The sequence below is a fragment of the Plecotus auritus genome (genome assembly GCF_963455305.1).
Source record: "Plecotus auritus genome assembly, chromosome: 3".
NCBI classification, from domain to species: domain Eukaryota; kingdom Metazoa; phylum Chordata; class Mammalia; order Chiroptera; family Vespertilionidae; genus Plecotus; species Plecotus auritus.
In genome coordinates, this window is record NC_137772.1 from 93,627,669 (window position 1) to 93,871,461 (window position 243,793).

Here is a 243,793-nt window from a genome sequence, read left to right on the forward strand (position 1 = left end):
ACCTCTAATTTGTAGTCTTAGTAAACAGCATGAGACTCAACTGCTTTAAGGCTGAAATCTACCGTCATCAGAGTGTTCCTGATCACATAATATAGGATGTGTTAGAAAAAGAGTATGTTCCTACAATGTGTTTAGCTACACACACAGGGCTACTATGTTCACACTATACCAAGTACAATATGGTCATTATATTTTTGGCACTTTCACAATAGTTAAAAGGTAGAAACAACCCAAATATCCATCAACAGATATACGAATAAACAAAATGTGGCATATAAATATAATAGAATATTATTTTGCCTTAAAAAGGAAGGAAATTCTGACACATGCTACCACATGGATAAATCTTGAAGACATTTTGCTATGTCAAATAAGGTAGTCGCAAAAGGATAAATACTGTAGATTCCATTCATAGGAGGCACCTAGAGTAGTCAAATTCATAGATACAGAAAGTGATTGCCAGGGGCTCAGGAAAGAGGAAATGGAGAGTTAATGATTAATAGGTACAAAATTTCAGTTTTGCGAGGTAAAAAGAGTTCTGTGGATGAACGGTGGTGATGGTTACAAAACAATGTTAAGTGTAGTTAATGGTACTGAACTCTACACTTAAAATGGTTAAGATATCAAATTTTTTATTATGTTTATTTTACCACAATTTAAAAAATAAAGAATAAAAGCAAGGTACTTACCTCTCCATCAGCTGCCAAAGCCATTGAATGATGGGAGCCACAAGCTACTTCAACCACTTGTTTGATCAAGAGATTGGTACAGACTTGGATGGGAGCAATGCCTTGGTTGGTTGTCCCATTCCCAAGCTGGCTATATCCATTGTGGCCCCAGGCGTAAACAACTCCATCTATATAAGATGGCCACACACAAAGAATCAGCTCCAAGAAGAAATGGCATCCCTGTACTTTTCCCCCAGATTTTCCCTCATTCTCCAACCTTAATTTTTTCACATTGCCCTTCCTCCCTACAAAGTAACCACTGATACGGGGTGGAGGAAAGAGAAAATAGGATAGACAGACGCAAAATTGTTAAAGAAAGGACTAACATAGAAAGATCAGCTTTGTGGTCAGAAGTCAGCTTATATATAAAAACATTTGACCTTCTACACACTTTGAATCATCTCAATAGTTTCTGTGTCAGGTACCAAGCAAAAGGGAAAACACAGAAAAGTTCAATACTAATCTTTACCATCATTTTACCAAATACCAAGTCTCATGGAACTGTTGGGAGTGTGTGTTACTCACTCACAAAATACAGAGGAAAGAGGTGTACTACTTACAAGAGTTAAGAGGTATACTTTTTGTATAAACTATACATAAAAATCACAAGCTTCTCTCAAGCAGACTAGTGGCGTAAAATCTGACTGAATTTTTATGACTTTATCTTTTTGGGATTCTGATAGAGGTCACTTTTCTGTTATGTGTCCCTCTCTGGAAGTATCATTGTTCCATGCATTTCCTCCCACAGCATGATGAGTATCAAGAGCAGATATACCAGAGTTACACACTTTTCTCATGTCTTCCCATGGTAATAAAGCATCCTACTTTTTAAGGACAATCTATGTCTGGCAACAACAAAATCCAAGAGAGACAGCAGAAATCCAAGTATTATTATCAGGCTGCTGACTCACTGACTACAGTCCCCAAGCAATCAAGGTCCGGCACTCATACTTAAGTAGGTTTCTGATTATCTACTCTAGAGGTACTATAACTCAACAAAGTCAGGGTTCTCTTCCAGTACAAGCCAGATCTAGAGAATATCTGACATATGTCTCACAAATTTTTCCTTTATAAATTTAAAAATGTAACATAATGGTAGTAAAATGCTTCAAGTTACTTTCTAAAGTGAGACAAATTGATTTTAAAGTTCAATGGAAAGAACAAACAAGAAAAAAACCCATTTTAAAAAGAACCTAGAAGATAGCTAACTCCATAAGTTATTAAGCTATAAGAAGTTTCTAAAACTAAAATTAATACTAGGACATGAACAAACAGACCAACCAATGAAATAGAATTCAAAGTCTAGAAATAAACCAATTGTATATGGAAATAAAAGCTATGTCAGTTGGGGGGGGGGGAATGGACTTTTTACAAGTTGGATTGATATATGGTAATTGGGCAGTCATATTGAAAAATTAAACTCATTCCTCACATCATGTACTATAACCTCCCAATAAATCATTTTTATATCTACAAAAATAAAACCATATAAGAACTAGAAGGAAAAAATTAGTAAATTCCTCCATAACCAGGGAGTAGGGAAAACTTTCCTGTAACACAAAATCCAGACACAATAAAAAGAGTGATAAATCTAGTTATATTTTTGAAAAAAACTTTACAAGGAAATAAATACTATGAGCAAAGAAAAACGTTAATACTGGGAAAAATATTTGCAATTTCTATTACTAAGCGATAATCTCTAATATAAAAAGAGCTTCAAAAAATACAAAAGGAAATAACTAAGAACCCTATAGAAAAATGATGAGTATCAAGCGTAGATATCCCAGAGTTACACACTTTTCTCATGTCTTTCCCATGGTAATAAAAATGTCCTGGCTTTTTAACGACAATCTGTCTGGCAACAACAATATCCAAGGACAATATATGAATTAAGATGTGTACTTTTTGTATACATATATACTATACTATAGTGTGTGTGTGTATGTATGTGTGTGTATATGTATGTATGTGTGTGTGTGTATATATATATATATATATATATATATATATATATATATATACACACACACTTCATTGATGTTTCACAATGAAAGAAATGTAAATGGATCTTAACTGTATGAAAAGATGCTCAACCTCACTCACAAGGTAAAAAATGCAAATAACAGAAGATCAGACTCCACTAACCAAGACTGACCTACCCACTACCATTGATGAATGCCCACTACACCAGTAACAGAACCACTGCAGAGCTCCTGATACAGCACCACCCCTCAGGAGACCAACTAGCTATTTGGTAGCAAGATGACTCCAAATGGACCCATTCCATCCTGAAAAGAGCAGCCATTCACACTGACAGGAATCAACATCCCACCCAGATAAGGGTTTCCTGCACATAGGGCCCCAGCCAGCACCATTATATGAGGGCTTACAGAGTAATCCACTGATATAGGATCCCATAAAACATCTGATCAGACCAAGGGACTCACTTCATAGCAAAAGAGGTGCAGCAGGGCTCATTGGTCCTATCATACACTGAAGCATCCAAGAGCTGTCTGCTGAGACAGCACTGACAAGCTGGCTTGGCACCCAGGTGACACATGGAAGTCCTTTGGTGTACACCTGCCCCATAGTGACAGTAAACAGAAATGTGCAGCAGCCATGGCCAGAATACAGCATGGTCAGGGGCTAGTACTCCTTAGAGATGAGAGTCTGGGTCTCACAATCAGGTGAGCCACCCAAACCAGGTGCTAGCCAAGTGTGAAGAAAATCTAGAAGAGGGTTCTAGAGGAAAAAGGCAATGAGGATCAGTTGTGGCCAAGAAACTAGCTGCAGCGCAGAGGCTATAATATATCTCAGTAAAGATCTTTTTATGTATTTTCCCTAGGAAAAGAGGCCCATCAGAATCCTGAAGGACTGGCAGTACATGACAGAGACCTAGTGAACGCTGTGCTGTGTCATCCAGGTGTCCCCCAGGATTAAGGTCTTGCTCCCCAGACGCTGACAGTGCTACTGTAAGTCCTTTCCAGATTTGCCCTTGGCAATTTCTTGTTAATTATTATTTTACTCTTTAAAATAGTATACATACATCTTTCTTCTTTTTTTACTTGATGAAGCATAGGAAAAGTTAATTCCTTCATGAGATGGCTCTTAGTACAAATTCCTTGGAAATTTTCAAAGCAATCCAATCAATCCAACTGGATGCCAGTGTCCACTTGCCAAGCTGCCTCTAACAGACCAAGGATGAAGCTTCAGGATCACTTGAGGATTAAGAGACAAGCAAATTTACCCAAGGATGTGCCAGTGAAACAATACCAAACTAGAAGGAAGAGTGGGGAGTGGGGAAGGGAGAATGTAGAGGGAGGCAAAAAAGCATTCCACGAATCTTTTTTTTTTTAAATAAATCTTTATTGTTCAGATTATTACAATTGTTCCTCTTTTTCCCCCCCACAGCTCCCCTCCACCCGGTTCCCACCCCACCCTCTGCCCTTACACCCCCGCCCCGCACTGTCCTCATCCATAGGTGTACGATTTTTGTCCAGTCTCTTCCCGCACCCCTCACACCCCTTTCCCCCGAGAATTGCCAGTCCACTCCCTTTCTATGTCTCTGATTCTATTATATTCACCAGTTTATTCTGTTCATCAGATTTTTTATTCACTTTTTTATTTTTATTTTTTTTAATTTAATAAATCTTTATTGTTCAGATTACAATTGTTTCTCCTTTTTCCCATAGCTCCCCTCCACCCGGGTCTCACCCCACCCTTTGCCCTTACCTCCCCCCACACTGTCCTCATCCATAGGTGTACGATTTTTGTCCAGTCTCTTCCTGCACCCCCCATACCCCTTTCCCCCTGAGAATTATCAGTCCACTCCCTTTCTATGCCCCTGATTCTATTATATTCACCAGTTTATTCTGCTCATCAGATTTTTAATTCACTTGATTTTTAGGTTCACTTGTTGATAGATATGTATTTGTTGTTCATAATTTTTCTCTTTACTTTTTTCTTCTTCCTCTTCTTAAAGAATACCTTTCAGCATTTCATATAATACTGGTTTGGTGGTGATGAACTCCTTTAGCTTTTTCTTATCTGTGAAGCTCTTTATCTGACCTTCCATTCTGAATAATAACTTTGCTGTGTAGAGTAGTCTTGGTTGTAGGTTCTTGCTATTCATCACTTTGAATATTTCTTGCCACTCCCGTCTGGCCTGCATACTTTCTGTTGAGAAATCAGCTGACAATCGTATGGGTGCTCCCTTGTAAGTAATTAACTGTTTTTCTCTTGCTACTTTTAATATTCTCTCTTTGTCTTTTGTTCTTGGCATTTTAATTATGTGTCTTGGTGTGGTCCTCTTTGGATTCCTTTTGTTTGGGGTTCTGTGTGCTTCCTGGACTTGTCAGTCTATTTCTTTCACCAGGTCGGGGAAGTTTTCTGTCATTATTCCTTCCAATAGGTTTTCAGTATCTTGCTCTCTCTCTTCTTCTAGCACCCCCATAATTCTGATGTTGGTACGCTTGAAGTTGTCTCAGAGGCTTCTTACACTATCTTCAACTTTCTGGATTCTTTTTTCTTTTTTTTGCTTTTCCGGTTGAGTGCTTTTTGCTTCTTTGTATTTCAAATCTTTGACTTGATTCTTGTGTTCCTCTAGTCTGCTGTTGGGTCTCTGTATAATATTTTTTATTTCAGTCAGTGTATGTTTAATTTCTAGTTGGTCCTTTTTCATATCTTTGAGGGTCTCATTATATTTATCGGCCTTTTCTAGGATATTCTTGAAGAGCCTTATAACTGTGGTTTTGAATTCTATATCTAGTCGTTTGTTTTCCTCCATTTCTTTCATTTGTGATCTGTTTCTTCGTCTCCCCATTTTTCACTGCTTTGGTGAGTTGGTAGAGTAGCTTTGTGTGCTAGGTTTCCTATATGGCCCAGTGGGTTGGCCTCCCCAGTTAACCTGAGGTGGACACTCTTGGTGCACCCCTTTGTGGACTGTGTGTACAGCCTTGTTGTAGTTAAGTTTTGATTGTTGTTGGTATCACTGGGAGGAATTGACCTGCAGGCCAGTTGGCTGTGAGGATCAGCTGTGTCTACACTGGGAGATTTTCGGTGCTGGAGACAGCCTTATAGGAATAGCCTTGCCAGATTGCAAAAGCCTCTGTGCTCAGCTTGGAAGGGGTGGAGTCTCAGGGCGGGGCAGACAGTCTTGGCTTCCCGTCGGCCCTGCCCTTGCGCGCGAGTCTCCAGACCTCTGCCTTCCGTGGTTCCCGAGTTTCCGCCTTACAGTCCAGATTTCCCCAGTAAGAGCGTGGGTCCCCAGGGGCTCGCCCAGAACTGGGGTTCAGTGCAGTCGGAACTGGGGTTCAGTGAAGTCAGGAGCTTCCAACTCCCTTCTGCTAGGGATAGCCTGTGGTAACCTCCGCAGTCAGTTTTTGTGCACACTTGTGCCTCCAGACCCCTGCCGCCACGGCTCCCCTGAGTCTCCGAGTCTCCGTGTGCCTTTCTCTCTACCTGACAGTCCAAACTCCCCCTGTATGAGCCTGGGTCCACAGGGTTTCGCCCGGAAATTAGGTTCAGTGCAGTCGGGGGCTTCTTTCCCCCTCCTGCCAGAGAAAGCCAGCCAGGCACTCCGCCACCCTTCCTCTCAGCGCGCGCGTCTCCATACCTCAGCTCTTTGCCGCTCCTTCTCCATGAGATTTCCTCTTTCCTTCTAGTTGTAGAATTTCCACTCAGCCAGCCTTCCTGTGGTTCTGGATGGTGTCCGTTCTATCTTTTAGTTGTAGTTTTGAAATTGTTGTGCGGGGCAGCAGTTTAGGTGCTTACCTATGCTGCCATCTTGGTTTCTCCCTATTCACTTGATTTTTAGATTCACTTGTTGATAGATAGGTATTTATTGTTCATAATTTTTATCTTCACCTTTTTCTTCTTCTTCCTCTTAAAAAATACCTTTCAGCATTTCATATAATACTGGTTTGGCAGTGATGAACTCCTTTAGCTTTACTTATCTGTGAAGCTCTTTATCTGACCTTCAATTCTGAATGATAGCTTTGCTGGATAGAGTAATCTTGATTGTAGGTTCTTGCTGTTCATCACTTTGAATATTTCTTGCCACTTCCCTTCTGGCCTGCATAGTTTCTGTTGAGAAATCAGCTGACAATCGTATGGGTACTCCTTTGTAGGTAACTAACTGTTTTTCTCTTGCTGCTTTTAAGATTCTCTCTTTGTCTTTTGCCCTTGGCATTTTAATTATGATGTGTCTTGGTGTGGTCCTCTTTGGATTCCTCTTGTTTGGGGTTATCTGCGCCTCCTGGACTTGTAAGTCTATTTCTTTCACCAGGTGGGGGAAGTTTTCTGTCATTATTTCTTCAAATAGGTTTTCAGTATCTTGCTCTCTCGCTTCTTCTGGCACCCCCAAAATTTGGATGTTGGTACGCTTAAAGTTGTCCCAGAGGCTTCTTACACCATCTTCAAATTTTTGGATTCTTTTTTCTTTTGGCTTTTCCAGTTGGGTGTTTTTTGCTTTTTTGTATTTCAAATCTTTGACTTGATTCTTGCGATCCTCTAGTCTGCTGTTGGATCTCTGCATATTACTTTTTTTTTTAAAAAAAAATATATTTTATTGATTTGTTACAGAGAGGAAGGAAGAGGGATAGAGAGTTAGAAACATCGATGGGAGAGAAACATCGATCAGCTGCCTCCTGCACACCTCCCACTGGGGATGTGCCCGCAACCAAGGTACATGCCCTTGACCGGAATCGAACCTGGGACCCTTCAGTCCGCAGGCCGACGCTCTATCCACTGAGCCAAACCGGTCAGGGCTGCATATTACTTTTTATTTCAGTCAGTGTATGCTTAATTTCTAGTTGGTCCTTTTTCATATCCTCGAGGGTCTTGTTAAATTTATCTGCCTTTTCTAGGAAAATCTTGAAAAACCTTATAACCGTGGTTTTGAACTCTATATCCAGTCATTTGCTTTCCTACATTTCTTTCGTTTGTGACCTATTTCTTTGTCTCTGCATTTCGGCTGCTTCCCTGAGTTGATAGAGTGGCTTTGTGTGCTAGGTGTCCTATAGGGCCCAGTGGCTCAGCCTCCCCAGTTACCTGAGGTGGACACTCTTGGTGCACCCCTTTGTGGGCTGTGTGCGCTGTCTTGTTGTAGTTAAGCCTTGATTGTTGTTGGTATCACTGGGAGGAATTGACCTCCAGGGCAATAGGCTGTGAGGATCAGCTGTGCCAATGAAGGAAGAACTTCTTTGCTGAAGACACCCTTATGAGGCAAGACTTGCTTCAGTGGGGCTTTGGTGCTCATTGAGTCTGCCCCCTGAGTGTGTCCCTTATGGATCTGAGGAGTTGTAATCTGATGGTCCTACTCTGACCCCTGGGTACACTGGCTCTTGGATCTCCAAGGAGGTGCTAATTTAGCCTCTGCCTGAGACCACCCAGCAGGAGCTACAGAGAGATCTGCAGATTCCTATTCTTTGTTTGGGTTTTGGAGGTGCCCAGATGAAGCCCAGCTGTGAAGCAATGCAAGCTGCTGTGGGGTCTTGGGCCTTCTTTTGGATGTTCTGGGTCTCTCTGACTCAGCTGCAGTTAGGTAAGTTTAGATTTCAAATGACCAGGCCATTCATATGCAAAAGCCTCTGCGCACAGCTTGATGGGGCGGAGTCTCAGGGCGGAGCAAACAGCAATGGCTTCCCGTTAGCCCGGCCCTAAGAGGCCCTGGGTCTCAGTGTCCTGAGGTAATCGCTGCAAGCACCTCTGAGGGAAAGCTGCCCTCGAGTTCCGCCCGCTGCCAGACAGTCCAGTTTCTCCCCATATGAGTCTGGGTCCCCAGAGTCTCGCCCAGAACTGGAGTTCAGAGCAGTCGGGAGCTTGTGTCTCCCTGCAGATTGAAAAAGCCAGCCGTGTACTCAGTTGCCAGCCCTCTCTGCGCACGCGCCTCCATACCTCTGCACTTTACTTCCGCAGCTCCTCTGAGTCTCAGTGTGCTTTTCTCTTCCCTTCTAGTTGTAGAATTTCCACTTAGCCAGCCTTCCTGTGGTTCTGGTTGATGTCCATTTTGTTTTTTAGTTGTAGTTTTGAAGTTGTGCGAGGCAGCAAGTTCAGGTGTTTACCTATGCCGCCATCTTGGTTTCTCCGAATCTCTGACTTTCAAGGAAACTCAGTGTAGCATTCACAGACTGAATACTGGGTTGAAGAAGTAACAAGAAAAAAATCCTATACAATAAAAGGCTAATATGCAAATCAACCGAACGACAGAACAACTGGTCACTATGATGCGTACTGACCACCAGGGGGCAGGTGCTCAATGCAGGAGCTGCCCCCTGGTGATAAGTGCACTCCCACAGGGGGAGCACCACTCAGCCAGAAGCCGGCTCATGGCAGGAGAGTGCAGTGGTGGTAGCAGGAACCTCTCCTGCCTCCACGGCAGCGCTAAGGATGCCTAACAGCTTAAGCCCACTCCCCATGGGTAGCAGGCCTAAGCCATCAGTTGGACATCCCCTGAGGGCTCCTGGACTGTGACAGGGTGCAGGCTGGGCTGAGGAACCCCCCACCCCGAGTGTCCAAATTTTGTGCACTGGGCATCCAGTAATTTTATAAGTAACCTAATTTAATACTGTTTCAGAAGACAAAGAGAAATCCATAAGCCCTAGGTCTGTATGTGAAGTAATGATACTAAATGAATATGTATCTTCAGAACTGTCACCAGGTGGGACTATATGTTCAATTTAATAATATAGCATTATTTGAAATATTCCTAAAATGCCTTTTAGAAATACCACATAGGCCAATAAAAACTGAAAACATGTTTTTATCTTCATTCACTCCCCAAATCATACTGAGATGACAGTAAGGGGTCAGGGGAAGGCATAAACACTCAAGCAAAAGAAGAAAATACAATAGGAGACATGTCAACAAAATTTTGGGAACTGGAAAGCAGATGGATGTAATAAGAAGCAAAGCAGATCAGAGAAGGTGACACCTATAGCAGCAAAAGGAGCAGCCAATTCCAGCACCAAATCTCACAAAGGCCCAGGGACCACAGGAGATACAAGGGCAGGGTTCAACTGAAAACAGAAGCAGTTAGTCCCTAAATCTCCTCCTCTTCCTATGGGATCAGGCAACTACCCCTCCCTCAACCCTGGAAAAAGACAAGAGACTTACAGTATCTACTTGATGTGAATTTCTTATAGTAATGGCACTTCAGCCCAACTTTTCCCTTTGCCCAAACCTGCTACCTTCCCTTCCCCCAGATAACACAACAAAGAAAATAAGAATGAGGGCTCTGGAAAAATAATCTAGAGAGGCTCTGAAGCATTGATCGATTGCCTCCTGGAGGCACCCAGACCAGGGATGGAACCACAACCTAGGAATGTGCCCTGTCTGGGAACTGAACCCGCAACCTTCTGGTGTAGGTGAGATGCTCCAACCAACTGAGCCACATGAACAGGGCAGATCATCAAACTTTTCAAGAAAGCCTCTAACTTAAAAGTCAGAGACCAGCCCAGCCAGTAGGGCTAAGTGGTTGAGTGTCAACCTGTAACCACGAGGTCACAGTTTCATTCTGTTCAGGACACATGCCCAGTTTGTGGGCTCAATCCCCAGTGTGGGGCATGCAGAAGGCAGCCGATCAATAGTTCTCTCTCATCACTGATGTTTCTATCTCTCTCTTCCTCTTCCTTTCTCTCTCTGAAATTAATAAAAACATATTTTAAAATAAATTAATTAAAAATTTTTGAAAGTCAGAGACCAAAACAAAGAAAAACAAGAAACTAGGGAGGTAAAGAAACAATGCAGAGAACAGAAAATAATTTTAAAATAATCTATAATTAGTACAGTCTCAAGGAAAAGATACTGAATTCATAAAACAAGAATAGGAGGCTCTAGAAAAGAACATTTAGAGAACAAGAAAGAGAACTTGGAAATGTAATAGCAGAAATATTAAAATTTGACAATGTTAAAATTTGTAAGGTAAGTTGAAGAAATTTCCCTGAAAGATCTAGAATCTCTAACATCTTTCTAAGAAAAATTCCAGAAAGAAGAGAACAAAGAAAACAAAGGGAAATTGTCCATGAAATATTACAAGAAATTTTTCTAGAAATAAAGGAATTTCCAGATTGAAGGACCAGTAGAATAATCATGCAAAAAATTAAAAACTGCCCCCACCAGAGTATATAACCATGGTTATTTCAGAACACTCGGAATAAAGAAAAGATCTTTACAGCTTCCAAATAGGAAAAAAAGTCTTATGCAAAATAGCAAAAGTTAGAATGGCATCAGATTCTCAAGAGCAACCCTTGAAACTTGAAAGGTAAAACGACTTCAAAATTCTGAGGAAACAAATGGCAGGAAACTCCATACTGTTTTCCACAGTGGCTACACCAGTCTGCATTCCACCAGCAGTGTACTAGGGTTCCCTTTTCTCCACATCCTCGCCAGCACTTGGCATTTGTTAATTTGTTTATGGTAGCCATTCTGGCAGGTGTGAGGTGATACCTCATTGTCATTTTAATTTGCATCTCTCTGATGATCAGTGACTTCGAGCATTTTTTCATATGTCTCTTGGCCTTCTTATGTCCACTTTGGAGAAGTGTCTATTTAGGTCCTTTGCCCATATTTAAATTGTATTGTTTACCTTCCTTTTGTTAAATTTTGAGTTCCTTATATATTTTGGATATTAACCCCTTATCAGATATATCATTGGCAAATATGTTCTCCCATACAGAGGGTTTCCTTTTCATTTTATTGATTATTTCTTTTGCTGTGCAGAAGCTTTTTACTTTAATGTAGTCCCATTTGTTTATTTTCTCTTTTGTTTCCCTTGCCCTAAGAGATGTATCAGCAAACATATTGCTATGAGATATGTCTGAGATTTTGCTGCCTATGGTTTCTTCTAGGATTTTGTTTTCATAACTTATACTTAAGTCTTTTATCCATTTTGAGTTTATTCTTGTGTATGATGTAAGTTGGTGGTCTAGTTTCATTTTTTTGCATGTACCTGTCCAATTTTCTCAACACTATTTATTTAAGAGACTGTCTTTACTCCATTGTATGCTCTTGCCTCCTTTGTCAAATATTAATTGTGATCCCACTTATAGGAATATATCCTAAGAAACCCAAAACACCAATCAGGAAGAATGCATGCACCTGTATGTTCCTAGCAGTGCAATTTACATCAGCCCAAGCGCCCATCAGTAGAGGAGGGGATAAAAAAAAAGCTGTGGAACATTTTACACCATAGAGTACTATGCAGCAGTAAAAAAGAAGGATCTCTTACCCATTGAGACAGCATGGAGGGACCTAGAGAGTATTATGCTAAGCAAAATAAGCCAGTCAGAGAAAAACAAGTATCACATGATCTCACTCATATGTGGAATCTAAAGAACAAAATAAACTGAGGAACAAAATAGATCCAGAGACACAGAAACATAGAACAGACTGTTGAATCTCAGAGGGAAGCGGGGGAGGGGGTGGGTGGTGTGTGGGAGGAGATTAAGCAAAGAATTTATATGCATATATGCATAACCCATGGGCACAGACAAGAGTGTGGTGAAGGCCTGGGATTGGGGGGCAGATGTGGGCTAGAAGGGGTTAGAGGGGAGAAAAAAGGGACACTTGTAATACTTTCAACAATCAAGATAAATTTTTAAAAATTTTGTAAAACATGATTTCAAATTAGGAATTCTAAGATCCACCAAACCATTGCTCAATTGCAAGGGTAAAATAAAGACAGGGTCTCAAAGATTTCTTTCACACTCCTTTCCTTGGTAAACTACTAGAGAAAGTGTTTCACCCAAATGGGAGTATAATCCAAGGAGGATTAAAGGACACAAAGAATAGGAGATTCAGAGAGGACAAAGATGAGGGGACTTCCAAGGATAATGGTGAAATGAAGTTCTAGGCTGACAGCTGTGCAGAAGGTCTAGAGTAGTTGTCGGCAAACTCATCAGTCAACAGAGCGGCAAACTGTGGCTCGCGAGCCGCACGTGGCTCGCGAGCCGCAGTTTGCCGACCACTGGTCTAGAGTGACAGTCCAGTCTGCAGCAGGGGGACAGAGGGCTCCAGAGATGACCTGATATGCTCAGATGTACTGTGAAGCAACACTGCACTGTAGAAGAGTTTGGGCATATGTTAATGTAAGTATAAAAGAACCCCAGAAAAACAGTTGTATAAGAAAGGAGGTAGGCTCAGGTATAAATAATGCTTATAGAGTTCTAAGTAAACACTGAACACCGATTTCACCAAAATGGTGATATCACTATATTGAAACAATAAGCGGAGGGAGGACAGGGAAGGGAAAGAGAGCTAAATTCTATCTGCCATTATAAACGTCAAAGGATAATATCTAAAATGAGAAGTTTGGAAATAGCAGTATAAGCATGTTAATTTAAAAATATGAGTTAAATATCAAAAGAAAAACATCTGAGAGTTAAAGTGGTTCCTTCTGAAGAGCAGTTTCTAAGAGTGAAGAGGAATAGGACAAAGGTCCTGCTTTTTATGAAAAGCCATAAACTATTTGATGATTTCAAGTGATAAATTGTTTGTTTTTGTTAAATTCTTTTAAAACTATATGACTGTCAACATACAGTACATACAAATATATATATTTATATAGATACATAATACACAGCATGTTTACTGTATATTGTGTAAAATGTATTATAATGATCAAAACAGAATTAAAAACAAAATGAAAAACATGCCTATGAGAAAATCAGGTATTTATATTTATATGTTTATTGTTTATCTTTTAATTTTTTTTTATTGATTTCAGAGAGGAAGGAAGAGGGAGAGAGATAAAAACATCAATGATGACAGAGAATCATTGATCGGCTGCCTCCTGCATGCCCCACACTGGGATCGAGCCCACAACCCAGGAATATGGCCTGACTGGGAGCCAAACCCGTGCCCTCCTTGCTCCTAGGTCAATGCTCAACCACTGAGCAACACCAGCCAGGCCTGTTTATTGTTTATTTATATTTACATCTCAACTGTAACATTCAAGATAGCTAAAACTGTATTATCTGGATGCTGAAAATAATTCAAAAGAAGAGTTATAATTTCCTAAGGTCACCACTTTGATAAAAACCAAAAATTTGAATGTACATGTTTTAGTGTATTTGCTCTAAATAATTGCCTCAGGAATTTACGGTGAAAAATCAACCACTAGTTAAAACTGATATGCATTCGGAAAAAATTAAATCATTAGGTCACAATGGATAACAGGCTGAGCCAGTCAGCAAAATTGAAACTGCTTGAAAGAGCCAGTGTAATGCTAGAAAGGCAAGATTACATAACACGGAAATGAGACAATCACCTCATTATGCTCAACACATTATACTCTTACTAAACAATCATGCTCAGATCTGGATCTCACAGCTTGAGAAAGATACAGACAAGCTGGAGTGGACTCAGATATAAGTTAAAAGCAATTAAAAAGCTCAATACCAAGAAGACCTTTGGCAATATCCAAGGAAGCTCCTAGTCTGGAGACAAAAAGGCAGGGAGCAAACCGTCTCCCAAATGCCACCCAATAGGATCACCTAACAAAAACCTGAGGTCCTCTGATAGAGATGGAGAGGGAGCAAGACAGAGAGAGAGAGAGAGAGAGAGAGAGAGAGAGAGAGAGGGAGAGAACATGCATGCTAGTGTGCTTAAAATATAAAAGGAAGAACTTAAATTATAAATAACATACTTCCAGAGAGTTCTGTTTGCCCACAATAGAGATAAATGACCAAAGAAGAATGAATAGTCTCCTTCTTTAGTGATCTTGGAGAGGCAGAGAGAAAGGGAGAGGACTCTCTCTCACATTTTTTCCATAAGGCATCCATAGGAATGCCAGGGAATAAACTAAGATTTATTGAATTCAAGGTTCAGGAATTACACAAAGAAAGGAAAACCAGTTTTATCTTTATTTACAAAAATGTACCAAGTAAAACCTTAAAGTTTCCTTATTACCACAAATCCACTGAAAAATTAGGCTGCAAAGACCACTTCGTTGCTATAACTAATCTTCCACAACTGTACATAAGTAGCTTAAAACCTCAGAAGTTTACTTAATTTGCAAGTCATCCAATGGCTGTTCCAGTTAGCCTGAAGTGTTTAATTTTTACCACTCAGAAAGTGATAAACCATGAGAAATTATTTGATCCAACCCTACCTCGTTTTAGCTTAAAATTAACTGCTCGATTTTCCACAAACTGAAAAGCTAGACTTATTCCCTCTTTACCTTCAGTGCTGAGAAGAACATGTGGTCCGCTGCCATAACTAAGGCTTTTAATCTTCTTTCCACATAAGGCTTCTAGCTTTTTGGGCGTAAGTGTACTCTGGTTATCTCCAGTTCCTAGACAGTTACTATAGTTCAGTCCAAATACAAAGACCTGGAAAACAAATAGTTCTGTTTGAGGTGTTTGGCCTAAAGTTACACAAAGGCTCCTTTCTTCACCCTGAAAATGAGACACACTCAAGTTTAGTTTGACAGCTTGGTGGGTGAGAAGATACTGAAAAAGTTGTTAAGAAAAAGTCAATCTCTGCTGATGTTTAGGATATTGGCTATACTATGAAACTCAAAGAGTAGTAGGGGTGGAGTGGTATTAAACCAAGAAACTGAAAGAAAAGGCAAATTATATCAAAGATACAGTCTTCTTGAATTTCAGCTTCTCTTATCCCCGACCTTTCTCCATCTTCAAACTGCATGCTTTAAAGCTCAATCCCAAAATAAGCCCTAAAATTAAACTCTGGACATTAAGAGATTCTTTCTTACCTCATCATCTTCAGTAACGTACAGTGCTTCATTGGCTGAGGTGCCAAAGACACAGGCTTTCCGAATAGATGCAATTTCTTGAGATGAGAGCAGAGTGAAGATTGGCCACTTTCCTACATCCACCATGACTCTGGCTTCAAGCAATTCCTATAAATATGCTGGCATCTCTGCTGTAACAAACAAAAAGGATTCCAAGAAAAAAATTAAACAACTAAACTAATTTTTAAAAGACTGTTAATAAAAGAAAACAAAAGCTAATTCCAGAATAAACTGTTCCCCTACCTTTGGTTAAACAGATTGCTCGCTTACCCCAGCAACGTGTGTAACCCTTCCTCCACCTTCAGAACTGGGCCTTTTCCTATAATGGGAGGGAAACTTGCTAGAACCAGTTGACTTATATAAGTCAGTGCTAATCTGTTACATACTAGTACATGCTCATATGCAAGCTGACAGCATACAATGGAGGGAAGACATGTAAACTGGATGAAACCAGGGTTTCTCATCGGGTATATTTTCTCCAGGAGGATGAGGGTCATGGTGATGTGTGTGTGTGATGTGTGTGTGTGTGTGTGTGTGTGTGTGTGTGTGTGTGTGTGTGTGATAAAAATGAGAATCATTATCTCTACCTCCCCATTCTGCCACTACCTCTGCCAGAATGCACTAAAAGACCCCATCCCTTGTGGAATATCACTGCCACACCGAGCCACTGTTAATAAAGGCAATGGGACACCCCTCACATGGTTTAGAGTGGCAAAAATATTAAGAAGCACTAGCTTAAAATTTACTGGATAAAACCATAAAATAAAGCATTATGTTCTGGTCGTAATTTATATGACCACATTTCCTACATTATATACAGACCATATTTCATTTTGCATTGAGAAACATTATTTGAACACAGATAAGACAATTTGCCCTAATTTTGGTGCTAAAGGTGATGACTATAGCCTTTATACAAGTAGCAATTAGCTTAAAAATACCCAATCCCAATAAAAAGTAGAGAGATGTATAAATTCCCCTAAAACTAAAGTTGATCTGTTTAAGGAGTTTTACACAAAGAATCCTGGTCATGGCTTCAATTCTTCTAGGGTTAAAAAATAATTCTACAAATTCCAGGGGGCTGCATGAGCACAAAACCCTATCATACCAAGTGAATTTCCATTTTGGCTCTCACCTCTGGAAACTGAAATAGAACCAAACAGTTGATAAATACAACCACAGTTTCCTACTCACTCTGTTCTGAGACCTCTAAATATAGCCAAGAGAGGCAGGCCCAAGACCAAGGTCTTTTTCTGGCTCCAGCACCTATGACAGCACCTATAAAGCGAGCCTCAGAGCTTGAGCATGCTCAGCCAAGGCCTCAGTTTTCACCATCCAGAGGGATTTTTTCCATCAGCACCAATTTGGATGACAAGGATTGGGTTCCAGTTATGCCCCAAGTATCACACCACATAATCAATAAACTTTAAACACTATTACCTGCCACTGCACAGCCAGACTCCTGGAATGACATTTGAATGTTCTGAAAATTGGGCACCCAAGGGTGTGTATGTGTGTGCATACACACTTGAATATGTGTGTATGTTGGTGGGAGCAGGTAAAGGGTAAAAACTAATATATAAACATGTTAAAATTTTTTTGTTTCAAATCGTACAGAACAGTATAGGAAAGTAAATCTCCCTATCCTCCCTTTCTAGACCCTATCCTCAAATGCAACCAATGTTAGTAGCTGTTTTAATTCACTCCAGAGATAGTGTATACTTATATGAGCATTATATGTAAGTATGTGTGGAAGCTTTCCCACCCTACTTAACAGCACATCTTGCAGATCATTCTGTAGAGTTACTTCACTTTTCGATGGTACTATAGAGCACAACACTTTACCTGTTTCCACTGAGACATTTAAGTCACTTTCACTCTTTGCTAACATGAACAATACTGCAATTATTGTTTGCACATATTATTGAATATACATGTCGTTTTATACATAAACTAGAGGCCCAGTGCACAAAATTCGTGCACGGGGGTGTGTGTCCCTCAGCCCAGCCTGTACCCTCTCCAATCTGGGACCCCTCAAGGGATGTCCGGCTGCCCGTTTAAGCCCTAACCAGGTAGGGCAGTCGGACATCCCTCTCACAATCCAGGACTGCTGGCTCCCAACTGCTCGCCTGCCTGCCTTCCTGATTGCCCCTAACCGCTTCTGCCTGCCAGCCTGATAACCCCTAACCATTCCCCTGCCAGCCTGATTGATGCCTAGCTGCTCCCCTGCCAGCCTGTTTTCCCCTAACTGCCCTCCCCTGCAGGCCTGGTCACCCCTAAATGCCCTCCCCTGCAGGCCTGGGTCCCCCACAACTGCCCTTCCCTGCAGGCCCCGTCACCCCCAACTTCCCTCCTCTGCCGGCCTGGTCAGCCCTAACTGCCCTCCCCTGCAGGCTTGATCACCCCCAACTGCCCTCCCTTGCAGGCCTGGTCCCTCCAAACTGACCTCCCATGCTGGCCATCTTGTGTCCACATGGGGCAGTCATCTTTGACCACATGGGGCAGCCATCTTGTGTGTTGGAGTGACGGTCAATTTGCATATTATTATTTTATTAGATAGGATTAGATAGGATAGAGGCCTGGTGCACATATGGGGCCGGCTGGTTTGCCCTGAAGGGTGCCCCGGAACAGGGTGGGGGTTCCCTTGGGGCAAGGGGTGGCCTGGGTGAGGGGCCTGTGGTGGTTTGCAAGCTGGCCACGCCCCCAGGCGACCCAAGCAGAGGCCTTGGTATCTGGGATTTATTTACCTTCTACAATTGAAACTTTGTAGCCTTAAGCAGAGGCCAAGGCAGGCCTGGGCAGGTGGAAAGCTTGGCTTCCTCCATTGCCAGGGAAACCCAAGCCTCCTGCTCTCTCCATGGCCACAGCCATCTTGGTTGGGTTAATTTGCATGCTAGCTCCTGATTGGCTGGTGGGCGTGGCTTGTGGCTGTAGCAGAGGTACGGTCAATTTGCATATTACTCTTTTATTAGATAGGATTCCTAAGATAGTCTCCTAAAAATGTACTTGCCAGTTCAAAATTCAACAGCCAGTTTGCCTTTAATAGCTATTTCAAATGGTCCTCTACTGAAGTAATACCAATATCTATATCAATATCTATCTATCTATCTATCTATCTATCTATATATATGTGTATATATATATATATAAAGAGGTAATATGCAAATTAGGCCGGGACGCCATAATAGTCATGACCAGTCAGGAGGAGGCTGCGTGCGCAGGTGAAGCCCAGAGCGAAGATGGAGACAGAGACGGGGGGCCTGCCCAAGCTGCTGTGCCGCGGTGACAGCTTGGGCAGCCCCAGAGTGGACACAGGCAGGGGGAAGGGGGGCCTGGGGCAGCAGTCAGGCCTGGGTCTGCGGTGGCCAGCACTGCGGAAGTCAGGCCCAGGTCCCGGCTGCCCGCGGCGGCAGTCAGGCCTGGGTTCGCGTCGGCCTGAGAGGTAGACAGAGGACAGACCACTGAGGGTCTTATATACCATAGCAGGGAGCTTAGATTTTATTCCACAGAAGGAGGAAAAGTGAAGAATGTCAAGCATGGGAGCATGCTGGTCTTGCTTTCATTTTAAGTGAACCATTCTGGTGGCTGTGGGAAGGATCAATTTAGACAGCTGCAGTGTTTTTGGGCCCAAGAAAAAGAGAGACTGATGTTGGGAACTGGGACTAGACAGAAGCAGTGGATCAGAGACATATTTTTTTTAAAGTTAGTCTTCAAAATTTAGCATTTTATGTAATACTAGAGGTCTGGTGCATGAAATTCATGCACTCGGGGGGGAGGGGTCCCCTCAGCCTGGCCTGCACCCTCTTGCAGTCCGGGAGCCCTCAAGGGATGTCTGACTGATGGCTTAGGCCCATTCCCCAGGCCTAAGTTGGACATCCTTAGAGCTGCTGTGGAGGCGGGAGAGGCTCCCACCACTGCTGCTGCGTTTGCCAGCTGTGAGCCCGGCTTCTGGCTGAGCAGTGCTCCCTCTGTGGGATCAGGCCGAAACTGGCTCTCCGACATCCCCCAAGGGGTCCCAGATAGTGAGAGGGTGCAGGCCAGGCTGACGGACCCCTCCATTGCAAAATCAGGCCAGGGAGAGATGCGGGAGGTTGGCCATCTGGGGAGGGACTGCGGGAGAGCTCCAGGGCATGTCCAGCGCATCTCACTCAGTCCTGATCGGCTGGACCCCAGCAGCAAGGTAACCTATCGGTTTGAGCATCTGCCCCCTGGTCGTCAGTGGACGTCATAGCGACTGGTTGACCAGTCGACTGTCTGCCCCCTGGTGGTCAATGCATGTCATAGAGAGCGGATGAGCAGCCTTAGCACATCATTAGCATATTACACTTTGATTGATTGAACAGCCGACTGGTTGACCGGACACTTAGCATATTAGGGTTTTATTATATATGACAGAATTTAATTTTAAGTAAATAGATAGGAAGGAAGAAGGAAATTAATTAGCCAAATTATATGATTCGCCATCTTTAAAATTACAACACAAGGTTTATTACCACTCAAAATTATATAATGTCCTGACAGCAGTATAATTATTCTGAAATTATTAATCAGTTACAGGGCAACTCTGCCCCAAGGTGTTGCAATCTACAGAAAACTCAAGCTAACTTTCATAATGATGGCTTACCCACATTGCTAAATTACTCGAAGTTTTATTTTACAAGATATTTCTTCAAAGACTTGTAATTTAAGAGTCAATAAAAAACCAAGTCCTACACTACACCATGTCTGCACCCATCATAAAAGCAGAAAGCATCACCAATAGCATGGTGGAAAGGAATGAGTCCTGAGGCCTGTGTTTTAGCTCTAGATTTACTTTTAGTTACTTGTAATCAATCAGAATGACATGCCACTTACCTTTTTGAGGCTGGGTTTCTAAAAAATATCTTCTGTAAAAATCTATAATTTTATGTTTAAGATGAAATAAAGAAGCTATGGGAGATTTTTTAAAGCATGAGAACAAGAGCAATAATGTTGGTCAAGCAAGTAATTACTCCTAGCAACACAAGCAAATAAAGAGCAGGAAGGAAGAAATGAACAATAATCAAGAACCTGCTTTGTTGCCCTGCTGTGTGGCTCAGTGGTTGAGTATCGACCTATAAACCAGGAGGTCAGGGCACATGCCTGGTTTGAGGCTTAATCCCCAGTAGGGGGCATGAAGGAAACAGCCAATCAATGATTCTCTCTCATCATTGATGTTTCTCTCTCTCTCTCTCTTTCTCTCTCTCTCTCCCTCCCTCCCTCCCTCCCTCCCCCCTTCTACCTTTCTCTCTAAAATTAGTTTAAAAAATTTTTTAAAGAACCTGCTTTGTTGTAGACACCATGTTAGGTAATTTCATATACACTATTTCATTTAATCTTCACAATACTCTTATAAGGAAGAGACCATAACCCATCCTCAGCAGCAGATGAAAAATGAGACTCAAAGGTGAAATGACTTCCCAAGGACACAGAGCAGTAAGTGGCATAATCAGGATTTAACTCCCACTTCTCTGATTCTTCTTACAGAAACATCCGTCCTGGCCTTTCCGATGGCTAACCTTCTCCAACATTATTTCTGTCTGATTTATCTAGTCTCATAAATGTACATCAGCATCTGTTTTAAAAATGCTTCAAATATAAAAAGCACTTCCCAAAAACATCCCCAAATACGCCTCTGTCTAAATTTGCCTGGTTAAGCCTCAAGAATATTATTCATTCCTTCACTCTTCCAAAAGCCATTGAGAGACAGGCCAGGTCCTCAGGGAGCTCACAGGACTGTGTGAGCACAAGGCACTGTGTGAGACTGCTAAGGTACAAAATATGTCTTCATTAGAATATGCTCAGCCTGGCAGCTGATGACATGAACAAGGGATCCTCAGAATTCAGACAGGGTTCTCCAAGAGTTCTGTGGAGGTGTTAAAACCCAGGATGTGCTATGTACAGAATAACAGATCACAGTCTTGGGCTTGGGCATATAGCATATCTTTACTAAGGCAGCACAGTATAAGTGTAAGCATAAATACTGTACTACCAAAATTTTCTAATTAACTCAAAATTACCACCATCATCATTATAAGCAAATTATTGTGGTGAGATGTTTAATTACTCCATTTTCCTGGGGGCAGTGGCAGTGTTTAGAAAATCATACTGCATGGATACATGGAACAGATCGACAACTGTCAGAGAGGAGGGGGAGAGGGGACTGTATGGAAGAAGGTGAAGGGATTAGCCAAAGAACATATAGTCATAACCCATAGACACAGATAACAGTGTGGTGATGGCCAGAGGGAAGAGGAGGTAGGGGCTGGGTGGAGGCAGGCAAAGGGGGGGAAATATGGGAACACCTGTAGTAGTGTCAACAATTTTTAAAAAAAGAAGAAAAAAAGGAAATCATACTGAGTATCATAATTCTATCAATTTCTTATACTTACTGTTTGACCCTCTATCACAAAATTATAAAGAGTATGTACTATTATCCTAAAAGCTAAACCAGGTATAATCACTAAAAATTAACTAGCTTTTAACCTGTTATGAAATCTCTATCAGACTTAAGAACCTTGTGGTTGACTATTAAGGTCAAAGATATATCATAAGAAAAGCAGTTGTGGGACAGCTCTGATATCTTATTAAATTTACTAAATATGCCTAAACATAAATTAGAAGTATTAACAGTTTTGTTCTAATGGTATGGATTCTACTTTAAAGGAATATCAATATAGTTCAACTATATTTCATTTTAGTCATCACTCCAGAGATTGCCAAAAAAATTAGATACTTCAAGTAGTAATACATGAAGTTATTCTACTAAGGTACTGAGGAGGCACTGCTAATCCTAATATATAAAAAGCCAGGGGCCATCACGACCTAAACGACCAGATGGACAACCGAACAGCAGGATGCATGGGGCAACCATGCTGGCAGGGGGGGTTAGTGAGGGACGACCAAATGACTGAACAGCAGGCTGCATGGGGTGATTAGGCCAGCAGGGGGCGCTATTGAGGGACGACCAAACGACTGAACAGCAGGCTACGTGGGGCAGAGGGACGACCAAATGACTGAATAGCAGGCTACGTGGGGTGACCAGGCCAGCAGGGGTTTAGTGAGGAATGACCAAATGACTGAACAGCAAGCTGCGTGGGGTAACCCGGCCGGGAGGGGGGTGAGGGATGACCAAATGACTGAACAGCAGGCTGCGTGGGGCGACCAGGTCAGAAGAGGGCAGTTGGGGGCAACCAGGCCAGCAGAGGGGGGCAGTTGGGGGTGACCAGGCCAGCAGGGGGGGCTGTTGGGGGCAACCACACTGGCAGGGGGGCAGTAAGGGGTGACAAGGCTGGCAGGGGGCCAGTTAGGGGCAACCAGGCTGGCAGAGGGGGGCAGATGGGGGCAACCAGGCCGGCAGGGGTGGACAGTAAGGGGCAACCAGGCTGGCGGGGGGGGGGGCAGTTAGGGGAGATAAGGCCGGAAGGCAGAGGTGGTTAGGGGTGATCAGGCTGGTAGAGGGGGGCAGTTAGGGGTGATGAGGCAGGCAGGCAGGTCAGCAGTTAGGAGCCAGCGGTCCTGGATTGTGAGAGGGATGTCCGACTGCCAGTTTAGGCCCAATCCCAGAGATCGGGACTAAACCAGCAGTCGGACATCCCCCAAGGCAGTGGTTGGCAAACTGCAGCTCGTGAGCCGCAGTTTGCCGCTCTATTGACTAATGAGTTTGCCGACCACTGACCTAGACTCTCGATTCCAATAATTACAGGCTGTTGTTGTTCCTTGTGATTAAGCCCCTATCCCAGTGGTCGGCAAACTCATTAGTCAACAGAGCCGCAGTTTGCCGACTACTATCCCAAGGGATCCCGGATTGGAGAGGGTGCAGGCTGGGCTGAGGGGACCCCCCACCCCACGCACAAATTTTGTGTACCAAAACTCTAGTAGGGAAGAATCTTTAATGGCCTGCTCGACCCAGGCCATCCTGGATAGGCATGGATTCATCAGTGACAAACTATCTTAAGGAAAAGGTAACCCAGTGCTTTTCCTTCCCAAGTTTCTGTGCACCACATAAATGAAGCATCCAGAGAGAAGATGCTAACAAAAAGCTAAATTATGTGTTAATTCTCATGTTAAAAACAAACACCACACACACAAAAAAACACACAAATATACTCTGTAAGGCTTACCTATGTTATAAAACATTATGTACAACATGATTACAATATTGTAAAGTGTAATATATACAGAAAAAGGATATATAAACATCAAAATATATTTCTCTGAAGAGATTCGAGGTGACATTTTTTCTTTGTATTATTTAAACTCTAGAGGCCCAATGCACTAAATTCGTGCAAAGTGCTCGGCCCTCACAGCTGCAGCAGCTGTCCTCAGCCCTCGCCAAGTTGGCGGCTGCCCTCAGCCTACGCAGCCCTGGCTTTGAATGGAATGTCGTCCGGCTGTCCAGTCTAATTAGCATATTACACTTCTGTTATTATAGATATTGCAAATTTCTAAAATGTGACCAAAAAATAAGTATTTTAAATGAATATAAAAGCTTAGTGATTTGAAAGCTATTAAATGTTTTATTTTATTTTTATGAACTCTGAAGTTAGACACTTTTATTTAATTTTTCTTTATTGTTTAAAGTATTACAAATATCCTCGTTTTATTCCCCATTGAGCCCCTCTCCCCACCCCGCCTTCCCCACACTATTGTCAGTGTCAGCCTGGAGAGGGGTGTAGGGAGAGATTAACCAAAGAACTTATATGCACATATACATACCCACTGGTGCTGTTAAAAGTTTTAAAAGGTACTCTTGCCTTAAATTCACAACTTAGGGTGGCAGTGCATCAGGCAAATCTATAAAATAAATTAATATAAAATTAGTAGAAAATGGGATTGTAAAAGGATGCAGCCAATGTGAAAAACAATACCACAGTTCCTCAAAAGATTAAACATAAACTACTATGATATAGCAATTCCACTACTAGTATATGCCTAAAATAATCAAAAGCAGGGACTCAAACATATAGTTGCACATCAATATCCACAGCTACGATATTCACAGCCAAATAAGTGGAAAACCCAAATATCTACTGATGGATGCATGGATAAACAAAATGTGGTATCTACACAAAAGAGAATATTAGCCCCAGCTGGTTTGGCTCAGTGGATAGAGCTTCGGCTTGCAGACTAAAGGGTCCTGGGTTCGAATCCGGTCAAGGGCACATGCTAGAATTGTGGGCTCAATCCCAGTAGGGGACATGAAGGAGGCAGCCAATCAATAATTCTCATCATTGATGTTTCTATCTCTCTCTCCCCTCTCCCTTCCTCTCTGAAATCAATAAAAATATATTAAAAACATATACATATTATTTGGCCTTAAAAATTAAATTGTGATACATGCTACAAGGATATAAGCCTTGAAGGCATTATGCTAAGTGAGATAAGCCAGATACAAAAGGACAAAAATTATATGATTCCACTTATACGAAGTACCTAGCCAAATGTACATGATAAATGTATGATAATGTGAACAAAATAAAAGCACATAAATTCTTTTGCTGACGATGACCCCCAAATACCAAGAATGCTAGGGAAAGCATAAAGAACAATACAATCATGGCCCCTGCCTCTGAGGAACTAAAGGTTTAATAGAAAGTCAGATCCTAATAAGGGGAAACCTAGAATTCAAGTGTAAGTGGACTAACTAAACAAATTATGGGATACAACATGCAAATATATAGTTCATGTGATACATGCTACTGTGTAAATTGAAAAAATTATGTGCATAACAGTTACAAGTATATAAACATTATATATCCCAGAAAACTATTATATGCAATTCAAGAAATCAAATTATCAGAACTCTAACAGAGGACAAAATATACGCATTTCCTCAGAACATCATCTAGTTTCCTACAAGAAAAAGTGTTTTTCACTTCTTCCTTTTTCACCAATGGAAGTTCCCATTTGAGCACATACGAGTTAAGGCTATTTTCAAAGATAGACCGCATACTGGGGCACAGGCAAAGTTTCTGCAAATTCAAGATAAAAATTGTATCAAGCATCTTCACAGATCACAATGGTATAAAATTAGAAATCAACTACAATAAAAACAATGAAAAAAAGCAAACACCTGGAGGATAAATAGCATGCTATTAAACAATGACTAGGTTACCAAAGAGATCAAAGAAGAAATAAAAAGCATCCTGGCAACAAACAACAATGAAAATACAACAATCCAAAATCTATGGGACACAGTGAAAGCAGTCTTGAGAGGGAAGTTTATAGCTCTACAGGCCTACCTCAAAAAACAAGAAAAAATGGTAATAAATTATCTTACCCTACAACTCAAAGAGTTAGAAAGAGAACAACAAGAAAAGCCCAGCCTAAGCAGAAGGAAGAAAATAATAAAGATCAGAGCAGAAATAAATGACATAGAAACAAAACAAACAAACAAAAAACATAAAAGATCAACAAAACCAAGAGCTGGTTCTTTGAAAGGATAAACAAGATTGATGAACTTCTAGCCAGGCTCACCAAGAAGCAAAGAGAGAGGACCTAAAAAAACAAAATCAGAAATGAAAGAGGTGAAGAAACAACCGATCCCACAGAAATAAAAAGGACTGTGAAAAAATACTATGAACAACTCTATTCCAACAAAATGCCCAACCTAGACGAAACGGACATATTCTTAGAAAAATACAAGCTCCCAAAACTCAATCAGGAAGAATAAAAAAACCTAAATAGGCCAATAACTACCAAAGAAATTGAAGCAGGGATAAAAAATCTTCCAGCAAACAAAAGCCCTGGTCCAGATAGCTTTACAGTGGCATTCTACCAAGTATTCAAAGAAGAACCAAAATCTATCCTCCGAAGACTATTCCAAAATATTCAAGAGGAAGGAACACTTCCAAGCTCTTTCAATGAAGCCAGCATTACCCTAATTCCAAAACCAGATAAAGACACCACAAAGAAAGAGAACTACAGGCCAATATCCTTGATGAACACAGATGCTAAAATCCTCAACAAAATTCTAGCAAATCGGATCCAGCATTATATTAGAAAGACCATACACCATGACCAAGTGGGATTTATTCTGGGGATGCAAGGATGGTATAATATCTGCAAATCAATAAATGTGATACATCACATAAACAAATGGAGAGACAAAAATCACATAATCATGTCAATCGATGCAGAAAAAGCATTTGACAAAACCCAACACCCTTTCTTATAACGATTGTTTTTTTTAATACATTTTATTGATATTTTACAGAGAGGAAGGGAGAGGGATAGAGAGTTAGAAACATCGATGAGAGAGAAACATCGATCAGCTGCCTCCTGCATACCCCCTAATGGGGATGTGCCCACAACCAAGGTACGTGCCCTTGACCGGAATCGAACCTGGGACCCTTCAGTCCGCAGGCCGACGCTCTGTCCATTGAGCCAAACCGGTTTTGGCACCAACACCCTTTCTTAATAAAAACTCTCAGCAAAGAGGGACTAGAGAAAGCATACCTCAATATAATAAAAGCCTTATATGACAAACCTACAGCCAACATCATACTCAATGAGCAAAAACTAAGCTCATTTCCTCCAAGAACGGGAACAAGACAGGGAAGCTCACTTTCACCACTCCTGTTCGATATACTACTGGAAGTGCTAGCTATAGTGAGCGATCAGACAAGAAGAAATAAAAGGCATCCAAATTGGAAAAGAAGTAAACTTGTCCTTATTTGCAGATGACATGATACTGTACATAGAAAACCCCAAAGACTCCATCAAAAAACTACAAAACCTAATAAATGAATTTGACAATGTAGCAGGATATAAAATTAATGCAAAAAAATCTATGGCCTATTTATACACCAATAATGAACCCACAGAAAGAAAATAAAAAACAATCCCATTTACCATTGCACCAAAAAAAAAAAATAATAATAATAAGATACCTAGGAATAAACTTAACTAAAAAGGTAAAAGACCTACAGGATACTGAAAAAAGAGATAGAGGAAGACATAAACAGATGGAAGAACATACTGTGTTCATGGATTGGTAGAAACAACATCATTAAAATGTCCATACTACACAAAACAATCTATAGATTCAATGCACTCCCCATTAAAATACCAATGGCATATTTCACAGACCTAGAACGAACTCTCCAAAAATTCATCTGGAATTAAAAAAGACCCCGAATAGCCACAGCAATCCTGAGACAGAAGAACAAAGTTGGAGGGATCACAATACCAGATATCAAACTGTATTACCAAGCCACAGTTCCCAAAACTACCTGGTACTGGTACAAGAACATACATATAGACCAATGGAACAGAACAGAGAACCCAGAAATGGACCCAAGCCATTATGCTCAATTAATATTTGACAAAGGAGGCAAGAGCATACAATGGAGTCAAGACAGCCTCTTCAATAAATGGTGCTGGGAAATTTGGTCAGATACATGCAAAAAAATGAAACTAGATCAACAACTTACAACATACACAAAAACAAACTCAAAATGGCTAAAGGACTTAAGTGTAAGACGGGAAACCATAAAAATCCTACAAGACTCCATAGGCAGCAAAATAGCAGACATATGTCATAGCAATATCTTTACTGGAATAGCTCCTAGGCAGGAGTGGGCAAACTTTTTGACTTGAGAGCCACAATGGGTTCTTAAACTGGATCGAGGGTCAGAACAAAAGCATGGATGGAGTGTTTGTGTGAACTAATATAAATTCAAAGTAAAGGAGCGGAGGGGAGAGCAAGAGAACCCTCTGCTCTTCTGGCTCCGCGGGCCGGATAGAACAGCCGAACGGGCCGGATCCAGCCCGCAGGCCGTAGTTTGCCCACGGCTGTCCTAGGGCAATGGAGGCTAAGAAGAAAATAAACAAATGGGACTACATCAAAATAAAAAGCTTCTGCACAGCAAAAGAAACCATCAACAAAACAAAAAGAAAGCCCACTGCATGGGAGAACATATTTGCCAATGCTATTTCAGATAAGGGTTTAACATCCAAAATTTACAGAGAACTCATACAACTTAACAAAAGGAAGGTAAATGATAAATCAAAAAATGGGCAAAGGACCTAAATAGACACTTTTCAAAAGAAGACATACAGAAGGCCAAAAGACATATAAAAACATGCTCAAAGTCACTAATCGTCCAAGAGATGCAAATCAAAACAACGAGATACCATCTCACACCTGTCAGAATGGCTATCATCAACAAATCAACAAATGAGAAATGCTGGCAAGGATGTGGAGAAAAAGGGACCCCCGTGCACTGCTGGTGGGAATGCAGACTGGTGCAGCCACTATGGAAGACAGTATGGAGTTTCCTCAAAAAGTTAAAAATGGAACTCCCATTTGACCCAGTAATCCCACTTCTAGGACTATATCCCAAGAAACCAGAAACACCAATCAGAAAGGATATATTCACCCCTATGTTCATAGCAGCACAATTCACAATAGCTAAGATTTAGAAATAACCTAAGTGCCCATCAGCAGATTAGTGGATTAAAAAACTGTGGTACAGAAGAGATGACCAAGATGGCACATAGGTAAGCACCTGTACTTGCTGCCTCTCACAACCACATCAATACCACAACTAAATGGCAGAACTACAACCCAGTACCGCGGGAAGGCTGGATGAGTGGAAGTTCCACAACTAGAGAGGTGAAGAACGCACAGTGAGACTGGTAGGAGGTGCGGAGGCATGGAAAGTGCTGGCACCTGGATGTGCTGCTCTTTAATCGGGAGGGAGATACAAGCTCCCGTTTGCTCTGAACTCCAGTTCCGGGCAAGACTGTGGGGGATCCAAACACATTCGGGGAGAACCTGGACTGTCTGGCATCAGGACAGGAACACGAGGGCGGCTTTCTCTTTAGAGGGGCTTGCAGTGATCATTGTTCCTGCACAGGGGCACAGGACGCGGAGAACCGGGGACTTCTCCGGTTCAGGGCTGACTGGCAGCCATTGCTGTTTGTTCTGCCCTGGTGATTCCCAGAGACCCTGCCCCACCCAATTAACAACCCCACCCAAGCTGTGTGCATCGGCTTTTGCATATGAATGGCCTGTCCTTTCACCTAAAACCTGTCAAACTGCAGCTGGGTCAGAGAGCCCCAGAGCTTCCAAAAGAAGGCACGAGGCCCTGCCAGCCTTGCTTCACAGCTGGGCCTCGTCTGGGAACTCCCAAACCCCATACAAAGAGGAGGAATCTGCAGATGTCTCTGTAGCTCCTGCTGGGCGGCCCCAGACAGTGGCTGACCTTGCACCTCCTTGGAGATCCAAGAGCCAGTGTACCCAGTGGTCAGAGTGAGACCATACCGGATTATAACTCTTCACATCCTTAAGAGACACACTCAAGGGGCAGACTCAGTGAGCACCAAAGCCCCACTGAAGCAAGTCCTGCCCCATAAGGGTGTCTCCTGCACAACAGATCTTCCAGTATAGACACAGCTGGTCATTACAGCCAATTGGCCTGGAGGTCAATTCTGCCCAGTGATACCAACAGCAATCAAGGGTTAACTACAACAAGACTGTGCAACAGCCCACAAAGGGGTGCACCAAGAGCATCCAGGTGACTGGGGAGGCTAAGCCACTGGGCACTATAGGACACCAGCCCCACAAGGCCATTCTATCAACTCAAGGAGACTTAGCAGCTACCCAGTACATAGAAACAAACACAGGGAAACAACCAAAATGCGGAGACAAAGAACCAAGTCACAAATGAAAGAAATGGATGAAAGCAAAAATACTGTATATAGAGTTCAAAACCACAGTTATAAGGTTTTTCAAGAATCTTTTAGAAATCTCCAAGAAATTTAGTGATATACTCAAGGATATGAAAAAGGACCAATCAGAAATTAAGCATACACTGAGTGAAATAAAGAATAATATACAGAGATCCAACAGCAGAGTAGAGGATCCTAAGAATCAAGTGAAAGATTTGAAATACGAAGAAGCAAAAAACACCCAACAAGAAAAGCAAAAAGCATCTAAAAATATGAAGATAGTGTAAGGAGCCTCTGGGACAACTTTAAGCGTACCAACATCCGAATTATGGGCGTGCCAGAAGAAGAGAGAGAGCAAGATATTGAAAACCTATTTGAAGAAATAATGACAGAAAACTTCCCCTACCTGGTGAAAGAAATAGACTTACAAGTCCAGGAGGCGCAGAGAACCCCAAAAAAGAGAAATCCAAAGAGGACCACACCAAGATACATCATAATTAAAATGCCAAGGGCAAAAGACAAAGAGAGAATCTTGAAAGCAGCAAGAGAAAAACAGTTTGTTACCTACAAGGGAGTACCCCTATGACTGTCAGCTGATTTCTCAACAGAAACTATGCAGGCCAGAAGGGAGTGGCAAGAAATATTCTAAATGATGAATAGCAAGAACCTACAAGCAAGATTACTTTACCCAGCAAAGCTATCATTTAGAATTGAATGTCAAAGAGCTTCACAGATAAGGAAAAGCTAAAGGAGTTCATCACACCAAACCAGTATTATATGAAATGCTGAAGGGTATTCTTTAAGCAGAGTAAGAAGAAGGTAAAGATAAAGATAAAAATTATGAACAACAAAGTGACAAGAAATACATATCTATCAATAAGTGAATCTAAAAATCAAGTGAACTGCCCTAACCAGTTTGGCTCAGTGGACAGAGCACTGGCCTGAGGCCACAAGGGTCCCAAGTTCAATTCTGGTCAAGGGCATGTACCTTGGTTGTGGGCACATCCCCATTAGGGGGTGTGCAGGAGGCAGTTGATTGATGTTTCTCTCTCACTGATGTTTCTAACTCTCTCTTCCTCTCCCTTCCTCTCTGTAAAAAATCAATAAAACATATTTTTAAAAAATAAAATAAAAATCAAGTGAATAAAAAATCTGATGAACAGAATAAACTGGTGAATATAATAGAATCAGGGGCACAGAAAGGGAGTGGACTGACAATTTTCAGGGGGAAGGGAGTGTGGAGGGTGCAGGAAGAGACTGGATAAAAATCTTACACCTATGGACGAGGACAGTGGGAGGGAGGGGGTAAGGGCATGGGGTAGGGTAGGAACCGGGTGGAGGGGAGCTATGGGGGGGAAAAAGAGGAACTGTAATAATCTGAACAATAAAGATTTATTTAAAAAAAAAAAAACAACTGGTACATCTACACAATGAAATACTACACCGTTATAAAAAAGAAGGAACTTTTACCATTTGTAACAGCATGATGGAACTGGAGAGCATTATGCTAAGCGAAATAAGCCAGTCAGAGAAAGGTAAATATCACATGATCTCACTCATATGTGGGATATAATGATAAACATAAAGAACAAAAATAGATCCAGAGACAAATGGCAGGGGAGGTGGGGGGGGGGGGGGCGGTTAGAGAGCAACCAAAGGACTTGAATACATGCATATTAGCATAACCAATGGACACAGACACTGGGGTGGTGGGGGCTTGCCTGAGGTGGGAATGGCTGGGGGCGGGAGGAGGGGGCGGTGGGTCAATGGAGAGTAGGGGAAGGAAACATACTAGTATGTAAAACTTTAGACAATAAAAAAAAAGACTTAAGGCTGTGGTGATCTTTTCTCTATTTCTGAATGCATTATATTTCAATTCTAGGAAAACTTTCAAATAGCAAAGTTCAAGGGTTTGGGGTAAACTTTTGCGGTACAATTTTACAACTTGTTACAGCAAAAGCAATTCAAAAAAAACCTCTCAGGTTACAGAAGAGCCAAATGTTACTCTTATGGATCTCTTCCATACTTATTCTGATGAGCTTTTTGATAATGAGCAGATGCTACACCACTGATTTAGACACAAAATGTATTTCCCAGGACCAGACAAACCTCTAAGATAGGATCAGACTAAAAATTCTCACCCTTTCTATAGTATAAGTACTACAAAGAAGCAAAGTTTCAGAGATTTGCTGAGACATTAATGTTGTTACTGCCTAGCTGCTAGAACAACGGTCATCCACTTCTCTTTTCTGCAAGCTAACCATACTAAAATAACGAAAGGGAAAGAGGGAATGTCCTGAATACTTGACAAATTCCACAAAGACTAAAAGGCTCTGAGGATGTAACATTCTCCAAGACTTTATGACATCCTTCATAAAGATGCAGCTGTACAGGTGGCAAAGTTATCCCAGCTTCACTTAAAAACAGCACCACTGCTGTTTTAGAATTTCCTAACACTGTGACTGCTCTTCTTCTCATTAGTTTTGTTCAAATTCATCACTCATTTAAAAGGACAACTGTCACTTCCTTTGCCAGTAGGTTGCTTGACTTGAAGCACAATTTGTAATAATGGCCTCTGGAAGAAATTCTTCAGCCCCATTATCCAAGTGACTGCTTTCATTTCATTGCACAAAAACTTTAGGCAATTCTAGGATATAGGGAATCTGACAGCTCATTGTTAAGTGAAGAAATAATTCTACTGAAGGTTAGAAAAGCAAACAACCCAAATGGCAATAGTATTAGCAGCAAAAAATAACAAATCCAGGGTTGTGAAGCTGACTGTGATCTTATAAAAGAATTGCTTTTATGAGATACTTTTATTTTCAGAAGGAAACAAACAAACAAAAAAAAACCCACCATCTTTCAAAATAATGTTCTTCCACAATTTTGTTTTTTGTTGCACTAAACACACAGGGGCCACAAAATAGACCACAATAAAAATACTAGATGGATCAACAAGTTAAAGGAATGAAATGAGCACAAGAATACATCATTTTATTTTTCTAATGAGTCCAAGGCTGGAATGGAGGGGCCCAAGTTCAAATCTATTTATGATATTATGAACCTTTTCTACATGGATCTCTCTAAAGTGATTTTATCTACAAGTTTTTGCTGTATGAAAAGTACCAACTGTACCTGTGTTGGCCTAAAGCCAAACTAAAATTCCAGCAATGGACATGCAGAACCATACTGTATTCATTCAATAAATGTTTACCGAATGTCCTCTAGGTAAACAGAGCACAGAGCCAACACCACCACTACCACCTGAACCCCCAGCAGAACTTACATGCAGTAACGGGGTCTAGATATAAACATATGCTCACTACAGTGTGGCCAGTGCTACAATGGTGAGGTTCCGGTGCTTTAGAAGCATCAAAAAGGGAAGTGTCAACTACCTGAAAAGACGGCAGGCACCTGGAATAGTGAATATACACACCAGGTAAAGGTCTGGTGGAGGAACTGAAAGAAATTTAGCAGGGCTGCAGCCAAAAAGCTTAGATTTTATCCTAAGAGCAACATGTAATCACTGGAGGATTGTAAGCAGGGAGTGGCATGTCTGTTAAAGATTATTCTGGCTGAATGTAGAGACCAAATGGGGATGAAGAAGGTGTTCTTAGAGGGAACCTAAGGCGGCTGCGGTAAGCCATGAAAGAATGGAAGCCTATATGGGGGAAATGGAAATGGAGAAAACTGGACAAGAGACAGACTCAAGAGTAATTGACTGAATGGGAGGAAGGAGCTAGATAAGAGAAAGGCAGAGCCAAGGGATGTTGGAAGCTGCCCATTGCCTTTGCTAGCAGAAAGAGGTGGACAAGGAGTCCGGAAGGCTGGTCAACCTTGAGGCTCTGGCAAAGGTCAGAGCCATGCACCCACTGTCTAGTTGAGAAAGAGAGAGCTGAAGCAACTTCCACCATTTAGTCTTATGTAGATCCTTGCTGATGGGCTATCATGGAGCTATTACTGGAATTGCCTGCCTAAGGGCTATGGGTGGATCCCAGACCTGAATAAAAGGGATTGCAAGGCCAGAGCAAAGCGGAGTCCTCTCTTGGGCTTCCGCCTGGCCCCCAATTCCCAAATTAATATTTTCTTGTCTAGTCTCTTTCATTTGTGTGCGGCCTCCTCCAGAACCCGAACCCTGAACCTAAACCGTGAAACACACGGGACGTGAGGGCGACACTCGCAACTGGCGGCCCAACGTGGGGCATTTGCAAATGGATTATACACAGATTGTCAAATTAAGTAACTGAGTGAACTGTAATGCTACTCATTATAACAGAGAATACAGCAAGTTTCAAAGGGAAATGGGGAATGATTCTCTGCACATTTTAAGTTTAGTTACGTGTGGGATATCAAAGTAGATATGTCCAAGAGATAGATTTATAAATATGAAGAGCAAAAAAGAGATATGGATTGGAGATTTGGAAATCTGGTATGAGATCATCCCGGGAAAAGTGTGTGGAGTAAGAGGAGAAGAGGATCTAAGAAACTCCAACAGCAAATGGACAAGGATATTCCATAGACGAGACTGTGCAGAAACAGGCAGAGTAGGAAGAAAACCAGGAGAAGAGTGTCATGGAAGCCTAGGGACGTGAGCATCACACAAAGGAGTTTACAAGAAGAGTTTCAGGGAGGTTGTGGGTGGACAAGGCCAGAGTGCAACAGGATGAGGAGTGTGTGAAAGTGCAGAAGAGTATAAACAACTTGTTCAAGTGAAGGGAAAAAGTGAAATAGGGTAGTAATTGTAAAATGGGCTAGAGTTGAAGGACACACTTCAGGTGATATTTTTGTTTTAAACACGTTAGAGATATGAAAATGTTTAAATGTCAATGGGAAGGAGCCAGTAGAAAGAGAGAGGAGAAGACTGATAATAACAATCATATCTATATATATAAAACCCTAATAGGCAAATAGACCGAACGGCAGAACCGAACAACCGGTCACTATGACGTGCGCTGACCACCAGAGGGTGCAGAACATGGCAGGCACTGGCAACAGGCAGCAGAGCGCGGAACATGGCGCTTGGCCACGGCAGGATGGTGGAACAGGTGAGTGGGGGTGCCAGACCAAGGCGGAGCGCCAGTCGCTGTCATTGGGGCAAGCCTCTGGTGGTTACTGAAAATTCTTTGCTCCTGTGTGCCACGGTCCCGCCGGGCACGCGCACCTCCTGGCAGCACCGGCCCCACTCACACCCACTGCCATCGCCGGAGCCACCGCTGGCGCTGGCCATGATCACCCCTCAGGGCTTTTCCACACCCCCTGCTCCTGAGGGGCGATCAGGGCCGGCAGCCACCTCTTGCACCTACTGCCGGTGCTGGCCCCACTCACCCGCAGCCAGTGCTGGAGCTGCAGTTCACACCTGCTGTTGGCACCTGGTGCCGGTACCAATCGTTGGGCGCCATCAGCAGGTGTGAGTGGTGGCGGCCAGCACCAATCGCCCCTGAGGGCTTCTCCACCTCCCCCTGCTCCTGAGGGGTTATTGGAGCAGCTGTCACAGCTCACACCTGCTGCTGGCACCAGCCCCAATCACTCTGCACCGTCAGTAGGTGCGAGCAGGACTAGCGCCATCAGCGTGTGGGAGCAGCGGTGGCAGGAGCAGGGCTACCAGCAGACAGGGGACTGGGAGCCACTGAGGAAGGTGCCAGGCAGGGGTGCGGAGGATGGGCCCAGACCTGCCCTTGTGCCCACTGCAGCCTTGCGGCCCACAGTTCCTTTCAAGGTGCACGAATTTGTATACTGGGCCCCTAGTATACAAATAATAAACAATTGGGTGTGGCTACAAATTGGAGGGGGTGGGATCTCAGGGAATCATGAGAGTGAACAGTGTGAGCCACCCTGATGGAAATTCAGATATGGCTGCCAGTCAGCTCTGCGATGGTGGAGGTCCCAGCACAGGAACAATGAATCCTATGAGTAGCCCTGTCTGGAAGAAAGCCACCCCCAAGTTCCTGTCCTGATGCCAGATAGTTCAGTTCCTCCCTGTATGTCCCTGGATTCTCCCAATGTTGCCGTTTGGCTCTGGAGCTCAGAGGAAGCGGGACCATGTAAGTTTGTGCACTGGTCCTTTAAGAGGAACACCTGGGACTCCAGCAGCTTCCATGTCACTCAACCATAATATCTACTGGTTTTTATAGTCCAAAGTTACGGGGACTTCTCTTCCCAGTTCTGGAACCCTGGGCTAGGGGTGGTGTGGGGCTGGGACCCCCTGCTTCTCACAGGAGGGCTTGGAGATATCCCTCCTGATTTAAAAAACACCACACATGGGTGTTGGACTAGCCCAGTGGTCGGCAAACTGCGGCTCGCAAGCCACGGTTTGCTGCTGTGTTGACTAATGAGTTTGCTGACCACTGGACTAGCCCCTCCTGTGCCTCCGCCCGTCCTACCAATCTCGATGTACTTTCTTCTTTACTTCTCCTCTAGGACTTCTATTCAGCCAGATTTCAGGCAGTTCTGTATTTTAGTTGTAATTTTGATGTGGTTGTAGGAGGCGGCAAGTACCAGTATTTATCTATGCCACCATCTTGGTTCTCTGTTTCACTTATCTTTTGCTAAATAATACACCATCCCAAAACTCAGTGGCTTAAAACAATGTTATATCCCCCTCAGCCCTGTGTTTTGACTGGACTCAGCTGGGATTACTCATGAGGTGACAGGCACTGGAGGAGCTTAATTAGGGCTGAAACAGGCATAGCTCTCTGGGCCACTTCAGGTGGTCTGACTCTTCACCTAGTTTAGCCCAAGCCTCCAAGCCTCTATACATACTGATTGGCTTCCAAGAGAGTGAAAGCTAGAGCTGCCATGCCTCTTTAAAAAACTATGCCCAGAACTGACATAATATCACTTCTGCTACATTTTATTAGTCAAAACAAGTTACAAGGCCAGGCTAAATTCAAATGGAGCAGAAATAGACTCCATCTCTAGATGGCAGGAGTAGCAGTCAAGTACAAGGAAGGGAAGTATTGCTGGCAGTCATCTTTGGAAACACTACCACAGCTGTAAACAATGTTACTGGACCTTTCCCCTATATCACTTGAGTTCAGAACTGAGGCACTCGCAGCCTTGGGCAAACTACGGCCCGCGGGCCAGATCCGGCTGTTCTATCGGTTCTCTTGCTCTCCCCTCAGCTCCTTTACTTTGAATTTATATTAGTTCACACAAACACTCCATCCATGCTTTTGTTCCGGCCCTCCGGTCCAGTTTAAGAACCCATTGTGGCCCTCGAGTCAAAAAGTTTGCCCACCCCTGCACTAGAGAGAGGATAGGCTTTGTCTATTTCCAAAACTACAATTTTTCCTTAAGCACTGAAAAGAATATCTCAGCAAAGATTTTTCCCCTGCTAATCTGAGAAATCTTTTTTGGGACTGTGGGAAAGACAGATGCTACCCTTCAAGAATGGCCTGCGTATAGTCTCCCTGGATGGGATTCCTCATCTCCTGAAGTCATTTCACGCTTTTTAATTTATTATGTGTACATGAGTATGATCTCATTTTTAAAAGTGTATATAACACTAATAAAAGATATAGAAGTATCTCCAGCTATCTGAACTCTTGCTATCCAAACTCTAAACTCAAGAATCAAAGAGATTTGGCTTAAGTTCTTCAATACTCAAACTTCTGCTATTGGCTCTCCTAGACACAGGAATAAGCTAGGTTTGGATATCATAGTATCCCTTATAATCTGAAATCTCACTATCTGAATATGGCAACCCATTAAATATGCATAGTAAAAAGGACTTATACCGCAAAATGTTAACTGTTGTTATTTTTAGATAGTATAATCACAGGTGAGTACATTCTTCTTTCTGCTTCACGTTTTCTAAATTTTATTTTTCTTTGCAAAATTAAAAAAATAAGTCTATATTGTGGACTTAATGTACTTGGAAATTTTCAAAAATTAAGTTCATACAGTAGATCAACTACATAATTGATTTAGATAATTATTTAATTAACTGACCTCCTCAAGGAAGTCTACTCTGGTTAAATTCAGACAATAGTCATCATGTGTCTCCTGTGAATTCCTCAACACATACACAATATGAAACACTTTGATTTTTTTTAACCACAGAGTATCTAAAAAGTGTGTCCTAAGGTCCAGCCTAGACTCTAGACTCCTTGAGGGCCCAAAGCTTGTTTCCCATGCATGACATTGAATGTAGTACACACAGAAGTAATAGTATAATAATAAAGGTCTTCAACTCCCCTTCAGTTTTAACACCACACCGGCTTTCAGATAAAGGAGAATACTGTCTCAGGCTTTCCAGTTTGAGCTGCTGATTATGAAGATGGAGCTAAGCTCTTGCTGGAACATGCAGGCACTCTTTAATTCTAAAATTTTTTTTTTAATTAAGCTGAAAACTTGATAACTTTGGTTTTTATGGCTGTTTTCTGAAGCTCTCAGAACTGGATCATTTGGATCACACACAATGACTGCGGAAATCTTTTTAATGACTAATATCCTTCCTCTTTAAGAGAAAGAGACTAGAGGATAGACTGTCTAAAAGTATTAATAAATAGACTGGTATTCACACAATGGATTAAAAGATATCTGGGCCCTAGATTAACTGCTATATTAATAGAATCTAAATATACAGTTACACACTCAACCCCAGAGAAGTTCAAAGAGGTGAAATTTAGCCAGTGCTCACTTCGAATGGATACTTACTAAAGTTTAAAGCACACTGTAAACTACCCTCAGGGTTAAATCATTTTTCCATTCCTTTCAGCATTATTTACCTTGATGTTTTGATGCTATGATCCCACAATGCACACCAGTTTCAGAAATTCAGTTTTTGCCTCCAAAGGCTATAATTCTCTCCCCAAAAAGTTTAGGCCAAAGACAAATAACACAACGAATCTAGGCTTTTCAAGCATTATTACAATATTGACTTATAAAATTGTAAACCCCAATTGCAGAAAGTTCTGCAGCAGATGACTTCGAAGTGTCTCACGTGCAAATAAATATAAACAAAAGGCCACTTATGGAAGCAGAACAGAGCATGCCTCACTTAAATGGAACAGTTAGTTTATTTGAGGTAGGACAAGAGAAATGTCATTTCACTCAGCTAACCGCACACCTGGATAAAGGTCCCTACTATGTGAACAGTCCTTTGTGGAGTCCGTGTTGTGGGGGATGGGAAAAAGTGAAGAATATGCTCTGTGGCACCACTACTCTCCCCTGCGGAGGCGAAGGAGGAGATGCTAAGATCTAGATTCTAGAAGGGCCGAATGAGGTCGCGGAGGGTCGAGAGGGGTGTCTGTCAGAGCTGCGACAGACTCCAACTGGGAGCAAAACCGCGTCCCTGCAGCTCAAAAGGGAGAGGGCGCAAGGAAAACTTTTCCTAACCTCACCCTTTCCTCCACCTGGAAGAAATGCTAGCTGAGGTGCTGACAGTGCGGACCCGCGGACCGGAACCCGCTGCGGGAGGGAGCGGGAGTAACGGGGCACGCAGCCCGGCGGGCGGCGGGGAAGGAGGCAGAGAAGGGGAGGGGCGAGAGCGGCCTCTGCGAGCTAGGCCCGCGACTCACCCGCTACCTGGAGGCCAGCCGCTGCCGCTCGCCGTCCGCCGGGCCCAGCCGCCGGGAGCGCCGCGGGACGCGGAAAGCTCGGCTGCAGGAGACTCACTGGCTAGCCGGCACCAAGGACCGCCTTGGGGAGCGCGGGAGGCGGGGCGCGGGGCGGGGGCCTCCGGGTCACGTGGCCAGGCTGCCTCACGTGACGCTGACGCCGCGCGCGCCGGGCGAGCTCCCCGGCGGAGCTGCCCCGCTGACCTCGCAGGCGCTTTGGCTGTGGGCTCGCAGGCCCGCAGCGTCTGTGGAAGCCGGAAGGTTGCAGAGCTCACAGCCTTTTGTTCGGCAGCGAACCAGGGTCGCGCGCGGGGCGGACTCCTGCTGTCCTCCCGGATGGCTTGGCCCGGGGTGGGTCAGCCAGCCACCCCTAGAGACTAGGGCAGAAAAGCGACTGGCAACTTCTCTCCACGTGGTGCTGCCTGGGATGAAAGGCCTCAGAAGAGGAGAGCTTATTTTACTCCGGAGACGTGCCCCCGCACACCTGCACACTCGCCTGAAAAGCACCTGAGTAAGAATGGAGGGAGGATGGAGACGGTGACAACTGCACCAAGACTGGAAGGGAGTGAAGCGCAGGGCCCAGGTAATGGAAGAACTCAGGAACCTGTCTGTCAAAGTTGGAAGAGACCTAAGACGGCAAATGACCCAAGTCTTTTCTTGGTATAAATGAGTAAGGCCAAGAGAAGGGATGCTTCCTGCCATTCCAGCCTATATCTGCGGAGACCAAAGCACCTCCATAAAAAAAGTTATTTCAGAAAAGTCCCAGAGGGCTCCACGGGATAAAGGTCAAACTTCTTGGCATAACTTTCCAAGTAATCTCGTTCAAACTTACTTTTCCCCTTTGTGCTCCCATGAATAAACAGAAAAACACTTCATTTTCTAATTATCACCAAACAGTTCCGCTAATCGACTGAAAGAAGCCTCCTTTTCCTCATCTTCCAGCACTTCCTCAACAGTAGTCTAGAGGCTCTGGCTACAGAGAATGCCTCTTTTTCTTGACTACTCAGCTTTCTTCGGATTACTACTTACTTTTTCCCTAAGTAGCTTTACTTCTTTTTGCATCTGTTGATTCTTTTGCCTCTGTCTGAAAGGCCTGGAATCATTACCCTCTCCCTCCCTTGAAGAAAACTAAAGCCTAACAATTGTTAAAACTGTAAAAACATTTTATCAGAAATTATTGCAATAGGACAATTGAGACCAGTTCTATACTGAGGGTTCTTTTCCCCTAAGTTTCTGAATAAAATCTGTTTTTATCTCCAGAGTTGGGGGAGGACTACTCTTTATGTTCATGCTAATAGATGACTATGCTAGTAAAAATTATCTGCCAAGAACCTAATGAAATACAATTTTTACAGCTTTAACTACTGCTAGTCTCTGGTTATCTTCAACATTACCCCCAGGTGTACATCAGTCCTACTCATTGTTAAGAATCCAGGTCTACCAGTAGCCCTGGCCGGCAGACTGAAGGGTCCTCTGTTCAATTCCAGTCAAGGGCACATGCCCAGGTTGCGGCTAGATCCCCAGTAGGGGGCATGCAGGAGGCAACCAATCAATGATTCTCTCTCATCCTTGACATTTCTGTCTCTCCCTCTCCCTTCTTCTCTGAAAGCAATAAAAATATATTTTAAAAAATCCAGGTCTAATACCACTTTTGTCTCCCCTGCATCTTCCCTAATTCAACAGCATCATCAATTGAGGTTCACTCAACACTGTCAACTGTAACTTCTTCCCTGATTTCTAGGATGCTGTACATAGTCTGATGCATAAATCTCACATTGCCCAAAAATGTACTGTGCATTTCCTGTAAGAGGAAAATTACTTATCACTGTCTTCTTCCTTGGATTATAAATTCTATGAAACAGAACGTCTGGGCTTAGTGCAGTGCCTTCAATATCCACTAAATGAAGTGTCTTAACCAAGATCATAGCAGTTCAGTGAAATTACAAAAAAAAAAAAAAAGAGGCCTACTTTGCTCAAAGAAACTGAAGTCAATTTCTTTAGGCTATAACCTGATCAATAGAATTTCTGTAAAACATGTTTATGTGAGAAAAAAAATGAGGGTTTGGGGTTTGAGTAATCAAGTATTTGATAGAGGACAAGTAATAGGTAGATTAGGAAGGGAGGAGAAGGCCTTCCAGGAGAGAGAGCAGTATGTTCAAAGGTAGGGAGGCATGAATCATTGTTATTTATTTAGGACTAGTGGCCCGGTGCATGAAATTCGTGCACATTAAAAGGGGGTTAATTAGAGGAAATAATTTAATATTGCTATTTGCCCTTTATAATAGAAGTGTCAGAGATGAAAGAAAAGTAGTAAAATGTATATGAAAACCTTCCTCCTGTCAGAGCCTGGGGCGCACCACGGGACCCAGAGTCAAGTCCCTGCCTACCCACATGCACCTCAAAATTGCATGAGACCCAGACGTGGCCTTTCTCCCCCCCCCCCCTCCATTGGGCTAGATCCAGACCCAGCCAGTCCCACCCTTGTCAAGCCCCGTCGGGCAGGGGGCGTAGCCTCAAGTCCCCTGGCCTGGCACCAGGACGGGGGGGCATGGCCTGAGGTCCCCCAGCCCAGACCAGAGCGGGGCACATGCATTGAGGTCCCCCTTCAAGCCCCGCCGGGTGGGGGGCATGGCCTGAAGTCTCCCATCAAGCCCTGCCAGGCAGGGGGTCACAGCCTCAGGTCCCCAGGCCCAGCACTGGGAGGGGGTGCAGCCTCAGGTCTCCCGTCAAACCCCACTGGGCAGAGGGCGCGGCCTGAGTTCCCCGACCCAGCACTGGGGGTGCACTTTGAGGTCCCCTGTCAAGCCCAGCCAGGCAGGGGGGTGCAGCCTCAGGTCCCCTGGCCTGGTGCAGGGGCTGGGAGCGCAGCCTGAGGTCCCCTGTCAAGCCCCGCCGGGCGGGGGGTGTGATCTGAAGTCCCTTGGCAAGCCCCACCTGGTGGGGGGCATGGCCTGAAGTCCCCCGGCCTGGCGCTGGGGTAGGGGGAGCAGCCTGAGGTCCCCTAGTCCCGCACCAGTACGGGAAGCGCACCTTGAGTTCCCCTGTCAAGCCCCGCTGGGTGGGGGACACAGCCTGAGGTCCCCTGTCAAGCTCCATGGGGGCCAGGGAGGGCATAGCCTCAGGTCCCTGCTGATAGCTCGTTAAGGCTCCTTATGGGAACTTGGCCTCAAGTGTACGTGCAGCCATCTTGGTGAAAGAGTGATGGTCAATTAGTATATTCCCTCTTTATTAGATATGATAAGCAAGTAGCATTGTATGGCTGGATTTAGCGGCCTTGTTTACCTCTGGGACAATGAAAGCCTATTTAGCTAATGTTGATTTACTTGAAAGAATGACATATCGATTAGTATTAGTATTATTTATTGGACTGAGTAACTTTCCATCAGACAAATTTTAAGTCTTCACCTAAAATTGTCCTATGGACTCATGCTGGGTGTTTTTTTTTCACCTTTTTTTTCTTTATTTCCAAAAGCTCTCCATAATCCTATCTAATAAAAGAGTAATATGCAAATTAACCATCACTCAGCTACACCCACCAGCCACGCCCACCAGCCAATCAGGAGGGAGTATGCAAATTAACCCAACCAAGATGGCTGCAGCCATGGAGAGAGCAGGAGGGAGGCTTGGGTTTCCCCGGCGATGGAGGAAGCCAAGCTTTCCGCACACCCTGACCGGCCCAGGCCTGCACTCCAGGCTACAAAGTTTCAATTACAGAAGATAAATAAATCCCAACAAAAATGGCAGCAGCCACAGAGTTGGAGAGAGCAGGAGGCTAGGGTTGCCCCCAGTGATGGAGGAAGCCAAGCTTCTGAAGCCCTGGCCTGCCTTGGCCTCCGCTTAAGGCTACAAAGTTTCAATTATAGAGGATAAGTAAATCCCAACAGAAATAGCTGCCACCACGGAGTGAGCAGAAGGCTTGGTTCCGCTCCAGGCTACAAAGTTTCAATTATAGAAGATAAATAAATTCCAGATACCAGGGCCTCCGCTTGGGTTGCCCAGGGGCCGGCCTGCAAACCACCACAGGCCCCTTGCCCAGGCCGCCCCATGCCCCAAGGGAACCCTCACCCTAATCCAGGACACCCTTCAGGGCAAACCAGCTGGCCCCCACCCATGCACTAGGCCTCTATCCTATCTAATAAAATAGTAATATGCAAATTGACCATCACTCCAACCCACAAGATGGCTGCCCCCATGTGGTCAAAGATCCTGCCCCCATGTGGACACAAGATGGCCACCACAAGATGGCCAGCAGGAGAGGGCAGTTGGGAGGGACCAGGCCTGCAAGGGAGGGAAGTTGGGGGCGATCAAGCCTGCAGAAGAGGGCAGTTAGGGGTGACCAGGCTGGCAGAGGAGGGAAGTTAGGGGTGACCGGGCCTGCAGGGAAGGGCAGTTGGGGGGGACCCAGGCCTGCAGGGGAGAGCAGTTGGGGGGGACCAGGCCTGCAAGGGAGGGCAGTTAGGGGCAAACAGGCTGGCAGGGGAGCAATTAGGCATCAATCAGGCTGGCAGGGGAGTGGTTAGGGGTTGATCAGGCTGGCAGGCAGAAGTGGTTAGGGGCAATCAGGAAGGCAGGCAGGCGAGCAGTTGGGAGCCAGCAGTTCTGGATTGTGAGAGGGATGTCTGACTGCCTGTTTAGGCCCTATTCCACCAGGATCGGGCCTAAATGGGCAGTCGGACATCCCTCAAGGGGTCCCAGATTGGAGAGGGTGCAGGCTGGGCTGAGGGACACCCCGCCCCGTGCACAAATTTCGTGCACCGGGCCTCTAGTTCTTATATAAAAAATAACAAAATTATATGTTCCAACAATGAACTTTATCTACAGGGCAAAAGAACTCAATTTACAAGCACTACTTTAAGGAAATAACTGGCCTCTACCTCCAGAGTTGGAGGAGGACTACTCTTCTTTATGTTCATGCTAATAGATGACTATGCTAGTAAAAAGTATCTGTCAAGAACCTAAAGAAATACAATAAATGTAAAGTTTAAGTTGGAATGGGACATAGGAGAACAATTCTAATCACTCTTGGGGACTTCAGAATTACATTTCAAAAATCAATCTCTCACCCAGCTGGCGTGGCTCAGTGGTTGAGCATTCACCTATGAACCAGAGGTCACGGTTTGATTTCTGGTTGGGGCACACGCCTGGGTTGTGGGCTCAATCCCCAGTAGGGGTGCAGGAGGCTGCCTATGGATGATTCTCTCTCATCATTGATGTTTCTATCTCTCTTTCCCTCTCCCAAATCAATAAAAATGTATTTATTTAAAAATTAATCTCTCAGTAAATGGAAAATTAGAACATTGTCTTGTGTTTGTTTCCTTTTTCTCCACTATGCTCTTCTGTGAATGTCAATTTAGGCCACTGTGGGTCAGTCAATTCAGCTCTACTCCCTTCAGCTGGACTATCTCACCCGAGGTGGGGAACGTCCAGCCCAGCCCACAAAATCATTTGGTCTGGCCCTGCCAAGGCAACTGCAGGTGGGACTTGCAAGTCAATAAATCTAGGAGCTTTTTTCATAGCAACATAAATTTATATTAAGTGAATTATATTAAGCGAATGATGTTATAAATATCCAAATGGCCCTTGGCAGAAACAAAGGTTCCCCACCCCTGAACCTCTGATTGAATGCACCTCTTACACAATATTCTTTGCTAAGAAAATCTAAAGTTCCCTTACGTGGACAGTTGTTTTGCATAGGCCACTGCAAAGTTCTTAATATTGGGCAAGCAAAAGTAAAAGAGATTTCAGTTACTTCTTCAAAGACTTGAATATTATTTCTTCTGAGAGAAATAGCTGGGAGCACCCAGATTATTTTCATCTTCTCTGCTCCTTCCCTCCTCTTGGGGTTGGTCAAGATTAAGAGAAATAGCCTTGGCCCGTTTTTGCAGTGGTTAGAGTGTAAGAAGGGTCAGGGGTTTGATTCTGGGTCAAGGGCAAATACCTCATTGCAAGTTCCCCAACCCCAGAGGGGACAGTGTGGAAGGCATCCAATCAATATGTCTCTCATGTCAATGTTTCTCTCTCACCTCCCCCTCTCCTCCCTCCCTTCCACTCTCTCTACAAATCAATGGGAAAAAATATCCTCAGGTGAGTATTAAAAAAAAGATTAAGAGAAATAAGCTGAAGAACCACCAACAATGGCTAAATTAGGGAACATTTAGGTCACTATTTAAGATTGCTTACCTGTTTTTGTAACACACAGGAAATCTGTTCTGATAGTCTCAAAGATAATAAAATTTGTTTTAAGAATTGAGGATGACATATCTGCTTTAGAATTTTGCAAATGTAATAAAATATAGAATCTATCTAGAGGGAGATTCCTTGATTTTTAATTAGCTAAACAAGGTAAACATGATTAGTCACAATAAGTTTTACAGCTTTAATCATTATGGATCAAACTCCTTTGGGGATAAGGGAAGGGAGGGTGGGAAGATAACCCATGCACACAGACAATAGTGTGGTGAAGGCCTGGGGAGAGGAAGGGAAGGGGTCAATGGGGGAAGAAAAGGGGACATCTGTAATACTTTCAACAATAAAAATTTAAAAATCTACTTTGAGGATAATTTCTGCTCTTATAGTGGGACTAGAGGCCCGGTGCACGAAATTTGTGCGCGGGTACAGTCCCTAGGCCTGGCCTGCGATCAGGGCCATCTTCCCCAGCTATCTACAGTGGGCCCGGCCCCTGCCCCTCCCCTCTGCCACCACCCACCCCTGGCTCCCCATTCGCCATTGGGTGATCGGCGCTTGATGGCAGGGGAAGGGACCGAGAGGTTGGCTGTTCCTGCCCACTCACTGGTGGTTTGCAGGCCGGCCATGCCCCCAATCAGGGGGTGGGGGTCCCCAATGGGGGGGAGGGTGGCCTGGGCGAGGGGACAGGGGTGGTTTGCAGCTGGCCAAGCCCCCAGCTTTTTCAGGAAGGATGTCTGGAAGACGTCCAGTCTAATTAGCATATTACCCTTTTATTAGTATAGATAAAGAAACATAGTATAAAATGTGGAAAAAATAATGAAAGAAGTGGTAATGGAAAATTGAAAAATAAATTTTATTTTAATTCCTTTTTCCTTCACCCCAAGAACAAGATGAATTTTCCTTTTCTCACCATGCAAATATTTTATTTTTTTCTAGAATTTTTACTTAAAATTATGCTAAAAATTATTTTAATCCTTACCTGAGGATATGTTTTTATTAATTTTTTTTTTTACCATGCAAACACTTTAAATAAACAAACAAGAATCTTAGCCCTGGCTGAAGTAGACTTCTCTGCTGAGTCATATCTTCACCTGCAGATGCTGTGCTGAACAGATGGCATAAAGAATCAAACCTACCCTGCTACCTAGACCAGGCATGAGACCCTTCTCAGCACAGCACCTCTCATGAGTGTCTATATCACTCTCATATAAGGTCACCTGTATGCATAAAAGTGATATAATACACTCTGGTTAGAATTGCTTCCTTGTCCTCTGACGGGTGAAAGAGCTTCTTAAATATAGAATTCCTACACTTCCATGTGAACTGACAGTGGCCTATTTATTTTATTCATCAGCAGTGGTCCTAGTTTCATCTTCTTTTAGATATAGTAGCACCACTAAAGCAACATCCTATATAATAAAAAGGTAATATGCAAATAGACTGAATGGCAGAACAACCAAGCAACCAATCAAAGCGTAATATGCTAATGATATGCTAAGGCTGCTCAACCGCTTGCTATGACGTGCACTGACCACCAGGGGGCAGACAGTGGCCTGGTTGACCAGTTGCTATGACATGCACTGACCATAGGGGGCAGATGCTCTGACCAGTAGGTTAGCTTGCTGCTGGGGTCTGGTGGATCAGGACTGAGCGAGATGGGCCGGACATGGCCTGGAGCTCTCCCACGGTCCCTCCCCAGCCCGATTGTGCACCGGTGGGGTCTCTCAGCCTGGCCTGCGCCAGGATGCAGGGCTCATGGCTGGTGAGCGCTGCTGTGGCAGCGCGAGCCTCTCCTGATTGGGACTGATTGGGTGCGCCCATGGCAGGCACAGTGGGGCCAGGATGAGCAGGAGCAGCAGGTAGGAGCTGCAGGCAACATTGGACTGCAGGTTTCAGCCTGATCCCTGCAGGCCACCCAGAGGGACCCCACCCATGCACAAATTCGTGCACTGGGCCTCTAGTTGTTCAATAAGAAGCCACCAGCTTCTAGTAGGAATTATGAGGTCTCTAGTCCTCCAGGGAGCAAGGATTCTGACTGCAATTAGCTATGAATCAGGATGTTAGTAGGAGCTTTTTTCATAGCAACATAAATTTATATTAAGTGAAGATTTCATGGAATGACCTAAAGGTGTCAGGGTAGTGATGAGGGTAGTAAGAATATTTTCAGATGGGGATTTCCTCATTGGTTTGAAATAGTAAAAGTGATGTTACCTGGGAGAAATGAAATGACACTATGAGGAAACAATTAGATTAATCCAGAATGGAAGACAAGAGCTCTCCTAGCCTTTGTCTCTTTAAAAAGTTATCTATGGGGGAAAGTAGGAGGGTTGGGGTAAATGTTCTAGCTTAAAAGAGACTAAAGAAACATGATATTCAAATGTAATACATGAACCTTGGATGGAATCATGTTTCTAAAAAGTTTTCAAAGCTATTAAAGATATTTTGTGGAGAATCATAAAAATTGAATAGAGACTGAATATTAGATATTAGGGAATTACTGGGTTTTGGGTTTTTTTTAAGATGTCACCCTGGGCAATGTTGCTCAGTTGGTTGGAGCATTGTTCTGTGCACCGGAAGGACACGGGTTTTGTTCCTGGTCAGGGCACATACCTAGGTTAGGGGTTCAATCCCTGGTTGGAGTACATAGAGCAATGTTTCTCACATCAATGTTTTTTTTTTCCTCTCTCTCTCCCGTCCTCTCTCTCTAAAATAATTTTTTAAAAAAGATATGATAGTAGTAATATTGAGAACATCCTTACTTTTAGGAGGTGCATACCAGAATATTTAAAGACAGGGTGTCATGAGGTCTGCAGATGGTTCAGAAAAAAATAATAATACTATACACACACATATTCATAAAGAGATAAACAAATATGGCAAAGTGTTAAATCTAGGAAGTGTTCTTCATACTCTTCTTTTTTCTTTTTTATTTTTTTCCTTTATTGATTTTTAGAGAGAGAAGAAGGGAGAGGGAGAGAGAGATAGAAACATCGATGAGAAACATCATCCATTGGCTGCCTCCTGCATGCCCCCTACTGGGATTGGAGCCCAGAACCAGGCATGTACCCTGACCGGGAATCAAACTGAACAGGTGACCTCTGGGTTCCCAGATCAACCACTGAGCCACACAAGTTGGGCAGACTCTTCCTTTTTATGGTAAAATGTTGGAGGGTGGAATAACATGTGACCTTTATACTCCAAACTAATAAAGCAGGACATTTCAGTAATTTGTCTATTTCAAATAGGTTTTTTGAAGGCCTACCATGTGCTAAGCACTATTATTAAGCTTGGACATTTATATTGGTGAATAAAATAGTAACTGTCGCTTCCATGGGTGCTATACTGGACCACGCTATCTCTCCTTTAAGACTGAAGGAATCAGCTTCTGGGACAGCCCTCATTAGTATTTGTCTTAGCTAAAGAAAGTTACCTTGCCCAAAGTCATGCCCCTCCTAAGGCCTGCCTGCAGCAAAAGACTGCTTGATGTGGCATTGTTAAGACCTGACTCTCGCCTCAACAAGGGACAACTCTAAGGAGTCATCCCAACTTCAGAACTCCCTGCAAGGTCGAGTTGTACTGCAGCCAACTTTGTCTTTATGCCCAATCTTGCTCCCATCTCTTTCCTTCACAGATCCTGAGAACATCTACCTTTGAAGAGGCATTAAACACCCAAGTAGAATGACTCAGCCAGTTGGTGTCATTCAGCTTTTTCATCTGCCACCCCAGTACGGGCACAGTGGATTCACAAACAGAAAATACATGATAACAAGGAGGAAGGCTATACATGGGCCCAACATCATTAGCTCACACTCACCAAGATTAATCTAACTACTGCTATGGCCAAATGACCAACCTGCCAACAACAAAAACCATTGCTGAGACCCATCACTGCACTCTCCATCAAAGACACCAAACAGCCACTTGATGGAAAGGTGACCATATTGGACTCCTTCTTCCCTGGATGGGGTGGTCATTAATTTTAATATGAATAGATACATATTCTGTGGGTTTGTCTTTCCTGCCTGCAGAGTTTCAACTAGAATGACTATCCAAAGGCTTATATTATATTTGATACACCAGCATGATACCCCACATATTATTGCCTTCAACCAAGGAGCCCACTTCATAGCAAAAGAGATGTAGTAGAGAAACCAAGATGGCGGCATAGGTAAGCACCTAAACTGCTGCCTCGCACAACAATTTCAAAACTACAACTAAAAGACAGAACGGACATCATCCAGAACCACAGGAAGGCTGGCTGAGTGGAAATTCTACAACTAGAAGGAAAGAGGAAAGCTCACAGAGAATCAGAAGAGTGGCAAAGGAGGGCTGAGGTATGGAGACCTGTGCAGAGAGGAAGGACGACTGCGTGCCTGGCTGACTTTCTCTAGCAGGAGGGGGAAGGAAGCCCCCGACTGCACTGAACCCCAGTTCCGACTGCACTGAAACCCAGTTCCGGGCGAAAACCAGTGGACCCAGGCTCATACAGGGGGAGTCTGGACTGTCAGGTAGAGGGAAAGGCACACAGAGATCAGAGATTCGGAGACCCGGGGCAGCTGCGGCGGGTCTGGAGGCGCACGCGCACGCGAGTGCTCCCAGAGAAAGCTGAATGCGGAGGTTGCCACAGGCATTCCCTAGCGGAAGGGAGTCGGAAGCTTCTGACTGCACTGAACCCTAGTTCTGACTGCACTGAACCCCAGTTCTGGGCGAGCCCCTGGGGACCCACGCTCTTACAGGGGGAATCTGGACTGTCAGGCGGAAACTCAGGGGAGTCGCGGAAAGCAGAGGTCTGGAGGTGCGCGCACAAGGGCAGGGCTGACAGGAAGCCAAGACTGTCTGTTCCACCCTGAGACTCCACCCCATCCAAGCTGAGCACAGAGGCTTTTGCAATTTTGCAAGTCTAATCCTATATAGCTGTCTCCAGCACCGAACTTCTCCCAGCGTAGACACAGCTGATCCTCACAGCCAACTGGCCTGGAGGTCTATTCCTCCCAGTGATACCAACAACAATCAAGACTTAACTACAACAAGGCTGTACACACAGTCCACAAAGGGGTGCACCAAGAGTGTCCACCTCAGGTAACTGGGGAAGCCGACCCACTGGGCCATATAGGAAACCTAGCACACAAAGCTACCCTACCAACTCAGGGAAGCAGCAAAAATGTGGAGCCAAAGAAACAGATCACAAACGAAAGAAATGGAGGGAAACAAATGACTGGATATAGAATTCAAAACCACGGTTATAAGGCTTTTCAAGAATATCCTAGAAAAGGCTGATAAATTTAGCGAGACCCTTGAGGATATGAAAAAGGACCAACTAGAAATTAAACATACACTGACTGAAATAAAAAATATTATACAGAGACCCAACAGCAGACTAGAGGAACGCAAGAATCAAGTCAAAGATTTGAAATACAAAGAAGCAAAAAACACTCAACCGGAAAAGCAAAAAGAAAAAAGAATCCAAAAATTTGAAGATAGTGTAAGAAGACTCTGGGACAACTTCAAGCGTACCAACATCAGAATTATGGGGGTGCCAGAAGAAGACAGAGAGCAAGATACTGAAAACCTATTTAAAGAAATAATGACTGAAAACTTCCCCTACCTGGTGAAAGAAATAGACTGACAAGTCCAGGAAGCACACAGAACCCCAAACAAGAGGAATCCAAAGAGAACCACACCAAGACACATCATAATTAAAATGCCAAGGGCAAAAGACAAAGAGAGAATATTAAAAGCAGCAAGAGAAAAACAGTTAATTACCTACAAGGGAGCACCCATACGATTGTCAGCTGATTTCTCAACAGAAACTATGCAGGCCAGACAGGAGTGGCAAGAAATATTCAAAGTGATGAAAAGCAAGAACCTACAACCAAGATTACTCTACCCAGCAAAGTTATCATTCAGAATGGAAGGTTAGATAAAGAGCTTCACAGATAAGCAAAAGCTAAAGGAGTTCATCACCACCAAACCAGTATTATATGAAATGCTGAAAGGTATTCTTTAAGAAGAGGAAGAAGAAAAAAGTAAAGAGAAAAATTATGAACAACAAATACATATCTATCAACAAGTGAACCTAAAAATCAAGTGAATTAAAAATCTGAGGAACAAAATAAACTGGTGAATATAATAGAATTAAGGGCATAGAAAGGGAGTGGACTGATAATTCTCAAGGGGGAAGAGTATGGGGGGTTCAGGAAGAGACTGGACAAAAATCGAACACCTATGTATGAGGACAGTAGGGGGGAGGTAAGGGCAGAGGGTGGGGTGGGAACCAGGTGGAAGGGAGCTATGTGGGGGGGGAATGGAGAAACAATTGTAATAATCTGAACAATAAAGACTTATTAAATTTAAAAAAAAAGAGATGTAGTAGTGGGAACATGACCATGGAATCCATTGGACCTATCGCATAGCATAACACCCAGCAACTGGCTTAAGAAATGGAGCGGCGTGTTGAAAGCTTGGATGAAGTGCCAGCTTGAAGATGACAACCTGTGAGGACAAAAGGCTACCCTCCAGGATACAGTAATGCTCTAAATCAATCACTATTATATGGTGCTGTATCCCCAAAAGGAGAATACAAGGTGTGGAAGCAGGAGTGTCCCTATTTACCATCTGCCTCACTGAGAAATTTAGGCTTTTCATCCTCACAACTGTAACCCAGGTTTATAGGTCTTGATTCCCAAAGAGATAACATTTCTACTCAGGAACACAACAAGAGTCTTCATTGAACTTTAAGCTATACCACCATGCAATGCTTTTTGGCCCCTCATGCCAAGGATCAACAGGCAAGAAAAAGATCTTGATGGGGCTAATTGACTCTTATCATCAAGAGGCAGTAGAGTTATTGTTACACAATGGAGGCATGGAGACATATGTTTTGCACCTAGATATCCAACTTGGACAGCTTTTAGTACTGTCTTGTACAATTCTGATGGCAACTGGGCAAGTGAACCAGATGCAGCCTGAGAGATTTGAGAGTCTGATTTAGTCTGCTAGATAAGTCAGCTAAACCTTTATAAACCTTTAAAGGCATTAATTGACAGTGAGGAGAATATAGAATGGACAACAGAGAAGGGAAAGGATGACTCTAAGTTACAGTCTCAAGAACAGCAGCAGCAGCAGGGGGCTGTAGTTCACTTTACTAACAAGTTTCCCTCAAGAAAAGTAGTGTCCTGAAGGAGCTACTTCCAGGACTCATGAAGAACTGGACCTGAGGGCACAAGACATGGACCATCCTGGATGCTATCCTGTCCTGCCTAGACCATAGTTGTCAGCCCTCTTAGGAATTGCTTCAGCTGAAGAGAACTGCTTTGTTCAAAGTCAGGCCCCTTCTGGGCAGCCAGTGTTCACTGACTAATGATGCCCAGTCCTCCTTTCATTTGCTCAACAGGTATTGATTGGAGTACTTTCTAATAAAGTTCCTAAGCTAATGTCCACTTCAGACTCTACATCTCAGGAAATCTTATCTATGACATTCTCTCTAGTGTAGATGACAATTTGGAGGAAGAAATATCAAACAAGTAAAATAAATTTTTATTTGTACTCTGAAGGAAATGAACAAAATGCAGTGATAGCAAATAATCAGGAAGGTATATGTATAGAGGTGCAGGAAGCAGCTGCTCAATTATTCTCTCTTATTATTGACTAGTGGCCCAGTGCACGAAATTCATGCACATTAAAAGGGGATTAATTAGAGGAAATAATTTAATATTGCTATTTGCCCTTTCTCTATAATAGAAGTGTCAGAGATGAAAGAAAATTAGTAAAATGTATATGAAAACTTTCTTCCTGTCAGAGTCTGGGGCGCACCATGGGACCCAGAGTCAAGTCCCCGCCCACCCACATGTAACTCAAAATCGCGTGAGACCCAGACCCAGTCGGCCCACCCCCATTGGGCTAGATCCAGACCCAGCCAGTCCCACCCTTGTCAAGCCCTGCCGGGCAGGGGTCATAGCCTCAGGTCCCCTGGCCCGGCGCCAGGACAGAGGGTGTGGCCTGAGGTGCCCCAGCCTAGACCAGGGTGGGGGGTGTTCCTTGAGGTCCCCCAGCCCAGCACCAGGAGGGGGTGCAGCCTCAGGTCCCCCAGCCCAGCACTGGGAGGGGGCGCAGCCTCAGGTCCCCCGTCAAGCCCCGCTGGGCAGGGGGCACGGCCTGAGTTCCCCCGACCCAGCACTGGGGGTGCACCCAGATCCCCTGTCAAGCCCCGCTGGGTGGGGGGGCATGGCATGAGGTCCCCTGTCAAGCCCCGCTGCGTGGAGGGCATGGCCTGAGGTCTCCTGTCAAGCCCTGCTGGGTGGGGGGCACAGCCTGAGGTCCCCTATCAAGCTCCACCAGGCAGGGGGTGCGGTCTGAGGTCCCCTCGCCTGGTGCTGGGGTGGGGGGCACGGCCTGAAGTCTCTTGTCAAGCCCCACCTGGTTTGGGGCACACCCTGAGTTCCCCCGACCCAGCACTGGGGGTGTACCTTGAGGTCCCCTGTCAAGCCCAGCCAGGCAGGGGGGTGCAGCCTCAGGTCCCCTGGCCCAGTGCTGGGGTAGGGGGCGTGGCCTGAGGTCCCCCATCAAGTCCCACCTGGCGGGGAGTGTGGTCTGAGGTTTCCTGGCCTGGTGCTGGGTTGGAGGGCACAGCCTGAAGTCCACTGTCAAGCCCCACCTGCTGGGGGGCATAGCCTCAGGTCCCCTGGCCTGGCGCCGGGGCAGGGGGTGTGGCCTGAGGTCCCCCAGCCTGATGCCAGGGCAGGGGGTGCGGCCTGAGGTCCCCTGTCAAGCCTCATGGGGACGGGGGAGGGTGTAGCCTCAGGTCCCTGCTGATTGCTCATTAAGGCTCCTTATGGGAACTTGGCCTCAGCTGTGGGTGCAGCCATCTTTGTGATGGAGTGATGGTCAATTAGCATATTCCCCCTTTATTAGATAGGATGTTTCTTTCTCCCTTCCTCTATGAAATATCAAAACATATTTCAAATAAATAAATAAATAAATAAATAAATAAATAAATAAAAATAATTTTTTTCTAATAAGACTAAACTTATTTAATAGCCTCACAAAAGTTTTGATTATAAGTACCCAACAGTATAAAACATATAAAACAGATTTGCAAATTTCTAATATCGTAATACAAAGTGCATGACCACAGGCAAAGAGAGGTGGAAGGAGAAAAAGAAGACTGTGGTTGAGGTCTAGTAATAAATAAATAAATATAGAAATAGAGATGATCCATGTTTTAGTTCTGCCAATAATTATATTGTACCAATACTGCAGCCAAAATGTACAAAAATAAAAAATAACCATTTCAAAATAACTCAGGAGGAAGATGGTGATGTCTGGGACTCTTGTAATATACCTTAAAGGCTGTGGGAGAGCCAACCCAGCTCATTGTCGAGCCATGCCTAGGGATGGCTTGTAGTTTCTTCCTAAGGTGTATAAAATTTCAAGTTTCGATTAAGAACTATAAACTACATGGTGCCCATAAAAAGTGGTTCACTCCTTATTGTTATTTATACTATCCAATTTTTAAAGTCCATCTTTAAAAATAAGAACTGAGTCTTTTATTATAAGGTAGGCAAATGCTCCTCCTTCATTATGAAAAGTCTGAACTGGTAATATTTTTCGTGAACTTTTAGAAGAGATGTAATGAGGGTACTTTGGCTTTGGTTCAAGCAACAGGCTTTTCATAAAACTTTTAGAATTGAAGGGCTCCACGTTCTGGATTTATCATGTAACATTTTAATGTTCAGAAAGCCTGACTGAAAGAGGCCACCAAACCAACCCATTCAGCATTCGCACACCTCTTTTCTTTTATTAGAATTTTACTTTAATACAGTGAAAAAATAAACCCCAAACCGCTAATAGGTTAAAGCAAGTCAAATAACCACTCTACAGATAAAGCCTTTACAAAGGTCAACTGAAATAATCCACAGCTAAAACCGAATTGTGTAGATTTGCAATGCTGTCACCAGTTATGTAACACAAACAGAAAGTCAATTATTTACACACTCTGCAAGCCCTCTGAGAAATGTGCCCCACAAAGCATTAACCTTTGTTTTTTTTATGCCACCCTGAAGGCTTGCACATTTTACTTTCAGGTAATTTAACTTTTTTTTTTTAATATATTTTATTGATATTTTACAGAGAGGAAGGGAGAGGGATAAAGAGCTAGAAACATCGATGAGAGAGAAACTGGGGATGTGCCCGCAACCAAGGTACATGCCCTTGACCGGAATCGAACCCGGGACCCTTCAGTCCGCAGGCCAACGCTCTATCCACTGAGCCAAACCGGTTTCGGCGTAATTTAACATTTTTAGTAGAGTGTGGTAAAATTGGTACTATTCATGCAAGATTATGTATCGTAAGGACTTGATATTTCCACAGGGGTGCTTTGATTCTGCTTTAAAAGTTTCATATAAATTAAAATCTTTATTAAATACCAATGTGAGGAAAGTGATACAGAGTACAACCTATACAGTCCAGTTACCTCTTTTTATATTTAGAAATTACTCCTTCAAGGTATTTGCACCAGTGCGTTTAGACTGTCCTGCTTAATATTCAGGTTTGAGACATTAGAACTTCGGCAAGACCATAATATTTCAAAATTATTAACAACTACCTGTAGGGGCAAATCCATGTTACTAAGTAATGACAAATTTATTATCATGAAGGAAAACAAGTGTAGCCAGCCCTCTTTTAAAATGCCCCAACCACTGCTTTTCAATACAGAAAGACTAAAACTACATAGGTTTATCATACAACAGATCCAATCTCTGTCACCTGAAATTCCCCTAGTTTCATTCATTAGAAGGGGATTTAAAAAGACTTAAAGAGCACTTTACAGCAGCATTCAGTTTTTTTATGAAATACTCAGCATATTAAATATTATGCACACTTTTTGTTTTCTTTTAGTGAGCTAGACACTGGCTTCTGAGTTTGTGGAACTTGTGGCACTGAAAGAAAAATAATACACTCAAAACAATTCTAGAAATTGTCTTTTGGCAGAATTGTCTTTTGGTATCCAGGTTAAAAATAGAAGGGTCATTTTGTTGCTGTTCTTTTTTTCCCCCTAAAATTTAAATCATTTTTTGTTCCTCTTCTACATAAACTTCAGCCACCACTCCTGAGGGGAGATGGGCAAAGGCTCTGGCCCCCGTTCCTACAGTTTCTTAACAGCTGCTTTCTTATTGCTGCAACCAGGCTTCAATCGATGTGTGTCAATGCAAACTTCCCCAAAACAGCCTTTATGGATAATCCCTCAACATATTTTCTCTCTTTTCCAGTATGTGAGATCTAAAAAGAAAAAAAAGAAAGAAAAACCTGGCATTCTGTCAGAGTCAGAAGCCATCTCTGTATCTGACATCATCTGACTAGTTACTGTAACAAGGAGATTGAGCTGGGGAGGCACTTGAAGTGGTACTGGGAGCACTCAAATTGTGACCTTTAAATTACTTCTGCAGTTTGCTGATCTGATCGCTTTTTTATGCTGTTTCCAGATAGAGTTTCCCCTTTCTTTGGTTTCAATGTAGTCTTAAAAAAAATTTTTTTTTTTTTACTGATTGATTTTATTTTATTTTTTTCCTAATAGGGTACAGTTTTATTTTTTTAATAATTTTTTCTTTATTAAGTTATTACATATGTGTCCTTATTGCCCCATTACCTCCCCCACCCCCCACTCATGCCCTCACCCCCCTGTTGTCTGTGTCCATTGGTTAGGCTTATATGTATGCATACAAGTCCTTTGGTTGATCTCTTCCCCTTACCCCCACCCTCCCCTACCTTCCCTCTGAGGTTTGATGGTCTGATCGATGCTTCTTTGTCTCTGGATCTGTTTTTGTTCATCAGTTTATGTTATTCATTATATTCCATCAATGAGTGAGATCATGTGATATTTATCTTTCTCTGACTGCTTATTTCACTCAGCATAATGCTCTCCAGTTCCATCCATGCTGTTGCAAATGGGTAAGAACTCCTTTTTTACCGCAGCGTAGTATTCCATTGTGTAGATGTACCATAGTTTTATAATCCACTCATCTGCTGATGGGCACTTAGGCTGTTTCCAAATCTTAGCTATGGTAAATTGTGCTGCTATGATCATAGGGGTGCATATATCCTTTCTGATTGGTGTTTCTAGTTTCTTTGGATATATTCCTAGAAGTGGGACCACTGGATTGTTGGAGAGTGGGAATTTTTGCCCACTACAGAGAGACCGTGGACTATGCCCCAGATAGAGTTGTCAGTGCTGACACCAGACCAGGCCTTGAGATACGGTCTCATGGCTCCTTCCCAGCACGTAGGCCTTCTTTCATAGATCGCTGTCAGCTTTCTGAAGAACAGGATGACCCTGTAAATAACATGGTCGTCAATGGCATGATCCTGACATTGCTTAGAAAAAACTGATTTGTCTTGGGTTACTTGTTCTGCAAAAACAGGATGTGGTTAATGTGCTTAAAAGTGGTCCTGCACAAAAGGTTGGGGCTGCTCTCTGGACTCCCTGCATGGAGAGAGAGCAGTCACCGGCTGGCTATTAAAGGCTCCCTAAATTTTAATTTGGTCTGGACTCCAGTGGTCGTTCACTCCCATACGCTCCACAACAGGATCAAATTGGAGTTCCATTTTTAGTTTTATCAGGAAACTCCATACTGTTTTCCACAGTGGCTGCACCAGTCTGCATTCCCACCAGCAGTGAAGGAGGGTTTCTTTTTCTCCGTATCCTCGCCAGCACTTGTCGTCTGTTGATGATAGCCATTCTGACAGGTGTGAGATGGTATCGCATTGTCGTTTTGATTTGCATCTCTCGGATGATTAGTGACTTTGAGCATATTTTCATGTGTCTCTTGGCCTTCCTTAAGTCTTCTTTCGAAAAGTATCTATTAAGGTCTGTTGCCCATTTTTTGATTGGGTTGTTTATCTTCCTTTTGTTAAGTTGTATGAGTTCCCTGTAAATGTTGGAGATTAAACCGTTATCAGTGACAACATTGGCAAATATGTTCTCCCATGCAGTGAGCTTTCTTGTTGTTTTGTTGATGGTTTCTTTTGCTGTGCAAAAGCTTTTTATTTTGATGTAGTCCCATTTGTTTATTTTCTCTTTAGATTCCATTGCCCTATTGGTGTAGAAATTGCTTTGGCATATGTCTAAGATTTTGCTGCCTCTGGATTCCTCTAGTATTTTTATGGTTTCCCATCTTATGTTTAAGTCCTTTATCCATTTTGAGTTTATTTTTGTGTATGGTGTAAGTTGGTGGTCTAGTTTCTTTTATCTTTATTTGCATGTATCTGTCCAATTTCCCTAGCACCATTTTTTAAAAATATATTTTATTGATATTTTACAGAAAGCAAGGGAGAGGGATAGAGAGTTAGAAGCATCGATGAGAGAGAAACATCGATCAGCTGCCTCCTGCACACTCCCCACTGGATATGTGCCCACAACCAAGGTACATGCCCTTGACTGAAATTGAACCTGGGACCCTTGAGTCTGTAGGCCGATGCTCTGTCCACTGAGCCAAACCGGTCAGGGCTTCCCAGCACCATTTATTGAAGAGACTGTCTTGATTCCATTGTATGTTCTTGCCTCCTTTGTCAAATATTAATTGAATATAATGGTTTGGGTCAATTTCTGGGTTCTCTATCCTATTCCATTGATCTGTATGTCTGTTCTTGTGCCAGTACCAGGCAGTTTGAGAACAGTGGCTTTGTAATACAGCTTGAACTCTGGTATTGAGATCCCACCTACTTTGTTCTTCTTTCTCAGGATTGCTACAGCTATTTGGGGTCATTTTTTATTCCAGATGAATTTTTGGAGAGTTCATTCTAGGTCTGTGAAATATACCATTCGTATTTTAATGGGGAGTGCATTAAATCTATAGATACTTTGCATAGTATGGACATTTTAATGATTTGATCCTACCAATCCATGAACACGGTATGTTCTTCCATCTGTTTATGTCTTCCTCTATCTCTTTTTTCAGTGTCCTGTAGGTCTTTTACCTCCTCAGTTAAGTTTATTCCTAGGTATCTTAATTTTTTTGGTGCGATAGTAAATGGGATTGTTTTTTTAGTCTCTCTTTCTATAAGTTCACTTTTGATGTATAGAAATGCCATAGATTTTTTTGCACTAACTTTGTATATTGCTACATTACAGAATTCATTTATTAAGTCTACTAATTTTTCGATAGAATCTTTAGGGTTTTTATGTACAGTGTCATATCATCTGCGAATAAGGACAGTTTTACTTTTTCTTTTTCAATTTGATGCCTTTTATTTCTTCTTCTTGTCTGATCGCAATGGCTAGTACTTCCAGTACTGTGTCGAACAGGAGTGGTGAGAGTGGGCATCCCTGTCTTGTTCCTGTTCTTAGGGGAAATGGTTTTAGTTTTTGTCCATTGAGTATGATGTTGGCTATGGGTTTGTCATATATGACTTTTATTATGTTAAGGTATAATCCTTCTATTCCCACCTTGCTGAGAGTTTTTATTAAGAAAGGGTGTCAGATTTTGAAATGCTTTTTCTGCATCAATTGATATGACTATGTGATTTTTATCTATCAATGTGTTTATGTGATGGATAATGTTTATTGATTTGTGGATGTTTACCATCCTTGCATCCCTGCGATAAATCCTACTTGGTTATGGTGTATGATTGATCTTTCTGATGTAATGCTGGATCCGATTTGCTAGAATTTTGTTGAGGATTTTGGCATCAATGTTCATGAGGGATATTGGCCTGAAATTATGTTTCATTGTGTTGTCTTTATCTGGTTTTGGTATTAGGGTAATGCTGGCTTCATAGAATGAGCTTGGAAGTGTTCCTTCCTCTTGAATTTTTTGGAATAGTCTGAGGAGGATAGGTTTTAGTTCTTCCTTGAATTGTTTGGTAAAACTCCCCTGTGAAGCCATCTGGCCCCGGACTTTTGTTTGCTGGACGATTTTTGATGACTGCTTCAATTTCTTCCATAGTTATCAGCCTATTGAGATTTTTAGATTCTTCCTGATTGAGTTTGGAAGGTTGTATTTTTCTAGGAATATGTTCATTTCCTCCAGGTTGTCTAGTTTGTTGGAATAGAGTTGTTCATATACTGATTGATTTTAGAGAGAGAAGAAGGGAGAGAGAATGAGAGAGATAGAGAGACTTGTTGTTCTACTTATTTATACATTCATTGGTTGATTCCTGTATGTGCCCCAATCAGAAATCGAACCTGCAACCCTGGAGCATAGGAATGATGCTCCAACCAACTAAGCTACCTGGTCAGTCATTCAATGTAGTCTTTTAACTGGATCCTGCCATACATCTACCATGATTCCAGGTTTGGTGTGTGTGTGTGTGTGTGTGTGTGTGTGTGTGTGTGTGTGTTTAATCCTGCCAGCAATTTCGTTTAATCTTTCCATAAGAAGGACACAGGCATTATAGATGTCTCCTGAAGGAGTGTCATGCAACCCAAAACAGTTCCCATAGCGTTTACTGTCAGTGAATCAGGAACTGGAGGACTTAGCTCTGCAAATACAGCATCCCTCTGTATTTTGGAACATCTTTGGCTTGTGAAAACCAAACATCTTTACTTCTGGGCAATAGTCTTCCAAAAGCAGCCATTCCACATGCAAAAACATTCCTGAGGTGTGAAGTGCACTCCAGGCCAACCCCCCCCCCCGCGGCCCACCCCCTTCAATTGCGCCCTCCTTCTCAACTGCCTTGTCTAGAAAGATTGTCTTCTGCAGTTCTCAAAATAAAGACATTTTAAACCAAGAGAATTTCCTTCACACAGACCATTGCAGAAAGAAGAAATATAAACCCAGCAGGAAAGGTTAGAATGCAAGAATCAATGATGAACAAAGAAGTTAGTAGACACATGCCGAAACCGGTTTGGCTCAGTGGATAGAGTGTCGGCCTGCGGACTGAAAGGTCCCGGGTTCGATTCCGGTCAAGGGCATGTACCTTGGTTGTGGGCACATCCCCAGTGGGAGCTGTGCAGGAGGCAGCTGATCGATGTTTCTCTCTCATCGATGTTTCTAGCTCTCTATCCCTCTCCCTTCCTCTCTGTGAAATATCAATAAAATATATTTAAAAAAAAAGAAGTTAGTAGACACATTAGTAAATCTAAGTAAACATTGACCAAAAAATTTATTAATTTTTATAGGATAAACATCGTGTGAAAGTAGAGTATTACATAGCAATCAGCTGGAAATGAAAGACAGGATTCAGAGTTAAAACCTTTTAAGGTACTTATGTTGAATATACAATGTTAAAAATTTTCAGCTATAACTTTTAATATTTTAAGGGAAACTTCTTAAGCAAATATGCAAAAAAGAAAGTGAATAGTTATGATGAAAGACCCCCCCAAAAGCAAAATAAGCATAACTGGTTATGCACATAAAATTGTCCTCATTTGAATATGAAAATTTGGGCACTAATTTATTCTTTGTACCAGACCACTAACCATAAAAGACCACTTTTGCCACTATGGTCCCCCAACCATAAATTATTATTCATCTATGGGGAAAACTTTATGAGAGCTGTTGTTCTTCATTCTTATAAAACTCTAGGGCCCTAACCGGTTTGGCTCAATGGATAGAGCCAGTAGGGGTTGTGCAGGAGGCAGCTGATCGATGTCTCTCTCTCAGCGATGTTTCTAACTCTCTATCCCTCTCCCTTCCTCTCTGTAAAAAATCAATAAAAAATATATTTTAAAAAAATCTAGGAAAGATAGATATTAAAATGTTAGTTGAAATCTTATACTTGGGGTTTTCAAAACAATGAATCAATTATCAATAACTATTTGCACAAAACTCTATTTTCTGTGGGCAATACAAAATAAAAAATCACAGTCCCCATCATCTGGTAGTTTACAACCTGATTAAGGAGAAGCAAGCTATATAAACCCACCTGAGAATAAACCGTGGGGTAGAAGACAGCAAATAGTAAGAACCTTGGATTGTATAAATATTATTACAGTTAAGTGCAAGTGGGGCCTCATTCAAGCAGGATGAGTTGGAAGGCTTTAACTGAATATGTGAAATTTGACCAGGGCTGTAAGAGAGGTAGAATTTCATTTGATAAACTGGGAATAAGTCTGAGCAAAAGCACTAAAATATCCAAAGGTGTAGGGGCCAAAAAAGAAGACATTTTTAAGAAAGAGTATAAGAATTGTGGGAAATATTGAGAGAAATCACTGAATGAATCATAACACAGACTGAAATCCTCAGAAGTAAGAAATAATTTAAAGTATTTGAATTTGTTGTTTTCCTTATTTATATTTTGTTAATGTTTTGAAAGTGTAGCAACTATAAATACAAAATATTGAATTTTTATAAGTTACATACATGAACTGCTCAGATTTTTACTATTTGCACATACAACTTTATTTTCTAGACTATTTCTAGCTTTAAAAAAAAAAAAAAGCCAAATCTTGTATACTGCAGAAAGGATTCTATTTTATTGCTTGTGTGTCAAGTTCAGGGGTTTAGTTCTCTTGGTTTGTATTACGAAGAATCATGATGAAATCATGGGGTTTGGGGTGCAGATTTTTTCAGTGGGTCCTTGTCCTCATGAAGTTTGAAGAATAAACTCATAGATAAAAAGGCTTCTTCAATTAAAACAATGTAGAAGCTTATTGGAAGCAGATATAAACTCCATCTGGGCAGGGTGTCTCCAAAGGGGACCCCCTGGGGTGGGGTCCCCAAATGGGAAAAGCCTGCTCTCTCTTTCTCTCTAATGGGAAAAAAAATCTAAATAATCTGAATCTGTAAAATCTGAAATCTGCTGAGTTTCTTTATCTCCCTGTTTATAAAGGCGCAAGTTCTTTGTCTGAACCTGACCCTTTCTAATTGGACCCTTTTTAAAACTTAGGACCCCTGTGCTTTCCTCATTGGTCATTCTGTTACCTAGTGTTAGTTTCAAAGTCTAAAGCCCACGTGGTGCCCCCATTTTTCCTCCCCCTTATCTTGCTGGTTGGAGTTGCCTTTGATCTCCCAGCTGCTCAGGCCAAAGATACCTCTGTCCTTGGTTTATGGCTGTTTTAATTGCTCAGGCCAGAAATGTTTCTATTGCCTGGACCCCCCCTTCCTGTGGCATTTCTCTATCCTCTGTACAAGTAAGATAAGCATTTTGGCGTCTTCAAGCCCCCATCTATGCATTCCTCTCCCATGGACCCTCTTTATCTCTAAGACTCCCTAAACCTGCCTGTTTTGTGTCTAAAATTCTTTTCAATTATATTAATAACATCTAACATTTATTAAGCAGTATTGTGTCAGTTATTGTACTAAGTGCCTTACATGCTATTTTAGTTCATGCTAGCTGCCATAATAGATAAACCCCGGAATCTCAGTGATTTAACAAAATAGAAGTTTATTTCTTACTCATATAAAGTCCAAAACAAGTTTTCCTAATAGGCATAAAACTCTCCACTAAGCCATGATTTGGGGACCACAGTTCTTTCCATTCTGTGGTTTTGCCATCTTTAACAAGTGACTTTCTGCAGAAGGAGAAAAACAAAGAGGATCACAATGGGAGATTTATGTGAGCTGAGCCTAGAAGTAGAATGCTTCTCTTCCTCTCACATTGGCCAGAATTCAGTCATATGGCAAACTCAGTACAAGTGAGGGTGAAAAATGTGATTTAGCTGTTTTCCTTGAATTAAAAAAAGTAGTTTGGTGAGCAACTGGCCAGTCAGTCACACATTTTTCCCCTTTTAATTCTAACAACCCCATAAGACATGTCCTATAATTTGTACCACTTTACAGATAAGGAAACTAACATTTTTGGTAAGCTAAATCCCTTACCTAATATCTCAGTTAATAAATGGCAGAATTCAAACACAAACCTAGGCAATATAATTTAAAAACCATATTACTTACCAAGTTAACTGCAATATGACGGAAGTTCATTACTGAAGAAGAATATTTAGGCTTTTTTTTTTTTTTAGTTATAAAAGAGGTGTGATGATTTTAGAATTGTAAGTAATCCAACCTCATCATTTTATTGATAAAGAAATTGAGATCTAGAAGTAGAATGTCCTATTGAAGACCAAATCCTTGCTGCTCAGGTACCATAAAATGTAAAGAACAATTTTGTAAGAAATTATAATCTTGAAAAACTAATAAGTTATGTCATCTTTTCTAAAAGTTAAGTCCCTCAAAGATGTGGCTGAATGCAGTTAAATCCAAGCATTAAGATTTATTTCTTTATTAAGTTGGTTTCCTCCCCACTTTTTATTTTTATTTTTTTCATTTTTTGGTCCTGAAAAGGAAGCACAACACAGAGTAAGCCTGCCACCATGTGGCCTGGGCCAAAACTGATGTTTCAGTCCCATTTATTTTGTTTGCTTCTAGTTTATTTACTAACCTAGATTTGATAACGCCCGAAAAGAAAATCACACCCAGCTATGGTCAATTCTATAGGCTTCTGTACTTTTTCATTTATTTTTTAAATGTTATGAGACTTGATTTGAGCCAAACTGATGACATATGCCAGGGAGCAAGATCTCAAATGCTTCTGAGTACTTTTTTTATTTCAAGAGAGAATGGAAGAGAGGGAGGGAGAAACATCAATGTGAGACAGACACATCGACTGGTTGCCTCTTGCTCCTGTCCTGAAGGGGACTGGGGAGTAAACCTGCAAGCCAGGTAGATGCCCTTGACCAGGAATCGAACCCGTGACCCTTTGGTCTGCTGGCCAATGCTCTAACCACTGAGAACATGGGCCAGAGCTCAAGATACATTCCTTTATCCAATCCTAAAATTATCGCAATATTTCTGAACCTGCTGATACTGTTGTAAATAATCAATTTTTTTAAAAAAATATATTTGTTTCATTTCAGAGAGGAAGGGAGAGGGAAAGAGGGATAGAAACATCAATGATGAGAGAGAATCATCGATTGGCTGCCTCCTGCATGCCCCCTATTGGGGATCGAGCCCGCAGCTCAGGCATGTGCCCTAGGCTGGTCTTGAACCCAGGACCCTTTAGTCCACAAGCTCTATCCACTGAGCCAAACCAGGTAGGGCTAAATAACCCAGTTAGTAAAGGCCAAAAAATATAGGCATTCATTTGTGCAGCTTTGCCATTCCCAGTTGATCTGGGGGAAGGCACTGGACAGGGAAGAATAGATGCATGCCCAGTAAAGTCTGGGTGACATAAGGAAGGTACTTGCCTGTCAGTCACACCTGGGAACAGGTCATTGACCAGCACAGGCGTGGCCACTGCAAGCCTGGGAAGATTTGAGATAATCTCCTAAACAAACAAGTTCTCTCTCTTGCTTCCTTGCCTCTTGCATTCTTGGGACTCTTGTTGCAGGCTGTATGCTCTTGGCTCCCCTGCATTTGCCCACATGGTCCACAGCCATGTGGTTCCCACATACAATGGACTGATGGACTGCAACTAGCCTAATGCTAAGCTAGACCCAGCTCACCATAGAATGGAAACTTTGGACACTGCCTTTGCTTCTAGCTCTGCTGAATCCCCAGCTACACCCCTTCCAGTACTGAATTAAGGGAAATGGGACTTTAAAAACCCACTTCCACCAGTAAATACTTCACTTTCACCAATAACACTGCTACTGGGTAACCAACTTTCAAGATGTAGCTGAGGGACATTCACAAGAGCACTACTTCAGCACTTTATAAACAAGAAAAAACAAAAATCAGCAATTATTAGGATTAATCTCAGCCCACTCAGAAGCTAATCAATGAGCCAGCTTAGAAGGCAGATTCCCAATCACACAATAGATATGTCAAGGACTGTTCAAATATGGATAAAACATCCAAATGATTGGGGACAGGGCATTGGCAACTCATATTCTGATATAGTTTTTAAATGTTCCTCCCTTCCTTTGGCCCTATTCCTAATTCTTTCTTTCTCTACCACTACAAAATCTGAAATATTCATGTTACATATAACTCACCTGAAGTCATTGGGGAAAGCAATTAAAGGGAAAAAAGTTTTTAAATGTTTGAGGGTGAAAAAAACTCTACATCATCCTTTCTTTGTTGTTGTTGTTGTTGTTGTTGACAGTATTACAGATGTCTCCCATTTTCTCCCTTTTTGCCCTCCTCCACACAACCCCTGCCCTACCCCAGGTCTTCTCCATGCTATTGTCTGTGTCCATGGATTATGCATATATGCATATATGTTATTTGGTTAACCTCTTTCTGTCACCCCTCCTCCACCCCATACACTGAGATCGGTTATTCTGTTCCGTGCATCCGTACCTCTGGCCCCATTTTGGGAGGTTCATGAGGATAAGCCCACACACTGGTATGTAAACTTGTTATTCCCACCTAATGAGCTAGTTAATTGATATGGGAACATGAATTTAATCCAGTGATTGAATGTCAATATCTTTAGGAAAAAAGGGAGTACCAATGGATAGCCGAAGCTTCTTGACACTCCAGATTTCTCCCCTCCTTCTCACCTCCCCAGCCTCCACATTTTTCCCAAGCATGGGTATGCACCATGGTCAAGAACACTACTTGAGCTGTTTTCTAGTGGCTGAACATACATGAATAATCCTAGATTGTGTAAACACCCATGCTTTGGAGGAATGCTCTGCCTTCCCTCTAGAGTAGCCATTGGTTTCCCTTCTTATCACTACCCATGCAGCCAGGGAAGATTGGTCCAGAGAAGGCTGCATCACTCTCTGTCTTAGCAAGTTCTCCTGCACGGGGCTCAAATCAGCTCAGCTCCAACAATTGGAGCATACGTTCTGGTCTTGTCCATTCTTCTTTTTGGCCCATAAGCTCCAGACCAGTCTTTCCTTATCACTGAAATGATAAACGTGGACTTAGGAACAGAGGCCACTTAGTTTTGCTTAAAGAGTTCACCATGTGCCCAGCCGGGTGGCTCAGTTGGTTGGAGCATCATTCTGTACACCAAAGAGGTGTCCAGTTCAATTTCTGGTCAGAGCACACATACCTGGGTTGTGGGCGCAATCCCCGATCTGAGTTTGTATGGGAGGCAACCGATCAATGTTTCTCTCTCACATCGATGTTTCTCTTTTTCCCTCTAAACTGCCCAGCTGGTGTGGCTCACTGATTGAGCACCCACCTATGAACCAGGAGTTCACGGTTTAATTCCCAGTTGGTGAAGGAGGCAGCCGATCAATGATTATCTCTCATCATTGATGTTTCTAGCTCTCTCTCCCTTCCTCTCTGAAATCAATAAAAACATATTCTAAGAAATTAATAAACATATCCTCGGGTAAGGATTTAAAAAAGAGAGAGAGATCATTGAAGTAACCATTTTGCTCATTGCTGCCCACGAAGACAGTAACTCTTCTGGAAAATGTAGAAAAGTACTGATTTCAGCTCCTAACTACTAAGTGACCTTCCAACCTCCTTCCTGATCAAATTTTTACTTTCCTGCCAACTAAAAATACACTATCCAGTTCCGAAAATGTGGCTGATTGAACAGCAGCTGCGGCAGAGAACCTACTTTGCATATGGAAACAACTACGGAAGAAAAACAGCAGGGCTCACTCTCAACAGCTCCTGTTTTGAGGCACGGCTGGCACCCATCTCACGTTTGCAGGAGACAGTCTCTGGCCACTGTTTCTCCACCACCTTAGTGTCAGGAAAGTTCCTGCAAATACTGTAAAAGCAGAAGTTGAAGCTGCTTCAGTGCAAAGCAAACATCCTCCAGATCTTTCTTAAACTGTTTCAGAAAGCAGATCATCCACTGCTGTTTCCTTTTCCTGCTTTTTTTTTTTTTTTAAACAGACAAAGAGATATGCTGCCAAGATATTATTTCTGTTCAGAGGAAGAGAGAGCAAAAAGAGACAGGCACAGAAATTTCCCCCAGCTTTGCCATGTTCCTCATTCAGTTATGAGATGGCATCTCTAATAAAATGAAAACTGGAAATAGCAGAAAAGTTCTCGAAGATAAACTGTGCCGTAAATGTAAAACACAAGTCACTTAAAGTGATAATAATTCTAAGTACAATTGTAATGCAAAATAAAGAAATTTTAAAAGTCTGCAATATTATATTCTACTAGAGCAGTGGTTCTCAACCTTCCTAATGCCGCAACCCTTTAATACAGTTCCTCATGTTGTGGTGACCCCCCACCGTAAAATTATTTTCGTTGCTACTTCATAACTGTAATTTTGCTACTGTTATGAATCGTAATGTAAATATCTGATATGCAGGATGTATTTTCATTGTTACAAATTGAACATAATTAAAGCATAGTGATTAATCACAAAAACAATATGTAATAATATATTGTGAAATATTTATTTCTAATTACAAATAAATGAAATTTTGTCTTGAAGCATGGTGTAGCATGGGTAACAGTCTTAATATAACAACAGTAAACTACATTGCTACATTTTGCAACAGTATGTGTAAAAAGCCAACGTCAGTGTGAAGGTTGAGATTGCTTCTTTCTCACTAGATCAGAAATTCTCGGGGCAGTCTTTGCAAGAGCATAACAAAAATCATCTTCCACAACAAGTCTACTTCTGTATTTAGACTTGATAACCAACAAGCTGAAAAACCCTGTTTCACAAAGATATGTTGTTGGAAATGGAAGAAGAAGGCGCAACACAGTCTCAGACAGAACAGGATATGACTGCAAACACTTGATCCAGAATTTTGTAACTGGCATTGTAGAGAAATCAGTTCTCGCTGCATCGCTGTTAATAAGTTCAATGAACTTCTCTTGTGCTGTCTCAGGAACATCTTCAACTTTGACTGTGAATGGGCTTCTGGCAAGTGCAAATGGGGTGTCAGGTAGATTTGGAAAGTACGATGAAATTTTGTCTGCAAGCATGTGCAAGTGTTCTTTCACAGAAATTATCATCGTAATCCTTTTGTCTGGTTCAATGTCATGTTCCTCAAAGAAAGCAGATAAGATAGGCAACATGTAAATTTTATTTTCATCCATTTTTTTTTTTTTTTTTTTTTTTTTTTTTGCCAAAGCTGAAGTTTCATTTGCAATGATCGGATCTTTTCAGACAAATCAAGGAGTGTTGCATTTGGTCCTTGCAGTGATAAATTTAACTCATTTAAGATGGCAAAGATGTCAACCAAGTAAGTTATTTTCTGCAGTTCACTTTTATCTCTGAAAAGTACTTCGAACTGCGGTCTTGCTTTCTGATTAAAAAACGTTTTGAGTTCATCACGAAGCTCAAAAACACGTTTTAAAACTTTTCCTCTTGACAACCATCTCACTTCAGTGTGAAATAGCAGAGCATTGTTTGGCGCATCCAACGTGTTGCACAGTTGCGAAAACAGTCGACTGTTTCAAGTGCTCGCCTTTACAAAATTGACAGAACTTATGACGCTTTTCATTACTTCTTGTAACTCTTGTGGCAGCGTCTTCGTTGCTAATATTTGCTGATGAATCATACAGTGAGTTCCGATGACTTTTGGTGACTCATTCAGTACCAAATGTTGAAATTCAGATCGATATCCTAGCACAGTGGTCGGCAAACTGCGGCTTGCAAGCCACATGCGGCTCTTTGGCCCCTTGAGTGTGGCTCTTCCACAAAATACCACGGCCTGGGCGAGTCTATTTTGAAAAAGTGGCGTTAGAAGAAGTTTAAGTTAAAAAAATTTGGCTCTCAAAAGAAATTTCAATCGTTGTACTGTTGATATTTGGCTCTGTTGACTAATGAGTTTGCCGACCACTGTCCTAGCATAGCTGGAGCACCATCTGTGCAAACACCACAAACCTTTTCCCAAGAGATCTTATGCTCTTTCAGAAATGAACCAACTTTGTCAAATACATCACGTGCAGTAGTTGTCGTTTCAAGAGGTTTGCAAAAAAGAAACTCATCTTTAAAGTCGCCATCATTAATATACCTCACCTAAACCAGTAACTGTGAACAGTTTGCAACGTCTGTAGATTCATTAAGCTGGATACTAAATATTGGAAGTGGAGCAGATTTAATGTCCTGGATTACCTGATCAAGAATATCAGCAGACATGTCATCTATTCTTCTGGGGATAGTGTCGTTAGATAAAGAAATTGCACTCGATTTCGTAACAAATTCGTCTCCGATCATAACTCGAACAATGTCTTTGGCCACTGGCAACAGTAAATCCTCAGCAATGGTGTGAGGTTTCATAGCTCTGGTGATTCTGAGTGCCACCAAATACGAAGCTTCAATGGCTGCTACATTTTGTTTGTGGTACTTGCCACCAGTGTCAAGTCTGGATTTCTTGAGTCCATCAGTTTTGCTTCTAAAATAGTTGGTATCCTTGCTGGCAAAGCTTGGATGCTTGCTATCAAAATGGCGTTTTAGTTTGTTTGGCTTCATAGATTCGGCTGATAGAACTTCACAACAAATAACACATTGCGGTTTCTTAATTCCTGCTGTTATTATTGAGGTAAAACCATACTGTAAAAAATCCTCACTATATTTTCTTTTCTTAACATTTTTCTCTACACGATCCATTGTCATGGGATGGTTTGCTAATGAAAATAATATATAACAATAGCTTTAATAATACAAAAGATGATACATGGCATATCAGTCAGTACAGTTCATTAAAGTTTCCTATGATTTACCATTCTCTGTGGTGTTGTTTTTTTACATACCTGTTACTATCACAAGGGGGCAGTATTCACATCAAGCACAGCTGAATATAAAAAGACCGATCAGCATCCAGATTAAGTTCCCATGGTACAGATTTTTTTTTTGCAGTAGTTGATGATTTTACAGTACATGATTTTACATTTACCCAGTAATTATAATTCATGAAGTGTCGTTTTACCTCCAATACTGCTGCTTTCAACACAGTAGCTGCTTTTAACAGAGTAGCTGCTTTCAACACAGCAGCTGCTTTCTACACAGTAGCTTCTCTCTACACAGTAGCTGCTCTCTAAACATGTGTGACTGGTCCGCGTAAGTACATTATGGCGCCAACCCTGTCACATACACCTGTATTTGTATGGGGTGTATGTGATGGGTTGGCGCGATGATGTCATCATGCCGGGTACTCATATGTGGGCATATCTGCATGTGGGCGGACTCGCTTAGAGATGATAGAGCAGCGGTGTCTCGGTTCCTAAGACCATCGGAAATATGTGTTTTCCGATGGTCTTAGGTGACCCCTGTGAAAGGGTCATTCAACCCCCAAAGGGGTCATGACCCACAGGTTGAGAACCGCTGTACTAGAGGCCCAGTACACAAATTTGTGCACAGGTGGGGTCCTGCCAGCCGCTTGATCTGGCTGATAGGGCTGGGCTGGCCAGGGGGAGGGGACACAGGAGGTTGGCTGGCCTGCCTGATCCCATCCCCCATCAGGGTGAGGGGGTCCGGGGGCGGGGTGGCGGGGGGGGGGTGGAGGGGCTGCAGCGGTTGGCTGGCCCTGCTCCCCATCTGGGTGATGAACTCCTTTAGCTTTTCCTTGTCTGTGAAGCTCTTTATCTGGCCTTCAATTCTAAATGAGCTGTGCTGGGTAGAGAAGGGCGTGGCAAGAAATATTCAAAGTAATGAAGAGCAAGGACCTGCAGCCAGGGTGACCTTCCTTTTGAAAGGACAAGGCTGCTCGGGGGGCTGAGGGTTCAGTCTCTGTGAAACCCGGGTCAGTCTTTGCATCAGGCAAGTGGAATCGCTGAGGCCTATTTGAGAGTCACCAAGGCTGGGAGTGTGATCTCAGAACAGTTAAAAACATGTCCATGAAGGGATGTTATGAGCTCTCTCTCATCAAAAAGCCCACGTGTGTCTGTGCTACACCAACAGGGTTACTTTAACACTGAAGCCTCCATTCGCATTCAAAAGGTGAATTCAAATTCAAGAAACAGTCTTTCTTGTGCAGAATTATCCTGTAGTTGCCTTCGTGCTCTCTGAGGAAAGCTTAACCAGACACATATCCCTGTAAACAGGCACCGTAAGCTGCACCTCTGGCAGCCATCCCAGCTTCAGGTATACAGTGGACCCTTGTACAATACAGATTTGAACTGTGAGGGTCCACCTACTAGCATATGTAGATTTTTTTCAATAAATACTTTTAGTACTGTAAATGTATTTTCTCTTCCTTATGATTTTCTTAATAATATTTTCTTTTCTCTAGCTTACTTTATTGTATGAATATAGTATATAATACAGATAACATACAAAATATATCTTAGCCCAGCCAGCGTGGCTCAGTGGTTGAGCATTGACCTATGAACCAGGTGGTCCCAGGTTCAATTCCCCGTCAGGGCACATGCCTGGGTTTCGGCCTGGATCCCCAGTGAGGGGCATGCAGGAGGCAGCCAATAAGTGATTCTCTCTCATCATTGATGTTTCTATCTCTCACTTCCTTTCCCTTCCTCTCTGAAATCAATAAAAACTAAACAAAATATATCTTAATTGACTGTTTAAATTATCAATAAGGCTTCCAAGTTTTGGGGAGTCAAAATTATCTGTGATTTTTTTACTGCATGGGAAGTCAGCACCCTTAACCCCACTGCTATTCAAGGGTCAACTGTACTGCTTATGGTTCCAGGGGTTGCCTAATAAATGACAGTGATAGATGGAGTTAAACGTCTCAGAGAATGTTAAACTTTAGCATGATTGGAGTGTTGATTCTCACCACAATACTTCCCAAAGACAGCCTGCACATTGCACATGCTCCCTCTCAACACTCACTGCGGGGGGTGGGGGGGGGAGGGTGAAGGGGGGGGAAGTTGGGGAATCCCTGGGCTGCTGCCTGTAACTTCTTTTCTCTCCCACCGATCCTTGACAGAGCAGATGGCTGAGAAATTCTGATTGAAAGATTTACTAAAGTGATTAAATTCCTCCAAGTATGTTACCATTTGGGGGGAAAAAAAAGATGAACATGAGAAACTTGCTTACATATGCACAGACCATCTCTGGGAAAATACCTAAGAAATGGACGGTGTGGGTTGTTTCCCAGGAAAGGACCTGCATGGCTGGAGGACAGGCGTGAGAAGAACTCCCTTGGCTCTCTACCCTTTTGTGCCTTTTGAATTTTGCAGGGATAATTTGAAATATAAATAACATCTGATTATTAATAGATACAGTCGTTGGAAATAAGTTATCAACTTGAGTATTGCACGTTGAGAAACTGATAGACTAGAGATGAGGCCACAAAACGACTAACAGAAAGGCAGGGGGTCTATGGATCCCAGACGAAAGCGGGCTGGGAAGGAGGAATATGTCAGCATTTTGCTAGCACTTTCCAGGGAACACAGTTCTGACTCTAGTCCCCTCCGCCCTCGGACCCATCTGTAGAAAGGAGAAAAGAAAGCAATCCCCAGGCTTTGTTCCCTGATAAACAATCCTTTAAAACCACCAACTTTCATTGTTTCCAAAGAGCCGGTGTGCACGTGTTTTCCACGGTTGTTTTACTCAGTGTCCTGTGTACCCGCCACGTGGGGCTCCTTCCCCTGCCGCCTGCTCCGGGTGTGCTGCACAGGACACTGGCTCCTGATCTTGGGCCTAAATGGATCTCCTTGGAAACGTGAAAAGCTGCATTCTGGCTAATAAATTGTGGTGTGGTTTTTTTGTGAGTGAAATGAGTTTGTCTTGATCCTCCAGCCCTGACTACCTGTCTGAGAACCGGCAAAGGTATATTTATAAACCCACAATCTGAACTGCGGGGCTCTCTGCGCAGGCGCCCTCTTGGGAAGCCTAATCTCCCGGAGGTCGTAGAGAGGGGATCCAAGACCCTGGTCTCCCCTGGTGCCAGTGAGCTGAGCAGAGCTCCTCTTCTAGTAGCTGCAGTCACAGGTTTACAAAGGTGTTGGTCCCTTACCAAACACAGCTCTACTTTTTTTCTTTTTAATCCTCACCCGAGGATATGTTCGTTGATTTTAGAGAGAGGGAGGGAGGGAGAAAGGGAGGGAGGGAGGAAGAGAGAGAGAAACATTGATCGGCTGTCTCCCATATGCACCCCAACCAGGGATCAAACCCACAACCAGGTATGTGCCCTGGCAGGGCACCGAACCCACAGTCTTTTTGGTGTGTGGGGTGATATTCCAACCAACTGAGCCACCCAGCCGGGGCCACTCCTCTTTCCTTATTTCATACTAGTAACCTGGGACCAGGTGCCTGGATTAGGGCTAAGTATTTGGTGTGTCTTAATTCAGTTAACCCTCCCAATAACCTTCCAAGTCAGGTGCTATTATTAATATCCTCATCTCCATTTTACGGAAAAAGGAACTGAGGTACAGAGAAATTCCGTAAAGAAAGGGACAGGGTAACTCAGGCCACAGTGGCCTTTGGGTCGTATTCAAAGTAATTGTTGCTTTCCTGGCTCCCACGTTCTCCAGCGAATACAGGGCCTTAGCCCTCAGGAGAGGCTCCTCTATGTCTGGGAGAGCCTGAGTAGCTCGCACAGGTCCTCCTGCTGAATGCCTGTCGTGGCCCAGGAGGGCAGGGCCTCTCTAAGAGCCCATGTGACCCCAGGCATCCCTGGAATCCTTGGGACAGGAGTGTGAGGGAGTGTTCCTTCCTTAACTGTGTCACTGGGGGTCACTCAGCACCCAAACAGCCTGGTCTGGTGCCTCTGAGCCCCTCAAGTCAACAGCTTCTTCAGCCTCTGCCTGCCTCCCCTCCAGCTCTGGGCTCAGACATGGGGAAAGAGTCAGGGCAGCACCCCCTGGTTTCCCAGGCTCCAAGCACACTTCATCTTTAGCCTGCTGCATCCTTATCCTCTGCCAACCCCAATCCTCCTGTAAATCACATCCTGGCAGGATTCCCACTGATTTACCAGCGAGGCCTGGGTAGAACTGAGTCCCAATGTGGTCCAGTGCAGAAGGACAAGCCCTCCTCCAGACAGTGCTTTTTTGTTTTGGGGCTTTCCTGGGATAATGACAAAGATTCTCTGCTTAACCAAACTTCAGTCAGGCTCCTGAACCTTCTCTTAGGTCCATCTGTGCACTTCCTTATAAAATCCAGTTTTGTAAGAACCCTGCTAGGTCAGTTTAACCAGGCACCCTATCCTTGATATCTGACCACCCTCTATCTCTGATCAGGTTCCTCTTCCCCCATCATTTCCCAGGTGATGTCTGGCCTGCCTTCAGCAAGAATCCTGTTATTCAGTTTAGCAAAACAAACAAACAAATAAAACAAACAAAAAAAAACACCCCACTATCCCTGATATTTCCTCTTAGTAATTTTGCGTCCACTGACCCCATCCTGCTCCTTGGCAGTAAATCCCCACTTGCCCATGTTGTACTCAAAACTGAGCCCAGTTCTACAGTGAGGTGTGTTTCCCCCTATTGCAATAGTCTTGAATAAAATCTGTTTTTAGGACTTCAACTACTCTCCAACTCTGGCTTTTATTTGACAATAATTCCACCCACATTTTCCCTTCTCTCACCACACACCCTGGCCCTTGCAAAAGGACTACAGCCTACAGCCAGGCACTCAGAAGAATAGAACAACAATAACATCAGGAACAGCAAAACACAGTGGTGTGCACAACACACTCTGTTTCTGACTTTTCCTAATTGCTTCCTTCTATTAAATACAGTAGCCTGACAACAACAACAATTACTATAGGGTGTTTGCTGTTTACAAAGCACTTGCTCAGTGAGTAGCTCATGTTCAAAGAGAAAGAGATAAATCCCAGCAAGATCATGAGCAAATTGTTTACCTTGTCTGAGCCTGTTTCTTCATTTGTAAAACGGGAGAATTATAACCCCAACTCGGTTCTTGACCGTTTAGAGAAATAACATGTGGAAAGCAGAAAGTGCTACACAGATGTTACTGGTTTCAAGAGCCAAATCACTGCAACTCGAGATCCAGATCAGATCACTACAGAATCAACAGCTTCTAATCGGAACAATTTTTTGAAAATTGTATTTCCTGGGGGTATCATTTTTTAAACATATTTTTTTATTGATTTCAAAGAGGAAGGGAGAGGAAGAGATAGAAACATCAATGATGAGACCGAATCATTGATCAGCTGCCTCCTACTTGCCCCACACTGGGAATGGAGCCCACAAACCAGGTATGTGCCCTGAGTGGGAATCGAACCGTGACCTCCTAGTTCATAGGTCGATGTTCAACCACTGAGCCATGCTAGCTGGGCTGAAAAAAAAACTCTGATTCTCAGATTTCTCCACTGAGGAGGTCACAGGATTATGAGAGGAAGAGCAAAAGAAAGTGGCTGGACTTGGGCACAGCTCTGAGCGTGGCCCCTTCCTTCTGCAAGGAGTCCAAGCTGCCACAACACGGAGGTGGTGCTGGACCTCGCTCTATTAAGGGCTGAAGAGCTGGGCGTGTATTTGTGGCACATCCCCAGCAGGAGAACTGCAGGGAGCCCCAGAGCTGAGGGAGGGCTGTGAAGCCCGTCCCACCCCCCAGCCACCTGGGGAAAGGAAGCAGAAAAAGGAGAAACAGCAACTTCCCTCACATCTTGCTCTTGGGACATTACTGACGAGCAGCTGCGGGGGAGAAGACGCTGCGGGAGGAGCTGCAGCCTCTGGCTCACTACACCGAGGTAACTGCAATTTTTACTCTTCTCCCTGGCATGAGGAATGAACAGGGGGCCGTCTTATTTTCCTCCAGGGGCAGCTGAAATAGAGTCCTCGGGTGAGATGTCCCGTCACTGTCCCAGCCAAGGTGTCCCCTGACTGAACTGGGATCAAGTCTTAGTTGTAAAATTTTTTATTTTTGGAAAACGGGAGTTGTGAAAAACGGGAGAGGTAATTTACCTTGGTAAGACAGTGGAGGGAACCACTCTGCCCTGACTGATAAGTTTGTCCCCAGCCAACTGTATTTATAAATAGCCCGTGTCCAGGACACGGTGCTGGCCTGCGGGGTCTTCCAAAGGCAGCGCAGTGGCCAGGAGCCGCTGTCCCCTTCCCTCGGTGCACTGAACCCAAGGCCGCTTCCCCTTCGGGGCTTAGGCTTACCAGGAGGAAAACAGAGGCTAAGCACAGACTAGCAAGACTTGGGCACCTTTCAGTTGTTTCTACCAAACTAGGTTTGTCTAACTGGAACTTGTTTTGCCTCCTTGCTTTAACTCCCACAGAACGGGAGCCTGCATTCCTTGTCTCCCAGGGCCCTGAGCTCTGGTCTCCCAGCTAGGGGCCAGCTGAGGGTGACTCACACCCCCCACTTCCTGGCCTTCAGAGCCCAGGCCTGTGTTTGAAACTGTCAAGACACTTCCTATTTTTGAAGTAGAAGCTCCTCTTCCATGTGCCTGCATGGATCTGTGTGTTCCGTCAGAAAAGAATGGCTGACGTGTGCACCTGGCCTTTCTCCCCCAGGATTTGCCAGGGGCCACCATGGGCTCTGTGAACTCCCGAGGTCACAAGCGGGAAGCCCAGGTGGTGATGATGGGCCTGGACTCAGCAGGCAAGACCACGCTCCTGTATAAACTGAAGGGCTACCAGTTGGTGGAGACCCTGCCCACCATTGGCTTCAATGTGGAGCCTCTTGAAGCCCCGGGGCATGTGTCTCTGACTCTCTGGGATATCGGGGGGCAGGCCCACCTCAGGGCCAGCTGGAAAAACTACCTGGAAGGCACGGACATCCTTGTGTATGTGCTAGATAGCACAGACGAAGCCCGCTTGCCCGAGGCGGGGGCTGAGCTCACGGAAGTCTTGGACAGCCCCAGCATGGCCAGCGTCCCTTTCTTGGTGCTGGCCAACAAGCAGGAGGCGCCCGGTGCTCTGCCTCTGCTTGAGATCAGAGACAAGCTGGGCCTGGAGAGGTTCCAGGGCCGCTGCTGGGAGCTCCGGGCCTGCAGTGCCCTCACCGGAGAGGGGCTGCCGCAGGCCCTGCAGAGCCTGGGGAGCCTCCTGAAAACCCACAGCCGCTGTGTCTCCTGGTGAGCACCGCGGGGCAGTGAGTGCAGAGAGCAGGAAGTCTTGACTCAGAGCAGCTTATCTTTGCTCATGGGAACTGGGAGAACCAGCTTATCCCTGAGAATTATAAGCTCAGTTTACCAAATAAGAAATCCTTCTATGCTTGGACAGGATTTTTTTTTTCCCCTTGGGACTTGGTGTCACTGTTGAAAATCAACTGTTTTTAAATAATGATACTCTAAAGAAAAAAAATAATACCTTAATACACTTCATTTAATAACTCATTGCCACCCTGGACAGTGTGGCTCAGTTGGCTGAACATCGTCCCATGCACAAAAAGGTTGCCAGTTCGACTCCTGGTCAGGGCACATGCCAGGTTGCGGGTTCAGTCCCCAGCCAGAGTCTGTGTTGGAGGCAAGTGATGGATCTCTCTCTCTTTCTCTCCCTCTCCCTTCCTCTCTAAAAAAAAAAAATCAATAAATCATATTTTTAAAAAACTCATTACCCAAGTGTGAACTGAGCAATTGTAATAACAGAGCAACGATAATTGTAATAATAGAGCATAATAATTAAGACCTAAATTCCTGGGGGAAAAAGGAGTTTCAAAAGCAAATCATAATATCATCTAGACATGATCAAGATCTTATGAGTGATTTCCCTGGTGTCACCGGTATGTGCCATGATCACTCTGATCAGCCAACGAGAGCAGAAGCAAGCAGGTGAGTCGAATCTCGGGTTTAGAAGGGCATGGTGCTCAGCCCGGGCAAGGGAGTTCCAGCCTTCCCAGCGTGATCCTCTTCTCTGACCCTGACTCACTTTTCTCTGCCCTTTTGTCACCCTGTGCTGGTCTTTTCTAAACCCTTCAGGTTTTTCCTTCTTTTTTTCTCCTTGTGGCACATATCTTTTCTAAAAATCAGACTGATCAATGATTTCATTTATTTATTCATTTAATAAAAAAATATGTAGAGCCTTGAATTTGTGGCAAAAAAAAGCACTGAGCTTTTAGCTATGAACCAAGCCTTCTAGGTGGGAGGTGTGTATTTTGAAGATCAGTATGACAGCAATGAACCTTTCTCATTATTACTAGCAAATACTTCCTATAATCTGAGGGTTTTTTTATGGCACACAACTTACAGTTGGTACCTGCTCTCATATTAAACAGCTCTAAATGTTGGCGATTCCTTCCTACGCTGGCTCCTGGTGGTGGTTCTGCCCTCTCTGGAGTGATGCAGTATAGACTGGAGCTCAATACCCCTCCAATATCTGACACCCGCCAGGACCCTCTACCCAAAATCTCCCCTTCTAGTATCAGGTTAGGCATGCTTCGTTCTTTTACTTGTCAATTGACATGTTTCAAGATTTCCTGTGCTAGTCTCCGGGAAGTGCAAAGATGAAAAGACAAATAAGACAAGGCCTCAGGCCTCATGGAGCTCTGGTTGGGGGAGCAGTGAAGACATAGCTTCCATAAAAATGTGAAGATAGAGACTCAATTCAGCAACTGTTTATTGAGGACTTATTGGCGCCAGGTTCTCTGTTCAGTGCTTTGTGTATATTATCTCTAATACTCCCAATTCTGCCAAGTAGGTATCATTCCCATCTTACCTGGTTAGAAACTGAGGATCAGAGAGGTTGTGACTTTCTCGAGCTATTAAGCGACATACCTGGGACTTGAAACCAGATGTGTCTAGCTGTAATGATGCCTTCATACTTTCACATCATGCTTCTAAAGGTTTAAACTAAGGTTCTCTTTCGGTCAGCAGATGTGATGAGGGGAGCAGTCTAGTCAGAAGGAGACTGCATGGAAGCATGAGGGAAAGGGTAGGAAGGATAAGTAAGCCAGAATGGCTGAAACAGCAGGTTGGAGTGATTATATTATAACAGGGAAAAAACAGAAAAAAATGTTTAGTTCCAAGTTGGGGAAGATATGGACTTTCATAATCAACCAGAGGCCCGGTGCACGAATTCATGCACCAGTGGTGTCCCTTGGCCTGGCCTGCGGGATCGGGCTGAAACTGGCTCTCTGACATTCTCTGGGGGTCCTGGATTGTGAGAGGGTGCAGGCCAGGCCAAGGGACCCCACTGGTGCACGATCAGGGCCGGGGAGGGATATGGGAGGTTGGCCAGCTGGGAAGGGACCACAGGAGGGCTCCATGGCTGGACTCCAGCAGCAAGCTACCCTACTGGTTGGAGCATCTGCCCCCTGGTGGTCAGTGCACATCATAGCAAGTGGTTGAGCAGCCTTAGCATATCATTAGCATATTATGCTTTGATTGGTTGAACGGCCGACTGGATGACTAGACACTTAGCATATTAGGCTTTTATTACATAGGATAATTTGGCTTTGGCCCTAGCCAGTTTGGCTCAGTGGATAGAATGTCAGCCTGCAGACTGAAGGGTCCCAGGTTCAATTCTAGTCAAAGGCACATGCTTAGGTTGTGGACTCAATCCCCAGTAAGGGGCATGCAGGAGGCAGCCAATCAATGATTCTCTCTCATCATTAATGTTTCAATCTCTCCCTCTCCCTTCCTCTCTGAAGTCAATAAAAATATATTTTAAAATAAAGAATTTGCCCCTATTATGCCCCTAGCCAGTTTGACTCAGTGGATAGAGTGTCAGCCTGTGGACTGAAGGGTCCCAGGTTCAATTCCGATTAAGGGCACATGCCTGGGTTGCAGGCTCGATCCCCAGTAGGGGGCATACAGGAGGCAGACAATCAATGATTCTCTCTCATCACTGATGTTTCCATCTCTCTCTTCCTCTCCCTTCCTCTCTGAAATCAATAAAAATATATTTAAAATTTTTATTAAAAAAAGAATTTGGCTTTGGCAAGTAAAATCATTGAACTTGGCATTTAGGAGGATAACTTAGTGGCAGTGTTGGGGTGGATTAAAGAGAAGAGGGGACAATGGGGATTGGAAGGCAGGGAGATCATCTAAATGGCCATCAAAGTAGCAGAGGAGAGGAGAAGAAGGGGATGAGAATTGAGAACCATTTTTAAGGGGAAAAGCTGAGAGAGGAAGAATTTGAAGACAGCTCAAGAATTTGAGTCTACATGGCAGGAAGGGTCGGAATGATGTAAAAAGGTGGACACAGAAGGAACAGGTTGGGATTAGAACAAGGAACAGCACTACCAGGTTCCGCTTTTGAGATTTTGGGTATGAATATGTGCATAGCTTCTTTCAGATGGTTCCATTGTCTGCAGTCCTTGAGGAACCAGCTGCACTTGCTGGTTCCCACTCCCAGAGGCTCATTTCCTCACATGAGTTGTCACTTTTTATTGTGAGCTCATTCTCAGTAGGATTTGTTTTTCCTGTGTGACTCCCATGTGCTCTGGGTTGTGACAGTGTTTCTACACAGAGTGGTTATGCATTACCTACTAGGATCCTAGAGGCTTCAATTATTTAACCAAATATTATGTTAATTTCTCTGCTTGGGAGTTATGGGCCTCACAGATAGTATAAACCTGGACTCTGCACTCTTTAGGGATTCAGTTTCTGACAGGTGATCTTTTTCTTTTGCACCCAAACTAGACCATTTGCTTCCTCATACTCCCCTGAGATGGTGGGAAGTGTTTTATAATCCCCTTCTAAGGAAGGGGCATCTCTTTGATGCTTTTGCTTTTCTGCTGAGCTCAGATTAAAAGCTTCTCTCCTCCAAGCGAGGCTAAGACCACAGCTCCCATTCCTTTTCAGGTGTTACTAACTCAGTTCAGTCCCTGGAACCTAAATTTGGCTCCTCTAAGTGCTTTGGCTGTTGTTTTTCTCTTCATTTCTGCCACTGAGGACTTCCCTTTCTTTTGTGCAGGGACAGCATACATTAAATAAGTATTTATTTTGTGGCAGTTTACTCAACATTTCTGGGACTCCATCATGGGAAAGGGTCTATTTGCCATGGTGCCAGACCGCCTGTTAATTTTGATATGTGGCAGGGAGCCTTCCTGCGGTACTGGCAGGAGGGTGCTGTGCTGAGAGCTATACTTAGGAAAATGTCCTGAAGGCAGGAAGATAAGCTAGAGGGTGAGCGGGGTGTCTTTTGACTGATGTGCATACTCTTGACACCATTGGTCTGAATGGACATCCTATCACCGCAGCAGCCCCACCCTGCTATGGGCATTCTTCCCACCTCTTGACAATCTCCTGCGTTGGCCCAGTCTCCTCGCTGACACCAGCATGTACCAGGCTCTTGTCCAGCTCCAAGTGTGTACTTGTTGCTGGATGAGGCAGAGGGTACAAGGGAGCCAGCAGGTAGCTCTGAGAGTGCTAACAGCCCCAAATCCTTGAAGGCAGGTGTCTTTAGTCAAAATAAGCCCCAGAAAGTCACCTTCTATTATGCCCCTGGATAAGATTTGGGAAGAAGGACAACAAAGCAAAATATAAGACCCATGCCCAGTTAGGGTTGATCACCATTCCCTGCTGGTCCATCTTCTTCTGGGGGAGAATGAACATCAAATTAGTCATGTAGAATTACCTGTGGTGAGTTCCGGAACGTGAAATATACAAGTCTCTGCATGGAAGGTGGAGTTTGAGAGCCTCAGAGTCCAAGGGCAACTCTGACAGCCTTCCACCGCACTGGCTTCTGAGATGTTTGCTTTCCACAGGATGCAAGGTTCCGTGGCCCCGTCCTGGGACTTCTTATGCCCCTGCTTTTGTGCTCTGGCCCATCATGTTTCCATGTTAGCTGGAGGTCCTTGAGGTTATAGTAGAGACCCCAAGAGTGGCAGCTGTCCTCCAGGTCACACAAACTTATAGAAGCCTCCCTACAGCCCTGCTGTTCCTTAGGCTTAGGATGTTTTCCTGTTCAAATTCTGTCCACTATTACAGGAACTTCAGCTTTGCCCAGTGGCTGTATCGTAGCCAATGAGGTTTATCTGAGGCGTGATTATTGCTATTAAAAATAAATAAATAAACAAAGGAAGCTTTATCTGCACACTTCAGCCATGTTTATCCTCCCTCCGAACACCCATGCCTGAACTGGGACACTTCCACGTGTTGGCATGTGGTCTCCCCAGATATGGTGTAAATTCCAAGTGATGAGGCACCATTCTTATATCTGTTGGGCTCTCTGTAAAGCCTGGAACAATATGAGATACTGAGAGTTACTCATTAAATACCTGGGTGAATAATGAAAACTGATTAAACTATTGAACTGGATCTTGTGGCAGAGTGCCCAGATCCTCTGAACTGTCTAGAATAAAATTTAAAAAATGAGAACACCAAGAGGCTCATTGGATCGAGAGCCAAAATGGCAGCACAAACGTATACTTCAGACACCTTCTATAGTAAAAACAAAACAAAAAAGTCATACATTCTCTTTCTAGATCATGTCACACTCAGAACTACCTTTCAGTTTATATAGAGGGGGGGTGCTGAGTGGGGACTGAGTGCCGAAGGGCTGGCACAGGTGGGTAGAGCATGGTGGGGGCCCTTGGGAAAGTTGAGCCCCAAGAGAGGGCCAGGGAGAACAGGGACAGGGCCCGGAGCCAGTGCCCGGAGGGCAAAGATGCTCTACCTGGCCAGGCGGTGGCCTGGTCTTGCCTGCTCCAGGGCTCCTGTCCTTATTTCTACTTCCAACCTGACACTGATGGATCTGGAGGGTGGGTGGGACCTCATCCTTTTTCAGAATCTTCCCTGAAGACCACAAGAGAGATTGCCCTCCAGGGAGCAAAAGTGGCAATAGATCAAAGCTGGTACTTTCGAGAGGATCCAAGATGGCGGCGTAGGTAAACACCTAAACTGCTGCCTTGCACAACAATTTCAAAACTACAACTAAAAGACAAAACGTCTATCACCCAGAACCACGGGAAAGCTGGCTGAGTGGAAGTTCTACAACTAGAAGGAAAGAGCAAACAGCATTGAGAGATGCACAAGCGCTGAAAAGCTGAGGTACGGAGACACGCGAATCGGGCTGGCGACGGGCGACTGGGAGTGCTGCTTTTTTCAACCCGAAGGGAGACAAGCTCCCGATTACTCCAAACTCCAGTTTCTGGGGAGACGCGGGGGACCCAAACTCCTACAGGGAGAAGCTGGACTGTCTGCCGTGGGGTCAGAAAGTAAGGGTGGCTTGCTTGCAGAGCTGCGCACAGGAATAACTGTTTACTGTGCTGGGGCGCGGGACGCGGGGGACATGGTCGGAGATGCAGAGCCCGCTTACTGGCAGCCATTGCTGTTTGCCACGCCCTAGCCTAGTCACGCCCTGAGACCCCGCCCCACACAATCTACAAACCCACCCAAGCTCCAAGCAGCAGCTTTAGCATATGAATGACCTGCCCTATGGCAGCTTAACCTAGTAAACTTGCAGCCTGGGTCAGACAGCTCCAAAACCTCCAAACCCCAAGCAAAGAGGAGAAAACTGTAGTTCTCGCTGTAGCGCCTGCTGAGTGGCCTCAGACAGTAGCTGACCTGCACCCCACTGGAGATACAGAAGCCAGTGTACCTAGTGGTCAGTGTGAGACACCAGATTTCAACTCCTCACATCCAGAAGTGACACATTCAAGAGGCAGACTCAGTGAGCACCAAAGCCCCACTGAAACAAGTCCTGCACCATAAGCGTGTCTCCAGCGCAGCAGTTCTTCCATTATAGACATAGCAGGTCCTCACAGCCAATTGGCCTGGAGGTCAATTCCTCCCAGTGTACCAACAGCAATCAAGGCTTAACTACACCAAGACTTTGCACTCAGCCCACAAAGGGGTGTACCAAAGGTGTCCACCTCAGGTGATTGGGGAGGCTGAGCTACTGGCCCCTATAGGTCACCTACCACACAAAGCCACTCCATCAACACAGGGAAGCAGCAAAATGCGAAGACAAAGAAACAGGTCACAAATGAAAGAAGTGGAGGAAAGCAAACTACTGGACGACATAGAGTTCAGAACCACATTTATAAGGTTACTCAAGAATCTTCTAAAAACCGCTGAGGAACTTAGTGAGACCTTTAAGGATCTTAATGAGAATGCCAAAAAAATAGAAAAGGACCTGTCAGAAATTAAGCATACACTGTCTGAAATAAAGAATATACAGAAACTCAACTGTAGATCAACGTACCCCAAGAATCAAACCAAAGATCTGAAATATGAGGAAACAAAAAACACCCAACCAGAAAAACAAAAAGAAAAAAGAATCCAAAAATATGAAGATAGTGTAAGGAGCCTCTGGGACAACTTTAAGCGTACCAACATCCGAATTTTGGGGGTGCCAGAAGAAGAGAGAGAGCAAAATATTGAAAACCTATTAGAAGAAATAATGACAGAAAACTTTCCCTACCTAGTGAAAGAAATAGACTTACAAGTTCAGGAAGCACACAGAACCCCATACAAGAGGAATCCAAAGAGGACCACACCAAGACACATCATAATTAAAATGCCAAGAGCAAAAGACAAAGAGAGAATCTTGAAAGCAGCAAGAGAAAAACGGTTAGTTACCTACAAGGGAGCACCCATACGACTGTCAGCTGATTTCTCAACAGAAACTATGCAGGCCAGAAGGGAGTGGCAAGAAATATTCAAAGTGATGAACAGCAAGAACCTACACCAAGATTACTCTACCCAGCAAAGCTATCATTCAGAGTTGAAGGTCAGATAAAGAGCTTCACAGACAAGAAAAAGCTAAAGGAGTTCATCACCACCAAACCAGGATTACATGAAATGCTGAAGGATATTCTTTAAGAAGAGGAAGAAGAAGAAAAAGGTGAAGATAAAAATTATGAACAACAAAATGACATCAAATACATACCTACCAACTAGTGAATCTAAAAATCAAGTGAATAAAAAATCTGAAGAACAGAATAGACTGGTGAATATAATAGAATCAGGGACATAGAAAGGGAGTGGACTGACAATTCTCAGGGGGAAGGGGGTGTGAGGGGTGTGGGAAGAGATTGGACAAAAATCTTACACCTATGGATGAAGACAGTGGTGGGGGGTAAGGGCATGGGGTGGGGTGGGGAATCAGGTGGAGGGGAGCTATGGGGGGAAAAAAAAGAGGAACACCTGTAATAATCTGAACAATAAAGATTTATTTAAAATAAATAAATAAATAAATAAAAACAAAGTTGGTACTTTCTTTCTTTTTAAAAAAAATATTTTAATTGACTTTGAGAGAGGAACATTATTGATCGGCTGCCTCCTGCATGCCCCAGACTGGGGTGGAGCCCACAACCCTGGCATGTGCCCTGACCAGGAATCGAACCAGCGACCTCTTGGTTCCTGGGTCGACACTCAACTGCTGAGCCACACCAGCCAGGCAAAGCTAGCACTTTCTACTGGGAATGCCACTCCCCTACCTGCTGCCAACTAAATGAGAGGGCAGTCCTTGAAGACAGCCCCAGCCCTTGTCCCCAGTGAGGCAGGTCACAGCACTCCAGGAACATGGAAGTAGGAGGTGGGGGGCCAATAGAGTGGCTTCTGTCCTGCTCCTCTGCTCAGATACACATTTATGTGTACACACATACTAGTATGTATATTTCAGAGATACAACACAGGGAACCTTAAGAAAACATAAGTGGTGATTTCTGTCTTGTTTTCCAAATGGTGCTCTCCTATGTCAACACTGTGTAGAGTAAGAATTGTTCTACTTTGGAGAGCACTTCAATTCTTCAAATAAAAGGAGGCAGCATGAATATAAATTATCTCTGGATTATGACCATAACACCATATCATTCTGCAATTTTGATTCTTCTTTTCCTTGAATTATTCCTTTGAATTTGAGGCTGAGTTTCTGCTTTTCTGACTCACTGATTTTGAATATTTTTCTCCTTCCCCTCTTGATTAGAATCAATCTTTTGGTGAAAGTAGGGACCACGGGGAGTTCCTACTTTCTTTTGAAAATAAAGTTTTGCTTAGATCCTGCTGAGTTTTGATTTTCAGTTATTCATTCTCACAGTTCTACACTCACTTCCTGCTGGGGGTGGGCTAGCTGTGTTCTTGAAAGTAGACCAGGAGCCATCCTCAACATGTGGGTGGGCCAGGACCTTGCCTTGCCTTCTGTCCTCAAGTTCCCCAGCCCCAACCTCAGGTGGGGTAGTAAGGTCACCTTGAACAGGACTTGCACTTTCCTCAGAACCAACATGACTCACAAGGCTGGGGTGCCGCTCCCTTCCAGCAGCCCCAGCCCCGGCTTTCCTACAACTACAGGGAAATCAACAGGAGTGACAGGGTCATTCATTCTATGTCCCTTGTCCCAGAGCCTGGATCAAGATGGGAGAGTTCCGAGTGAGCAGGAGGTGGAGATGCCCCCTTTGCTGCCACCTCTTGGGCCTGTAAACACAAATACAAATTAAAAATAAGAGGCTTAGATAGAACCAGAGTCATAGAAGCATTGAACATATGGTCCAACCTATGAAGGAAGGTGGGAGTGAGGGGGTAAGAGATCAACCAAAGGCCTTGTATGCATGCATATGAGCATAACCAATGAGCACAGACGGCGGGGGGGGGGGGGGGGGGGGGGGAGAGGGGGCGGGTAAGAGGGGGAAAGGGAGGGGGAGGTGAGGGTGTGTGTCGGGGACGACCAGGGAGAGGTCAATGGGGGAAAAAAGAGAATTATTTAATACTTTAAACAATAAAGAATTTAAATTAAAAATATAATAAGAGGCTTAAGCCAGAGAAAAGTGGGGGGTGGGGGGCAGGGGCTGCATGGAGGTGAACAAAGGGGGAGAACTGGGGACATCTGTAATAGTGTCAACAATAAAAATAAATAAATAAATAAATAAATAAATAAATAAATAAATATAAGAGGCTTAATTCTTTCTGTTGAAAATAAAGGTAGACATTTCTCCTCACTCTCTTTTCTTAGAGCATTTACTTAAAAAAATCTGTAAAAGTTATTTTCTCTCTTTGCAATGTATGCAAATCTTTTCAAAAGCTAAGTAATCCCTTTGCCAACTTTAGGACTCTCAAGGACTTGGGAGCCAACTCTTTGAAAAGTGATGACCAGGGAGACAGTGTCCCTATTTCTCCGTCTTTTCAGGAGAGTAGGAGCCGAACTTGACAGCCTACCTCCTGTCATAAAGACACTGAGAAGTTTGTTTTTCTTTAGGTTAAAGCCAATTAGATAACACAGGGGCCCCAACTGCCAGGTGACTCTAGGATGAACTTTGTGTGACATATGGTACCGTCAGGTCCTCTGACTTGAGGACTAGTTATTGTATATTTTGAGAAGTTAGGTAACAGTTATATCTGCCTGGCTATAGAAAGGGGTGAGATTCCTTTCTGTCTTTGCAATCTTAGTGGATTGCCTGTGATGCACATCACATTCTGGCTTAATGCTTATTCAATAATAAAACTGTTTCTTTCTCTATTACCATTGCAGTGAGGTGAGGTGGTGTTTTTTTTTTTTTTGGGGGGGGGGGAGCATGAGAGCATGAGATTTGTTTTTATTTCCCCAACAGACACAATTTCCCTGGCTCCAGTGAGCCTCCAGTTGGACCCATGATTAGTAACAATCATGTATTCAACTTTGAATGCATCCTAGCTGGCTTTTGAGGGGACTTAATTATGAAAGATGAATCCAGTTCAGTATGGCCTGTAGCACTCCCTCCTGCAAGATTATGGAAACCTCTAAAATAACAATACAAAAGATCAACGAACCAAGAGCTAGTTCTTTGAAAAGATAAACAAGATAGAGGAACCTTTAGCCAGACTCATAAGAAACAAAGAGAGAGGACCCAAATAAACAAAATCAGAAACAAAAGAGGTGAAATAACAACTGACACCACAGAAATACAAAGGATTGTAAGAAAATACTATGAATAGCTATATGCCAACAAGCTGGACAACTTGGATGAAATGGATAAATTCCTAGAAAAAATTGAATTAGGAAGAATAAGAAAACCCAAATAGGCAGATAACAACTGATGAAATTGAAGCAGTAATAATAATAATATAAAAAAAAACCTCCCAGCCCTGGCTGGTTTGGCTCAGTGGATAGAGCGTCAGCCTGCGGACTCAGGGGTCCCGGGTTCGATTCCGGTCAAGGGCATGTACCTTGGTTGCAGGCACATCCCCCGTGGCGGGTGTGCAGGAGGCAGCTGATTGATGTTTCTCTCACATCAATGTTTCTGGCTCTCTATCCCTTTCCCTTCCTCTCTGTAAAAAAACAATAAAATATATTTAAAAAAAAAAAGAAAAAAGAAAAAAACAAAAACAAAAACAAAAACCTCCCAGCAAACGAAAGCCCTGGTCCAGACAGCTTCACAGGGGAGTTTTATCAAATATTCAAAGAAGAACTAACACCTATACTCCTCAAACTATTCCAAAAAAATCCAAGAGGAAGGAACACTTCCAAGCTCTTTTTATGAGGCCAGCATTATCCTAATTCCAAAACCAGATAAAGATACTGAAAAGAAAGAGAATTACAAGCCAATATCCCTGATGAGCATTTTGGTTTCCATCAAGCCTTTCTTTGATAAAATTTTATTTTACAATTTATATTTTTTATCTCAACTTTTCCCAGCATATTTATCAGACCACTTGAACAAGTGAGATGGTTTTGAGGAACATCAGGTAGGGAAAAACTGCATAACACAATTCAGTATTCATAAGATTAAAAACAAACCAGTAACCAATATACAATTAAAATAGAATTTTTAAAAATAATTTTTAAAAAGCTACATTAATTAAGGCAATGTAGTATTGGCACAGGAATGGAATAGCCTAGAGAGTCCAGAAACAAACTTTCTCATATTTATGATAGCATCAAAATATTCTAATATTTAGAACACCACCCCACTTGTTCAAGTGGTCTGATAAATATGTTGGGAAAAGTTGGGATAAACAAGTTAATCTAGTTTCTTTTTTGTGGGACTTCTATAGCCTTTGATGTGCTAATTTAATATCCCTCAAACTTACTTGGCTACACTTACTCAATTTTCAACAAATATTGTAGTCAGATCTCAATTAGGATAAAAGTGTAGAAAACAGCAATTATTCTAGGTGTTTTAAGCAAGAATATTTAATACAGGGAATTGAGTGCCTACAAAAATCCCTGGGGACTGCAAGAGCAGGTGCTTGGCTTAGATTATAGAAATGACTTCCAGATGACCACAGAATGGACCACAGAATTGGGGCACTACCAATGAGGTCACCACGAGAGCTACTCAGCCCGCCAACCCTTTATTCCTGCTGCTCCAACCACAACTGCTTGTCAATATCCAATAGTTGAATATTTTGTGCTCATGCCAAAACCCGCACATTTCCATGACCTTACTTGTCACCACCAAACAGCAAATACAGACAAAACAAAACAAAAATCCAGATACAGTTTCACACTCCAAATGTCTCACAAGTACCTCTGCAAGGCAAACCAATTTTGCACTCAGGACAATAATCTACAGTTTTCTGCGGGCTAAGAAGGAGCCCTGGAAGGAGGGGGAACACAGACTGGCTTTCTGGCAACAGTATGCACCACAACTTATCAAGGGCCTGGTGTTACAAGCCAGTCACTTTTCTAGGCAGAGAATACGTGTGTGAGCTTAGGCAGGCGTTGAACAAGTTAGTGGGATACATGCTCCCACCTCTGATGGAATTGCTATGAACATCGCCCAAAACTAGTGTTTTATGAAATACAATGTGGTAATGTTTCCCTCTTGGTAGTGAAGGTAAGTGATACTTTTGTGCTTCAATTCTATGAATTATGTGTCACATTCTGGCATGCATTTGGCATATTAACTTTACCCTCATCTTATTATTTCTCACTCTTATTTCCCCTGTGTTCCTAAGTCCTGATTTAATTTTTATAATGTGCTATGTATTTTTTTGTTAATCCTCACCCAAGGCTATTTTTCCCCATTGATTTTTAGAGAGAATGGAAGGGAAGGGGCGAGACACACAGAGAGAAACACTGATGTGAGAGAGGCACATCAACTGGTTGCCTCTGGCACGTGTCCCTCCCAGGGTCAGGGATAGAGCCTACAACCAAGGTACGTGCCCTTGACCAGAATTGAACCTGTGATCCTTCAGTCCGCAGGCCAAACCAAAATATATAACCCACTGAGCCAAACCAGCTGGGGCATGTATTTTTGTTGTTGACAGTATTACAAATGTTCTCCATTCCTCGATCTTGCCCCCTTGCACCCAACCCCTACCCACCCCAGGCCTTCATCACACTATTGTCTGTATCCATGGGCTATGCATATATGCATATATGTTCTTTGGTTAATCTCTTCCCATTCACCCCAACTTCCTCTCCTCTGAGACCTGTCAGTCTGTTACATGCATCAGCAACAGATGCATGTTCATTAGTTTATTTTGTTCATTAGATTCCACATATAGTGAAAGCATGTGATATTTTACTTTATCTGACTGGATTATTTTGCTTAGCAGAGTACTCCCCATTCCCCTCCATGTTGTCTTAAAGGGTAAGAGATCCTTCTTTTTTATAGCTGCATAGTATTCCATTGTGTAAATGTACACAGTTTTTTAATCCATTTATCTGTTGATGGGCACTTGGGCTGTTTCCAAATCTTAGCTATTGTAAATAATGCTGCTATGAATATAGGGGTGCATATGTTCTTTCAGATTGGTGTTTCTGGCTTCTTAGGCTATTGGAATCACTAGGTCAAATGGCAGTAAAATGGGCAGAGGACCTGAATAGACACTTCTCCAAAGAGGACATACAAATGGCTAAGGGACATATGAAAAAATGCTCAACATCAGTAATTATCCTGTAGTGACCTTCTTTGTCTTTTTTATGGCCTTTGTTTTAAAGTCTATTTTGTCATATATAAGTATTGCTACCCTAGCTTTTTTTTTTTCCATTTCTATTGGCATTTAAATTTTTTCTATCCTGTGGGAGTCTTTTGTTCTGAGGTGGGTCTCTTATGGACAGCATATACACTGAGTGGCCAGATTATTATGACCACCCCCATCAGTACTTCGTTGGGCCACATTTTGCCTTCAATACTGCGGCGATTCTTCTTGGCATTGACTCCACGAGATATTGAAAGGTGATGCGAGGAATCTGACACCATGCCTGATGAATAGCACTGTCCAGTTCTGTGAGATTTGATGGTTGTGGAAACAGCTGCCTGATGGCTCTTTTAACTTCGTCCTACAAATGCTCAATTGGATTGAGATCTGGTGATTGTGGGGGCCACCTAAGCAAGGTAAAGTCTCCCTCATGTTCTTGAAACCACTCCTGCACAATATGAGCACTGTGGCATGGCGCACTGTCTTGTTGGAAGAAGCCATCTCCATTGGGATATGCCATCAACATGATAGGATGAACTTGATCAGCAACGATACTTAGATATGCTGTGCTATTCAGACGTTGTTCCACACGAATTAAAGGGCCCAAATCATGCCAGGAAAACATGCCCCAAACCATAACACTGCCCCCACCAGCTTGAAGGGTTGTACTCATGCATGTGGGGTGCATGCTTTCATGCTGTTTCCGCGAAATTCTCACTCTGCCATCTGCATGATGCAACTGGAAACGTGATTCATCGGACCACATGACTTTTTTCTAATGCTCGACTGTCCAATCCTTGTGTTCCTGTGTGAATTGGAGACGTTTTATCTTCGTAACTGCAGACAGCAAAGGTATTTGAACAGGCCTTCGGCTTCCATATCCCATACAATTCAGTGTACGGCTAATTTGCCTACAAACGTCAGGTGGTCATAATAATCTGGCCACTCAGTGTATATGGGTCATGTTTTCTTATCCATTCAGCTACCCTATATCTTTTTATTGGAACATTTAATCAATTTACATTTAACATTAACATTGACTAGAGGCCCGGTGCATGAAATTTGTGCACGGGTAGGGTCCCTAGGCTTGGCCGGTGATCAGGGCCAATCAGGGCCTTCCGGCTTTTGGCTGGGGCCTTCCTTCCAGCTGCTGGCCCGGGCCTTCCTCCCCATGGCTGCTGGCTGCCAGCTGGTGCCTTCCTTCATTCCACACCACCCCCTGGTGCTCAGTGCATGTCATAGCAAGAGGTCAAACTCCAGGTTGGTTGAACTCCTGAGGGGACAATTTGCATATTAGCCTTTTATTATATAGAATAGGTACTTATTTATTGCCATTTTAATTCTCTATGCCTCTGTTCCTCTCTCTCTTTCAATTTCTTCTTCTTATAGCAGTCTCTTTAATATTTCTTGCAATGCTGGTTTGGTGATAATAAACTCTTTTAGCCTTTTTCTGTCTGTGAAGCTCTTTATTTCACCTTCAATTTTGAATGATAGCCTTGCTGGATAAAGTAGTCTTGGTTTCAGATCCTTGCTTTTCATTACTTTGAGTACTTCATGCCATTCCCTTTGGCCTGTAGTGTCTGTTGAGAAATCAGCTGACAGTCTAATGTGAACTGCCTTTTAGGTAACTGACTGCTCTCTCTTGCTGTCCTCAAGATTCTCTTGGTCTTCAACATGTGCCATTTTTATTATGATGTGTCTTGGTTTATCTTAATTGGGACTCTTTGTGCTTCCCAAACTTGTCTGACTTTTTCCTTCTCCAGTTTAGGGAAGTTTTCTGTCATTATTTCTTCAAACAGGTTCTCTATCCTTTGCTCACTTGTTCTCCCTCTGTTACTCCTATGATGCAGATATTGTTATGTTTCATGCTGTCCCAAAGTTCCCTTAAATTATCCTTGTGCTTTTAAATGATTTTTTCTCTTTGCTGCTCTGATTTTTTTTTACACTGTTTTCTAATTTGCTGGTTCAATCTTTAGCTTCCTCTAACTTATTCTTTATTCCTTCTAGTGTATTCTTTATTTCAGCTGTGCCATTCTTCATTTCTGATGAGTTGTTTTTCATGGTTTCTATGTCCCTTTTCATGCTGTTAGGCATTCTTAAAACCATTAATTTGAACTCTGTTTCTGATAAATTGCTTGCCTCTATTTCCTTTAGCTCTTTTTCTGGTGATTCCTCCTTTGCTTTCATTTGGGTCATGTTTCTTTGTCTCTCCATTTCTGTGTATTGGGTAGGACTGCTATAACTCCCAGTCTTGGTGTAGTGGCCTTCTGTAGTGGGTGTCTTGTGGGGCCCAGTTGTGTAGTCTCCTTTATCCTCTGAGATGGGTACTCATGGAATGTCCCTGTATGGGTTATGTGGCCCCTCCTGTTGTATTTTGGTCTTGATTGCTATTGACATTTGTGGGTGGGCTCAGCCCTCAGGCTGGCTGACGGTGAGGCTCAACACTACAACTGTTATACAAGTGCTGACAGAACAAAACCAGACAAAACAAGACCAAACTGAAAACAATGTGAAAACAAACACAAACCACCACCAACAAAAACAACCACAAATAATAATAATAAAAAGAATACTAATAGACAAAAGAGCAAAAGAATTAGAGATGAAAAAAAGAAACCAAAAGGAGAATATGAAAGAAAAGAAGGAAAAGAGAAAGAATCCTAATATATAAAAACCCAGGGGTCCATAACATCCAAAATGACCGAAGGCTTGACCGACCGGAAGTCAGTGCTGGGTTGCCGTGGCGAACCAGCACTGACCACCACTGCTGCAAGCGCCCCAACCCAGCACTGACTGCTGAGGGGACTGCGGATCAGGCTCGAAGAGAGGCCCTGGGAGAATGAAGAAGGGTTTGAGAATATGAAAGAAGTTGTGGGCAACCAGGCTGGCAGGGGAGGGCCATTGGGGGCGAGATCAGGCCTGCAGGGGAGGGCAGTTAAGAGCGATCAGGCAGGCAGAGGCAGTTCTGAGTTGTAGCCTCCATGGCAGCTGTTGATCAGCACTTGCCTCTCTCTTTCGCTCCAGGCCTAGCCAGCAGCCGCACCTCTCTTTCTCTCGGGCCTCCGCTGGGGCTGCTGATCAGCCCTGCTTCTCAATCAGGCCTGTTGATAGGCTCGGAGATGCTGACTTGCATAGAAACCGACCAATGAGAACCAAATCTGGGTGAAGTGCAAGGAGCCAATGGCTGCCTAGGAGGCGGAACTTTTGACGCTGACTGGCATAGAAACCGACCAATCAGAACCAAATCTGAGTGAACTGTGAAGGCAGAACCTAAGGTGGGGGCTGAGGAGGGGTTTTAAGGGCAACAGCTGTTTGGTGTAAGGTGTAAGAAAGCGGTTCAATTTTTTAATGACCAGTTTGGCAGTATAGTGCATATGGCTGGCTATCAGTCCAGATATAGAGATTATGTTTTTTTGTCTGCCAAGAGCATCTCCTCCTGATGAAAAAGGCTTTCCCCCTCATTTAAGCAATCCTATCCTATATAATCTATTTATACTACTAAAAGGGTAATATGCTAATTAGACCTGGTCGATCGGCCATCTTCCGGACGTCCGACTTCCTTCTGGACAAAGCCATGGTGGTGGGGGCCGAGGCAGAGGCCATTAGGGGTGATCAGGCTGGCAGGGGAGGGCAGTTGGGGTGATATCAGGCTGGCAGGGGAGAGCAGTTGGGGGCAACCAGGCCAGCAGGGGAGGGCAGTTGGGGGCAACCAGGCTGGCAGGGGAGGGCAGTTGTGGGCAAGATCAGGCCTGCAGGGGAGGGCCATTGGGGGGAGATCAGGCCTGCAGGTGAGGGCAGTTAAGAGCGATCAGGCAGGCAGAGGCAGTTCAGGGTGATCAGGCCAGCAGGCTAGGGCAGTTGGGGACAAGATCAGGCCAGCAGGAATGGGCAGTTGGGGGCGAGATCAGGCCGGCAGGGGAAGGCAGTTGGGGGCGAGATCTGGCCGGCAAGGGAGGGCAGTTAGGGGTGATCAGGCAGGTAGAGGCAGTTGGGGGCAAGATCAGGCCGGCAGGGGAGGGCAGTTAGGGGCAATCAGGCAGGCAGGCAGGCAGAGGGGTTAGGGGCAATCAGGCAGGCAGGCAGAGGCATTTAGGGGTGATCAGGCAGGCAGGCAGGTGAGAGGTTAGGAGCCAGTGGTCCCAGACTGTGAGAGGGATGTCTGACATCCCCCAAGGGGTCCCTGATTGGAGAGGGTGCAAGCTGGGCTGAGGGAACCCCCCCATGCACTGGGCCACTAGTCCTATGTAATAAAAGGCCAGTGACCATAATGACCAGAACGACCACTCAACCAGTTGCTGAGGTGCATTGACCACCTCTTGGTCCCTCCCTGCCGGCCTGCAGGCTCCAATCGCAGCACGATAAACAGGGAACCACGGGGAACCAGGTGGGTGGCGGTGGGGCAGGACTGAGGACTGGTGAGCTGGGAGGAAGATGGCCCGGATCACAGGCTAGGCCTAGGGACCCTACCCATGCACAATTTTGTGCACTGGGCCTCTAATCCTATCTAATAAAAGAGTAATATGCAAATTGACCGTCACTCCAACACACAAGATGGCCACCCTCATGTGGTCAAAGATGGTTGCCCCATGTGGACACAAGATGGCCGCCACAAGATGGCCAGCAGGGGAGGGCAGATGTGGGCAATCAGGCCTACAGGGGAGGGCAGTTGGGGGGGACCAGGCCTGCAGGGGAGGGCAGTTGGGGGTGACCAGGCCTGCAGGGGAGAGAAGTTGGGGATGACCAGGCTGTCAGGGGAGGGCAGTTGGGGGTGACCAGACCTGCAGGGGAGGGCAGTTGGGGGCAACCAGGCCTGCAGGGGAGGGCAGTTGGGGGCAACCAGGCCTGCAGGGGAGGGCAGTTAGGGGCAACCAGGCCTGCAGGGGAGAGAAGTTGGGGGGGACCAGGCCTGCAGGGGCGCAGTTGGTGACGACCAGGCTGGCGGGGAGGGCAGTTAGGGGCAACCAGGCTGGCAAGGGAGAGCAGTTGGGGGTGACCAGGCCTGCAGGGGAGGACAGTTAGGGGTGACCAGGTCAGTAGGACAGGGCAGTTAGGGCGACTAGGCTGGAAAGGGAAGTTAGGGGTGACCGGGCCAGCAGGGGAGGGGAGTTGGGGGCAACCAGGCCTGCAGGGGAGAGCAGTTGGGGGGGACCAGGTCTGCAGGGGAGGGCATTTGGGGACAACCAGGCCAGCAGAGGAGGGCAGTTAGGGGTGACCAGGCTGGCAGGGGAGGGCAGTTAGGGGCAATCAGGCCGGCAAGGGAGGGCAGGTAGGGTGACCAGGCTGGCCAGGGAGGGAAGTTAGGGATGACCAGGCCAGCAGGGGAGGGCAGTTGGGGCTACCAGGCCTGTAGGGGATGGCTGTTGGGAGCAACCAGGCCTACAGGGGAGGGCAGTTAGGGGTGACTAGGCCTGCAGGGGAGCGCAGTTGGGGGTACAAGGCCTGCAGGGGAGGGCAGTGGTGACAACCAGGCTGGCAGGGGAGGTCAGTTAGGGGCAAACAGGCCGGCAAGGGAGGGCAGTAAGGGGTGACCAGGCCAGCATGGGAGGGCAGTTGGAGGTGACCAAGCCTGCAGGGGAGGGCAGTTGGGGGCAACCTGGCTGGCAAGGGAGGGCAGTTAGGGGTGACCGGGCCAGCACAGGAGAGCAATTGGGGGTGACCAGGCCTGCAGGGGAGGACAGTTAGGGGCAACCAGGTCAACAGGGGAGGGCAGTTAGGGGTGACCAGGCCAGCAAGGGAGGGCAGTTAGGGGCAATCAGGCTGGCAGGAGAGCAGTTAGGCATGGATCAGGCTGGCAGGGGAGTGGTTAGGGGTGATCAGGCTGGCAGGCAGAAGCAGTTAGGAGCAATCAGGCAGGCAGGCAGGCGAGCAGTTGGGAGCCAGCAGTCCTGGATTGTGAGAGGGATGTCCGACTGCCCGTTTAAGCCCGATCCCACCAGGGCAGTTGAACATCCCTCAAGGGGTCCCATATTGGAGAGGGTGCAGGGTAGGCTAAGGGACACACTTCCCCCCCCCCCGCCCCCCGTGCACGAATTTTGTGCACCAGGTCTCTAGTAAGAATATGAAAAACAAGATAATAACTACAATAATAATAATTTTAAAAGTAATAATAAAAATAAAATATATAATAGGAACAGAAAAATAGGGAGAAAAAATAAAGGTAAGAAAATGAAAAAAGAAAAAAAACCAGAATATATGGAAAGAGAAATAAAAGACATGAAAGAAAAAGAAGGAAAAAAAAAAACCGGAAAGAAAATGAAATACAAAAGAAAAAGTTAAAAAGATAAAATAATAAAAATAAGTGGAGGCTGATTTGGAGGCTCACTGTGATTACCCTTTGGGTCTGCTATTTGTGGAACTCGCTGGATTTTACTCTGATGCTGTCTCAATCTGGCCTCTTGGTGTGCGGTCTGGGCCTCCCGAGAGGTTCTCTGGTACAAGGCAATGTTAACTGCTGTCTCTGCCTGGCCCTTGGCAACCTGACTGAAGGTCATCAGTGCAGACCCCCAAATAGTCTGGTGGGCAGGGCTTCCATAGCCCAGAGGCTGGTTCTTCTTGAGGTCTCATACATTGAACACCCCTGCTCGCAGCTTCTCTCCCTTTCCCCACACAACTGGGCTCTGCGGTGGTTTCCAAGACCTGGCTGGGTTGGTTTAAACAGACTTGCCTTGCACTGCGGGTGGTGCCCATAGCTTGTAGCAGGGGGGAGGGGCACTTTCTCTCCTTCCTAGGACTGTGCTGGCTGAACTCACTGGGGAGCTCAGATCCAGTTCCCCCTAATGCAGCTAAAGGGCCCAGGACATGCCCGTCCATAGCCCATTCCGGTTGCAATGCCTCAGCACTGTCTGGCTCCCTGGTACCTCCTCGCTGTCACACCAAGTAGGAGGAGATAAAAAAATAAAATCAGCCTGGCATGGCACTCCAGTCTTTCAGCTTGTCTCACCCTCGCTGGGAGGGGCCTCCACTCAGTTTCCCACCGGCCAAATATCGAGTCCTTTGCACCGTCAGACCCAGTTGTAGGGGTGCATATTTTCAGCCCAGAGGACTTCTCCTTTGCCGGGTAGCAGAAGAATGGGGAAGACCCAGCTGTTCTGAAGGTGGGGGTAGGTTTGCCACCCATGTGCTCAAGTTGTGCAAGACTGATCCTCTTTCCCAAGCCACGCTGTCCAGCCCCCTTCCACTTTGCGCAAAGTTCTCACAGAGAGCAAAGGGCTGCTCAGTCACTGCTGGGTGTACCAATCAGATCCCTCCGCCAGCAGCAATCTTTGCCACGTGGTCCCGCCCTCAGACGTGAATTGCAAGGAACGTCCCAGGCCGACGTTGTAAGAAAGAAATCCTTCTTTGCTTGGGATGGTGCGGTCTGAGACTTCCAGGTGGACCGGACCAAATCCCCACTGACTCCCACTGCCCAATGCTACATGGGCTCCCCTTTCTTTTTCTGTTCCTCTGGATTGAGGATCCCTGCGTGGGGCTGAGAATCCACTCTCCGGGGAAGGGGGGGAGTGGGAGGGTGGAGAAGTGATGGGGGGATTCTGCTGCTGCACCTCCCTACCTCCCTGCTCCCCCATAGAGCAGGTGTGCGAGCTGGCTGCCCTCTCCATGTTTCCTTCTGTCCTTTCTCCACATTCCCTGCCTACAATACTTCAGACCAGCTACACTTCAGCTGGTTTTTTTAAGCCAAGTTTAGCCTCAAGACTGGTCCAATGTTGGGAGCAAGTGGACGAGCTGTACTCTGTATTTTTGTAAGGTAACTCAGATCTTCCTTCTTGAAAATCAATCATGTGTCTCCGTGAAACCCCAATGTCACGCATAAGGAGTTGGCCCACTCACAAATTCGAACTGCTGTCATTTTTGTTGGCTTCACAAGTTTGACAAAATATAACTGTAAAATAGAAGCATTTATTTCATTTCTGGTTTCATTTTGGAAACAAAGACTAACAAGAAGATTAAAAGTTGAAGCAACAACATGTTCTTTGGAAAAAGATTAATATAACATGCTCTACAGTATTTTGTGATTATTGGCTTTATTAACATAGCACAATTAATCTTAGATATAAAAATGTATAATTAACTATGTGACTATTACAAGTTAAAATTTATTCTCTGTTCCCTATATTGCCATTTAACTGGAAAAATAAACCAGCAACAAAATCTTGCCATATTACAATCAATTTGAAGTAGGTTGTTCAGGAATAACAATATAAAATAAATTGTAGACTGGAATGTATTAAATTTTAGCAAAACAAAAGGGTTTAATCCAGTCTGGCTCATAAAGCTAGAAAATAATGTTTATGATTTTTGAAAATTCATTGGAACTTTTTCTCTAAGCTGGTTCCTTTGTGATACATTTTCTTGAGTTCTACCCACGACTGCCACAGTAACAGTCCTGGGATCAGAACCCACACACTATTGAAAAATACCAGATAGACCCAAAAGTAGAGCCAATTGTTGGTGCTGAGGTTGGGGCTTCCCATCAGCCACTCCGGGGAGAAGGTCATCCACCCGCCATACAATTCACACACGCACAGAGTAATCTGTATGAAGTGCCTGTGAAAGAGAAAGAAACTAGGGATGAAACTGCCAGCTCGGCACCCTGAGGGAGGACTGCATCAAGTCTTCCAGGACCGAAAACCTCTCTGAAGTTGGGCTTCAGTTTCAATGTGGTGCCCCTTTCAGTGCAAGTCAACCTAACCAATGAAGATGCACGCTTTCCTTGAAGCAGCAGCACAGTCCTCTCTAGAAGACCATTCTCAGAGTGGAATAGGTCTCTTGGGTATCCTCTTCTATTCTTAGGGAGATTTAATGAGACCTGGATGTGAATCTCACTGTGAGCTACAATTTCACCTGCTGTAAAAGGGATAATAGTCCCTTTCTCAAATAATCTTTTGGAGATATATGAGATACTAGAGGCCCGGTGCACAAAATTCGTGTCGGGGGGGTGTCCCTCAGCCCAGCCTGCACCCTCTCCAATCTGGGATCCCTCTCACAATCCAGGACTGCTGGCTCCCAACTGCTCGCCTGCCTGCCTTCCTGATTGCCCCTAACTGCTTCTGCCTGCCAGCTTGATCACCCCCTAACCACTCTCCTGCCAGCCTGATTGATGCCTAACTGCTCCCCTGCCAGCCTGATTGCCCCTAACTGCCCTCCCCTGCAGGCCTGGTCACCCCTAACTGCCCTCCCCTGCAGGCCTGGTCCCCCCAACTGCTCTCCCTTGCAGGCCTGGGTTCCCCACAACTGCCCTTCCCTGCAGGCCCGGTTGCCCCCAACTTCCCTCCTCTGCCGGCCTAGTCACCCCTAACTGCCCTCCCCTGCAGGCTTGATCGCCCCCAACTGCCCTCCCTTGTAGGCCTGGTCCCTCCCAACTGCCCTCACCTGCTGGCCATCTTGTGACGGCCATCTTGTGTCCACATGGGGGCAGCCATCTTGTGTGTTGGAGTGACAGTCAATTTGAATATCACTCTTTTATTAGATAGGATAGAGGCCTGGTGCACGGGTGGGGGCCAGCTGGTTTGTCCTGAAGGGTGTCCTGGATTAGGGTGGGGATTCCCTTGGGGAGTGGGGTGGCCTGGGAGAGGGGCCTGTGGTGGTTTGCAGGCTGGCCACGCTCCCCGGAGACCCAAGTGAGAGACCCAAGTGGAGGCCCTAGTATCTGGGATTTATTTATCTTCTATAATTGAAACTTTGTAGCCTTGAGCAGAGGCCAGGGCTGGCCAGGAAGTCTGGCTTCCTCCATTGCCGGGGAAACCCAAGCCTCCTGCTCGTTCTGTGGCCGCAGCCATCTTGGTTGGGTTAATTTGCATACTCACTCCTGATTGGCTAGTAGGCATGGCCTGTTGGTGTAGCGGAGGTACGGTCAATTTGCATATTACTCTTTTATTAGATAGGATGGTCCAGCCAGTGTGGCTTAGTGGCCGAGCATCAACCTATGAACCAGGAGATCACGGTTCAATTCCTGGTCAGGGCACATGCCTGGGTTGCAGGCTTGATCCCCAGTGTGGAGTATGCAGGAGGCAGCCAATCAATAATTCTCTCTCATCATTGATGTTTCTATTTCTCTCTCCTTCTCCCTTCCTCTCTGGAATAAATAATATATATATATTTTAAAATATGAGTATTATTAAAAAATGAGACATGTAGATAAAAGGCTGAGCACCTTGTCTGGCACAAAGTAAGTACTCAACAATGCAGATATTGTAAATGTTTGAAATAATAAACAAATGGGTGCATGTAGGAAGTCTACAATCAAGACTCTGGAGTCAAAGGCGGGGCCGCGCGCAGCACGCTACTGGCCGGATGGTGGCGGCCGCTGCAGGAAGCCGGACGCCCCCCGCGAAGAGGAGGGGTCCAGTGGGGAGGCAGCGGCCCTGCAGCCACAAGCTCCAATGAGTGCGTCCGGGGCCGTCTCTCTGGCGCGAGTGAAGGCCTTGGTTAAGGCGGACCCTGATGTGACGCTCGCGGGACAGGAAGCCATCTTCATTCTGGTACAAGCCGCGGAACTGTTTGTGAAGACTATTGCAAAAGATGCCTACTGCTGTGCTCAACAAGGAAAGAGGAAAACCCTCCAGAGGAGAGATTTGGATAATGCAATAGAAGCTGTGGATGAATTTGCTTTTCTGGAAGGTACTTTGGATTGGTTACTGAGCTGGACACTTTTGTGAGCCTTCATCTGCATCCTTCAGCTAGCCCTCTGCAGGCCTCAGCTTTGAGGAACAGAATCTTTGGAAAGTCGCACTATACATTTTCCTGTTCTAACTTTACCTAAGCCAGAATAACCTGCTAGTTTTTCTCTACAAGGTCTTCCATGGCTGTGTCTTCCATTTCTGTGTGGATGCAACTGCTGCTGCTTGAAGCAGAGACAAAGAAAATGATTTGTGTTGGTTGCTTAATGAATGCAGGGACAAGAATAAAGGTCTCTGATCAACTTTAAAAAAAAAAAAAAAAAGACTCTGCAGTCAAAGACATGTCAAGGCACCAAGGAGAAATTTTATTTTTACTGCTGAGAATCTATGTAAAATTGGGTGGGGGAAAAGTGGATTAAATGACCCTTGAGGTCTCTTTCAAAATCTGAAATTTTATGATGAAGCTTTAAATAAATAAAATGTATTCAATACCAGATAGTAGAACACTGCATGTAACTGCACCTACCTGACACTGTTTCAGGGAATCATCCCCCGGTTAGCAATCTGTTTACCCCAGGTCACTTTGTCCTTAAGGAGGAAAGGAAGGAAAAGGGAGGAAGGGTGGTTGAAAGTCTCAGTCTGACTGATGGATGGTGAGTCATCCACCTTTCTCCTTCCTCTCCCCATGCTTCTGCCTTCCTCATATCCTCAATAACCTAGAAAGCTTTCTTACTTATCTGGCACGTCTAACTCAGAATCACACAAGAGAATGTACTTTGTAGCAAGTGGAATAGGAGTTTTCTAGAGTGAGTTGGGGATGGGGGAGAGGAGGGAAATATTACCCTTTTATCCTCCAGAATATCGGTGCAAATCATCCAGTGCTGCTAACACCAGGCTTGCCTATACAAAGCCTAGGTTGTTACCTCAATCATATTTCTCAGATGTTTTATTTTGAACTGTTTGAAATGGTCTTACTGGCACCATGATCCTTATCTAATAACAAACAATTTTTGTTTCTACTCTACTTTTTGTCTAACAAAGAAATGTGATCATAATCTCCTTCAAATGTCACGTAAACATTGGGACTGCTAATGTTTCTCCTCTTTTCAGCAGGATAGGAGCAGAGCACTTACCGATAATATTTCCCTTTGACTATGGCATACATGAGGACCAATGCCAGAGACCCATCCAGGACCACAGTCAGGATTTCCACAGACACAATGGTTGGGTCAAAATGAAGCCATCTTGCATCAGCTTTGCCATATTCTTTCCCTAAAAACAAAGCACACTTTGCTACTTATCCTTTTTATGACAGTCAATGGAAATGACCCTTTTCCCCCCTTTAGGATGAGATAAAAGGAATAGCTACCATTCTCTCTGCATTCTTCAGAATGCCTTAGTGCTGTGGTCGGCAAATTGCGGCTCGAGAGCCACATGCGGCTCTTTGGCCCCTTGAGTGTGGCTCTTCCACAAAATACCACAGCCTGGGCGAGTCTATTTTGAAGAAGTGGTGTTAGAAGAAGTTTAAGTTTAAAAAATTTGGCTCTCGCCCTGACCGGTTTGGCTCAGTGGATAGAGCGTCGGCCTGCAGACTGAAGGGTCCCAGGTTCGATTCTGGTCAAGGGCATGTACCTTGGTTGCGGGCACATCCCCAGTAGGGGGTGTGCAGGAGGCAGCTGATCGATGTTTCTCTCTCATCGATGTTTCTAACTTTCTATCCCTCTCCCTTCCATTCTTTGACAAACCAATAAAATATATTTAAAAAAAAAATTTGGCTCTCAAAAGAAATTTCAATCGTTGTACTGTTGATATTTGGCTCTGCTGACTAAGGAGTTTGCCGACCACTGCCTTAGTGGAAGGCAAGAGAAGCCCTGAGACGAAATGCGTTTGCCACCAAACACAAGTAACAATAATGATATTATGTTATGTTGGTAAAGTAATTTACAGTATGAAAGTGCTTTCACATGCGTGCCCTCTTCACCGCCCCTTCCCATTATAAGTAGCAGAATTCTAAATTAATTCAACATAGTCAGATTTTGCAAAGACAATCTTTAATAATTATCTTGTAAATACACTATAGTTCCTTACTTTAAAATTTCAATATAAAGTCTGTAAGTATAATTTAGATATTGGAAGATTATTATTAAGGAAATGTTTATTAAAAACATGTGTTTATTAATAATTGAAGGAAATTAAGTGCTGAGGCGGCAGAAGGAAAGGGAGGGGAATAATATAGCCTGGACTACAGAATGAACCCAAAATGGACAAAAGAGGCATTTCAGTTTGCTACAGGGACAGATTAACAACTACCACCAAATCCTCAATTGTGTTGACCGGGGGCGAGGGCAGCCCTGAGAAACCTCTCCAGACCCCGCTGTCAGGATGGTTCTTTAGAAAGCACCATGAGGTGTGCAAGCCTTTAGGGCCGGATTGAGAGCCGGGCACTGGGTGAGGCCACATTCCCCTTCCTCCCTCCTTTCTTTTTTACCTTCCTTCTTTCTCTCTCTCTTTCCCTCCCCACTTGTTCTCTCTTTCTCTCTCTCTCTGTAATATATTCTGGTCCTAAGATCTCAAATAATCGAAGTAAAAAAACCAAACGTTCCCACCTCTTCTCTCCATTTAAATCTGTTCTCACACTATTTAGAAAAGGTATGAATGGTCAAAAATGAGCAGTGTGTTCTGATTGGGCTGAGCTGCACAACGCCCTAGTCTCTTACTGGCCAGAGTTAGGATCCACTGGGGGCCAGGGACAAAGGGTTCTAATGAAGGGCTATTCTGAGAGAAGGGATGGCCAGCAAACAGGATTAGCTATTTAATGAAATAACACAGAGACACAGCAGGCCAGGCAGAGCCTGTCAGCTTGTCCTCAGCCATCTGCCAGCTATGAACTAACTGGAAAACAACATAATAGTGAAAGCAAAAAATGTTCCTCTAAATTTAAACATACATACAATAGGCAAAATGTACCCTCTATGCATCCAAAATCTAAGAAAACATCACAAGTAAAATGTCAGTGCTTTAGGAACTAAGAGATTAGTGGGTGTTTAGACAGAAACACCCACTAATGGTGTCAGAAATATAACGCCATTCATTCTTTCTTTAATTCAACAAATCTTTTGGAGCACACGGAAGGTTCTGTGCTAGCAACGACTAGGACACAAAGTCTGCTCCAAGTGGCTCACATTTTAGTGAGGTCAAACTATGCAATGAGTGATGGTGACAGAGTATGGGGAGATGGAGGAAGTGGCAGCTAAGCCAGACAAGGGAGGTGAGGTGTTTTGATCATGCCCTCTCACCTTGTGGATGAGGGAAAGATCCCCCCCAGGGTTATGGGAACGACACAGTACACTACACACGACACTGGGCAGGTGAGACTGATGGTAGATTCTTAGCCACATGCACTCCCAGCCTGGGGAGCAGGGCACTGCATCAGGCGGGCCATGTGGGGCTGCACTTGGAAATGGAATGACAAGGAGGGGCTGGGAGAGCAGGCTGTGTAGTAACAAGAGGATGGGGTGACCTCTGGTCCCTGTGGCAGGAGGTGAAGCCCACTACTCAGGGATCATAGGCACTGTGCCTGGTCCCCGCCACAAAGAAGGTCGTTTGGCTGAGGGACCTTCTGTGAGAAAGCACGGGTGGGGAAGGGACTTGCAGGTAGGCCATTTGAGGCCCTCTGGATTTTACCAGATGTCAAGGCGCACATAACACTGGACCTTCATTTCGGGCCTTGTTCCACAAGGGGTGACTCCTGAACTGGGCAAAGGGGAAGAGTATTTCAGGGAGAAGCATGTGCAAAAGCCTGGAGCCGAGAGAACATGGTGCGTCTAAACCTATATTCAATTCAGCAGAACTGAAGAATACTTCGGGGAGGGGGTTAGGGAAGGGGGGAGCCAAGGTTAATGCTGAGGGGAAGGCAGGGGGGGTGGACAGTAAAAGCAGGCCTTGCTACCTATCTGTCCCAGCATATCAAGCCTCTGGTATCTCCTCATCTACTGCTTAACCTTAAGCACCCTTTGCTGGTTAATTACAGCACTGATAAGCCTAATGCTGCGATCATTATCACTTACTCTGTGACTGACTGCTAGGTTTAGGCAGAGGTTTAGAGGAAAGGATGCACACTAAAGGCTGGAGTAGGTCTCCAGGACCCAAGCCACAGCCATGCCCTTACCACGGAGCGGAGGTTAGGAGATGATAGGGGCAACAAAGACTTTCTGACTCCTCTGAGCTTCTTCTCAACAGGACCTCCAGCTTGGGCTCTGTCCTTAGCCTTAGTCCAGCAGAGTCAGTTTAGTAAAGGTCCCCATTCTTGGTATCTTTCTTTTCCAGGTTTATTGATACAGTTGGCATACAGCACTGTAAAAGTTTAAGTGTACAGCATAATGACTTGACTTACATATATTATGAGATGATTAGCATCCCTCATCTCATATAGATTAAAAAAAAAAATTTTTTTTTGTTTTTTTTTTCCTGTGATGAGAACTCTTAGGATTGATTTACTGTCTTAACAACTTACAGCAGTGTTAACTATAGACATCGCATTGTACATTACATACTTAGTACTATTTATCTTATAACTGGAAGTTTGTATCTTTTGATCACCTTCACCCAATGCTCCCACCCTCTACCCCCTGCCCCTGGTAAACACAAATCTGATCTCTTTTCCTGTGAGTTTGGATTTGTTTATTTGTTTGTTTGTTTGTTTTTTAGATTCCACGTAAAAGTGAGATCATACAGTATGTGACTTTTTCTGTCTGACTTATTTCACTTAGCATAATTCCCTCAAGGTCCATGCATGTTGTCACAAACGACAGGTTTTCCTTCTTCCTAAATGGCTGAAAAATATTCCATTATACACCACATTTTCTTTACCCACTCATCAGTGATGAGCACTTAGGTTGCTTGCATGTCCTGGCTATTGTAAACAATGCTGCAATAAACCCGGGGATGCAGACATCTGATCAAATTCCTTACCCCCCACCCTCTATATCTTCTCACCCCCGCCTGCCATCAGCAAGAATCCGATTAGTGGGGCTACCATGAATCCTCCAAGGCTTGATGTTTCTTCTTAGTAATTTTCCATCCACTAACCCCACCTTGGCCATAAATCTCCACCTCTCCTTGCTGTATTTGGAGTTGAGCCTGATCTCTCTCCTAATGCAAAGCCCTCCCCTGCGGTGGTCTCTCTTTTTTCTTTTTTTAGTGCTGATTTCATTTATTACTTACTTATTTATTTTTTATTAATTTTATTGTTGAGATTATTACAGATGTCCCTCTTTCCCCCCCCATAGCTCCCCTCTACCTGGTTCCCACCCCACCCCAGGCCCTCGCCACCCTATTGTCTGTGTCCATAGGTAATGCATACATGCATATAAGATCTTTGTTTAATCTCTTCCTGCACCCCCATCCCCTTTCCCTCTGAGAATAAAAAATATGAACAACAGTGACAACAAATACATATCTATCAACAATTGAACCTAAAAATCAAATGAATAAAAAATCTGATGAACAGAATAAATTGGGGAATGGAATAGAATCAGGGGCATGGAAATGGAACAGACAGATGGTCCCTCTTGAATAAAGTCTTTATTAACATCTTTAACAAGTGTCATGAACAAGATTTTTTTATAGCACATACATAATGTTAACAGCCCAGTTCTACATTCTGTTGAGTCAAAAGAGTCCACAGATCAACAATGGGAGGCCTTACCCCAACCGTCTGAATCAGAATCTGTATTTTAAAAGTCTCAGGCAATTAGTACTCTTTAAAGCCCAAGATGCACTATATAATATCTATTGGATTTTCACATTCTCTAGAATAAAGGGCACCCCCATGAGATGATTTTTCACTTTTTAAAGGTGAAAATGTAAATTGAAGATGACTGATAAAGGCTGAGTTAGACTTTACATTTCATGGGATTGAGGCAAATCTGGGCTGTTCCTTTTCTCTGATGCCAGCAAGAGCAGCCAGGATGGGAGGACAATGACAGACTGAGGTCCTCCAGCCCCTGGGCTTCCCAGCAATTCTCAAGCGCAGTTTATTCCAGCTCACTCACCAAAAAGGTGCAGCACTGGACCTGAAGGAGCTGGACTCAGGCTCCTTGAGCTACTACTACTGGCTGGGACCTGAGAGGCATCAAAGATGATCATGCAAGAGGCAGCCAATCAATGATTCTCATCACTGATGTTTCTCTCTCTCTCCCTCTTCCTTCCTCTCTGAAATCAATGTTTTGCTTTAAGAAGCACTACCTGTGGCTCCATTATCTAGCAGAGTTTCCAAACACTAGTGATTAGTAGGAGTCACAATACAGATCCTGGCTGGGGGATATGATTTCAGAATCAGAAGAAATGAGATAAACTATGAGGTATTTCAGGCACAAAATCTGAAAGAAGTTATCCTGAGCAAGGCAGCTGTATGACAGTGGCAAAGGACCCTGTTGTTACACAGCTCATTTATTTATCAGTGTTGACATAGTACATGGGAGTTAGTCAATACTACCTGATTGAATGCTGACTTATAGTGAGCATGAGGAATATAAGAAAACTAGTTAATATCTCTGTAGAACAAGAAGATTTTTGGAAATTATCTTTAAGACATATATGGGGAAAGTTGATATTAAAAATGTAAAAAACATCCAGTTTAAATACTGCAAACTCTTCAACTTGCACTCACTATAAACATTTAAAATATACATTTATTAAGATATAATTCATGTGCAATACAATTTACCTACTTAAAGTGTGCAATTCACCCAGCATGGTGGCTCAGTGGTTGAGCATCGACCTATGAATCAGGAGGTCACAGTTTGATTCCTGGTCAGGGCATATATCCGGGTTGCGGGCTTGATCCCAATTGTGCAAGAGACAGCTAATCAATGATTCTCATCATTGATGTTTCTCTCTCTCTCTCTCTCTCTCTTTCTCTCTCCCCTCCTTCCTCTCTGAAATCAATAAAATATATTTTAAAATAAAAAAGTGTATAATTAAATGAATTTTAGTAAATTCACAGATTTGGATCACCACAATCTAATTTTAGAGTATTTCATTACCCACCAAAAGAAACGTGTACCTTTTATCAGTCACTCTCCATTTCTCTCCAACATCCATTCCCCACCCTCTCCTAGGCAGCCACTAGTTTATAATCTGTCTCCATATATTCACCTACTCTGGACATTTTATATAAATGGAATCATACAAGATGGGATACAGGTACTAATACAGTCACACTTGGAATAAATCTCAAACATTTCAAAGGTAAACATTTAAAATTACTTACACAAGGAAGCAATGAAGCCATCAGAATCAGCAATGTTTCCCATGAAAGACAAGTAGACAAAAGAGCCCTCCTAGAGAGAAGAAAATGAAGAAATGCTCTAATTTAGCATCACAACCCCAGAATGGCACCACACGTACAGGGCACTGCATGGGAGCATCCCTTCCCCCATCCCACCCCAGGTGGTACCTTCAGAGCACCACACTTACAGAACCCTATGGGGTGTTATCCTGGAGTGCGGTCCCTGACCTTGGAAATGGTTAAATCCAAAGCTAATGTTTATATAATAAATGCTATTTTTCGATGTAGGGCGCGGTTATAGGGTTAAGCCTCGGACTGACCTGCTGGCAAAGCCGCAAACAAGTCCCAGCTTAGAGGGCACAGCCCTCTTAGCATAATTAAGCTTGATCTTGTGACTGCTCCCTAGATCTTTCCTGGGTAGCTAATGGGCTGTGGGAGGTGCAGCAAGTGCTGCCAAAACAAGTGAAACTCATAACAACATTGTAAATTACCTTGTTTACCTCTGACTATAAAATAAAGCATCAGCTTGCTGTCTGGATCTGTTCTGTGGTCTCAGTCACGCACAGAAGATCCCCCTAGACCCAGCTTATTCTCTTTGTCTGTCTTTTCTTCATCCTTCGCCGGCCCTCCCTCAGGCTCACTGAACCCTTGGCTGTGCTGGCGCAGCACATTTCAATGATTGGCATTATAAAATAAGAGGTGTATTCTTATGGGGGAAAAAAAGTTGAAAATTTTCCACAAGGAAAGAGCTTAAAAGTTATATTAAATAGGCTAAATTCTGGATTAGTCTAACAAATTCATACTTTTGAGAAGTACCTCCCAGCAGTTCATTTTGTCTCACTTCACAAAAAAGTCCAAGATCTCTCTTAACAAAAGTGGCATTCAAATATCTATATCATAGTTAAATTAGTTATTTTTCCTGCCTAAGGGCAGACTTAGGAAAATTTTAAATGCTTACAGGCTACATTTTAAATTTTAGGTAATGAAATATTTGCAATTACACTTAGCATTTCCCCATCGCTGATGTATTTCTTCGCACTAAAGTTTCAAAAACCAATTAACTAGAATTCACTGGGATATTTGATTGTCATGTTGCTTCTTGGAACAAATTCTGTTGCTGGTCAATACTACTACCTTTTTTCTCATTTCTTTTTACCAAAGCAATCACTTATCTATATATATAAAACCCTAATATGCAAATAGACCGAATGGCAGAACAACTGAACAACCAGTTGCTATGACATGCGCTGACCACCAGAGGGTGCACGTGGAACATGGCAGGCATCAGCAGTAGGTGGCAGAGCACAGATCATGGTGGGCATTGGCCACAGCAGGATGGTGGAGCAGGTGAGCGGGGGCACCAGACCAAGGCGGGGCGCCGGTCGCTGTCATTGGGGCGAGCCTCTTAGTGGTTCCTTAAAATTCTTTGCTCCCGCGCAACGCAGTCCTGCCTGGCGCTCGCACCCACTACCAGCATCTGGTGCTGGTCCCTATTGCTTGGCACCGTCAGTGGGTGCGAGTGTTTGGCTGCTGGTCCCAATCGCCCCTCAGGGCTTTTCCACCTTCCCCTGCTCCTGAGGGGCGATTGGGGCTGGCAGCCACCTCTTGCACCTGCTGTCAGTGACAGCCCCACTTGCACTCGCAGCCGGCGCCCAGCGGTGGTCCCAATCACTTGGCACCATCAGTGGGTGCAAGTGGCGGCTGCCAGCCCCGATCGCCCCTGAGGGCTTCTCCACCTCCCCTTGCTCCTGAGGGGCGATCAGGGCAGCAGCTGTGCTTGCACCTGCTGACAGTACCAGCCCCACTCGCATCCGCTGCTGGCGACGGCCCCAAATGCTTGGTGCCGTCAGCAGAGGTGAGTGGGGCCAGTGCCATCAGTGCATGGGAGCAGCGGCGGGAGCAGGGCTGCTGGCAGACAGGGGACCAGGGACTGTGGCGGGAGGGGCCTGACAGGGGCACGGTGGATGGGCCAAGACCCACCCCTGTGCCCACCACAGCCTTGCGGCCCAGTTCCTTTCAAGGTGCACGAATTCACGCACTGGGCCCCTAGTATGACATTAAAATTGTGTCTCTGACTAATCCTTGCTCATTTCTAGTACCACTTCCCAGAGGTTAGCACTTATAACCACTTCTGTCTGTAGTTCTGGGGATTATCTCCATAACTTACACTATTTCTTTCTTTTTTTTTTTGGTTAATCCTCACTGGAGGATTTTTCCAATGATTTTTTGTTTTGTCTTTTGGTTATTCCTCATCTGAGGATTACGGGCTGGGGGATCACCCCAATAAGTCTAGCACCCATCTGTAAGAGAGATGCTTCCTGCATGTGCCCTAACCGGGTCAGGGATCCAACCTGCAACCCAGGTACCTGCTCTTGCCTGGGAATCGAACTCCTGGCCCTTCTGTGCACAGGCTGACACTCTAACCCAGTGGTTCTCAACCTTTCTAATGCCGCGACCCTTTAATACAGTTCCTCATGTTGTGGTGACCCCCAACCATAAAATTATTTTCGTTGCTACTTCATAACTGTAATTTTGCTACTGTTAATGAATCGTAATGTAAATATCTGTGTTTTCCGATGGTCTTAGGCTCTACAGCAGCGGTTCTCAACCTGTGGGTTGCGACCCACAGGTTGAGAACCGCTAGCAGGGTCACCTAAGACCATCAGAAAACACAGATATTTACATTATGATTCATTAACAGTAGCAAAATTACAGTTATGAAGTAGCAACGAAAATAATTTTATGGTTGGGGGTCACCACAACATGAGGAACTGTATTAAAGGGTCGCGGCATTAGAAAGGTTGAGAACCACTGCTCTAACCACTTAGCAATACTGGCCAGGGCTATACTGGTATTTCTTTAGATATTATCTACTAACTGCACATCCTGGAAAATTATGACTTAATTTATACTGATTCCCTTCCCTTCCCTTCCCCATGCCTTCCAGTTTTTGATAGTATAGGGGAGGAAAAACTTCCATCTTCTTAGGTTCTGGAGCTGACCTAAGAATCATCCCACATAAGACAGAATAACAGGACAACAGCATACAAATTTTACTTAATATTTTTACTTGTATAAGGGAGCATCAAAAGGAAAATGAAAATCTGAAGAAGTTGTTAGGCCCCAAAGCTAATATAACTTTTTACAAAAAGAACAATAAATTACAGGGATGTGAGAAGACAAGGGGCTTAGGCTAGAAACAGTAAATTGTAGGAAAGTAACTAAGAAATATATGAGGGAAAGTAATAAAAGATAAGGGTTATTTGGGTAGATTTGTTTGTATAGATCCATTTTGGCATTGATCCCGAGTCTCTGGTGATAATAATGTTCTTCCCTTCCTCGTACATGGAGGGCACCTTTGTCATGGGAAATGTTATGACCTGATTTGAGGTGCAAAGGGGGAGGTCATAAAGCCCTTCAGCTCAAAATAAAAAATATGCCAAAGGGGCATATTTTTGGGTGGCATGTTCTGAACTGTAGGGAGCGGTTACAGGGTTAAGCCTTGGACTGACCTGCTGGCAAAGTCACAAACAAGTCCCAGCTTGGAGGGAACAGTACTCTAAGCATAAAGCTTGATCTTGTGACTGCTCCCTAGATCTTTTGGGCTGTAGGAGGGGCAGCAAGTGCTGCCAAAACAAGTGAAACTTACAAGAACATTGTAGATTACCTTGTTTGTCCCTGACTATAAATAAAGCATCAGCTTTGCAGTCTGGATCTGTTCTGTGGCCTCAGCCAGGCACAGAAGATCCACCTCCAGGGGTGGGCAAACTTTTTACTCGAGGGCCACAGTGGGTTCTTAAACTGGACCGGAGGGCTGGAACAAAAGCATGGATGGAGTGTTTGTGTGAACTAATATAAATTCAAAGTAAAGGAGTGGAGGGGAGAGCAAGAGAACCCTCCGCTCTTTCGGCTCCGTGGGCTGGATAGAACAGCCGAACGGGCCGTATCCGGCCCGCGGGCTGTAGTTTGCCCACAGCTGACCTACACCCAGCTTATTCTCTTGTTCTGTCTTATTCTTCATCCTTCACCGCCCTCCCTCAGGCTCGCCGAACCCTTGGCTGTGCTGGCGCGGCACACTGAACCCCTTTGGTAGCTATATTATTCTCTTTAGTTCTTCTGTTCGTTACTCATATTTGTAACTAAAGTAATAACGTTAAAACTTCAGCTTACTCATCCATCAGTGTTGTACAGTATTTGGGCTTCTTACTACATAAGACAAACATGATAGCGCCTATGAAGCTTTTCCCCTCTCCTCACCATTTCCAACACTCAACTTTTGTCCACTTTCCTTGTACATTGTAAAGATTGATATTTCCATTTTTGTTCTGTCAATATATTTGTCTTTTCTATTTTATCTATAAGTGAATTTTAAAAGCTGTAAAGCCAATTGACAGCATTTACAATACGCTGATTATGTAAGTATCATTCGCTGCACAGGACACAAATTTGTTTTTCTACAGAGCCAGCATTTGACTGCTGTGTCACTTAAGGAGAATGTGGCAAATGGAATATTCTTTCTTACACTTTCTCAAAATCATGCTATATTTTTAGTATGCTTCATATTTGAGCCATGATTTTTAAAACTTTTTCCGTATTTATTTATTTAATTTATTTTCTTTCTTTATTAAGGTATTACATATGTGTCTTTATCCCCTTATTGCACTCCCCCCCCCCAGCTCATGCCCTCATCCCCCTGGTGTCTGTGTCCATTGGTTATGCTTATATGCATGCATACAAGTCCTTTGGTTGATCTCTCCCCCTTACCCTTTTCCTCCCCTACCTTCCTTCTGAGGTTTGAGCATCTGAATGATGCTTCTCTGTCTCTGGATCTGTTTTTGTTCATTAGTTTATGTTGTTCATTATGTTCCACAAATGAGTGAGATCATGTGATATATATCTTTCTGCTGAGAAATCAGTTGGTAATCTGATGGGAGATCCCTTGTAGGTAACTTTCTGTCTCTCTCTGGCAGCCTTTAAGATTCTTACTTTGTCATTGTTGTTTGCCAATTTAATTATAATGTGTCTTGGTATGGGTCTTTTTGGGTTCATCTTGTTTGGGACTCTCTGAGCTTCTTGGACTCGTGTGAGTTTTTTCTTCCCAATATCAGGGAAGTTTTCTGTCATTATTTCTTCAAACAGGTTTTCTAATCCTTGCTCAGTTTCCTCTCCTTCTGGCACTCCTATTATGCGGATGTTGTTTCGTTTCATGTTGTCCCAAAGTTCCCTTAGGCTCTCCTCCTGTTTTTTAAGTTTTTTTTTTTTTCCAGTTGCTGCTCTGCTTGGGTATTTTTTCCTACCTTGTCTTGTAGCTCACTGATGCGGTCCTCCGCTTCTTCTAGTCTACTGTTGATGCTTTCTATTGTGTTTTTTATTGCAGTGATGTCATTCTTCATTTCTTCTTGGTTCTTCATTTCCTCTTGATTCTTACAAATGTTGTTGAATTTGTCTTCCATCCTTTTCAGTGTCCTTATGATCACTGCTCTGAATCCTATCTCTGACAAATTGCTTGCCTCCATTTCATTTACTTCCTTTTCCGGCGATTCTTCCTTTTCTTTCGTTTGGGGCTGTTTCTTTGTCTCCCCATGTTCACGCCTCTCAGGGTGTCTGGTTATGTAGTTCTCTCTCTCCTCTCTCGAGGAGATCTCTGACCTTTCTGTCCATGGATTGCCTCACCAGCTGTTAATCAATTCTGGGTGGGTGTTATTCAATACAGCTGTTCCTTGTATCTGCTCTGTGAGAAGGCGCAGGACCCATCCGCATATTCGGCCACCACCTTGTCTCCCCATTGACAAACTTTTTAGGCACCCGTGGCTGGGGAGGCTGGAGTCTCAGTGTTTTTGGGTTTGCAGCTGAGGCAGCTGGTCCCTGGGCGATGTGGTTGTAGGGTCCCGGGAAGTATCCGAGGTCTCCCCGGTTGAAGGTAAGGCTGGGCTTCTGATCACAGCTGCTCTCCCCTTCAAGATGGCATGGTCTGTGCGGCAGAACTGGCTGCTCTTGGAGAAATTTCAGCAGTAATAGAGGCTGCCCAGCCAGGGGAGCCTGGTCTGCCAGTCCCCAACAGTCCTGCGGAATATAACTGTCCCTCACTCACAAATACAGACACTCCTCGCACATCCACACACTCTCCTTTCGCTCTCTCACTCACACACTATCTTGCAGCCTGCTGTCCCGTCGGCCGCCATCTTGGATCCATGATCATGCGATTTTTATCCTTCATTTTGTTTATGTGGTGTATCACATTTATTGATTTTTGGATATTGTACCAAACTTGCATCCTTTAATTTCATTAGTTGTAAGCTGTGTATTCAGATTATCTGGTTCTTCTTGATTCAGTTTTGGAAGATTATATGTTTCTAGGAATTTATCCATTTCATCCAGATTGTCCAATTTGTTGGCATATAGTTGTTTGTAGTATTTTCTTATACTAGTAATCCCTTGTATTTCTGGGGAGTCAGTGATTACTTCTCCTCTTTCATTTCTGATTTTATTTATTTGGGTACTCTCTCTGTTTTTCTTGATGATTCTGGTTAAAGGTTTTCAATCTTGGTTATCTTTTCAAAGAACCAGCTCTTGGCTTCATTGGTCTTTTGTATTGTTTTTAGACTCGATTTAGTTCATTTCTGCTCTGATCTTTATCATTTCCTTTCTTCTACTCACTTTGGGCTATGCTTGTTGTTCTTTTTCTAATTCCTTTAAGTATAATATTATATTGTTTATTTGAGATTTTTCTTGCTTCTTGAAGCAAGTCTGTAATCTATGAATTTCCCTTATAGAACTGCTTTTGCTGCGTTCCATACATTTTGAGTTGTCCTCTTATTTTCATTTGTTTCAAAATATCTTTTGATTTCTTCCTTGGTTGCATTGTTACCCATTCATTATTTAGTAACATGTTATTTAGCCTCCATGCCTTTATGTGCTTTCAGTTTTTTCTTGATTGATTTCTAGTTTCATACCATTATGGTCAGAGAAGATGCTTGATATGATTTCAATCTTCTTAAATTTATTGAGACTTGTGTTGTGTCCTAACATGTGGTCTATCCTAGAAAATGTGCACTTGAAAAGAATGTATATTCTGCTGCTTTGGGGTGAAATGCTCTGAAGATATCAATTAAATTCATCTGTTCTAGTGTGTCATTAAAGGCCACTGTTTCATTGTTGATTTTCTGTCTGGAAGATCTATCCATTGTTGTTTAAGTGGTGTTAAAGTCTCCTACTATGACTGTATTACTGTTGATCTCTCTATGTCCATTAATATATATATACTTAAATGCTCCTATGTTAGGTGCATAAATGTTTACAGGGTTATATCCTCTTATTGTATTGCTCCCTTTATCATTATGTAGTATACTTCTTTGTCTCTTACTATAGCCTTATTTTAAAGTATATTTTGTCAGATATTATTATTGCTACTAAGCTTATTTTTCATTTTCATTTGCATGAAATATATTTTTTCCATCCCTTTAGTTTTAGTCTGTATCTTCTCTCCTGAGGTGGGTCTCTTTTTAAAAAAATATATATTTTTATTGATTTCAGGCAGTCAATTAGGGAGAGAGAGAGAGAAACATCAATGATAAGAGAGAATCATTGATTGGCTGCCGCCTGCACGCCCCCCTACTGGGAATTGAGCCTGAAACCTGGGCATGTGCCCTTGACCAGAATCGAACCTGGGACCCTTCAGTTCGCAGGCTGACACTATCCACTGAGCGAAACCAGCTATGGCTGAGGTTGGTCTCTTGTAGACCGCATATATATGGGTTTTGTTTTCTTATCCTTTCAGTTAACCCATGTCTTTTGATCGGAGCATTTAAACCATTTACATTTAGATTGATGTTTGATAGGTACATATTTATTGCCATTTTATTATTTTAACTATGTTCCTCTGTGTTTTTTTCTCTTCTTCATAAAGCAGGTCCTTTCACATTTCTTGTAATACTGGTTTGGTAGTAATAAACTCCTTACCTATTTTTTTTTGTCTGGGAAGCTCTTTATTTCCCCTTCAAATTTAAATGATTGCCTTGCTGGGTAAATTGTCTTGGTTGCAGGTTTTTACTTTTGATCACTTTGAATATTTCATGCTAATTCCTTCAGGCCTGAAATGTTTCTGTTGAGATCAGCTGACAGTCTTATGGGAGCTCCCTTGTAGGTAACTATCTTTCTCTTGCTACTTTTAAGATTCTCTGTCTTTAACCTTTGACATTTTAATTATGATGTGTTTTTGGTGTGGACCTCTTTGGGTTTATCTTGTTTAGGACTCTCTGTGCTTGTGTATCATTTTCCTTCACCAGGTAAGGGAAGTTTTCCGTCATTATTTCTTCAAGTAGGTTCTCAATCCCTTGCTTTCTCTCTCTTCCTTCTGGTACCCCTGGGATGTAGGTGTTGGTTTGTTTCACATTGTCCCAAAGGACCCTTAAACTATCCTCATTTTAAAAAAATTCCTTTTTCTTTTTGCTACTCTGATTTGGTGTGTTCTGCTACCTTGTCTTCCAAATTGCTGATTTAATCCTGTGCTTCATCCAACATACTGTTTACTCCTTATAATGTGTTCTTCATATCAGATATTATATTCTTCATTTCTCATTCTTTTTTATGCTTTCACTTAGCTCTTTTCGTGGAGATTTTTCCTGTGTTTTCATTTGGGGCATGTTTCTTTGTCTCCCCATTTTGGTTGCCTTTTTGTGTTTGTTTCTATGTATTGGTAGATCTGCTATGACTCCCAGTCTTATGTAGCTGGTTTCCTGTGGGATCCCATGATGTAGTCTCTTTGATTACCTGTGCTGGGTGTTCCAGGATCCTTACATGGGTTATGTGGGTCCTTCTGTTGTAATTGAGTATTTTATAGATATGCTAGAGGCATGAAATTCGTGCACGGGTAGGTCCCTAGGCCTGGCTGGCGATCATGGCCGATCAGGTTCCCTGCCTCCCCGCCTCCTTCTTCCCTTGCCGCCCACGTGCCACCACTGCACAGTTCCCCTGCCTCCCCGCCTCCTCCTTCCCCTGCTCCCTCAGCGCCCTGCCACCACCACTGGTCACCCGCCATGTTCCACACCACCCCCTGGTGGTCAGTGCATGTCATAGTGAGTGATCAAACTCCTGGTCTCCCAGTCGACCTCTGAGGAAAAACTTTGCATATCAGCCATATATTTATATATATTATATATATATTTATTTATATATTTTTATATATTCATTAATTTTAGAGAGGAAGGGAGAGAGAGATAGAAACATTAATGATGAGAGAGAATCATTGATCGGCTGCCTCCTGCATGCCCCCTACTAGGGATTGAGCCCACAATTTGGGCATGTGCCTTTGACCGGAATTGAACCCAGGACCCTTCAGTCCGCAGGATGATGCTCTTTCCACTGAGCCAAACCAGCTAGGGCTGCAATTGAGTCTTGATTGCTATTAGCCTGCTCATGTGTGGGGTCAACTCTCACATGAGGGTTGGCTAGCTGTGAGAAGCAACCCCAACCAGTGTATGAGCTGCTGTGAAGGTGCTAACCACACAGAGTGGAATTCACCTCAGCAGGGTCTGGTGCTTGCTAAGATCTCCCTTTGGATATGCCACTTGTAAAGCTATTGGATCCTACTCTGATGTTGTCTGAAGCTGGCCACTAGGTGTGTTGGCTCTCCAGTCTTGGAAAGGACTCTGGTGCATGCCAATGTCAATCGCTGCCTGTGACTGACCCTGGGCAACCTGTTTGGACCTACAAAGTGACCCACAGTTTGTGACTGTCTCTACTGGGCCTGGGTGTGTGCAGGAAGGACCAAGCTGTGCACTAAGGCTGGCTTTTACCAGCACTGGGCCTGGGGACAGGTGGGCAAAAGTCCAAGGGCACCCTGAGATCTGGCTCCACCTTGCCGCGCACCTTCCACCCTGGGGACTGAGCACCGCCATCTTGTGGCTGTGAGCACCACCATCTTTGAGGGCGGGGCAGTCAATTAGCATATTCCCTCCTTATTGGCTGTGGGTGCCACCATCTTTGAGGGTGGGGCAGTCAATTAGCATATTCCCTCCTTATTGGCTGTGGGCGCCACCATCTTTGAGGGTGAGGCAGTCAATTAGCATATTCCCTCCTTATTGGCTGTGGGCGCCGCCATCTTTGTGATGGTGTGAGGGTCAATTAGCATATTCCCTCTTTATTAGATAGTATGATAGTTAACATATCTACACTAATAAAAGAGAAATATGCAAATTTAACATACCTCTGCAACACCCACCAGCCAATCAGGAGTGAGTATGCAAATTAACCCAACAAATATGGAGGGTTAATTTGCATATGCAGGCAGGGGGCGGGATGCCTGCTATGAGGGGGAGGGTGGGGGGCGGAGGGAGCTACACTAGCAGCGCTCCAGCAGGAGTGAAGACTGAAGGCTCTGGCCAGAACGAAGATGGAAGGCGGTAGCCAGAGTGAAGGCCTGGGTCTCGGGTGCCGGAGGAAAACCAGTTCCGGCAGCCAGGGGAAGGAAGGCCTATTGCACGAATCTTCATGCAACATGCCTCTAGTATTATTAGTTTCAGGTCTACACTTCAGTGATTAGACATTACATGACTTACTAAGTGATCATCCCAATAAATCTCACACCTGACACCATACAGTTATTAGAATATTGATTGTATTTCCTATACTGTAGTTTACACCCCATGACTATTCTGTAATAATCAATTTGTACTTCTTAACACTTTCACCTTTTTCACCCATCCCCTGCAAGCCCCCTCCTATCTGGCAACCATCAAAATGTTTTCTGTATTTATGAGTCTGTTTCTGTTCTGCTTATTTTTTTTACATTCAATTATTGACAGATATGTATTTATTCCCATTTTACTATTCATATTTTTAACCTTTGTTCCCCTTCTTTTTATTATTTATTTATTTATTTTAAACAAACAAATGTTTATTTTCTCATATAAACAAGGAATCTAGAAGCAGCAGCATTTGCTCAACTGCTCAGTGAGCTCAGGAGCCAACAGCCTGGTCTTTCCCTCAGGGTTGCAACATGGCTCCTTTGTAACCACACCTGAGGCAGTAAGGAAGGAGAACAAGGCGCACTAGCCACAGGTGTCTCTTTTCACAGCCAGGGACAAAGTTTCCCAGAGACCACTTCCACTTACTTCTCACTGGCTATAACTGTAATTCCTTTCCCTAAAGAGAAAGTGGAAAATAAAGGATTTTTAGCTTTTTCCAGACGTTATCATGCAAGGCAGCCATAACTGCTGGAGTGCTTTTTTTTTTTTTTTTTTTTTTTAACAGAAGAACTATTTATTTTAGTATAGCAGCAGTGTTTTATTTAAAGTATTACATACATCTCCTTTTTTCCCCGATTGACCTTACCCCAGCCTCCCCTACCCCCGTCCCATGCCCTCATCTTCACCCCCAGTCTTGTGTCCATTGGTGTGCTTATATGCATGCATACAAGTCCTTTGGTTGATCTATTTCCCTCCCTCCCAAACACTCCCCAACCTTCCCGCTGTAATTTGACAGTCTGTTGGGTGCTTTACTGCCTCTATATCCATCTTTTTATTTATAAGGTTATAATGTTCTTTATTATCCATAAATGAGTGAGATCATGTGGTATTTTTCTTTCATTGCCTGGCTTATTTCACTTAACATAATGCTCTCCAGGTCCATCCATGCTGCTGCAAATGGTAAGAATTCCTTCTTTTTTATAGCAGCGTAGCTTTCCATTGTGTAGATGTACCATGGTTTTCTAATCCACTCATCTGCTGATGGGCATTTAGGCTGTTTCCAAATCTTAGCTATGGTGAATTGTGCTGCTATGAACATAGGGGTGCATATATCCTTTCTGATTGGTGTTTCTAGTTTCTTGGGATATATTCCTAGAAGTGGGATTACTGGGTCAAATGGAAGTTCCATTTTTAGTTTTTTTCAGGAAAGTCCATACTATTCTCCACAGTGGCTGCACCGTCTGCATTCCCACCAGCAGTGCACGAGGGTTCCTTTTTCTCCGCATCCTTGCCAGCACTTGTCATTTGTTGATTTGTTGATGATTGCCATGCTGACAGGTGTGAGATGGTACCGGATTGTTGTTTTGATTTGCATCTCTCAGATAATTAGTGACTTTGAGCATGTTTTCATGTGTCTCTTGGCCTTCCTTGTGTCTTTTTTTGAAAACATTCTATTTAGGTCTGTTGCCCATTTTTTTATTGGATCATTTATCTTCCATTTATTAAGTTGTATAAGTTCCCTGTAGATTTTGGAGATTAAACCTTTATCAGTGATAACATTTGCAAATACGTTCTCCCAAACAGTGGGCTTTCTTGTTGTTTTGTTGATGGTTTCTTTTGCTGTGCAAAAGCTATTTATTTTGATGTAGTCCCATATGTTTATTTTCTCTTTAGTTTCCATTGCTCTAGGAGCAGTATCAGTGAAGAAATTCCTTTGGCATGTGTCTGAGATTTCTCTGCCTGTGGATTCCTCTAGTATTTTTATGGTTTCCCGTCTTATGTTTAAGTCCTGTATCCATTTTTAGTTTATTTTTGTGTATGGTGTAAGTTGGTGGTCTAGTTTTATTTTTTTGCATGTATCTGTCCAATTTTCCCAACATCATTTATTGAAGAGACTGTCTTGACTCCATTGTATGTTCATGCCTCCTTTGTCAAATATTAATCAAGCATTAGTGGTTTGGGTCAATATCTGGATTCTCTATTCTATTCCATTGGTCTATATGTCTGTTCTTATGCCAGTACCAGGCTGTTTTGAGAACAGTGGCTTTGTAATACAGCTTGAAATCGGGTATTGAGATCCCACCTACATTGTTCTTCTTTCTCAGGATTGCTATGGCTATTTGGGGTCTTTTTTTTTTTTATTCCAGATGAATTTTTGAGAGTTCTTTCTAGGTCTGTGAAATATGCCATTGGTATTTTAATGGGGAGTGCATTGAATCTATAGATTGCTTTGGGTAGTATGGACATTTTAATGATGTTGATTCTACCAATCCATGAACATGGTATGTTCTTCCATCTGTTTATGTCTTCCTCTATCTCTTTTTTCAGTGTCCTGTAGTTTTCCGTGTATACGTCTTTTACCTCCTTAGTTAAGTTTATTCCTAGGTATCTTAATTTTTTTGGTGTGATGGCAAATGGGATTGCTTTTTTAAGTCTCTTTTTCTGTAAGTTCACTATTGTTGTATAGAAATGCCATAGATTTCTTGGTGTTAATTTTGTATTCTGCTACATTTCCGAATTCATTTATTAAGTCTAATTGTTTTTTGACGGAGTCTTTCGGTTTTTTTATGTACAATATCATGTCATCTGCAAATAAGGACAGCTTTACTTCTTCTTTTCCAATTTGGATGCCTTTTATTTCTTCTTCTTGTCTAATTGCAATGGCTAATACTTCCAGTACTATGTGAAACAGGAGTGGTGAGAGTGGGCATCCCTGTCTTGTTCCTGTTCTTAGGGGAAATGGTTTTAGTTTTTGCCCATTGAGTATGATGTTAGCTGTGGGTTTATCATGTATGGCTTTTATTATGTTGAGGTATGATCCTTCTATTCCCACCTTGTTGAGAGTTTTTATCAAGAAAGGGTGTTGGATTTTGTCCAATGCTTTTTCTGCATCAATTGATATGACTATGTGATTTTTATCTCTCAATTTGTTTATGTGATGTATCATGTTTATTGATTTGTGGATATTGTACCATCCTTACATTCCTGGGGTATATCCTACTTGGTCATGGTGTATGATCTTTCTGATGTACTGCTGGATCCGATTTGCTAGAATTTTGTTGAGGATCTATGTTCATGAGGGATATTGGCCTGTAATTCTCTTTCATTGTGTTGTCTTTATCTGGTTTTGGTATTAGGGTGATGCTGGCTTCATAGAAGGAGCTTGGAAGTATTCCTTCCTCTTGAATTTTCTGGAATAGTCTGAGGAGGATAGGTTTTAGTTCTTCCTTGAATGTTTGGTGAAACCCCTGTGAAGCCGTCTGGCCCTGGGCTTTTGTTTGCTAGAAGCTTTTTGATGACTGCTTCAATTTCTTCCATAGTTATTGGCTTATTGAGATGTTTACATTTTTCCTGATTGAGTTTTGGAAGGTTATATTTTTCTATGATTATGTCCATTTCCTCCAGGTTGTCCAGTTTGTTGGAATAGAGTTGTTCATAGTATTTTTTAACAGTCCTTTGTATTTCGGTGGGGTCTGTTGTTATTTCACCTCATTCATTTCTGATTTGGTTTATTTGGGTCCTCTCTCGTTGCTTCTTGGTGAGCCTGGCTAGAGGTTCATCAATCTTGTTTATCCTTTCAAAGAACCAGCTCTTGGTTTTGTTGATCTTTTGTATTGTTTTTTTTTTTTTTTTGTCTCAATGTCGTTTATCTCCCACTCTTATCTTTATTATTTCCTTCCTTCTGCTTACACTGGGCTTTTCTTGTTGCTTTCATTCTAACTCTTTGAGTTGTAGGGTTAGGTAATTTATTACCATTGTTTCTTGGTTTTTGCAGCATGCTTGTAGAGCTATGAACTTCCCTCTCAAGACTGCTTTTGCTGTGTCCCACAGATTTTGGATTGTTGTGTTTTGTCATTTGTTGCCATGATGTTTTTTATTTCTTCCTTGATCTCTCTGGTAACCCAGTCATTGTTTAATAGCATGCTGTTTAGTCTCCATGTGTTTGGTTTGGATTGTTTTTTATTGTAGTTGATTTCCAGTTTTATGCCACTGTGATCTGAGAAGATGCTTGATATGATTTCTATCTTCTTGAATTTGAAGAGACTTTGCCTATGACCCAACATATGATCTATCTTTGAAAATGACCCATGTGCACTTGAGAAGAATGCATATTCTGTGGCTCTGGGGTGAAATGTTCTGAAGATGTCAATTAATTCCATCTGGTCTAGTGAGTCATTTAGGATTGATATTTCTTTGCTGATTTTTAGTTTAGAGGATTTGTCCAATGGTGATGGTGAGGTATTAAAGTCTCCCACTATGATTGTATTGCTGTCAATCTCTCCCTTGATATCTTCCAGGAGTTTTTTTATGTATTTGGTTGCTCCTCTATTGGGTGCGTATATGTTTACCAGAGTTTTTTCTTCTTGTTGGATTGCTCCCTTTAGTATTATGAAGTGGCCTTCCTTATCTCTTGTTATGTCCTTCACTTTGAGATCTAATTTGTCAGATATAAGTATTGCTACTCCAGCTTTCTTTTCATTTCCATTCGCCTGAAAAACCTTTTTCCATCCCTTCACCCTCAGTCTGTGTGCGTCTTTTTTTCTGAGGTGGGTTTCTTGTAGACAGCAGATATATGGGTCGTGTTTTCTTATCCAATCCGTTACCCTATGTCTTTTGATTGGGGCATTTAATCCACTTACATTTAAAGTTATTATTGATAGGTACTTATTTGTCGCCATTTTTATTCTTTACCCCTGTGTTCCTTCTTTGCTTCCTTTTTTTTTTTTTTTTTTCTACAACAAACCCTTTAGCATTTCTTGCATTGCTGGTTTGGTGGTAATAAAGTCCCTTATCCTTTTTTTGTCTGTGAAGCTCCTGATTTCACCTTCAATTTTGATTGATAGCCTTGCTGGGTACAGTATTCTTGGATTCAGACCCTTCCTTTGCATGACTTTGTATATTTCATTCCATTCCCTTCTGGCCTGATGAGTTTCTGTTGAGAAATCAGTTGCTAGTCTGATGGGGGTTCCTTTGTATGTAACTTTCTGTCTCTCTCTGGCCGCTTTTAAGATTCTTACCTTGACATTGGTGTTTGCCAATTTAATTATAATGTGCTTTGGCGTCAGTCTTTTGGGGCTCATTTTGCTTGGGACTCTGAGCTTCTTGGATTTGTGTGGGTTTTTTCTTCCCTATATCAGGGAAGTTTTCTGTCATTATTTCTTCAAACAGTTTTTCTATTCCTTGCTCAGTTTCCTGTCCTTCTGGAACCCCTATTATGCGGATGTTGTTTTGTTTCATGTTGTCCCAAAGTTCCCTTAGGCTCTCCTCCTGCTTTTTAATTTTTTTTCTAGAAGCTGTTCTACTTGGGTATTTTTTCTTACCTTGTCTTCTAGCTCACTGATGTGGTCCTCTGCTTCTTCTAGTATACTCTTGATGCTTTCTATTGAGTTCTTTACAAGCAGCGATGTAATTTTTCATTTCTTCTTGGTTCTTCTTCATTTCCTCTTGGTTCTTACACATATTGTCGAATTTGTCTTCCATTCTTTTCATCCACCTTATGACCATTTCTCTGAATTCTTTTTCTGACAGGTTGCTTTCCTCCATTTGTTTACTTCCTTTTCTGGTGATGCCTGCTTTTCTTTCATATGCGGGCTGTTTCTTTGTCTCCCCATGATCTCTCTTCTCCGGGTGTCTGGTTATGTAGTTCTCTCTCTCCTGCGTTGATTTAAAGGCACAAAATACAACACAACCAGGTACAATGCACAAGGCATTGAACAGAAATGTATTAACGATATTAATAACCCAAAATAAAGGTCACCACCAGAGAAAAGCAAATTAGAAGATAGGAGAGAAAGAAGAAGAGAAAAAAAAAAGAAAGTAGTGCAAAAAGGAAATTGGGAAAAGGAAAAAAATAGTAAGAGAGAAAAGAAAGAGAATAAGAAAGAAGAGGGGAACAAACTATATATATGGGGAGAAAACTCCAATAGAACCGCCTAAAGGTCTTTCTCCAGAGAGACATATGAGCAGGTCACCAGCAGCTACATAAGATGGGAGCCTAATTTTGGGGTTCCTCCCCTGTAATGCACCCACTGTTTGTGCAGTTACCATGTGGCCCTCCCTGCATTGCCCAGTGGTACTTGAAGAATTAACCTGGCTAACTTGTTAAACTGTAAAATGTTTGAAATCTCAGACCCTTTACAGTTTCTGATTTAACACATTACCACCAAATTATCTTTTGAAAGATCTGCTTTGGCCATGCTACTTCCTTGGCTGAAACTCATCAACAGCTTCCTACTACAGAACAAAATTCAAAGTCTCACGTATCATTCCACGTCCCTTACCTGTTCCCTGAATTTATTCCTTAGGTATACCCTGTGTTCTAGTCAATTTGGACTTCAAGGTCTTGCCCAAACACATGAATACACATCCGCCTTTATGTTGTGGCCACACCTAGAATGCTGTACTTAGGTTGCAGATGAGGAAAAAACCATGAAGCTTCAGTGCACGAAATGCCCACAGCAACCTTTGAGGAATAGTGAACCACAGCATTCTTTTTTTTTATGTATATTGTCATGGCTCCTACCAGTGTACTGGTGGGAAATTGGCCTGTTTTCACCCTAGGCCTAACCAACTGCCCTGAAGACCAGTGCGGTAGCCCGAGGTAACCACATTCTGATTGGCTATCAGGGAGCTGAACTACCTCTGGGAATGCTTGGCTTGGAACTCTGTGGATAGGGGAGATCTGCATTTGACGGGGGCCAATAATCCCAACATCTCCTACCATTTGAGAAGTGAAATTTACAGGGGCAAGGAGAGACAGCCCAGGTTCTAGTGTGAACAAGTGAATTGTGGCTTCAGTTTTCCACCAACCTTTATATTCCAGTCTTAGCTCAGGCCACATTTCTGAGTCTTCTGGCAATAAACTCCTAACCAAAGATAATACAGGTCTGATTTTTTGCAGGCCTCAACCACTTAATTCAAGTGCTCTTCTCACCAATCTCTAGAATATGTGTATAAAATGCTGGTTGAAGCACTGTGTGTAAGTAGCTAAATAAAAATATTCCTATTAAGCCCTAGCTGGTTTGGTTCAGTTGATAGAGTGTCGGCCTGCAGACTGAAGGGTCCCTTGTTCAATTCCGGTCAAGGGCACATGTCCTTGGTTATGGGCTTGGTCCCCAGTGGGGGGTGTGCAGGAGGCAGCCAATCAATGAGTCTCATCATTGATGTTTCTATCTCTCTCCCTCTCCCTTTTTCTCTGACATCAATAAAATTATTTTAAAAATGCCTATTAATATGAGCTGATTAAATTATGTTTCCTCAACTGTAAGATACAGCCCAATTTCAGAGATATATGATATCAATAAATGGGCCACAGTGGTTATGTCATTGATTGTTTTAATATGTTAAAAATGTGCATTTTAGAATTAAAGAACTAAGGCATGGTGCATCATAAAGTGGAACATTTTGTAGCTAGGACAGGTAAGGACACAAGGCATGGCTGGGTAGGGCTGGAACAGGGAGGAGGAAAAGCAGGGTAATGACTCCACACATTGGGCTATACCTCAAGGTGCCACAAGTGGAAATGTTTGTGGTGTTACCTGTAACAGTCTGTGCTTGAAAAGTATATTAAATTTTAAACTAGTTGGACATATGGGTATGTCTTTTAGTATTTTAATACAGTTTTGTATGTCTAAAATCCTATATAACAAAAGGGTAATATGCAATCCATCAAACGGCGGAATGACTGGTTGCTATGACACGCACTGACCACAAGGGGGCAGACGCTAAACACAGGAGCTGCTGCCCCCTGGTGGTCAGTGTGCCCAGCTGCAGCGCTAAGGATGTCTGACTAGCGGGCCTAAGCTGTCAGTCAGACATCCCCAGGACTCCTGGGCTGCTAAAGGGTGCAGGCCGGGCAGAGGGACACCCACTCGAGCCTCTATTATGTTATAATAAATTCTTCTCTCAGTGGGCCTAGCAACCTATTTTACTGCCCCTGTTCTTTGGAAGAATTTGTGTCCAATGACAGCTTAAATACCAATTCTATAAATAAAGGAGTTGAGGAAAATATTCACTGTCTCTTAGCTCCACATGTTAACTATTAGGAAAGAAGGAATTTCATCGTTCCAGAAACACCTGATATGTACACATATCCAACTGACTAACATACAGACCAGGATGATTATTGAAAATTTTGCTTTCTATTTCTTTCTCAATCCTAGACTCTCGATTCCAATAATTACAGGCTGTTGTTGTTCCTTGTGATTAAGCCCCTAACCAACCATTTTCAATCTTTTTCATCTCATGGCACATATAATATAATTACTAAAATTCTGTGGCACACCAAAAATATACATATTTTTGGCTGACATGATAAAAAATAGGTATAACTTTGATTCATTCACACCGGGTGGCTATTGTTGTGTTGGATGTTCTCATTTTTTTATTTGATAACCTAAGGGACAAGAGGTCAGTGCCCTTGACTAAACAGATTGCATGTTTTAAAAATTCTTGTGGTGCCGAAACCGGTTTGGCTCAGTGGATAGAGCGTCGGCCTGCGGACTGAAAGGTCCCGGGTTCGATTCCGGTCAAGGGCATGTACCTTGGTTGCGGGCACATCCTCAGTGGGAGGTGTGCAGGAGGCAGCTGATCGATGTTTCTCTCTCATCGATGTTTCTAGCTCTCTATCCCTCTCCCTTCCTCTCTGTGAAATATCAATAAAATATATTTAAAAAAATAAAAAATAAAAAAAATAAAAAAAAAATAAAAATTCTTGTGGCACATGGGTTGAAAATCACTGCTATAGACATTGATTTCACATTAGCCACGGGTTTGCCTATATTTAAGCAAAGTCAAATTTGCAAAAAAGATATTTTGGCATAATTAAAATAACTTGAAGAAAAAGTGTGTGCATGGGGGAGAGGTATTTTAATAGAATTCCCTTAACTACAACCCTCCTGGCCATTTATAAAATGAGTTCAGTTTTTAGGGGCACACTTCCTAAAGCCTGGTGTAATATAGAGTCAGAGCTTTGGAGCCAGACTAAACAAACTCAGAATCAAGCCAGCTCTGTGGCATTGCAAAGTCACCTAACTTTGCAGGGCCTGATTTCTCCTCTGTAAAATGGGGACAATAATAACTAGTTTATGGGGTGTTATAAAGATACAAAAATTTTATACACAGTATTATACATGGCACACATTCGTCACCCAATAAATGGGATTACTATTAAGGCACGGGGCAGGGCGGGGGGGGGGGGGGGGCTGAGAGGAGGGGGTCTGACATATTGCAGTGCGCCTAAGTTCTCCAGCTCCCTCTGGGGCACTGGAAAACTCAAATTATTTTCAGGACAACATTTAGTATAAGTTACAAAGTCAAGTAAGCCAAGGACTCTAATAGCTTACACTCAAACTAATATAACAGGGCCCAGAAATCACTATTTTCAGGCTTTTATTTGGCTTAAAAAAAAAAAAAAGGAACCACTAAGGAAGCTGCGCTCTGTTTTTAGAGACTTGAGAGGCGCAGCCTCTGGCCAAGGCCAGGTATACAGCGGCTCCCGGTCCTCCCCGCGGCTCCGCAGACCTCCCGCCCCAGGGATGCGGCTGCCCACTAGTCCCCGTCCTTTTCGGGCACTCCCTGGGACGAGGGAGGGAAGAGTCCCTAGAGAGGCGCTGTCCGCTCGCGTTTGCGGTGCCGGAGGCGACAGCACTTACCAGAGCGCAGTGCACCAGGGCGTCATAGCAGAGCCAGGCGAGAGCCGCGCGGTCCGCTGCTCCACGCCCGCGGCCCAGGCTCAGGCCCAGCGCGCAGCCCGCAGCCAGCAGCGCGGTGCACAGCAGCAGCGAGCCGCCTGCCGCAGTTCCCAGCCCCGACCCGACGCCCATGCTCCCCGCTCCCTTCTCCCGGGGCGGCCCCTAGAGCCGGCCAGGAAGGTAGAGCCGAGAAAAGGTTGGGGTGTGGTGGGGGGCGCCGGGAGGCCGGGTCTCCCGATGGGGCGGAGCTTCTGGTCGGGGCGGGGTCGGGCAGAGGCTTCCCTTCCCGCCAGCTTCCTGGCTAACCAACCAGCTGAGCCCCAGGCTTTCTGCAGTCAGGATCCTGCTCAAGAACTCACATAACTGCCTGTCCAAACCTGTTCCCAGACCAAACCCAAAGGACTGGTAATATAGGGCCACACTTTTTTGTTGTTGTGAATCCTCATCCCAGGATATTTTTTCATTGGTTTTTGGAGAGAATGGAAGGGCGGAGACACACAGAAAGAAACATCTACGCATCTCAGATTGATTTGGTTGCCTCCTGCAGGAGTCCTGACCAGGCCTGTGATGGAGTCTACAACCCAGGCACCTGCCCTTGACCGGAATGGAACCCGAGATCCTGCAGTCCTCTGGTGGGTGCTTTATCCACTGAACCAAACCAGCCACACTTCTTTATTTTTAAAATACTTTTATTGATATCAGAGAGGAAGGGAAAGGGAAAGAGAGATAGAAACATCAATGATGAGAGAGAATCATTGATCAGCTGCCTCCTGCACATTCCCTACTGGGGATCGAGCCTGCAACCCAGGCATGTGTCCTTGACCAGAATCGAACCCAGGACCTTTCAGTCCGCAGGCCAATGCTCTATTCACTGAGCCAAACCGGCTAGGGTGAGCCACACTTTTTTATGCAGTTTTATTTTTAACCAGGTTCAAAACCTTAACCTACAAAGTGAAGCTCAACTGGTGTAAATTTTGCCAACAGACTCGGTAGAATTTTGGGGACAAAAGGTTCTAATTAGGCCCTTGCAAGTCTTGCAGGAGAGGTGATGGCCAAGGGAGTTTTCAGACACCAGCAGGCTTTTTAAAGCCCTTGTGGCTTACTCTGACCCCATTGCTTTAAAAACCCAGAAAAGCATTGAAAGTATGGGGGAGAGGAGCAATAGGTCAAACCGGCTTGGCACTAGATGCTTTCATCTCCGTTATCTCATCTAACATCCCAACAACTCTGGGAGATCAGTGTTTCCTATTTTACAATATGAAAACGGGCCCAGGCAGGCCCAGGACTGAATCCAGGAATGGCTGTCCCAAGGCCTTTGCTTTTGACTCTGCACTCTGACATATGAATGAGTTATATAGCTCTCCTCTAGGGAAAGTGCCACTTTATCTCCATCATGTTAACCGTCCTCTTTACTTTTGCTAACATCTTTTTCTTCTTCTTTTTATTTGCTCTTAACTGTCTTCCCTGCTCCCTTCCTTAGGCCTCTGCTATGTAGATACTTAACCCTGGATAAAGGAGTCAGAGTTTAAAAAGACTGCAACCCTTATTGACCATATCTGTGTTTTTAATTTGGGGTAGCCAGGGGAAATACAGGATGCTCAGATAAAATTTAATTTCAGATCAAAAATGAATTACTTTTAAAGTATATATTTATACTAAAGTATCACTAGGGCACTTATGCTAAAAAGATTATTGTTTTAAAAATGTGGTATATACACACAATGGAATATTATTCAGCCATAAAAAGGAAGGAAATTCTGACACATGCTACTACATGCAAGTACCTTGAGGACATTATGCTAAGTGAAATAAGCTAGTCACAATCCTAGAAAATAGAATGGTGATTGCCAGTGACTGGGGAGAAAGGTAATTGTTTAATGGCTATAGCGTTTCAGTTTTGCAAGATGAAAGGTTCTGGAGTGTTGGTTCACAATGTAAAAATACTTAACATGCTGCACTGTACACTTAAAAATGGTTAAGATAGCAAATTTTATGTCTGTATGTTTTACCACAAAAAAAATACTTCTGGGACTGAACACAAGTTCAGTAACTTTCTCCTCTAGTTACTCCCTATATCATTTTTCATTTTATTTGTTTTTATTTTTAAAATATATTTTTATTGATTTCAGAGAGAAAGGAAGAGGGAGAGAGAGACAGAAACATCAATGGTGAGAATCACTGATTGGCTACGCATGTCCCCCACTGGGAACCATGTGACCTCCTGGTTTATAGGTCATCCACTGAGCCATTCGGGCCGGGCCCCTATATCATTTTTTATATAGCAGATAAAATTATCTTATTTATTTACACACTTATTGCTAGGCTCCTGCCATTGGAATATATGCCCCACAAGGCCAGGGGTTGTGTCTGGCTTGTTTACTGTTATGTCCCTTGCATCTATTAGGTAACTGATGCCTGAAAGAGTATGGTCAATTCTGTTAACTTAGAAAACTTGTGATCGCTTTTTTGTACATTCAACATCTTTCTCAACTGGATTTCCCTACCCACTACCCTATATCACCCTTTAGTGACTACCCTGAACTCCCCTTCAGAGTAAAATAAAAACTCCAGAAACGAATTAGATTCACTCTTTTCATATTCTGTTCTTGATCTTTAGTTCTTCCTACTCTAGTTTCCACCCTCCGTACTGCAGTGATGCAGCTGTAAGGTGACCAGGGACCTGCAACCTCACCCTCCAGGACATCCCGGTGGAATGTTGGAACTCCACAGCAATTAGTCCCAAACCCTGTCCTCCCTCAGATGCTGAACCAAGACAGTCTCATCCTTATCCCTGCTTTTATAACTACCAGAAATAGGGAGAGGATTCAAATAGCCTGGCCCTCTCCTCTGAGCTCCAGACCAGTATTTTCAACTGCCCTACTTGACAGTTTTATAAAAAAGCTTGTAAATAAAATTGCTTCTATTCCCTGTGAGTCTCTTCCAGTGTTCCCTCTCTTAGGCTACTTCCATTTATCCATTATGTCAATCCAGAAACCTCTAAATCATTGTTGATACTTCCCTCTCCCCAAACTCCAGATCCAAGGCATTGTCAATTTCTGTCTATTTAGTTGCTAAGTGTCTCTTGATACCACCCACTTTATGGACCAAGCTGTTCACCATCTCTTGCTTTAGTGCTTTACTCTTACTAATGCAGTGATTCTCAACCTTTCTAATGCCGCGACCCTTTAATACAGTTCCTCATGTTGTGGTGACCCCCAACCATAAAATTATTTTCGTTGCTACTTCATAACTGTAATTTTGCTACTGTTAATGAATCATAATGTAAATATCTGTGTTTTCCGATGGTCTTAGGCGACCCTGCTAGTGACCCACAGGTTGAGAACCGCTGCTGTAGAGCCTAAGTCACAGGGGTGGGCAAACTTTTTGACTCGAGGGCCACAATGGGTTCTTAAACTGGACCGGAGGGCCGGAACAAAAGCATGGATGGAGTGTTTGTGTGAACTAATATAAATTCAAAGTAAAGGAGCGGAGGGGAGAGCAAGAGAACCGGATAGAACAGCCGGATCCAGCCCGCGGGCCGTAGTTTGCCCAAGGCTGGCACCATTGGAAAACACAGATGTTTACATTACAATTCATTAACAGTAGCAAAATTACAGTTATGAAGTAGCAACGAAAATAATTTTATGGTTGGGGGTCACCACAACATGAGGAACTGTATTAAAGGGTCGCGGCATTAGAAAGGTTGAGAACCACTGCACTAATGTGATCTCTACACATCACTGAACACAGAGCACATTTCCTGTTCTTATCTTACCAGCCAGTGATTTTATAAACACAATTCTTCTATTATCACTCTTTTTAAATAATATTTACCATTGCTCGTAGAATACCAAAATCCTTTATGTGACTTACCAGGCTGTGGGGTCTGACTGCTACTTACTCTTTAGCCCCTCCCTTGCTCCCAGTACGCCGCTCCATTATTTTCGCTGAGGTGATACTTGCTTTCTTTCATTTCCTGAACTCCCTATGGTGCTTCCTACTTGGCCTTTGTACGGCCTGTCTCCTCTGCCAGACAGCATTCCTAGTGACTATGCCCACTGAACTCCTGCTTTTTCTTCACCATCATCAGCTGTGTCATGCTGAGAAAACTTCTCTCTGCCTGGTAACAACCTTCACAGAGTTGTTGAAAGGATTGGTTGTTACTTCTAACGTGCCCATACGGGTGGCTGGCACTTAATAAGGGCTCACTGCCAGCCCGATTATTACCTTCCTAACTAGGCCAGTTCCCCCTATTTTATAGCATTGTATACTTTTTTTCCCCCTAACATTTGTCATAACTTTCATTTGTGTATGTAAGCATCTTGTGCCCTAGCATAGTACCTGGCAATATGGTGTTCAAGAAATACTTGAATGTTTCTACAGGCTTAGTCAAAATTATCTAATAAAGAGGGAATATGCAAATTGACCGTCACACCATAACAAATGGCTGCGCCACAGCGGAGGCAGGGATTCCGTAACACAAGATGGCTGCGCCACAGCGGAGGCAGGGATCCCGTAACACAAGATGGCTGTGCCCACAGCGGAGGCTGAGTTCCCATAAGGAGCCTTAACGAGCAATCAGCAGGGACCTGAGGCTGCGTGGCGCTGGGCTGGGGCAGGGGACCTGAGGCTACGCCCCCCGCCTAGTGGGACTTGACAGGGGACCTCAGGCTGCGCCCCCCGCCCTGGCACCAGGCCAGGGGATCTGAGCCCCTTGCCATGCGGGGCTTGATGGGGGACCTCAAGGCGCACCCCCCCCAACCCTGGCTGGGGGACCCCAGGTCGCGCCCCCTGCCCTGGCCCCAGGCCAGGTGACCTGAGGCCGCACCCTCACCCAGTGGGCCTTGATGGGGGTGGGGCCGGCCGGGTCTGGATCTAGCCCAATGGGGGTGGGGCTGGCCGGGTCTGGGTCTTGCACCATTTTGAGGCGCATGTGGGTGGGTGGGGACTTGACTCTGGTTCCCGTGGCACGCCCCAGACTCTGACAGGAGGAAGATTTTCATATACATTTTACTAATTTTCTTTCATCGCTGACACTTCTATTATAGAGAAAGGGCAAATAGCAATATTAAAATATTTTCTCTAATTAATTCCCTTTTAATGTGCACGAAATTCGTGCACCAGGTCACTAGTTATTTATAAAAGACTAAAGACATGGAAAGGATACAATTGATAAAATAATCTGATGTTATTAGGAAAACTAGGCTAAAATCAGTATGACATTTATAACTTCTTATATTTAGGTTTGAAAGTGTAAATGCCTAACTATTGAGTGGTCAAAGAGAATTGATGACAAAGGGAGCCCAGGCTTACTTGATCACAGATCTAATTATGATGAAGCTGGTAAAATAACTGAATCTCCTTCACATTAATAGAATTGTGTCCAGATAATGGAACATTCCCATTCCATTGTACCCAGAAACTAGTCACATAACGCTCAATTCTTAGGGTTATTGGGATGCATGAAGCTGACAGGAAGCTGATCCAGGAATGACTATAATCAGGATAGAGAAAGGCATGGGCGCTGAGGTTGAGGAAGAGCCGATAAAAACAAATCCGTCTTCTGCTATCTGGGAACAGCAAAACTTCTACTCTGAACCATGAACAGTTAATTTATAATGATAGCCAGTTCAGAGCGGCGACTTTTGTTCAATATTAAGACTTGGTAACAACTAAACCTATTCGACAAAGAACAGGCTCACCTGGGGTGCCTCATCATTCGCTTCTCAGACTCTTCTGACTTACTCCTGCAGGGATCTTTCCATAAAATGGCATGCCCCAAAAATCTGTTTTTATCTTTAAAATGTTATGCAAAATGTGTCCTTTACTCTGTAACTCTTAAACTTGTATTACCATAAAACTGTTTTACTTACCATCAGGTAAGGTAAAACTGCTGTCCCATGAGTCTTGTGCCAAGTCTTCACACATTACTTAGAACAAGGCCCAATTTATTTTTGAAAAAAAAACAACACACAAAATTACCCAACCAAGTGGATGGCAATTGGTTAGGGTAGAGAAGAGGGATGTTGTAGAAGAAATTCCTGCAGGAAACACATCCTTTATAGTCTGGCTCAGATATGGTACCTCTGCTTTTAATCTTATTTATCTATCAATCAATCAATCTATCTATCTATCTATCTATCTATCTATCTATCGTCTATTTATTTTTGTTAATCCTCACTCAGCGGTATTTTTTCCATTGGTTTTTAGAGAGAGTGGAAGAGACACAGAGAGAAACATTGATGTGAGAGAGACACATCAATTGGTTGCCTCCCACACGTGCCTGACTAGGGCTGGGGATCGAGCCTACAACCCAGGTGTATGTGCTCTTGACAGGGAATCCGACCCGAGACCCTACAGCCCATAGGCTGACACTCTAACCACTGAGCAAACCAGCTAGGGCTGCTTTTATTTATTAAATATATTTTTATTGATTTCAGAGGGGAAGGCAGAGGGAAAGATAGAAACATCAATGGTGAGAATCATCTATCGGCTTCCTCCTGCATGCCCCACACTGGGGACTGAGCCTGCAACCTGGGTATGTGACCTACTGATTCATAGGTTGACGCTCAACCACAGCTATGCCAGGCTGGGCTGTTAGGGTTGCATTTAATCATTTTAAATAAACTTACAAGTTTCCTGATGAAGCCAATCTCTCACAATGCTTCAAAAAAATGTTTTTCAAAGTATGCTGTGACTTTTCTGGTCCAACTCAGCTTTCCCAGAGAACTTTAATTAAAAATGTCTGAAAACCACTGTTCCAAGACAGTGCTGGGAAGACTGTAGTCAATCAACAGTCTTCACATGCCTTGGTTTTTAGCTACAGAATAAGTTTATGGGTAACTAGTTACCCCCTATTCCCATTTCTACCCCAAGTCCTTTGCAATAGATGAGGCTCATTACTACCAGGAGTTCCCATAGATGATTGATTTGGGAAATATGGTTAGGTCTGGCCCTGATCTCTCTTGAAACTGAGAAGACAAGGCACATTTTTGTCTCCTTTCTTTTTATCTTCTGCACCTGAGGAAAGCCTGGGACTGTTCATAAAACAAAAAAGGCATAACTTAGGCTGTCTAATTTGAGTGAAATTTTGTACAGGAATTGTTTCAAGCTAATGGTTCACACCAAGGGCAATTTAGACCCCCAGAGGACATCTGGCAATGCCTATAGACATTTTTTGTTAAGACGGGAGTGGAGAGGTGCTACCAACATCTAGTTAGTAGAACATAAGGATGCTGCTACATATCTTACAATGCACAGGACAGTCCTCCACAACAAAGAATTATCCAGCTTAAAACATCAGTATTTCAGGGTTTGCGACACCTTGATTTAGGCCAAAGTTTGTTGAGCCAATAAAAAAGACTAAGGGCTAGGAGAGAAACCAAGATGGCGGCATAGGTAAACACCTAAACTGCTGCCTCACACAACAATTTCAAAACTACAACTAAAAGACAGAACGGACACCATCCAGAACCACAGGAAAGCAGGCTGAGTGAAAATTCTACAACTAGAAGGAAGGAGAAAAGCTCACAGAGAATTGGAGGTACGGCAAAGGGGCTTTGTGCGCGCAGAGAGGAAAGGCGGCTGAGAGCCTGGCTGACTTCCTCTGGCGGAAGGGGGAAGGAAGCCTCTGACCGCACTGAACCCCAGTTCTGACTGCACTGAACCCCAGTTCCGGGCGAACCCCTGGGGACCCACGCTCTTACGGGGGGGAGTCTGGACTCTCGGGCGGAGACTCTGGAGCCGGGGAAGGCGGAGGACTGAAAGTGCACACGCGCGCACGCTGGTGCGCACAAAGGCTGCGGGGGTTGCCACAGGCTTTCCCTAGTGGAGGGGACTTAGAGGATTCTGACTGCACTGAGCCCCAGTTCTGACTGCAGTGAACCCCGGTTCCAGGCGAGCCCCTGGGGACCCACGCTCTTGTGGGGGGAGTCTGGACACTCAGGCGGAGACTTGAGCTGGGGAAGGCGGAGGACTGAAAGCGCACATGCGCGCAGGGGCGGGGCTGACAGGAAGCCAAGACTGAGACTCCACCCCATCCAAGCTGAGCACAGAGGCTATTGCAATTTGGCAAGTCTAATCCTATAAGGCTGTCTCCAGCACCGGGCTTCTCCCAGCATAGACACAGCTGATCCTTACAGCCAACTGGCCTGGAGGTCAATTCTTCCCAGTGATACCAACAACAATAAAGACTTAATTACAACAAGGCTGTACACACAGTCCACAAAGGGGTGCACCAAGAGTGTCCACCTCAGGTTAACTGGGGAAGCAGACCCACTGGGCCATATTGGAAACCTAGCACAAATATATACCTTACCAACTCAGGGAATCAGTGAAAATGCGGGGTCAAAGAATCAGATCACAAACGAAAGAAATGGAGGAAAACAAACGACTGGATATAGAATTCAAAACCACGGTTATAAGACTTTTTAAGAATATCCTAGAAAAGGCCGATAAATATAACGAGACCCTCGAAGATATGAAAAAGGACCAACTAGAAATTAAACATACACTGACTGAAATAAAAAATATTATACAGAGACCCAGAAACAGAATAGAGGAACACAAGAATCAAGTCAAAGAATTGAAATACGAAGAAGCAAAAAACACTCAACCGAAAAAGCAAAAAGCAAAAAAAAAAATCCAGAAAGTTGAAGATAATGTAAGAAGACTCTGGGACAACTTCAAGCGTACCAACATCAGAATTATGGGGGTGCCAGAAGAAGAGAGAGAGCAAGATACTGAAAACCTATTTGAAGAAATAATGACCGAAAACTTCCCCCACCTGGTGAAAGAAATAGACTTACAAGTCCAGGAAGCCCACAGAACCCCAAACAAAAGGAATCCAAAGAGGACCACACCAAGACACATCATAATTAAAATGCCAAGAGCAAAAGACAAAGAGAGAATATTAAAAGCAGCAAGAGAAAAACAGTTAATTACCTACAAGGGAGCACCCATACGACTGTCAGCTGACTTCTCAACAGAAACTATGCAGGCCAGACGGGAGTGGCAAGAAATTTTCAATGTGATGAATAGCAAGAACCTACAACCAAGATTACTCTACCCAGCAAAGCTATCATTCAGAATTGAAGGGCAGATAAAGAGCTTCACAGATAAGAAAAAGCTGAAGGAGTTCATCACCACCAAACCAGTATTATATGAAATGCTGAAAGGTATTCTTAAAGAAGAGGAAGAAGAAAAAAGTAAAGAGAAAAATTATGAACAACAAATACATATCTATCAACAAGCGAACCTAAAAATCAAGTGAATTAAAAACCTGAGGAGCAGAATAATCTGGTGAATATAATAGAATCAGGGGCATAGAAAGGGAGTGGACTGATAATTCTCAAGGGGAAAGGGGTATGGGGGGTTCATGAAGAGAATGGACAAAAATCATACACCTATGGATGAGGACAGTGGGGGGGAGGTAAGGGCAGAAGGTGGGGTGGGAAAGGGGTGGAGGGGAGCTATGGGGGGAAAAAGGAGAAATAATTGTAATAATCTGAATAAAGATTTATTTAAAAAAAAAAAAAAAAGACTAAGAATGTGAAAATGTTGCATCTCCTTTCCCAAACACTTTCTCTTGATATTGTACTGAGCCCCATTATCTCTATTTATCTAAATCTATATATCCCCTTCTCTATATAATACTTTTTGAGAATCATTCTACTACTATTTTTCAGCAAGTAAAGTACAAGATTTACATGAAGAGTTCCTTTTAAACTTCAGACAAATGAGTGATGGGTTACACAAAGTACTCCTTGGTTTATATGCCTTAAGACTTACAGCTTAATGTACAGAAATTATACTGTACTTCCTTTCTCCAAATAGATTTAAACACCCCCCCCCCAGTTCAACTGGGGTTAAAAAATTCATAGCCATCACTATAAGACAACTGACATTCATAAATTTTCACCTGCAGTAATTAGATAATTAATCCCCTGAAAAGGACAACCCTTCTGAAGGAAATTATGGCAAATTCTATAGGAGTACTATAATCACATTTATTTACTTATACACTGACTTCCTTCATAAATAATCTGAAGTTGCATTTTACAAAAGTAAAAATACTTGAATAGGCACAGTTTCGCTGTTCCTTTGTTCTTTCAATCCAAGATTTCATTTAAAGGTACAACCTCTATTTAACAGGTCAAAAATTTCAAATGATCTTTCTTTAAGTTATGGTATTTAAACCTGAGATATGTAGAGAGAAGGCCATGTAATGATGAAATCAGAGACTGGAGTGAAGCAGCCATAAGCCCAAGAAGCCAGCCACCACCAGAAGCCAGGAAAAGGCCAGGAAGGATCCTCCCTGGAGCCTAGAGAGAGCGAGCCCCAGCCATCACCTAACTTTAGACTTCCAGCTTCCAGAATTGTGCAAACGTAAGTTTCTACTGTTTGAAGCCACCTTGTTTGTGCTACTTTGTTATGGCACCTTAGAAAATTAATAAAGATTTTGGTACTTATTTGTCACAAAATACTCTTAAATCTAGGATTGTTACTGGTCATGTTTATCACAGTTGAAAGGAGATATTAAAATACAATGAAAGAGTAAGTCATAATTCACCTCCATTGTGGTTGATGTTTGAAAAATAGTTCCAAATTTAATTTAACCATGCAGGAAACAAAACTAGAAAATGAAGATACTTTTAGAATAAGTTCTTCAATGTTTTATCGTATTTGATAGCAGCTTTTTTTATTGGTTACAAAACCTAAGCCCATATACAAAATTAGGAACACATTTAGATGCCTCTTTTGAAAGAACAGTTTAGTCTTTTAACTGAGTTTAAAAAAAATAAAAACAATGCAATTTTTCAACACTGTTTTGAAAACTTAAAAGTGCAACAATATACTTAGTTTTCTTTATCAATGAAATGGCGAAATTCCAATTCCAAACTGATAAGGTCACAACAAATTGAATCAAGCAAATGCATACATATGTTGCACTACTTGATGCTAATGTTCACTTATGTTAGTTTGCACTTAAAACACAAGAGGAAACAGGAATCGGCACAATAGAGGCCCAATTTAATCTCAATGTGTGCAAAATTTAAAAGGTAACTGTCAGTAAGTATGGAAAGTCCGGAGAAACTAACTGGAAGGGGTACAATTCACAATATCAAGAAGATTTGGACTTTAAGGGTTTCACCGAAATTTGTGACCTTAATTAGCTTTGACTCTGTTATTTCCTACTTGTAGGGAACACCACACAGTTTCAAAAATTTAGACTACAGTGTCTGAACAGGATGCAGTTACCATATGAAGCTTTAACTCAAAATTTGGATAAAGAAAAAAGGCACAATGAACTTCAACTCAATTTTATGTGCACAAGAGTTGAAAAGTCTGAGCCACCTTAAAGAGAAATTGATTTTAAAATTTATAAAACCTATAAATAATCAGAGGCGAAACCACTATATTAAAACAGATTCTCTAGCAAGTAAAAATCTTGCAGTTTAAACATACGCTTGTATCCACTTTAGATACAAGACAAAATTCACTCTTTAAAGTGGCTCCACCTTGGCAGATACATATATTTGTAATGAATGTATGCCTGCTATGTGTTGCTTACCAGTGAAAACACTCCAGCTGATTCACAAAGTTCTGATGGCATCTATCTCGTCTTCATCACAGTAAATATACACCCCCCCCATTGGATAACTAAATTAGTTTAGGTTTTCTATCTCTTCACATCAATGCATTGCAAAACAATACCCAGTAAACAATAGCAATAAAACCATTTAGGTGACAGCATAAATTATTCAGTTTTAAAAATTTCAAATTCATATTTTTCATTAATAATGGGGTCAAACAATTTACCAAAAGCAGTGACTGGTATAATAATATCAGATTTTCCGTAAGTACTTAAAGATCACTGCAAATCAGGTTTATGCTAAATAACTGCAGATTATTCCTCTACACAGATCGTGTCTGAATCTTTTAATTTGTGAATATGCTTAGAGTAAGATCTGAATTAACTTTCCCAATACTCGAAGAATGAAGTTTGATGACACGCCTTAATAGTTGCTGGTCTGTTGCCAACCACATTATCAAAAGCACTGGTTACTAAGTAAAAAATATTTTAAGACTAAATTACAGTAAACATGAAAGCTCCACAGTTTAAACCCAATACAAATCAACCATATCCAATTATCAATTGAAAATGAAAATATTAACTCCTGAAAGCTAAAAGCAAGATTTTCTTTTTTAATATCACCAATGTGTACTTTAGACCTTTGTTTTTTTCTTTATAGTCAGGGACTCTTGCTTTCAACTTAAACAGAAGTTCAAGTCCATAACAGGTTGCAGCTCAGGTAAAATACCATGCACAGCATTTGATTACTTCAAAACAGCAGGAACACACAGGCTGAAGTGAGTGGTCAAATAGGGCTTGCTGTTCTCAAAAATTAGGTATAATGGCGAAAGCCATCCATAGCTAAAGTTCTTCCTCCAACCCTGGCTTCTGAGGCAGATAACAAACACATCAATTACTGGTAGATGAAGTAGTTTTTCAAAACTTATCCGTTTAATCAATAATTTCTTTTTTTAAGTTACTTTTTGTGTGTCAGTTCCACCAATGAAAATCATTTGGCTTGTACTTTAAAATCTATTTTTCCACATAAAGAATATGAAAATATGTTTGTGGAGGACAATGATGGAGGCTCAGATCAGGCTGCACCTCTTTAAAGTCTTCCAACGTGTATATACATCATACCAAAGTGTCTTGATCCACAGCGCACCATTTTCCAAAGGAATATCGAGTGGACAGCTGACGTGCCACCACTATGGAATATTCTAAACTGGCGATTGCAGTTGTCAGCGTGTGGCACCAGGGAACAGGGAATAATAGGGTAGTTGAAATTGTTAAGGAGAATTCTAAAACAGTTTAGGAAATCATGCATATGCATTTACAGTCCATGTGATAGTGACTTTTGGCAACCGCAAAGTGACTGAGACATGGCTTGCTTTAGAAGCATCAAGACGAAGAGGCATTTGTGTTTTGGAGCCTTTTGTTGTTGTTCTCATTTGGTAGCCATCTGGTGGTGCTTCATATTGAATGTGGGAAAGATGCTGCATTCAATTGAACTCAAAAATTAAATTCTTTTGTTTGAAGGTTGGCTGTCGGGTCAAAATTGTAAGTACCTCCTTGTGTTGCTTCAGGAATGAGGCTAGGATCTTCATCAATCTATAAAAAGCAAGAAAAAAATCCTGATTATATTAAGATACTATACATTATGGTGTAAGCAGAACTGATTTATTTCTTAAGAAAAAAATTCTGTACAGATGTTTTAACCACCTAAAAATATTTATCAATAATATTATTCAGAACTTTTAACAATATAAAATTGAACACATATTTAAAAATTGCCTCGCTCTTAAGTTCCCGTATCTTTAGATTGTACCTATCTAAACATACCTAACTTCTATAATTACTATCTCTTCCCATTTAACAGATTACAAATGCAACAAGAACTGTTATTACAATTTTACTATAATGAAGTTTCAGACATAGTATTTAAGAAAACAGATTGGTGGAAAATAATCATTAATTTTTTAAATTTAGAGTTTTATAAATAACTGGAAAAATACAACCTCAAGAGTATCTGATAGAAATACAGTATAACTTAATTCATAATAATAAAAGAAAAACTTTTTGTAAATTTATATATGTACTAGAGGCCCGGTGCACGGATTCGTGCACATTGAAAGGAAATTAATTAGAAGAAATATTTTAATATTGCTATTTGCCCTTTCTTTATAATAAGAAGAGTCAGAGATGAAAGAAAATTAGTAAAATGTACATGAAAATAATATATAAATTGATTAATAAACAATAAACATGATATAACAACAAAGACAAGATATAAAAACACTGATAAAAACAATGACTGATAAATTGATTAAACTTCTTCTAATATCTCCCTGTATACCACATTAAGAGTAAAAACACTTTCAGAGTGCTTGACTAATTTCCCTTGTGATGAAGTATTTACAACTTTAACTTTGTCACATGCCCTTAGAACTCGAGAGAAAGCAACATATAACTGACCATGTCTGAAAACGGGTTCAGGTAGGAATATTCCTACTCTTTAGATTGGCGCCAGTAAGAGCTTTATATGTATCGTGCATGTGCGAGTCAATGTTTATTTTTAAATTGCCAGTGTGCGTCACATGTACCGGTCGGTTGAATGGATGTATGGTCGGTCATTTAGCCTTTTATATATATAGATAGGTTTTAAAGTACATGCAGACATACCATACTTTCATATATACTTACATCATCGCCAGAGAAATACTGATCTATGATTTCAAATGCTAATTTATATATGTCTTCATTTTCATGTTGCTGTAAAACTTCAATTTTCTCCAAACCTACCCCCCAAAATTAAGCAGATAATAAGTAAGCAGATACAATAAAAACTGTGCTCATTTTAATCATGAAAAATCCTAAAGAATTCAGACCACTCTCCCACAGCCCCGCAAGGATAATAGTTTTTCTAAAAAACAGATAAAAACTTGAAGTGCTCTGGTTGGAGGACCAGTATCCCACTAATTTCTTCCTCTTTAGAAGCCCTTGAGGTACCCTGGTCCCTAAGGCAGGCAGTTATAAAAACATCTGAACACTCCACCTGATAGATGAGGGAGCTGTGGCACACAGAGCATTTACTTCAGGTTGTGTGGCATGTTAGTGCCAGAACCAGAACTAAGATCTTCCTGGATTGCTTTAATATAATCATACGGTCCCATATAATAATTTTTATCTTTTTCTTTGTTTTCCAATATTGCTACTTTTATATAACTGCAAAAATAAATTTTCAGAAACTTAGGGATTAACTGAGAAAAATAAAAAATTAATTTTTAAGTTTTGAAGTATTTTCTTTTAAAAAATGAATAGGGGCTTATGTCCTATGGTCACAATGAACTTTGGAAATAATTTTTCAGAATAGTAACTGTACAAGACCTTCATTTATATTCCGAATATATTTACTCCACATATCAGGTGCACAAATCTATACTGAATTTTTTTTTTTTTAAGAAGCAGAAGGAGGGGAGAGAGAGAGAAACATACATTGATCTGTTCTACTTATTTATCATTCATTGGTTGACTCTTAAATGTGTCCCGATGGGGGATCGAATCTGCACCTTGAATTGCTAATTATGCTTTTATAACTAATTATACTTCTATGACCACTGACAAGACTCCTTAATTTCTAGGGTAATTTCTTCTTGTTATTAAAAAAATACTTCCAGTCTAATGCGTCAACACTGTGACTTCAAGAGGAGTATTTGTGTTTCCTAAAAAACAACGTGAATCTCTAGGAAGGTTATGGAGTGACCGTCACAACCAGTTTTTCCAAAGTATGGACTATTTCCTGGAAAATCCTCTTGGAATGCTAATATTGTGAATAAAGAACAGCAACATACTCCAATGATGTAACAGCAATGTATCCTAAGTTTTCTTTCTAATTATTTGTCTTTTAAGGAACTAATGTTTCAGAGTTCCATGGCTCCACTATTTTTCTTTAATAAATCCACTCTTACCTCCACATTCTTCTATTATTTCAGCTATTGTGCTTGCTTCATCACCAGCCATTATCAGAATGTTTTTCAGACCATCTAGAACCACCTGAACAACTTGAGAATCTTTTACTGACAGTAAATTACAGAACGGTGGTATTACATTCTGCTGTACAAGGTACTCAACCTAGACAACAAAAGAGAAAATATTTTTATATATGTAATTATCTTTTCCTCAAAAAGAACACAGTACAGGGTTTATAAACAATCAGTAATTCTTTTTTATTTATTTTTTTTGTTCTTTTAATTTTTTTTAATCCTCAACTGAGGATATTTTTCCATTGATTTTTAGAGAGAGAGAGTGGAAGAGAGAGGGAAAGAGAGAAATATCAATGTGAAAGAAACACATCGATTGGTTGCCTCCTGCACAAGTCCTGGCCAGGGCCCAGGCCGGGGAGGAGCCTACAACCAAGGTACGTGCCCTTGACCAGAATCAAACCCAGGACCCTTCGGTCCACAGGCCGACACTCTATCCACTGAGCCAAACTGTTTAGGGCCAATCAGTAATTCCTAATCATGATACAGCAGTATACTTTCCAATATTAACAATTATAACAGTTAGTTTCTCCAAACTCACTTGATCTTTTCTGCCACTTATTGTTAAGTTGCTAATTGCCCAAGCGGCTTCTTTTTGTGTTCCAAAGTCCCCCTAAAGATTAAAAAAGAAATGATAAAATGAATTTTTTATTAAAAGTCTTGGTTATAAGATATTAACATACATGATGAATTCATAGTATGACTGACCTTAGCAAGCTGATGAATAATCATAGGGATTAATCCAGCATCTATTACAGCTTGAACTTGTTGTTGGTTGCCTGCTGTTATGTTGGAAAGGAACCACACTGCTTCCTATAGTTGGATAAAATACAGGGCATCTTTATTTGAAAAATTGTATCTTTAATGTGTTTATATTGTTATTTTAATGTAGTTTACATAAGAAAATCACCTGAGTTGCATTAAGGGGAAAGCATCTAAAAGTGATTAGTTTATACAGAATCTCCCAATTTAAATAAACTATAAGGAAATTTCTATTAATAATATTTGGGCCCCATTAACCTAGCATTTATCCATGCAATAAAATATATGCCACCTACCATAAGCTAGGAACTATTTTGGACAATGGTGACATGGCAGAGAATAAAACAGTAAGAAAAAAAACTTTACTCATGCAGCTTATTACATTTTTGGTGCATGGGCTCCCTCTAAAAGACGGATGATAAATAAATAAAGAAATAAATAACTGAATTTCCTAATATTTTGTTAAAACTAATTCTAAGAAAAGTGAGCTGCTTTATTATAAAATGATTTACTTACACGATATAAATCAACAACTAGGCTAGGATGGGTCTTTATAACTAATCTTACTGCAACCTTAAGGATTTACAAGTCATGAACCAATAGGTTTATTGTAATTTTAGTGTCAAATGTGTACCTTCTCCCTCCTCTGCAATTAAGATTCAATTATAAATTTGTTTTGCCATCCAATCAGTGTTTAGAGTATATGAGTATTCATTACAGTATTGTTGAAAAATCTTGTATGTTAGAAAATTTCCTAACCAAAATGTTGAGGGAATAAAACCAAGTTGGTAAATTCTACCTCTAGGGTCCCACAATGGTCCCAAGATGCAAATAACACGAACACTCTAGCTGAAAAATTCTGAAGCAACTACTTGCTGAAGCTGAGTATCTATATGAGCCTTTTTTCTTTCCCCCATGATACCTTCCTTCACTTAGAGCATATTGTCTCCTAGGCTGAAACTTCTCTCCACCCATTGCTGTCTGGCTTCCTCACTTCTCAGCTGTTTTCAATTATGGAATACATTTAGATATAAAAATCACCCATATTATTAGAAATTTTATAACAAAAATATTGGCTCAGAGTCTACTGGTAAGAAACTCTGGCTTCTTTCCCTTCATCTATAAAATGAGATTTCTAACAATATACTTTTCTATAAGAATCCAACTGTTATAGTCAAGCAACTACATACATATAGCTATGATAGAAGAAATGATTAATTATACTGGTTTGGGGGATGGTGACATTTCAGGCAGCTAAAACTGCTTTAAACTAAATACAAATCAAAATCATGAGACACCACTTCATACCACTAGGGCGGCAATAACAACAACAACCCTTACCATTGCTTGTGGAAATTAAAATGGTACAGCCACTATGGAAACCAGTTTGGCAGTTCCTCAAAAAGCTAAACATGGAATTATCACATGACTTGGCAAATCTAGATATATACCCAAAGGAACTGAAAGCAGGGACTAAAACAGATACTAGTATGTCCATATTCATATAGCAACGTCATTCACAATAGCCAGAAGGTAAAAACAATCCAAGTTTCCATCAATAGATGAATGGGTAAACAAAATATGTTATTTATGTCCAATGGAATATTTATTCAATGATAAAAAGAAATGAAGTTCTGATACATGCTCCAACATGAATGAACCTTGAAAACATTAGCAATATGAAATAAGCCAGACACAAAAAGACTTAAGTACATATTTAACAATTAATTAGTAATAAGTTTGTACCTCAAGCTTGAAATCTTGAAAAAAGCAATTTTTATGATCTTTTAATTTAGGCTTGCATCTTTAGATCCAATCTAATTTCACAGGGAGATTAAAATATGGTTTCTCTATCTATAATAATAAAAGCGTAATATGCTTAGACCAGAAGTCCTTCTGGACATCCTTCCGGGACAAAGCCAGGGCTGCAGCCGTGGGATCGAGGCAGCCGCCATGGCTGTGAGGGAGGGATCCAGGCAGCCACCCCCAGCTGCGATGGAGGGATCAAGGCAGCTTCCCCCAGCTATGAGGGAGGGATCCAGGCAGCTGCCCCTGGCTGTGAGGGAGGATCGAGGCAGCCACCTCAGCTGCCGTGGCTGTGAAGGCCTACTCGTGCACGAATTTCGTGCATCGGGCCTCTAGTTTGTTTATAAAAGATACCAGCCATCTAGTGAGAGATTTTGTATACATTCTCATCGAGTAACTACTGATTTGCTAACTGTTGCTACTACTCAATTTATTTAAATAAAAACCCTAGTTAGTATAAAAGTATTTTTTATTCTGTGATAAAAAGGGTGAGACTTGTAGCGAGCAATTAAAAACTGAAAATAATTACAGAAGTAATTTAAGTAATTCTCATCTTAACTGCTGTGATTTTGAATCACAATCAAATAGCAACAATGAAATAAAGGAACAGTTAAAAATGAGATATACAAAGAGAAAGAAATGCACTAAGGATATATGCCTTACTTTATTTATCTTCTCCTTTGGGTGTGACAAGAGATTTGGGAAGTGTGACAGGACATCACAGTTGAGAACAACCTGGGTCTGCTCGTCGGTGCCAGTCACTATGTTGCCAACTGCTCTGAGTGCTGCCGTCTGGGATGGGATAAAATATTTTCTATAAATTTATTTGTTTATGATGAATTGGATTCTCTATTGTTCATAATCCTGAGAAAATGTAAAAATTCAAGGGGTGAATGATTTCCACTTACTGCATCCTCACACAAAGCACTGCACAGAACTAAGAAACAATTTTAAACACTAGTCTGTGAAAGATGGAACTATATGGGAAAATTGTGCAGGAAAAGATTCAAAAAATAAGAGAAAATTAAAATAAAAAATGTAAAGGCCCATTTTTAACAGCTGTTTTTATCTATTACTAAACTAGTACCACAGAAAGATTGTAATAAAAGCCTAGAATGGGCAAACATTTCCATCTAGAAAGTTACTTTGGCAGAAGTGGGATGAACAGATCTATCAGCCATGTATACCTATTTACACTGAGAAGAAACTGGAAAGAGAGAGAGAGAGAGAGGAGGAAATGCAGTTAGGATGCTATTGCAATTATCAAGAAAAGAAGTCTTGAACTAAATCAGTGGCTCTAGATACATAAGGAGAAGACAGACATGAAGCTATGTAACCAGGATTGACAGGATTTTGTAATGGAGGGGGAATGAAAGGAAGAATTAAGGTTCCCAGCTTGGACTATGCCGCCTGTCCACTAAAAGGGGATATACCTATCATTTTTGTCTGGTTATGTCTAAGGGCTTAAGGACAATTGGTAAATGAGTCTAAAACTCAGTCAAGAATCTGGTGAGATAAAGATTTGGAAATCAACAAAATCAGGTTCAGTATAAAAAAGCAGAATTATGGAAAACAGGTGCATATAGACAGAAATGAAGCCTAGTTGTTATACAAGAAAGAAAAATTGTAAAGTGCTTACTTGAACTTTCACTTCCTGGTGACTCAGAAGGGGCACAAGAAATGGAACAACCCCTGAATCAATAACCATCTGTATCTGCTCATTACCTCCATCTGTTAGGTATGACAGAGCCCAAACAGTATCTACAAGAATCTAGAGGAAGAAAAAAAAAAAAGAGGGCAGTTTATGTATTTGTCTGAATGCTTAAAATACATAAAAGACCTCAGGGGTGGTGACATAAAAAGCAATAAAATTTTATGTGTGAACCTGGTTACTTACCTGATAAATCTATTAGGTAGTAGTAGCTCTCTCTCAAAGCCTACCTCAGGATCACTTTTCACAAAAGTGACACACAGAAGTCTGGGACAACTTTCACCCTGACTTCTGCAGTTATACATCAGATAGATGAATTTAAAAACAGACAGAAAAGTAATTCTACCTGCCCCCACAAATTGAGAACCTAATAATCACAAGGAAACACTTTATATACAAAATGAAACCAATATACTATGTGGCCTTAAGTCCAGAGGAGACCAAAAAGATAATCTCTCTATACTAGTGGTTTTCAAACATATCTAGCAATATAAATGATTTTCAGAATATTAAACAAATCAAAGACATGAAAATGACATTTTTATTTTATTAAAAAAATTAATTATTTGCAAAGCTTTTGAAAAATGTCCCCACTTAAAGAGGACAGAGTATAAAACATGCCCTATACACATCTAATTTTGCAAATAATAAAAAACAAAAATCAGGCTCAGATTTGTTGATTCATTCAAAGTCAAGCAGCCTATATGAAGCTCTCGTTGGTGTCTTCACAGAGGAATATTGCACAGGTCTCATCTTATGTGAAATCTACACATGTTCCTATTAGGCTTATCCAAATTAAAGACATTCTTTTGTGCTAAAATAATAGCAGCCACCTGCATTCAAATCTCTCCACTCCTTCAAAAACATATATAGATGAATAAGAGCAAATAAAGCCACGTATAGCCTACACTTTCAGCATTACTAAGAGAACACTACGAATTTCAAATTACTTCTAAAATTGAAGCTCTTGTCTGGATCTCCTGCCCCAAGCTTGTGTGAAACTTCATAGAAGAGAGGGGGTAACATATGTTAAAGGTAACATATCCTAGTAAAACTATTCCACATTATTGGGACAAAGACCATGTAACCCAAAAAGCCTACAATATTTTCTATGTCCTTTACAGAAAAATTTGCTGATACCTTTTCTAGAGGATGAGCTTCATTCAACTAAGATGACTGAGGAAATATTTCATTGGAGATCAAAGACTAATACAAATGTGGGAATAAGAGTGATAGAATAATTTATAAATGCTTTTTGTTCTGGAAAAATGGGAATACTGCAATCTCAAAAATGGGAGGACAGATGCTCTGCCCGAGAGCTGACCCCATCTACCATCCCACCATAGACCTACAGATATGTGTAAGGGCGAAGCCTGCCTACTACCCAGTCTGGCTGTAACAGCTAACAAGATTAAAATAGAAATCAGAGGCTCCTAACATAGCCAAAATTTGCAGGCTACAACTGAAAATAACTCCTTATACCAAGAACCAGGATCATCTTAACTAAAAAGGGAAAAAAATAGTCAACAAATGCTAATACTGAGATAACATAGATATTAAAATTATCCACAAGAATTTTAAAGTAACTAACATAAAAATGCTTCTATGAGCAAATATGAACATGTGTGAAACAAATACAGGAAGTCTCAGCAAAGAAATAGAAGACGTTAAAAAGAACCAAAGGAAAATTTAAAACTGAAAAATTCAGTAACTAAATTTTAAAACTCACTAAAAGGACTCAAGAGAAGAATGGAAACAGGGGAAAAAAAACCCAATAAATTCAAAGACAGATCAATACAAAACATGCAACCGGAATAAAAAAATAAACAAAAAATGACTGCAAAGAAATGAACAGTTTCAGGGACTTGTAGGACAATAATGAAATATCAAACATTTATGTCATCTCAGTCTCAAAAGAAGAGGTGGAGCTGAAAAAATATTTGAAGAAATAATAACAGAAAATCTCCCCAATTTAGCAAAAGACATAAACCTACAGATTCAAAAATGGGAGGATGAGACCAGAAAAAACAGAAAACATAAGCTCATCAACTGTTGTGCAGGTAAGAGCTAAGAGTCAAAAAATACCATTTATTGAGAGAGAGAGAAACATCGATGGCTTGCTTCTTATATGCGCCTCAACTGGGGATCAAACCTGCAACCTAGGTATGTGCCCTGACCAGGAATTGAACTTGCAACCTTTTGGTGTATGGATGATACTTCAACCAACTGAGCCACCCAGCCAGGGGTCCACCTCTCTACTTAAAAAAATTCTTTTGCATGTTCTTCTTTTGCATGTTCTTGTTGTTGCTGCTCAAATGATTCCTTAAAATTCATTTTTTTGTCCCTTTTCTGGATCATACTCCATGTCCATATTGTTATAAATCTCTTAAATACTGATAAATCTCAAATTTGTACCACTTTTTCCTTCTTGGAAACATTGTTATGGAGAAACAAATCAGAATCGACGTGTCTGTCGATTCTGTAATAAACTCATCCTCTTCCTCTACCAATCTCATCCTTTTTCTTTATTCCTTTTGATGGTTCATGGCATTAATATCTATTCAAATTGCCAAATTAGAGACAAAAGTAATTTTTACTTCTTCTGTTTGATCATTTCTATTTGAAGTTCCTCACTTTATCTCTTTCTCCTAAATGTAGCAAGTGCTATTCTTCCATGGAGTACAACAATGGGTAAATTTCATTGAATCTAGAATTGAGTTCAGCATTGATCTGGCTTCTATTGTTCAAACTAAGATCCCTTTCTGATTTGTTGTATGTTTGTGTTTTTATAATCTTACCTTAGTTTACACACACCCACAATGTGTGTATGTCCCAGAATTGTGTGATTTATCATTGGGATGAAGAAATATACATCTTTGCTAACAGTTCTTGAGAGGCAGTGTGGTTCATAAACAAACACTGGACCACATTTCTCTAGTTTATTTTAGGACATTAAGGTCTTAGGAAGGAATAATTTAAAGGTAACTGAAAGAACGTTTTATTTGTGACATATTAGCCTGAAATGTCATAAAAATTAAGCTTAACATTTTTAGCTATATGCTATCCTATTTTCAAAATGGATAGAAAAGTGACTTAGCAAAAGACATATATGACAATAACTATAAAAGGAGGAAGTAAAATTATACAAAAATGTATATGTTGCTACTGAATGCCAAATTTAGTTCTATGCAAAGATTAAAAAGCAAAAAAGTAAAATATCTAATATTTCCATCAAGATTTTCCCCCAGGACAGTGATCGGCAAACTCATTAGTCAACAGAGACAAATATCAACAGTACAACGATTGAAATTTCTTTTGAGAGCCAAATTTTTTAAACTTAAACTTCTTCTAATGCCACTTCTTCAAAATAGACTCACCCAGGCCGTGGTATTTTGTGGAAGAGCCACACTCAAGGGGCCAAAGAGCTGCATGTGGCTCGCGAGCCGCAGTTTGCCGACCATGGCCCCAGGACATTATGAAATTGATTATAGATAAATAAAGCCTTCTACCATCTGTTGGTTGTGTTTATTTGAAAACCAGGGGTATTAAAATGGCAAAGTACTGTAGTTATATTTAAGTTTAACATAAACACTCAGCGATTACTCCCTAAAGCCAGAAATGTGCCATGAATTTTAGGTGTAAAGATAAAGAAAACATAGAGACCCTGCCCTCTAAGACCTCAACATTAGTAGCAGATTAAAAAAAGTGTAAGTAATGAAGTTTTGTCAGTGACTATCTATGCTGAACCTATTTCTATTGTCTCTTTTTATCTTTACTACCACCTTTATGAGATGTTTTCTTCTCCTATTTTACAAATAAGGATATTGAAATTCAGTAATGTAAAATAATCTAACTTCGTACAATGATGAATAAGAGCCATGGCTAAGAATTGAAACTAGGTCCAAGGCCTGTGCTCTTTCACATCATGATCACATAAAAATACAGTATGGTATGAAAACAAACAAGAAAATAAACTAAACTGGAGGAATGACCAAACTGCTAGATTATGGAAGCACATATTCTCTCTGGCAACCAGAAAGCTTCAATGAGAAAGTAACACTTGAAAATAGGCATTATAAGGAGAAGGATGATGATAGAAGTGATAACAAAGGTGACAAATATGATTAATAGTATTTATTGACGGTTTAAAATATGCCAGATACTGTTGTAAGCACTTTTCATATGTTATCCCATTTATTCCTTACAAAAATCCTCTGAGATTGGTACTGACATTATTTCTATCTTACAAATGTGGGAAAAAGAAGTAGACAGTTAAGTAATTTGTCTGAAGTCATATAATTAGGATAGGGAAAATTTTGTCAAGTTAAAAAAGTCATTTCAGAAAGATGAGGAAAGATATTCAGCACTCGATAATACCTGAAGGATTTGAAGAATACAGGTAGTTAATAACCCAACACATTTGTTAGGGAGTTAAATTGCAGGGTTTTGAATCCTGTGTTAAGAAGTTTGGGCTTTGCCTTGTAGTGAATACAGAGTCATTGATGATTTTTTAAACAGCAGAGTTATGTGCTCCCATTTGTTACAGAAATAACTTACAAATCTTGGTGAATTTGGAATAGAGAAAAGTAAATTAGATAGACCTATTTTGTTATTATAGTAGGTTTAAGGAGATTGATGAAAGTATGCCGTAGAAACAGTAGGAAAGGCTGTCAGAAAGCACTTAACTAAATTTGACATTTAATAGCAACATATGCATTTTTGTATAATTTTACTTCCTTCTTCCTTTTATATTATCATACTAGAGGCCCGGTGCACGAAATTCGTGCATGAGGGGGGTCCCTCAGCCCGACCTGCACCCTCTCCAATCCGGGAGCCCTCAGTGGATGTCCTACTGATGGCTTAGGCCTGCTCCCCGTGGTTCTCTGCTCACTGCGGGGCTGGCCTGCTCCACACCATGGTGATGGGCAAGCAGGCCCTGCTGGGTGCTGTCTGCGGGCTGTGCTTGCCTGCTTGCGGGTCGCTGCGGCGACGACCAAGCAGGCCCTGCTGGGTGCTGCCTGAGTGCTCCGCTTGCCTGCTCCCAGGTCGCCGCGGCTACCGCCAAGCAGGCTCTGCTGTCTGTTGTCCTGGAGTCGCTGGTCTGGCCCTGCCTACCTCTCTGGCCCTTGAAGCAGCCTCAGTGGCTACTGACCAGGCCCTACTCAAGCGCAGGCGCGCGGAGGCCCCTGTTGCCCCGCCCCTGCCGCTGTGTGTGCAACCTCCTCCTGTCCGGTTGACCTGTTACGGCGTCCTGGCTAATTAGCATATTTCTCTATTTTATACACACACACACACACACACACACACACACACACACACACACACACACATATACTAGAGGCCCAGTACATGACATCGTGCACTGGGGGGGGTGGGGGGGGGCAGGGGTCCCTCAGCCTGGCCTGCGCCCTCTCACAGTCTGGGACTCCTTGGGTAGCGGGCCTAAGCCGGCAGGTGGACATTCCCTGAGGGGTCCTTAGCGCTGCCACAGAGGCAAGAGAGGCTCCCGCCACTGCCACCACACTTCCCAGCCGTGAGCTCAGCTTCTGGCTGAGCGGTGCTACCCCTGTGGGAGTGCACTGACCACCAGGAGGCAGCTCCAGTGTTGAGCATCTGCCCCCTGATGGTCAGTGCATGTCATAGCAACCAGTCATTCCACCATTCAGTCTATTTGCATATTAGCCTTTTATTATGTAGGATATAGATACTAGAGGCCTGGTACACGATATTTGTGCATGGGGGGGGGGGGGGTTCCTCAGCCCAGCCTACACTCTCTCCAATCAGGGACCCCTTGGGGGATGTCTGACTGCCAGTTTAGGCCCGAACCCTGTGGGACTGGGCCTAAACTGGCAATCAGACATTCCTCTCACAATCTAGGACCTCTGGCTCCTAACCACTCACCTGCCTGCCTGCCTGCCTGATCACCCTTAACTGCCTGCCTCTGCTTGCCTGCCTGGTTGCCCCTAACCTCTGCCTGCCTTCCTGATCACCCTTAACTGCTCCCCTGCTGGCCTGGTTGCCCCCAACTGCCCTCCCCTGCCAGCCTGGTCACCCCCAACTGCCTTCCCCTGACAACCTGGTCATCCCCAACTGCCCTCCCTCCCTTGCAGGCCTGGTTGCCCCAACTGCCATCCCCTGCAGGCCTGGTCACCCCCAACTGCCCTCCCCTGCCGGCCTGATCGCCCCTAACTGCCTCTGCCCCCATGGCTTTGTTCAGAAGGAAGTCAGACGTCCAGAAGATGGCAGGTTGACCCGGTCTAATTAGCATATTACCCTTTTATTAGTATAGACTAGAAGCCCGGTGCACAAAATTCGTGCACTGGGGCGGGGGGGGGGGGAGTGTCCTTCAGCCCAGCCTGCACCCTCTTCAATATGGGACCCCTCAGGGGATGTCTGACTGATAGTTTAGGCCCTGGCTGGTGTGCTTTAGTTGGTTGAGTGTCGTCCTGTGCAATGAAAGGTCACCGGTTCGATTCCTGTTTAGGGTACATGCCTAGATTTCAGGGTCGATCCCTGGTCAGGATGCATGTGGGAGGCATCGTTTGATGTTTCTCTCTCTCTTTCAAAATCAATAAAAACATATTAAAAACATTTATAAAACTAGACTTGTAGTATTGAAGAATTTTAATATTAAATACTTCAAAAGATTGCAGCCCCAGAGGCAGTGTGGTTTCATGTAAAATACACAAGATCTGTTATCAGAAGATCTGTTCTGAATACCAACTTTGACCCTTACAAGCTCCGCAACTCTGAATTCAGTTAACATTTCCTTGAAGCCCAGTTTCTTATTTTGTAAAATGGGGACATGATATCTAGCCTACCTATTGTAAGAATCAAATGAGGCCCTGGCCAGGTAGCTCAGTTGGTTAGAGTATCGTGCAGATATGCCAATGTGGCGGGTTCGAACCCAGATCAGGGCATACACAAGAATCAACCAATGAATGCATAAATAAGTGGAACAACAAATTGATGTTTCTCTCTCCCTCTCTTTCAAGTCAATAATAAAAGAGAATAAAATGAGATTTTAAAAATATTAATATGCTTTATAAACTTTTTACCGCTTTATAAGTATTAATACTTAATAAAAACACACCTAATAATGATACAGATAAGTAAACTACATATGTGCTTTTTTCTATAAGGTTAGCATTTTGCTGCCTGGATGACTTAAGCTATAAACTTAATTTAACTTTAACCCTATTTCTGAAAACTACTTATACATTGTGGAAGTTTGACAAGTTAATAAGATATATGCTGATATTTATTAAAAGCCCAAAGAATAAATAAATAAAACCCTTCTAGTTTCATCAAGAGCAAAATCCCACATCTAAGCTCCTATTTTACTTACATTTATGTCTGTATGGTATATGAGGACACATAATGCTGGCAAAATCTGAGGAAATAAGATAAACAATAAGTAACACTAGAGTTGATGAATATGTCTTTGTAAACATGAATAACTTAAAAAAATCAGTAAATACTATTTGCAGGGTAAGAAAGACAACATTAAATTTGTTTGACACTCTATTAGGAAAATAGAAATTTGATCAATTCAATTTGAAAAACCAAAATCATATTTCAGATGTCCAATTAAAGTATACAAATACATCTGGCAGAGATTAATGGACCTTAAAGGAAAAACGTTTGTTTCAGTAACTTTCTTTATGACCTATAATGTCAAATGGAAAGAATGGAGATGCAAGTATACAGTGAAGCTACTATTTTAAAAAGCTACTCTTAAAACTGCCATCATCTGATCACTTACTTGCTTAAAGTAAAAGTAAGATTTATTTAATAAGCTAGATGAGTCAAATTAAAGTTTTTGAGTTCACATTTAGTCAAGAAAATTATAACCAGTACAAAGTATAAAGTTTGTTTGTTGAACTCAAGCTTTACAGATATATATATATATTTTTAATCTGGGACGGGAATCACATTAAATACTCTTTCCATAACAGCAAAAGATGTCAATTATAAAGATTCATAGTCAACATTTCTCTACACAGTCAAGTGATTAAAGGTTATGTATGATTTCTAAAATTTAAAATACTCAGATCCATTTATTAACTAGATGTAAGTAGGATCCATTTATTAACTAGATGTAAGTAGAAGAGTTTTTACTTTGTTTTAATTGTAGACTTAACAATAAGCATGTCACACATTTAAGAACATGAATTTTGTCAGAAATCAGAAAAATTTTAATTGGACTTATTGTAAATTCACTCAAGAACATTTGCATATAACAAGTACACTAGTTTCATCTGTAGTAATACTTTATTTTTTTTAGTGTTAAACTAACAATGCAATATAATAAAACTTTAAGATTTTATTTTCTCCTTTTTTCTTTTACTTTTGAATTGTTAATATTTTCTTTTTATGAAATAGTCATTAAAAAATAAGAATTAGGGTGGACTGACATTCTTTCAGGTGCTATAAAATGCTTTTTCACAGGAGTCGAAAATTAAATGACACGCTATTTTAAAAACCTCACACCTGCAATGAAATCAGTATATACATTATTGCATTCACTGTACATGAAAATCTAAAGCATAAACATAGGGAAAATATACCATCTGGCCTTTGCAACTCTTCATTTACCTCCTGAACTGTCTCCATAGGCGGTGGGGGGTCCTTATTCCTGCAGAGATTGACAATGACCCATGTGACGTTCCGAAGGAAGGTGATGGGAATGGAGGGATTGATGAAGGACAGAAGAGGTTTGACAACTCCCAGTGATATGACATAATCTCTACATTGAGGACCATCACCTACAGAAATGAAAATTGTATTTAAAAAAAAAAATTACATTCAGGATGAGAAAGTCTGAAATGTATGCAATGGCTCATGTTGGGACACTGATGTTCTATGTTTCCTCACCATTAGTCAAGGGCATCAAGGGTTGCTGTTTCTCCAGACTTTGACTTGGGGGGAACACAAATTTAACCTACCAATCTTGATAGGAAATTGCATATCTGTTTCAAAGAGGTATCACATATATATTTTTAATCCTCACCTGAGGATATTTTTCCATTGATTTTTAGACAGTGGAAGAGAGAGGGAAAGACAGAGAGAAATACCAATGTGAGAGAAACACATCAACTGGTTGCCTCCTGCATGTGCCCCGACCAGGGCCCAGGCCAGGGTGGAGCCTGCAACCTTGGTATGTGCCCTTGACCAGTATCGAACCTGGGACCCTTGGGTCCACAGGCCAACGCTCAAGCCTCTGAGCCAAACTGGCTAGGGCCAAAGAGGTATCATTTTAAGTTAGTTTTTTATAAGGCAAAAAGATAGTCAACCCAAGTTAAAAATTAGAGGAAACATAGTGTGTAATGGCTATGCCAATGTAGGAAAAAAGTTAATTAAGATTCTTAATTAAAGTCTTTTGAAACCTAAATACAACTTACCTATAATGTTTCCCAACGCCCATACTGCTTGTTCACAAACATTCTGATGTGGTGAATGAAGAAGTCTCAGAAAAAGAGGTACGGCATCTATAATTTTTTAAAAAGCTGATATTTAGACTGCAAAATGTTGAAGAGTTTATTGATTTTTAAGCCTAAATAAGCTGATAAAATACACAGAACTCGGCATAATATAGTTGAATTTAAAAATTGGGGCAAATACTTTTACTCTAAAAATAATCAATTTTAGTATTTTCCTTAGTAATATTCAAGTAGCACACCTAATTAACAGTATGTAAAAGTTGCTCTTACATCATTAACTAAAAGCAAAAAGCAGCAATTTTTCCTACACTGTATTAAAAATTTTGTCTATAATACATTTAAAAAAGAGTTCCTACACCAAATGCATAACCTTAGTCAATGTAATCTCAATTGCTGATATGGGCTTAACTAAAGAACTGATTATTCTTTTTTTTTTATTATTAAATATATTTTATTGATTTTTTACAGAGAGGAAGGAAGAGGGATAGATAGTCAGAAACATCGATGAGAGAGAAACATCGATCAGTTGCCTCCTGCACACCTCCCACCGGGGATGTGCCCGCAACCAAGTTACATGCCCTTGACCGGAATCGAACCTGGGACCCTTCAGTCCGCAGGCTGACGCTCTATCCACTGAGCCAAACCGGTTCTGGCAAGAACTGATTATTCTTATATCAGGCCTACTTTATATTTTAAATAAGTTATCATTACAATTCTTACTATTTACATAACTTACATGTTAACCCAAATTCTAAAACACTGGTATTATATTCATCCACATAAAAAACTAAGTGTTAAACCAGATCACTTTTTTGTAAATTTCAGTCAGTTGTGTACTACCTCTAAGATTTTTTTTGCTGTATCTCTGCATTAACTGTATTATTATTTACTTAACATTTAAAATTTATCACACCTTTAACAGCTTTATTGAGATATAATTTACATACAATATAATTTTTGTAAGTGAACAATTCAATGGTTTTTAGTATTTATAAAGAATTGTGCAGCTATCACCACAATCTAATTTTAACACATTTCCATCACCTCCGAAAGAAATCCCTCACCCATCGTAATCTTGCAGCCCACTCCCCCAGCCCCAGGCAACCATTTAATTTGCTTTCCTTCTCCATATATTTTGCTATTCTAAACATTTCATAGATAAAATTGTATAATATATGTTTTTGTGTGTGTTTGGCTTCTTTAACTTAACATGAGGTTTTTAAGGTTCATCCATGTTATAGCATGTATCTGTATTTCATTCCTTTTTACTGTTGAAGAGTATTCAATTGTGTACCACATTTTGTTTATCTAATGTATTTCCATTTTGAGGCTATTATGAATACTGCTGCAAACACCTGTGTACAAGTCTTTGCGTGAACATGTTTCATATCTCTTGGTTCCATCTAGTAGTGGAACTGCTGAGCCACATGGTAATTCTACAATTAAACTTTTTTAAAAAAAATCCTCACCTGAGGATATTTTTAGAGAGAGTGGAAGAGAGAGAGGGAAAGACAAAGAGAAACACATCGATTGGTTGCCTCCTGCACGAGCCCTGACCAGGGCCCGGGCTGGGGAGAAGCCTGCAACTGAGGTATGTGCCCTTGACTGGTATCGAATCCAGGACCCTTCGGTCCACAGGCCGACAACACTCTATTCACTGAGCCAAACCAGCTAGGGCTGATTAATCTTTTGAGACAAAGGTTACAACAACTAGAAGGTAACCAAAAAGTTAAAAAATGAAAACAAAACATTGTTATTAAATTATTCCTACTAGTCTACATTGAAAGACCTAGTTTAAAATCTGTTCCCTTTCTGTTACAGCTAAAAATCTAACTGGAAACGGTCTCCTAGACATTATCAAATATCTAAAAAGAAAACTAAAAGAGAACAGTATTCTCACTACAGCAATATAACTTATTACCAAATCATACTAGTAGACGACTTAACATCATCTTGAGTACACCTGAAGTCAGGTTAGTGTCCCACATTTTAACAGTACTTGGTGACATATTTTTTTCCCCCAAAAAAGCTTTTGTCAGTTTGGTCAACACATTAATAACATTTATCCCATCTTGAGGTAGGTACACTTTAAAAAAAATATATACGTTACTAGCTAAAAAGCATTAGCTACTTAGCACCTTGGAGGTATCAGAAACAGAAATTTTAAAACCTGTTATTGGAAGATGGTCTCTACCCAAAAAGATAAAACTTTATTCACATTTTAGTAACCACAATTAAAATTATTTAATAATAGATTAATGATACCTATGGGAAAGAGGTCAATCATAAAAAATAATTTATAAAATTCACCAGTTTAAAAATGTTACAAAATAAAATTACAATAAAACTCTACTTTCTTGTCTTCATTAAAAATAAATAAATAAAAAGTCCAATAAGTAAGAAAGCTAATTTACTTACTAGACTGTACAACAGCTTGAGTCTGTGCAGAAGTTCCTGATGCTATATTAGTTAATGCCCAAGCAGCTTCAAACTGTAATGAAGGACTGTAAAAAAACAACAATAAATATGTTTAGGCACACAACTCCAACTTAAATTTATGACCTTCAGATCTATATGGTTATCCTTTACCTTGTCCTTGAATTTCACCTTGTTATATATCCAACTGCCTCTTGGATATTTCCACCTGAATGTGTCATTGGCTTCCAAAGTGAGTCACTATAAACACACTTTTCTATATCCATTGGTAGTTGCAACATTTAGCCAGTCATTACTTTTCCCCTTGACTCCTTCCTCACCCACAAACATCAAATCACTCAGTCCTTTCAATTTTATCTCCTAAATATTTTTCTCTTTTTTCACCTCCTAAATATTTCTTATATTTATAGCATTATTCCCAATACCATTGTGCTCTCATCATCTCACTTGAATCACTGCCAAAGTTTCTAGACTGGTCTAGACCCTATGTGACTCCATACCGTCTGCTTTACATACTGGAGATATTAGAAGGCTGCACAAATTTGCTAAAAGGAAGAGATCATTATAATTTGAGATAATAATGGAAGACCTCATAAAGGAAGTGAAAACAACTAGCCTTTCAAAGATGGATAAAGAAAGACACTGCGGAAATACAATGAAAAGTATCATGGGTGGATGACCACAATTCAGTGGTTGGCAAACTGCGGCTCTGTTGACTAATGAGTTTGCCGACCACTGGGATAGGGGCTTAATCACAAGGAACAACAACAGCCTATAATTATTGGAGGAGGTTTTGGGGTGGGGGGTTGTAAGAGATCAACTGAAGGACTTGTACGCATGCATATAAGCATAACCAATGGATAAAAGACACTGGGGAGGGGGGCAGGTAAAGACATGTACTGGGGGGAAGGGGAGGGTGGGGGGAAGTCAATGGGGGAAAAAAAGAGACATATGTACTACTATTTTTAATACTTCAAACAATTAAATAAATAAATAAATAAATAAATAAATAAATAAATAAAGAGAGTCTAGGTCAGCAAACTCATTAGTCAACAGAGCGGCAAACCGCGGCTCGCGAACCGCAGTTTGCCGACCACTGGTATAGATGACTAGGAAAAGATCAAAAAAGTATGCAAAAATATAACGGGGTGAAATTGGGAGGGTAGGTTATCTAAAAGAGGGAGGGAGGGAGGGAGGGAGGGAGAGAGGGAGAGAGGGAGGGAGAGAGAGAGAGAGAGAGAGAGAGAGAGAGAGAGAGAGAGAGAGAGAGAGAGAGTTGCTGCAGTGAGGGTGAGAGAGGGAAGAGGACTCAAATCCCAAGCTTCAGAATGTATTGGAATTTATTCTATAGACATACTAAATATAGAGTGCTAGTAAGAAGGAAATTTTAAAAAATGTTGGAGGTCATGGTCTACAGAATGAATTTTAACAGTTTAAAGGCTGATGTAGGAGAAACCTGTTAAAAGGGAATCTAAATTAAGTTAGGCTAAATAGCTGAAAGAATATAAATTCCTTTAAGCATAATACCAAGTTGGAAGGAGGTGGTAGTGAGCAAAAATGAAGGAGAGCCAAAGGATAAGGATGCAGAAAAACATACAGATATTTAAGAAAGAGAGTGAGGCTGTTAGCATCAAAAGGTTGGAGAGATCCAAGAAGGAAAGGTTTAAGGAGAATAAATGTCAGAGATACAGCAAGCATTGAGGTTAAAGAGATGGAACAGATTTGCCCTAGCTGGTTTGGCCTGGGGACTGAAGGGTCCCTGGTTTGATTCTCGTAAAGGGCACATGACTGGGTTGTGGGCTTGATCCCCAGTAGGGGGCGTACGGAGGCAGCCAATTAATGATGCTCTTCATTGGTGTTTCTATCTCTCCACTCCCTTCCTTTCTGAAATCAATAAAAAATATTTCTTTTAAAAAAAGAGAGAGATGGAACAGATGAGAAAATGGAGCATCAGGCCAAGAACTACATAATAAATTTTGGCAAAAGGCAGGGAATAACAGGGTATCAGAGGCAGAGGAGAAGTAAAAGAACAATAAGATCAAAGAAGAGACAGTATATGCTGCCCCAGAATGAAAGGAGAAAGGTTATTAAGCTAGATTAGGTGGTTTGGCAAAATACTGAAAATGAGGGTCTTAAATGAGAAAAACAGAAAGAAAGACATAAAATATCAAAATTATAAAGCCAGGCAGTCTCCTAAGACATCACTTGAAAAAAAGAGAGAGAACATATAGAAAAAATAAATGAGTGCAAAAAGTAAACAATGAATGAACATTTATTATAAGCTGATATTATTAGTATTTTGTATATTCATTTCCATTCCTCACAACCACTTCTTATTTAAAAAAATTCAACAAATTTTAATTTTCGAAATGTTCCCAAAAGAATTATTTCCAAAAGAATTATCAGACGCATCCTCCAGTAACAAAACATAGTTGGATAATCCATTTACTCCCCTCAATGAACTAGCTGTGTGTGCTGTGAGGTAGCCAAGATCTTCTGTGGAGATGGTACTCTCAATGTATAAGCATTCCCTCTTCACATGAAGCGTGTGAATAACAAGAAAGGACAGTCATCTTTTTTTCTTTTTGAAGTAACTCACCTTTTATTATTATTTCACCAACCATTGGTGTTTTCATAGTATTTTAAATGCCTAATTTCAGTTTAACAACATTACCAATACTTTTCTGAAAGATAATCCTATCTTACAAGTAGCAGATATTACCAACTTCCAACACAATCTCTAGCAATAGTTTGCAGTTCTGAACCATGCTTTAGAAAAACATTTCCAGCCCTAGCCGGCTTGGCTCAGTGGATAGAGCATCAGCCAGCAGGCTGAAGGGTCCCAGGTTCAATTCTGGCCAACGGCACATGCCTGGGTTGTGAGCTCGATCCCCAGTAGGGGGCGTGCAGGAGGCAGCCAATCAATGATTCTCTCTCATCACTGATGTTTCTATCTCTCTCTCCTTCTCCCTTCCTCTCTGAAATCAATAAATATATTTAAAAAAAAAACCCACACATTTCCAGCAGCCTGTGCGGGATTTATTCCTATTCCACCATTAGTAATAATTGCACTTATTGCTGCAGAAACTTGAAAATTTTCTGCTGCAAACTTTAACACTGCTGTGTACTTTCAGGAACATTGAGTACTTTGTACGGCAGCCCTGGGTTCAACATCAGTATGATTTTAAAGGAAACCTTCAACAAGGTGGAACTGGTCTGCCCAGAGAACCCAAGTCAACTCTGCCCAGTAGCTCCACTTCTCTGTGGTACTGGAGACTGCTCCTGTCATCTAATTTTTACAGATGAGAGTATAAAAATAGATGAGGGTATACAAGCCACTTGGGTTTTGGTCAATAGCAAACCCTGGATTTAAACCAGTGTACAAAGTCTATGGTCTTTTATATTACAAAACAATTTCCAATGACAAATCCATAAAGTCAGAAAGAAACCACTGACACATTTCTATTTTTGCTTTGGGAAGTAGTTACACAGGGCTATATACATATTTTTACCATTATTTTCTGTATAAAAGCTATGTTTCACAGACACACCCACACAATGAGTCTATACCAAAAACTGGAAAGGAAAAAATGAAAGAGAAGCCGATCAAGAACAAAAGAGGACCCTAAAGGTAGAGGTAGAACAGAATGTTTTTTTAAACAGCTGAAGTAAAACTTACTTTTACTTACATAAACCTTGTTAAAAAAAACATAAATGACAGTATTAAAATAAAGTGTTAAGGGCTTTTAGAAGGGTGGCTGTGGCACACAATGGAAAATCCTTAGTAGCAACATTTAAATACCATTAGTTTTACTTAGTCAACTGAATATTCCTTAGACAACATTTAGCGAAATATTCAAAATTTTAGTCTAAATGCTCTAAAATGAAAAATCAGCATTTGTTCTAAAGTTTTTAGAGTGCAAACTTACATTCTTCCCAGTTAATTCTAATTGATGAGTTTAAGATACAGCATACCAGGGTATCTCTAAACACTAACAAAAGTGGGGCCACTACCCCCAAAATACCAAGTGTTTTTTCCTTTCTATTTTGTGAAAGTATGAACAGCCCTCTTATTTTTAATTTACACAAATAAAACCATGATGTTGGACAACAAATCATGATTGAAATTCTGTTAAAGACTTCACAGAGGATCAGCTGAAATATTCACAACAAACAGCTACTCAGTTCTGGAAACCATTCATGTTGACTCAGTCATAAGGTTAATCTATATATAGACTCATAAGCAAAGAGTGACTCAAACACTATTTGGGCTGTTTTAAAATATTACTAAAAAAATTAAAAATCACTAACAAATAAACACTCTAAATATTTGAAATAAGTTAGAAAAGACAATAAATAGAAGCTAAAATTTTCCTAGAAAATAAAAAAGAAGCACTTTAGGTCTGTTGAATATAATCACATAAATAGTTACATAAAAATGCATAACAAATAAAAAATATAATAAATGCAAAACCAAACTGAACTCATTGGTTAAATAACAATCTTAAATTTTTAGTTAACTGAAAAAAGTGGGACAGGGAATCAAAACCATACTTACTTATCATCCCTTTCTAGACATTTGACAAGAATTGGTAAAATTCCAGATTTTATTAAGTCATCAATTGGTGGGTTTCTGTCACTAGATAATAGTTTTCTAGAAAAAGAAATATAAGAAGTTGTTATAATTTTCAAACTATGAACAGAAATAATAATGTACTCCTTCTAGACTACTAAATAAGACACCCTACATGTGACATAACTTCTCTGACTGGACAAATTAGTATTTACCTTGCAGCTTGAACAGCACTCAGCTGGACCACTGGGTTATCACTTGTGGCATTCTGCAACACCAAATGTAAATTTCAGAAATAAAAAAAAATCAATTTCAAAATATTTCAAAATGAGAATATTAAATTAATAACATACCTGCAATATAGCTTCTAGTGTTACATTTTGCTTAAAAAGAAAAAAAGATAGTTCAGCAAAGAGTTTGTTAGCAAAATTACATTTATGAAATAATTTATTTACTAAAGTTAATATACCTTAATTATCATTGTACAATTGATCTTAGATTAAAAATAAAGTTTTCTGGCCATTACAAAAATTATTTAAAAAATAGTTTATAAGAACAAGGTAACTTACTGCTTTAAAATCAGCATCAACATCTGAATCTTCTAAACTTTCTTCTTGGGGAACGTTTCTTTTTTTCAGTAAGTGTTCATCTCTTTTGTTCTGAAAGGCAACCAGGTTAAATTACATTTATGAAATAATTTACTGAAGTGTTCTGAAAAACTCCATTAAAATTATTTAAACGTTATCAGACAATTGCGAAACAAATTGGGTCTCTACATAAGAGTAACATGAATTAAGTGTACATATGCAAACCAATGACAAGGATTAACAGATTATAGTCCAGATTTTCTCTCTCTCTCTCTCTCTCTCTCTCTCTCTCTCTCTCTCTCTCTCTCTCTCTCTCACACACACACACACACTCACACAATTTATTAATCACCAACTGTTTTGATCAATACTATGCTTCCCAATCTTTAGTGAATATTTAAATTTGGGGATGCATTATTATGTCTTTTTCCCCCATTGACCTCTTCCCAGCCACTCCCCCCCTCCCCCCCCCCCCGCTGCACATGCCCTCACCCCGCTACTGTCTGCGTCCATGGGTTACGCTTATATGCATGCATACAAGTCCTTTGGTTCTCTCTTACCTACCCCCTTCCCTGCCTTCCCTCCGAGGTTGGATGGTCTGTTCCATGCTTCTATGTCTCTGGCTCTATTTTTGTTCATCAGTTTATGTTGTTCATTATGTTCCACAAATGAGTGAGACCATGTGATATTTATCTTTCTCTGACTGACTTATTTCGCTTAGCATAATGCTCTCCAGGACCATTCATGCTGTTACAAATGGTAGGAATTCCTTCCTTTTTACAGTAGGATAGTATTCCATTGTGTAGATGTACCACATTTTCTAATCCACTCATCTGCTGACGGGCACTTAGGCTGTTTCCAAATCTTAGCTATGGTGAATTGTGCTGCTATGAACATAGGGGTGCATATATCCTTTCTGACTGGTGTTTCTGATTTCTTGGGATATATTCCTAGAAGTGGGATTACTGAGTCAAATGGGAGTTCCATTTTTAGTTTTTTGAGGAAACTCCATACTGTTTTCCACAGTGACTGCACTAGTCTGCATTCCCACTAGCAGTGCACGAGGTTCCTTTTTCTCCAGCACTTGTCGATTGTCGATTTGTTGATGATAGCCATTCTGACAGGTGTGAGATAGTACCTCATTGTCGTTTTGATTTGCATCTCTCGGATTAGTGACTTTGAGCAAGTTTTCATATGTCTCTTGGTTTTCTGTATGTCCTCTTTCGTAAAGTGTCTATTTAGGTCCTTTGCCCATTTTTTTTTATTGGATTATCTTCCTTTTGTTAAGTTGTATGAGTTCCTTATAAATGTTGGAGATTAAACCCTTATCGGATATAATATTGGCAAATATGTTCTCCCATGAAGTGGGCTTTCTTGTTGTTTTGTTGATGGTTTCTTTTCCTGTGCAGAAGCTTTTTATTTTGATGTAGTCCCATTTGTTTATTTTCTCCTTAGTTTCTATTGTCCTAGGAGCTGTATCGGTAAAGATATTGCTACAACATGTGTCTGATATTTTGCTGCCTATGGATTCTTGTAAGATTTTTATGGTTTCCTGTCTTATGTTTAAGTCCTTTAACCATTTTGAGTTTATTCTTGTGTACGGTGTAATTTGGTGGTCTAGTTTCATTTTTTTGCAAGTATCTGTCCAATTTTCTCAACACCATTTTTTGAAGAGACTATCTTGACTCCATTGTATGCTCTTGCCTCCTTTGTCAAATATTAATTGAGCATAATGGCTTGGGTCTATTTCTGGTTTCTCTGTTTTGTTCCATTGGACTATATGTCTGTTCGTATGCTGGTATCAGGCAGTTTTGAGAACAGTGGGTTTGTAATACAGCTTGATATCTGGTATTGTGATCCCTCCAACTCTGTTCTTCTTTCACAGGATTGCTGTGGCTATTTGGGTTTTGTTTGTTTGTTTTTAATTTCACATTTTTGGAGCGTTTGTTGTAGGTCTGTGAAATATGCCGTTGGAATTTTAATGGGGATTGTATTGAATCTATAGATTGCTTTGGGTAGTATGGACATTCTAATGGTGTTGATTCTACCAATCCATGAACACGGTATATTCTTCCATTTGTTTATGTCTTCCTCTATCTCTTTTTTCAGTGTCCTGTAGTTTTCCGAGTACAGGTCTTTTACCTCCTTAGTTAAGTTTATTCCTAGGTATCTTAATTTTTTGTTGCAATGGCAAATGGGATTTTTTTTTTAGTTTCTCATAAACTCAGATTTAAACTCTTGCTATCTGGCTTTTACAAATAAGAACTCTCTACTAGCAAATACATTTCTAGATTTTATGGGATTTCAACTGTTTGTAATAGCAACCTGTGACATTTCACTTAATATATAATTTTGGGTAAGTCATCAATTTTCTCTAATTTTTCTTTAGTGTGTCTATAGAATTAAGCCAAAATAAATTTGATAAAAATTGAATAAATGATTTCTAAGATGCTTTTCAACTTAATATTTCAAAGGGTATACAATATTTACAGAAGTGTTTATTATAATAGAAAGTTACCAAAGAGGCACTAATACTGATGTTAAAATGGGTATCAAATAGAAAGTTAAAACTAGAAATACATCTATATCTAAAGCTTACTAGCTTATCTGCATGGCATCTACTTTTGTACTATGTTTGAGTAAGCATGTTTACACAAACTGTTGTTTATATATATGCTAATCTGATATTAGCAACTTCCATTTATATGATAGCATACTTTAGCAATTTCAAATAATCAATTTTATATTATTTTTAAATTAACATCTCTCACAAATATTAAAATTCACGCATTAATATTTTATAGTATCAAGTAGCTCCTCAAAAAATACATATTAATTTACAGAGGGAAAACTTAGCAGACAGCATTTTGACCAAGTGACAAAGGTTATAATCATGAGTAATGAACAAATCAGCACTGTGCCTTCTGCTCTGATGCACTAAGAAAACAATATCACTTCTGTGATATTCTTGACCAAAATAACAACAATCTGAGAAAAGCCAGACAAACCCAAATCTGCCATTTTAAAAAATTTAGTCTGTACTCTTCAAGATAAAGTCTGGGAAACTTCTGGTATGAAGGAGACTAAAGAAACATGAGAACTCACTTCAATGCCTAATCCTGATTGGATCTCAGATTTACAAATGACATTATTGGGAACAACTAGCAATATGAGTTTGGTCTATGGCAGGGGTGGGCAAACTTTTTGACTCGAGGGCCACAATGGGTTCTTAAACTGGACCAGAGGGCCGGAACAAAAGCATGGATGGAGTGTTTGTGTAAACTAATATAAATTCAAAGTAAAGGAGCGGAGGGGAGAGCAAGAGAACCGGATAGAACAGCCGGATCCGGCCCGCGGGCTGTAGTTTACCCAAGGCTGGTCTATGGATTAGATAGTAAAAATTTATATATTAATCTGACAGATGCACTGTGGGTATGTAGGAAAGTATGTTTTTATGAAATACTAGAGACCCGGTGCATGAATTCGTGCACGAGTGGGGTCTGGACCACCTGCCCAAATAGGGGCCGATCGGGCTGGGCTGGCTGTGGGGAGGGGCCACGGGCGGTTGGCCAGCGGGCCCTGCCCCTGGTCGAACTCCCAGACAAGAGAACAATTTGTATATTAGCCTTTTATTATATAGGATGAACTAATATATTAAGGGTAGTAGACATAATGCCTGCACCTTAATGGTTCAAGAAAAATAATGTACATATATATAAAAATTAGAGAGAATAAGGCAAATATGGAGAAAACTAGGGGGCTAAATAAGTGTGCATAGTATTTTCAGCACTATATTGCAAATCTGAATTTCAAACCACAAGTTTGAAATTGTTTCAAAATTTAAACAAGTCTATGCATCATACTTTGTGATTTGTAACAGTTAATAACTAATCTAATCCTGATCCCATTCCATTTTCACTCTGTTTTCCTCTAACTTTTCAAGAGCCTAAATAATCAAGTTTCCAACGTCCTTTTAGGAATCTTCTTCATTCCTCATACTGCTCAAATATTTCAGGTATAAAAGCAATATAAAGCATAAATACAACTAAGCCTCCTATATACATAGATGCCCAATCTGAGGATAGCAGTTTATCATTACATTAGAGGCCCGGTGCACGAAATTCGTGCATGGGGGGTGTGTCCCTCAGCCCAGCCTGCACCCTCTCCACTCCAGGACTGTTGGCTCCCAACTGCTCGCCTGCCTGCCTTCCTGATTGCCCCTAACCGCTTCTGCCTGCCAGCCTGATCACCCCCTAACCACTTCCCTGCCAGCCTGATTGATGCCTAACTGCTCCCCTGCCAGCCTGTTTGCCCCTAACTGCCCTCCCCTGCAGGCCTGGTCACCCCTAACTGCCCTCCCCTGCAGGCCTGGTCACCCCTAACTGTCCTCCCCTGCAGGCCTGGTTCCCCCTAACTGCTCTCCCCTGCAGGCCTGGGTCCCCCCCAACTGCCCTTCCCTGCAGGCCCGGTTGCCCCCAACTTCCCTCCTCTGCCAGCCTGGTCACCCCTAACTGCCCTCCCCTGCAGGTCTGATCACCCCCAACTGCTCTCTTTTGCAGGCCTGGTCCCTCCCAACTGCCTTTCCCTGCTGGCCATCTTGTGGCAGCCATCTTGTGTCCACATGGGGGCAGGATCTTTGACCACATGGGAGCAGCCATCTTGTGTTTGGAGTGATGGTCAATTTGCATATTACTCTTTTATTAGATAGGATAAGATGTTTACTGGCTTATTCTGGTAACAAACTCCTTTCTATTTATAATTTGCTACATTTTTTTTCTTTTATCTTTTAAAGCCACAAATAGGTGCTTAATTTTATTAAATTCGCTTTTTTGCATATATTGAAATGGATGTACAATTTCCCCCTTTCATCTATAAATGTGCTAATTGATTTTCTAATGTTAAACTTAAACCTTGTGATGTTAAAAGTATAATCTTGCAAGTCTCAAGATATACCTTTCTTGGAATTAAAAAAATTATATTCACTTTAAAACTTTTTTCACTTATGTTCATAAGTACCCTTTCACATGCTGTCTTGGTCTGGTTCCTGGGAGTAATAATTTTCCTAGCCTCATAAAATCAGTTGGAAAGTGTTCCCTCGTTACCTTCTCTGAAATAATTTAATAGAAGCTGAAATTGTCTATTTCACACAACTTTTCAAATTTACTGGCTAAGTTGTTCATATTCAAATTGTGTTAGATTACAGAAATATCTACAATTCCCCTTCTTATATCTATGCCTCCAGGTAGTCCGCTTCTGTACTGATTCTGGGTGTGGCTGTGTAACTTGCTTTGGCAATGGGACATAATGCACATAGACTTATACATTTGAGCATGTCCTTTCTTGCTGCCTTACAATTTTAAAACCACCATGTGATCAACATTGTGCTAGCCTGCTGGAGGATGAAGCTATGTGGAGGACAACTAAGGTCCCAGCCAATAGCCAGAAACTTGAGTGAGAGCATCTTAGATCATTTAGTCACCAACTAACCCACCAGCTGACCAGAGACGAAATGAGAGAGCCCACAGAGCTCAGTTAAACTGGCCCGGACCATAAGAACCACTATGCTAACCCACAGAATTATTAGCTTAATAAAATGGCTATTGTTTTAAGCCACTTAGTTTTGGAGTGGTTTATTATGCAGCAAAAACTAACTGATGTACTAATATTTTAAAACTTATGCTACTTATAAATTAATGCACCTTTTAAATTCCTATTATTTGTTCTCTCTACTTGCTACAAATTTCTTTTGTGAAATAGCTCTTTAACTGTATTCCACAGGTTCCAACATATATTATTTTTCCTAATGTTCTGGGTATTCCTAATTTCCATTAGGATCTCTTTGATGCCCAAGGTACTTAGAAGTGCTTTATTTTTTCACAATTATGAAGTTTTTGTAACTATCTCATTCACTGATTTCTAATTTAATTGTATTGTGATCAGAGAAAACAGTTTGTACAATACTCTGAAATTAGCTGACATTTTTTTTATACCAAAGTTTTCCGAACTCTTCAGTCCACATGTAGGCCAAAGGAAATACCTAATAGTGTCTTATCAAGTAGTTAGGTCCAAACAACTTAAGTCATTTTTTTTTTTTTGGGGGGGGGGGGGGGAATGAAACAACAAAAAATGGAAAATAAATTTTTATCTTTTTTAGACAAAATATGTGATTGAAAAGAATACAGGGTAATCTAATGCTTAAAAAATGTGAATTAACTCAAGATCTAATAGTTCTGTGGTATCCGAATGATGTTAAATATCAATATTACTCTTAAAATTTAGAATATCCCAAGGTGTCCCTTTAAGTTCACTATGGAGCCCCATGGTACCTGTTTGGGAACTATCCTATCTAATAAAGAGGGAATATGCTAATTGACCATCATACCCTCACAAAGATGGTGGCGCCCACAGCCAATAAGGAGTGAATATGCTAATTGACTGCTACACCTTCAAAGATGGTGGCACCCACAGCCACAAGATGGCAGCGCCCAGTCCCCTCAGCCCCGCCTGGGCGGCAGGCGCATGGCACAGCCAGGCCTGCCCTCAGGTGGGTCCGGCTGCTCCATGTGCCTGCCTCCGGAGTCCCCCAGTCCCCTTAGCCCCCCAGCCGCCCAGGGCTGGCCCGAGGCGCAGGCGAGCCTTGGATCTCAGCTGCCCAGCTGCCCAGGGCGGGCCCGAGGTGCAGGCAAGCCTTGGATGGTGGCTGCCCAGCCACCCAGGGCTGCCTGAGGCTCAGGTAACTAGGGCCGGCCAAGGCTTGCGCTGCTGGCAGTGGCAACAGCAGAGGTGTGATGGGGGCATCACCTTCCCCTGATCACCGGGTCACCTCCTGTACCTGAGGGCTCCTAGACCATGAGAGGGGGCAGGCCAGGCTGAGTGACACCCCTCCAGTGCATGAATTTTCATGCACCGGGCCTCTAGTAGTTTTATATTATCACAAAACCAATTTTCAAATATGCATGAGTTTTTTCTTTTTTTAATTAAATTTATTGGGGTGACAATGGTTAATAAGATCATATAGGTTTCAAGTGTACTTTTCTATAATACATGATCTATATATTGCATGTGCACCCACCACCAAAGTCAAATCATCTTCCATCACCATAAATGTGGCCTCCTTTACTCTTCACTACCTCCCCACTTCCCTCTGAGAGTTACCCTATAGTCATCTCTGTCTATGAGTTTCAGTTTTATATCCCACATGAGTGATATCATATGGCTCTGACCATACGATAGCTTTTTCTAACTTATTTCGCTTAAGCATAATATTCTCAAGCTCCATACATGTTGTTATAAATGGCTGTATTACATCCTTTCTTAGGGCTGAGTAGTAGTCCATAGTATATATGTACATCTTCTTTATCCAGTCCTCTATGAAAGGACACTTGGGTTGTCTCCATGTCTTGGGCACAGTGAATAATGCTGTAATAAACACAGGGGTGCATATATTGTTGCGAATAAATGTTTTCAAGGTTTTGGGGTAGATACCCAGAAGAGGGATTGCTGGGTCATATGGTAATTGTATTCTTAATTTTTTTAGGAACTGCCATACTTACTTTTTTCCACAGTGGCTGCAAAGGTTTACATTCCCACCACCAGTGAATGAGGGTTCCTTCTTCTCAACAACCTCTTCAACACTTGTATTACTTGTCTTATTGATAACACATTCTAACAGGTGTGAGAGGGCATCATTGTAGTTTTTATTTGCATTTCCATAATAGCTAGTGAAGTTGAACAACTTTTCATATATCTGTTGGCCATTTGCATATCTTCTTGGAAGATGTGTCTGTTCAAGTCCTTTGCATTTTTAAAATTGTTACTTTTTTAAATTAAATTGTTTGTTTGGTGTTGAGTTGTATGAGTTCTTTATGTATTTTGGATATTAATAGCTCCTTGTTGGAGCTATTGCTTGCAGATATCATTCCCATTTGGTTGGTTGCCTTTTTATTTTGTTGATGGTTTGTTTTGCTAAGCAGCTTTTTATATAGGCCTGTTAATTTATTTTTACCTTTACATCCCTTGCCTTTGGGGTCAAATTCATAAAATGTTCTCTAAGACCAAGGTCCATAAGCTCAGGACCTATGTTTTCTTCTATGTAATTATTTCAGATCTTATATTTAGGTCTTTGTTCTATTTTGAATTAATTTTTGTACATGGGGACAAACTGTAATCTAGTTTCATTCTCTTGCATGTGGCTTTTCTTTTTTAATTAAAAATATTTTTATTGACTGCAGAGAGGAAGGGAGAGGGAAAGAGAGATAGAAACATCAATGATGAGAGAGAATCATTGATCGGATGTCTCCTGCATACCCCACACCGCAGACTAAGCCTGCAACCTGGACATGTGCCCTGACAGTGAATTGAATCATGACTTCCAGGTTCATAGGTTGACATGCAACCACTGAGCCACGCTTTTCAATTTTCCCAGCACCATTTACTTAAGAGGCTACTTTTCTCTATTGTGCTTTTGGCTCCTTGGTCAAAAATTACTGCCCATATACATGTAGTTTTATTTCTAAACTAGAGGCCCATGCATGAAATTCGTGCATGGGGGTGTGTGTCCCTCAGCCCATCCTGTACCCTCTCCAATCTGGAACATCCCTCTCACAATCCAGGACTGTTGGCTCCCAACCGCTCACCTGCCTGCCTTACTGATTGCCCCTAACCGCTTCTGCCTGTCAGCCTGATCACCCCCGAAGCACTCCCCTGCCAGCCTGACCGACGACTAACTGCTCCCCTGCCAGCCCAATTGTCCCTAACTGCCCTCCCCTGCCGGCCTGGTCGCCCTCAACTGCCCTCCCCTGCAGGCCTGGTCCCCCAAACTGATCTCCCCTGCAGGCCTGGGTCCCTCCCAACTGCCCTCCCCTGCAGGTCTGGTCGCCTCCAACTGCCCTCCCCTGCAGGCCTGGTCACCCCCAACTACCCTCCTCTGCCAGCCCGGTTACCCCTAACTGCCCTCCCCTGCAGGCCTGATCGCCCCACCTGACCTCCCTTGCAGGCCTGGTCCCTCCCAACTGCCCTCCCTTGCTGCCCTGATCGCCCACAACTGCCCTCCCCTGCTGGCCAACTTGTGGCGGCCATCTTGTGTCCACATGGGGGTGGCCATCTTGTGTGTTGGTCAATTTGCGTATTACCTCTTTATTATATAGGATTCTCAATTTTGTTCCATTGGTCTGTGTGTCTGGTTTTCTGCCAATTCCATGCTGTTTTGATTATTGTAGCTCTGTAGTATAATTTGAAGTCAGCAAGTGCTGATACCTCCACCTTTGTTCTTTTGTCTAGTGCCTGCTTTGGCTATTCTGGGTCTTTTGTGGTTCCACACAAATGTAATATGGCCATTTTAATTATGTTGATTCTTCCATCCATGAACACAAAATATCTTTCTATTTCACTGTGTCTTTTTTTGTTTGTTTAATCCTCACCTGAGAATATTTTTTCCATTGATTTTTTAGAGAGAGTGGAAGGGAAAGAGTAGGGAGAGAGTGAGTGGGGAGAGAAAGAGAGAGAGAGAGAGGGAGAACCAACAGACACATCAATTGGTTGTCTCCAACTGGGCCTGGGGATCAAACCTGAAACCGAGGTACATGTCCTTGACTGGGAATTGAACCCAAAACCATTTGGAGCATGGGTCGACACTCTAATCACTGAGCAAAACCAGTCAGGGCATCATTGTGTCTTTTTCAATCTCTTTAAATAATGCTTTGTAGTTTCAGTATATAGGTCCTTCACATCCTTTGTCAAGTTTATTCCTGGGTATTTTATTCTATTTGTTGCAATTGCAAAAGGAATTATTTTTTTCATTTCTATACTGAAGTTTCATTGTTAGTATATAGGAATGAAATCCTCACCAAGAGAGAAAGACAGAGAGAGAGAAACATTGATCATTTGCCTTCCGTATGTTCCCAAACCAGGAATCTAACCCTTAACCCAGGTATGTGCCCTCACCAGGAATTGAACCAGCAACTTTGGTGCACAGGGCAATGCTTAACCTACTGAACTAGTCTGGCCAGGCAGCAGTGGATTTTTATACATTGATGTGTTCTGCAACTTTACTGTATTGATTGTTTCTAATAGTTTCTTGGTAGAGTCTTTAGGGTTTTCTATATATAGAATCATGTCATCTGCAAAAAGTGGATTTTGAAATGTGTTTAATAATACTTGGAAATTGCTATTTAACTTTTCTATCTCTCATTAATTGTTTATTTATTACTCACAAGAAAATCTCTCATAATGATTAAGTCTTTGACAAATTACTCCTTGTAATTTTTTTTATATATACTTGTAATTTTTGCTCTGTATATACTTGTGCATGTTTAGTAGGCATATACAAGTTTAGAGTTATTACAACTTCTTGGTAAATTGTTTTTTAATAAAAAATTAAGTAATGATGCCTGCATTTGAATTAAAAACTAACAGGCTAAAATATCCTAAGGCATGAAAATCACACTTTATATACTTTAACCAAAAAAATATGTAAAAGCCCAAGAAAGATAATCCCTGGGCAGGTTTCTCGTGATCTGACTAATCATTAAAGGAGGCATCATTAAAACCACTAACTTAAACTGTCCCTTTACTTGACAAGCTAGATATTTCCACCTGCCTAGAGTCTATACTACACACAAAAAAGCCCACCATCCAGATATCATTGCTGACATGTACACTTAAGGAACTGTTTGACATTGAAACGGGGACTCAGAACTGTTGGACATTGAAATTGGGACTCAAACATTTTTTGTTATTATATGTTTATTTCTAGTCTGCAGAGGCAAGATTTTTTAAAGGAAAGAAATGGGGAAAAAAAGAGATACCGAGGCAAAGAAGCATTGAACAGACTGTCAAACTACAGCGGGAAGGCAGGAGAGGTTGGCGGGGGGGGGGGGGGGGGTGCTGTAAGAGATCAACCGAAGGACTTGTACCACGCATATAAGCATAACCAATGGATTCAAGACACTGGGGGTGGGGGCAGGTAAAGGCATGTACTGGGGATAGGGGAGGCCAGGGGGAGGTCAATGGGGGGGGGGGAAAAAAAGGAGACATGTACTACTATTTGTAATATTTCAAACAATTAAAAAAAATTAAAAAAAAAAGAGTTGCATGATTTGGTTGTTGTGGGAGAAAAAAAGAAATTAAAAAAAAAAGAGTTTGGGGCCAGTAAAACAGTACATATTAGTAATGAGCTTTTACCCTCAACTTCAGTGCTATTCAAAGTATGGTCCTTGGACTGGCTAAAGGTCTTCGAACTATCTGTTACAGGTCTGCTACAAGATAGGAGTTTGTGCCAGAAATCAACTATGAAACTAAATGCACGTTAGTTCTGTGATTTATTTAGGCAAAAAGACTTTCTTGGTAAAGGAAGCAGTGCCCTGTTTAATATACTGACACAAGTCCCCTAACTTATCCCAGGACTTCTGAGTAGCACTGTTCTATGTCTAAGGTATTTTTCATAAAACTTCAATAAATGATTTAAATATAAGCAACAGTTTAAGATATCATAATTCAATTTTTCTGATTATTAACATTTAATGAGTGATAATGACATGTCCAGAATCTGAGTAAGCATTGTGGAATGAGCTGGGAGGGAGACTTGGGAGTATCTAGGGTGGGAGTGGCGGTGGGGCGGGGTGGAGGACTGGTTATTACCTTCATTTTAGAAGTGTGTAATCTAAAGAAATGGGTAGAGCTCATCTATGAAACTCTTGGAACTAGCTCTATTTTCTTGTATTTTCAAGAATATCAATGTCAGTAATAACATTGTGATTTTCTATACAATGGAGATACAGAAATAGTAAGGCTGAAGTCAGAGTTAAATACTGTGATGATAAAGAATGGGATAAAGAGTGGAGGAATCTTCTCTTGAAGGGATCTCCACACCTCTGTAGAATCGTATCAAAAGCAATTAAGCTTTGTCTGAAATTTAGGCTTTGTTTCAGGAAGGTTGGCTCACTTTTTGCTGCTTATTCAGGGAATTCTGACATGTGAAATAAGGGACTGCTTGAGATTTCTTTAGCAAATTTTATTTTTGGTCGTCCTATAGGATGTTCAGGAACTAACTGTGGTAAGTGCAAAAGAAACAATATTATCCAGAAGAGATAAGAGTCTCTAAGTTAACCAACGTGGATATTAAAAATCATGCTCTGCCCTGGCCAGGTTGCTCAGTTGGTTAGAGTGTCATCCCGATTTGCCAAGGTTGTGGATTGGATCCTGAGTCAGGGCAAAAACAAGAACCAACCAATGAATGCAGTGATAACTGGAACAACAAAATCTCTCTCTCTCTGTCCCTCCCTCCCTCCCTCCCTCTCTCTCTGTCAATAAACACATACACACTCCGACAAGCAAGTATTTTTAACTCTGTAAATTAACTACAGAAGGCAGTACAGTCATAGAGGGAAGAACAAATAACAAATATAAGCCTGGCCTGTGGGGATCAGGTCAAAACCAGCTCTCTGACATCCCCTGAGGGGTCCCAGATTGCAAGAGGGTGCAGGCCAGGCTGAGGGACCCCACTGGTGTATGATCGGGGCCGGGGAGGGACCGCGGGAGGGCTGCAGGGTGTGTCCAGCCCATCTCACCGGACCCCAGCAGCAAGCTAACCTACCAGTCAGAGCATCTGCCCCCTGGTGGTCAGTGCACATCATAGCGACTGGTCAAACGGTTGAACGAACATTCGGACACTTAGCATATTAGGCTTTTATTATAAAGGATAAAATTCAAAATATGCAAAATAATTCATAGAGTAACAAACCAAGATAATGGTCTTTGGGGGAAAGTAGTAATCCATAAGGGGCCTTAGGATACAGGTAATGTTCTTGATTCAGGAGCTGGTTACACAGATGTGTTCACTTTGTGAAATTCATCAAGCTGTACACTTAAGATGTGTTAACTTTTTTTGTATGTATGCTATATGTTAATAAAAAGTTACAAAGGAAAAGAAGAGCTAAGACCAAAATGTTAAGATTGGCAAGGAGCTCACCTTACTCACTGTATTAGGTAGGCTAAGGCTTAGTTCACATCTCTGGTACAAATGACCCAAGGATATGAAAAATGTTAAAAATATGACTGCCCAAACACTGTTGTTAATTTATAAGTATCCATGAAGAAGTTAAGTAATTGAAAGAACACTGGAATTAGCAGATACTTTTCTTTATCTTTTTTATTAAAAAAAAAAAAATGTTTATTGTTGAGAGTATTACAGATGTCCCCCTTTTTCCTTCCTATTACTCCCCTACACGCAGTTCCCATCCCACTCCAGCCTTCACCACCCTATTGTCTGTGTCCAGAGTAATACATATCCTATCTAATAAAGATGGAATATGCAAATTGACTGTTACTCTGTGACAAAAGATGGTGGCACCCACAGCCAATAAGGAGGGAATATGCAAATTGTTGCGACAAGGCGAGAGGCGGAAGGCAGCTCCGGGCTGGAGCAGAGGTGGAAAGGCGGCTCCGGGCCAGAGCAAAGGTGGTGCCAGCAGCCAGGGGAAGGAAGGCCTATTCTTGCACGAATCTTCGTGCATCGGGCCTCTAGTGTACATATAAGATCTTTGGTTAATCTCTTCCTGCAACCCCCTCACCAATTCCCTCTGAGATTCGTCAGTCTGTTCCATGCCTCTATTTTACTCATCAGTTTATTTTGTTCATTAGATTTCTTGTTCAGTTATTTTGATTTTTTAGATTCAATTGCTGATATGTATTTATTGCCATTTTTATTGTTCATATTTTTTATTTCTTCTTCCTTCCCCTTTTTCTTCAAGAATACCCTTCAACATTTCATTTAATACTTATTTGGTGATGAATTCCTTTAGCTTTTTCTTGTCTGTGAAGCCCTTTAACTGACCTTCATTCAAAATGATAGCTTTGTTGGGTAGAGCAATTTTGGTTTTAGGTCCTTGCTTTACATGACTGATTATTTCTTGCCATTCCCTTCAGGCCTACATAGTTTCTGTTGAGAAATCAGCCAACAGTCGTATTGGTGCTCCCTTGTAGGTAACTAACTGCTATTCTCTGGCTGCTTTTAAGAGTCTCTCTTTGTCTTTAATCTTTGACATTTTAATTATGATGTATCTTGGTGTGGGCCTCTTTGGGTTCCTCTTGTTTGGGACTCTGCGCTTCCTGGACTTGTTAATCTATTTCTTTCACTACATAGCGGAAATTTCCTGCCATTATTTCCTCAAATAGGTTTTCAATATCTTGCTCTCTCTCTTTTCTCTTTCTGGCACCCCCATAATGCAAATGCTGGTATACTTGAAGTTGTCCCAGAGGCTCCTTACACTATCTTCATATTTTTACGTTTTTTGTTTAAACATATGTCCGTCCTCCCCGTCCCCCCGCCAATTGACTCCCCTGTAGCTATCTTCATATTTTTGGATTCTTTTTTCTTTTTGACCTTCTGATTTTTTTGTTTTGTTTGTTTTTGGGGTTTTTTTGCATCTCATATTCCAAATCATTGATTTGATTTTCGGAATCATCTACTATTGAATTCCTGTAAATTATTCTTTATTTCAGTTAGTATATGCTTAATTTCTGACTGGTCCTTTTTCATGTCTTTGAAATTCTAATATTCCTGTGAGTCTCACTAAGTCCTGTGAAGCTCTCATTAAGATCCTTGAGCAACCTTATAACCATTGTTTTGACTCTGTACCCAGTAGTTTGCTTGCTTCCATTTCTTTCATTTGTGACATGTTTCTTTGTCTCTGCATTTTGGTTGCTTCCCTGTGATTGTTTCTATGTATTAGGTAGAGCTGTTATGTCTCCTGGAATTGGTAAAGTAGCCTGTGTAGTAGGTGTCCTGTAGGGCCCAATGGCTCAGCCTCCCAGTCACCTGAACTGGGCCCTCTAGGTGCACCCCTGTGTAGGCTGTGTGCACTGTCTTGTTGTAGTTGAGACTTGACTGCTGTTGGTGTCACTGGGAGGAGTTGACCTCCAGGCCAATTGACTGTGAGGACCAGCTGCATCTACAATAGAAGAGCTGCTGTGCAGGAGACACCCCTATGTATCTGATAGGGTCTTAAGCTGTTCACCAGGTGCACTGGCTCTGGGGATTCCCGGGAGGTGCAAAGTCAGCCACTGCTTGGGGCCGTCCGGCAGGAGTGACAAAGAGATCTGCAGATGGCTGCTATTGTATTGGGTTTGGAAGTGCCCAGATGAGGCCCAGCGGTGAAGCAAGACAGGCTGGTGCTAGTGCTGAGCCTTCAGCCTCTTATTGATAGGTTTGGGGCATGCTGATGCCAGCTGCTGCTTGTTAGAGAGATTTTAGAAAAATCTGAAGCCTGAACCAGGGCAGACCATTCATATGGAAAAGCTGCTGCAAATTGGATGGGTCGGGTTCTCAGGGAATCACCAGGGTGGAGTGAATAGTGTGGGCTACACTGAGGAAAATTCAGATATGGCTGCCAGTCAGCACTGCAATGGGGGAGATTCCAGCACAGGAACAATAAACCCTGTCTGGGAGAAAGCCACCCCTGAGTTCTTGCCCTGATGCCAGACAATCCAGTTCCTCCCCATAAGCCACTACCCGGTGCTGGAGCTCAGAGGAAGTGGGACCGTGTAAGTTTGTGTGTCAGCCCTTTAAGAGAAACTTCTGGGTCTCTAGAGGCTTCCTTGTCACCTGCTGGTTTTTACAGCCCAAAGTTATAGGGATGTCCTGAGCTGGGGGTCTGGTACCCCTGCTTCTCATAGGAGTCCTCTGCAGCCAAGATAAGAAAAAAATGTCACACCTGGGTGTCAGGCCAGCCCGTTCTGGGCCTCCGTCCCTCCTACCAATCTCGATATACTTTCTTTACTTCTCTAGTTGTAGGATTTTCATTCAGAAATGGTTGTTCTATATTTTACTAGAATATAGTAAATAAATAAATTACTGTAATTTTTTTTAATATATTTTATTGATTTTTTACAGAGAGGAAGGAAGAGTGATAGATAGTCAGAAACATCGATGAGAGAGAAACATCGATCAGCTGCCTCTTGCACACTTCCTACTGGGGATGTGCCCGCAACCAAGTTACATGCCCTTGACCGGAATCGAACCTGGGACCTTTCAGTCCGCAGGCTGACGCTCTTCCACTGAGCCAAACTGGTTTTGGCTTTACTTGTAATTTTAATGTGGCTGTGGGAGGCAGCAAGTATTGGTGTTTACCTATGCTGCCATCTTGATTCTCCCCCAGCTACTTTTCAAATTTTATAAAAAATGGTGTATTTATGCTATGTGGTCTTAGAAATGATCACTAACTTGCCATATTATTTTCATTATTCAAGTTATACAGAATTTTAACATCAGAAAAAATATTCTTATTACATGTAAATCATCCTTACCTTTCGTAGTTCAACTGTCACTTCATTTCTGTGTCTTCGCATTGTCTAAAAAGAAAAAGATTACATTAAGTATCTAAATATTGATACTGTTAGTATATAAATTAAGGTCTTAGGCATTTAAAATTTTAAAAAATTTTTGAGGTAATTTATTCTTAAGAATTGATCAGTTTTAGACTTTAAATAATAAACTAAAGGAGGTTAAAAGCCAAAACTGTCTATGTTACTGGATATCTACTGGTTAATTTTATGGGGAGTGAGGAGGTGAGGCTTGGCTGCCTTTCCATTCCCCTTTCCTAACTGCACCCAGGCTTACTATAGAGAACTGAATACTCTCCCTTGTGTCGTCTTGATGGAACTGCCTATTAATGAATCTCTACTAAGTTAAGTAGGGCATGAGACTCAAACACATGAACAGAACTCTATTCCCCATAACTCTGAACCTTGAGATAAGTGGGAAGGAAAAAATAGCAGCAATGGACCAGGCATAATGATGCCTATGTCCTGGACTTGCTCTATTTCTAGTTATCTGGTGTGCCTATTCATAATTATAAACTACCCCATATTTTCCCAATAAATTATGGTTTTGCTTAAGTCAGTAGGACTGGTTTTTGATGTTTGCAACCAATGAAGTCTATCTCAAACAATTCATGTTTTTAAATAGAAAACAACTCACTGTCATGGCCTTAAAACCACATGAAAATGAAAATAAGTTTGGGAAGATAGTTTGTATCAAAAGGTAAAAAGTATCCTTCTAACTCTCTAACAGTCTTTACCAGGCACATCTTATCAGAAATTATTGAAATGATTAGGTATCCCCTCTTCCCTTGATGTACTGATATAATGAACTAGTGGCCCAGTGCACGGATTTGTGCATATTGAAAGGAAATTAAAAGAAATATTTTAATATTGCTATTCGCCCTTTCTCTATAATAGAAGTGTCAATCAAATTCACGATCGACCATGACAGATAAAAACACACACGTGTGACTGGCGCCAGCGAGAGCTTTATATATATAGGTAAACTTGCTTAATTAGACCTGCTTTCTGATTTAGCTAAACTTTTTCCAGCCCAGTGAAGTATCCCAACTTCTCTTTCAGGTAATTGTCAGCAACACAGCAGTAAATGTCAACACAAAGCAGATTATTATTGTAGATCACACAGGGAGAACAAAGGGTAAAATATTTAACTGCAGCAGTGTTTGACTATATCCTGCACAGTGAGAAAACGTGGTCATTCTCAAGGTACACCATTTCTTACTTCTTTTCAGTCAGGTCAAGTTTCTAAGCTTTCTAAATCTCCGTTTTCTGGCTAATGAAAAGAAAACAGGATTCCAGCCAGTCTCCTATCTACCTACTCCAGGACTTCTGTGAGGATCAAATGAGATGAGGCACGGGAAAATGCTTCGCAGACATTTGGTTAAAGTGTGAAATGTTTGCACCGGGCTATAAAGCAAGTAGTGTTCCTGGGCTGAAGAAACTGCAAGGAGGCTAGTCATCGCTAGGGAGAGGAAGATAGGTGTTGCTATGTGACATCACTACCCAGCACCCACAGCCACAGTTGCCGGGCTGGGCTGGGCTGTGGGCCGCATATTGTCGGTGGATGAAATTCGTGCAAGAGAAGTCCTTCACAGCCGTGGTCCGGCTGCCTGGATCCATCCCTCACAGCCGTAGTGGCTGCCTCCATCCCACGGCTGCAGCTCCAGCTTCATCCAAAAGGACGTCCAGTCTAATTAGCATATTATGCTTTTATTACTATAGATTAGTATAGATTCTTTTGTTATGGTATCTCTGTAAAGTTTTATTACACTGCAGTAATAAATTAATCCCCTTTTAGGGAAAAAAAAATCCCATGGAAACCAAATTATGTTGAAATATTACTCTAGATATAAACTTACACTTAAATATAGACATATATCAAATGTAAATAAAACTGCCAAACAACCCTGGCCAGTGTGGTTTAGTTGGTTGGAGCAATGTCCAGTACACCAAAAGGTGATGGGTTCAATTGGCACATGCCCAGGTTGTGGGTTCGAGCCCCAGTCAGGGCAGCGACCAATTGATGTTTCTTTCTGTCCCTCCCCCTCCCTCCCTCTCTCTAAAATCAATGAAAACATTTCCTCATGTAAGGGTTAAAAACAAAACAAAAACAAACAAAACCCTGCCAAACAAAATTCAAATTAGTAGCATTCATTTAATGTGATGGAATGCTGCATTGATAAAACTATTATCATTAATAGGATTCAACAGTAGAAAGAGCTTTGAATCTAATTTTATATTTACTATATTTTTGTGTTTTGACTTCAATACTATTAGTACAGAATATTTTCTGTGTCAATTCATCATATAAAATGGTAATAAATGTTGAGCAATCTTCAAATACCAATATTAATGAAGTATAACTTGATAACTCTGTAAACTGTCTTTATTCACTTAAAGATTAGAACTGCACCATTGTTAATATTTGCTATATGAATAGCTAATCCAACTGTTACTAGAACTGAGAAGAAAAAACATGTTCACTGGGATAACTACTACATTTAATTATTTATGAATTGTTACAAGATGGTACATAACAACAACAAAAAGATTCAGGTGGCATATCCTTTCCAAAATATGACCAAATTATTGCTATACTGTAATTCACATTCAAATACTTCAGCAAAGCTCTAGCTGGTTCGGCTCAGTGGTTAGAGTGTTGGCCCATAGTCTGAAGGGTCTCTCTCAGGTTCAATTCCAGTCAGGGACATGTACCTTGGTTACAGGCTCAGTCCCCGGCCTGGGTTGGGGCACGTGCAGGAGGCAACCAATCGATATGTATCTCTCACATCGATGTTCTTCTCTCTGTGTCTCTCCCTCTCCCTTCCATTCTCAATGGAAAAATATCCTCGGGAGAGGATAAACAACAACAAAAACCCTTCAGCATGGATAGAGTTGAGTTAACTTTTAAAGTACCCTAAAAATGGGAATCCACACTTCAGAGGTTGTTAGCATTTTAAGCATCTATATCAGCAGTTAGCTCCCAGTTAGTAAGTGCTTTGCATATCAAAATCTGAATTTAGACACTAGTTTGTTAATTAGTATAAGATATGTTGATACTCTCTTATTGCTGAATAGAATGGTTCAAGATATATGGACTGGCTAGGAATATTGTACAGGTGCCTTGAATCTTACCTATTTGCAGTCTATTTCAGAGTAGTGTTTGAGTCTAGGTCTCCCTTTGATAGTGTGTCCCACCCCTTCTTGGAGGATTCTGTCACCTAATCCTAGTCAGATCTTTGTGGTATCTGCTTATGGTTGAAGTTTTAAAACAAGGTAGTAGTCTAGAGTCTAAAAGGGCTAAACTCATAGAACAAGCTGCATGGTGTTTTGTGACTGCTTGCTAATATGTTTGTATAAGTAGCAGAATTTTGTCTATGGCTTGTTTTATTATAACTCATTGGTAATAAAAATTCTAAGGAAAAACATCTATTATCCTCATTTATCTCTAATAGTTAAAGGTATCCTATTCATCCAAAATGAAGGTAAATGTAAACCATATGAGTGTAAATGGCCAAATGGCTTAGGTCTGTTAGCAGCAAGTATTTTTGAGTCATGATTTACTCTGTTCTCTGAATCATAGCAAAAGGTTGCATCTTAGGCCCTTTCCTGCCTTACATTCTTCCCAACTAATCTCATCTACTCCCATGTCTTCAATTATTGTTTGATGACCACTCCCAAATACCTATCTTTAGTTCAGCCCTCTCACCTGAGCTCCAGATCTGTAAGTACAATATGCATTCACTCAACAAAAATTTATTGAATTCATCTAAAATTCAACAGGCAATATGCCTGCAACTAGGAGACAAGCAGATGAGTCTATGACAGTGGTCAGAAAACTGCAGCTTGTGGGCCAAATCTGACAGGCAGTTTTTGTAGGATCTGCCAGGAATGGTTTTTATATTTTTAAGTGATTACATTATACATGATATTAAGTATCTATATAATACCTTATTTTTGTTTCTTGGTTACCGAAGCCTAAAATATTTACTACCTGTATTTTGAAGTAAAAGTATGCCAGTCTGCACTCATGCAGTTGTGGACAAACTGATTAAGGAGTCTGTCTGGGCGGGGCAGCAGACTTGGAAGGGTTGGCTCACCAGCTCTCTTGAACAATTACCTTCTTGCAGTGGGAGGGTAAATGGGGAGTGAAGGAGCCAATGTAAAGGGCGGCAGGGTCAACTCTGCTTCTACCAGCGTAGGAGGGGTAATTGTCAATCAATTTATTGAGCACTACTGTGTGTGAGACACTGCCAGGACGCTTTGGAATGGTGACCTCTGCTTCCATGGGAGCTTGCAGTGTAGACTGGAAGGAAGCAATTGAGGCATGGAGAGGGCTGACATTACACAAGACTATCAGACAGAAGAATGCCATGAGTAAAGATACAAAGGATCTGTCTAGAAATGGAGTGGGCTTCTTGGCCAGTCTAGTCCAAGAGATGTGCAGCAGGAACGTGTAAAGTGAGCCTGGAAGAAAGGATTCCTCCTATGGCTCCTAACAGGACAACTCTCCCTAGTCCTGGGGCTGGGGAGCACCTGGAAGAAATTCTCACCCCAAACCACTTACTCTTCCACAAGTATTCCCAATATTAGGAAACAGTATAACCATGCTAACAGTTTCAAAATCCCAATCCTGGGACATCATCCAATTCTACTCACACTCTCATTCTTTGACATGCAACTAGTCACCAAAATAGGATTCAAACTTTCTAGATCCACTGCCACTGTCCTAGACTAAGGCCACCATCATCTCACCTGAATAACTGCCATAGCCTCCGAACCTATCTCCTTCTATGCACTGAATCAATTTCCCACAATGCAGTCAGAGTGTTCTTTTTAAAATGCAAATCCCCGTTGTCTCTCAATATAATTTTTAATCTCTTGGATTCACCCCTTCCAAAGTCACCAGGACAGCCAAACCAGAACCCTATGGACAAAATCTGTAAGACTGGTTGACAAAGTACCCCCCAAAATTCTCAAATATAAGCAGGGCCTGGTTAAATCACCAACTATAGACTCACATGGTATCAGCATGTATGAAGATGGAAGCAGACGGACAAAAGTAATAGGGCAACTAAAGGGCTTGAGGACAGGAGAGCTCAAAATCATGAATCAGTAGAGTTTAGAAGGGCTATCTATAATAATAAAAGTGTAATATGCTAATTAGATAGGACATCCTTCCAGATAACCTTCTGAACGAAGCCGGGGCTGCGAGGGAAGCCTGGGTGCCTGAAGCCAGGGGAAGGAAGGCCTACTCTCGCACGAATTTTGTGCATCAGGCCTCTAGTATTCAAAATATTGAAAGATAGAAATCACCAGCCAATAAAAATATACCCATCAAAGTTATACTTTAGACACGAAGGGGAAATAAAGGCTTTTCCAGACAAACGAAAGATGAGGAATGTACCACAAGACCTATATAACAAGAAATGTTTTTAACTGAAACAAAAAGACAAAAGGGTACAAAACTGTAAGATGACAAAGAGAAGTAGGAAACTGCAACTCTTTTTCAGACTAGGTTATTAAATACTTAAACATAAAGGTTAAAGATACTTAAAAAAACCACACTATTATCTTCTGCAATTGGAAAATGAATGCACAGCATTAAAAGGGATAATGTGACAACAGAAACATAAAATGGGAGGGAACAAAAAGACTGAACTTGCACAGGTAGATGGAGATAAGATTCAACCAGAAGAAAAAGAATTATTGTTCCTATGACAACTTTTTTTTTTTTGCATAAAACTAATGGTAACCATGCCAAAAAAAAAAAAATAAATCTAGAACTGAGACAGGTAACATAAAAAGGGAAAATCATAGACTACTATCAAACTAAAATAGCAGAAAGAAACACAAGAGAAAAGAAACAATGAAGACAGAGAATAACCAGAAAACAAAATATAAAATGGCTATAGGAAGTCCTCATATATCAATAATCACCCTAAATGTAAATAGACTGAACTCACCAATTAAAAGACACAGAATAGTGGGATGGATTAAAAAACCAGACCCAACTACATGTTGCCTTCAAGAGACCCATCTCAGCTACAAAGACAAAGACTCAAAGTGAGGGGGTAGAAGATAATACTCCAAGCAAATGGCACCCAGAAAAAAGCCGGTGTGGCTATACTTATATCAGACAAAATAGAGTTCAGGATAAAAACGAAAACAAAAGAGAAAGATGAATATTTTACAATGATAAAGAGGACAATACATTAAGAAGACATAGCACTTATTAATTTATACACACCCAACCCGAAAGCATCAAAATTATCAAGCAATTACTAACAGAACTCAAAAGGGAAAACTGACAAAAATACAATTATAATAGGGAACCTAAATACCCCACTGACAGCAATAGATGAAAATGGCCTTAAATGACACATTAGATCAAATGGACATAATATTTACAGAGCTTTCCATCCCAAAACAACAGACTATACATTCTTCTCTAGCTTACATGGAACATTCTCAAGATAGACCATATGAGGGGCACAAAACTAGTCTCAATAAATTTAAGAAAATTGAAATCATACTAAATATATTCTCTACCTACAATGGTTTGAAACTAGAGATCAACTACAAAAAGAAAGCTGGAAAAACCACAAATATGTGGAGATTAAACAACATGCTACTGAACACCTACTGGGTCAAAGAAGAAATTAACAGAAGAGGTTAAAATCTACATAGAGAAAAATGAGAATGACAATATAACATCAAAATTTGGGAGATGCAGAAAAAGTGGTACTAAGAGGAAAATTTACAAGACCTACCTCAGAAACAAGAAAAATCTCAAATAAACAATCGAACACTTCATCTTAAAGAACTAGAAAAACAAATGAAGCCCAAAGTTATGGAAATAATAAAAATTAGAGCAGAACTTCCCTGGCCAGGTGGCTGAGTTGGTTGGAGCATTGTCTCATACACTAAAAGGTTGCAAGTTCGATTCCTGGTCAGAGCACATACCTAGGTTGTGGCAGGGCACGAACGGGAGGCAACTGATCAATGCTTCTCTCACATTGATATTTCTCTCTCCTCCCTCTCTCTCTAAAATCAAACAAACAAAAACATATTCTTGGGTGAGGATTAAAATAAAAAATAGAGCAGAATTCAACAAAATAGAAAACAAAACAAAAAATAACAGAAAAAAATTAATGAAAAAAGAGCTGGTGCTTTTTTAAAAAAGATAAATGAAACTGAAAAACTTCTGACTAGATCACTAAGGAAAAAGGAGAAAAGACTCAAATAAATAAAATTAGAAATGAAAGAGAAGTTACAAAAGATACCACAGAAATAAGAAGGATTGATTATACAAGAACTATGAAAGACTGTATGCCACCAAATTTGATTACTCGGAAGAAATGAACAAATTCTTAAAAGTATATAACATTCCTATACTGAACCAGGAAGAACTGGTAAACCTAAATAGATGGATCAACAGTAAGAAAATTGAAACAGTCATCAAAAGCCTCCCCACAAAGAAAAGTTCAAGTCCAGATGGCTACACTAGTGAATTCTGCCAAACATTCAAAGACAATTCAATACCTATCCTCAAAGTCTTCCAAGAAATTGAAGAAAAGGGAATACCAACACTTGGCAAGGACAACACAAACATGCAAAAAAAATTACAGACCAAAAAAAAAAAAAAAATTACAGACCAATGTCTCTGATGAGCATAGATGCAAAAATCCTAAACAAAGAACCATCAAATCTATACTAATAAAAGGGTAATATGCTAATTAGACCGAGTGACCAGCCATCTTCCGGACGTCCGACTTCCTTCCGGACAAAGTCACGGTGGTGGGGGCCGAGGCAGAGCAGGCCAGCAGGGGAGGGCAGTTGGGGGCCATCAGGATGGCAGGGGAGGGCAGTTGGGGCCATCAGGCCAGGGAAGTTGGGGGCCATCAGGCTGGCAGGGCAGGGAAGTTGAGGGGCATCAGGCTGGCAGGGGAGCGGTTAGGCGGCGATCAGGCCAGCAGAGGAGGTTAGGGGCAATCAGGCAGGCAGGCAGGCAAGTGGTTAGGAGCCAGCGGTCCCGGATTGTAAGAGGGATGTCCCAGATAGGAGAGAGTGCAGGCTGGGCTGAGGGACACCACCCCCAATGCACAAATTTTATGCACCGGGCCTCTAGTCAAATAAAATACATTAAAAATATAATACATCACAATCAAGTGGGGTTTATTTCAGGGATGCAAGGATGGCTGAACACATGCAAATCAACCGATGCATTATACCACATTAACAAAATAAAAGATAAAAATCATGATAATATCAATAGATGGGAAAATATAATACATCACAATCAAATGGGGTTTATTTCAGGGATGCAAAGATGGCTGAACACATGCAAATCAACTGATGCTATATACCACATTAACAAAATAAAAGATAAAAATCATATGACAATATCAATAGATGCAGAAAAAGCATATGACAAGTCATAACATCCGTTTAGTATAACTAAAACACTCAATAAAACGGATATAGAAGGGAAGTACCTCATTATAGTAAAGGCTACATATGACAAATCCACAGTCAATATCATACTTTATAGTGAAAAGCTAAAAGCTTTTCCTCTCTAAGATCAGGAACAAGACAAAGATAACCACACTCACCACTGTTTATCCACACAGTACTGTTAAGTCCTAGCCAAAACAGCCTGGAAAGAGAAATAAATAAAAGGTACCTAAATTGGGAATAAAGAAGTAAAACTGTCACACTTGCAGATGGCATGATTCTATATATAGAAAACTCTGAAGACTCCACGAAAAGACTATTAGAAACAATATACAAATACTAGAGGCCTGATGCACGAAATTTGTGCAAGAGTAGGCTTTCCTTCCCCTGGCTGCCAGCACCAGCTTCCCTCTGACCCCCGGGACCCGGGCTTCCCTCTGGCCGCTGGAAGGCACCCGGGACCCAGGCTTTCCTCTGGCTGCTGGCAGGCACCCAGGACCCAGGCTTCCCTCACAGCCCTGGTCTCGTCCAGAAGGATGTATGGTCTAATTAGCACATAACACTTTTATTATTATAGATAGTAAAGTTGCATGATACAAAAATCAATGCACAAAAATGTTGTATTCCTTCCTGTATATTAACTATGAAATATCAGACAGAGAAATGAAGAAAACAATGCCATATGCAATTGCAACAGAAAGGATAAAATCCTAGAAATCAAAAAAGGAAGTGAAGAATCTATACATTGAAAGTAACAGGACATTATTGAAAAAAGTGAAAATACAAGAAATGGAAAGATATTCATGGACTGGAAGAATCAAGAAAGTTAAAATGGCCATGTTACCTAAAGCAATATACAGATAGTGCAATCCCCATAAAAACTCAATGGCATTTTTGAAAGAAATAGAACAAAATAGTACCAGGTTTGTATAGAATCACAAAAGATTCCAAATAGCCACAACAATCCAGACAAAAAAAAGAACAAAACCAGAGTTATTACACTCCCTGACTTCAAATTATTCTACAAAAAATACAATAATCAAAACAGTATGCTACTGGCAGAAAAAGACACACAGACCAAAGGAACAGAATTGAGAGCCCAGAAATAAACCCACATGTATATAGACAAGTAATTTTTGAAGCAAAAACAAAGGAGAAAAGAAAGCCTCTTTAATAAATAGTGCTGCGAAAGAATAAAACTAAGTGATCGGAACCCCAGCCTTACCTTCAACCGGGGAAACCTTGGATACCGCCCGGGATAGTACAATCACAATGCCCAGGGACCAGTTGCCTCAGCTGCAAACCCACGTTCGCCAGAACACCAGCCGCCCCAACCATGGGCACCTGGGAGGTCTGCTCAGGGGAAAAGAAAGCAGTGCAGAAAACGTGGACAGGCCCTGTGCCTTCTCACAGAGCAGATAGAAGGAAGAGCTGGGTCAAACAGCACCCACCTGGAACTGGCGAATTGGACACAGCTGGTGGGGCAATCCACAGACGGAAAGGTCAGATATTGCCTGGAGAAAGTCAACATAGGAGAGAGAGCGCTACATAACCAGAAACTCTGAGATGAGCGATCATGGGGAGACAAAGAAACAGCCCACATATGAAAGAAAAGGAGGAATCACCAGAAAAGGAAGTAAATGAAATGGAGGCAAGCTGTATGACAGAGAAAGAATTCAGAGCAACGGTCATAAGGTCACTGAAAAGAATGGAAGACAAATTCAACAATATGTGTAAGAACCAAGAGGAAATGAAGAAGAACCAAGAGATGAAAAATGACATCGCTGCAATAAAAAACTCTATAGAAAGCATCAACAGTAGACTAGAAGAAGCGGAGAACTGCACCAGTGAGGTAGAAGACAAGGTAGGAAAAAATACCCAAGCAGAATAGCATCTAGAAAAAAAGAAACTTAAAAAAACAGGAGAGCCTAAGAGAATTTTGGGACAATACAAAATGAAAAAACATTCGCATAATAGGGGTGCCAGAAGGAGAGGAAACTGAGCAAGGAATAGAAAACCTGTTTGAATAAATAATAACAGAAAACTTCCCTGATATTGGGAAGAAAATACTCACACAAGTCCAGGAAGCTCACAGAGTCCCAAAGAAGATGAACCCCAAAAGACTGACACCAAGACACATTATAATTAAAAGAGGCCTGGTGCATGAAATTAGGGAACAAGGGGTGGGGGGCGGGCAATCCTTTCAGCCCAGCCTGCACCCTCTCCAATCCGGGACCCCTCGGGGGATGTCTGACTGCTGGTTTAAGCCCAATCTCAGGGATTGGGCCTAAACCGGAAGTCGGACATCCCTCTCACAATCCGGGACTGCTGGCTCCTAACTGCTCACCTGCCTGCCTGCCTGATCACCTCTAACTGTCCCCCCTGCCAGCCTGATCACACCTAACTGCCTCTGCCTGCTGGTCTGGTCACCCCCAACTGCCCCCCCCCGGTGGCCTGGTCACCACTAAATGCACCCCCTGCCAGCCTGGTTGCCCCTTACTGCCATCGTGGTAGCCTTCAACTGGCCCCCTCTGCCAGCCTGGTCGCCCCCAACTGCCCCCCTCTGCTGCACTTACTGAACCCCTGCAGGCCTGGTCGCCCTCAACTGCCCCTGAGCTGGCTTGGTCGCATCCACTAGCCCCCCCACCCCACAAGCCTGGTCATCCCTTACTGTCCCCCCTGGCGGCGTGGTTGCCCCTCACTGCCCCCCCCCCCCCCAATCCTGGTCACCCAACTGCCCTTCGGCCAGCCTGGTCGCCCCACGCAGCCTGCTGTTCAATTGTTTGGTCATCCCTCACTAACCCCCTGCCGGCCTGGGTGCCCCACACAGCCTGCTGTTCAGTCATTTGGTCATCCCTCACTAATCCCCCTGCTGGCCTGGTCACCCAAGACAGCCTGCTGTTTGGTTGTCCGTCTGGCTGTTTTGGTCATGACGGCCCCTGGCTTTTTACATATTAGGATTGACAAACAACAATGACAAAGTAAGAATCTTAAAGGCTGCCAGAGAGAGACAGAATGTTGCCTACAAAGGATCTCCCATCAGACTAGTGACTGATTTCTCAACAGAAACACATCAGGCCAGAAGGGAATGGAATGAAATATACTAAGTCATGCAAACCAAGAGTCTGAACCCAAGAATACTGTACCAAGCAAGGCTATCAATCAAAACTGAGGGTGAAATCAGGAGCTTCACAGACAAAAAAGGACTAAGGGAGTTCATTACCACCAAACCAGAAATGCAAGAAATGCTAAGGGTCTGCTGTAAAAAAAAGAAGTAGGAAGCGAAGAAGTAATACAGGCAAAAAGAATAAAAATGGCGACAAACAAGTAACTATCAATAATAACTTTAAATGTAAATGGATTAAATGCCCCAATCAAAAGACATAGGGTAGCTGAGTGGATAGGAAAACATGACCCATATATCTGCTGTTGACAGGATACCCACCTTAGAACAAAGGACTCAGACTGATGGTGAAGGGATGGAAAATGGGTTTTTCTTGCGAATGGAAAAGAAAAAAAACAAAAAAAACCTGGGGTAGCAATATTTATTATCTGACAAATTAGATCTCAAAGTGAAGGACATAACAAGAGATAAGAAAGGACATTTCATAATACTAGAGAGAAATTCAACAAGAAGATATAACTCTGGTAAACATATATGCACCCAATACAAGAGCGCCCAAATACATAAAAAAACTTCTGGACGATATCAAGGGAGAGACTGACAGCAATACAGTCATACTAAGAAACATCAATCCTAAATGAATCACTAGATCAGATGGAATTGACATCTTCAGAACATTCCACCTAAAAGGCACAGAATATACATTCTTCTTAACTGCACATGGGTCATTGTCAAAGATAGACCACATATTGGGACACAGGCAAAGTCTCTTCAAATTCAAGAAGATAGAAATCATATCAAGCATCTTCTCAAATCACAATGGCATAAAACTAGAAATCAACTATAACAGAAACAATAAAAACAAACACCTGGAGGCTGAATAGCATGCTATTACACAATGATTGGGTTACCAAAGAGATCAAAGAAGAAATAAAAAGCATCAGGCCATCAAATGACAATGAAATCACAACAATCCAAAATCTATGGTACACAGTGAAAACAGTCTTGAGAAGGAAGTTAATAGCTCTACAGATCTATCTAAAAAACAAGAAACAATGGTAATGAATTATATAACCCTACAACTCACAGAGTTATAAAGAGAGCAACAAGAAAAGCCCAGTGTAAGCAGAAGGAAGGAAATAATAAAGATCAGAGTAGAGATAAACGACATAGAGACCAAAAAAATAATACACAAGATCAACAAAACCAAGAGCTGGTTCTTTGAAAGGATAAACAAGATTGAGGAACCTCTAGTCAGGCTCACCAAGAAGCAGAGAGAGAGGACCCAAATAAACAAAATCAGAAATGAAAGTGCTAAAGTAACAACCGATGCCACAGAAATACAAAAGATTATGAAAAAATACTATGTACAACTCTATTCCAACAAAATGGACAACCTAGATGAAACAGACATATTCTTAGAGAAAAACAAGCTCCCAAAATTCAATCAAGAAGAATCAAAAAACTTGAGTAAGTCCAACAACTACCAAAGAAATTGAAACAGCAATCAAAAATCTTCCAGCAAACAAAGCCCTGGTCCGGATGGCTTTACAGGGGAGTTCTACCAAGCATTCAAAGAAGAAATAAAACCTATCCTCCTCAGATTATTCCAAAAAATTCAAAAGGAAGGCAGACTTCCAAGCTCTTTCTATGAAGCCAGCATTACCTTAATCCCACAACCAGATAAAGACACCACAAAAAAACGAGAACTACAGGCCAATATCCTTGATGAACACAGATGCTTAAATCCTCAACAAAATTCTAGCAAATCGGATTAAGCATTACATTAGAAAGATCATACAACATGACCAAGTGGGATTTATTCCGGGGATGAAAGGATAGTACACTATTCGTAAATCAATGAATGTGATATAACACATAAACAAACTGAGAGACAAAAAATCACAGAATCATATCAATCGATACAGAAAAAGCATTTGACAAAATCCAACACCCTTTCTTGATAAAATCTCTCAGCAAAACGGGAATAGAGGAACCATACGTCAACATAATAAAAGCCTTATGTGACAAACCTATAGCCAACATCATACTCAATGGGCAAAAACTAAACTCATTTCCCCTAAGAACAGGAACAAGACACGGATGCCCACTTTCACCACTCCTGTTCGATATAGTACTGGAAGTGCTAGCCATAGCGATTAGACAAGATGAAGAAATAAAAGGCATCGAAATTGGAAAAGGAGAAGTAAAACTGTCCTTATTCACAGATGACATGATAATGTACACAGAAAACCTTAAAGACTCCATCAAAAAACTATTAGACCTAATAAATGAATTTGGCAATGTAGCAAGATACAAAACACCCAGAAATCTATGGCCTTTTTATACACCAATAATGAACTCACAAAGAAGCGAAAAAACACACACAACAATCCCATTTACCATTGTGTCAAAAAAATTAAGATACTTAGGAATAAACTTAACTAAGGACGTAAAAGACCTGTACTCAGAAAACTACAGGACATTGAAAAAAGAAATAAAAGAAGGTATAAACAAATGGAAGAACATACCATGTTCATGGATTAGTAGAATCAACATCATTAAAATGTCCATACTACCCAAAGCAATCTACAGATTCAATGCAATCGCCATTAAAATACCAATGGCATATTTCAAAGACTAGAACAAACGCTCCAAAACTTCATCTGGAATAAAAAAAGACCCCGAATAGCCACAGCAATCCTGAGAAAAAAGACCAAAGTTGGAGGGATCACAATACCAGATATGAAGCTACATTACTAAGCCACGGTTCTAAAAAGTGCATGGTACTGGCACAAGAACAGACATATAGAGCAATGGAACAGAACAGAGAACCCAGAAATAGACCCAAGCCATTATGCTCAATTAATATTTGACAAAGGAGGCAAGAGCATACAATGGAGTCAAGACAGTTTTTTCAATAAATGGTGCTGGGAAATTTGGTCAGATACATGCAAAAAAATGAAACTAGATCACTAACTTACACCATTCACAAAAACAAACTCAAAATGGCTAAAGGACTTGAATGTAAGACAGGAAACCATAAAAATCCTACGAGACTACATAGTCAGCAAAATAGCAGACATATGTCGTAGCAATATCTTTACAGACACAGCTACTAGGGCTATGGAGACTAAGGAGAAAATTAACAAATGGAACTACATCAAAATAAAAAGCTTATGCACAGCAAAAGAAACCACCAACAAAACAACAAGAAAGCCCACTGCATGGGAGAACATATTTGCCAATGATATTTCCGGTAAGATTTAATCTCCAAAATTTACAGAGAACTCATACAACTTAACAAAAGGAAGATAAATGATCCAATCAAAAAAATGGGCAAAGATCTAAATAGACACTTTCGAAAGAGGACATATAGAAGGCCAAGAGACATGAAAACATGCCCAAAGTCACTAATCATCAGAGAGATGCAAACCAAAACAACAATGAGGTACCATCTCACACCTGTCAGAATGGCTATCATCAACAAATCGACAAACGACAAGTGCTGGCGAGGATGTGGAAAAAAAGGAACCCTTGTGCACTGCTGGTGGGAATGCAGACTGGTGCAGCCACTATGGAGAACAGTATGGAGTTTCCTCAAAAAGGTAAAAGTGGAACTCCCCATTTGACTCAGTAATCCCACTTCTAGGAATATATCCCAAGAAACCGGAAACACTAATCACAAAGGATATATGCACCCCTATGTTCATAGCAGCACAATTTACCACAGCTAAGATTTGGAAACAGCCTAAATGCCTATCAGCAGATGAGTGGATTAAAAAACTGAATACTATACTGCTAAAAAAAGAAGGAACTTTTAACATTTGCAACAGCATTATGCTAAGCGAAATAAGCCAGTAGGAGAACGATAAATATCACATGATCTCACTCATATCTGTGATATAATGATCAACATAACTGGATGAATAAGAATAGATCCAGAGGGGGAAATAAGAGATCAACTGAAGGACTTATATGCATGCATATAAGAGTAACCAACGGATGCAAAACATTGGGGGGTGAGGGCATGTATGGGAGTGGGGTGGGGGGGGCAATGTTAAAATATGTACACATATAATACCTTAATAAAAAAAATTAAAACAACAACAAAAAACTCTTCCTCTAATAAAATACAAAATCCCAATGGAAAAAAAAAAAAAGAATAGATCCAGAGACAAATGGTAGGGGAGGGGGGGGGGTTAGAGAGCAACCAAAGGACTTGTATGCATGCATATTAGCATAACCAATGGACACAGACACTGGGGCGGTGGGGGCTTTCCTGGGATGGGAATGGCTGGGGGGTAACTGGGGAAAAAGAAGACATATGTAAAACTTTAGAAAAATAAAAAAATAAAAATAGAATAAAACTAGACTGCTAAGCTGACACCATACACAAAAATGAACTCAATTTGGATTAAAGAAATATAAGAACTGAAACAATAAAATACATAGAATAAAACATAGGCACTAAACTATGGACCTTGGTCTCAACAGAGGTTTTCTTTGAACTTGGCCCTAAATGTTAGTGAAGTATAAATGAATGGGACTACGTCAAACTAAAAAGCTTCTGCACAGGAAAAGAAACCATTAATAAAACAAGAAGGCAATCAACCAAATGAGAGAAGGTAATTTCAAATGATACCTCTACTAAGGAGCTAACATCCAAAAAATATATAAAGTACAGCATAGGCAATACAGGCAATAATATTGTAAAATTATGTATGGTGTTGGATATCCCTCTCGTAATCTGGGACCGCTGGCCTCCCTGCCTGCCTGATCACCCCTAACCACTCGCCCGCCTGCCTGATTGCTCCTAAACACCTCTGCCTGCCTGCCTCATCTTCCCTAACTGCCCGCCCGCCTGCCTGATCACCCCTAACTACTTGCCAGCCTGCCTGATTGCTCCTAACGACTCTGCTTCGGCCTCCACTGCCATGGCTTCGTCTGGAAGGACGTCCGGAAGATCCTTCAGCTGTCTGTCTAATTAGTATATTATACTTTTATTACTATAGATTTTTGAAATAACAAAATTATAGAAATAGCGATTAGTGGTTGCCAGAGGTTAAGGATGGGTAAGGGTGGAGGAAGTGAGTATGGCTACAAAATGACAACATAAAAGATCCTTGTGGTGACAAATGTTTTATATGTTGACTGTATAAATATCAACATTTTACTATAGTGGCTCTAGATCAGGGGTGGGCAAACTTTTTGACTCGAGGGCCACAATGGGTTCTTAAACTGGACCGGAGGGCCGGAACAAAAGCATGGATGGAGTGTTTGTGTGAACTAACATAAATTCAAAGTAAAGGAGCGGACGGGAGAGCAAGAGAACCCTCTGCTCTTTCGGCTCCACGGGCCGGATAGAACAGCCGAATGGGCTGGATCCGGCCCGCGGGCCGTAGTTTGCCCATGGCTGCTCTAGATGTTACTACTGGGGGAAAATGAGTAACATAATAGGATCTCTCTGTATTATATTTTACAATTGCATGTGACTCTACAACATTGTAAAATAAAGGCCAATTTTAAATTAATTTATTTTGTTAACCCCCATCTGAGGATATTTTTCCCAATGATTTTAGAGACAGTGGAAGGGAGGGAGAGGAGAGAGAAACATCTATGTGAGAAAGACACATGCCTCCTGCACATGCCCTGACTGGTTGGGGATGGAACCTGCAACTCAGGTTCTTGCCCTTAATTGGGAATCAAACATGGGACCCTTCAGTGTGCAGACTGGACAAATGCTCTAACCACAGAGAAACACTGGCCAGGGTAAAGACAATTTTTTTTTAAAGGATATACTTCACACCAGAATCTAAGGATGCGGGGAAGAAGAGGTCACAACCAATTTCAATAATGCACATAGTAGGGAATCAATAGATAATAATTAAAAGAGAGGGTACTAAATAAAGCTAACCACTGTAACAAATATAACTTTACAAAATACCAAACTAAAAAAAAAAAAAAAAAAAAAAAAAAAAAATCACATAGAACTATTTTACACATAAATATACATGAATAGGGAGGAAATAGGGTGAAGAGCTTTGGACACTGTAACTGGCTTTAGAACTGTATGAAAATGAATAATATCTATAATAATAAAAGTGTAATATGCTAATTAGACCAGACAGCCGGACGTTCTTCTGGACGACCTTCTGAACTAAGCAGGGGCTGTGAGGGCCGCGGCTGCGCGGGCCGAGCTCCTTGCACGAATTCCATGCATTGGGCCTCTAGTATAATACATATATGACCAAATTAAACTTTAAAAGAAAAGCAATCTCTAAAATAAAATAAAAAATTTATGAATCTAAATGTATATCCAGTTGGTGGCAGAGTAACACTATCCCATGTAACTTTCAACACAGTAATTTCACTACCTATCGTATTTAACCCTAAAGACAAGAGAATTGCCCTAACCCAGTGGTCAGCAAACTCATTAGTCAACAGAGTGGCAAACCGCAGCTCACGAGCCGCATGTGGCTTGCGAGTCGCAGTTTGCCGACCACTACCCTAACCGGTTTGGCTCAGTGGATAGAGCATCAGCCTGTGGACTGAAAGGTCCCAGGTTCGATTCCGGTCAAGGGCATGTACCTTGGTTGCGGGCACATCCCCAGTAGGAGGTGTGCAGGAGGCAGCTCATTGATGTTTCTAACTCTATTCCTCTCCCTTACTCTTGGTAAAAAAAGCAACAAAATATATTAAAAAAAAAAAAAAAAAAGACAAGAGAAGTACAAAGAAAACTCTAAACTGTGTTCAGAATCCAACTACTGGTTGTGGTATAGAGATTGTTATTCTGAGATTGTTGTTTGTGTATCTGGAATAAAGGTAATGAGTAATAATATATTCTAATTCTATCATTCCTGATTTCAGAGAAAACCTTACAACAATGGAGATATAGATATATGAAAGAAGAGGTTTAATAAAACCTATAGTCTTGAATTTGACTTAGAAATATCAATTATATGTATAACTAGTGGCCTGGTGCACACACGAAATTTGTGCACATTAAAAGGGGATTAATTAGAGAAAATATTTTAATATTGCTATTTGCCCTTTCTCTATAATAGAAGTGTCAAAGATGAAAGAAAATTAGTAAAATGTACATGAAAATCTTCCTCCTGTCAGAGTCTGGGGTGCACCACGGGACCCAGAGTCAAGTCCCTGCCCACCCATGTGTGATTAAAAATCGCACGAGACCCAGACCCGGCTGGCCCCACCCCATTGCGTTAGATCCAGACCTGGCTGGTCCCACCCTTGTCAAGCCCCACCAGGCGGGGGACGCAGCCTTAGGTACCCCATCAAGCCCTGTTGGGCAGGGGGTGCGGCCTGAGGTCCCCGTCAAGCCCCACCAGGAGGAGGCGCAGCCTGAGGTCCCCCGGCCTGGCACCGGGGCAGGGGGTGCAGCCTGAGGTCCCCCATTAAGCCTTGCCGGGTGAAGGACGCGGCCTGAAGTCCCCTGTTAAGCTGGGGGCGGGAAGGGCGCAGCCTCAGGTCCCTGCTGATTGCTCATTAAGGCTCGTTATGGGAACTTGGCCTCTGCTGTGGGTGCCGCCATCTTTGTGGCAGAGTGATGGTCAATTTGCATATCCCCTCTTTATTATATAGAATACCTCTTCTTAAAAAATTCCCAGATCCGGGAGCCATCTTGAAGGGGCTACAATTGGGCAAGGACGGTATAATTAGAGTAACAATAAAAATAACTACAATGAACTTAAACACATATATGGTTCAATTAGTGAATTCAGAATATGAAAAAAAATTAACTGGTCATCACTGGAAGGTGCTAATAAACCACATCACTGTTCTGAAAACTGATAAATGGAGAATCAAGCAATCATTTTGCCTTTACTGGTACCTAAACAAATTGTATCATGGGGGTAGCCTAACCAATTAAAAAACGAGAGAAACTTTCTCTTTAAAATAGTATTCCAGCCCTAACTGGTTTGGCTCAGTGGATAGAGCGTCGGCCTGTGGACTAAAGGGTCCCAGGTTTGATTCTGGTCAAGGGCATGTACCTTGGTTATGGGCATATCCCCAGGGGGGCTGTGCAGGAGGCAGCTGATCGATGTTTCACTCTCATCGATGTTTCTAACTCTCTATCCCTCTCCCTTCCTCTCTGTAAAAAAAATCAATAAAACATATTAAAAAAAATAGTATTCCAGCTAATAAAGAAGAAATAATCCAAAGTATTACTATTTTACACCTCTAGTGAATAGTAGATTTAGCAACGTTCCTCAACATGATGTTGTCAACACTTCAGAAAGAGACAGACACGATGTATCTCCTGATGCAAAAGAAAACTATCGCGCATGATGCACTCTTGTCCCCTCTGCCCAAAATAATCTAAATCTGATAAAAATTCCAGATTCAACTATGAGTTTACAGGAAATACAGAAAGATAAACATTGTTAAAAGATGCTATAAGAGACAAAATAAAATGAATGGAAAAAGTGATGGTGAGATTAAAAGATTATAGATTAAAAAGGAGACTTTACAGTCATATCAATCAATCACATTTAGGGTATAGACCTTTATTTGGATACTGATCCAAACAAACTGTTAAAACTATACAACATTTGAGATAATTGGACATTTGAATAATGACTAGATACTTTGATAGTTTTAAAGGAGCTATTGTTAGAGTGGGTTTGTGTGTGGTGGGGAGAGAAATGTAATAATGACATTCTGCTGTTTTGTTGTTTTTTAGTCCTTGTATTTTTTTTCTTTATGTAATTTACTAGAGGCCTGGTGCACGGATTCATGCACTGGTGGGCTCCCTCGGCCTGGCCTGAGCCTTCTCACAATCTGGGACCCTCAAGGGATGTTGGACTGCCAGTTTCGGCCTGATCCCCGCAGGTCAGGCTGAGGGACCCCACCAGTGCACAAGTCTGTGCACTGGGCCTCTAGTATGCATATAAGGTCTTTGGTTAATTTCTTCCTGCCCTTCCCCTTACTCCCTTCCCTCTGAGATTCATCAGTCTGTTCCATGTTTCCATGCCTGTGTGTTGAGCATATGCCCCCTGGTGGTCAGTGCACGTCATAGCTACCAATTGAATGGTGAAATGGTCGCTTAGGCTTTTATATATATAGATTCCCCCCCCACAACCATTTATTCCCCTCTATACCTTCTTCCACCTTCACCCTCCCCCACAATCACCACACTTATGCATGCCCATAAGTTCTTTCTCTCTTTTTTTTTCTTTTTTGCTCAATCACTCCAATCCCCCAACACCCTCCCACCAAAGCTGTTTGCCTGCTCTCTGAGTCTGTCTCTATTTTGCTTGCTAGTTCAGATTGCTCATTTTTAGTCCTTACATTATAAACATACATCATTCTTAATTACAAAAATGTATATGTCACTTCTGAAAGACCCTGCCCATGCTTTGAGAAGTCATATGTTTCATTTAAACTGGATATCAACTATAACAGAAAAAATACTTTTTGAGGCATTGTTGAACTTACATAAGTAATAAGGGGGTGGAGAGAGTGGAGCCAGGAGGTTAAACCTTAGGGGGGAGTGATACAGGTAAATATATGAAAATAAAAGTATAAAGTATGAGAGTAATAATCTGTTTCACACTGGGAAGAGATAAGTCCTGGACCCTGATGCAGGATTGGAAAGCTAAGACTCCTCATTTTAGCCAGAACCTTCAGCATGGCCAAAATGGACTGTTTCTCAATACATGTAATCTACTCTGTAGAAAAGCAGTTCAATTAAGCTCACAGGTTGGAGAGGCAGCTTTCTCCAAGGGACTGAGAACCTATTTGAAGACAAAAGTGCTGGTAGAGGCCACTGACCCTTTGCTGAACCCTCCTCCCTCAGAGCTGGCAAGCAGGAACCATATCTGAGTCTCCATCAATCTGGCTAACACTGCTTGCCTGCCTTGGTGATTCTTTGAGACCCCAGCCTACCCAACTTTTGGAGCCACCCAAGCCACTTTCAGTGGCTTTTCCTTACAAGTGACCTGTCTTGTCTGGCATTGTGGACTTTCCTAAATTCCCTCAAAGGTTCAGAAACCCCAAATCAAATAGCATTTGGTATCAGTGTGCTACATACCTATTGCTAAGTGGTTTCAGGCCAAGTACTATCAGCATCGAGCCTCTGTTCGCAGCCTGGCCTCTTCTGGGCACCCTCCAAGCCCAGCACAAGTAGCAGCCATCTGCAGATAACTTTGTAGTTCATGCTGGTTGGCCCAGGGCAGGGCACAGGCAGCAGCTGACATTGGCCTGCACCTGCCAAGAAGCCCCAGAGAGAGCCATTGCACCCTGTGGCCAGCTTCAGACGATGCTGGAACACCACCCAACCATCTCTAAGCGCAACATAATCAAGAGCTGGATTTATAAGGCATCAGAGTTACAATGAAGCTAGTGCTCCTGGGACAAGGGGGCAGTAAGCAGTCTTTGCTGATTGGTCTAAGGGTCAATACCTCTCATTGACGGGCCAATAGCAATCAAGGCTCAACCACATGGGGGGCATACCTACGTCAGGTGATCAGGAAGGCTGTAGCACTAGGCCTTATAGGACACCCATTACATAAGGCTACCCTACCAAGACTGTGGGACACAGCAGCTTTACCTAATATATACAAACAAATAGAGAGGCAGCCAAAATGAGGAGACAAAGAAACAAGTCCCAAATGAAAGAACAGGAGATATCTACAGAAAAAGAGCTAAATAAAATGGAGGCAAACCAGCTACCAGAAACAGAGTTCAAAACAATGGTTACACGGATACTCAAGAATATTAGTAATAATTTCAACAGAATAAAAAAGAACATAGGAACCATAAAAAAGAACCAGTCAGAAATGAAGGATACAATAACTGCAATGAAAAATACAGTGAAAGGAATTAAGAGCAGATTAAATAAAACAAAGGATTAAATCAAAGATTTGGAAGACAAGACAGCAGCAAATACCCAAACAGAGCAGCAAAAAAGAAAAAAGAATTTTAAAAATGAAGATAATTTAAGAGATCTCTGGAACAACATCAAGCATAGCACCATCCAGATCATAGGAATACCAGAAACAAATGAGAGAAAGCAAGGGACTGAGAACCTATTTGAAGAAATAATGATTGAAAACTTCCCTAACTGGTGAAGGAAAAAGATATACAAGTACAGGAAGCACAGAGTCCCAAATAAGATTAACCCAAAGAGGCCCATACCAAGACACATCATAATTAAAATGGCAAAGATTAAAGACAAAGAATGAATCTTAAAAGCAGCAAGGGAAAAGCAGTTAGTTATCTACAGGGGAGCTCCCATAAGACTGTCAGCTGATTTCTCAACAGAAATTTTGCAGGCCAGAAGAGAGTGGCAAGATATATTCAAAGTGATGAGAAGCAAGGATCTATATCTAAAATTACTCTACCCAGCAAAGCTATCAATTATAATAGAAAGACAGATAAAAAGCTTCACAGACAAGAAAAAGCTAAAAGAATTCATCACCACCAAGCATTACAAAAAATGTTAAAAGTCTTCTTTAAGAAGAAAAAGATAAAAAATATGAATAAAATGGCATTAACTACATAACTATCAACTATTACTTTAAGTGTAAATTATTAAATGCTCCAGTCAAAAGACAAAGGGTGGCTGAATGGATAAGAACATGAGACCCATACATATGCTGCCTACAAGAAACCCACTTTAGATAAAACACACACACACACACACACACACACACACACACACACACACACAGAAAGTAAAAAGATATTTCATGAAAATGGAAAGAAACAAAAAAATTTGGGGTAGCAATACTATATTAGACAAAACAGATTTTAAAACAAAGGCCATAAAAGAGACAAATAAGGACCCAGCAATTCCATTTCTGGGTATTTATTTGAAGAAACCCAAAACACTAAATCAAAAAGACAAATGCACCCATATGTTCCTTACAGCATTATTTACAATATCCAAGATATAAAAGCAACCTGTGCCCATCAACTGATGAATGAATAAAGTGGTACATATATACAAATGGAATATGACTCAGTCATAAAAAAGAATAAAATCTTGCCATCTCCAAACACAGGGATGGACCTAGAGCCGCGGTTTGCTGCTCTGTTGACTAATGAGTTTGCCGACCACTGTCATATACTACCCTTTACCTCTTCGCACACAATATGCCACAATTGCCTAATCCTCACAGCTTCCAACTACACAGTAACATTTAGTCTAGTCCAGTGGTCAGCAAACTCATTAGTCAACAGAGTGGCAAACTGCGGCTCACGAGCCGCATGTGGCTCGCGAGCCACCGTTTGTCGACCACTAGCCTAGAGGGTAGTGCTGAGAAAAATGACTCACACAAAGCGAGATAAATGCCATATGATTTCACTTATATGTGGAATGTAAAAAACAAAATAAGCAAACTAACAGAATAGAAACAGACTCAGATACAGAGAACGTTTTGACAGCTGCCAGATAGGAGGAGGGTTGGGGGATAGGTGAAAAAATGAAGGGATTAAGAAGTATAATTTTGGTAGTTACAGAATAGTTATGGGATAAAGCAGGTGTCCTCAAACTACGGCCCGCGGGCCACATGCAGCCCGCCGAGGACATTTATCCGCCGGGTGCCGCTGCCTGTCCTGCTTTGCAGCCAACTCGTCCCGGGCCCGCAGTGCGCATAGGAATTTGTTCACAGTTTTTTTTTTAAACTATAGTCCGGCCCTCCAATGGTCTGAGGGACAGTGAACTGGCCCCCCGTTTAAAAAGTTTGAGGACCCCCGTAAAGTATAGCATAGGAAATATAGTCAATAATATTATAATAACTATGTATGAGGTCAGATGGGTACTAGATTTATTGGGTGATCACTTTGTAACTTATAAACTAGAGGCCCAATGCATGAAATTCATGCAAGAGTAGGCCTGCCTTCCCCCAGTTGCTGGCACCAGCTTCCCTCTGGCACCTGGGACCCAGGCTTCCCTCACAGCCCGGCTTCGTCCAGAAGGTCATCCGGTCTAATTAGCATATTACGCTTTTATTATTATAGATGTCTAGTCACTGAGCTGTACACCTAAAACTAATATAATATGTAAACAGTAACTGAATAATAAAAATTAATTTTAAAAATTTTCTATTGATTTTATTTGCTATAGGTCGGCATTATAAATGGTATATTTTATAGGTCTATAACTTTATAACAAATTATAAAGTACAGATTTTAATATTTTAAAAACATCTTATCCCCAGAGTTCTCATTCCTAAAATTTTTCAGTTACAGAAACAATTCCAGAAACACTTTAATCAAATATTCTCAAAGGTTTTGTTTTTGAGTGCATTTTGTGTAACTGACACTTTACTAACACTTTGCCTTCTTAAAAAGACAGGTCCTATAGAACATATTGTTGACAAACAATTTCAGGTGGTTCTAGATCAGGGGTGGGCAAACTTTTTGACTCGAGGGCCACAATGGGTTCTTAAACTGGACCGGAGGGCCGGAACAAAAGCATGGATGGAGTGTTTGTGTGAACTAATATAAATTCAAAGTAAAGGAGCAGAGGGGAGAGCAAGAGAACCCTCCGCTCTTTCGGCTCTGCGGGCCGGACAGAACAGCCAAACGGGCCGGATCCGGCCCGCGGGCCGTAGTTTGCCCACGGCTGTTCTAGATCCATCAGAAGCCTTTGTCAACTCCAGGTTAAGACATCTATAGTAAAAATAATTTCAGAAAAGGACACGATTTAGGATGATGGAAAACTGGATAGGTGATGATTGCACAACTATAAAAATTTACTAAATTTAAACTAACAATGAGTGAGATGTATGGTATACAGACTACACCTCAATAAATGTGTTTCAAAAAAATTATCTGAAATGCAGATATTTATATACTTGTTCCCAGGGCTATTAACTCTGTTTTTCTAAGTATACTACTAACTGAAGCAAATGTATATTTTGTGGGGAGGAGGGACGCGATTATCCTATATAATAAAAGGCTAATATGCAAACTGTCCCCTCGACTGGGAGTTTAACCAGGAGCTTAACCGGGAGTTCGACTAGGGGTGGGGCTAGCTGGCCAACCACCTCGGCCCCTCCCCACAGCCGACCTGGCCCCGATTGGGGTGGGCCAGTTGAACCCTACCCACGCACAAACCGTGCACCGGGCCTCTAGTAGAAATATAAAATTGCTCTTTCAAGTTGTGATATAGTCAGAAAACTTTAGCTCTGGATCAAAAAACAAGACAAAACAAAAAACTCCTAAAGAGTATTGTGCTGATACTCGAGATGGCCACCAACAGGTAATCATGTTTCAAGGTATTCATGATGAAGCTGATCCCTGAAAAGCAATGGAAGCCACAAGGCAGTGAGAAATATCTTCAATATACTGAAAAATATTAACTTCGAACTCAGAATTCTAATAAAGGAATACTCTACACTAATAAAAGAGAAATATGTAAATTGACCGTCACTTCACAACACCCACCAGCCAATCAGGAGTGAGTATGCAAATTAGTGGGATAAAGATGGCGGTGGCCACGGAGCCAGTCAGAGCGAGCGGGAGGCTTGGGTCGCCCCTGGCAACAGAGGAAGCCAAGCTTCCCGCTCCTCTGGGCTGGTCCCCGAAGGAGGGGCCTGTGGGTCGCCAGAGCCCTCCGCCTGCCCAGGCCAGCTGCCGAAGGACGGGCCTGTGGGCAGCAGCCACGGAGCTGGCCTGGATGTGCGGGAGGCTTGGGTTGCCATCACCCGGGCCAGCCACCGAAGGAGGGGCCTGCAAACAGCCCTCAGCCCCTTACCCAGGCTGGCCGTGCACCCAGAGGGTCCCCGCTGGGGAATGTGGCCAGCCTGCAAACAGCCATCATCCCCTCATCCAGGCTGGCCAGGCACCCGAGTGGGGACCCCCACCCTGAAAGGGGTGTGACCAGCCTGAAAACAGCCCTCAGCTCCTCACCCAGGCTGGTCACACCCCCCCAGCAGGGACCCTCATCCCATGGCGGCGTGGTTGGCTTGCGAACTGCCCCAGCCCCTCGCCCAGGCTGGCACCGTCCCCAGTGGGGATCCCCACCCCAATGGGGGCGTGGCCAGCCTGAAAACCACCACAGGCCCCTTGCCCAGGCTGCCCCGCCCCCCAAGGGAACCCCCACCCTGATCCGGGATACCTGTCAGGGCAAACCAGATGGGCCCCACCCATGCACCAGGCCTCTATCTATACTAATAAAAGGGTAATATGCTAATTAGACTTGGAGACCTTCCAGGAGACCTTCCGGATGTTCTTCTGGACAAAGCCATGGTTGTGGGGCTGAGGTAGAGGCGGTTAGGGGCCAAGAGGGGACGGCAGTTGTGGGTGATCAGGCTGGTGAGGGGGGCCGTTGGGGGCTATCAGGCTGGCGGGGGGGGGCAGTTGGGCATGAGCAGGCTGGCAAGGGAGGCAATTGAGGGCAAGCAGGCTGGCAGCGGGGGCAGTTGGGGGCGAGCAGGCTGGCAAGGGAGGCAGTTGAGGGCAAGCAGGTTGGCAGCGGGGGGAGTTGGGGGTGATCAGGCTGGCGGGGGGGGCAGTTGGGGGCGAGCACGCCGGCGTGGGGGGCAGTTGGGGGCGAGCAGGCCAGCAGGCAGAGTGGTTAGTGGCAATCAGGCAGGTAGGCAGGTGAGTGGTTAGGAGCCAGCAGTCCCAGATTGGGAGAGGGATCGGGCCTAAACCGGCAGTCAGACATCCCTCGAGGGTGCAGATTGGAGAGGGTGCAGGCCGGGCTGAGGGACACCCCCTCCCCGTGCATGAATTTTGTGCACCGGGCCACTAGTAGATTTTAAATACCACCACTTTACAACAGTTAATAAATTAATGGATCTAGGCAATGATCATCAATGGTTTTTAATATCACGCACAAAAAAAGATAACTGGACATTATGTACCACCTAATAATAATATAAAATACTCAAGAAAGTGAAAAGCCAACCCATGGAATGGGAAAAAAGATCTGCAAATCATATAGAATCAAAAGATCAGGGACTTGTATCTAGAATAAATAATGGACCCTTACAATTCAATAATAAGACAATTTTTAAATGAACAAATAATCTGAATAGATCATTCATTTTCTCCAAAGATAAACAAATGGGCAATACACACATGAAAAGATGTTCAACATAATTAGCCATCAGAGAAATGCAAATCAAAACAATGAGACCCCTAGGATGTATAAAATAAAACAGATAAAGTACTACTTGTGAGGAATTGAAGAGATTGGAATTATCATACACTGCTTGTAAGATTATAAAATGGTGTAACCACCATGAAAAAGTCTGGCAGTTCCTCAAAAGGTTAAACATTGAATCACCATATGATCCAGCAATTCTACACCTAGGTTTATATCCAAGAGATATGAAAACATTTATGTGCACAAAACTTACACATGAATGTTTATAGCAACGCTATCCACAATAGCCCAAAAATAAACAAAATAAATGCCCATCAACTGATGAATGATAAATACAATATAGTATATACATGTGATGCAATATCATCTACACCAGCCGTGGGCAAACTACGGCCCGTGGGCCGGATCCAGCCCGTTCGGCTGTTCTGTCCGGCCCGCAGAGCCGAAAGAGCGGAGGGTTCTCTTGCTCTCCCCTCCGCTCCTTTACTTCGAATTTATATTAGTTCACACAAACACTCCATCCATGCTTTTGTTCCGGCCCTCCGGTCCAGTTTAAGAACCCATTGTGGCCCTTGAGTCAAAAAGTTTGCCCACCCCTGATCTACACTAATAAAAGAGTAAGATGCAAATTGACCGTACCTTCGTGATGCCCACCAGCCGATCAGGAGTGAGTATGCAAATTAACCCAACAAAGATGGTGGGTTAATTTGCATACACAGCTGCCGAGCGGCCAGGAGTGGGGCGGGACGCTTGAGTTGTTGCCATGGTGACGACGCAGGCAGTCCTTACCGCCCCAGCCGCTCCGGGCCTGTGGGCAGCATGGGAAGGCAGAAAGGCGGCTCCGAGCCGGAGCTAAAAGGCAGCTCCAGGCTGGAGCAAAGGCGGTGCTGGCAGCCAGGGGAAGGAAGGCCCATTCTTGCACAAATCTTCGTGCATGGGGCTTCTAGTTCAGCAATAAAAAGGAATGAAGAACTGACACATACTAGTAATATGCAAGAACCTTAAAAACATTATGCTAAGGGAAAGAAGGCAGTCACAAAACACTACATATTATAAGATTCTAGTTACATAAATGTCCTAAGCAGGCAAATTAAAGAGAAAGTAGGCTAGATGTTGCTCAGGTCTGGCTGTATGGTTGGGAAGGATGAAGGAATGGGATGGACTACTAAAAGGGCATATAGTTTCTTTCTGTGGTGATGAAAACATTCTAAAATGTATTGTGATGATAGTTGCACAACTCTATGAATATACTTAAAACCATGAGTACACTTTAAATGAGTGAACTGTAGGTATATGAAAATGTATGTGAATTATATCTTAACAAATTTAAAAAGAAATACAAAATACAACCTAGAAATCAGTTTGGGCAAATTAATTAAGTAATTAACCATATCATGCCTCTATATCTAACAACCAATTTACAAAAAAATTCAGAGAACAGAGAACATACTGAACACCATAGTGCTGCAACCAGCAAAATCCAGTATAAACAACCCCATTTCTTTAATAAGAAGCAACAAAGCAAAAATAGAGGGAAGGGTGGTTTGGGAAATGGAGTGGGAGCCCATAGATTTAAAGAGATTTAAGAGACATGTCAACCAATCACAATAAATGGACCTTATTTGGATACTGACCCAAACAAACAATAATGTGTTTTACACACTCATGTCCATGTGTGTGTATGTGTTACGTATAATTGGGGAAACCTGAGTAATGAATGGATATTTAACAGTAAGTTACTAGTATTAATTATGTTTAGCTGTAGGCACATATATGAAATTTGATGGAGATGATATTGCAGACCATTGGAGAAAAGACAGAGCTGGGCCAAACAATTAACCATGTGTGTGTGAGAGGAATGAAAAAGGATATCTACCATATTACCACACAGAAAAATCAATTCCAGAGTGTTTGAAAACTCATAAAAGCAACACTTTAAATTTTTAAAGAAAAATATCACTTTGATCTCTGAGTGGAGAAACATTTCTCAAGTAGGACATAACCAAAGAGTAACTTCATTAAATTTAGAATTTCTGTTCTTTTCACAGAAAGTGAAAAGACAAAGATATTTGAAGCAGGAATAGTGAATAATAAATACCCAGAATATATGAAGTATTTACACATCAATAAGACAATAGGAAAAAAAATAGGAGAAAGACAACAAAAGGCATGTGATAGAAGATAAAACAATAAATAGTCACCATGAAAAGGTGGGCCACCTTATTAATCAGGAAAATGCAAATTGAGACAATGAGATACCACTTTGCATTTCAGACTGGCAAACATTAATAGGTCTAACATCAAGTGTTCATGAAGATGAAGAACAACTGGTAAAAGGTCAGTTAGTACAACCATTTTTGGGAAACAATTTAACAAAATCTGGTAAAGTGCAAAATACCCAAGGACACAACAATTCTACTTCAAGGTGTAAATGCCACAGAAACTGTTGCATATATGCACCATGAGACATATACAAGTTGTTTCTGGCATTATCGGTTCACAATAGCAAAAAATAAAAAAAAAATTGAAAGCAACTAAAATGTTCACTCAAAAGAAAATAAATGAGTTGTGATATATAACAATTATTACTCAGCAATGTAGATGAATGAGCTAGAGCTACATGAATGAATCCAGAAATGTCATGTAACGTGAACAAAATTTAAAACTTCATTTTTAATATTATAAACTAGGGGCCAAGTGCACGAATTTGTGCACCTTGAAAGGAACTGTGGGCCACAAGGCTACGGTGGGCATAGGGGCAGGTCTCGGACCATCCTCCATGCCCCAGCCTGGCCCCTCCCACTGCAGCCCCTAGTCCTCTGTCTGCCAGCAGCCTTGCTCCCACCCGCTGACGGTGCGGAGTGACTGGGGCCAGCGCAAGCAGCAGGTACAAGCGGGGCCAGCGCTGTCAGCAGGTATGAGCTGCAGCTGCTGCCCCGATAGCCCCTCAGGAGCAGGGGGAGGTGGAGAAGCCCTCAAGGGGGATCAGGGCTAGTAGCCACAGCTCACACCAGCTGATGGCACAGAGCAATTGGGACCAGCGCCAGGCACTGGCAGTGAGCAGCAGCTCTGGCGCCAACTGCGGTTGCGAGTGGTGCCGGCACTGGCAGTGGGTGTGAGTGGGGCTGGTGCCAGCAGCAGGTGTAAGCGCCAGGCGGGACTGCGGCACGTGGGAGAAAAGAATTTTCAGTAACCACCAGAGTCTCGCCCCGATGACAGCGACCGGCGCTCACCTTGGTCTGGTGCCCCCACTCACCTGCTCCACCATCCCACTGTGGTCGACGCCTACCATGTTCTGTGCATGCCCCCTGGTGGCCAGAGTGTCATAGCAACCAGTTGTTCAGTAGTTCCGCCGTTTGGTCTATTTGCATGTTAGCCTTTTATTATATAGGATATTACTATTTCATATTATTTTTATCAAACAACCAAGCAAAACTAAATATTATATATTATTTCAGGACACAAACATGTATGATAAATCTAGAAAGGCAAAGTAATGATTCACACATAATTGTAACAGTGGATTTCAATTCTGGAAAGAAACAAGGGATGGGATCAGAAAGGAAAACACAGGCAGCTTTTGTTCCGGTTCTTAACTAGACTGGATTAATGGATATTTGTTTTATTATTGCTTTAAAACTTTATCTACATCAACTATTTTTGTATACCAAACTACATGATTTATAAATGTTTAAAGGAAAGAAAATAACACTTCTGAGACTTTGGAGGTTGAAGCCCCTACAATGTGGAAGGTGCTGCATTTGTGGTTGATGGAGTCACCCTGCCTTGCCTGCCTGCTTACCAAGCAAATCTTGCAGCAGGAATCTCAGTGGCTGTGATACGAGAATGGGCAAAAGGGGGGACTTTGGTTCTGGGGGTTCTGCAGATAGAACTGCCTGCAGACTCCTGGTTCCCCTAGACCACATGTGCTGTGGGAGTGGCACTGAGGACAGAGTCTCACCAAGTTGTTTTCTTCTCCTGACAACACAATGTATTTATTCATGTGCCTGATCTGCAGTGAAAGGCCAAGTGGACAGATGGGACAAATATCTCTGCACGCACTGGGAGGCTCTCTCCGTGTGTGGGTGGCCTCTTGGACTACGTACAGGCCAGAGAGCTGGGTGAAGGGGACCACTGTTTCTGATTTTCCTGCCCCTGGCCCCAGACTTTCTCTAGGACCAGTGGGACCTCACAGTAGCTTTGATGTGCTTGATGATCAGCGTGCGATCAACAAATGGCAGGGCTGAGCCATGCCAGTAGTCATGGGCAGTTAGAGATGTGGCAAGTGGCCCTGGTTTTCTCCTGGGGTTTCTATGGGTAAAGAAATGTACGTTCCTGGGGCAGCAAGTCGACCCTGAGTTATCAACACTGGATTTATTGTGATCTGTAAGGAGTTACTGTGAAGTTAATGTAAAGAGAAGTAGTCAATTTTTAATCTGATATCCAACTCTGTTCAGATGATCTACACTAATAATAGACAAATATATAAGTTGACTGTACCTCTGCGACACCCACAGCCAATCAGGAGTGAGTATGCAAATTAACCCAACAAAGATGGTAGGCCTGTGGGCGTCGCAGAGGTACGCAGGTGCTGAGTGGCTGGGGGCGGGGCGGGATGCCTGCTGCGTCACCATAGCAATGCTGCAGGCATTCCCGCCCCTCCCCCCCCCCCCCCCAGCGACTACGTGCTTGGCACTGAGCGGCCAGGGGTGGGATGGGCGTCCCCAGGACCCCGCCTGCTTCGAGCCTGTGGCCAGTATGCACGCGCCGGCGCCGAGTGGCCAGGTTCCCAGGGACACCAATGGAGTGTCCTGTCCTGTCAGCTCAGCCTGGGGGCGGCTGGAGTTCGCAGGTCTTTTTGTTTGTGCAGCCCTGGACCAGAAGCGGAAACCAAGAGCGCGGGAAGCACCAGGAATGCTGGGAATTGTAGTTCTGGTGGCAGATGCATTGCAGGATCTCCTAGACCAGTGGTCTGCAAAACACAGCTCACGAGCCACATGCGGCTCGTGAGCCGCAATTTGCCGCTCTGTTGACTAATGAGTTTGCCGACCACTGTCCTAGACACTAGAGCAGGGGTGGGCAAACTTTTTGACTCGAGGGCCACAATGGGTTCTTAAACTGGACTGGAGGGCCGGAACAAAAGCATGGATGGAGTGTTTGTGTGAACTAATATAAATTCAAAGTAAAGGAGCGGAGGGGAGAGCAAGAGAACCCTCCGCTCTTTCGGCTCCAAGGGCCGGATAGAACAGCCGAACGGGCCGGATCCAGCCCACGGGCCGTAGTTTGCCCACGGCTGCACTAGAGCAAAGTGATCCTGGAGCAAGTTACTGTTGCAAGTGGGGGGTGGAGGGAAAGCAAAGGTGAGAGACATAAGTAAAGTCACAGCATCGAGGAAAAATTAAAGGGAAGATAACCTGCAACTTTTAGGAAATCTCCACCAATGGAGCAAAGAAAAAAAAAGACATCTATTATTCTGAGCACCAAACCAAACTGGGTTGGGGTCTCAGACAATTCGCTCATATGATTGCAAAGACAGACAGCAACTCCCAGATTGGAGAGGGCTCCCCTGAGGGATCCCAAATTGGAGAGGGTGAAGGTCAGGCTGAGGGACCCAAGGCCCGTGCACGAATCTTCGTGCACCAGGCCCCTAGTGTGTTAGAGTGTGTGTTTGTCGTGTGTGTGTGTGTATGTGTGTATGTGTGTGTGTGTGTGTGTGTGTGTGTGTGTGTGTGTGTATACTAGAAGATTCCTGCAAGAATAGGGCTTCCTGCAGCCCTCTCCGCTGCCCCACCTGCTCCCTCCCTTCTCACCGCCCTGCCTGCTTCCCTCCCTTCTCGGCCACCCCACCTGCTTCCTTACCGTCTCCCCCACCCCGCTTGCTTCTTCGCAGCTTCGCTCCCTTCTGCAGCACTTGGCTTCCTTCTACGCTGTCTTCAGTCTTTGCTCTGTGCCTGGATATGCAAATTAACCCGCCATCTTGGTTGGGTTAATTTGAATGCTCGCTCCTGATTGGCTGATAGGTGTGGCTTGTGGGCATAGTGGAGGTATGGTCAATTTGCATGTTTCTCTTTTATTAGATAGGATATATATATATGTATATATATAGTGTGTGTGTGTGTGTGTATATATATATATATATATATATATATATACTGTGTGTGTGTGTATATATATATATGCACACAGTGTGTGCATACACTAATAAAAGAGTAAGATGCAAACTGACCATACCTTCACGACGCCCACCAGCCAATCAGGAGTATGCAAATTAACCCAACAAAGATGGCGGGTTAATTTGCATATACAGGCGCCAAATGGCTGGGGGTGGGGCAGGATGCTTGTGTTGTCGCCATGGCGACGACGCAGGTGTTCCTCACTGCCCTAGCTGCTCCGGGCCTCTGGGCAGCGTGGGAAGGCGGAAATGCGGCTCCGGCCAGAGCGAAGGTGGTGCCGGCAGCCAGGGGAAGGAAGGCCCATTCTTACATGAATCTTCGTGCATTGGGCCTCTAGTATATATATATGCATTTTGAGTGGTTGTGATTCCCTGACATTTTGCTTCCCCATCTTTGCTTATGCCCGGTAGCATCAACATACTAAACTGTCACCATGCAAAGGATAAACTAATGCTACTAATTCCCCATCAGATTTCAATTCACACAACAGGATCCAAAAAACACTGACAATCCTAATAACACTCCAGCGTCTAATTCAAATTCTCATTCACCTTCTCACACTACTTTACTCTGCGTTAGTGGTTCTCAAACTTTAGCCTGCATCAGAATAACCTGGCTTGTAAAACACAATCTGCTGGGCTCCATTCCCAGAGTCTATCAAGTAGCAAGTCTGGGCTGAAGGTGAAGAATTTGTTTTAAACGAGATCCCAGATGATATTGATAGTGATAGTGATGTCTCTGGTCCAGGAATCACACTTTGAAGAATCACCACTCTAAGGGTGACACTTACATAAAATATGTAATAACACAGTCACCATCAAATTAGAAAGCATCAAGAAATCCTAATGAGCAACTTTCCGCTGAGGTACTTATAAACGAAGTAAACTAGCTCAGACATATCAAATACGTATCTAGTATATCTAGTATATATTGGACAAATTACTTTAGTGTACTGTTGATGGAACAACATTGTAATGAGAGCATCTGCTTTGGAACCAGCAGTCTAGTTTTAAATCCTGGTTTCCCCACATGAAAACTTTATGATAGTTAGTGGCCCCTCTACCTCACCTTCTTTATCCTATATAATAAAGAGGTAATATGCAAATTGACCATCACTCTAACACACAAGATGGCCACCCCCATGTGATTAAAGATGGCCTCCCCCACGTGGACACAAGATGACCGGCAGGGGAGGGCAGTTGGGGGCGATCAGGCCTGCAGGGGAGGGCAGTTGGGGGGGGGGGGGACCAGACCTGCAGGGGAGGGCAGTTGGGGGCGACCAGGCCTGAAGGGGAGGGCAGTTGGGAGCAACCAGGCCTGAAGGGGAGGGCACTTGGGGGACCAGGCCAGCAGGGGAGGGCAGTTGGGGGTGACCATGCCTGCAGGGGAGGGTAGTTGGGGGGACCAGGCCAGCACAGGAGGGCAGTTGGGGGTGACCAGGCCTGCAGGGGAGGGCAGTTGGGGGTGACCAGGCCTGCAGGGGAGGACAGTTGGGGGCGACCAGGCCAGCTTGGGAGGGCAGTTAGGGGTGACCAGGCCCCAGGGGAGGGCAGTTAGGGGCAATCAGGCCGGCAGGGGAGCAGTTAGGTATCGATCAGGCTGGCAGGGCAGTGGTTAGAGGGTGATCAGGCTGTCAGGCAGAAGCAGTTAGGGGCCATCAGGCAGGTAGGCAGGCGAGCGGTTGGGAGTCAGCAGTCCTGGATTGTGAGAGGGATGTCCGACTGGCCGTTTAGGCCCAATCCCACTGGGCCTAAATGGGCAGTCAGACATCCCTCGAGGGGTCCCAGATTGGAGGGTGCAGGCTGAGATGAGGGACACCCCCCCATGCATGAATTTTGTGCACCGGGCCTCTAGTTTATAAAATAAAGATAATGCCTCAGAGGGTTACTGAGACAAATGAATCAAATTCATGCTAAGTGTTTACAAAAGGGGCAGTGCCTGGCATAGAAAGCCCTCAATAAACATTAGCTATCTTCATCACCATTGTTAACAATGCTCCCATATTCTGATGTGTCAGGGTCAACGTCTCACTGATCTTTGTACCACCTCAACACCATCGCCATTTAACCATATCACCTTGTGACATTCTCATTTCTGTCACCATCTCCCTTATACTCACTGAAGACTCAGGCAGCTGGCTCCATTTTCCTCTCCAAACCAAGTCCTGACAATATCCCTGGTATCTTCAACATCCCCTTCCAACAACCCAGTTCAAGAGGCTGACCAGTCTAACTAGGATAAATTTTGAATGCTTTACATTTCATTCAAAAACTTTGAAATGTTCTACATTTTAGTATGAAAATAGGTAGATTTTCCCCTAAACAATATGTATCAGTGTTCTCTAATTTTAGGAATCTCTGACTCTTAACAGCAAAACTCTCCCTAGATCCAATTATGGCATTAAACAATTTCCCATTAATTAGCCATTCCACAGATTGACTTCGGTCAACAAAGATTAATTTAATACTTTACTCCTTGATTTTCTCTCACTTCATCAACCCCTTCTTGTTTTTATTTCCTTCTTACATAGTCCTCGTGCTTCAACACTTCTGCCCCCTGTGCTTCTATTGTATTGCCCTAGCAATGGCTAACCTTGGGTCACTTCAATTCTCATTCCAAAACCTGGGCTGCTAAATGCTGCAAGGAGGGAGGGGGGGTGCAGAGAAAGAAAGAAAGACTCAACCTCTATTATGGGTATTAACTGATTCTATATCTCTAATGTCAAGTAAACTCTCAAAACTCGGAAATCTTTCCAGGCTTCCCTAGATTTTATATCAAAGGCTCCGGCTCTCAAGCTCCCTATTTATTAAGAAAACAGAAAGCATCAGATAGTAGCAACTTCCTATCATTTTTCCAAATCTCCCCAATCCTATCCCCAATAACCTGCAGCCTCAAACATCCCGTCTACTTCCATTCTGTCACAAAGGCAGTGCAAGAGACGGCTATCTTGGCTCTCATCTTTTCTGAGGCCGTGCTTCTTGTGTTCCCTCTCCCATTTTCAACCTCTATTTCTATTCATCATAAGTAACCTCAATTCTCTTTTATCTTATTTTTTTGAAGCCTTTCCTCAACCTACATTTTCTTCTATTGTCCTCCTTAGCCAAAATTATTGAAAGAGTAGTCTATACTGTCTTCACTTCCATTCATTTAGCCCACTCCAATCAAAAATTCCATTGACATTGATTGATCTTCCCAAGATCAGCAACAACCTTCTATTCATTGAACACTATCCTTATATGGCATCTTTACCAGAAAACACTGTTAACTATTCATTCTCACCTCCTTGACTTCCACAATACCATCCTCTTTGGCCTTCTTCCTTCATACATGCATGTTGTTCTTCTTTATGTTCTGTCTATAGCCCTATAGATCTATTCATTTCTCACTCTACAAACCCTTTCTAGGATATCATATATATTTCCATGGCTTTAATTGATAGCTACATATTAAAAACTGGATCATTTGGATTTGTTTCTGATGAATTCTGAAACATGCAATGATGTGTAATTTTTCAGTAAGGATATAAATAATACATGTATATTTAATATCTAGTTAATCTTTAAATATAGAGAAATGTTAGTACCTGGTGTTTAAAATAGTACAGCACATTGTTTTGCCTACCTGTATGTAGTCTAGGTTGTGATTAGTCAATATATCACAGTAGAACCATTACTCTCATATATTTTTTGGTACTATAACAGGTTTAAGACATAATTCACATGCTATACAATTTACCCATTCTAAGTGTATGATTCAATAGTATTCAGCATATTTACAGAGATATGCAACCATCATCAAAATCAGTTTTAGAGTATTTTCATTGCAAAAAAACAACAACACACACCTTGTATCCTTTAGCAGTCACCCCTCCCCAATTCTTGCCATGCTCCCATAGATTTGCCTCTTCTGGAGTCATTTAAATGGGATCATACTATATGTGTTTTTTGTGATTGTATGATCTTAGCAATTATTCAAGGTTCATCCATGTTGTTATCTTTTATCAGTACTTCATTTTTATTACTAAATACATTTTACTTATCCATTTATCAGATGACAGACATCTGGATCATTTCTACTTTTTGACTATTATAAATAACTAGAGGCCTGGTGCACAAAATTCATGTACTTGAGGGGGGGGCCCCCCAGTCTGGTCTGTACCCTCTCACAGTACAGGAGCCCCACTATCAATCACCCCAAAAAGGTAGGCCACACCCACCCCCAGGGCTCCTTGATGGATTGTCCCAAAGAGGTAGGCCAGAGCCAGGGGTCCCACACTGCAGTGCATGCATGGGGCCACAGGAACCCCGGTGGAAGCTGCGTGGAGCGGCCGCCGGGCCCTGCACCCGCAGCGCGTGCATGAGACGGTGGGAACCCTGCCTTTGCTGTGCGTGCAGCCATCTTGTGATGGCGTGAGGGCATCACACGTGATGGCATGAGTACCACCTAGGCTTTAATTAATAAGATGTTACTATGAATAAATTTTGTGGGCACATATGCTTTTATTTCTTTTGGGTATATAGCTAGGTATGAAATTACTGGGTCATACGGTAATTCAACTGTTTAACTTTCTGAGGCTGTCAAACTGTTTTACCAAGTGGCTTTAGCATTTTACAACCCCACCAACAATGATGGGGGTTTTACTTTCACCACATACTTTCTCACCAATAGTTGTTATTATCTGTTTTTATTATTTTAGCCATCCTAATGGGTTTCATGAAGGGACATCTCATTGTGGTTTTGATTTGCATTTCCTTAATTATCAATGATATTCAGCATCTTTCCATGTGCTTATTGGCCATTTGTGTATCTTCTCCAGAGAAATGTCTTTTCAAGTCAATTGCTCATTTCTGAATTGTCTTTTTATTAGTTTTAAGAGTCCTTTATATATTATGAATACAACTCCCTTATCAAATATTATTTGAAAGTACTTCCTTCAATTCTATGAGTTTCTTTTCACTTTCTGGGTGATGTCCTTTGAAGCAAAAACATTTTTAATTTTAATGAAATCCAGTATGTCTATTTTTATGTGGATGCTTGTGCTTTTGATGTTGTCCCTAAGAAACTACTGCTTACTCCAAGGTCATAAAGATTTATACTTTTTTTTTTTGTCTCCTAGCGTTTTTAATATGTTGGCTCTTACATTTAGTTCTTTGATCCACTTGGAGTTAATTTTATGTAGTGTAAGGTACGAGCCCAAATTTATTCCTTTGCATGAAGATATCCACCAGTTCAGTTGTTCCAATACCATTTGTTAAAGATTATATTTTCCTGTTGAATTGCTTTAGCACCCTTGTTGAAAAATCAATTTACTGTGAATGTAAGAGTTTATTTCTGGATTCTCAATTCTACTCCATTGATCTAATATGCCTATCCTTATGCCAGTACCATAGTCCTGATTAATTAACTATTTCTTTTTGTGATAAGCTATTACAACAATACTGACTGTATGTGAAGACTTCAATCAAGGATAAACCTTCAAATAAATATCAAATTAATTAATAATGGAGTTAAATTACACATACTAGCTGATGATAGACTATATGCACGACTAAAAAAAATTTTAAGCTGCTACCCATAAAAATGAATAAGATGTGTGACGCCGGCAGGGAGGGAATATGCAAGGAAGCTTAGTTTCTGAGAAGAAAAGGCAGCAAATGTGGACAGTAACTTTCAAATATCAGATTGAATCATCCCTTCCACTAAAGCTCCCCTTAGCCAGCATCCTTTAATAAACGCTGTATTTGTAAATAAACAGATTTTGACATATTCTGCAAGTCCAACCACCCTGGAAATTTCAAGTAGGTTAAAACTTTAGGCCCAGATCACTTTCCTGAGCTGAAGTGTCTCCTGGATTACTCCCCCCAAAATTCCACAAATTTCTTAACATATTCAAAACTCAGCTCATCATTTTCCTCATTGATTTTGCTTCATCTATTGTTTTTACTTTATCTGTAGATAATGGCACTCTTTAAAAGTAGGATATTAAACTACGCAAAAAGTTAAGTGAGATAAACCTTAACAAAAGCACCTAGCACCATTTGTATAACAAAGCAGGTAGTCATCAATGTTCATTTTCCTTTTCTACAGATTGCAACCTGCTTAAATTTTAAATTCTATTACTTCTCCTGTCCACTGAGTTTTTATGATGGAAGGCCATTAACAGCCAGCCTCTTGACTGTATACTGAGACAAGAACAACTTCCAGGCTTAGAATAGACCAAAAAGGGCTTTCTAGCTGCATGGGAACCATAAATTCTAGATTTTATCCAAATGAAAGACATATTCCAATTTAGACCAGTGTTGGCTCGTTTGTTCTTTAATCTTTTCTATACTTTAAGTATGGGTTAAATTGTGTGTAATCACTGGAAGCACCAACTAGTTCTGCCTCTGAGAATGTTAGAGGGATTTCCCAGAAGAGATGACATTTCTTAAGTCCCTTTTTTTTCCTCACAAATATAGCTTATGAGCTTAAAACTTACAAATATTGCTCTTTCAAAAACACAAACAACTTAGAATTTAAATAGCAGAACATTAAATTATATTAGCTTTGCTATCTGAATGGAAGCCAAGCATTATTTTGATATAAAAGTTCTTGCCTAGTATGGGAAATTAAGAATGAATATAAAACTTTAAACCTCCTTTTCTGTAAGTCCCACTGGTCTGCTAGCTACAATTTAAAATATATAGCAGGGGTGGGAAAGTTTAAAAGTAAACCTAACAGAAAAAAAATGGAAATCTCTTTTACCTCCTCAAAAAGAATATTCCAATTCCATTGCATCTATAGTTCTAGATATCAACTAGAATTTTAAAAAGTGAGGAGGGATGTGAGATTTTTCACTTTATAAATAACTTTACAATGGGATTCCTTTAAAAAACTTAAAGGAGTTTTAAACACATACATCCTCTATCACCACCACCGCCACCAGTTAAGGCACAGTAGTATATCAGAGTGCCAAACATTTGGGCAGATCTTAGATGCAAATTTTAGGACTCACTCCCTTTGCAGCTCCTAAGTTTCCCGGATTTCTCCCCTACCTTGTCAGCCTGGAACTCTGTACTGATAAGCAAGCCAATAAGGCTATAGCATTCTGTTCCAAGAAGTGGGAGGATTGAGAAATATCCTCAGACAAAAACTCTTCAACTCATGAATTTTATTAGTTATAAGAATAGGCTCCCCCTCTAGTTTCTGTCTGCTTTTGATCACTTCCCAGTGCCTTTCAATGAAAAATTTAATATATTTTGTCCAGGTCTTCGAATTGTTATGTAATTCTGTGTAAGGTACTGCACATCATGATTAGAAGCCAGAACTCTTATTATATTTTTCCATTCTGAAAATTCTTTCATTAGGTAATTTGTGCTAGTATTAGGTATAATTTACCTTTTTCTTTTAATAACAGTTTTATTCAGACATAATTCACTACCATAAAATTCACTCATTTAAAGTACAAATTCATTTGGTTTTAATACAGAGTGGTGTACCTACTACCATTACCTAATTTGTTTTTAATGATGAATAATACACTTTACCCTTGTCCACTTAAACTTGCCCAATAAATATACAGTCAGCCCTCTGTATCCCATCCATGGATTCAAACAACTATGAATGAAAACAGTCTTTCCCACCAGGGCTGAGAAACTGTGATACAGAGAGCCAACTATATGCATTAATTTATACCCTTTATATTTTATATAAGGGACTTGAGCATCTTCGAATTTTGGTATCCACCGGGCGAGGGGGGGGGGGAGGGGGAGGTGAGGAGGTCCTAGAACCAATCCCCTGCAGATACCGAAGGATGAATAAAGATTTTGGGAAGTCAAAAGTTATAAACTAATTAATATTGTGTGCGATATCGGCATCATTAGCCCTCACATTGTTCAAGGGTCAACTGTATTCCATTGTAAAGATATACCACATTTTATTTATCCATTAATCAACTGATGGATACTTGGGTTGTTTCCACTTTTTGGCTATTATGAACAAACAACTATAAACATTTGTGTACATATGTTTCATATCTCTTGAGTATACACGTAGGAGTAAAACTGCTGGGTCATATGGCAACTCTATGATTAATATTGGTTCTAGGAACACCTCACCCCCCAGTGGATTAATTTTGGGAGAACTACCATACTGTTTTCCAAAGTGGCTACACTATCTTACATCCCATCAGTATAGAAAAGTTCCAATCTCTACATATCCTCCCCAACACTTGTTATTACCTGTTTGTTTGTTTTAGCCATCCTAGTTGGTATTAAGTGATATCTCATTGTGCTTTTGATCTGCATTTCCCTAATGATCGATAATGTTGGGGATCTTTTCATGTGCTTAATGACTATTTGCATAATTTCTTTAGAGAGCTATCTGTTCAAGTCCTTTGTCCATTTTTAAATTGAATCATTTGTCTTTTTTTACTGTTGAGTTATAATTCTTTATGTATGCTAGATACAAATCCTTTGTGAAATACTAGAGGCCTGGTGTACGACATTGGACATTAGTGCACTGAGGGAGGGAGGGGAGTCCCTCAGCCTGGCCTGCGCCATCTCCCAGTCTGGGAGCCCTCGGGGGATGTCCGACTGCCGGCTCAGGCCCTCTCTCTGAGGGGAGTGGGCCTAAGCTGGCAGTCGGACACCCTTAGCACTGCCGCGGAGGCGGGAGAGGCTCCAGCCACTGCCGCTGCACTCGCCAGCCGGGAGCCAGGCTCAGGGTTTCTGGATGATCAGCGCTCCCTCTGTGGGTGTGCACTGACCACCAGGGGGCAGCTCCTTCGTTGAGTGTCTGCCCCCTGTTGGTCAGTGCGCATCATAGCGACCAGTCATTCTGCCATTTGGTCAATTTGCATATTAGCCTTTTATTATATAGGATACGATTTGCAAATATTTTCTTCCATTTGTAGGTTGCATTTTCACTTTCCTGGTGATGTCTTTTGAAACAAAAAAGGTTTTAATTTTGATGAAGTCCAATTTAGATATTTTCTTTTGTCACTTGGGCATTTAGTGTCATACTAAGAAAACACTGCCTAATCTGAGGTAATGAAGATCTACACCTCTGTTTTTTTCTGAGACTTTTATAGTTTTAGTTCTTATAGTCAGGTCTTTGATCAACTTTGTATGATGTAGATATCCAGTTGTCCCAACACCATTTCTTGAAAAGACTATTCTTTCCTTGTTGCCCTGTTTGGGCACTTTCATTGAAAATCAACTGACCTACAAAAAAAATCTATTGTAAATGTTAGAATTTATTTCTAGATGTTTTTAGTCTACTTCATAGGCCTGCATGTCTATTCTTATGCCAGTACTGTGCAATCTTGATTACTGTTGGTTTGTAGTAACTTTTGAAATTGTTAAGTATGAGTTCTCCAACTTTGTTCTTTTTCAATAATGTTTTGGCGATTTGAGGGATCCCTTGCAAGACCATATGAATTTTAGAATCAAGTTATCAGTATCTGTAAAAAAAAAAAAAAAAAAAAAAAAGAAGAAGAAGAAAACAAAAGGAAAAAAAGCAAGCCCCATTAGATTAAATGCCCCTTAAAGAAAGATATCATAATCACAGCCTATAGCCTATGTACTTTTCTCTTTTGTATTCCAAAACTGGATTACCTTAACTCCAAGTCTCTCAAACATTCCACTTTCCCAAAATTTCAAAAAGCTCAAAAAGATACATAAAGATGTTTGTTTGTATTAGCCCACATTCACTAAATTTAGAGAACAAAAGCAAATGTCCAGCCCTATAGAACTTCAACATCCAAGTATCAATTCCTTTATTTCAAACAAAACCAGTATTTCCAGAACTCAACGCATAACTGAAAACCGCACTATTACTACCAACCATAGTCCATGACAGTAACTTTAAACTGTGCAAGGGGAGTGAGGAAACATTTTAAATTACTGTCACTTCTATGAAGGACTTAAGTCAATAAGAAGTTATTCTCATTCAGGGGTATATTTGCGTTTTATCATTAAAAAGTATAATAGCCTTAATTGGGAACTACCAGTTTATAAACGTTCTCCCTAAAACTTACAAATATCTGAATGCTGAAATTAGCTTATTTAGAATCATGATTTATATTTTCATCTTCTCTTCCCTTTAAAAATATATTTAACTTTTAAATTAAAGTAGAATAGAAAATTATTAAGTGAAGAGATAGACACAATCTGTTTCACTTTCCCTACTCTACTGCAGCCCAACCTCACGTCTGTCTGTACTTCTCCAAGCCTTTTCCACCTGAGACTCCTTCAAAACTAACCACAACTTTTATCTCTTACTTCAATTCCCTAACAGTTCCTCAGTTACCCTAGGCTCAATCATTTATTCCTTTTCTAGCCAGATCCTTAAGTCTCTTTTGCTCTGGTTTCTTTAATTTAGCCTACAAACAGTAGTTAATCCCACTCTTCTAAAGAAATTTTCACCCTACCTCCTTCTCAAGCTAACCAGTGGTCCCTCCTTCCTATAATTATCAATTTTTAAATTCAGTTTCCACTGACTGGTTTCCTCCTTACCCCATCATGACCTAGCTTCCAGTCTCCACCACTTTCTGGGTTTTCCACTTCTCAGTGGTCCCCAATTGCCAAATACAATGAATGGCTTATTTCAGGTCCTCATTATACCTCTCCTCTCTGCAGGGTTTGATATTGCAATTCTTGCCCTTCTTTTGGGAAACTCTCCTGCCCTAAGTACTGATACACTACTTTGCTGTAAGCTTCCTACAGGCTCCTTCTTCAGTGGAATTTTCACTAATCCCCTAAAATGATGTGAAAGGGATCCCCTACCAGTGGTCGGCAAACTCATTAGTCAACCGAGCGGCAAATCGCGGCTCGCGAGCCGCAGTTTGCCGACCACTGCCTAGTCCTCTTCTTATTCCCATAAACCCTCATTTATATTATCATCCTAATTGCTCTAATCATTTCGTGAACTGTTTTCCAAATCTTCACTAATGTCCACAACATCCTAGAACGGGGTAAGCAAACTATAGACTGAGCCAAATCCAGCTTGTAAACCAAATCTAGTCCTCCACCTGATTTTGTAAATAAAGCTTAGGAACAGTCACATCCATTTGTTTGCCTATTGTCTATGGCTGCTTTCATCTTCACCAACCCATCTGCTATGATACAAGCAAAGCAATAGCTCTTTTTTTAAAAAAATTTGTTTTTATTGATTTCAGAGAGGGAGAGGGAGAGAGATGAAACATCGATGATTAGAGAGAATCATTGATTGGCCCGCCCCCTACTGGGGATCGAGCCCGCAACCCAGGCATGTGCCCTTGACCGGAATCGAACCCAGGACCTTTCAGTCCACAGGCCAACGCTCTATCCACTGAGCCAAACCAACCAGGGCCAAAGCAATAGTTCTGATGAACAAAACTCACTTCCCTATCTAAAATTTTCCCCAGAGGTTTTTCACAATCTGGTCCCTGCCTATCCTATCCAACTTTCCAATTACTCCACCTGTAGTAGACACTGAATTACTTTAGTTCCCCAGACATATCATGCTGTCTCTCACTTCCAGGCCCACCTAAGACTTACTACCAAAGAAATAGCTAGACATTTTTCTACTTTCAGCTTAAGCACAACCATCTCCATGAAGCCTTCCCTGACTCACCCATGCTGAGTCTCTCCCTATTTGCCCACTGTACTCTCTACCCAGTTCCATTATAGTAAATATTTCTTTGCTTTCACATAATTTCCAATACTTGAGAAGGAACCCTGAGGCAGAGTAGGAGAATGGTTATTAAGGGCACAAGGCTTTAAAGGAGGAAATCTAGGACTAAATGTCAGTTCTGCCTCTTCTTAGTTTATGTTCTTAATAAGCAAATTACTTAACTCATTTTCTTCATCTGTATAATGGCAATTTTTGTGAGGATTATTAAACATTATTCTTATAAGCAGAGTGCCTTGCACATACTAAGTGTTTGACAATTATTGGTTATCATTTTCACTTTTTACCCTCCACACTTAGTTCAGAATTCAAATAACTGCTGAGTGAAATAACAAATTAGTTCTGCACAGATTATTTTCAGCTGTATACTGAATATTTACATGTGAACAACATTTGGTTCCCAAAATTCATTATTTTTACTCCCAAACTGTTTCAATTACAGTAAAGTGACCAACTTGTTAAGGTTTGCCCAGGATTTCCTGGTTTGGACACTGAAAGTCCTGGGCAAAATAGGACAATCACCTCAGAGTTATGTTGCAAACAATAAAAACAGACTTCAATTAATTTAAGAAACAAGGGGAGGGGACAGGAAGATTTATTGGAAGAATATAGAGCAATTCAAAGAACCAAAGGAAAAGCTAAAGAATCAGATCTATGAAAAAAAATCAGGATGAAGGTAACTCCACTGGTCTAGATATCAGGAATTAATGAAAGATTTCTTCATAGCACTTCTGCCAGGATGAATCACTTATTAGCTCACTCAAGATTAAAATGCCAGGTTCAGCATTTGATTGATCTAATTGGTGTTATCCAGAAAGGGTGAGACCCTTAATTAACCAGATGCAGGAGTACTAAGATTAAAAATCCCACCAAGAGCCCTGGCCGGTGTGGCTCAGTTGGTTGGAGCACTGTCCTATACACAAAAAGGTGGTGGATTCAATTCTCAGTCAGAGCACATACCCAAGTTGCAGTTCAATTCCCAGTCAGGGTGCATGTGGAAGGCAACCCACCAATATTTCTCTCTCTGTCTTCCTCTCTCTAAAAATCAATAAAATAAAAATACCACCAAGAGTTATCCAATGGCAGAAAAGCAGCTTCCAAAGACCAAGTCAGAATGCTGTTTCCCAAAGTGAGAATGGATATAATGTCACCATATTAACTGTTGCTTGAATACATCATGCCTTTAAGACTCCATGACAGCCCAGCCGGTGTGGCTCAGAGGTTGAGTGTCAACCTATGATCCAGGAAGTCATGGTTCAATTCCCAGTCAGGGCATATGCCTGGGTTGCAGGCTCGATCCCCAGTGTGGGGAGTGCAGGAGGCAGCCAATCAATGATTCTCTCTCATCATTGATGTTTCTATCTTTCTCTCCCTCTCCCTTCTTCTATGAAATCAATTAAAAAATGTATATTTTTTTAAAAAAGGAAAAAAAGACTCCACAACATATTTACTGCTATTCATGCTATTTTTCTTTCTGTCTTGGCAAACTCCTACACATCCTTCAAGACCTAGCTCACACCCAGCCAGTGTTGCTCAGTGGTTGATTATGGACCTATGAACCAGAAAGTCACGGTTTGATTTCCAGTCAGGGTACATGCTGGGGGGAGGGGGCTCTATCCCCAGCAGGGGCATGCAGGAGACGGCCAATCAATGATTCTCATCATTGATGTTTCTTTCTTTCTCTTCCTCCCTGAAATCAATAAAAATGTATTTTAAAAAATACCTAGTTTAAGTGAGATCTGTATAACCTTTCTCAATTTCTCCAGGTACACTTAGTTGCTCCCTTTCTCCAATCTCTCATAGTACTTTGCAAAGTATGTAACTGTATTATAGAACTTACGCTGTACACTAAGTATATGCTTAGGTATCAGTCTCTTCCACTTAATGAATTTCCCTAGAAGAAGGACAGTATTATTTATATTTCTAATCTTTGGCATTAACAATGTCTGCCTGGCACATAGCAAATGCTAAATAGGTGTTTAGTAAATCTGTTATCCAGGATACTAGGATACATGAAGCATCAAATCTGTTATCCAGGATACTAGGATACATGAAGCATTAAAAGAAAAGAGAGGAGCTACTACAAGTAAACATGCTGACAGTAACAGAGAGAACACTGACAGACTAAAAGCAAGGGAAGAACAGGCAGAAAACCTATGAAGAGCAAAAACTCCACAAGCATATAAATTAAGGACAAAATTCTGACAAATCTAAAATCCTGAAGGCATGACTTAAGTAAAAGCAAAAACCAACATCTATATGCACATGGTGATTCTCTTCTTAAATAGAATATAATTGTTATTTTCTAAATCATATTCTATTTAAGAAGGCAGAGAAATGTATAGACATTTTCAGAAACATTGGCATTTCAAAATAAAATTTCTTATATAAACAAGTAAACGTATAACCCAGAAAACTCAACCATTTGGAATAAATTTCAAGTAAATATAGTTATGATTTATTTTTAACTTTTTTAAAAAATATATTTTTACTAGAGGCCCGATGCACGAAATTCATTCACGGCGGGGCGGGGAGGTGCCTCAGTCCGCCTGCACCCTATCTCAATCCAGGACCCCTCGGGTGATGTCTGACATCCCTCTCACAATTCGGGCATCCCTCTTGCAATCTGGGACCCCTCTCGCAATTCGGGCATCCCTCTCGCAATCTGGGACCCCTCGCTCCTAACCACCCGCCTGCTCGCTCCTTACTGCCCACCTGCTCACTCCTAACCACCCGCCTTCTCGCTCCTAACCGCCCACCTGCTCACTCCTTACTGCTTGGCTCGCCACTCCTTAGCGCTGCCACAGTGGCGGGAGAGGCTCCCACCACCGTCGTTGTGCTCGCCAGCCATGAGCCCGGCTTCTGACTGAGCAGCGCTCCCACTGTGGGAGCGCACTGACCACCAGGGGGCAGCACCTGCATTGAGTGTCTGCACCTTGGTGGTCAGTGCGCATCATAGCAACCGGTCGTTCTGGTCGTTCCACCATAAAGATAGCTGGGCTTTTATATAGAGAGATTGATTTCAGAGAGGAAGGGAGAGGAAGAGAGAGATAGAAACATCAATGATGACAGAGAATCATTGATCGGCTGCCTCCTATATGCCCCACACTGGGGATTGAGCCCACATGTGCCCTGACTGAGAATCAAACTGTGATCTCTTGGTTCTTAGGTCAACTCTCAACCACTGGGCATATCATATTTCAACTGTTAATGTTGGGATCTGACAAAATTTTCAAAACTGCCACAAAATATAGCTACATCCTCCTTTTATTTTTAATGTTGCTTTACCTTCAAATTAAAGAAATAGAGACTTGGAAATGAGAATATTAGCCAAATCTTACACTACAAAAACAAAAAGTCAATTTAGGAATTGTGTCAGTCATGGAAAGAGAATGCCATTGACTTTGAAGTTACATTTCTACTAGTAGATACATTTTCTAACTCCTTTACTGGATACCAAGAAGTCAGGTTACTTTTTTTTCACTTCAGATGTTAGCCTGTCTATATCACATTTCAACAAATAATTCAAATACATTCCATCAAATACAGTAACTTTGACAACATGACTGTTAAACCATTCTTTATCATCTGAACCCTCTGATCAATCTTAGCATCACTATAGGGATATGTTCTGAAGTACACCGCATCACCAATTGAAGTATTTAACTAAAGATAGTCCAGCTTTTAAAACTAACCCTCCATTATACAGAAAATCAAGAGGGTGGTAAGAAATAGGAGAAACAAGTTAAGACACACCACAAAGAAATGGACCGATTCAGTAAGTAGGACATTCATTCTATTTGGTTGAACCATATGAAATTGCTGATACTTGCCCGTTTTGAACCTCAAAAATGGCAACTTCATGTGATTCAACTTCATTTAAGAACAATGACCTCATCACAAAGTGATGGCATTTAAAAAATGTTAGCCAAAAGGTGGAAGCAACCCAATTATTCATCAATGAATGAATGGATAAATAAAATGTGGTATATACATGCAATCGAATAAGTTCAGCCATAAAAAGGAAATTTTGACACATGCTACAAATGGATGAACCTGGAAGACATTATGGTAAGTGAAATAAGCCAGTCACAAAAAGACAAATATTATGTGATTCTACTTATATGAGGTTCCTAGAGTAGTTAAATTCATAGACAAAAAAAAAAAAAAAAAAAAAAGCTAACTTATCCCATCTTCTATATAATGTTTATCATCATGATAGCATCTTGTGTTTTCCAAGTCAAGTTCCCGAATCAAGCCACGAAACTACAATACAGCGACGGTGGTGCCCGTTAACCATATTTTCTTCACAACCAGTGCCATTATTGCAGGCATCATATTTTACAAGGAATTCCTTGGTGCAGCTTTTCTCGCTATGTTTATATATTTTTTTGGGTGTTTTCTGTCCTTCCTGGGTGTGTTTTTGGTCACAAGACATTGAGAGAAGGAACATCTGCCACAGTCTTACATTGACTTGGGGACTATTCCCGGTAAAAGTGTATATTCTTTCATTTACAATAGAAAATGTTATCCTCATAAATTAATCATTGCTGGTATTATTTAGGGTGTTAAATTCACAGAAAATGTAATTATTTTCAAAACATATGCACTTAAAGCATCAAAAAAAAAAAAAAAAAAAAAAAGGGAAACTGCCTGGGGCGAAGGGGAAGGAGAATGCACTGTTTAATGGAGACAGTTTTAGTTGGGGAAGATGAAAAAGTTCTGTAGATATAGAGTGATGCTGGTCACACAACAATATGAATGTACTTAATGCCACAGAACCGTACCCTTAAAATACATAAAATGGTAAATTTTATATTTTACTACAATTAAAGAAATGGTGGGAGGAGCCTGTTCTAGATTAAAGGAGACAAACAACATAAACAAATGTGATCTGATCTTGTTTAATCATGCTTCTAAAGAAAAAATGTAAAAAAAAAAGACCCAAAAGCAAAACAAAAAAACAACAATAATTAAGGTTCAACTGGAGAAATTTAAATATGGACTGGATTAGATGTTATTAAGAAATTATTGTGTCAGGGTGATGTGAAATTTATGCAAGAACACATTCTTATAATTTAGAGAAGAACCTTAAGTCTTCAGAAGTAAAATGCCATTATCTGCTATATTCAGATGAACAAATGATAAGCAAATACAGCAAATTATGACTTATTAAATCTAAGTGATATGCATATGGGCCTAATATATTATTCTCCTTATTTTTTCTATATATTAGAACATTTTTATGATTAAAATCAAGAAAATTTTAAAAATTATTTTACTATGCATGTGTCTTAAACTAATACTTTACCTATAATAATAAAAAGTTTAGACTAGATTTGGGAAGCAGTAGGAAAAAGCACTAAAAGATTAAATGTGTCACTTCAAAAATACAGTTCAGAAAAATTACTGGGCTGGTGATATCTGGTATGGATTTATTTATTCAAGAAATATTTTAGCCCTAACCGGTTTGCCTCAGTGGATAGAGCGTCAGCCTGCGGACTCAAGGGTCCCAGGTTCGATTCCGGTCAAGGGCATGTACCTTGGTTGCGGGCACATACCCAGTAGGGAGTGTGCAAGAGGCAGCTGATCAATGTTTCTCTCTCATCGATGTTTCTAACTCTCTATCCCTCCCCCTCCTCTCTGTAAAAAATCAATACTATATATATTTTTTAAAAAGTAATATTTTAGTCCAACTGGCATGGCTCAATGGTTGAGTGTCGACCTATGAACCAGGAGGTCCTGGTTCAATTACCAGTCAGGGCACATGCCCGGGTTGCAGGCTCAATCCCCAGTGTGGGGCGTGCAGGAGGCAGCCGATCAATGATTCTCTCTCATTGATATTTCTATCTCTCTCTCCCTTCATCTCTGAAATCAATTTTTTAAAAATACTAAAAAAAAATATTTTAGTGCTTACTTTGTTCCAGCCGCTGTACTAGGAAATAAGCAATGGGGATATACAGCTTTTGTCTTCAAAAAGCTCACAATGTAGGAGGAGAAACAGGTAAAACATAATTAACACGTATTATCACAACTATAATATGAAAGATATACTCAAGAGTTTTTCCAGGAATGAAGAAGGGTACCTAACTCAACCTGGGAGAATGAAGGGGACTCAGAAAGATTTCTCACAAAGTATTTAAGGAGGGGTAGGAAATTAGCCAGGCAACAAGAGGCAGGGAAGGATATTCAGTCAGCAGAATAGCTCTGAGAATAGAAATAGCATTGGCAAGCAGAGGAGGGCGGGATTCCAGATTATATATAAGCATATAAGAAGTTCAGTGTTGCTAGAGCTTAAAGGGGTATGGAGGGTGGGGGGAGGAAGTTGACTCCCGAGAAATAATCAGTTATCAGGCTCACCGAAAAATCTTATAAATTTGAGGGAAAATACCACTTTGGAGGCAACTTTTAAACTGCCCGGTGATAAAGGTTGAAAGTAGGCTGGAGGCAGTGGAATAGAGAGGCAGGGCCAAAATCCAGAGACAACACAGAGATTCAAGATACATGACTAGCATCTGACTGAATGTGGAAGATGAGGAAGGAGTCCAAGAAACCTCTCAAGTTTCAAGTTCAGTTCACAGTGCAAATGATGCCATAAACAACAACAAAAAGGAGAACATAACTTTAAACACTCTGAGCCTGACAAACTGATGTGATGCTCATGTGATTAATTTACAGTAGATTAAAACAGATTTAAATTCCTCCCTCCCCCCAGAAATGATGGTTAAAACTAAGGGAGCTGCTGATGTGGGCAAGAAAAATGGTCTATACAGGGGAGTCACAGACAAGAATCCCAAAAATCCCACACTCAATGCACAGGAAGAAGAGTTGGGAAAACCAACTAAAAAAGAGTAATCAATGAGATAGAAAAAACAGAAAAGATTATATGCTGTTAAAACATCATAGTGTACCTGCTATATGGCATATAGATTCCTAAAACTTTTCATGTTCTGCAAAACCAGGAAGAAAGAGAAAATACATAAGAGAAAATACAAAGGACAGCTGCGGCAATAAGCACCTTTAGACAGAACATATGGTTAAATGAAGCCAAGAGGTAGAACATGAGTGAATGGGCAATGTGTTCATACTGCTGGGCTTGCTTGTGTTCAACTGTGTGTTCCTGTACTTCAATTGTTTGTGTTCAAATGCTCTTACTTGGGAGTGCTAAACAATCAATGTGCTGGGAAGAATCAAATAGGAACCAAAATGAATTTTGCATTGACCAACATCATTCCTCTTAACCATTCAAGAATGAATTAGTTCATGTTACAGAAATACATCACAGCAGAAAAGACTGTCAAAGGAGGGCTTGGCAACAGTATCACTCACTGCCATAAAGTCAACACCCCTAAAATTATTAATATCTTAGAATAATAGTGTGCTTTTCACTCCCAAATGTAGTGTCTTCAAGTATATTATAGATATACTTGACTATATATAGACTATCTAGTTTCTCTTCTCAAAGAGTATTTATTAAGTTTTATAATTGGTAACTAACATCAGTCACAGCCCAAGGTCCCTACCCTCAGTGAGCTTCTTGATAGTGCCCACATAACTTTAACAGCTATGGACACATAAAATTTATTGTACATTACAGCAATTTATCCCAAAGAGGCAAAGGAAAATTTACTGAGGAAATTATTAGAGAAGGAAAAGAAAAGGAACTAATAGTAATAGGTATGTTATTAGTCAACCAGGAAAGGTCCTATGGAAAACTTCAGAGTTTTGAACTAGAATGGCATGATGTAGCAGAATTGTGATCTTGGTGTTCCAGAGATATATGAAGGAATCTGAGTTTGCCAGAGTGAGCCCCACTAAAAAGATGGGAAAAGAAGGTATATAGGTGAAAAGCATGTACAGAGGCATGGAGAGGAAATTGTGCTGGTTACTTCACCATCTCAAATACTACATCATGGCTGGCACAAAGGAGCTATAAGGAAAAGTGGTAGGGGTAGGTGAGGGTAGAAAAAATAGGGCCTTGTGTGGAATTATGTGTGGCATGCTAAGGACTTTTAATTTTATCCTGAAGGCAATGGGAATAATCTTACCAGGAAAATTACACACAAAGATTTCAGAAAGATCAATCCACAAGATACACCGAGGCAGGAAGATACCAGAGACAAGAAAACCAGGTGTACTAATCACCCTTGTACGAGTGGGAACGACAGGGGCCTAAATTAGGGCAGTGGTAGTAAGGTTGGCAACAAAAATAAAAATATGAGGGCTGACTAATACAGAAAAGTGAAGGAAGGGAGTCAAGGATAAAGTTTTACGCTTGAACTATTAGATAGTACCCTCTACCAACAGAGGTTCCAGAGAGAGAAGCAGGTTTTCTAGTGCTGGTTGAATCTGCAAATGAGAAAATATATACATATATATACAGCCAGTATTAGAAACTACAGGATAAAGTTTATGTGTTAAGCCCAAGAATATGGGTTACTATTTTTCACTGAAACCAACCAATTGGCTCCTAACTAATAAGGAACGTTTGCAAGAGTAAAAAGAAAAGAAAAAAGGCAAATAAATCAAATGATAAATTGGATGTCAAACATTTTTATTAGCAAGGTTTTAAAATGCCAAAATTGGAATTTCTGTGATATATTCAAACTTTCTTACATATTTTCTCCATTAATTAACTTTCACATAGGTCAAGTCTTAGGCTCCACTCAGCGGACAGTTTAACACAGTAAGAGTTCTGGCTTTAGTGTCATGCTACTTCCCTGTAAGTCTAGGCTCTGCTACTTACTACCCTGTGAATTAGGGCTCCTTACTGAAGAATTGTAGGCCTCTCGTTTTAAATGTAGGTAACAATAGTATATACTTCAGAGGAATGTTGTGAAGACTAAACACATAATACATCTAAAGCACTTGGTGTAGGTACACTGTAAACAGTAAAAAAAGTTATGATTTTTAAAGATTATTATTAGTTATCATTACTGATGAAAATATCACATCCTTGAGGTATACAGGTACAAGAAAGAAAAAGTTGACCTAGATGGTGGTTATCTAAATGTTTGAGTTATAAGTGAATACTTAAGTCTTAAATGGAACATTTGTTTTGTGTACTTTTCTACAAATATATTTTAAAGTTTTAAATATTTTTTAAAAAAGAAAAAAGCCTAAGAACCAATGCCTTACATGAAAATGTCTGGTATTAAAACACACATTCCAGACCAAATAAAAGTAATTATTTTCACTATGTGTTTCCTAGATTTAGCTACAAAATCCATTCTCCCTATGCAAGTTTCAAACTGCTATCAGTGATAATTACTCCCTCCCCTATAAATTTCAGGATAATCTTTATTCTCTTTGTCTTCTGTGAGCTTTACCAGAAGAGGAAGAGACAGGAGAAACAGTAGGAGGAGATGCAAATCTTCATTCCATGTTCAAAAGACCATGACCATCCCCTGCCTCAATTTTTTAGAAAATTCCTCATTGTCTACAGGATAACACCACTATGACTCCAGAATTCTAGATATGACTGCATCACCTTTTCCCATTGTTCTAATCATATTATACCTTCTACTATAAAATAAATTCCTTCAGATCTCCCTATCAAGAAGTTTCTAAGCAACTCTTTGCCACAGACATATTCTCAGACCACCAGTTTCATCTCTTCACTCTCTTCTTTTTTCACCTGAACTATCTAATAGTTCAACAGATTTTTATTCACTAATTTCTCATGTTCCCTGTTCAAGTTTAGGGCATACTTCCTACAAAAGTCACCAACCTCTCTTCTATGAAGCCATTCCTGACTGAATGACTATGAAATTACCTCTCCCCACTCACAATTCCTTGGTATAACTCTACACTTTTATTTTCTTTAGAAAATATGTCTTTCATTCTTGCACCTAGCATCTTTTTTGTATATCAGCTGGTTGTATAATTTACAATGTCTTATCTTTCATCTACACTATACATGAAAAAGTAGGAATGATATCTCATCAAAGTGTATTTCACTATTTTGAAACAGCCTGATAATCTCAACTACTTAGTCATAGAGCTACAGTATAGTGTAAGTTTTGAATGTAATATAATTTCAAATGGATAAGACTAAATTAGATATGGTGTCTAGGTTTAGTTATACCTAAATCCAGAATAAAGGCATTTAATCAGATCTGACTCTAGATTACCCTTTAGTCACATCTCTAGCACTCCCTTCTCTCTCAGCAGTCTTACTACAATCTCCCAGGACACTTCAATTACTGTTTCCTTAAGTCTGGAATGCCTCTTGTTGGCACTCGCCCTTTTCAGGGCCAACATTCTTTCACCTTCAGAATCTATTCACTTCCATTCATCCACTAGGAATCAACTAGAACATCTCCCTTGACCATTCAGCTCCAAGTTAGGCTTTTCTTATGCATTCTCAGAATACACATATTGATGAACTGCATTGTAATTATCAGTTTACTTTTCTATCACTCCTACTGAACTGTAAACTCCTTAAGATACAGGCTCAATTTTATTCCCTTCTGTTTCTCCAAGACTTGACATTGTTAGATACCCAAAAGACAATTAGTGAATGAATGTCCACACTCTGTGACCTTGTGCAGGATGCAAACTTGAGTTTCCCCATCTAAAGTAATTTCATCCTGTAAAGTGGGGATAATGCTATACCTAGCTCATAAAGTTGTTATAAGGATTAAATGAGGTATCATAAAGCCTTAGTATAGTGTCTACCACATAGAACTACCATTTGAATACCTGTTATTTCATGCCTTAGTTATCCTAATGTATGTATCCTGGGAAATGTAATGTTGTTGTGACTAATTTTTTCAGATTGAAAGGCTTAGTTAGCAGTCATTAATCTAGAAGTCATTGGTTACATTTTGGTCATCAGTAAGTATGTATTATGTATCCATTATGTGCAGGAGTTTTTATTAGGTATCACTGAGCTCCCAGAACAAAATAGGGGCAAATAATAAGACAAAAACCTGTCTCAATATTCAAGAAGGAAGAATTTTGTATAAACAATATGGGTATTTTTCAAACTATGTCAGTTCTGCTTTATAATAGGGGTAAGCTTCAAGAACAATTACTGACAGAAAGTTCAAAATTAATTCCTATCATCAAGTGGACCGATTAACAGGAGGCAGTTCCAAAATTTCTTGCTGCTATTCATAATTTTCCTTTTGCTTACAAGTATTTCTCACAAAAGTAACAACATGACCTGGACAGAGACAGATGACCTATATTTGTCTCATTCAAATGTGAATTCCACAGTATTTCCTTAGTTTTTTTCCAATTAGTATGTAAATTTGTAGCTCTGAAAAAATGGCCTGAGTTTTGTCTGTTTTCTACACTGAATGGTATATTTTTCTTAAGAGAGAATAAAATGCATTTCTTATTCACACTGGCCCTTAGCAAGAATTACAAAACTGCAAATCATGTCACCTAGTATTAGAAAAGGAGCCTGTGGACTTAAAACTATTTCCCCCTAACAAATCCGGAGGTCACAGTCCCAATGAAGTTTGTGCATTATATTACAGTGCTTTTAGTAGCTGCAAAGAGACCTCTAGCGCTGCCTTAATAAATCCAGTTTGCAAATAGTACCTGCTTATGTCACCTGAATGAGACAATGGCAACATGCTGTGTAGCAACGAACTGAGTGACCACATTAATGTTTACAGTTTTGTAACCACATCGAAATTCTACCAGCTTGGAGCAAGAGGCATATACAAGGCCGTATAAACCCATGTATTCAACTTATTTCAGTAAAACATGTCAAAGAAATAATCCTAAGTGCACCCCCATTACAAACAAGAAATGCTAAGAAAACAGGTCCTGTAAACGGGGGTCGAAACAATGTCTCTTCTAAAGCCTCAACACAATAGATGGTAAACTATTGTCCACCTTCAGCTTGCTCCAAATGCCAGCAGTAACAGGAGAATGAGCTGGAACAGCTCAGCACGACTGGTCCAAAGGACAGCTCTGGAATATGGAATATAAGAAAATGGTCCTGGCGCATCCTACCCTCCCCCATCCACCACCCTCAAACAAGTCAGTTACCCGGCTGGTCCCCATCCCCCTCTGCGGGCGCCACCGCCCGCCTGGGCCCAGCTCGCAGAAGGTAGGCGCGGGGACCCGCAGAGCCGAGGCTCCATGTGCGGCAGCGCGGGAGGCACCGAGGGGGCTGCGCCTGCGGGAGGTAGCACCAGCAACGGGCGCGAGCCGCGGCCACCCCCTCGGCGGTGCGGTCGACGGACCCGGGCGGCAGCATCTCGGACCCGCGAGGCCCCAGCCAGCGGACCCCGCCTCAGCTCCACATCCCTTCCTCGCAGACAGCAGGCCGCGCCCGCGTGACGGGGCCGAAAACCATGGCATTTCCCGGCCCGCGCGCCCGCAGCTCCAGAGGGGTGGCTGCAGCCGGCCCCTGTGCCGGCGCCTGCTCCGCCCAGCCCTGGGCCCGGTGACGGGAGGCGGCGGCCAACTCTGACCCACCGCGAGCCGGCGAGCGCTATCCCGGCGCCGGCCCCCCGCCCTTCCCCGCCGCCGCGGGGCCGGCGCGGCCAGGCGGACCCAGATCGAGGAAGCATACTCACTTCCACATCACGGCCCTTGTTCTTAAAGCTCTTGATGCGGTGGTTCTCCAGGCCAGGGTTCTCGGCCATGGCTGCGCGCGGCTCCGGCGGCGGCTACTCCTGCGGCGGCGGCGAGTCTCAGTGCGGGAGGGGGAGGTGGAGGAGCGCGGGAGGGTAAGGGAAGGGGAGGGGGGCGGGAGGAGAGCACGTTCCGTGACGCCTCCGAGCGCGAGGTGGCAGCAGCGCCAGGACCGGCGCAGGCCGACTGCCGGGCGGGGCGGGGCGGGGCGGGGCGGGACCGGCGCTGAGAAACCGAGCGCGCCTGGGGCGGCTCCAGGACCTGGACGCTCTCCTGGCTGGATGTGCCTGGTGTTACGGGATAACCCCTACCCTCCTCCTCTTCCCCCTCCCCCCCCCCTCCTCCTCTTCCTCCTCCTCCCCCTCTCCCGCAAAGCCTCGTGCCGCTGGTTATGGCCCAGCACTGGAGCCAGTGGCTTTTACTGCTCCCCGGCGACGCTGAGATGCAGATGGATACTACAGTTCCCAGCATGCCACGGCCGGGCGGGGGTTAATTCTGGGCTTGACAGCACGAGGGAATGCCGGGAACCCCAAGCGCGCGCGCTTCTCTGCTGGACTCGAAGCTCCGCCCCCAAGACCGCCTCTGGGCGGGGACGTGGGGGGAGCTTCCTTGGAGGTGGTACCTTGTACCGGATTGGGAGGAGGCGGGAGAGGTCTCGAGTCCCCAAAATAGCAACCACCCTTGGTGGCTGATCCTGGCTGCGCTTTGGTTTTATAAATAGCATTTATTTCCACCTGACATGTACATGTGTATGTATGTAATACATGCGTGTGTTATTTGGTTTACTACACGAGAATTAAGCTCAATGAAAGCAGGGACATTGGCTGGTTTATTGTTAAATCCCTTGTGTCAAAACAGTGTTTGGCACACTCAATAAATACTTGAACAAATTAGTGTTCTAGCATCTTTCAGTTTCTTCATCATTCATCAAAGCCCGATTCTGCAACTTTCACTCTGGCAGTTCCTGCATTTCAGTGTCCCCAACCCTGAATCACCACCCTTAATCTTCAGCTTTCAGGAAGCAGTCAAGCATCTCCCCTTAGGATCATTGGAGGAACGATCAAGGGAAATTTGGATCCATAACACTATTAGAGAGTTGCTTTCTAGAACAGGTGAGCTTCTTTGATTATATGTAAAATAATTCAGTTTCAGACTCTCTGGGAAATATAAGCAGATATGCAATGTTATAGTACAATCCAAATGACTCGGGTCATTCAAAAGTTGGTAGAAATAAAACTATAAAGAGATTAAAGAAGACATTCTTTCAAAACAAAGGGGCCTTATAAAACCAGAGGTTCAGGGGTCATGAATTCAGAGACCTTTGGTGGCCAGGCTATGTCTGGGCATTTGTTTTGTGAGTGGTGTTCATAAACACAGGCCCATTTAAAGGCTTCAGACCACTGTGGCCATATTGGACTATGGGCCTGTCTTGCCAAAGGTCCAATTTTTCAAGAAAAATCCATTAATTTTTAAATGTAGATTTACATTTTTTAATGCACTTCAGTGAATCAGTAACTTAAGGACTCTAGGCCCTCACTATGAAATAGCTGATCCCAGTCCAATTATGTAAAAGGGAAGAAACACACACACACCTAAAGCTTAAAGTGAATAGATTACTTCAATTGTAGTTCTTATGGCAATAGAAGTTGTGTGTTTGCTGCTCTCCCCAATTGGAAGAAAAACTTATAGACTGTTGCTCTATCTCTGTCATAATTTATCCCGCATTCTCTTTTCAGGTTACTTCACTCCCTTCTAACACTTCTCTTCTTTCTATTTGCTGTCCTCAAATGTGAAAGTCATGTATCATTTTAGAGTTTTAGACATATCTAGTGAGCACTTATTATGTGTCAATCATTGCC

The 243,793-nt window shown here is 41.9% G+C and overlaps 4 protein-coding genes and 2 pseudogenes across 13 annotated transcripts in view; 2 read left to right on the top strand and 4 right to left on the bottom strand.

The window, feature by feature from the left end:
- The window catches only part of RCBTB1 (RCC1 and BTB domain containing protein 1), an 83,616-nt gene extending 43,785 nt beyond the window's left edge, over window positions 1-39,831 (bottom strand). For 3 of the 7 annotated variants that reach the window (XR_013960214.1, XM_080661923.1, XM_080661918.1), the window contains exons 1-4: window positions 39,699-39,829; window positions 15,442-15,611; window positions 14,908-15,058; window positions 690-856 (exon numbers count right to left, since the gene is read on the bottom strand). Coding sequence is in view for 6 of the 7 variants with exons in the window: in XM_080661923.1 (XP_080518049.1) it covers window positions 690-856; window positions 14,908-15,058; window positions 15,442-15,567 (444 nt within the window). In the remaining variant the exon portion in view is untranslated. Of the gene's footprint in view, window positions 1-689; window positions 857-14,907; window positions 15,059-15,441; window positions 15,612-15,723; window positions 15,800-24,216; window positions 24,295-31,165; window positions 31,250-39,698 lie in introns of those variants that run through there. The other 4 variants (XM_080661919.1, XM_080661920.1, XM_080661921.1 and 1 more) reach the window with 4 other exon arrangements.
- A 37,254-nt stretch (window positions 39,832-77,085) lies between these two features.
- ARL11 (ARF like GTPase 11) lies at window positions 77,086-79,098 on the top strand. 2 transcript variants are annotated; one of them, XM_080661290.1, is made up of 2 exons: window positions 77,086-77,295; window positions 78,068-79,098. In XM_080661290.1, exon 2 carries the CDS (start codon window positions 78,086-78,088, stop codon window positions 78,632-78,634), a length of 549 nt encoding a protein of 182 aa, XP_080517416.1. In that variant the 5' UTR covers window positions 77,086-77,295; window positions 78,068-78,085; the 3' UTR covers window positions 78,635-79,098. The 2 variants fall into 2 exon arrangements, with proteins under 2 accessions (XP_080517416.1, XP_080517417.1); XM_080661291.1 differs by having other exon boundaries at window positions 77,120-77,295; window positions 77,830-79,098.
- A 21,062-nt stretch (window positions 79,099-100,160) lies between these two features.
- Window positions 100,161-130,932, bottom strand: EBPL (EBP like). Its single transcript, XM_080661292.1, has 4 exons — window positions 130,529-130,932; window positions 110,173-110,242; window positions 104,033-104,171; window positions 100,161-100,827 (listed from the first exon to the last, which is right to left on the bottom strand). The coding sequence occupies exons 1-4, from the start codon at window positions 130,697-130,699 to the stop codon at window positions 100,587-100,589; spliced, it is 621 nt and encodes a 206-aa protein (XP_080517418.1). The 5' UTR covers window positions 130,700-130,932; the 3' UTR covers window positions 100,161-100,586.
- On the top strand, window positions 102,574-103,028 carry LOC308244922 (DNA polymerase epsilon subunit 4-like; annotated as a pseudogene). Its single transcript has one exon. The product of its transcript is annotated as a DNA polymerase epsilon subunit 4-like (transcript).
- A 9,622-nt stretch (window positions 130,933-140,554) lies between the features above and the next one.
- KPNA3 (karyopherin subunit alpha 3) lies at window positions 140,555-242,264 on the bottom strand. The gene is made up of 17 exons (XM_080661293.1): window positions 241,877-242,264; window positions 183,803-183,847; window positions 167,483-167,572; window positions 167,267-167,296; window positions 167,129-167,181; window positions 166,899-166,994; window positions 162,323-162,408; window positions 159,866-159,952; window positions 159,060-159,229; window positions 157,810-157,854; window positions 150,390-150,521; window positions 149,414-149,542; window positions 146,891-146,995; window positions 146,724-146,795; window positions 146,111-146,273; window positions 144,846-144,940; window positions 140,555-143,753 (listed from the first exon to the last, which is right to left on the bottom strand). Exons 1-17 carry the CDS (start codon window positions 241,943-241,945, stop codon window positions 143,655-143,657), a joined length of 1,566 nt encoding a protein of 521 aa, XP_080517419.1. The 5' UTR covers window positions 241,946-242,264; the 3' UTR covers window positions 140,555-143,654.
- On the bottom strand, window positions 163,774-166,184 carry LOC308243281 (ubiquitin-fold modifier 1-like; annotated as a pseudogene). The gene is made up of 4 exons: window positions 166,164-166,184; window positions 165,355-165,535; window positions 165,067-165,131; window positions 163,774-163,796 (listed from the first exon to the last, which is right to left on the bottom strand). The product of its transcript is annotated as a ubiquitin-fold modifier 1-like (transcript).
- Window positions 242,265-243,793: the final 1,529 nt, after the last annotated feature.

Excerpts from the sequence above, each read along its gene's own strand:
- ARL11 (XM_080661290.1), top strand. The coding sequence starts at position 78,086 with ATGGGCTCTGTGAACTCCCGAGGTCACAAGCGGGAAGCCCAGGTGGTG.
- EBPL (XM_080661292.1), bottom strand. The coding sequence starts at position 130,699 with ATGGGCGTCGGGTCGGGGCTGGGAACTGCGGCAGGCGGCTCGCTGCTG. Across the intron at positions 110,243-130,528 it reads CCCTGGTGCACTGCGCTCTG|GAGGGCTCTTTTGTCTACTT; the intron begins GTAAGTGCTGTC and ends TCTTCTCTCTAG. Across the intron at positions 104,172-110,172 it reads TGGCTTCATTGCTTCCTTGT|GGAAAGAATATGGCAAAGCT; the intron begins GTAAGTAATTTT and ends CTTTGTTTTTAG.
- KPNA3 (XM_080661293.1), bottom strand. The coding sequence starts at position 241,945 with ATGGCCGAGAACCCTGGCCTGGAGAACCACCGCATCAAGAGCTTTAAG. Across the intron at positions 167,182-167,266 it reads CACTAGAAGCTATATTGCAG|AATGCCACAAGTGATAACCC; the intron begins GTATGTTATTAA and ends TTGGTGTTGCAG. Across the intron at positions 143,754-144,845 it reads AGTATTTCTCTGGCGATGAT|ATTGATGAAGATCCTAGCCT; the intron begins GTAAGTATATAT and ends TGCTTTTTATAG.